The sequence below is a fragment of the Polypterus senegalus genome, chromosome 13 (genome assembly GCF_016835505.1).
Source record: "Polypterus senegalus isolate Bchr_013 chromosome 13, ASM1683550v1, whole genome shotgun sequence".
In the NCBI taxonomy this organism is placed as follows: domain Eukaryota; kingdom Metazoa; phylum Chordata; class Cladistia; order Polypteriformes; family Polypteridae; genus Polypterus; species Polypterus senegalus.
In genome coordinates this window covers 141102493-141377072 of record NC_053166.1, presented here as the reverse complement: position 1 = coordinate 141377072, position 274580 = coordinate 141102493, and the positions used below count along the sequence as shown (strand labels likewise).

Here is a 274580-nt window from a genome sequence, read left to right as displayed (position 1 = left end):
AGAGATTAACCTACAATGGACAGTATACCAGTGCATCATAGGGCAAACTGTTATATACTGTACATACACACAAACCAAAATCCATACAGGGCCAGTTTAGATATGACAGTTAACCTAACACTTTCTATTTAAAAGAAAAACACAATATACGCAGATAAATTGCACATTTCCAGTATTCACAGAAGACTGTGTAAAATGAAACAATTAAAATATCTCTCGGAAATATACATAATAGCATTCTTTTTTCACATAAAGTTTAATGTTAAGTTACAGTGTTTGGTTTTGGTTTTAAAAAGAAAAAAACAATAATATAGCGTGTGTTTACTCTCTAAACAGAACTTAGTTTTTTGTACTGTACTAAATCTGATTTTGCATTCATTTTAAAAGGTTTTTTTCTATTACAGATTCACTGAGAGATGAAGCTTATCTTGATAGTAAATTTCTTTTCTTATAATGTAGGAGTAGACATTGCTATTGAGGAAAAACTAAGAGAATAAGTCTTTGCTCTGCATTTATCAAATATCTTGTTTAAAATGATCAAGTTTCTGTATTGCAGGCATGTATGCAGAATTAATTTATCTTCATTGATTTTGTGTTTTAGTCTAGTTTTGTAAGGTCTGCATATTTAGGGCTGTAATTTCCAAAGAAAATTGGAAACCCAGATCATTTTAAATCTGTTTTTATAGTAAAAATAATTTTATCACAGCTGATCTTTTGAGTGTATAATGCATTTCTGAAAACCATACACTTTCAATAATGTTACATTTAGGTAGGATTTGTTCCATATTACATTTTAATTTGTATATCATATAGATATTATGGAGGCACTGAATTTGTGGACGAGTTGGAAAGACTGTGTCAAAAAAGGGCTTTGGAAGCATATGGCCTGGACCCTGAAAAATGGGGAGTTAATGTCCAGCCTTACTCTGGTAAATCTATTCACACATATTCTAATGTCCCTATATATTTTTTTTATATTTGTACCTGTTAAACTAAAGAACTATTCTTTGGATCATTCTCTTTCAAATGTTTTATTTTGATGTAGACCCCATTTTGAATACCCACTAATATTTTCAATAAACAAAAAAGTAATGTTATTGGAGAAATTATTTTATTGTTTAATTTTTATTTTTTATTTTTTTTTTGTCTTTTTAACATAGGGTCACCAGCAAACTTTGCAGTATATACTGCTTTAGTTGAACCACATGGCAGGATAATGGGATTAGATCTTCCAGATGGTGGCCATTTGACTCATGGATTTATGACCGACAAGAAGAAAATTTCTGCCACTTCCATTTTCTTTGAATCAATGCCATACAAGGTAACTATACTGGAGCAGAAGTGCAAGATGCTATTGAACCAAACCTGTGGAAATGGCATTTATTGTTGCACAACTTACTAAATTGTTAACCCTAAACCAGGATTACTTGTTAAACATGAACATTGATTGATTGAAATTGTTTTTTAAAAATAAATATTTTTAGATCTATTTAATATGGCAGTATCACAGGTTTTATTTTGCTTTTGATCAGAACCTGATTAAGCTTATTTGTAATGCAAACAATCTGAGTGATTCCACTTTAATTGAGATGAACAGTTTTTCTTCCCTAGACACCAGAACAATAATACTTTTCAGATAATAGTTTTTAGAGGTAAACTAGTTTTGGTTAAGAATCATCTAGACAGCTTAAATATTTCTTAAGTAATATAGTTAACAGAAATTTATATTCACTATCTAAACAAAAAATACTTCCTGCTAAGCTCTCAACTCCCAAGACACGAGTTTAAAACTATTCTCTTTGTCTCTTTTGAAAGATGACTAAATATGTATATTAACAGGTGAGTAAAGTAGGTCAGGAGCAAAAAGAGAATCCTTTCTTAAACTCTCTGCTTTACTATCCAACCACGCTGCTCCCCCTAAACTCAGTGTTAAAAATCATGGATGCCCTCTTCTGTTTACAAGATACTTGGAAACCTGGTCAAACTGCAGATGGGTAAAAGTCCAGTGCATGAAAGTCCTAGGTCTGTTGCACAGCTGAGAGACCCATTTTGATGGTAACATACTACACAGATATTGAGTCAGGTGTGATATGCAGGAGATGAGGATGACTTAGTAAAGCAGTTAAGAAGAGTAGGTTCATTAAATGCATAAAGCAAGTAAGATGAATTTTACCTATATTTAAGCTATTGGGCGTTTATATAAAAAAAAAAAAAGGTACTGTTACTGTTCATGCACTGAGGTTAGTAACTTTGTCTTTTTTGTTATTGTCCACATTGTGCTCTCCCTGACCAAAGTTACAACTGAGATTAGAATGAGTAAATGTGTGTGTGGAGAGTTGCACAAGGTATTTAAAGCTGAGAGTTAATATAAACATCTGGTAAGAAAAAACATTCTGAGGTAGCTTAGACATGGATTAAAAGTTATAAAATGACTGGATAAATAAGTACACTGTAATGTAAGCCAAAAATGATGATTATGGATGATGTGTGGAGATGCTGGAACAGAAATATTTGGTGCCTCTTACCAGCCTGAGCAAAGAGAGATATAAATGATTATGGCGGTGATGGGGTTTGTGGATGTTAAATTTCTAAATTGTTCTTGACCCCAATAATTTGTTTTATTTTTAGGTACATCCTGACACCGGCTACATTGACTATGATCGACTTGAAGAGAATGCCCGTCTCTTCCACCCTAAAATGATAATTGCAGGTGATGTCTTCTGTTTTTAAAGATGATTAATTATTAAAACTTTTTTGGAGTAATAATGTTAAATTTGTGTTAGTAGGTATCTGTTTCTTTGAAATACTGGTCATTTGTTTTTTTCCTCCAACAATGTTCCATGAAATCGTCATCAGGAAGTATTTGGAAAATATAAGTTAAAAGGATGAATTTATTGTATACAAATAGTTACAAACAATATGCTTGTACACTTACCTTTCCTTTTAAAATTTAAAGTCCAAATTTTCTTGGTCTTGAGCATTTGCTCAATGATGTTTTAACAAACTGCCATTATTTTCCCATGGCTCTTGCAAGTCCCAAGTCAACCTTTATCAAAATAATAATAATTCTTTGCATTTAAATTGCACTTTTCTCACTACTCAAAGGGCCTTGCTCAAGGGCCCAACAGAGCAGAGTCTCTTTTGGCATTTTACGAGATTTGAACCGGCAACCTTCCGATTGCCAGTGCAGATCCCTAGCCTCGGAGCCACCACTCCGCCTGATAAATAAGCATATAAGCACCTCCGGAAGCTCATTAACTACAAAGTGGATGTGGATGGCGTTAGTAAGTGTTCACATCCTTAGAGCTGGTAGGCTCTGAGAATGGAAAAGTTAGTGAAGTAGAAATGTTTTTTGCAGCTGTAAGCTACCAAGAGCATGTGAGTTAAGTTGATATCTGCCTGAATGTGCAAGCTGTGCAGCTGACAGCTTATGTAATTATTCCAGGATGACTTATAATGCAAATCACTTATTTAATTTAAATACATAGTAGTAATAAATAATACATTTTATTTATATAACACTTTCACCATGCTCAATAGACCTTCATTTGAATAAATCATGTTGTTTTTGAACGTTGTGTTATCCTTGTATATATGGGGGTATTAAGAGCTTTGTTTTTTATGAACAAGCATTATTTAATATTAAAGTTGTTTAGGCTACAGTACATATGTTTAATTTTACTTACACACAATTATATTTGGTTGTCTAGAAATGCTATGTTATATGTAACGACTTTTTTTAGTTTTACCTGTAAAATTGGAAAATTAGGTCAGATAAAAGAGGCGATGGAAAGTGTAGCAAAAGACATTGTATGCAGTAGTATTCTACAGTAGTATTACAGTAATATAACAAAACAAAATAGCACAAAAGACAACACTGATCAATAAATTGCCACTTCTGAAATAAAAATTAATCTTCTGAACTTACATAGTTTAATAGTATATCAATGGGTATGCAGTCACTCTCAATTACACTGCACAAGTTTAGACCCCCAAAAACCTAATGGGATGTGTTTGGGAAGGAAAACATTCACACACAAACAAGCTTTTGAGCTGAAGTTGCAGGTCTTCATTTGAAATGCTCAATCACATGTAAAACAGTTTTCTCTGTGTGCACTACTCTGGTTTTTCTGGAAGTATTTAACAGTATTTTCACAAAAAAATGCAAACCTTTTGCCCATTGGGACTGTACAACTGGATGACTTAATGTCATAAAATGAGGGCAATGCAAGATTTTTTCCACAGATGCATTTACTGTAAGTATATATTATGCTAATCACTTACCAGAGTAAGATCTAACTCAAGCACAGCTATCTGTATTTTGAAACATCTACACAGAATTATCATTTTACTTTTTTTTTTGGCTCATTATCCACTTTGTATTAAGTATAGCATCGACATCAATTCAGTAACCTCTGTAAATTTAGACTTGGCCAGTATCCATTGTGTGTTTTTATTTCTATCAATAAACTGGAAATATTATATATTTTTGGAAAACCATGATAACCAGAAATATCAAGTTTTTGCATGTTGTTTTTTATTTCCATATATCCTAATAAATCTATGTGTTTTATCACTTTTATGCAGGTGTGAGCTGTTACTCCCGTAATCTGGATTATGCGAGGATGAGGAAGATAGCTGATGAAAATGGATCTTATCTTTTGGCTGATATGGCTCACATTAGTGGTCTTGTGGCAGCAGGAGTTGTTCCTTCACCATTTGAGTACTGTGACGTTGTTTCAACAACTACACATAAAACTCTGAGAGGTTGCAGGGCAGGCATAATCTTTTACAGAAAAGGTAAAATAAGCATATGTTTTGTCCAGCCCAGCCTTTTTTATTACTAATGTAATGAAATTTTGAAATATAGAAAATAAATATTGTACTTCAAATTCACCTAGATAAAAATCGTCTTAAAGGTTTCTTAAATAATTTTCTTTTTTACAATGTTTTTTTTTTTATCCATATATGGAGGAAGGTATGAAGCTCTAAAATATATAAGTAGAGATTAGTAAAATGTTTTTGATAGTTCACATCTGAGTATTAATTTAATTTCCAACCTCCTGTCTTCAAGGTGTTAAAAGCGTAGACCCAAAGAGTGGTAAGGAAATCTATTATAATCTGGAAGGACCAATCAACCAGGCAGTATTTCCAGGACTGCAGGGTGGCCCACATAACCACGCCATAGCAGGTGTTGAAATTTTCTTTTCTTTCTTTTTTTTTTTTAAGCAATTTCTGTTGTGTATAAACAACATAAGGGATTAATATATTATTTATTATTGCTTTTAAATTTCTATTGTAGTAAATTTCAAATTATATTAAAAACAGAATTGGAAACACCTGTTTGCTTTTATATGACATTGGGTGTTTCTAGTGTTAGTATTTGAAAAACTATACCGGTCAAAATGGGGGCTGTGAAATCTAGTAGAATTTACAGTAGCCACTTTGACCAGACATATAGTGAGTGAATGAGAAGCTGAATCAGGGAAATATTTGCTAACCAAAATGAGGGAAACTAAATAATAATCTATCCTTTCATTGTTGTTATGTTTTAATATCAGAAGCCTACCATTTACAAACACTGTAACTGTAAAATAATATGCTTTTTGATGATGGACAAAGTTGTTTTTTTTTTTGTTTTTTTTCTTGTTTCACCCAGTGTCATAACAGTGCAATTGTACAGCTTTAGTTAACAGCAATCATGGAACAGTTCATCAAGCACCTCAATAGTGTACATGTGACTCTGAGGATGAAGTGTTACAGCTGGAGGAAATCACTTAGCCAGTATAGCTTATTGGGTTATCTAACGTATATGATAAGGTACCCTGTGTCTTTAAATAAATAAAAAGATTAGGCTTTGTTGCAGGCTTCCAGTACCTTCTTGGCAAAATCAGTGAATATTGTACTATTCTTTAATTTCCTCCAGAATTTCTAGGAGTTTGGAATTCTACTAACTGCAGTATTTCTCTTTTTTTTCCCATAGGAATAGCGGTAGCACTGAAGCAAACAATGACCCCAGAGTTCAAAAGATATCAAATGCAAGTGATTGTGAATTGTAAAGCATTGGCAGCTGCTTTGATTGAACTGGGATACAAAATTGTAACTGGTAAATTATTAAATTCAGTGTCTGTTCATTTGTTTTGTAGAACAGTTGTCCAAACAATTTTGTATTTCTACTTCCTTGGGTTATATAACTATCTAGAGAAAATATATATACTTGGTGTTCTAAGAAGTAACCGCTGAAGCTGCAAGTTGTATGCACTGAATGCTTAGAATGTATAGTTTAGGACATACTGGTAAGATCCAGTGAGGATCCCTTACTTTGCTTTTTTAGAAGCTTGTTGCAGTAGTTAACCATTTTTCATATTTTTTTACACAAAATGAGGTAATATTTCTACATTGTATTTTAAGTAAGCAATATTGCTTATATGTTATATCTGTATATAAATCCTCATAGTTTCAGTCATCAACAGTTGTAAGCAGTTCTTCAGATATTAGGATGAACAACATTTTAAGCACTGCTAAACTAGATTATTTTGTATATAATAATGTGTGTTTGTGTGTGTCCTGCGGTGGGTTGGCACCCTGCCCAGGATTGGTTCCTGCCTTGTGCCCTGTGTTGGCTGGGATTGGCTCCAGCAGACCCCCGTGACCCTGTATTCGGATTCAGCGGGTTAGAAAATGGATGGATGGATAATAATGTAAATGTACTTTTCCCCCAATACAGATAAAGCAAAACAACTAAAAAAAAATCAAAAACACATGCATATTGCTGGCATTTTTTTTTTTCTTTTTGTTTGTTTGATTTATTTTTTTTTTCTCCAACCCTTTATTGATTATTCATCTGCAATTAGGTGGCTCAGATAATCATCTTATATTGGTTGACTTACGACCAAAAGGGACTGATGGAGGACGAGCTGAAAAAGTACTTGAGGCCTGCTCTGTTGCTTGCAATAAGAATACCTGTCCAGGTAAGAGTTTTGGTAGACTTTACTGATATTAGAATTTTTTTTTTTGGTTTTGTTTTTAGTGTGAGTGAGTCACATATCTTAAAATTGTTTTTTTTTATTCCTACGCCTTGATTAGACATACAGGAATCAAAGGCAATATATAGCGAGTGAGGGGTGAGAGAGAGAGTGGCACAAAGTGCCATATGTAAAACATTAATTGAAATGTGATACAGGAGCTGTAAAAGTTAACAAACATGGACACATCTCTTCAGGTTGCTTTATTGACTCCCTGGAGCAGCACACATTAAGTACAAATCCTTGATGGCTGCTTACAGAGTAGTCCATGGGCCAGCACCTGTCTGTATGGAAACACGGGTGCAATGTTGCACTCCTTTTCGCCCACTCAGGTCTGCCAGTGAATGGCATCTGGTGATGCCACCTCTGAGTAGCATCAAATCTCAATTTAGACTCTTTTCATATATAGCTTCTAGTTGGTGGAAGGAGCTGCCCACTTCTGGCTAAACTGCTGCCTTCCTCAATGGCTTTTAAGGAGTGAAAACGCTACATTTCTATAAATATCTGTCAAATTGTTAATTAATGTTTTTTGCTCTGTGGATATCAGTTATGTTATTAATTGATAATTCATTGTCCTAACTTTATAACTCTTTACTTTTAGTGATCAACTTTTATAATCCGTTCTTCTAAACTTGTTCAGAACAGTCAATAGACTGATGTTACTCAATTATTTTGACCTCCTTTGTAAGTTGCTTTAAATAAAAGCACCTGCTAAGCAAATAAATGTAAATGTACTTGGAAGTGTGATTGTATTCTATTAGATGGGTGTACGTGTTTCTTTATAGCAGTGCACGCTTTGTTTAAAGATAAGCAATAGGAACAGTCAGTTATAAATTATACAGCCTAACTATGAAGAAAGTACAACAATAGTATACCATTCTCAAACCTGCTTAACCAAGCCAAATGTCAGGACCATGGTCTTGACGGCACTTGGGGACAGGACAGGAGCCTATCTTTAGGATGTGGAAGAAAAATTGAAGTACACATATAAACATCCACGCACTAATTGGGTGCATGCTTTGAACCCAGGGTGTTGGATCTGTGAGGTAATAATGCTATTCAGTAATCCACCATGCTGCCCCCTAAGAAAATAATATCCATCACTTTTCTAATCTGAAACATTTACCATTCCACAAGCACAAGGTACTTGAGCCTCTCCCTACAACATTGTGCTGTGAAACATAGGGAGTACTCTTCCAGGTGTGCACATAATAAAATAATGTCAGGCAGGCCAAAATACCATCTTGGCATTATTTTGGTTTATAAGGAAAACATTAAGTAGGAAGGGATAATTATTGGGAGTAAACATAATACATAGTGAACAGAAGGCACAAATGTAGACATGCCGCCTTTTAGGTTCAACAGTTAAAACTCTTGTCTACTCATTTGGGTGGTTGTCCACATAACCAGATCTGTACCTGCCAACATCTCTGACTTTCTCTCCAAAACATGCCATCTCCCCATTTTTTCATTAAAGCCATTGCCCTGATTTATCACTTGACTACTGAAAGTCTTGCTAGAAGGATGCTCTAAGTTGTATATAGAGGTCACACTGAATCCCTTATCACTTCTGCAGTCAGCATTGTTCACTGAAAACACTTGGCCTTCCTTCCTTGATCTTCCTCTGACAGCCCCTACTGCTACCGCAACAGTAGTATTTCAAATATATTGTAATTACCTCTTTTAACAGGTGACAAAAGTGCTTTGCGTCCCAGTGGTTTAAGATTGGGAACTCCTGCGCTGACATCCAGGGGACTAATGGAAGAGGATTTTAAAAAGGTTGCTATGTTTATTCACAAAGGTATGTCTAACTATAGCAAATATCAATTCTTACAGATTTCTTAAAATATGACATGTTTTCTTCTCTCTTCATGCCTAGTTCAGTTTTACACCTGTGACATTTTTGTTTTCTTGTCGTTCATTGCAGATTATTTATTTTTCATTTGCTGATAATTTTAAAGTTATTGTTACTATAAGCCTAGGTGACATTTTGTAATTTTATGACAAAGCTAGTTGTCTTAATGCTTCTGCCACACACAAGTGATATTAGATTGTAAATTAATTTATTTTGATAAAGATGTGAAAGCGTGAAATTTAGGACTCTTAAAATGTAATGTTTAGCAGTTGCTTTGTTTATATACTGAAAAGATGGTCACTTGCTTAATTTATTAATTAATGTACCATATCCTTCCAGGAATTGAACTAACTCTGGAAATTCAGAACAGTATGAATCCCAAAGCAACACTAAAGGAATTTAAGGAAAAGTTGGCTGGAGATGAAAATTGTCAAATGAAAGTCAATCAGATAAAAGAAGAAGTGGAAAAATTTGCTAGAATGTTCCCAATGCCTGGCCTGACAGACATATAGACCGTTTATATGTCTGCTATAAGCCAAAATAACATTTTAGAACCATATTGATGTGGAACCAAACACCTGATAATGCAGTATGTAATGCTATATTTATTTGTATGTTAATTTCTCTGTCTTTTAAAAATAGTAAAAGAAGCTTTATCTTCTGACCTGACAAATGTTGCCTGCTCATAAGCAGCATTTGTTAAGCAAAGAATTTAATGGGTGTATTTGCCAACATCAGTGCCATGATAATATTGTACACATTACAATCTATAACTTACAAATAAGCATTTAAAGCCGCTACCAAAGAAAAATGCAAGAATACGAAACCGTGCCTTCAAAAATTCCTAGTAAAGGTTGTTTTTGTAAGAATTCCGTTCATTAAATATATGAATATTAATCATTAAATTGTTATACATTAGTAAAACATGAGATGATTAGACATTACTGATTAGCTAACTGATTTATTTGAAGTTCATACTGTAATACAAGTGCTGCTGGTTTATGCACTGTAATTTTAACAAACTGCTGATTTTTCTAATGTACTTGGTTTCTAAATGCCAGCTTTTCTTCATCTGTGAGGTGCATGCCTCCAAACAAATACCATCTTCAATATTTCTCCAAAGTTGATTTAGTAAGTGTTCAATCCACATCATCATGTTCTTGCCAAAGTAATAAATGGGCATGATAACAGTATTTGCATTGTTTCATTTGTTTTGTTTTGAGGTTTATTTATCCAGTGCTGAAACTGGAAGAAAATGGCAAGGTAGCACAGGGAACATTGTCAACTTATGGAACTGAGTTGGTTCCTAAATTTACTAATGTGGACTTATTTGTGATGTTTGGTTCCTAATTTTTCCCATTTTTTTCCCCACTATAGGCTCTAGTTTTCTATATTTACTAGCAAATGAGAATTCACATAGGAAATGGATGAAACTTGGTTATTCTATTGACCTACTGCCTTTGTTACCTTGTCTTGAATATCCCAAAAAAGATTTATGTTCCTTATTTACGGTGTTTACATAGTAAAAACAAAATCATTGATCTAAAATAAATCTGAATATTAGTTGCAGAACTCCGAGTTGATAAAGTCCAACCTCCATTGGTTTGTTTAATGTTAATGTGTATATATCTTGTTTTCATTTTGTCAGTCTGAGGTATTGAATGTTGTGAAGAAACAAAATGAATTTAAAAGATTTTAGCGTAAAGATGCAACATAACAAAATGTGAAAAAGTGAAGGGGTCTAAATACCATCCGAAGGCACTGTAGAAGCTCAATAAATAGCCTTATTATTAAAATGTGCTACATACTGTAAATATTCTCTTCCGAAACTATGACTCAGGTCAGGCACAGTGGTAGATCTGACAGAATTCTGTGCTAAAATCTCCCACAAATGGCAAACATTCTCCTGGATCTCCGTGATGACGATCAGGGCAGCCACGGTTGTTTGGTCCTCGCTAAGTGTCTTGTTTGTTAACTTTGCATTTTGCAACACTATGCGGATTACAAACACACGAGATCAACTCTTATCTGTTGGGTTTGGACTTCTTTTCTCCTCAATTGATTAAGGGCATTAACGTACGGATTTACAGCTTATAAACCCTCCGCCTGCAGACTCGAACTCGCAGCCAGATAACTCGCACCTGAAGCGGAGAAGGGGGAAGCGCGCAGGGTCTCTTGTCTTGCGGTTCAGGAGCCGCACTCAGATCACCGAGGAAAGGAAGGATTATTTTCTCAATTGCTTTGTGGAGACGTGGCTTAATGCATCAGTAGCCGTCTCCGCATTAGAACTGACCGGGGTTTCAGCTTTACGGAGCAGATTGAGATGCTGACATGGCAAAAGGCGGTGGAGTCTGCTTCTACTGTATATTAACAAAATTGGTGCAGTAACTTTTCCATATTATCGAAGCAGCTGCAACCTGGAACTATGTGCCATTACCTGTAAGCCACTCTATTCTCCTTGAGAATTTTCTTCAATAATTATATTTGTCGTTTACAGGCCGCCTGGCGCAAACATGAATGAAGCGCAACAGTAAATTGAAAGACTAAATCACCAGTTTGGAGAACAGCCTATGAGAACTCCCCGATTATTGTGATAGGTGACACAAATAGTGTGACAGTAACATAAATCTAACCATCGAGCTTCCCAGATACAAATGGCTAGTTAAATACCCCACCAGGGACGGAAAGACTTTGGATCACTGCTAATGGGCTGTAAAGGACACATACCGGACTTTACCTCGCGCTCCGCTGTGTATTTCTGACCATGTTATGTTACAGGTGCTACCCACTTGTAAACAAAGCCTAAAATTAACTGAACCGGTAAGAAAATCAATATGCTCATGGACTGATGATGAGTTAGTTGAATCATTACAAAATTATTTGGACTGTACAGATGGGGATGTTTTTAAAAATGCTTGTGAAAATATTCATGGGGTGACTGACACTGTCACTTCTTGTATCAGCTTCAGTGAATAGGTTTTCATTACAAGGAAAGCTATTGTGATTTTCAAAAATTGAAAGACTTGGCTCATCACAGAACTAAGGAATCTACCTCAGGTAAAAGAAAAAAAAAACATAAAACTGATGAGGATGTCTACAGACAGAGCAGGAATATGCTAAACAGTGCAATCAGATCTGCTACATTGAAGCACAAAATTAAACTATTGCTTCAGTGTTCAGCAAAGATTAGCTCCTCAGTAAAGAGAAGCCTTCAGTTTGGTACGAATTACATGTCTGTAGTAGTAGGGTGTTGTACCTAGCCATTATGGATACAATAAGAAGTCAAGTAAAGTGACACCATTTATTGGCTAACTAAAAAGATTACAATATGTAAGCTTTCAAGGCAGCGCAGGCCTCTTATTTACAAAACACATTTTTTACCTGACAATTAGGCTTTTATTGTTTTGCACTACTGTATAATTAATTGAATATCAATATTTTTAATGATACTTTGTGTGAATGTAATATTTTCTAATATTAAAATCTATTTTTGAAGCATAAATATCATTTAATTTAATAATAACATCAGAATATAGCTGGAATTGAACGTGGTAACGAGTCCTATAGCAGCTTAGGCAGCAGCATGTGAAGGCGTTAGAGAAAACCTGGGCTTCCATCTTAGTGGGACAACAGGTCTAAGAATTTTCATTGGGTCCAGAAGGAATGGCCAACTTGAAAAATGCTACAGCTATAGTGCCAAAATCATCATCATATCTTGCTTGGTGGAACCAAATAAAGTGTTGCAACTATTATTTCATATTAAGCTTGGTTTAATGAAGCGGTTTGTCAAAGTTCTGTAAAAAGATACCCTATGGGTATTCATAATTTAATTAAAAGAAAATCTGTATTTTTGTTCTGAAGAAGATTTGAAACCAATTTTTACTTTTCTCAGGAAACACACGTGTGATTCTGATGTTGATTTTGTTAAACCAATAGAGAAATTATATCTGTATGTCAAATGGTAGCAACTGTTCTGCTGTGGTGGCTATTTTAAAAGGAAATTTTAAAGGGAAGATTCTTAACACAGCAATACATCATTCTGGTGGATGGATTTTGATGACAGTACATATTAAGGAAAATTGTTTTATACTGAAGAATATATATGCAGCTAACAACAAATTACAAAATAGAACTCTTTTTTTCAGACTTTGAGGAAGAAATAAGCAATCTTTTAGAAAAGAATCCTGAGGCTAAAAAAACATTGGGGTGGGCTTTTAATACTGCGCCTGATATTAATATTGCTTCCCAGAGATACACCTAGGGGAGAATCTGTGGATTAAATACTTTCTGTTTAAGTCAGGATCTGATTGATACATGGAGTATTAAAAACCCTGATAAAGTCTACTTCACATAGTGCTCGAAAGATATGTCTAAATAGTCGATAACTGATTTATGGCTTATATCCTGTGTATTGGAAAATCAGATTTCTATGCTGGGTATTGACCCTGCTGTTCTGACTGATAATAAAGCTATTTTTTATCAATTAATTTTAATGGGTGTCATGAAAGAAAATTCATAGATGTTACTGGAAATGTAACTTCTCAAGGACACACAACATATAGAAGATACAAAAATGATCATCCAGAGTTGTAAGGAACAAGCCATATTAAACTAAACTTTTGCAAAATACTGAGAAATTTGGAAAATTTAAATTAGACAACTGGCTATTAAAAAAGATGATTTTCACAACCACATCAATGCAATTTTCCTGCAATCCAGGTTACCATGGAAAAAGAAATAAACTGACAAGTCAATTTCCTGGACATATGCAGACAAAACACTTTGCTAGCAACCACCACCATACCAACAGTATTTGGAAGAGTTAACACCCGTTGTAATACCAATGAGACCATAAAAGATAAAAGGTGCTGTCTTTTCCAAATGCTGACATCAAATGGTTGCCCAAAGACATTCATCAGGCAATGCTTACATAGGAGACCCCAGCAAACAATCGACTCTAACCTGGCCATCTCCCCCTAATTCCATATCATCACGGGGTATCAGAAAGTACTGCACGTATCTTTTCCAGATTAGGCACCAAAATGGCGCACAAGCCTATGTTACCGACCTCAGGCCTAGGGGAATCTGGGCCAGGTACAAGCCACTGTTGCTACAGGGTGTATCCACAGCGATATGGTGAAAAAGCATTAAAGAAACAGACAGCCGTCACACGTCCCAGACCATACTTATGTTCTTTTTTTATTCTTCTTTACCCAGAAATATATAAATGCTTCAATTTCTGAGTATATTAACATGGTAATCGGTGAAACAATGGTGCAAGCCAATTTCCTCTGCATAACAAATAGTGTAAATCTATAGCCACCTGGGTCCCCCAGGACTAAGTTTGAGAACCCCCTGGTGTAAACACATTTACTTTGAGTACTTGATTAGAAACCAATGTCCCCAGAACTCGTTAATTTTCAATCAAAGGAAGCAGAAAGTTCTGTATCCCCACATTGTGTGTAGATGAGATACTAAATCAAAGCAGTCTGACTATTTAGCAAGACTGGTAAATATTTATGTCCTGTAGATAGCCATCAACAATAACCTGTAGCAGAATTTTCCAGAAATTCTGCCTTTTCTTTAAAACACTGGTCTATAGCACATTACACTAAGCAACACACAGAAATGTCATTTTCTTTAGAATACTTATTTCTAGCCCATTACACCTACAAAGACTGTGTGCACAGTCCATTTTAATGCTAAAAGCAGGATATAGACAGCGGAGACACAGAACACGGTTAATAGCATACCGTGTGTTAATAGCATGCCTTGATGTTGTTTTTAAAGTGCTTTTTAAATAAATAAATGTGATTCATGCCTAGCGGTATACGTTGGACAAACATCAAAAACACTCGCTACAATTATACAGGAACATCACAATTCTGTCAGGAGAAAGAAAGTTAGGTAGTCCCATGCCCAAAGATAAAAAACTATTGACGTTAAATTTTTTTATGTAATTTAGTTAAACACCCTTGATTTTGCATTATTTGTTTTATAAGTTTTAAGTTATGCTACTATTTACTGTTAATAATTTGTCTGTTACATTTGCAATAATTTGTAATGATTATTATTAAAGTATTAACAAAAAAAAAAAAATGTCAATGCCGTTGCATCATGTTGATTGGTTCTGTCGTCCACAAGTACGCTTCTCCTTTCATCGACAGGATCCTCTGGATTTACCCTGGTGTTACCGTGGCCTTGTACGTACGGACTGACGAGGCCTCTAGGGATGGTTCCGTGCCGTGAGATCAGTTCCCGAGACCGCGAATTTGATTAAATACTTCGAAAATTGATTGGTGGATGATATGTTTGTAGCTATTTATGATTTATGTTATGTTATAAATTGGGTTGTTTAAATAAGAAAAACTGTGTGACTTTCAAGGGTGGGTGCGCCGACTGGCCAGGTTTCCGGTTTCAACAACACAGTCAGTCAGTCAGTCTGTCATTTGAGAGTCATTTAGATATAGATAGATAGATAGATAGATACTTTATTAATCCCAAGGGGAAATTCACATAATCCAGCAGCAGTATACTGATACAAAGAAACAATATTAAATTAAATAGTAATAAAAATGAAAAAAATTAAAATAAAATTAATGTTAGCATTTACTCCCCCGGGTGGAATTGAAGAGTCGCATAGTGTGGGGGAGGAACGATCTCCTCAGTCTGTCAGTGGAGCAGGACAGTGACAGAAGTCTGTCACTGAAGCTACTCCTCTGCCTGGAAATGACACTGTTAAGTGGATGCAGTGGATTATTCATGATTGACAGGAGTTTGCTTATTGCCCGTCGCTCTGCCACAGATGTTAAACTGTCCAACTTTAATCCTACAATAGAGCCTGCCTTCTTAACAAGTTTGTCCAGGCGTGAGGCGTCTTTCATCTTTATGCTGCCACCCCAGCACACCACCGCGTAGAAGAGGGCACTGGCCACAACCGTCTGGTAGAACATCTGCAGCATCTTACTGCAGATGTTGAAGGATGCCAACCTTCTCAGAAAGTATAGTCTGCTCTGACCTTTCTTACATAGAGCATCAGTATTGGCAGTCCAGTCCAATTTGTCATCCAGCTGCACTCCCAGATATTTAAAGGTCTGCACCCTCTGCACACAGTCACCTCTGATGATCACAGGGTCCATGAGGGGCCTGGGCCTCCTAAAATCCACCACCAGCTCCTTGGTCTTGCTGGTGTTAAGGTGTAAGTGGTTTGAGTCGCACCATTTAACAAAGTCTTTGATTAACTTTCTGTACTCCTCCTCCTCCCCACTCCTGATGCAGCCCACAATAGCAGTGTCATCAGCGAACTTTTGCACGTGACAGGACTCTGAGTCATATTGGAAGTCTGATGTATATAGATTGAACAGGACCGGAGAAAGTACAGTCCCCTGCGGCGCCCCTGTATTACTGCACACAATGTCAGACCTGCAGTTCCCAAGACGCACATATTGAGGTCTGTCTGTAAGATAGTCCACGATCCATGCCACCAGGTGTGAGTCTACTCCCATCTCAGTCAGCTTGTCTCTAAGGAGCAGAGGTTGGATGGTGTTGAAGGCGCTAGAGAAGTCCAAAACATAATTCTTACAGCACCACTGCCTCTGTCCAGGTGGGAGAGGGATCGGTGAAGCATATAGATGATGGCATCCTCCGCTCCCACCTTCTCCTGGTATGCGAACTGCAGAGGGTCGAGGGCGTGGCGGACCTGTGGCCTCAGGTGGTGAAGCAGCAGCCGCTCCATGGTCTTCATCAGATGTGACGTCAGAGCAAAAGGCCGGAAGTCATTCAGCTCACTAGGACGTGATACCTTTGGGACAGGAGTGATACAAGATGTTTTCCAAAGCCTTGGGACTCTCCCTTGTTCCAGGCTCAGGTTGAAGTTGCGCTGTAGAGGACTCCCCAGTTCCAACGCACAGGCCTTCAGCAATCGTGGCGATACACCATCTGGACCCGCTGCTTTGCTGGCACAAAGTTTTTTCAGCTCTCTGCTTACCTGGGCTGCTGTAATTGTGGGTGGGGATATGTCGCAGTTCATGCCCATAGACATAGAATTACTAGATGCCGCATGACCAGCAGCATCGTACGTCAACGTCGCCGCCATATTGCGAGTGGCACTGCTGTGGAGTGAAGTAATGAATAATATGCGCCTTGGGATTGTACAAACCGCTGTACGCGCCAAACCAGATCCCGGGGGATTACATTTCATAGGTAAGGCTGAACAATTGTTTTGGTTATATCTAGCCATTAGAAAATCCCGTTTTATTATCTTAGCTCTCAAGGACACCGTACCTTACAGTAAAATTAAACAACATTAGTAAAATTAAAACAAGAGAATGATAAATCAAAAAAGCAATAATTAGCAAACAGACTAAGATAACTGGCAGTAATAGTGCAAAATTCACAATTGGTATACCAGTTTGAAAAGATAAGTTTTGAGGACAGTTTAAAAATGTGTTATTGAATCGAGCTGACGTATATGAGAGGGAAGAGAATTCCTGAGTTGAGGGGCACTAGGGGAGACTCTCAAGCTCCCATAGCATTGAGTCTGATGTGTGGTACAGAAAGTACAGCTGCAGATAAGGATCTGAGTGAACGAGAGGAGTGCAAGTCTGGAGTAAATCAGTGAGGTTATGGAGAGCTTTAAATGTTAAGAGCAGTATTTTGTATTGTATTCTGTAGTTAACAGGGAGCCAGTAAAGTTGAGAGAGAATAGGTGTAATATGTTCAGTGGATTTAGAACAGGTTATTATCCTGGCAGCAGAATTTTGAAGACGTTGTAAGCGATGGAAATGTTTTTGTGGGAGGCCAGATAGAATTGCATTACAGTAATCTATACGTGAGGTGACTAGGGCATAAACCAATGCTTCAGTACTGTGTTGCGTAAGAACAGGACGTCTAGAAATGTTTCGAAGATGGAAGAAGGCAGTCCGAGAAATATTACTTATATGGGAGAAATTATTCAATAATAATTATTTAATAATTGCCATTATTAGTGTATAAATGGATAAAATAATTGCATGTAAACGATACTGTTTTAAACGTTATTGTTTTTCTTCAGAAAACCTGGTTTCCGCGTCTACCTGTATTAATTTAAAAGGCACTTTTGCCATTCGCAATAGGGCGGACGCGCTGACGTATCATGTCGACCGAGGAAACATAGTGAATGCGGCTTCAATTTATATATGTCTACGGTCATGCCTGTCGACAGCCAATAAGCAGACAAGAGGGTGGAGCACTTAAATGAGGAGGCGAGTGCTCCACCTCCTTGGTTTGCTTATTGGGTTAGCTCCGTAAAGGACATAGTCAGTGCTGATTGGATGCCGTTTTCTGGCGGCAATTGAAGCTGAGTTCATTTTTTTGCTTCGTCAATGGTTGTAGTGTAAATAGGAAGTGCGGAAGAGTTAAGGTAAGTAATACGTAAGCATCCATTTTCTTCTTTATTTACGGTTTTACTGTATACCGCTCGAGTTTTACCAGTGCTAGCAAGGTAGTTAACGTTCGGAAAGTAATGGGGCGTTTCCAAAAATATTTTTTTCGTACTGTTTATTTACGGTCCACAATGAAGTTGTTTTCGTTTATCCCCTTCATAGCTGTTATTTTATATTGGATTGTTAGACTGTATCTTCTGATTAACCAACGTAATTCCCACCTGAGCAACGTTAAAAGAAAAGCTAAGATTATAAGACTTTTACGGAGAAACAAAAAATCACGTCAGAAAGCCAAACGTTTGAAATATTAGTCATCTCCCTTTCTGTAAGGGATTGTGTATACTGGGACTTGTAAGTTTGATAGAGGACAGAAATGTCGGTATACGTGTCAGAACTTCGTTTTTTTGGTTGTCTCCGAAAGGCATCTCGTGCAGTCCTTTTTAAGGATAGCGAAGCATGTAAAGAGTAGAGTCCAGAGTCCAGCCACTGGGGCGCTCGGCGCTGATACTACAGTATGTTTTGTTTATGTAGTCTCCACAATTCCACCTCTGTTATCTATTCTCCTTTCTCCTGTAATGTTTTATGAATCTGTTTTTTCATTGTGTTTCGGTACAGTACCTTTTTGTAAAAATGTTTAATAGGAAAAGGTTTGAATTTCTGAGTGAAGTAGTTTTAAGTTAACCCCATGACAAGAAACAAGCTATTTAGTTTTGTTTTGACATTTTTTTATTAGAATTAAATAACAAAGAACACTTTTTATTTCTATATTTTGACTGCCTTTCTAGGAGTATTAATGACAATCAATATTTATTGTTTTGGGGAAATATATAAGTTAGGAAGTGCATCCTGCCATGTCAGGGGATCAGTTCTTCGCTTCTTTTTTAATTTGGAGTGTGGCAGGGAGAACACAAAATTATATAAACCCTGTTTTATGTCCATATTGCCATTCTGAAAGCTGCAAAAACGCATTATTGGTGGTAGGGTACTGAAAGTGGGATTTTGTTGAAGAAAAATACATATCTGTCTTGAAAAATAAACTTTAAAATACAAAACGATGAACGATGATGATCATTCATTAAAGTCTGTCAACTGGAATGTTGAGGTTTCTGTCAAAAACCCGAGATCAAAACGTAATTTTTTTCATTTTCACACTCTACAGGTCAATAATCAAGTCAACTTTATTTAAAGAGCACATTTAAAAGCAATTGAAGTTGACCAAAGTACTGTACAGCTTTACAGATAAACCATTAGAAACATATATGGGGGAGGGGGGGGGGTAAGTCACCAAAGATGGTATTGACTTAATACAAAAAGGTAGAATATTCCAGAGCTTTGGGGCAGCTACTGCAAAAGTATGGTCTCATCTGAGCTTAAGTCTAGAGTTTTGTACAACCAGTAACTTCTGGTCAGAGGACCTCAGTCATCGTGAAGGAGAGTAAGGGTGTAAGAGGTCCATTAGATAAAAAGGGGCTAAACCATTCAGGGACGTAAAAACTAACAGTAAAGTTTAAAAAACTCGATCGTGTGATATGATTCTATTTTCGTGGACATGTTAGAAGCCTGACATCAGGATTCTGCGCTAGCTGAAGATGACCAAGGGATGACTGATTTACAACAATGTATGAGCTGCAGTAGTCAAGCCAAGAAGAGACAAACGCATGAATTAGTGTTTCAAAGTCATGCACAGAAAGAAAGGGCTTGACCATCGCAAATACACAGAGCTGTTAGAAACAGGCTTAAACAACAAAGTTAATTTGATTATCAAAATCGCACCAAGATTTTTGCAAAGGGTTGATTAATTTCTGTAGCACAAGTAAGGTCAGAAGGTCCAAAATGCACAATGCCCCCCACCCCCAGTTTAGACTAAGAAAATTAAGTGACATCCATGTTTTAATATCTTTCAGACATTCAAATAAAGGTTTAAGAGAATCTGTTTTGATCTATTTCAGTGGAACATATATATGTGTATGATTTAAAATGTTCTTCTGCCCCTCCCCCCAAAAAAAGAAAACATCAAGGATCAATATTGGCATAAAAGAGAGATGGAAGTTGGTAGCTTTTTTCCCCCTTACTCAAATTATAGTAAAATGTCTGAGGAAGGGACTGTATGTTAGATAAATGCATAAATTTAAGAGTAGTAGTGTAATGTAAGAGTAGTAGTTTGTTTTGTTTATTCAATATGTCATTTGTAAAATAGTGAATTTAGGTCCAAAAACATAATTTCTAATACTCAACTCAAAGACATACTCTTTATTTTTCTATTCAAAGTCAAGTTGCCTCATATTATTGTGTTTGGGCCCAAAAGGCTACACCTGTGTAAAAGCAATGTAAATTTTAGTAATTTCATGTTAAACTGTGAAAACTGACAGGGCTGTGTTTGCGTGTGTGTGTTTTTTTTTTTTTTTTTTCTGCAACTGCTGTACAAGCCTTGGCCTTCTATCATTCAACACCACTTTCAGGGATAAATTTAGTAATAAGAGAAGGAACTGAACACAAGTATCTCTTATGCTGGTGACATGGTACTACTCTACATCATGGATTCAAGCTTCTCATTGCCAATTCAGATTAAATGTGTTGGAAGAATTTTTAGAGCATCCCTGAGTTCATCACTCAGTTGAATAATAGGTTACTTTCCCAGTCATACTAAATTTATTTTGATGATAGTCTTAGAACTGATCAGATATTCAGGAGCTACAGGCACAAGGACATTTTTAAAAATCTAAGTTTTGTAAAGTAAGTGAAAGCATCAAGCAAGGTAGTATTATTAATACAAGGTGATACTTTTAGCTCTATTTAGCTATGAGAATTTTTATATTGTCAAAATGTTTTATTTGTGTTGTCTTGCAGCATGTAGGTATGGATCTGTCAAGGCAGGTTTTATTTTATACAGTATAAGCTATTTGTTTGTGTCCATGTCTCTGTTTCTTGCTGTTGTATACATGGAAAATAGACTGTATTGCATCATAATGTGTTTTGCTTTGCACAACTACTTCTAAATTTATTCAGAAGGAATTACCATTTTCCATTTTGTTTTTATATTTTTAGTATTTCTTCCAATAAAATTACACTTATCTGTAGTAATGGATGAAATTATAGTCATAAGTGATGATGAAAATGAGTATTCACTAACTCTAAATGATTCCTCTGTGATACTTGAAGATTTTGGTCCAGGTAAGGTATTTTTGATACTCCTATTGTATTATTCCTAGTAATGGCATATTATGTAGGTAACGAACATTGTCTGATTATTGCTGTTTTACACTAAAATAAGGTGTGTATGGAGCAGAAAAGTGAGACATTCACCTAAACACACATGAAAACTTCTTTGCAGAACATGGAAAACTGACTTTCCATATTTTTGTCACCCAGAAAAAACATTTCATAAATGTACTGCATGACAAAATTGTTGGCAGTTTCAAACAGAGGCCTTTCAAACTAACATTTTCTTTTTAAAACTATATTCCATAATGTGTTGGTCAGTTATGTTTGTGAGGAATATATCATTAGTCTTATTTCAATGTTTAAAATGACCAGCATTAAATTGTTTGTGTTTTATTAGAATTTTTGGTGATGGTTTCCCTCCAATTAATTTCCAACACTTTGTGTCTTTTTTTTATTTTTTTATTAAGCAAATATTTAGTCACCCTGTCAGATTCTTTTGACTGTTTAATACATTTTATGTTTGCAGTGTTCACCCTGTTCAATGTATTCTTTGTCATTTTTGCTGTTTTCATCCATTCAAATAAGAAAATTAATTTTGTATAATGCGAGTACAGTACTATACCCTTTACAGCTTTTTCCAGTTTAAACACAGGGAGACACAAACCATTAACTAGAGGCACTAATGGTACTATCAAAGGGCTGCATGAGCCACTGGCTAAAATCTGTCTCCCTTTTTATTGAATTTCACAGTCTCCCCACTCCCCTAACCAAAAAAAGTTTGTCTCAAAGTCTGGGAATTTATTTTAATACAAAACTTCAGTCATACAGAATATTTACCTTTTGCTACTCACAATCCATGTAATTTCAAAAGTCTTCCAAGTTATAAGTATCAGGTTGCTTTTTGAGCTGGTTAAATAATGAAGCTTTAAATATGCCTCAAGGTAATAGATATTGAAGCGAAGAATGAAAAATGTTTTCTATAAATATTATCTATTTACTTACCCTTCTAGCTGTTAGTGAACAACAGTGCAGAAATGAAGAAATAGTTGATGAAGAGTCTGGTCTTTCTGTAACTTACTCCAAAAGAGGGGATGTGCTGCCCCATGCAAGATATGACTGTGCCGTTCACCCCTTCAGGTAACATTCCAGTGATACTGTCAACTTTAGAGCTAAACACTTTATGCACTAAGGGATTTTTGGAATTATTGTACCTAAATTGCATACCTAAAAATTAATAGCTGATACTCCTTTATTGTAATAAAGGAATTACAAATGTCTGAAGAGTGGCGAGTGCAAAACTTCCGATTTTTAAAGAAAGTATTTATATGATTAAGAACCTTTTATTTACACCAATATCAACTAAAAAAATATCAAATCTGTGCTTTAGGGATTTCTCTTCAGAAAATTGTAATTTGCAGTAACCAAGATGTTTTCTGAATCACAAGCCTGCAATCAAGTTTCGTTTATGCCAGAATCTGTCGGCTATCATTATATCAAGTTTAGATGTCCTCATAGTATTGCAAAGTTATACTGTTTGCCACAAGGTGTCCCCCTTTTTGAAAACCTTTAGTTTTATTGCATCTGAACAATCTCTCATAACAAGTACTGCAGTTGTGTGTGGGGTGTTTGTGTTTTTCAGAAAAAAAATATGTACACTTTATATCTCACTTTATATATCCCTGAAGCAGCAAATATGTACTTATGAAAACCTTTACTTTCAAAATTATTTTTAATGCCAATCCTTTTAATTTACCACAAGACATGAGGAAGCATGGCTCACAAGCATATGAGCTTTGTTCACAGTGTAACCTGCTCCTTCACCCCTACCCCATGTTTTCCCTGGGGTCGATACAGACTTGAAAGACTTTTATCCTGCTTCTAATCACGCTCCCTTCAACCTCCCTGACCACTAAGCCACTGTTTTTTTAATTTTCCCTATATTTATATACTGTCTAGTGTACTAGGTAGGTGAAATTCTTGTGTTAAATTATTCAAACTATATGCTGTTTTTACTAGAATACATTTGATGGGGGGTTACTGTGTGGTAGATGAGCACAAGTGGTTCAGCCACTTATGTTTTAATTAAAATTGTCTAGGCCTTTTTGAACTATGCTATTTGAGATTGTCAGTTATGGTTTTCATAAGTTTTATGAAACAGTTAAGCCATTAATTATGGATTCACTTTGCACATAGGTTTGTGTAAAGTAGTTCTGTTTCATGCCATTTCTTTAATTAATGGCAAATTTTAAGTTTTTGATTTACAGTCTGAATACAGCTTTGCTTGAGTAGTTGTTCATCTGCACACCATCCACCACAGTTTCAAACTTGCACAGGTAACCTAATGGCATCACCACATTCCAGGCATACAATATTTGTGCTGTCATTTAGTCTATCCTTAGAAAATCTAATTTAAAAAGAAAAAGAAACTTGGTTTAAAATATTCTGGACTTCCGTAAGGAACTGATCAGTCAGAGCCAATGTCGCCATGTCATTGCAGCTTTTCAGACAATCATATGTGTACACCAATGGAAAACAACATGACATTTTGTGAACAGTGTTACTGCTACATCTGTGGCAAGCTTGCGTCCGAGGTAAGCTCCAATTACATTACTGTGTTCTTTTTACTCAGTAGTTTTTTGTATTAATCTGTGAAGATAAAAGTATGAAAAGGCATTCTGAACTACATTTATGATTCCTCATAAGATTTCAGGAAGCAGAATTGTACTATGAGAAGACGTGTCTGCAGCTTTTAACATTTACTGTGTAGTCTTTCTGCATGTATTGACATTGGTTTAATTTTTCAGTGTCTGTCCTGGATTACTCCTTCCATTTGTCACTGCAATGCTCATAAGAGGAGTGCATATTGGAAAATGGAAAGAGAAAAGGCTAGTTTAGGCATACTTTTTGAATTTCATTTTGACCTGTTAGAAATTGATGCTGATCTACAGGAAGCAGGCAAGTATTTTGATTTTTTTTTTTTCTGTTCTGAACATACGAATGCCACAATAAAAGTTTCTGTATTCAATACTACTGACATTTCATGATACAATACCACATCAAAGATGGATATCCCATTCATCTAATTCAAATTTAATTGTTCATGTGAACAATTGTGTGCCTTTTCTGTAATAATAGTACAAAATATATAAATACTAATGGTAACATTTAGCTTCAAAGTTGTGATGTTTTCCTTAAGTATTTACCCAAATATCATTTAAGCAAACTAGTATTGGCATTGATAGATATCAAAATACAATACCTGTATGTGGCTTGGGGGGTTGACAATGGGGATTCCCCTTTCATAACAAGCATGGTTGAGTTGGTAATATTTTCATTTAAACACTAACTGACTTTGTAAAGCTGTTCTTATAGCAACATTCTTTTAAAATCTGGATTGCTAGAGAATTACTCTGTTAGGTTTGTAACATTTGCTGTTAGATTTGTTTTAGTACATTTGTCCCCGCTGTAAGGCTTCCTGTGTGAAATCAAATTTTTAGTTTTACCATTAAGCCATTATTTCAGATCCCGGGTAAAACGGCATTTGATTGTCTGTCTTGAGTTATATTGTTGCTTATGTCCATGCACAAATCCAGAATTAGAAAATTAACTCCTAAATAAAGGAAAGCATTGTGTTCACCAACATACCATTCAAATATGATGTGTTTTTTCCTCAAGTTTATTACATGTTCATGAATATATTCCCTAAAATTAGTTTGCCTTCAAATATAAAGAGACACAAATTTAGCATTTTAGAGATTAATATTTTGGAAGAAAATGTACTGCTTTGGCAGTCCTGCTGACTGTGTGTGTCTCTGCAGTTAGGCATTTCTTTTAATGAAATATCTGTTTCCTTTCACTTCCCACAGTTCTATGTGTGTGATAGGTTTCCTCATCAACCATGAACTGTGTATATGCTGGTTAGAAAATGTCCGTCTAAGTATCTATCCATCTGTAGGCATTCACATAACAATCTGATATTGAATGTGAAGCCTGCAGTGCTTTATCAATACAGTGTCATACACAGTTCTACAAGACAATTTGATCATGCCATCATTTCATCTCCTGTCAGAAATTTGACATTACAAGATAAATTATTACATTACATGTTGTTGCTTACATCACTGTGCTCTCAAAACATGCATAAATCTTAACCATAATGGGATAAAAGTGGCAGTATCAAAAGCCAGTATGTGTATGTGTTAATAGTATTCCCACAGTTGCACACTAAAATTACCCTGCCTTGAACATTTCCAGACAACACTTCTGCTGTTTTTGTTTTCAACATGTTAATATGGTGCTGTAGAACCATCGCTATGAGCTGTTTTCATATGCAGTTATTCCTCATGGTTATTCTCACATATTATTGTGCCTTTTGAAGTAATTGTCTTGCAGTCAGACCTGAGAAGAGAACTCTCAATTTTTACTTTTTATAATGTAAAAAAGCTAGCATGACCTTTTTTTTTAATTGCACAATTGTGGTATCAACATGGTACAAGTTTATCAATTTTTATTTATTTATTATTTATTTTTTAGAACCTTGCCAAGGATCTTTACATTTAACTAGGAATCACATGCTGGTTTCTAACAAAGTATTGCTTAATGCCATGATTTCAATTTGAGTACATGTATGCTTGCATTATCCCTAGGGTATTTTTCTTTCTGTCCAGAATCTGACATCCACTTAACTACTGTAGATATTCTTTTTCTGCATTATCAAATGACAATGCCACTCTAAAAGACTGTGATTCTATATTCATTTATTTTATTTTATTTAAGGATGTATTTTGCATAGGTTTGAAGACAATTTGAATAAGGAATACACAAAGTTCTTACTTGGAATAAAAGCAACCATTCATTCTCATGGGACTTGCAAATGTTCCTGTCACACGAAAAGGAAGAAGAATAGCAGTTGTACATTGTGCAGTTCAGGACATATGGAAATTATAAGTTATGAGTAAGTGAGTTTGATTTCCAGTGAGTTTTTACTTCATTTGGATGTCATGCTTTTGTTTGGAGAAAGCAGTTGCAATGGGTTAGAAACTGGTGTTTTAAAGAAAAGGACATTTCTGCATGTTGCTTTTAGTCAAGAGATGAAGGGGCAATAGGCACCCTTTGTTTGAGCCTGGGATGATAAGTGAAAAGGCAAAGTTCCTGAATAATTTTAAAGTCTCATCAACAATAACCTATAACAGTACATGGATATTTACCTGTCTTGCAAATGTATCACCTGCTTTGAAAATTGGAATGCTTTGATTGATATCTGCTCAATATGCAATATTGTGATACAGAACTGCCTGCTTCCTTTGAAAATTATTGAGTTCTGGGGACATTGGTGTCTAATCGGCATACAATGGTATATGTTCTTCTTGATAGCTGACAACAATACTCTTGTTTAATCAAAGAAAATGTGTTTACATTACTGTTCAGAAAGGTTAATTGATGTGTAACATTGTTTAACTGATCATCGTGTTGATCTAGGCAGATACTGAAGCAGATAATATAGCTCAGGCTAAATTTAAATAAAAAAAAAAGTGTAGTCAGAGACTCTGTACTGCTTCTTTTATGCTTTTGGTACTTTATCATTGTGGCTACCCCTGTAGCAACAGTGGCTTATACCTAGCCCAGGTTTCCCTTGGCCTGAGACCAGTAACATAGTTCCTACTAATTTTGTACAATTTATTAATGCATTTGCCTACTGTGGTGAGGAAAAGAACAAACAGTGTGGCTTGATGGAGGTCTTTTCTGTTTTTTGATTGATTGCTCAGATCTCCATTACTGACTCTTTGACCTTTTAGCAAGTTGCAGAAGTAATGTATTTTTACTATTTTAAATAACTAAAATTAATTTGAAACCTGTGTGTTTATTCCTAATGTCCCATGGAAATCTGACACATTTAGGAAGGCAAGTTTTGTATTTTTTGTTTTAACGCTCCATTTCACAGAGTACTGTTGCAAGACAACAAAACATAATTTTGCTAATTTCACCTCCCCCGCCCTTTTTCTCCTTCTGCTCTTTTCCTAGTTACTCCGGTGTTCATGACCTGGCCTATAAACTAGTGTGTGAAGCCGAAGAAAGAAAACCAAAAGTTGCTGCAGTCTTATTGTTGGGAATAGCAAAGCAAATTATGCTTCATAAACAGCCAATGGCGTATGTAACTGCTCAGTTGTGACAGTCTACATGGAAGATTTAATGCGTACTTTAACACAAGATGAAAACTAACTTTTCTGTTTCTCTTCTAGTGTCTTAGACTTGGTAAATGACACTTTTGTATGTAGACAGTTGGCAGGTCAATTTTTGGGTTTGCTTATTTGAGCTTGGTTGAGCCAATGGCTGGCAAAGTGGACAAGTTTTACAAAGTCAGAATTGATTATAATTTTATAATACTGCTCACTTAGATGCTTCTGCACCCTGTAACAGTTAAAGTACATTTACACATGCATAGTTTTTCAAATGATGCCTATAGTTTTTTTATTTTTGAGTGCCTATCATATTGCATGTCTGAAATTTAGCTAGTGTAGTACTTGGAGATATATAATCAATTTCAATTCAGACTCAAAATTACAAGTTAAGTAAACCACAATAATATAACAGTCCTTTTGAATTTGTTTTTTTTTTTTTGTCATTATCCAATGAAAGGGTGTTGGTAGGGTTGTAGCCAAAACATGCATCTTTCAATCAATCAGTTAACTTTTTTTGGATTGGATTAGAGTATACAATTTACCGTGACTTTGTTACTTCTTACTTTTGGAGAGTTGTGTCTTTAAAGAGCCCTTACTCTATTGCAATAGCGCAGGGGAAACTGGAAGTTTCTTGCCCCATGCAATATGTTCAGGTTTGTTAATTCTCTTAATGTGTTTTGAACACAGTAGGTAAAATTTAAGGATGGAGTGGAGCTTTCCTGTTAAATAACCTAAGCATTCATAGCATTGGAATATGTGATTAGGAATATTGTATTTGCCTCCAAACAAAATACTGTATAATTTATTTTTTTTTTTCCCCCCTTAGTAATTGGCAAGATGGAAGAGATGATAGAAAATGTGCTACAACAGCAGTTTCCTTGTTGCTGACAAGGTAAGAATATTTTTAAGTGGGGGTAATGGTATACCTATTGGCCTCCTGAAAAGACCTGGCTATTTAATGTATGATGTATGTTCATCCACTACCATGCTGTTTAATTTATCTGTTTGTTATTCTGCAGGATTACAGACTTCCTACAAATGTTGTTTGTCAGCTCTGACTTCACATCTTTCTTTTCAAAGAAGCTTATGCAATTTTTCCAGTCTTTATACTTTCCTGTAAATTGCAGATATTTTGTTAACCGGTGAGTTGGCTTCATAAAATATTGTCTGGTTAACTGTAGAAGAAATACTATTCTAGATCTTGCATATAGTCGTATATAGGCCCCAAACAATGCCATGATAACTTATTATAGTATATGACTGAATTTAATTGAAATGTGTTTAATGACTTTAGCAAATTTATTTTATGCAGATGTGTCTGCAGCACCCTGAGTCAAATTTGCTTGTACATTTAAACTTACTCTGTCCTCTACAGTGCATCCGGAAAGTATTCACAGCGCATCACTTTTTCCACATTTTGTTATGTTACAGCCTTATTCCAAAATGGATTAAATTCATTTTTTTCCTCAGAATTCTACACACAACACCCCATAATGACAACGTGAAAAATGTTTACTTGAGATTTTTGCAAATTTATTAAAAATAAAAATAAAAAAACTGAGAAATTGCATGTACATAAGTATTCACAGCCTTTGCCATGAAGCTCAGGATTTAGCTCAGGTGCTTCCTGTTTCCCCTGATCATCCTTGAGATGTTTCTTCAGCTTAATTGGAGTCCACCTGTGGTAAATTCAGTTGATTGGACATGATTTGAAAAGGCACACACCTGTCTATAGAAGGTCCCACATGAACGGCTTGCTACTTCATGGCAGAACACACTTGCACTGGACCAACTTAGCATCTCCAATTAACCTAACAGATGTGGATTGCAGATCAGAAGAAAACTTGTGCAACCTCATTACAGACTGGGTTAATGCTGGGATTTCATCCTACACTTATGGGGCTGTGAAATAGCAACTATTGTATCAATAAAATAAAGCTGACTGATAAAAGTTTTATTTTTTTTGGCAGGTTAAATATTTTTCTTTGGGACGACCCACTGTTGGTGGCAGTATTAAAGGGGCAGAATGTTTCTGGAACTCGCATAGTAAAAGGGAAAAAGAAAGTCTTGTTTGAATGTCTAAATGTTATCCAAGCACGAAAGAAAAAACTTTTGGAGCAGCACAAGTAAGCTTTTTATTTATTTATTTTTTTTTTATAAATGATGTAAGGATAAAGTTATTTGCACGTGTCCCTGAGACTTGCGTTACTTGAAATGTTAAAGTGAAATTCTGGAAGGCACATAAACTTAGTAAAATTTTCTACAAAAACATACATGAATTGTGCAGTTTCAAATTACATTTGGATATGTAAAGGTGATGTTTTACTTGTAAGAAATTTGTTGTTTTCCTGTGTGCTTTTTTTTTTCCCCCCAATTTAGATACAGAGAGCTAGCCCGATATCTCAAAGCAGTGAAGTCTGAAAACACGCTGCAGTAAGTACTGGTGGTATAAATGAATGTACAAATAAGCTCATATACCTGTGTAATGGATGAAGACCAGAATGTCTCTAACGTGTGCATGTGTCTTTTCTGGATTCTATTTATGTATGGATTGAAACCATTTTAAACTTGCTATTCTGTAGAAGAAGCTTCGTGTATACATAGTAAAGCAGAGTGCGCCTTTTCTGGAAGTTTTATGTGCATATGTGACAGCACTTGGTGACTGGTATTTTTTATTTTTGCTTTGATCAGTTCTAAATTTAGGCATGTACATGTACCTTGGTTTTTCTGTTAAAATCCAAACATTTTGTAAAAGATTATTTTAACGGTGGCACATAATGTAAGCATCTTAATACCCAGAAATATTTGCGGTGTGTGGAGTGTTTTTTTGTTTTTGAGTAGAGTTTTTATTTTTTTCCTGTTAATATTTTAAACATGTTTGCACTTTTTTGGTTTAAGTACAGTCTGTAAAATGTTTCTGTTTACTTTCAGCATGCAAAACCTATTGGATGAAATACCGTTTTATATGTGTAAATGTGGAGATTTTAATTCTGCTGCGGAAAGTCTGTTTTCTGCAAGATATCCATTTTGCTGTACTGCCTGTCGCTTGAGTCCTGTTCAGTTTATCGTCTATTTAAAGATACTGCTAAGTGGCCAGGTTCCTGCTGGAAATGAAGTAGATGATTCAGGAAAATGGGAAACCATTCAAGGTATTTTCTAGAGTAATTAAAAGTAAATTCTACTAAAGTTAGCAATTTGTGATATTTTCTGCATGTTTTTCAAATAATACTCTACAAAAGGAATTGTTTGTTTTTAATAATTTATTGCTGTACAGTAGCTGAAAATATAAGCAACTGAGTATTTAATAGAATGTGTTCAAAAGCACAACAGGAGCCTTTAGGTCCATTACCTTAGACATCCAGGTTTTTCTGACCTCCTCCTGGCAAATGGTAAAGGACAATCTGGCGCTCAACCCAGTAGTTTCTGCCCCTATTTTGTAAGGTTGCTGAAGAGTCCATCACAAGAACAAATATGGTGATATAACTCTGTGTCCACACACAAACACGGTGTATCTATATCTATATATGTCTGCGCAGAATGGTTGAGAATAAAACAAATACAACTGGTTATTTGGAACATGCCAAATCTTTCTATCAACCAATACCTCTCTCTTAAATTATATTTATCGAAGGTACAACACCATTAAAGAAGTCTTTTGTTGTGAAAATTGCACTCCAGACACTTAGCTGCAATAACCAATTGTTCACAGATGTAAGTAACTGTTGTAGTACATATTGAAAATAAATTTTTATAGATGTTAAAATAAATGCATGTTCCTGCTAGGTTGGTAATAAGTCATGTGTTTGCTCAATCCCCCCCTCTTTTTTTTTTTTTTCCCCTTTTTCTATAAAAACAGCCGGAATCATGGGAAGCCCTAATTACTGCGACATGTAGTAGTCACAAGTTGACAAGAGAGGGTAATTTCCAGTGCATTGCTTACAAAAAGCCAGACGAAGAGTTTATACAGGTAACGGATTTGTGTAAAAGTGGATGTCAATTCAATAAAATTGGGTTAACTTTACCGACACAACATTGTGACACATTTTGGACTTGTTGCAATGAATATTAGTTCTTAAGCAGCAGAAATCTGAGGACAGTATTTGCCTACCTTGTGATTATTAAGTTTGGTGCCTAGAAGATTTACTTTTCTTTACTGTCTTTCAACTATCTGTTAGGAAGACTTGAATGGTTAAAAAACAACTCAAAACACATCTGTTCAGGAAGGCTTTTAGCTTTACCTGACTTTATTAACCTTCTCTCAGTCTACCTCAATGTCAAGATGTTCATGTAACTTGTGTGTGTGTTCTTGACCATCAATTACAAGGTGTGGCAGAAAAGTAATGAGACTGGCAACACTGCAAGCGATCTGGCAACGCTGCGCTGTTGTCCTTGATTGAGCACGTGTATCAGTACCCTCCCATAGCTCAGTGTGAGTTTCAACTCATTCCGTTAACTACGTGATTTTTGTGACTGCTATTAGCGAAGTTTGTGTTTTTGGTTGTGTGTCACGCAAAATGGAACAGCGGAATTTGGAGGAACGTTGTGCCATTAAACGGCAAGTGTGACGTTTGAAAAGTTAAAACAGACCTATGGGGAACATTCTTTATCCCGAGCTCAATTTTTTCGCTGGCACAAATCATTTTTGGAAGGCAGAAAACACGTTGAAGATGAACACCGTTCAGAGAGGACTTCAACTTCAAAAACCAATGAAAACATTGAACGTGTGAACACTCTTATGAGATCAGACCGTCGTTTAACATTAAGAATGTTGAGTGAACAATTAAATTTGAACAGATTTTACCGTTCATCAAATTTTGACTGAACATTTGCACATGCGAAAGGTCTGTGCCAAAATGGTGCCGAAAAACTGCCCTCTCCATAACAGAATTTTTGACCTCAAAAGGCATCCCTGTGGTTCCCCAACCCCCTTATTCACCTGACCTCAGTCCATGTGACTTTCCTTTTTCCTAAACTGAAAAATGTCCTCAAAGGACGTCATTTCGGGACTTTAGAAAACATCCAAAAGAGTGTAACGGACATGCTGAAGACCATACCGGTTGAAGACTTCCAGCGTTGCTACCAACAGTGGGAACAACGTCTCCATAGGTGTGTAGCTGCCCAAGGGAACTACTTTGAAGGGGATAACATTGATGTTTGAAAAAAATAAAAACTTTTGTAAATAAAAAATCAGTCTCATTACTTTTCTGCCATACCTCGTATGTTGTCTGTTAGGTTTTTCTCTGAACTTACTATCTTATTCATTTATTTTTCTGGTTTAGTAAAATGCTATATACTGTATACCCTCTCGTTCTTAAACTCTGTAAAGCGCCTTGAGCATTGGAAAGGCGCTATATAAATAAAATGTATTATTGTTATTATTAAACCACAGTTGATCTGTGACTTTTAAAATGATAAAGATGCAAATATTGAAAAACAGGTTTCCTTCTGCAAATGGTTTGTGCAGCTAGTGTGGTACAAAATTAGAGAAATACTACTTAGAAAATTTTAATTAGTCACACAGTACTACATATGAGTGTTGTATTTGGCCTGTGTCAAAAGGAAAAAAAAATTAAGCCAAGGTCTATTTTTGGGTTCTGGTGACTGATCAAAGTGAATGCCTTAATAGTGTCTGGAACAGGTAGTGCATAGAATGCAAATGTTTTATTGCTTATGAAGCATAATTATTGTATATATCATACAGTGGAGATTGTATATAAATATTTGTTTTATGAATCTGTGAACAGCTTTATCTTCCCTGAGACCATGTTGATACCACAAACTGTTTGGATCTTTCTGCTTGAAACATCCCTTTCTTTTCCCTGTAATAGCTCATTTTTGATAAGCTGTGTCTTCTAATACATAAAAGGTACCTTAGTGAGACTTTTTTATACTATGTTTTTCCTTTCCTGCACCAATGCCACCACTCCCAAAATGTAAACACAGATTCAGTTTTCTGTCCAATTCATCGCCTCTGTGAGTCAGGTATTTTACAATTTAAGTATTGTGTAATCCCTTGAAAAGTTAGTTGTAATACCTATAAAGGTCAACTTGCAACACTATTGGACATTTTATGAACACTGTGTTTAGCTGATAAGTTAACTAACTCTTTTATGTGCAGTAACTATCAAGGAAACACAATCTGCAAATAAATGATTTTGCCATGGTCTAATCATGCCACAAGTTGCTCACTAATTTAGAATTCTAAAACCTACATCTCAAATGGACAACAATAAAGTCAGGACCAATAGTAGTATTAGACTAAAGTACTGAATACCTTAAAAATTCTGTACAAAGAATACAATGCTTCAAATCAAGTTTTTAAGAATGCTAACAATTCTTGAGAATTATTTAAAAAATGGCTATGCTGAAAAATAAGAAATGCAAACTGTGATGGAATTGCACTTTGATGTCCGTAACAATGAGTTTATTAATTTTAAAGAAATGCATAAAAAGTTAAGATGGCATTCAGCTCTTGTAAGCACTTAATAGTTGTAAGCACTTGTATTATTAGGTAGTAAAATTTCCTGTTCTTAAAAATCATACATTTTTTCTGATGCCAATATAATATGTAAATTAGAAAATGGATTCAAAACTTTTTGTTCACAAGATTATTTAATCTGCTTTCATAGGATAATGTGGTGTACTATAGTAAACCTCCAACCATACTTTTTTTTTCCATGCTGTCCTCTCACTATGAAAAATTAGAGGGCCACTGTGCACAAGGCAGAAATTGATCCAGGATTGGTGTCCATTATGAAGCACAGTAATACATGCCAACACTTGCAAAATCACTCCAAAGTAAGAGCTGTGTGTTAAATCTAACATGAGCATATTTGGATGTAGAAATGCACATGACCCAGGGGAGAAAAGTACAAACTTCAGCACAGACCTTTTCAGTGTGATTATCAACTTCAGACTTCTGAGGTGGTTTTCTGGAGTACAAGTGTGTACTTTATAATTCAGTAAAACTAATGTAAAATACATACTGAAAATGTTTGTGTTTTTTTTGTTTGTTTGTTTTTTTTCCCCTCAGCGACACGGATATCTTTCCATGAAGCTTGTAGAAGAATTGAAAATGAGGCAGAATTTTGTTTATCCACAATGTTTTCATGATGCTGTAAGTGAAAAGATTGCTAAGTACTATTTAATTAGTAGTCGTCTTGTGTGTTATTCCTGAAAGTGTCATGTAACCAGCACATGTTTGGGTTGGAGGGCTAAATGTAAATTCAACTAAAAGCATTCTACTGTAGTTTCTTTTTATCCTTCTGGAAATACTGCTAGAAATTTATTTCTATTTTGTTTCCTTTTGGATAATATTCTTAGTTAATCAAATTGTTTTATTTCACTTCTCAGAGATACAGAGATGAAGCCCTGCTGCTGCTAGTCACTGAGGCTTTGATGAAAATGCCTTACAATGACTTTCCTGTTCTCCTAAATATTGTTTTGGCATTTAGGGTATGAATTAATTCTTTTTTTTTTTTTTTTTTTTATATATAAATACCTGAAGAATATACGAGGTTTTTTACCTTCAGCAACCCATGTTTCCTTCTTCTTTCTTTTATTTTCCTATTTCAAATAAAGGTAGCTTACAAAACTACGATAAATGGTAAACCTGGTCATTATTCTCAATAGTTTAATGGCCATGTTTTCCAGGGTATATCTCTAGAAATTTAAGACTTGTGATGGAGTTGATTCAAATAGAAATATTCTAGAAAGTGAATCAATTTGATTTATGACTGCATTATATTACACTTGGTTCTTTATTTTCAGTTAGTATTTAAAGAAGTATGTTTCCTTTTAATGTGATTTGAGGTATTTCTAAATGTGGATGCCTATTAATGCCTCCAACCCCACCACACCAAAAAACAATTGTTGTCTGTTGCTTGCAGGAAAACATGTGGGCACTGAAGTATCTCTTGGATGGACTGAATGAAACGCTTCTAAATCAGTTTATCTATTGCTTGGAAATGGATCTTTATAGGCATTCCAACATCCTCCTCACAAGGTATTTCAGAATGCTTATTGTATTAATCACAAATTCAGTTCAATTTTACATCTCCCATATAAAGCATAGGTCCAAACCCCTAAATGTGATTTTGCATTTTAGACCAAGAAGATAAATTGATGGCATGTGGCCTGTGTTGTTGTGTTGGTGGGGTTTACTGTGCCTTGATTGTATTCACTTCAGAGAAGAGACGTCCACAATTGCTTATTTGACTAGTTGACTGTTAGGAGGCAGTATGTACAGAACTTGCTTGTACATCTCTGCTTCATATCCTATTCTATGGAGGCACTATATAATTCTGGGGCAGATGACGACTTCTAGGTCAGGCCCTGTTCCCCAAGCCATGAATTTGCAGCATTATGAAGATGTGAGGAGCTACATCTTGTTTCATATCATTAGCTATATGTCCTACACAACAGATCTTTAAAGATTGGATTAGGGGTGTAAGGGTATTGGCCTGCTATGAGCTTTTAGCATCAAGACTTTATAGGACAATATCTGGTGCCTAAATTGAACCACTGGGTATATAAATGGCTTCTTCCTATGGGGAATTATCATTTAAGAATGAGGAGGTGGCAAAGGTGAAACTTGCCTGCTGATTGAAAAGTGACAATGTGACGTAAAGGGTAGCGCTCTTGGACCCAGCCCAATCCTTTTTTTTTTTTTTGCAACTGGGGAAAAAAAATGATTTTAAGAGAATATTATATTCTTAATTAGAACTTGATTAGAACTGAGTAAGAATAAAGTAACAAATGGTTTAACACAAAAGGCTTGCGCAAAAAAAATGAGGTGTATAAACTTTTTTTTTTTAGCACATGATTATTGTAAAATTTATCACAGGACTTTTATGTTTTTATTTCTCTTTTTCCCCATTTTCAGGTTATCACCTAATGATCCACAAGTTCTTGGAGATTTCATTTTCTTTTTTCTTTCACAAGAGCACTACTTGCTGTGGCCCATTGGTAACATGATCCAGGACATTTTACTTAAAAATTGGACTGTGTAAGATGATGATTTTATTTTTTATTTTTTTTTTGGTACTTGGTGTGACCATTATTTTCTTATTCCATTTTTGTTATTCTAGACATCTGTAGTGAAGAAAGAACTAAATGTTGATTCTTGAAGTTAAGGCTAATTGATGTGTCTCAACTCCTCTCGTGTCATGATGGATTGCTACATAATGTGTAAAGTTATAATTTATTACAGCAGAGTTATAGATATGTTAATTAACATTTTCAGTTAAACAAGGGTTCTTCTGAATCCTCTCTTTTGACCCAAATAATAGAAAATAATAATAATAATAATAATAATTCATTACATTCCTGCACAATGCAGGTAACAGCTGAACTGTAAGGTTATAAGCACTGTTTGGAATTTTTTTTTTTTGGCAGAGCAACAGAAATGCAAATGTGTTATTAGGATGGCATTTTTATATTCAGTAGAACTGTTTGATTTCCACACACTTCTAACCCCAAATTTGTCACTCATTGACTGTTCCTAAATTATCTTGTCATTTGCTGGAGAGAGGAAAGGGAGGAAAAAAAAAAGGTTACAAAATGATACAGTTTATTTGTAATTATGCACTCATTGGTTTCAATAGGATGGAGCCAAACACGCAGCATGAAAGAAAAATAGAAAGACACTTCTATTAGAATGAAATTGTGATAAAGAAATTGGTACGATGTGCAGAGATTGCATTATTTATTGGGGAGACACCAACATGGGTAAAGTGTTGAATATATATATATATATATATATATATATATATATATATATATATATATATATATATATATATATATATATATATATATATATATATATATATATAATATATATATATATATATATATTATATATATATATATATAATATATATATATATATATATATATATATATATATATATATATATATATATATATATATATATATATATATATATATATATATATATATAAATAATAAGATAATGTGCACTGTCATACTTGGACTCCTTTTACACTCGGTTTGCTTAATGACCTACCTGCAGAATGTCAATGAGGAAACTGGCCAAAATGATTGCATTTGGATATGATTGTGTGCAGCATGCCCCCACACCCACAAGCCTGATCCACACTGTTTTTGTTTAAAAACTATGCACTGCCGTGGACCACAACCTGTCTTTACCACACTCTATTGAGGCTATACATGAACTTTTGTTTGCTCTTAACAATGTCACCCAAGTAGCTGACCTTTCATAATTTTTTCCAAACCACTCCTTTCATTTTCTAAATTTACTATATATCTGCATTCTGCATCCCTCTCGCATACATTCTGTAAACAGAGCCTGTAGAATTGACTTCAGACACTACATCCTTTATGTGTCCTCTTTCAACAAAGCATGCACTAGACCCCCACACACTGCACAGCCATGCAACCACCTCACCCATATCTACTGTCCCCAACACCTCCACCCAACGGCCTGATTTATCTACTGCAGTTACATCAGCATTCTGTACCCTTCTCGGACAATTCTTCACCTGCAGACTACCCTTTACACTATTTTTCTATGCACCCATTTCTGACAGCTTGTGCTTTGGATTACGTTTCAACATGTTTACACATGGCCATGCACAAACCTCTCTACACCTTGCAGCCCCTGAACTCCAAACATCACCTTGATCTTTACTGCACTTGCATATTATGAGACCTTTCACTTCTAAACTAGTTGTTCAATTGATATCCTCTTCATTTCTGCTTCAGTTTTTTGCCATCAAAACAAGATCATTGGCATATACAGTAAGGCTTCCCATGTGCAATCCATCATGCACGTCTGTGCTCAAGAGTTTATTTGTAATCGTAGTCCCTGGTGCAGGTCTGCCTTCACCTCCGATCATTCATTATCCCTATTCATTGTTCTGACCACCATGCATTGGTGTTAATGTACAACGAATCATGAAGACAGTAACCATCTCAATCTAGCCTCTGTCATCAAACTGTCATACCTCATTAGGCTGAGCAAAAATAGCATATTCAACTCTGCCACTTCCAGCTTTGCCTCCTGTATTTTCATCAGTAACACTGTCTCCAAACCATACAACATAGCTGGTCTCACTACTATTTTATTGACCCTCCCTTTTCACTCTTGCATTTACTCTTCTATCACAAATCACTCCTGCTATAGGTGTACAAATGCATAATGCAACTTCTTACCCTATGCCTGCAGCTTTTGGTGCATTTGCCTTGAAAACAAAGATTGTACATGTTCTGTTCTTGAGGCATAAAACCAAACTTCAATTCTCTAACCTTCACTTGATCTCTAATACTCTGTCTCGGCTATGTACACTACCTCCTCCAAAACTCTGATTGCTCAATATGTGTTGCACTCCAGATGAGCAGTATTTCCTCTATATAGTCAAACAAACATGTACTTTTTCTGGAGGGTCTGTCAATAGGTCCAGTTCCAAGACCACCTGTTGCCATCATTTCTTACACTATTCTAGAGGCACCTGCTGCTTCACCTGCCTTTTTTTATTCCCTATTCTTCTCAATTTGTATTCTTTTTGCTATTACTTTATAGCATCTGCTTTGGTGGTGGATCAAGTGGCTCCCCACTGTCTATGCAAAGTGCATTGAGTAGGTTAGAAAAGTGTTCTATAAATTACCTCTCTATTCCAAATTTCTTCTGTCTCTGTAGTCCTTTTTGACCAAATGCCAGACTTTTTTTATACTTGCCATTCGCATCAAATTCTTCTGAAACCTACTGTTGCTGTATCATTTTTCTAATACCCCTTGATGATGAGATACAAAGATTATATAAACCTCAAGTATGTATAAACACACACACAATTTCAGAACTGTTGAGTAGGGAGTCATTTGTTAACTGCAGAACTTTCAAATTGTTGCAAGGAGCATTCCATAATAACTTCTGGATGATTTATGTTGCACTATTTTCATCTTTCAATATTAAGAGCATTTTTGTATATTGGAAAATTCTGCATTTTTTCCTTCTGTTACAATTCTTATAATCCTGGGACCTATGTAATGACGAACTCCCATGCTGAACTGCATTGTACTTGGTCACAGATAGTGGTAACTTTTTATACTCCAGAAAATGTTAACACAATAAGGTAGTTTAAATAAAACTAATCAAAGTAAACTTGTGTGTGTTATATAATATATATATATATATATATATATATATATATATATATATATATATATATAATATATACACACACACATTTTAGTTTTTAATTTGCTCAAATATATCATTTACCCAGAACACATTAAATGTTTGCTTTTTTAGGCATCAAAACTACTACTGGCAAAACCATCTGCACTGCAAGATGAATAAACAGGTTAGTTATTTTGAAAAGACACGTTAGTACTGATTTAATTAAAATAAAATGTGTGCTTACCTTGTTCAGGGGTTGTTCCTACCTTATGCCCAGTGACTGCTGGGACAGGCTCTAGCTACCCCGCGACCCTGTGCTGAATAAGCGGGTTGGATGGATGAGTGGATAGATTGTTGAAGTGTTATATTTGTGATAGACTTTCATATACTTTTTTTTTTCTTTTATTTGACTTATGAATACATTTTGGCTTAGCATAGAAAATGCCAATGTGGCTATCGCAGCAATTATATTTTAGATGGAAGGTTCTTAAGTGTCATTAGTTTCCTTAAATACAAATTATACCTTGATTTTACTTTAAAAAAAAAAAAATGGTATATTCAAAAAAAAATACAGTTTAACAAATTTACGGTTCAAACGCTTAGATTTCTCCTTTATAAAAAATACATGCATTTCATCTTTCAAGTAAATTGGGCTTTGTGTGGTATGTGTGGTTTTTTTTTTTTTTTTGGTTTTTTTTCCTCTCTCTCAAAAGTACTGATTCTGCTGTTTTTGTTACAACACTAAAATGCTGTTAAAACATCTTTTAACTGATTTTGTTTCTGCAGAATCCTTCACATATTTCACAATAAACCCGAAGCAATGGAAATAAGAAAATGCACCTTCTTGAAATTCTGTTTATGGGAGTGTGGTGCCTGTCTTCTCCACTTCACCTTTTGGTGGGGAAAAAACCTAGAAAATTTACCTAGCAACTAATGTAATGCAAATTTTAAAATATTTTATAATATGCACAACAGATTTTTTTTATGATTCTATATTTAACTGGATTTGTAAATAACTTTTTTTTTTTTTTTAATTTTTGTAGCAGTACTTTGTATTAAAAAGATGACATGTAAAACTAGAAATAAAATTATACTTTGTAGTGTTTTTTGTTTTTTTGATCGGGGGAGGAACACACCACTTCTGCTTAACTAGAAAACCTAAGCACACTAAGCAAATTGGACATTTTTAGATTCTGCTGAATTTACATTTTCAGATACTGGCTTAAGTGTATATTTCCCTTTCTCAGTCATTCATAGTATAATTCAAGAAATGGCTGACCAAAGAATTTCTTCAGCTGCAGTATTTTGTACATCTTCTGCCAGGATAAACACTTGCCTACTGCAACCCTGAATTAGATTAAGTAGACTGGAGGATGGTACATTAATTACCTACAACCTCAATGAATCATTTAGATTTGCTCTAGGGAAGAGACCTGAAAAGAATGCTCATCTTGGAAAGGATAGGGCTAAGCTGTGTTAGTGTTTGGTAAGCCATAACACCACTGCTGCCATGTGGGAGTAAACCCAAGATGCTGAGCTGAGTAATGTACAGGGAGGGTGTAAAGAAGTGCCTACATTTCCAAAAGTGTGCTCTCTCTCTCTATCTGTCATTTTTGGTTTTGGTTTTCTTTTCTTTTTTTCATTTTCTCTTTCCAAAAAAAAAAAAAAGAAATCCATATTTTTATTGTATAATTTAAAGTTTGTTTTTTCTGACATTGGACATCCATTTTTTTACAAACAAAATTTAACAAAACTACACAATCTGGTCAGCCTGAAATCAACTTATCCTAAAAAAAAAATATATATATATATATATATATATATATATATAATCTTGGACTAAATGGAACATTTGTGAAGCCCATGATAGTGGATGTTGATGGAACTACAGTATATGCTTTATTAATCTACTGTTGCAACAAGCTATACATCATAAGTGATAAACATGCATGCTTTGGTTGCACTAGCATCTCCTACAATCAGGTTTTTCAGTTTATATTATTGTATTCGTCCTAAAACAATGTGAATGTGGTGCTTTTAAGGTTGGGTTCTTTTTTTGATCTAATACACCAAACCATACTCGTCTGCCTTGAGACAGTGGAAGCGAAACTGTCAACAAACCACAGATTTTTGCTTTGTACTGTGATGATGTTTGGCAGTTATGCCCAAATGACATTGAGTGAATAGGATTAATGACTTGCCAGAATAATCAGAAAATTGATTTTCCAGATTAAAGAGATTCTATCCCAGTATACCACTGTAACTGTTAAACTCATCCTTTACACAGTGGAAATGATTTCAATCTTCTATATACCCTGTATGTATAAACCTTAACTTGCGCGCACAAATATATATATATATTTATTTAGTTATTTTAAAAGCAAACTAACTGGCCTTCTGCTTGCAATGATTTGAGCATTCACCTACTGGGATACAATCCCTGGGAAATCCTCAGCAGCTTCTTTCTAAATTCCATTTCTGTTTTACACCCCACATTTAATGTTAGCTGTTCTTCTGTTATATTGCATTTTAAACATAGGAACCCAGACAGGTGATGTGTGCATGTGGTCACACATGTATAAGGAACACTGGAACAGAATGGCTTAGGAGGGGAGGATGAATTTGCACATGGACATCGAGATGTAGCTTTGATTAACAATGAAACTGAACCCCCTCACCAATAAACCCATGGGTCAGTTTTGCCAATGGCGAGCCATGTCTGTTTTTTTTTTTTGTTATTGTGCGAGTTAATGAATTTACTGTACAACCTGGAAATCTTATTTGTAAGTTTCCTAGGCTTTCGTGTTTTGCATTGAAATAAACTTATGATTTATTTATAGGGGTGCAATATTTGCTTTTAGAAAAGGTGTGGGTTAACAATTTTGTATTATCAAAACAAATGGCAGCCTCTTTGCGTGCAGTTTAAGTGATGAGGAGCACTTTGCAGTACGGAGTCTCGACTGGTCTTCGACATTACTGCTGGCAAGAAGAGAGCAGACTTGTGAGGAAGTGGTGGCACCAGACGTGGAGTCCAGTTTGAATTTTAAGAGTTTTGTTTGTATACGGATTCTCATAAGGCAGGGGTACTTGACTCTGGTCCTGGAGGTCTGCAGTGGCTGCAGGTTTTAATTGTTTAATTAGAACCAGTTTATTTATTGTTAAAGCAATTTGTTTTTTGGGCTTGGATTTAGTTCACGCTTTTGTCATGATTCAGATCCTTTAATTGCTTATTTTAGTTTTAAATAGCACCATTTGGGTTTTAATTGTTGGGTGTTTACTTCACCAGCCATTGATTGATAAGGAGGTGCAAATGACAAAAGAGTGAGCGTCTCTCTTACTAACGTACTTCCATTTAAACCGATATACATGCATTATGAATTTAATATGTTTTGAAATGAAGGGAAGGATCAAGAGGTACAAATCTGTGCCTTATGACTAACCTTTTGCAAATATAAGCACAAAATGTTAAAATGCAGTAGTAGTTGGATCATCCGCCTAAGATATGATGAGAGGGCGAAAAGTTTGTAATCTTTGTCACAAGCAAACAGTCAACGCATGCAGGGCCATGAATGGCATTTAGGGAGTAATGGATGATGTCTGCCTACAGCAGCGGACCAGTTTGGCTTGCATATGATTTGTCTTGTGGATTTGCTCCACATCAGTAATACTACTACCTACAGAAGCACAAATGAAATTATTAAAAAGAGACAGTAGTGGGAGTTTGTTTTTTAATTTAACATGCAGCATATTGCATACATTTTTTAAGACAAGTTCATATTCTGCATGCATATTCTTGCATTTTCAAAGAATTAAGTTTTCCAGCTCAAAAATAAACTTTCACAAAAAGACACATTTCCTTGTAGTGTCCCAGTCCTGTTTCAGAGACAGTGAGTGCTTTTGTTCAGTAAGTACAATTGAAGGAGCTCCCTTTAATCCACTGGCTTTGAGCACTTGCTGACTAATACTTGATTTCCTTCAATACCTTTTAAAAATGGTAAGGCTTAAAGGAGACCCTGAGGATAAAATTCATCTTGTGCCTTTAAATTTCACTGTTGTACAGTTAAGACTGGCAGATGTTCACAGCTTTTTTTTTTTAACATGGTAAAATGACAGATCCAACAACATGGGCACCAAGAGCTTGAAGTGCAGAAATGTGCCGCTAAGAACAGAGAATTTAAATTTTATTTTCTGTGCTTTTTCGGCGAGATTTACAGTGAAGCTATTGTTACGACAGCACACTGCTGCCCACCCTCTAAAATGATATGCTGCTTATCCTTCTGGCTGTTATCATTTGTAAAGTAACAATTCATTTTACAGTTTTGTCTATTGAAACTCCTTTAATAGACCTTTTGCTACAAATGAATCTAGACTTCAGTTAAGATGTAGTCTACCTTAATTAAAAATACCAAGGGTGACAATGGCACAAAGATCTCTCTTCCACAATCCATAATACAATGAAACAAAAAAAAAAAACTTTCAGTCTCAGTGGCATGTAATTTGTCACCTACGTTAAATAATTTAAGGTTATGACTCCTAACACCCAAGACATTTACTAGCTCTCAATGCACCATACCTGAAAAGTGTGCTGATTCAGAACAAAAGGATTCTAATTGTTACGAACAGTATGGCACCTTCCACGAGTAACAATCATGTAAAAGCACTTGGCTATCCACGATAAACAACAGGGAGAGGCAAAAATACTGGCAACAACTGAAAATGAAAAAGTAAAAGCAATTTGAAAATTACACAGAAACCACAACAAATAGAAGCTGAGGCAATATAACATGTTTGCAATGGCTTATGGGTAAATTCAAATGTGCACATCGCAACGCTCTGCCGTTAGTCAAAGCCAAGGTCAAATGAACATGGACGTCATGCTGCAGGATTGCACCATTGTTGAACGCCACGCATTAGTAAGAATTCTTTGGGCAGAGGAAGTGAAACCTGCTGAAATTCCCCACCATGAAGTGAAAACCGCATGACTCAATGAAAACTTTATGAATGGGAAGGAAGGTTTAAAGCAGGGAGGACAAGTGTAACCGCCGAAACTCGATCTGGTCGATTGTCAACATCGCGCACATCGACATGGCGAATGCCTTCATCAGAGAAGACTAGTCAGTGACGTTGTTCTCTGTGGCTGCACATTTAGAGATCAGCTCTGGGTCTGCATGTGCCATAGCACGTGATGACTTGAGGTACCGTAAAGTTTGTGCAACATGGATTCCCTAACAGCTTACTGATCTGCACAAGCCAACACCCTTTGATGAATTTCATTGCCACCATCCAAAGAAATCTCACTACGGCGTAAAGGTGCATCCCTGCAGCAGAGCATCCATGTTCTAGACTGATGGCAAAGTGCTGCCCCGTGCATGTTCAGACTACCCATAAGCCATCACAAACATGTCGTATTACGTCAGCTCCTATCTGATTTTATCCTTGGATATTTGTAAAGCGTATATTCTAGACTAATATGATACCACAGAACAGGATGTGAGCTTATACTTCTGGGGGATGTTTTACACATAAACAATATTGAAAGAAAATGACATTTCTTGTGGATTTGGGTGTGTTTAGACCCCAATTCAATTCCAGCTAAGCAGCAGCACTGGGACAAGAGAAAAGTTGGTTCAAGTTTGTATTTTGTTGTCTTTACACACAATAGCTGGCCCAAGGCTGTGACCCGCTGCCCTCACCAGGCTCTTGATAATTTCATTTGGCATGCTGTGCCAAGCCTTAATGTAAGCCCCTTTAAGTTGCCGCTTCTCTTTGGGCTTTTCTGACTTCAGTTTCTGTAACAATAGTTACAATTTATTCTCAATCGAGTTTAAATCACAAGACTGACTTGGCCAATCTGTAACTTCCCACTTCTTTTGGATGCTCTCCTTGGTTAGGTGGGCAGTACGTTTCATGTCACTGCCTTGCTGTATTATGAAATGCCATCCATTGAGCTTGGACAGGTTTGATTTGTGAACACAAGTTGTTTCTGTACCCTTGACAATCCATCCTGCTGCTACCATCATCGTTTAATAAGAGACGGTTCTGGAAGCTGCCATGCGTGTCCTAGCCATGACGTTGCGTCCTTAATGCTTAGTAATCACTTGCAGTCTTCCATTTTCTTTACATTTTACCTCACCCATCCATAAAACTTGGCTCCAGAACCCTTATGGGTCATATTTGTACTTTCCAGTCTGGCCTTTGTGTTCTTGGTGCTAATGAGAGGTTGCCATCTTCTAGTGTAGCTTCTGTATTTCTTGTTCTCTTTAATTCTTACGTTAATGGTGAATACTGACACTTTCACCCCATCACCCTTATATTGCTTTGGCTGTTACTTTTCACGGCTCTAACACTCCTGTCAGCTGCTGTGATCTTCCTGGTATGGCCTACTCAACTGCAAACCTCTCACACCTCCAGTGGTTTAAATATTAAATGCTGTTGTTTTTTTGCAGTGCCCAGTTCTTCACCAATTCTTCTGATTGGTATTTGCTTTAATCTCATTTTTAAAATTGTGCGCTTTTCTATCACAGTCAGTTCCAAACTCTTCATCTCGTTTTGTACTTTTTGATACTAACATCAGACCCCTCAATGCAAACGCAACCCACCACACTAAGAGCTCTTTTATCTGTTGTTAATTAAGGTAATTTGAATCTCCTGTTCGGGGTCATCTTAACGTATTGCACACACCGGGCAGGTGCCTGGGGGCTCCATGCTAGTCTATGTATGTTGGGACTTGCTGATTGGTTATGGGGCCTGTAATGCTCTTAAGGCAGTCCTGTTCTTGTCAGTCACCTGTCCCAATACCTCTGGGGGACCAAATGTAATCAATGCCATTTTTTTAACAATATTGTTTGGCATATGTAAAACATTGCTCAGCAACTAATGCTTATACTTAATGGATTAGTTTGGCATTTTTCAACTCAAAACATGCTAAATATGCATTTGCCACGCACAGCTGTGCTCTAATCACTTTCTATACATTAAAAAAATATATATCTTGCCCACTCTGGCGCTTAACACTGGTGGCATGGGGCATGAAGGAAAACCTTAAAAACTTACCAAATGTATCTATTTGTTAAGCCAGGACAGCTGGCGAGCATTGATCTGCACCTTTCGTGTTTCCGACGCAGGTTTGTAACAACAAAAGGGATCCAGAAATAATTGTTTTATTGTATACTAGCCATGTGCGCCCAACTACGTTGCGCGTGTTAAAAGTTGTCTGTGAAGGGCTCCCTGTTTAAACGCGGCTGCCAGGCGTGAACTGGGCCCTTCGTCACACAGCATTATGATTTTTTATAAGGGAAACAAAATTACAAAAGAAAACCCTTGGACATTGATTCGATAGGAACGGCCTACTCGGAATCACTGTCTGAATAGTAATTATGTGGTGGTGTAGGAGCATTTCTGCTTCTGTCCGTTCACAGTCCGTCTCGTTTTCACAACGCTATCGTTTCCTCTCACGATGTCTTCTCAACCTTTCTCCAATCTCACAGGTTGCTTTGTGGCAATCCAAAGAGTAAGGCAATATACACAGAGCAATGGTTATAAAAGGGGGACACATAGGTATCCAGGCTCTTTAAAGCATAAATAGGGATCACTTCACTGACATGTGAGCAAACCACGGTACAACTGTGAGACGCATAGCACTCGTCGGCTACAACGTAACAATAATAATTTCCGGAACGTGCTGTTACGTTGTCATTCATTTTACCCACTGTCTTTCTTTCGTTCATATGTTACGTAGGCACGTACCTTTTATCTTCGGCAATCTCATTCTCTAACCAGGCCTCAGGAGCTAACCAGCGTAACACTGTCCACCACCCCTTTCGTTATTCCGGCACACTGTTGACATCCGTGAGTAACAACAATGTACTAAACTGGAAGGTGGTCTACACATGCGTGGAATTTGCGGACAAACAAAGATCAAGATCTAAATGAAGGTCTCTTTAGTTAATTTAAAGCACAACAATTTGTTTAGTTTGAATGTCTGTGTTTTGAGGTGTGACTGGCGTACTACAGTCTTCAGTAGTATAAGCCTAGAGGAGATTCTTAATGCAATGCCTGTGTTTTAGTTGTCTCTCTACTGCCATCTAGTGCTTCTTCTTCTAATTCATTCGCGGACAAACAAAGATCAAGATCCAAATGAAGATTATATACAGAGATTCCTGGTGCTGCTCTTCTCATGGCGTATTCATTTGTGTGATTTCTCACACAAATACAGAAGTAAATCAAAAGAAAACACAACCAACCACGTGGCATGAACATTTTACTGTGATTTGGTGTGTCGGGAGGAATCCGAGCACCGGGCGGGCACGTGAAGGGTTCTTGTGCAGGGAGACCAAATGCCGAGCTATCGCGCACAGCTGATCTTCTTTGAAAATGGCTCAAAATCTCATAATAATCGGTGTTTTTGTTCAAAAATGGCACCGTATAAACTATTTTACAACGGGTGTCTAATCACAAGGTGCAGATCAATACTTGATAACGGTCTTGAACATATTTGGAAGTTTTCAAGCTACTGCAATGTAAAGCACCAGAGTGGGTTGGTCTCAAACTAATAAGAAGCCCACCACTGCCACAATCCTCCACACAAACAGACCTCCATCTTTCAATGGTATTCCTCCGACTTTGCGTAACAGAAATGGATGCCTGCCTCTTCATACACCGATGTGTAAAGGTCATCTTACTAACTAACGTGTAATCCACGGCTTTGTGTTTTCAGAATGGCGATGCTTGGCTTGGAAGGAAACGCAGGAAGAGTTTAAGCTGAAATCCCCATTGAACCCAAAAGTGCATCCCACCCTGAAAGAGACGGCTTAAAATTGGCTGGGTTAGGGGGAGAAGTGAACTTTAACCCTTTAATACACAGCAAGGCCGTTAATTGTGCTGCTATTGAAGGCCGCTTTGAATTGTACTGCCCATTAATGCTGTATAACACTTTAACAAGGACAAAAACACTTTAAAAAGACAGAGTTTACCTTACAGACAGAATGTGTGTCACGCTCTGCCGGTACATTTGCATATAAATAATGAGGCTTATTCCTGCACCAAAAATATCCACCTTTTATTATTTATTAGAATTATGGCTCAACATTAAACAGTACGTAGTTAAAGATGTCATTTTTGGTAAATAAATTATTTAAATATAGTTTACTAAAGAAGTCAACAACCTGTGGACAGTATGGACATGAATGACACGTTAAGGACTCAGACGCTCCCTATTTTCCAGGGTGTCAGAGTGTGGCATGGTGCCTCGTGACATGGCTCTCCTGTCTCCTTAACCACCAAGCCTTTTTATTTATTTATTCATTCATTTATTTATTTATTTTAAATACCAGCTGGGCACTTTCACAACTCACAGCAAAGATTTCAAGAATTAGCTTGTATTTTTTTTTTTAATCCATGAACCTACTTGCTTACATAACTTCACTTGATATGTGTAGCATGCTTTTAAAAATGAAAGCACACCCAACAGACCTTTGAAAATAAAAAAACAACAACAACAACAAATTACATTCATCGATCCTGATATCTGCTGGTTTCTCCCCCTTTGCACCTCGCTTGACACCTTAGATTTTGTACAAGAAGCTAGAGGTGTAGTCGAATCTGAAGATGGGTGGAGCGGCTCCTCTGCCAGGCCCCTGAAGGTAGTGCTGTTTGAGGAGCTCAGCCAGGAACTCGATTATTCGGATGTCCTCGTTTGTAAAGCCAAGAACATGGAGGAACTCCATCCGTCGCTGAACCACCAAGGACTCCTCCTCATCACAGCTAATGGGGAGGTGTAGGTAGTGGCAGAAAGTGTAGAGGAACACCGTGGAAGAGAGCTGGGTGAGCATGCCTTGGATGTGCATGAAGTACGTAGTGCCACGCTTGATCTGTGTCCGGTGGTCAGCCAGCTTGCTGACAAATGTCCCTCTGTAAGGAGGGCAGCGCAGGGTCTTGTGATCGGCGTCCAGGATGCTGATGTAGCGGCTGTAACGGTTCAAGGAATACAGCAAGCTGGAGCCCATTGGGGAGGCAACCCTGCAAACAAAATCGAAGGTGAAACGGCCATTGGCTTTATCAACATTAACATTATCAATAACATGGAGACACCGCTACGAGTACGGCATCTGACCCCCACAGCTGACACAACGGTTACTCTTTTTAACTTATATTTGATTCATTTACCAGTACCTTGTAGATGACAAACATATGTGACCTCCTGCTATGATCAAACACACCAATATTGGACTGCTTTATCATTGCTTTTGATGGCACCACAGTATCTATCAATTCATATTATTTTTATATCAGGATAAAATGTTTGGATTTCATATCAGACTGCTATATTATAAGAATGGATCTCTTCTCATATCACACATCCATTATTGCTTTTTTGTAACTGACAGTTCTATTTAAAAATGGATCCCTTTACAGACACAACCAAAAGTATCGATATCCTCACACAATTTAAAAGAATCACAATTTCCCATTAAATAAATTTAAACCGGCAAACGCAATTGGCATCTACCATTCTTTATTTCTCAGAGTGGATACGTTGATTTTTATTTATTTATTTATTTTAAATATGGTTGAAGTCAAAAGTTTCCGTACACTTAGGGTGAATTCTTTAAAGCTCACTTTATAATCCCTTCACAGATTTTATATTTGCATTATACATTTTCCATATCATTTATGACCAGGGCTGTGGAGTCAGTAGATAAATCCTTCAACTCCGACTCCTTAGTTTCTGGTACTCCTGACTCCGACTACCCGACTCCGACTCCTCTGTATTTAATATGCTGATGTATTTTTCATGTTGATTAAAGGAAGGCAACATACACGTCATTTAACCACAGAACTACTGGCTAGGAAGCTGACTCTCTACCGTATTGGCCAGTTTAAACAAAAGACAAGAACCCCTGAACACACATCAGGCCATAGCACACACCTCCACCTACGTCATTACACTTGTTTACACTCATTTGAACTTGTTAAACACATTATATCTGAAATAAAATGAAAACCCTTTTTGTAATGTACCATAATACACATTACCATACGTGAATGTCAGGTTGTATAATAGCTCAGCTGAACTTCACACTAGTGGTAACACAACTACGCACAGGGCTTTATTCTTACATCAAATAAGTACTTAATAATGACTATTGTTTGTGAAATGGGACTTTTTTTTTTTCATTACAATTTAAATTTATTAGGAGTCGGAACATTTTTGCCGACTCCGACCCCGACTCCAGGTACCCAAAATTGTCTCCGACTCCTCAACTTCGTCTCCGACTCCACAGCCCTGTTTATGACATCTGCTATTTTTTCCAACCATGTTTACAGACCTCAGAGGATGTCACTTTTTACTGACTACACCACAATTCCAGAGGGTCACAAGTTTACATACACTTTGTTAACTGTGCCTTTAAATGGCTTGGAAAGTTCCAGAAAATGATGTCAAGTCTTTAGGCGATTCGACAATTAGCCATCATGTGGATGTATGTTAAGGCCCACCATCAAACTCACTGCCTCTTTGCATGTTGCAATGGGAAAATGAAAAGAAATCAGCTGAGACCTCAGAAAATCCAGTGTGGACCTCCACAGATCTGGTTCATCCTTGGGAACAATTTCCAAATTCATGAACGTTCCATGTTCATCTGCATAAACAGTAACATGCAAGTATAAATAAACCCCATGGGACCACACAGCTGTCACGCCGCTCAGGAAGGAGACGCAGTCAGTCTCCTAAAGAAGATTGGACTTTGGCATGAAAAGTGCAAATCAATCCCAGAACAGCAGCAAAGGACCTTATGAAGATGCTGGAGGAAGCAGGTAGACAAGTATCTCTATCCACAGTAAAACGAGTCCTATGTCGACAGAACCTGAAAGGCTGCTCAGCAAGGAAGAAGCCGCTGCTGTAAAGCAGCCATTAAAAAGCCAGAGTGTAGTCTGCAATGGCACATAGGGACAAAGATCTTACCTTCCGATGAAATGATCTGATGAATCCAAGATCAAACTGTTTGGCCAAAGTGACCATAATTATGTTTGGAGGAAAAAGGGTGAGGCTTGCAAGCCAAAGAACACCATCCTAACCAACAAGTATGGAGGGGTTGTGGGGGTGCTTTGCTGCAGGAAGGACTGATGCACTTCACAAAATAGATGGCATCATGAGGAAGGAAAATGGCGTAGATATACTTACTGCAGCAACATCTCAAAAGGTCAGCAAGGAAGCTGAAGCTCAGTCAGAAGGGGGTCCTCCAAACAGACAAGGACCCGAAGCAGATTTCCAAAGTTGTGGAAAAATGGCTTAAGGACAACAAGGTCAAGGTATTGGAGTAGCCATCACAAAGCACTGACGTCAACCTGATTGAAAATCTGTGGGCAGAACTGAAAATGTTTGTGCGAACAAGGAAGCCTGTGAACTTGTCCCAGTTACACCAGTTCTGTCTGAAGGAATGGGCCAAAATTCCCGCAATTTAATGTAAGAAGCAATAATGTGGAAGGCGACACACAACATTTGGCTCAAGTTAAGCAACTTAAAGTCAATGCTGCCAAATATTATCAAAGTGCATGGAAACTTGTGACCCCCTGGAATTGTGATAATAGTCAATAGAAAGTGAAATACTCTGAGGTCCGTGAACATTGTCTGAAAAAAAAAAAGACTTCTGATCTGCACAAAGTACTGTAGATGTCTTAAATGGTATACTAAAATAATAGTTTGTTAGTGTAAAATCTGTGGAGGGGATATTATTAAGTGAGCTTTAAAGAATTGAACCCAAGTGTATGGAAACTTCTGACTTCAACGGTATGTTAAATTCCAAATCAAAAGCAAATGAAAAGGGCATAAACAAAAATTACAGGGATCCCTTAGAAGTTAAAAGGCATAATACCTCAAGGGGTATCATGGGTGTCTTCACTCTTGCAATCAGTCACTCAACCATTACAGTAGCAGCCTTCAATTACATAAACTTGGTGAGGTGTGGCAGTTGTGTAGTTGTCACCAGCAACTCAATCATGGCACTCTACAGCCAGCCATGACAAAACTCTAAGAGGCATGCGCCTGTGTGTGCATGTATTAACAACCTAGGGCTGCTCAGCTGGAAATATAATGTACATAATGGCCACAAACAGATCTACAAGAAATACAAGCGCAAACAAAAAATGGGAGTTCTGGACCATGCAAAGTGAGGAGCCAGCATAAATGTCTGTTATCACCACTACAGAGGAGAAAAAGAGACAACATGCTCCTCACTGATTGGCTGTCACAATTTGACAACCTCACTATACTTTGATGATACAAACAGGAAATTTAAAACTGCTGAGAAGTCATGAGGGAGTTGTGTAATCTGTCATCTGCTGTGATTTGTGGTTGTGTAATCTGCCATCTGCAATGAGATCCAGAAACTGTACTGTTTTAAGTGTGACTGACAGGCTCTCCAGCACGAGGTTGTGCACTGCGACACCAGTAAATATGTCTTATCATACCCATATTGGCTGTTCCATTATTGTTTTTTATGTCACTAACAATTCAACTTCAGCAATGGCTTCCTTTATACATAACTTGCTGGAAATGCATTTTTATACTTCATCCATATTGTACAAACCGGATTCCAAAAAAGCTGGGACACTATACAAATCATGAATAAAAACTGAATGCAATGATGTGGAGGTGCCAACTTCTAATATTTTATTCAGAATAGAACATAAATCACGGAACAAAAGTTTAAACTGAGAAGATGTATCATTTTAAGGGAAAAATATGTTGATTCAGAATTTCATGGGACAAGGCCATTTTCACCACTGTGTGGCATCTCCCCTTCTTCTTACAACACTCAACAGACGTCTGGGGACCGAGGAGACCAGTTTCTCAAGTTTAGAAATAGGAATGCTCTCCCATTCTTGTCTAATACAGGCCTCTAACTGTTCAATCGTCTTGGGCCTTCTTTGTCGCACCTTCCTCTTTATGATGCGCCAAATGTTCTCTATAGGTGAAAGATCTGGACTGCAGACTGGCCATTTCAGTACCCGGATCCTTCTCCTACGCAGCCATGATGTTGTGATTGATGCAGAATGTGGTCTGGCATTATCTTGTTGAAAAATGCAGGGTCTTCCCTGAAAGAGATGACGTCTGGATGGGAGCATATGTTGTTCTAGAACCTGAATATATTTTTCTGCATTGATGGTGCCTTTCCAGACATGCAACCCCATACCATCAGAGATGCAGGCTTCTGAACTGAGCGTTGATAACAACTGGGGTTGTCCTTGTCCTCTATGGTCCGGATGACATGGCGTCCCAGATTTCCAAAAGAACTTTGAATCGCGACTCGCCTGACCACAGAACAGTCTTCCATTTTGCCACACTCCATTTTAAATGATCCCTGGCCCAGTGACAACGCCTGAGCTTGTGGATCTTGCTTAGAAATGGCTTCTTCTTTGCACTGTAGAGTTTCAGCTGGCAACGGCGGATGGCACGGTGGATTGTGTTCACTGACAATGGTTTCTGGAAGTATTCCTGAGCCCATTCTGTGATTTCCTTTACAGTAGCATTCCTGTTTGTGGTGCAGTGTCGTTTAAGGGCCCGGAGATCACGGGCATCCAGTATGGTTTTACGGCCTTGACCCTTACGCACAGAGATTGTTCCAGATTCTCTGAATCTTCGGATGATGTTATGCACAGTTGATGATGATAGATGCAAAGTCTTTTCGCTGGGTAACACCTTTCTGATATTGCTCCACTATCTTTCTGCGCAACATTGTGGGAATTGGTGATCCTCTACCCATCTTGGCTTCTGAGAGACACTGCCACTCTGAGAAGCTCTTTTTATACCCAATCATGTTGCCAATTGACCTAATTAGTGTTTATTGGTCTTCCAGCTCTTCGTTATGCTCAAATTTACTTTTTCCAGCCTCTTATTGCTACTTGTCCCAACATTTTTGGGATTTGTTGACACCGTGAAATTTTGAATCAACATATTTTTCCTTTAATATGATACATTTACTCGGATTAAACGTTTGATCTGTCATCTACGTTCTATTACAAATAAAATATTGACATTTGCCATCTCCACATCATTGCATTCAGTTTTTATTCACAATTTGTTTAGTGTCCCAACTTTTTTGGAATCCGGTTTGTACATTACCACTCATAACATACACACAAATTACCAGCATGAAGGTGCAACCAGTCAAGGGATGGGTTTGAGTTCAAGAAATCTTGAATTGGATTAAGCAGGTTTTAGAATATTATGTGTTTAACCTGCAGTGGACTGGCGCCCTGTCATGGGATTGTTCCTGCCTTGCACCCAATTCTTGCTGGGATAGCCGCAAATCTACACTAGATAAGCAGGTCTGGAAAATAGATGGATGGACGGAGGTTTGATTTTTACTCTGAACACTGCTATTAGTTTTAAAAATGATATTCACATCTGAAAACAGCATGCAAGAATAGGTGATTTATCAGATCACATCCACAATGGACTACTCTATTAATCCTTTTTTCTGTGATTAACAATTCTATTCAAATAAGGTGCTTTGTTCATCATGTCCATAATTTAGAAATTCATTACATACAATATATACTGTACATTAATACTATACAAATACCACTTACAGTAATCTGTATTCCACTGGCAACTCTAAGTTACCTGTGTAGGTGTTATGTGGTTTGTCCCTGCCTCGAGCCTGATACTACCAAGATGGGCTTGAACTGGATTGATTATATCTGATAATACAGTAAACGGATGTTAATGCAAATATACTGTATAACAACAAGCTGGCCTGGTCCATGATAAATCGTTTAATCAAAGTGCCCAAGTGTCAGCTAAGCTTTCTTTAAATTTAGTTACCGGAGAAACAAAAATTGGCTTGTACTTTAAGGATCCTATTCATACTTTAAATACTGTATTTGGTAAAATAGATAAATATACCAAAATAGGCACCCAACTCTGGATTTTTCTTATTTGCGAATATAGTAATGACAGTTTACTTTAAAAAAGTATTACATTTAAAATATATTTTTATGTTTTCCAAAGTAACAACTATAGGTTTTAGCGCAATGAATACCCTACAGGCCCTTAACGTTTTATTAAAGTAAAAGATCTAAGAACCTACTAAGTATACAGTTAATTGTTGATTAGTTAGATAGATAAAGCAAATTATATATATTTTACTGGTAATTGAGAGCATATGACAGGATATGCACTGGTGAAGCAAAAAATTGGACGTGTGGGCTACCCCAGAAATGTCCTTCACATGACAAACAGCAATGCAGGCACACACCATGGCTGACAGGAAAAGAAGAGTGGCAACATCTGCCGAGAGTGAAACACATTGCACAGGTCAATCAGACCTACATCAACTGTGAGATACACAGTGCATGTACGACAAACATGGCCAGCTGCCTGTGCAAACTGACGTCTGCTGAGGTCTTTACAGCAAACTGGTCGTCTGCATTGTAACTGACCATCATACACTCACTGATGTGAGATTGCCGCACATCTCAAACCAAGAGGTCAGCCTGAATACAGAGTCAATGAACACCTGTTGGCCATCGTCTTGTCAGACAGCCTCCACAGTACAGTGTGTGCATAGCCTAAATTTAAACAGCATCTTTTAGAAGAACTCTGTGATAGTTAAAAGAGAAATAGAAGTGCATGTATTTAAGGACAGTAGGTGTGAGTGTTTTCTAGTGTTAATTTAAAAATCACAAATGGCATCATAAAGACAGGAGCAACCTAAGTGTGTGTAAAGAAAAACATTACTATACTGAGTTCTGCTTTCAATATCTAGGTGTCACGCTACATAATCTTCTTCATCGCATGATAACTAGACATGAAGCCTAACTGACTCCATTTACAAAAGGGGCTTATCTTTTCAGTTAGTTCCACTAGGGTTTTCTATATCAATACTGCTCCCTATAAACTTTTATTGCCAACGTTCAACCAAAACATGTAAACAGTTTTATGTGCAAATTATTTCAAGCTTCCCGGTGAGGGGGGTGGGAAGTTTTCTCTCAATTAACACTTGCAACTGGACAATGGTGTGCAATTCTGGTCAAGAAGCAGGCACTCTGGAACCCATGAGACTAAAAGAGCCAGTCTGGGAAGAGAAGGATATCAAAACTCTTTAGCCTTAAGAGAGAAGCTGAACTCATCAAGGTATTTAAAGGCATTGATAAAACCAGTGCAGCAGAATTGTTTCAGTTAAATGGTGAATTGTGTATATGAGGACACTCTTTTTGGAAGAGGTGTTGTTTGTAGGCCAAAAAGGTAGGATTCATTTCTCCACATAAAGTGTCATAGGCACATTGAACAAATCCCCGAGTCAAGGAGTTGAAGCAAAAACCTTCGCCCTTTATAATAAAAATTGGAACGAGCTATTAGAACAACTTAGCCGTCACATCAGATGACTTTTCTAGCAATTTTCAGTTGTAGACTTCATTTACTGTATATATTTGTGTTTTGAAACCCGAAAAAATCGATCATAAAAATCAGACCCAGACTTATACGCCAGTTCAAAGATACGACAATTTATTTTTTTTTTTACATGTTCTTGCTTCCTCCAATCATGCACCAGTTTCTCAGACGCATCGAATTTTGTTGCAGCAGCGCAGTTACCAATTTCTTTCGCCATGTCAACAACTTTTAATTTAGAAACCAGCTTCATATTTTCTTCTGATCGAACGCTCCATCGTACATAAGGGATGCTCTTACGATAAAGGTGTATGAGGGTGTGAGATACAAAAAACACAAAACAGTGCAAATGTCGCTTCGGAATAGTTCAGGTATTACCGTGTGGTCATGTAGGCACAATAGAGAGAGAGAGAGAGAGATGTTAGGATCACACGCTGATACAGCGCATTGCCGCACCCACATAGAAAGAAAAGGCCATGCGCTCCGTGGTTACTCTCTCAGGTGGGCGTCAGCATATCATAATCTCTGTGACCAATAGCGTGAGTTTTCCGCATTCGACTTATACGACCAACATTATAAAATACCGGAAATTATGCTGTAAAAGCAAGGCCCGACTAATCCGCATGAGAACTTATCCACGAGTATATACGGTAAATAATCTTAGGGAGTCAAAGGCAGTGGGCTGCAAGCTCTTGTGAAGGCCAGTCATGTACAGTGGTGTGAAAAACTATTTGCCCCCTTCCTGATTTCTTATTCTTTTGCATGCTTGTCACACAAAATGTTTCTGATCATCAAACACATTTAACCATTAGTCAAATATAACACAAGTAAACACAAAATGCAGTTTTTAAATGATGGTTTTTATTATTTAGGGAGAAAAAATCCAAACCTACATGGCCCTGTGTGAAAAAGTAATTGCCCCCGTGTTGAAAAATAACCTAACTGTGGTGTATCACACCTGAGTTCAATTTCCGTAGCCACCCCCAGGCCTGATTACTGCCACACCTGTTTCAATCAAGAAATCACTTAAATAGGAGCTGCCTGACACAGAGAAGTAGACCAAAAGCACCTGAAAAGCTAGACATCATGCCAAGATCCAAAGAAATTCAGGAACAAATGAGAACAGAAGTAATTGAGATCTATCTGTCTGGTAAAGGTTATAAAGCCATCTGTTCGTCAACTCAAGCTGAAGCGATCTTGGGTGCTGCAACAGGACAATGACCCAAAACACACCAGCAAATCCACCTCTGAATGGCTGAAGAAAAACAAAATGAAGACTTTGGAGTGGCCTAGTCAAAGTCCTGACCTGAATCCAATTGAGATGCTATGGCATGGCCTTAAAAAGGTGGTTCATGCTAGAAAACCCTCAAATAAAGCTGAATTACAACAATTCTGCAAAGATGAGTGGGACAAAATTCCTCCAGAGCACTGTAAAAGACTCATTACAAGTTATCGCAAACGCTTGATTGCAGTTATTGCTGCTAAGGGTGGCCCAACCAGTTATTAGGTTCAGGGGGCAATTACTTTTTCAAACAGGGCCATGTAGGTTTGGATTTTTTTTTCTCCCTTAATAATAAAAACCATCATTTAAAAACTGCATTTTGTGTTTACTTGTGTTATATTTGACTAATGGTTAAATGTGTTTGATGATCAGAAACATTTTGTGTGACAAACATTCAAAAGAATAAGAAATCAGGAAGGGGGCAAATAGTTTTTCACACCACTGTATTCAGACATACCCAGCTACTCAGTCCAACTAGTCTACAACTCGCCCCAAATAAATCAAACTACTTCTGTTATTAGTCATTGTGGTGGATTTTGGGTGCAAAAGAGCTGACAACCAATGAACTCTCATCCAAAAGTACAATGCATAAAATGCAGAGATGAGTAATAAGGAATGTGGGTTTTTTGGACCTCATGAACAGAAGATACATCCTTCTTTCTTATGTTTCGTGCTTTACATACTACAACAGAATGGAAAAAAGAAAAAAAAGGGCAGAGGTTGTGGCTGAACTCGACATACGTGTTGAATCTTCGTACAGCACTGGTTCTATCAGGCAGCATGTTATCGACTGTCAGAAAAAGGGATGAGTAAGAAAGTCTAAGGTAATCACGCAGTTGTGTAATGTGACATGGCCCAGTGATTCTCAGTTGTGTCAAACGATATGGTCCGGTAAGGAGATTAGCATACTGCAGCCAGCAGCAGTCAGCAAGTCTGACATTCCCAAGAAATAAAAGTTTCATAATGTCACAACAGCTTTAGCTAACCAAACAAGTTGGATGGACTTCATAAGCAAAAACATTTTCAGATCTTTTAAATCCAATTCATGAATGTAGGGGTTCCTGAAGCCAAACCTGCAGGCATGAGAAGCAATATACTAAGCACCTTTGGATGGGGCGTCAATCCTCCATGAGGCCCATTCCACGCAACCCACAACTCACACAAGACCAACTAAAAATAAATTGTCGACTCATGCAAAAGTCTTGGGAGATGTGGGAGAAAACAAAATGTAGACGAGGGCAGAAGGAGATAGTTGAACCTGGGACAGTGGACTGTTAGGCAGCAGATATAGCTACCACACACTCATGCTACCCTGAAACATCTTTTTATATAGAACAACAATTTTTTAAGCAGTTCAGCAATAACATAGTGGTGCTTGGAGAACCTCACACTGAAAGCAGCCCACTCCAGCTCTTGTATTTTAGCACATTTGTAAGAACAGAGCATTCCCAGGCACTGAAGGTGCTTAAGACATCACTAAGTCAAGATTTGAAGGTGAGAGTCTTGACAACAATACCACAATTCCACACACTGACTGTGAAAGTCACCTCTAACCAGCCCATAATAATCAGACTTTTGTTCTTTATTTTCTTGGCATCATTCACTTTGCTTAACTGATAAGGGTACTTGGCTTGTGTTCCTGTTAATCAAGTTTTATTTAAACAAATCATTGCTTTTCACATTTCAATCTATTTATTTCCTTTATCTGTCACTCAGTGTTGATGTCAGAGGCCCTGTAGACCATCATTTTTCTAGCTGCATATCTTCTAAGTCAGATATGAAAACACGTAGGCCGGGAAAGTAATCAGACTTACTGCTGACAGCTGCTGGAAGAACAAAACAAGCTCTTACAAGAGTGCTGCAAATGCAAGTCGCTTCAGTTTAGCAATTCTGCTTAACACCTGTTTATTCCTGGATTCAAGTGTCAAAAGATATCATTACCACTTATAAATGGCACTCTTGGCTGAAAATAGCAGTCTAAAAGGAAGCAGCAAGGCAGGTAAAATCTTTAAGTGCACTTCTTCCTTTTAAGACATTTTAGAAACAAGAGGAGACCATTCAGTTCATCCAACTTGTGTGGTTAGCAGATAGCAAAGCTGTCCCAAATTCTCATCCAGATACTTTTTACATATAGGTGGTCAATTTGGATAACAAATGCAGCAGTTATTTCTTGGCCACATTGAAATATCACCTTTTCTCTCATTTGTGCTAGGAGTTTTTCAAAACTCAGTTCATGGAAACATGCATTGAATCCAATTAAATAAAGGCGTCACAAATCTAAAAGCAATTAAGGATGCAATCTTTCAAATTTGTGTATGGTAAGAAGTGCCAAACCTTCTGAATATCATTAAGTAACTGACAAAGGGGGAATGGCAATTGAATGTAGGGATGTGTGGAAATAAGACACATACATTCTTAAACCCACTTAGTTCAGAGTTTTTGGGGTTAAGAAGCCTATCCCAGCAAAACTGGGCACAAGATAGGAAGCCACCCTGGACAAGATGGTACACCATCGCAGGGCCCGCTCACACACAACGTCAGGATCTTTTGTTTTGTTAAAATTAATTCTGATGCACCAACATCATTAGTCATTCTTTCTTATTGGTTATGTGTCTACTTAAACTGCCCACGACTAAGTGCAAACAGAAGTGCTCTAAAAGACAGAATTGGGCAAAGGACTTTAATCCTGGCTCAAACATCTCCTCTGATTTACTGTATCGTACCAAAAAAAATAATTGATGTAAAAGAGAAAAACAGTCAAATAAAGCATACGAGTGCCGAGTTTGATGGGTTTGTCCAGACTTTTTTTTATTTTTGTGTGTGTTCACCCTGCGATGAGTTGGCACACTGTCCAGGGATTGTTCAAGCCTTGCGCCCGATGCCCGCTAGGGTACGCATCAGCCCAAGCAACCCTGCTCGGAATAAATGGCTTTAGACAATGAATTTGGTTCTTTAAATATTTTTTCTTTAAAGCACATTTGCAAGCTTTTAATATTTTAAATTACCACTTTGCCTTTAAAGGTGACATAGTTGCAACAATGGTCTACAGTGCCGCCTCCCAAATCCTGCATTGCCTGTGCTCTTTTCTAGCTTGTCAAGTTTTTCTCCCACATCCTCACAGACACGTATTCTACATTAATTTTAAATTATGAATTGGCCTTTTGTGTGAGAAAGCCTGGAAAGAACTGGTACCCAACCTCATGCTGTCAGACAGACCCTGGCTGCCCAGAACCCTGAAATTGATTATGCAGACTTGAGAATCTTATTTTCCCCTTAAGCATGATAGCAAGGAAATTCTCAAAACCTGGTGAAAAAGAAACTCATGATATTTGACCAAACCACTAATAAGAAATGCTCAGGCAGACCAAAAGATGAGCACTCAGGATGACTGGAATAGAGCCAATCTGTTTGTATTTTGAATGTGCCATGCAATGCACTGGCATCACATCAAGCATTGCTCCTGCCTTAAGGATGACCGCAATAGTCTGACTTTACCCTGGTGAAAATTGATGCAATATAATAAGAACGATGAAATGGATGAATAAAAAAAAATAGAAAATTGGGAAAACTCAGGGATAGAATTTTGAAAAATAAAACTTGAGCCCTCTTAGGTGGGGAGGGGATTTGAATATTGGGATATATTATATATAACGTTTAGAAGTAATTGGTTATCACAGACAACACAATGTACAAAGGCTGTCAGGGCGGGCTCATTGTAAGAATGTGTATTATTTTCTAGACACAGTACTCTGGCAGAGTCCTTTGGCTAACCTTCAACAAATAGCTGCTCCTTCTAGGCAGCTTACAGCATACCACCATGCTGAATGAAGTCCATAACGGTACTATAATGTGATAGTTTGGTGCTTTGTCAGAAACGGATCATGCAGGAAGGTTCCAATCAATCAGATGTCTCACTTTTCGGTTAGAGGTGATAGCTTGCTGGGTGTCATCAAGTTAGATCATTAGAAACGTTTTGAGAAGAACAGGCCACTCAGCCCAACAAGGCTAGCCAGCCCTATCCATCTATTTGAGTTTTGAAGGTTCCATTTCTACTGCACTACTTGTATCTGTGGCTCTCTGTGTAGAGAAGACGTTTGTGTAAAATTTACCCTTACAAAGTTTCCAGCTGTGTCCCAGTGTTCTTGTTGAAAAAGTAATAGCTCAGGCTCCACTGTACTAATTCCTTTCATATTTTTAAAAATATCAGTCACATCACCTGTTAATGTCCGGTTTACTGAATTGCTTAGCTGAAAGGTATAGTATCATGACGTTTGCCTAATTCAATGTTGGTCAAACATGCAAATTAAGAATTTTGTTGTACTCTGTACACGTGGCAATACTACTACTAGCGTCTCCTCTGAAAAAGTTGATGAAACCGAGGACGCACACAAACATTCTGTGGTGCCAAGCAGCAGTCCATTTCTCTAACACCAAGCTATACAGTAATGGTTGGGATGCGTTGCAAGGTGGTGACTGTACTGATGATTTATTATCTAATATTAATGATAAAGTGAATCTCCCACCAAGTCAACAATTTCAAAACACCTAAATTAAATTGATGAGCTGAATTAACTAGTTTGAACAAGATGTCTGGTTTTAAAAACGGGTTATTATCCACATTTTTTAACCTTACTCTTTAAAAGTACAACAGATATACCAATCACCACAAAATACACAAACAAAACAAGGACCCCATCTTCAATTAACCCAAAACCCCACCCAAACTGTCTGCCTTACCTGTGAAGTCCAATCAGCTTCCAGTTTTGTAGATCTGTTATTTGGAAGGGTGATGTTAACCAGGGTTTTATTATTTCTCCATACTTGCCCAGATTTGGCAAAAAGATAGATAAAGCATTGACAAGCTTCCTCACCGTCCCTTCGTCTGCTCCCAACACTATAAGCGTCCTCCCGCTCAGCAAGCTGTAGATTGCCTGCTGGGCAAATGGGTATTGTCGTATAAATCTTAAAGCACTCTGACCTGCCTTCTTCTTATGTCTTTCAGTAATGGGATTGCCTTCTAGAAAAGGAGATGAAGTCCTGTCTGAGCTGGTGGAGGCACTCATGAAGCTGTTGCTATCAGAAATATCATCCATGTTCAACTTAGACAACTCTTCGGGGAGAAGGCTAGAATTTAAATCATATGAAATCAACACACCAGGTGAACCCTCAGTTGGAGCATAGCTTGTGTCATCCAGAGAGAAGTCCACATGCAAGGCCTGATCTCCCTGTCGACATGACTGGGGAGCCACATTAATGACCCCATTATCGGAACACTCCTGGGCGAGCTCTGGCATGGCCTCTTCAAAGGTGAGGCCCTCCTGCCCCATGCAGCAGGCCGAGTCAACCTCCGTGGTTTCTTGAGGATTGAAAAGTTCGATGTCCTGCACTTCTGGACCAGCCTCCCGTCCCAATTCTGTTAATGCTTGTTTGTACATTTGGTCCTCCGAGTCATCCAAGTATGTCTCTTCTTCATGAATAGCACTAGGATAAGTGGCTCTTAAATCTTCTGGTAGATGGGACTCAGTAGTACTGAGCACCTCAATGCTGTCTTCGCTGTTTGTCCTCTTACTGACAGCTTTTTTTCTGAGTGTTTCAGAATTGGGAGATAATAAAGTGGGCTGACTCTCAGATTTAATCAAATTTCCCTGAGTCAAGAAGGACTTCTCAGTTCCCAATACCTCAATGCTATCTCCACTACTTATGCTTCCCTTAATATCTACATCAATAGTTTCCTCAGAGTTGTCCAGAGTAACATCGCATGGACTGGACTCTGTATGTTCAGCCTCCTGCAGCTCTTCACCTGTAATTTCTTGATCTAACTTAATAGGCACTGTCTCGACGCAGGATGTGTAATCTTCAACACTCACTGGCTCACTATGGGCAGCCTCGACGGTACTACATGGATTCAGCTTTTGGCAGTATTCATCTCTCTCAACTTCATCCCTTTGGTCTTCATAATCCTCAAATAAAAAGTTTGTAATCTTCTGCTTCTTTAAAAGTGCACCATAAATTTGGTTGGTAGAAATGTTGATCAGGTCTCCCCTAAACATTTTTTCAATCTGTGCTAGCTGCTCCATAGTTTGGTTAAAGAAATACACATCACAGAGCTCCTCCAGTGTTTTCAGTCGTTTATCAAAACATTTAGCAGACTTGGCCTTGATAAACTGAGGGGTATAAGAAGGCCTACGAACATAGCTGGAATCTTCTGGAGGATCATCCGCATTAAAGCTGTTAGGCATCTGGTCCTGGTCCAATCCAGCCGAGTTGAATAAATTATCCGGCTCATAGGGCAGAAACTCAGGGTCTTTGATTTTGCGGTTGGGATAGGAAGTGATCTGTTTTAAAAGGTCTTTGTGTTCATATATGGATTTTTCAACATTTGCCAGTTCATTTGCTTTTTCTATTGCTTGGGTTGAATAGCAACCATTGGCTTTTTTCTGAAGTTCAGTTTCTTTGTGAAGTACGGTCCTGGTGTACTCTAGGTCTTTCAGTTTTTTTTCCAGTTCATTGGCAAAAGCTTTTCTGTTTCCGGTTTTCAAGCACTCCGATGCTTTGGAGAACTCTGATGAAAGCTCTAGAAACTGGCCCATGATCTTATGTTCATCTGCAGAGATGTACGCCATGCAGAATGGACGGACAAAGCCCCGGGCTTCCAGGTCATACAAAGTGAGGTGGTGCACATAGGCAAATGCCCCCTCTTTAGAGTCACCAAGGACGACTTTTGAATCCTCTACAAAATTAAGCTTTGGGTACCCACAGCCTGGGGGGTGACCTACAAAGGAAGCCTGGTAGTCCACAGACATAATCCTGAGGGAGAAATAATTTAAGTCAAAAGAGCCACAGGTCTTGGGATCTTCTGGTATCGTCAGCAAAGGCTGGGGTCCAACCTGCTCCGAAAACTCCGAGATGAGAATGAAATCCTTGGTGAATTTGGCAAAAGATGTCTTGGACCAAGGATTCTTATTTTCATCGTGCGAAAACAGGGGCACGGAGAACTCATCCGGCAAGGAGTCCAGCTCAGTATACGAGTCGCCAAAATCATCCTCTTTCGTAAAGGCTACCAGGTCAGGGGAGGTGATCATATTTCCAGCTGTGCAAGAGTGACATGGAGGAAAACAGCAATCGTCCGGAGATTAAGGACTCCGCTGACACCGCATCGCAGACAAGAACAACGCACCGGCTGTCTTCAGTGCCAGCGTGTCATAAAGTGCAGCTCCCAAACCTCAGCGACTGAACGGATGTAATCCCGCCCCGCTCACCACCCGGTTTTTACAGCACCGGGGATGTTTTACGTAGATTTACAGGATGCGACTGTCACACCAGAACGCTACATTATCAGAAATTAAAGAAATTAAATGCTGTATGGCATTCACGCAGTTAGTAACTCCTGCACCTGCCAGTCGCGCTCACGGGATTACGAGCCTGACTCACTGCGGCCTCCTCAAACTTTAAAGAGCTCCGCTCATCACGCCGTTGCTCCAGTTCTGTTGTTTTGTCAAGGAGCCAGCAAATACGACCGGAGTAACACTTCCTGCAAAGATGTAGAAATAAGCGGCCATTTTTTTCCCATATGACTAGCTCTCATGACAAGGAAGTATAACAACAGTAAGAAAAAACGAAAATCCTGTACTCGTGCCTCAAAACTAAACAACAGAAGCGCACATTTGCACTTAAAAAGACCGGGTAAACGCGTGAAAGATGTACATGCATTCATCTGATTCCGCAGTTAGATTTGACACATTGCATAGCCCGGCGGGATATGTAGTTTTCAAAAGGACAGGTACATGTATAAGGTTGTCGCAGACAAGAGCTCCGTTCTGTGAATATTGCTAAAGTAGTCGCCCAGTAAACAAGACATCTATCACCACGTGATATATTTTCCTATCTTTGCAAGTATTGTAAAATATCCATTAAAAACAAACACTGCTAACGGACGACATTTCCCGCTTATACCTGGGAAATGAAGTCTTTGGTTGAACACGAGAAAGCGCATGTGCAAGGTACAGGAGACCGGCGATGCGCAATGTTTATGAAAATAAACGTCATCAGGAGCGACGGAAATGGACGTGGATGCGGAGCTTTTCCATCCCGCGAATTTGACTGACTGTGACTGCCTGCCAGTAAACATTTCAATTTTTAGGTGGACGTAGTTATTACGTAAGTAAGAATATCAGCATTAATGACGAAGTGCGAATAGTAGTCTGCTTTATATACATGTCATGTTTATACTTCACATATATTTACATTATAAATAAACTTTGAAAATAAAGATCAGAACCTTTCCCGCGTTTTGGGAGCTGCTGTTATTTGGACGGGGTGATGCCACATGCACTTTACGTTACTCTTAAACACTTTTGTATAAGTCATTCATGTCATTCTGTTTCGAACACTGATCTTAATGCATATATTGATGCTAAATTTCCTTTGTTAATTTTTTTTTTAATATCGTTCTTACTGTATGCATCACGTGTTTCTTCGCTTATATAATCCTTTTATTTGAATTTAAGAGTGTTCGAGTTTGATTTAATCCAGTCATCTTCTTTTGGGAACAGCCACACGGCAATGTCGAGATTAAAAAAAAGAGAGAAACATTTGCTTAGACAGTTTTTGAATGGCATCTATAAAAGTCATACTTTTGTTTTAATTTTAAAATTCTATCAGTAGTATGTGCGCTGATCATGGGCATGGTTTTGTTTCATACTTTTAAAAGTATGGTAAAGTTTATTTGAGAGATGCACGATTCTTCTACATATTGTGTCTTATTCTAGGTGAAAGATAGCTAGAATTTTGTTTTTGTTTTTTTTTTTTTTATTTTTTATCGTATGAAGAACTGGACGACGTTTTACCACGATAGGTGTATTCAGTGGAAAAAGACTTAAGCCCGTGAATGCACTTTCTCGATGACTGTTGTCTATTCGTGCTGTTGTGTTTGTATTGCATTCTCCTACCTGAGTAGGGTTGCAGTGACCCAGGGTTTGTCTTTGAACTTAAATCCAATCTTTTCGTACAGCTTCATATTTGGTTGATATCTTTAATGTACAAAGTCGAGATAGTGTCATATAGTTATTTACATGCCCAGTTTGGCCACAAATTGTGATATAGGGAGTCCATAAAATTCTTTCTGTTTTCTCCATATTCTTATTTTCTATGTTTTTGGCAGAAACACACACCACTTAGACATTAAGATGAATATAAGATGAAGAAGATTTTTCAAGTACCATGTAGGTGTAATTCCTACATAAGCTCTCCATGTGATGGTCTTTAAAAGATTGCTGTGTGCAGGATCCAGGCTGTTACATGTGAGTGGCAAAAGATTATTCTGCAGCCCCGCAGAAGCCATGAGGAGGTTTCAGATTAAAAAAGTCTTGTGTGTGGCAGAGAAAAATGACGCTGCAAAGGGCATTGCTGAGATTCTATCCAATGGAAGAGCAAGAAGGGTGAGTAAGTTACCAGAAATCTTATCTGAACTTAATTTCATACAATATGTTAGTATTAGAAATTAGTGTATTAAAAAAATATATAAAATTATGGTAACATTTTTCAGCTGATATTAAGTAAGTTATATACTTTCCAAATATTGTTACCAAATTGCAAAAAATAAATGTATTACAATAGAATCTCATCATCATTCCATGTTTAATGACCATTTTTAGCTTTACTCGGGTTATGCAGTTGCTCAAATCTTTTCTTTCCATAGTCCTGCACATCCTTTGTAGGAGACCCTTAGTTTACATATTATTCAGCAGACCAGCTCCACATCCAACTATATCATATTTGGCCACCCTCTGGGCCCCATCCCCTCCCCTCCTCTCTTTGTTGGTGCACCACTTCACTTAATCATCCTCTCCCTTTCACTCCACAAGTCCAAACCACCTTAGTCTGTTTCTCCTCAGCACAACACCTGTGACCTCACCACTAGCTGAACTTTTGTATTGGTCTACCCCTCATCTCCGTGAGACTCCACACATTCATCTAGTTATTTTTATCTTTGTTCTTTCCAGCTTTCTTTCATGGTTTACCTTCATATACCAGTACCCTACTACACCTCCAAAAACGTTCATATTCATATTCTTTACTGTTCAGTGTCATTAGAGCCTCCTTTACAAGTGCAAATTGAGGACAGCTCATGGAATTTCTTCTGTGCTATTTTTCCCCTCTCTGTCACTGCTGATGTCTACGTTTAAACCTACTACAATTACATTGACATTCCTCACCTTCTCAAACACTTCCTACAAACAAATGTCACAATTGTTGCCTGTAGACTGCCAGCTACATCTTTTAGACACCCACCTCTGACAGCCTGTGCACTAGATTAATTTTCTCCCAGTATCTTTACCACACATGTGGCCATGCACAAACCTCTTCATCCGAGCAACCTGTTCATCTCCAAACTTAGCCTTGGTCTTTTCTGCATTTACTTATCATGAGGCAATTTAAAACAAACTGGCTATTCATGCTTTCAAAATATAGACTGGGCCTCCTTCTAGTGGCTTAGGGATAGGACATATTTCACAATTAGCACACTAAACAAGTCTAATGAACGAAATCTAAGTTCTTAAAAAAACTGAGCAATCTAAACAAGGAGCAGCTTATTTAGACACGTGACTAAAAACTCAAAGACTACACGATAACATGCAATACTTGATGTTCTTTTAGTTAAACAAGACAAGTTTTTCCTGATGTGGAAGACCTGGCAAATACTGAAGAACATAATATTTTCAAACCCACTGAATTAATTTTCAGGGTTGCAGTGTGGTGGTGCCACTTCTAGTGGCATTCCTTGCAGAGCAGGACCTAATTCTGCACCCAAAGATACCCATTTTAACTACAGTGATGATGGTTTCTCTTGCTGGAGGAGATCAATATGTCTAAAACTAATGAATTATTTTGCTTGTTTCTAATCAGTTACTTTGTTTTTCTTCTGCAGAAAGAAGGTCTCTCACGGTTTAATAAAATATATGAGTATGAGTACCAGATGTTTGGACAGGTAGGCATTTATTGCTTCATATTTCTGTCTTGAGTATTTATTGTGCTGTACTCTGTTTCACTTTGAAATTTTATTAGTTTTATAAACTGGAACATTATTCAGATACACATGGGCAATTTCAATATTTCTTACTGCTCCTGCTCTCCTATATGGTTGAAGATGATAGGTGTTTTACAGCAGACCACAACTGATGATGAAGTGTGTCTGTAGACTTTTTTTGTAAGCTTCATTTCAGACAGCACAGTGTCCCATCAGGGACAAGCGCTAACACTTTAGGAAGCATGAGTTTAATCATGTAAGTGATGACTTTTTACTTTAATGTTAACGGTGAACATGTTTTCTTTCATGCTAAAATTTGGGTTTCATATTGCAGCAGTCATTTTAATAAATTATAAATTGGCTCATCTTTTTGTGCCACAGAACTATTACATTATTTATCTTTGTTTGGTCTGTTTTTACCTTGCTGTTCTTATCGTTGTAGAATGTCACAGTTCTCATGACCTCCGTTTCTGGGCATCTGTTAGCACTTGAGTTTAAGGCGCCCTTTAACAAATGGTAAGATTACTACAAGCATAATTTATTTCACATCTCGGTTATATATCTTCTCAGAATAGGATCAAAATTTTGCAATTATTAGTGACCCATAAAAAAATATAATAATTTACTCCTGAGGAGGATCCATATTGCCCTTTAAAACTAATGTGAGTTGTGCTGCTTATAAAATTTAATTTCATATAAGCTTTTCTAACCTAAAACATTCTTACTGATTTTAACAGAAGAGTGTAAGATTTATACTGTATTAACCATATAGAAAAGATTTAGCTCGAACCGTCATAAACTGAAACAAATTTTCCAACCATTGTAGTCGTATTTCATATTTAACTTTGCTTCCTTTTTCCCAGTAGCTGATGTCTGTGCTTGATCCTGATATTTGTTCTCTTTGATAGGCACAGTTGTAATCCAGTAGTTTTATTTGATGCTGAAGTTGAGAAATACTGTCCTGAAAACTATGTGGATATCAAGGTAAAATATTTTCTCTAACGTTTTTATACGGATATCATCTTTATAATATAAGTTGTATTTAACAGGTTTCAGAATAGAAAATTCACAATAAACAGACTGCATGTAGCTCCTAGCACTGTAACTAAATAACTAAGAAATTCTATGTACTGTATTCATATAACACAAAATATTTTAATGGAGTACATGCAATTGTAGGTCAGAGATTTTTGAAAAATAATACAAAGTTTGATATTGTTCTGTATGTATGGTGATGTATTTGCAATTGGACAGTTATGTCAAAATTGCTGGTTTTGCCATATACTGAAGTTATTTAGATTTGATGAGAAAAGATGACTATGAGGCAGTTTAGTGAAAGTCACCTTTTGTTTTTCAGTATGTCTGTGTATGTACACTTCCAACATTTTGGAATAACAATATTTTGTTGCATTCATCCATTTCAAGAATTCTTTATATTGGGACAAATTAACATAATGTTCACAAATGCATTTAGTCTAATTCAGGGTCGCCGGGGTGTGGCGGAGCCTATCCTGACTAATTTGGGTATGAAGCAGGGACCAACCATAAACAGGCTATCAAGTCTTTTGCAAAGGCCTCTCATGCACAACAACACATTCTTGGGATGTACATGGAAAACCTGAGTACCTGAAGAAAAACGCTCACAGACATGGGGAGAACTTGCAAACCCACTGATAACAGCTGGGTGTTGAATTTTAACCCATGATGCTGTGCTTATGTGGTATTCGTGCTAACCATTTCAATATTGTGCCACCTTGAAAACACATTAGTCTTAAGTAAATTAGTGTTAACAATGTGGTTGCATATCATTTGCACATAACATTTTTAACCCTATAGCCTACTGTCATCTCCAAATTTTATTTGCTTGCTTTTTTCAAAAGCACTTGCAACATAGACATTTTAAGTTTGGGAACATTCTTTGTCCATGGATGTCTATAGTAATCCTTAAGCTACAACAGTTAATTACAATATGAGTAAAGACATTTCATCAAGTTACAAAGAAGGTCATGAATGCCATGGATCTACTTCCACTTGTTTAACAGGTTAAATTTGTGAGTCACCCACACTTTTTTACATTGTAGTCATGTGGATTTGTCCAGTTTGTCTGTAATACTTTGCTTTAGAGCTGTGCTGGATAATCCTGGTACCTTTTTTGCTTTTCTATTTGTTGTCTCTTATAACCGGTGTACATTTTTTGTGTGACCTTTATAATTATGGTATCTACAAAATGCAAATGGTGATACCTTTAACCCTACACTCTGGAGGTTCTTGTTGATTTAACCAACGGTATTTTCAGAGTATATCTTCATAGCTGTGATAGTTTTTGTGTCTTCAACTTCATTGGTTTCTTCAGCTATCATCATCATCGCATCATATATTTCTGAGTACACTAATTGATTCCTTTGCATGATATTCTAGATTGTTGATTTTGTAGCAAACAATTTGTATTCAATAGTTTTATTGAATTATTCTTGTTTTAACCGTCACATGCAAATTGCTTTCTTTTAATTTATGGTTACTTCTATAGTCTTTCAGTCAGGGCAGAAGAAAAAGCAAGGTTGGGTGGAAGAATGGTAGGAAAGTAACAGAAAAGTGATTATTCTAAAAACATTCGTGCACTGATATTCCCAGAAATAAAAAGATGACACATTTAACTTTGTCTATAGCCGGAAGAAGGATAGAGTCATTTGTGGTAAACCTTAACCAGTACAAGGCCATGGTTATCTAGTCTTTTAATCTTATGGACGTGTTCTTGAAGATGTAAGGGACATACTTTTTTTTATACAATTATGGAAACAAAGTGATATATATAATACTGTTTCTGAAGAGAAGGATGGGGGTAAATTGGAGGATGATGTATAATGACATACTTGTTTTCATTTTCTGATTAGGTCTGATGTATATCTAAATGTTTGAAATATGTCTTTACACTAGTTTGTGGAATTTTGTAGATTATTGACTCAACTGTTTAATGTCAAGCCTCACAATATATTTACCAGAAGAGCTCACTTGTAAAGCTGTGAAATGGTTCATTTATTCTGTATTGTAAATGTGGAGTTCTGGGTGTCATGGAGGACAATTTCTATGGAAACGTCTTTGCCAAGTGTTAACAATGGGACAATATGGGATTATAATCAGTGTTAGTAGTAAAAATGTTTCTTGATGCTTTAATAAGAAATAGCAGAATTATTGAAGAGCTAATCTTAAAATGTTGGTCTATATGTTCTACAGTTTAGTAACCTTCTAAAGAACAGCAAAGGAATTGTTGAAACCAAGAAAACTGCATTATGAATGGGTGAATGTTAGCATTTTTCACATTGTGGATTGAATATTTCATTTTAATGTGTTGTTTTAATTTTTTAAACTGTCCTTGGCTCATAGTTGATTTGTTCTGGGAAATAAAGCTTGTTTATTCCTTTAGTACTTTAAGTATCAATTAACTTGTTTGCGTCTGTCTTTAATACTGCATTTGTCTAAACATATGACACTTGACTGATATGCTCATAAAGGACTATTTAGCAATTATACCTTGGCCTCACTTCACAGTTGCTCCCACCAGCTGATTCTCCCAGCTAGCAGTTTGATGGAAAATCTTATATCCTTATACAGTATAATATGTTAGGTCAAGTATTCCTGAACTGAATGTCAGAATGCCGAAAGCTTATGTGTAGTGATGGGGTCCAAAGAATAGCATTTGGTGCGAAATTGCTTGCAGATAACCGAAAGTCCATATTAGTCTGGTCCTATTAGTATATATTAAAATCTTTGTGGGATTGAAGATATGATTCCCTCTAATTGTATATTTAAATGTTGTCCTTGTCTTGACTTTTTTCAGAGAACTCTGGAGAGAGAAAGTCGTCATTGTGATGCCCTTGTAATCTGGACTGATTGTGATCGTGAGGGAGAGAATATTGGCTTTGAGATCTCAGACGTCTGTAAAGCAGGTGAAATATTTGTGTGTGTATGTATGTGTGTATATATATCTATATAAATATCTATATATATCTATGTATATATATATATATATATAGATATAGATACAATATATTTTTTATATCTGTATATATCTGTTAGATTACTTATTTATATACTTGTAACCTATAGTGCCTTAAAGTATGTAAAATGTCAAAAACCTTCATCAGTATTGAAAAGTGTTCACAAAGTTGGTAATTACAAGCTAAATTCTGTACAGATACAATATATTACCTCAAGAACTTTTGTTGATGAGCTTCACCGATATGGGACATTAGTAGATTATATAATTTAGGAAATTTTCAAAAATAAATTTATCATTCTGTAAAATACCACAGTATGGTAGTGGTTTTTAAAAGGAAATGTACAAATAAGAACAAATAAAACACATAAATAATATCAGAAAACAGGCCTATACAATTATTTCAAAAGCACTGATAATCTTGCAATCTATTGCAAAGAAATGGAAAAATCGTAAACATCTCTACACTGCCCAAATCCGGCTGTTCCAGTAGTTATGTGCCAGCCTGGACTAATAACACATTCTTGCAGACGTTTCTTTTTACTTGCACACATTACTGGTTTACAAGGATATGGAATGTCTTACATTAACTACTGAACTAAATTAAAAACCAAATATGAACAGGGTGCCAGCCCATTAAATGGTACAGTCATGCACATACACCTACCCACGTTACTTTTACTGGGTGAAGTTAGAATTGCCTTTCAGTGTGTTAATGACACCTGTAAGATGTGTGGCAAAATAACTCTACACAGAGAAGAACAATGCAAACATGGAAAAAGTACAAGCTCCACAGTGACTGGGTTAGGGGTTCATAAAACTGTTTGAAAGCAGCACCAATATTATTCACATGTGGCAAACTGTTTTGCATGCTTTATTTTTATTTATTTTTTCTTCTTCAGTGAAGCCAAACCTTCAAGTGTTCCGAGCACGTTTTTCTGAGATAACACCTAATTCCATCAGAAATGCATGGCAGAATCTGTCAGAGCCAGATCTTAACACCAGTGATGCTGTTGATGTTAGGCAAGAACTGGACCTCCGAATTGGTAAAATAAATAAATATATGAGTAAAATTAATCACTGACTGGTTTTAAATGAGTAATACTTAACCATCTTGAATATTTTTTTTATTATCTCTCTTTTTATTAAAAGTAGACACTAACGAAAGAATGGAAATGGTAATTTATATTTGGTTGTTGTTTGAGATATGTTTGATTACTTTCTTAATTTTCTATGCATTTGCCCTATAAAATCTATTTTTTTCATTTAGTAATGCATTTACAAAAGTACCTCTTTGTTATAGTCTGATAATAAGTGATCTTTACATATAATTTAAGTTAGTGGAAATGTATGTAATAATTGTACCAGTGCAAATGCTGAATTTTTTTTGTGACACCAAATTAGTGCTGGTTTAGTTATTAGTTTTGTTTATAAATTCATTTTGTTACCTTTTATAGGTGCTGCATTCACAAGATTTCAGACTTTACGGCTTCAGAAGATTTTTCCTAATGTGCTCTCGGATCAGTTAATCAGTTATGGCAGCTGTCAGTTTCCTACATTGGGTTTTGTTGTGGAAAGATTTAAAGCCATTCAGGCTTTTATTCCAGAAACATTTTACAAAATTAAAGGTAGAAATGACTACTGTTTCTTAAGAATGTAAAGCTAGATTTTTTTCCTCTAGATTTGCATGCTTTTCCTTTGAAACTATTATTATTATTTAATTGCTTCAAATAACTTATGTGTTGCTTATTTAAAAGTATGATATGCATTTAAAAACCCCTGTACCAACTTTTAGATTTTTATAATTGTTTCAAATCTTTTGTCTTTATTGTAACTGTTTTTCATTTATTTCACAAAATTACAAAGCTAAATATCAAATAAATGTGTCAAGCAGGTACAGTATAGAAAACCATCACGCTATGTGGTGTGTTCACCCACTATCAAATTACCAGAGACTTTATTTAAAATAGAAAGATTCACATTATAAGATCAAAACTTGGATGTGCAATACGTTGCCCCTGACAGTTCAATACAGGCACATTTTTTAAAATCTGCACTGAATATTTTGAAGTGGTGTAGTCTGTCAGAAAATGAAAAGCTGTACCTTTCTATAGCAATGCATTTGTATTTTTTAATCTGTGTGGGCCATTGTAGTCTGCCTGCTTGTTACATACCAAAGGTCCACATTATTCTCCCTTGAAAAATGCTTTAATTAAACCATTTTATAGATTCAAAGGCTTCACAAAATATAAAGACAGCATGTTCAAGAGAGCATAAGAAAAATGTTCTGAAACTTTTAGACATTTTTGAAGTGGTCAGAAAATAACTACATGATTGAATGAATCAGTAAATCATTCTAAGGAGCTTTCCTTATCACATCATACATTTGGGGATGGGGACAATCATTAAAATTAAATCTCATTATATGCTTTACAAAAAAAGATCAAATGGACAAAAAGTGTGAAACTTTGGTTTTAGATGTGAGTTGGATACTTGCATTATATCTGTGATATCACTTACATTGCATATCATGTATTTTACAAAGAAAACTTGAAATGTATATTGATTTTAAGACAATCCCACTTATTAACTTTGGTGTGAAAGAGTCTGTGCTACCTTTTTCCTTTAAAAGCAAATTCTGCAGTGATTTTGATATATGATTGTGTGCAAATGCACCTTCATCCCACCTCCCCTCTTTCTAAACATGTCTAGAGTAAATTTTTGATCTACCTTTTTCTTATTGTGTATTTGGCTAATGTCAAAATCAAAGGTTGAGAATACAGTGATATTTACATACTGTAAATGTTTGACAGTTGTATAATATGCACATCAGATGACTGTTCATCACATTGAGCTGAATGTGGGACTTGAACTGACAACCTTTTGATTTAACATATATTTGTCTTAGTATTTTACATAGTGTGATGTATTGGCTAAGTTGGCATCATGGTACAGTGCTAAGGATAAACCTTGAATTACATCCTTGATATTACATGGTTACTGTCAAGTACCATGCTCTTACAAGTTGTGCTACCCAGACTGTGTAACCCTATTACTCTTTCTCATGTTAGCATTATTATTTTATTGGATTAAATTATTGAATTTAAAAAAGTATGAATTAGCCATTAGAAAAACAAATTTTGATTAGTCCAATCCTTGACCTAAAATAATTCAGAAAGAATCCAAGCACATTGACAAGAAAATTATGATATTTCAGGCATTATAGAAGTTGGCACCAACACTTGTAGTTTCTCCTGCATCCCAACAGGGGTTATCTGTGTGATTAAAATTGCCTCAGTAATTATTACAATAAATCCAATATCTTTAAACATAATTACTGTCTCCTGGGTGTGTGACACTTGTAATATGGTAAACATTTTATTATGATTGGAGCTGTAAACATGAAGATCTACTTATTTAAATTTTCTATTTATCTTACTGTGAATTCATAAAAAGGCTCCAAAATTGTTTTCAATATAGTTTATATCTTTAATTTAACACACATTTTCTGTTCTTGAAGTAACCCATGAAACTGACGATGGAGTCGTGGATTTCAACTGGAAAAGATACAGATTGTTCAGTCACACTGCATGTTTGGTTCTCTATCAGATATGCATGGAGGTATATTTCTATTATTTCTGATTTCAGAGTTGTAGTAAAGATTAAAATATTTTGATTATCTTGGTATTATGTTTATCTTACTGTTAAGTATATACAGGAAGATTATTACAAATTAAAAAAGTAACAATTCTTAGTTTTTACTACACCTGAAAACAGCAATTAGGATAAAGTAATAAAGTAAATCTTTTTAAAGTATGCTGTGTATTAGTCACATAAAAAATACATGTTATATTGACAGTAGGAAATTGTACATTATCATTTGACTTCTTGAGTTTATCTGTCTATAAATATTAAATATACTTTATCATCATTAACAATGATTTGTAAAAAATTAATCCAAAAAGGTGTTTTGTTCTTTTATTACTTTTAAGGAGGATGTGTCACATAAATATCACTTTCTTTAATGTAGCTACTTTATGAAGATCTCCTGTATATTTTCATAGTGAAATATGTATTATTATTGTTATTCTTGTGAACAACAGAGTCCCATTGCCAAAGTAATTGAAGTTTCCAGTAAGCCAAAAAGTAAATGGAGACCTCTACCTCTTGACACCATTGTAAGTATGTTACAGCAACAGTAAAAATGATAATGCTTATTTTCCATTGAATTCTTACAGTTTAATGAAATAGTTTAACTGATGGTATCAAATGGCTATTAGATTATTGAAATTTAAAATTCTTTTCAATAGTGAATCAAAATGAACATTGTGAAAATGTTCACCCCTTTTTCTTAAGGGGTGAGCACCACCTTTTGTTCCAGAAGTCATTGGGAAGAAGTGTCTTCTATGAGAGTTTCCTCTTTTGAAATGCACTGCTAGCTTGGCTATCATGATTATATGTCAAGGGTCATGGTTTAATCAACACACAAGATGCTCTATTATGGTTGTGATAATCATGTAGCCAGGTCTGTGTTATTAAAAAAATGAATAGACTGTTTATATCATGTTGCTTTTGAGTTATGGCCAAAGTTAAGGTACATTGGTGTAATAAGTTGTTTAACATAATTTTATATACTTGATTTCAAATATGGGCCAAATTTGTGGATGTATCCATTCTGTTTTGTGTCAGCTCTACTGGCAAGTGGTGGTATTGTAGTGGCACGGAGAATGTTTGTTTTTCTAGGCACAAATCTGATGTCCTAATACTAGTTGAGCATTTTTGAATGCCACAGCTTACCAAAGCCTTGTAGTTGACTGTGCAGATTCCTTTATGGCCACAGTCCTTTTTTTTTTTTTTTTTTTTAAATGGATACTTCATCAAACTAACTTGAACATGTCACTCATTTCAGTATACTTCCTTGAACAATTTTTAAATTTTAATCCAGTAGAGTGTCTTTGGGATAAAGTAGGAAAGAAGGTTTGCAGCATTAAAGTTTGATGAAATTGCTTGCAAAAACAGCTTGTGGCTGTATGAATTAGAATTCCATAGAAATGTTACCATCATCTTGTTCAACCCATGCCACAAAAAATTCAGGCTGTTGTGGACATAAATGGAAGTTCTACTTAATAGTAGACAGGTGTAGCTACTCAAGTGGCCAATGCCCATTCATATTACTTCACCAGTTTTCACCCATCAAGAGCAGTGTAGTAACATTTGATACCTTATTAATAATGTTAAGCATATGTTCCTGGCTGACAATTGATTTAATCAACAAATCATTCATTCCTAATTTTTACATTCCAGCTTGTGATTTGATTATTTAAACAATCTATAGATGCTAAAACATGCCTTTTGAGTATCAGTATTGTTTTTACTATTATCAGAAAAATAACATAATTTTATGTTACCCAGGAATGTGTGTAATTTGAATACTTGCAGTCCTGTTTGTTAAATTTTAAATAATTAGATTTGGAGATCCAGCATTTGCCTTCTGTGATTTTGCTGCTTGGTCCTCCCTGCGTGGAGTTTGCATGTTCTCCCAGTGTCTGCGTGGGTTTCCTCCGGGTACTCCGGTTTCCTTCCACAGTCCAAAGACATGCAGATTAGGTGGATTGGCATTTCTAACATTGTCCCTAGTGTGTGCCTGGTGTGTGTGTCCTGCGGTGGGTTGGCACCCTGCCTGGGATTGGTTCCTGCCTTGCGGCCTGTGTTGGCTGGAATTGGCTCCAGCAGACCCCCGTGACCCTGTGTTTGGATTCAACGGGTTGGAAAATGGATGGATGGATGGGGTTTTTCTGCTTGCTTTCAGTTTATGCTCTAGCTTTGCCTATGGCCCTAAAGTGAATAAAAAGTGAGTCTGATGTTGGATGGAGATGAAGCTAACCAAACTTAATTGTTTATAACTATGTGCATTTTCTAGGAGCTTGAAAAGCTGGCATCTCGGAAGCTCAAGATAAATGCAAAGGAGACCATGAAAATAGCAGAAAAACTGTACACCCAAGGGTATGTCTTGTCATTATCTAACCCGCCTAGTCCTGAACAGGGGCTGGGGTATGCTGGAGCCTGTTCCAGCTAGCATAGGGTGCAGGGCAAGAACAAACCCTGGACAGGGCACTAGTCCATTGTAGGGTGAACACACACCCCAACCCAACACACACTTGGGCCAATTTAGGATTGTCAGTTCACTTTAAGTCAATTTAGGATCACCAATTCATTTAAATTGTCCAGGTGTTTATTCTGTATTTGCTTTTTTTATTCTTATTAATTAAATGCATCCTTATTGTTTGATATAATTCTTGGTAACATTGACAGATTTTAAGAGCATGTACAGCAATATAAATTGCACTTAAGAAAGACCCACATTTCTCACTGTAACAAAGCATAATTTAGGCATGTGCTTGTTAGATTGAAAGAAACTGTTGTATCTTTAGGCTCTGCTCAGTTTGCTTTATCTAATCCTGTGTTTATAAAAATATATAACCAGTTGCCAAATCTCTTTTGTAGGTTTATAAGCTATCCACGTACTGAAACAAATATTTTTCCTAAAGGGCTAAACCTTAGTTCTCTAGTGGAGCAGCAAACTCTGGATGACCGCTGGGGTGCATTTGCTCAGGGTATTTTGGACAGGGGTGGGCCAACTCCTCGTAATGGGACAAAATCTGATCAGGCTCATCCCCCAATCCACCCAACTAAATATACCAACAACCTTCAGGTATGTTAGAAAATGTATTAAATTATAAAAATAATAATGATGATGATGCTTTCAATATTAATGAAGGCAGAAACATTATAGGTTAGAAATAAATGTATATGCTTTTTCCAGTCTGGACTCTGGGATTAATGATGTGAATGTTTATAAAATATGTTCAGTATTGACAAAAAGTAATAATGTTTGTATGTTATTAGTTTAAATAGATGGTGTTTGTCTGTTACTGTGACTTAAAGAACTATCCAGATTTCTATAAGCAATTAATGCAGACCATCCAGGTAATTCCAAAGGGTTCACAAACTTTTTCTTGCAACTGTACCGAAAAATCTGTCTGCAGATGTTATTTTATTTAAAATAATTTTTTCTGCTTAACATAACATTTTGCAATTATAGTAACACTATCAAAAATAGAATTTTTTTCATAACTGCTAAAATAACTTTTTTTTTTTTATTTTCTGATGTCATTTGTTTTCTGTTCCAATACCCATATATACTCAGTAAAAAAAGAAACATCCCTTTTTAAGGACTGTGTATTTCAACAATAATGTTTTAAAAATCCAAATAACTTTACAGATCTTCATTGTAAAGGGTTTAAACAATGTTTTCCATGCATGTTCAATTAAACATAATCAATTAATTAACATGCACCTATGGAATGGTCGTTAAGACCTTAACAGCTTACAGAAAGTAGGCATTTAAGGTCACAGTTCTAAAAACGCAGGACAATAAAGAGACTTGTCTACCGACTGTAAAAAACACCCAAAGAAAGATGCCCAGGGTCCCTGCTCATCTGCATGAACGTGCATTAGGCATGCTGCAGGGAGGCATGAGGACTGCTGATGGGGCTAGGGCAATAAATTGCCATGTCCGCACTGTGAGACGCCTAAGACAGCGCTACAGGGAGACAGGAAGGACAGCTGATCATCCTCACTGTGGAAGAGCCCGGATCTCAATTCCATTGAGCACGTCTGGGACCTGTTGGATCGCAGGGTGAGGGCTAGGGCCATCCCCCCAGAAATGTCCAGGAACTTGCAGGTGCCTTGGTGGAAGAGTGGGGTAACATCTCACAGCAAGAACTGACAAATTTGGTCCAGTCCATGAGGAGGAGATGCACTGCAGTACTTCAAGCAGCTGGTGGCCACACCAGATACTGACTGGTACTTTTGATTTTGAGCCTCCCTCCATTCAGGGACACATTGTGAAACATTTTTAGTTTGTCTTATGGTGTTGACTCTTTTACTGTTCATACAAATATTTACACATTAAGTTTACTGAAAGTAAAAACAGTTGAAAGTCAGAGGACGTTTCTTTTTTTGCTGAGTATATAACCAGTTTACATCTTAGCATACGTGATGATTCTTACATGATTTGATTAAATACATTTTATTTTAAAAATAGTTCAAACGTGTAAAGCAAATTACATGTTTTATTTTCAAGGTGCTAATTATGCACAACAAGCAAAATAAACACCCTACAATATGTTCATTCTTAATGGGTTTTTTAGGTTACACATCTCACCACATATTCTGAAACTGCTTTTCCTGGTGAGGGTCGCAGCAGCAGCAGGTCAAGCAAGTCAGTCCAGACTTCGTTGTCCCCAGCTACAGTTTCCATCTCTTCCTGAGAATTCCCAAGTGTTCTCAATTCAGCTGAGAAATATAATCCCCATAGTTTGTCCTATGTCTGTCACAGGGTCTGTACCCAGTGGGATGTGCCTGGAGCAGCTCCAGGGGGAGCCATCCGGGGACATCCTTATAGCATGTCCAGACTTCCTCAGCTGCCCCCTATGGATCCATATGAACAGTTACTGCACTCTGAAATCCTCCCATTTCTAAGTATGGAGTGTCAACCCAGTAGACCTTCAAAGAAACCTAATTTCTGCCACTTGTACTCACAATCTTATTCTTTCAGTTATTAAGCACAGCTCATAACCATGAGTGATATTTTTTAAATCACATTATAATACAGTAGTAATACAGCATTACCCAAGTATATAAAACTGTTTCATGTTTTTGAGTTAAATTTGACTATAACTAAAGAAAGGTTCAAAAAGAGCATCAGGTGAAAAAGAGAAGCTGTATAATGCATTGATAAACCTCAACAAGTTGCTCTTATATGGTGTCATTAGTGGTGTTAAGCTCAGCATGGTTTGAGTTTGCAGTGATGCTAATGCAAAAAAAAAAACAAACACTTCTCAACACTGAGGAGGGTAAAGTTAACTTGCGTCTTCATCAGACATCTGTTTGAGCACACTGATATTTATGGCATGGTACTCCTTGGGGTCATGGACATAGAAATAAGTGAGCAAATGCTTTACGAGCTCTTGTATTAAAGTGATTTTGTGCTGATGTTGAATGTGAAGTTCATGTTTACATGCTGTATAATAGATTGAAATGGGCATAGACATTTTAAATGCAAGGTCATGTACAGTGAACGTGTTATGGGGATCTTTCTTCTTACAACAGCTGCTGGAAGTAGATTAATTAATGATGCCATGGAATGACAGGTATTTTCTTTTGTCTTAAGTGTTTGAATTCCAATGATGATGCTTGAGTAGGAAGTGTTAAACATAATTGAAAGGCAGTGCAGTTGTTTTGTGGCTAATAGACTCACTTATTAAGGAATTTGTGGACTTGAGAAATAGATATAGCTTTGATAGTGAGAGCAAGGTTGAGATATGTTTGAATGACACAGTGCCTTGTTCTAACTTCTGAGATCAGCTGCTTGTCATTGAGGGAAGTATTTTATAACTGTGTAACAAACTGTGTGATTATTATAAGGGAGACATCCTCTTAGAATGTGGAAACCTGAAAAAGCAATGAAAAGAAATTTTAGGGATAATTGTCAAACCTTTTTAAAGCCAGATTTTTGTCTTTCTTTTTATAAATAATACAGTACTTTAAAATATCAAATGCAGTTTATTTCTCAAATACAAGATAAAGATATCTGGGTAATGTAATCAAGAGCAGACTGGAAAAAGAATAAATCACTCATTTGCCACAACATTTATTCTTGTTAGTGTAATATTGGCTGGAGAGATTCATTTCAGTGTCATATTTTCCCCCCTCTCATAAGTCTTATTCTTTTTCTTGTCATGTATGATTTTATAAAATTAATATTTCTTCCTCAGTTTTGCCTTATGACTTTCTTCAGGTTTTTTCTGGCTCATATGTGTTTCATTATAAATGTGAAATTATGTTATTATTAGTTTATAATGTGCCATAATGTCACATCTGGTATAATGCTTAATGACCATTTTTTGTAACGGCTGCAGGGAAACGAGCAGCGTTTATATGAATTCATTGTTCGGCATTTTCTGGCATGCTGCTCCCAGGACGCACAAGGGATGGAAACCACAGTTGACATTGACATTGCCAAAGAGCAGTTCTCGGCACATGGCTTAATGATTATTGCAAGAAACTACTTGGATGTCTATCCTTATGATAAGTGGACTGCAAAGGTAATTGGAATATAATGAATATGCCACTTTAATTATCAGGGGTGGCTCAAAGTAGAAAATGTTTTTCAAATATGTAATATGTTCTGTATGTTAACAGTATATGCAGGGAAAACCAAGCTGAAGGTAGATGAATTTTTCAGCTTCATTATTTTTCTAATTTATAATTAAGCTGGAAGTTGTCTGGTTAAGGGAGGTTAGTTCTCTAATTAAAATCATGTGTTACTTAAAACTGACATTGTGTATTTTAGGTAAATTTAAGTATGAAAAGGAGTATGTCTTGTTTTCTGTAGGTTATTCCTGTTTATGAACAGGGATCGCAATTTCAGCCATCCACTATTGAAATGGTAGATGGTGAGACCAGTCCACCGCAGCTGCTTACTGAAGCTGATCTCATTGCCCTCATGGAGAAGCATGGCATTGGTAATTAACAGAATACTTAAATGATATAATTCTTTGAATAAGTTCATAAACATAGTTGATTATTCTCTGATGTATATTGCAGTATACAGTGCAAATGTGTTAGAAGGAAAAATATAACGGTAGGTTTATTTGGTTAAGTAAGTAGGATTGCTATGGGGTGAGCAAAATTAAGAAAAGGGAGGTACTAGTATTTGCATAAGAAACCTCTGCAACAGCGATGTGATCTGCAGAATTGTGCATTGTGATTTTTTTTTTTTTTCCCCCCCTTTCTTTTTAGGCACAGATGCAACACATGCAGACCACATAGAAACAATAAAGTCGAGGATGTATGTTGGACTTACAGCAGATCAGAGGTTTCTTCCAGGGGAGTTAGGAATGGGATTAGTTGAAGGTAATGTAACAAAGCCTGTCCCACAATATTACATGAATGCAACATGTTCAACTGCTTGATTTCCGTGAACATATTGCATTACAAATATGATCATTTACAGGACTGTGTATTTTACTTAGGTATGTTGTGTTTGTATTAAGTGTACTGATTGACTGTATGTATATGTGGAAATTGTATAAACTGTAGTTCATTTATTGACAGTTGGAGACATTAATCAAGGGGTTTTACCTTTTTGTTTTTATAACTTTCTGCAACTTAGCTCTGTGTGTGTGTGTGTATATATATATATATATATATATATATATATATATATATATATATATATATATATATATGTGTGTGTGTATGTATATGTATGTATGTATGTATGTGTATATATATATATATATATATATATATATATATATATGTGTGTGTGTGTATGAGTATATCTCAGTAGATCTTTCTTTAAATAAATTTGTTTATTTAATTTACTTCACTGATAGTAACCATCTATTTCTAGGATATGATTCCATGGGTTATGAAATGTCCAAACCAGACTTGAGAGCAGAGCTTGAAGCGGACCTAAAGTTGATCTGTGAAGGGAGAAAAGATAAATTTACAGTATTGAGGCAGCAAATAGAAAAATACAAACAAGTCTTTATTGAAGCAGCAAGAAAAGCAAAAAAGTGAGTACATAAATCAACTCTTTCATTCAAACTTTCTGAGCAAACAGTGGTAGTTGATTTAGTGATATTCTCTGAAGTTTGTGTTATGCAATGTAATTTGTGAAACTTTTCTGATATCCTTGAAAGCTTCCTGTTAATGGGCATGTTACATTAAGTCTGCAATATTTAAAAACAAGTTTTTGAGATTTTTACACATGCCTCCTCACTGTGCAGAACGAGAACTTCATGAATCTTTTAATAGTATATACCACTATTAAAATCTTTCTCATTGCTAGCTACTTTTATTTGGGCAAAAATGTAGTGTTTTATGTGACCAGTATATTCATTAATGTATTGTTTTCTTAAGAATTACTTATTACTACTTTTTTTTTTTGTTTGTTTGTTTGGGTCTGGCACCTCCTGACTCGCCTGTACAAGGAAAAACTCCATAAATGATATGCCATTGGACTTGTCTTGATGTCTAGTTGATGTTATGCAAAGCATCAAGCTTTTTAACATCAACCCCAGTATTTGTTGGCCCTGTAAAAACTGTTTTTTGGATCATAGTTTGTAAAAGAAATTGGATACTTCTGGTAAAGAGTAAACCAAAAGGGGTGTTCAGCAAAAACATTTAGAAATGCTTGATGTTGTGCATGCCACATCAACTAGCCCCAGGGGTTCATCCCAATGAGAAATGAGGGGTCAAAGTTACTCCTTTTTTCCTCAAAATTTCAAAAAATGGAGGATTGGTAATAAAGGCATGTTGAGTGTCATTTTACAGTATTTTGAGGTTGCTGTTCACAAATATAATATTTTTGGTATATGATTACTTACTGGTGGTCCTTGCCCTGCAAGAGCCACTCCCAGAATGTTAAAAATAACAGATTTCAAGCATAACCATACAAGTTATCATTTTAGACTATTTCAAGTTTAGTGATTACAGATATATTATTTTTAATCCTTTACTTGGGATCTAACCCCCTAAATACTTCTATCAGTGGGTGAAAAATTACAAATTTATATTACAATCGATATTTAGCCTTTATAAACGTTTAAATTGAAGCACACATTTTAATATTTGAAATATTTGACACAACTATTCTTGTTTATTATTTTCAGCTTCCTCATGAAGTAAGACATGACATTTCTTATGAACACCTCTAGTTAGCGTTATGCTCATTCTGGCTTTTTAAATCTCAAAAGACACATTGTTGAGACATACAGTACTGTGCAGAAGTTTTGTATACAGTGTTTATTGAAACTTAACCAGTTTAAGTCCAGTGAGTAACCTGAAACGGTGCAAAGGTAAATCATAAACTCTTACAGATGTTAAAAAAAAAAAAAAACCCAAAAAACTGCATTACCAAACACTGAAAAATAATGTAATTTTCAAAATTATACAAAAATGCCTTTTTCATGGAAAAAGTAAAGAGTTAACAACTTTCAGCTTTTCTGCAGCAGTGGAAGTTCCTTCCAGTCCTGTTGTTTTATTTATTTAAGTCAGTTTTGCCTTCAGGTTTCATACTTGTGACATGTAGAAGCATGAATTAACTTTAGCTTCTTGATCAATAAAATGCTTGAACATATCCTGTACAAATTACGTGTAAAATATACTTATTTTACAACATGAAGCATATCCTGTATATTAATAGAATTTATTTATGTTGGATGTTTTATTTAGACTAGATGAAGCACTGTCCAGTTATTTTGGTGAGGCAAGAGAATTCACTGAGAGTGAGCAGATTCAGATGGAGATTCCCCTTCCAGTACGGAAATGTCCGCAGTGCAACAAGGACATGGTGCTAAGAGCAAAAAAAGATGGCAAAGGGTAAGTAGTTTTTCTATATTATCATTATTTATATATATATATATATATAAATTTCTTTTATTGAATATGTTAACATTTTTTGTTTCCAGTATTGTTGAACTAAAAAATTAAAAAGCACTTTTGAATTGAGTTAAAATGTCAACCTCACATAGGGCTGATTTGGCTGCAATTCCTATAGGTCATTAGCTGTTTAAACCATACAGTTAATTTCTTCTTTGTTTTTTGTCTTTTAATGATTCCTGTGGCATTGTGACTTTGCTGTGTCTTTTAGCAACACATGTCTTCTAGTTTTGTTGAAATCTAGAAAAATGATTTAGGTTAGGTTTACTTTGAAAATTGCTCTGTGCCCAAGATTATAGACTCCAGTTATGTCAGTTGGATGTTTTCAAGTAGGAATGTAAATAAAATAGTTATGGTTAGCCGATTTGATCTTGAAAACTGTTTAGAAAATTAAAAAAAATGGTTAACACCATCCCCTCACATGCAGTCACAATGTGCTTTATAGAAAACACAAGATTACAATATAGCACCCTTGTCAAATTGTAGGTGAATATTATAAATCAAATTTGCACCACTGAATCAAATCAAGTACAATAACAAAGCGACTTCTTGCAGACCCAGATAAAAGGTGTTTTGGAACCCTTCCCTGCTTCATTTTGCGCCCTTTAATAAATTGCACAATCAGAAGTTATAAATACAGTAAGTGCTCTTGCACAGCATTTGCACCTTTTATAAAGCAGGCATGGAAACAGCAGGAAGGCTACAATCAATCAATGAGTAAAATTAGAAAGCGTACTTTAATGAGACTGGAATGTGTACTTTGGGTGTTCACACTAAGAAAAGAAGTGTCAGGGCTTTCTCAAATTCAAGATACACTACGGTAATATTTATCATCATACGTAACAGTTGTCAATGTCCATGAGGTCTTGCTGCTTTAACTGCTATCAGCATAGATGGTGCTATTTGCAGTTGTGCTTACAGGTGCCATTGGTAGGCTGGTGATTTGCGTAGTATTCAATATTTTAGTTTTGTAAAATAAAAACAAATTGTACATTATTCCCCTGGGGTTCCCTGGTTGGACTTAGTGTCCCATTTATGACTGGGTCCTCCTATTCACTTAATGCTGTTAGACTTAAAAAAAAAAAATTAGGCTAATAAATTTGGTAGAGGGTTTTTTACTCAAATGTTGCATTTTAAACTACATTGCTAAAAGGAATTTGATTTAATGTATCTTGTAATCATTCTGCTAGGCAAAAAAATGTTTGTTCACACTTTATAGGCACTATACAATAAAGCCTAATTCACAAAGAAAATTTCATAAGAACAAATTTCCTTCTAGGAACTTTCTCCTGATTTTATATAGTTTTTTTTTTTTACAGAGTGTGTTTTATATTTCAGGTTTTACTTATCATGTACAGGCTACCCTGGCTGCAGAATGGCTGTATGGTTTCCTGATTCAGTTCTTGAAGTCAGCAGAGATGAAGGCGTCTGTCCTACTTGCCGTCCACATCCTGTGCAAATGTAAGAAATTCCTGGTTTGTTTTTTTAACCGAAATAAGAGGTGCTTTGAGTATTCATTAGTGGCGAAATGAGTTCTGGGAGTTTGGCTTGCTTCTCTTTCATTCATTCATTTCTCCTAAGTATTGCAAGGCTACTGTTTGAAGTGCCTTAGAAATAGCTGCAGGAATGATGATTTTGTTTTGTTTTTTTTTTTTGCTTTAATTTCAGGATGAAGTTTAAATTCAAGAGAGGAAGTCTTCCGCCCACAATGCCTCTGGAATTTGTTGGCTGTATTGGAGGTTGTGATGAAATGCTGAATGAAATTCTTGATCTTAAATATTTAAGGGGTGTTGGTAACCAAGAAACAGTCTCTCAGGCCAGATCAGCCTCTGCAACCAACCATCTGCAGAACAGTCAGCCTCGGAATCCGCTAAACCGGACAAGTGTTGGCCATCGACATCCATCAAACCCCAAAGAAAACAGAAGTGAATTCAAATTGCCTGGCATTAGCCCTCCCCCAGCTGTACCAACTGGAGACAATGCCATTGTCTGTAACTGTCAACAAGATGCTATTCTGTTAACCGTAAAAAAGGAAGGACCCAACCAGGGACGGCAATTCTACAAGTGCAGTACTGGAAATTGCAACTTCTTTTTGTGGGCAGATCAACAGGCACATGGAAGAGACAATATGGCAAACAGAAGCTTCTTAACCTCAGTACAACCTCTCCAGTCTGTAAACCCATCTCAGTGCTCTAGTTCAAATGTTTATGCAGGCAGTGGAGGAGACAGTGTTGTGTGCCGATGTAATGAACCCACAGTGAGGCGCACAGTAATGAAGGATGGGCCTAATAGAGGACGCCCTTTTCACACATGTCCAAAACCCAGGGAACAGCAGTGCGGCTTCTTCCAGTGGGCAGATGAAAACGTGCCTCCAGGTACAGTAGCAAATGTCTTTGTCTTACAGTTACAGGAGAAAGTAGGGTGAAATGACACCTTTTATTGGCTAACTAAATAGATTAGAAATGCAAGCTTTCAAGGCAGTTTAAGGCCCCTTCATCAGGCAAGGTGTAACAAAGAAACCGAAAAATACTCTAGCTTACAGTATATTGGGACAGCAAAGTGATTTTTTTCTTTCTTTCATCTCAACAACCTTTTTGTTCAAATGTTAACAAACTTAATAAACCTTAGATGAACTAACCCTGAAAGAAGAGAACAATGAACTAATAAGTTCAACTACTTAGAGTTACAGGGTAAGATTGAGATGAAGCTTTGATGTGGCTGTGGTTATTAACTGAACCTGTAAAGATGGAATAGCGTTTGAATGATCATCCTAATTGACCATTTTACTAAATAATGCAGACTTCCAATCCAATCCAATTTTATTTATAAAGCACTTTAAAACAACCAGCACAGGACCAAAGTGCTGTACAATAAATAGCTGATAGGTAAAACAACACAACATTCTTGCACATAAATAAGAATAGAATAAAAATGGTATAATACATAAATAAAACAGCCCTACGATAAAACAATATAAAATGGGATAAAAATCAGCTAAAAAAAACAAAAGTAAAATGAGCTAAAACAAACTTCTCACAAGGTGTCAAAGGCCAGGGTAAAGAGATGGGTTTTTAAAAGAGATTTAAAAACAGACAGAGAAGAGGCCTGTCTAATCTCTAGAGGCAAATCATTCCATAGCTTGGGAGCTGCTACAGCAAAAGCACGGCCTCCTCTAAGTTTACGCTTAGTCCTTGGTACATTCAGGAGCAGCTGATCAGCTGACCTGAGAGAGCGAGTGGGTGAATAAGGCTGTAGGAGCTCAGAGAGATAGGGTGGGGCAAGGCCATGAAGAGCTTTAAAAGCAAATAAAAGAATTTTAAAATGGATCCTAAAAGAAACGGGCAACCAGTGAAGTGTAACTAAAACAGGGGAAATGTGCTCAAATTTCCGAGTGCCAGTTAAGACGAGCAGCAGCATTTTGGACCCTCTGGAGATGAGTAATCGATGAGGCACTGACTCCTACATAAAGTGCATTACAGTAGTCCAGCCGAGTAGTAACAAAGGCATGGATTACTGTTTCAAAATGGTGCCGGGAAAGAATTGGCTTTATTTTAGCCAACTGCCTCAACTGGAAAAAGCTTGATTTAATGACCGACTTAATCTGGCTATCAAACTTAAGATCAGCATCCACCTTTTGCAGACTTCAGCAAAAAGCATTGGAGTTGATTCGCTATGGCAGTGTTACATTTCAGTCGTAGCCTTCATTCATATAAATTAATCCTAAGAATGCCAGTCGCATAACATGACATGCCCTGCAACTCTCTATAACTAGTTACAGCCAGAAGTACAATACATATAATGTTCAAACAAGGGAATTAGGATTGTGGGTGATTTGGACCTAAAGCCAGTCCCATAATGTGACTTGCTGTGCATCTCGTTCTAACTAGTCCAGGATCCCCTCCAAAAAAATTAAACTGGTTTGATCCTGTCTTTAGTCGTGGGGCGAGCTCTATGCAGGACAGCTGAAAACCAATGAATGCTCAGTCAGAAGTACAATACATATAATGCACAGACATGGAATAAAAATGAAGGAGTTTTAGACCTAACAAGCAGAAGTGAAGCTCATCTATCTGATAGCTCATGTTTTACATACCACAAGAGAATGGAAAGGAGGAAGAAAAGGACCCAACTTGTGACTGAACTCACCCCAACTGTTAAGTCTTTACACAGCACTGGCACTGTCAGGCAAGCATGTTATTGGCTATCAGAAAAGGGGCAAGCTCAACTGGGCTGGGAAGGCAGCATACAGTCACTAAATTTGACATGTCCAGTAATTTTTTCAGTCATGTAAATTGACGTGATCCAGTAACAACTCGTGACATGCACTGTGGCCAGTAATGTGACTTAAGCTTTAGCCTGTTAAAATCCCAAACAAGATGTGTTGTTTGATATGAGATACTTTGGTTCAATTTTTATTGAGTCCAGTTTATACCCCAGTAGTCTAGGATTGAGCAAGCACACAAATGGGTCACATGGTTTGTGCCTACAATAAGCAGCTCTTTCACTGAAATTTAGGAATCATTTGGTTTTACCAAAGGTGAAAGTGAGGAGAAATTATTGAAGATAACTTGCTAGACTTGCTCAAAAATGCTGCACTGAACAACAAAGCATATTGTGCTGGGATAAATTAACTTTTTTCCTTTACTCACTTTCTCAAAAATTAACTCTTGTCATAGTAGTAGACCCAAATGATTGCAAATTCTCCAGTTAATTGGTCAGGGTGGTGACTGTTTCTGCGTAGTGTTTATTAGATTATTTTGAACTCCTAAACTGTTGCCAAGTGAGTGAGTGTGCCCTGCAACTGCCATCCTGCCAGTGTTGCCATGATGGAATTGCACAGGATTGAAAATAGGTTATGGGTTAAAAAAAAAAAAATCTTTTTAACCTTTTAAACACAGCACACCGACACAATTCTTAGTGCTGTTCCTTCATTGGTCCAACATCCTTGTCCCTGCAGAGGCTGTATATCTTTCTCGTGTATTTGCTGTTTTTTACTTCCATATCCCAAAGATGTGCAGGTGGGTATATGGGTGAGAATGCCCTGTGTTGAGCTAGTTTCCTGCACCTGATGCTTCCAAGGTAGAGTTTTATCCTAAGCTGGTTTGAGAATGTTGGGCTATGTTAAGATATGAGCTGTACCTTTAAGTTTTTGCGTTTCATGTTTGTCACGGTGATAGCAACAGCTTTTTTGTAGGAGCTGCATCAGAGAGGGCTTATTTCTAGTTTTTTAATGTATAAACAATAGACCAAACAAAACATTTTCACTTTTTGATAAGTGTCAGTTGTACCATATCACAAGGCTGATAAGAGAGGGCCCACTGAAGAATATGACTCCCCCACAAACTCACTCTCATAGCTCAAGATGGGTATATCAGCGCTCTGTGACTCTAAACCTCTGCATTCACCTCTCTGTGAGACCCTGAAATGGACAGAGACCTGAGCAGTTTTGCTATGTTAAATGGTCTGTTGGGTGCTGCCAGTTGTGCTTTAAACATTCATACATGTTTGAGAAAGAGGGGATGCAGTGTTTCAGACAAGCAGTTAAACTGGGAATTTGTAGGTAGTATGAGATGTTGGAATTCGCAGCTTATTTGTTGGTACTAAAATCTTGTGTGACTGACTTACAGACTTTCCAATGTTTGAAAATACCTTTCAGACCATCATATGCTGAGCTATCAAAACTTTACTAGATGTGATGAAGTGACAACATAAACATTAGTATACTTGTGCACATGAAAAAAGTAAGAGCTTGTGAGTTACACTAAAATACTCTTAATTTTATTTCTAACTGTAAAAAACAGCTTTTGAGAAATAGTGAACACTCCAGAGCATCTGAAAGGTTAATAGAGAAACTGAAAAAAATTAAGACCTAGTGAAGCTAAAACAAACAGCAAAAGAAACATTCAACATACGCAAGGGATAACTGTTAAAAACGAGAAGTAATAATAATAATTCTTTGCATTTATATAGCGCCTTTCTCACTACTCAGCAATTGCAGTTTGAGGGCCTTGCTCAAGGGCCCAACAGAGCAGAGTCCCTTTTGACATTTACGGGATTCGAATCGCCAACCTTCCGATTGCCAGTGCAGATCCCTAGCCTCAGAGCCACCACTCTGAGCAAATTAACTAAATAAATATTTTTTGCCAAATATTTGTAACAGTAGAAATAAGCCAAGTGCCTCAGGTAGAAGTAAAAACAAGTTTACAGATTTTAAAATAAGAGGGAGATGTGTTTACGTCCCTTGATACACTGAAAGATTAATAAAAAAACCCCGGTCCTGGTGGGAGTATACTGGTAATATTAAAATAAATAACAGATGTCATTTATAAACCTTTATTAGGCATATTCTGATAGTTAATTCTAATGGGAGAAGTAGCTGATGGATGGAAAGGTGCAAATATAACTTTAGAGCACAAGGAAGGTAACAAAATGGAGTCTAGTAATTACAAACCAGCAAGTGCTACTTTTGTACCACGCAGAATTATTGAAACTATGGCAAGAAATAAATTAAGAAAATTGTATAAAAATACTATGATTTATGAAAGTTCCTGCCAAACCAATCTGTTAATTAAAGCATACAACGTAATTTACTTGGATTGAAAAAAGACATTGATACATCCCCTTATCAAAGATTAATTCTGAATCTAGAAGCTACTGCCATCAGAGATATCTTTTAAAATCGGACTTCAACTTTTGGCAAGGTACAAAAATGTACAGATAGAATACTCCACATGGCCCGAGTCCAGCAGGAGTCTGTCTCTAAAGCATTACATTTTATAAGTTATATAAACAAGGTATTCTGGTATACTTAGTAAATATGAAGTTTGTGGTCAATAGTAAAATTGTAGTGATAGCAAATACAGCAAAAATAAATCGGAAAGAACTGGACAATTCCCAAAACTGGGAAAAGACTTGAAAAATGCTTTTTAATATAGAAAAGTTCTAGATGTACACCGTAAAAAAAAAAAATGTTAAATTTATGGTAAAAAAACTGGCAGCTGGGGTCACCAGGATTTTACCATAAAAAAAGAACGCAACAATATTTTTTGGTCTACGGTACACTTTTTAAAAAAAAAAAAGTTACATTTACAGTAAAATACTGGCAGCTGGGTTGCCAGAATTTTACTGTAATAAATAAGGTGACAATATTTTTAGGTCTACAGTTTAATTTTGTAGTAAAAACTATGTGTTCTTTGCAACAAATTCCAACAGAAGGAAACATTTAACTATAACCAGAAATTCATGTTGTGTTAGAAATATGACAATTAACAATATGTATTGGCAGGGTCAAACCCCAGTACACAGTTTGCATCAGTAAAGTAACAACAACCAATAGCAAGCATGTACCATTTAATATTAGACATTGAAAACAATTCAGTGTTTAAGGAAGTTAAGGCACGTTGTCTGGTGGGGAAGTAAAGTTTTCTTTTGTGGTGTATGGTGTCCTACTTATCAAATACAACCCACCATAAATCAGCTTCCATAACCTCAAAAAACCTTCAGCATGTGGGGAAAAATAAGTCTGCTAACTTAGGCTTAAGTTTTTTTCCCTACTATTCAAAGGAATGCGGTTCACCAGGATCAATACTGTAAAAAGGGGCGTGTCCTTATGCAAATATCGGAAACCGTGATTTACCGTTTTACATTTTACAGTAGTTTACCTTCGTTATTTAACAGTTTTACACTGTAAAATTAACAGATTTTTTTCAGTATAACTGTAATCCATCAATAAACGGTATTTGGCATATTTTGAAGGCAGAAAAATATGATTTTATAGAACTTGGCTGTAAAAAATGAAATTTATTTTTTAAGATACACAGGTCATTTTCAGTAGAACATAAGGTAACTTTCCTTTTTTTCAGAAAAGGTCTTTTACTTTCACCATTTACAGTATTTGTACCGTTAAATTTACGGACATTTTTTACAGTGTAGGCAAACAAAATGTTCATTATAAATAGTAGATGGGAGACACAATCTTACAGGAGGTAACGTCAGTAAAGTATTTGGGGGTTTACATTGACATAACATTCTCATTGGCTAGGTAATGCGCAGAAGCATGCCAATAAAATGTTAGGTTTTATTGTAAAATGTATTGAATATAAATGAAGGGACAGTATATATTTACATATAGTGCACTATTGCGATCAACAGAGAAGCATTGCAGAAGAGAGCAGCCAGGGACTAAAGGGCCTGTTCAGCCCCGATAGGCCAAGGAAGTTTAACTTGTTTAGTCTTAATCAGAGAAGGTTGTGTGGAGACTAATCAGGGTCCTCCAAATTTTGATTCATAAAGCTGATCAGCAGATTTCTTTTTATTAAATAGCAAATCAGTTACTTGTGGACAGTCATAGAAATGAAGGGGGTACATTTAAGGCTGAAACCAGAAAGACATGATGTTGTAGAAATGTGGAACAAACGAACAAGTCATGGATTTCAAGCAGACACTGCTCTGGTTTCCTCCCACAGTCCAAAAGACATGTGGGTTAGATGCATTGGCAATCCTAAATTGCCCCTAGTGTATGCCCTGTGGTGGGCTGGCACCCTGCCTGGAGTTTGTTCCTGCCTTGCGTCCTGTGCTGGTTGGGATTAGCTCAAGCAGACCCCAGTGACCCTGTGTTAGGATATAGTGGGTTGAACAATGACTGACTGGCCTGGACATCTTTTTTTCTGGATGTTAGGATGACTTAGTGTAACTATTAGCTAACCAAACAAGCATGATGGACTGATTGGTATTTTCATTTGCCAAATTTATTATGCCCATATGATTATTTAGGAGGCCAAGAGGATGAAGTGGGCATACATATTATCGGAAGACAAAGAATGCCCAAGATAATGTAAAGTGTTGGAAAGGAATTAGGAGAGGCATAGTGTTGAGTGCACTTTATCGGATTCACTTTCATTTTCAAATTTCCATGCTTACAGCATTAATTTGGCTTTTTCACTTTAATTAGGATCAAATGGAGAGGAGTTTGCAGGAGCCAGAAGAGGAGGTGGTGGTCCAAAGACAAAGAGACCAAGTACTAGTTTCACTGTTAATGGGTCTGCAATGAAGCGGCAGCGGACATGTGGCATCTGCCACCAGCCGGGACACACCAAAACCAAATGCCCTCAGCGTCAATGAAGGTGGACATCTAGAAATTGCTCGATTTTAATTAAACATGAGAATGTAAATATTTAACTCCTTTTATAAAAGGAACTGTAGCCTGGGTTCTCTCTTATTCAAGACTGCTAGCACATTACTTGTTTTGGGGCATAGTGGCAAGCACATGTAAAAAGATATGATCACCATTAAAAAGGACTATGTCATACCAGTCAAAACTAGTCAGCAGCTTGGTTTTATTATTCAAGAATACCTCTGGTGTAAGGCATAGTATTATTAAGAATAGTTCAGATTTTGTTGTTGGAAGAGTTTCAGAAATGAAAGAGCTCTGTTTTTGTTGGACACTTTGGAAATCAGTGAAATAATGGCTTAATACATTACAGATGTTACAGATTAGGACAATATGCATTGGTTTTAAGGTATTTGCACTCAGGTTTTTACCTTTCAGTTTATAGCAGAATTAAAAAAAGTTATAATACTTGTTAACATAATAAAGTTTTTACTTAATAAACATTTTGTTCACTATACCACTACAAAGATATTTATGGTGAATTACAATACAAGTGTAAGAGTGATTTGTCTTTTAATATGAGCAATCAAAAGTTAATCTCTCGGTTAAGATCGCTAAAAATATTGATTTGGGGAAGTAATTAAGATTAGCTGGTTAACTTACCCGATTAAGCAACATTGGCCCCTCTCCTCTCTAGATACAGAATGACTGCTGTTCTAGAACATTGCTAAACATCTCACATGCTGCTCCAGAATTAAATGTTTACAGTGGAAGCTCATTAATAACTTTGCTTTCTTCAGTAATACAGTAAGTAAATAAAGATCAATAAATGCCACGAAGCAAAACTGTTGCAGGACATTTTGAACAACACGCATGCAAGCTTTTCACATTTTAAACGTGAATTTGTTCCATTTAGGGATGTGGTATTGTTACATTCTACAGTAACTGGTCAACTGGCTCCGCAAGAATAGCCGAGCAAGTAAACATGCGTGTATTATAATCTGCTGTGGCACAATCCACTGTTGGTCCCTGCCTTTCAACTGATGTTGCCAGGTTTGATTTTTGTCTTCCCACAATTCCGAATTGGCTTAAGGTAGTTGGACAAAACTAACGGATGGAGAGCAGAAAGTGTGCGTGGTATGCATGTACCACCACTAAAGGAAATTATCCACTGAATTTTGCTGCCAGGAATGTAGACGAAATCTCTTGTGAAATCTTGCACAATGCTGCAAAATAAAAAAAAATACTTTTCTCACTATTTGTGATGAAAAGACTAAACTATTGTGTGCAAAACAATTCAAGAACTACTTCTGCTATTCAGCTGTAAAAGCAAGGAGTGCAGCACTTGCTTATGGCAACTGAAAGAATGCTGTGAAAGACTAAGAAAGCTTTTATCGTCTCGTTCAAGAAGGTGGATGTACCATTTTCATCAAACAGTAACCCCAACCCCACCTCCCTGTTTTGATCCATTCTGTTATGATTTATAAAGAAGCACCATTTTGAAGATCTGAATTATTAAAATTGTATGTGGTGGGAAGCAGTAATAAAAGGAACACCAGGATTATAATTCTGAATCTAACATACCTGTGAATGTTTTTCTTGCAAATTTTCAGATACTCATTGAATTTACTTACTGCTGAAGAGAAAAAAAATCAGTTGAAAGCAAAAAAAAAAATCCTAAAATGAACATGAAGATAGAAATAAGAAACCATGGTAAGAGCCCAGTCCTTTCGTGCAATTTCCTAGATATTTACATATAGAGAATACAAACGTGGACAGATTAACAGTGAAATAAACTTTAAACCTGCTTTCATAATGTTTAAGTTTTGAACTCCAGCTGAAAGATTCCTCAGCATTTCTCATAAATATCTGATACTATACTACTGAGGTTACATCTTTCAGTTTCCATTTCTTCCACCCCATATTTTAGTAACCAGGGTTGTAGCATAGTGCTCTAAATAAGTGAAATCTCCATTTGCATAGATACTACTGTATACGAACTGTTCAGCTATAATAATAACCTCTTTGAAATAGAGAAATGCAAGTGTGACTTTTTGTTTAGCTAATGGATGAACCTTTAAAACTTGTAAGGAAAGTGTGGCGAGGGCACCAATGGTTGATGACTGCAGGGAGTATAGTGGATCGTTCCTGTTGAGCCTGGGTAGCAGACATCAGTACTGAAAAGGAGCCGCTGGCTTATAAAGAGCCAGCCTATATTTGCTGACAGATATTCTTAAGAACTTTGGATTTAGAGAAGTAAATCTTTATTGACAATATTTGCTTTTAAAAATACTCAGCATTGAGCACATTTAGCACTTATTTTTAAACTTATTAAAAACTTGCAACACGCATTTCATAATAATCAGTGTACTACACAAAAACATGCTTTTGCTAAAAAAGTGCACTAAACTGTGTACACATTCATATTAAAACGTGAAGAAAGTATTTTCTGTGCATTGCTGTTTTAAGGCTCAAAGAACGTGCCGTGTGAACAATCTGCTTCACACAGATTTCTGTAATGTGTTTTATAAGTCAGCAGACATGAAGAGAAATATTCAAGGGTGTTGGCAATGGGGCACAGGATGTTGTTCTGCCATATGTTTACTACCCCTACGCCCATCATAGGTCTATATTCAGGCCTGACAACAGATTCTTAAAATATAGACCATCAGCAATATTTCATCTCCAGTTTTCTCACTGAAAGTGTCACATAAAAGGAAAGGCGTGTTTGCAAGTGAAGCAATCCAGTGTTTAAAGTGCCACAGCTACACATGTCCTCCAGTTTCTTAAAAAGTATCTGGCAACTCATGTTCATCGTTGAAGCAAAAAGTCTGGGTCACAAGAAGCGCAATACAAAGTGTACCCAATTTCATCAATATCTTCTTCAGAGAGATCAGATAATAAGTTTACAGAAGCATTAAAGTAGCTAGGAAGGAAGCCTTCCTCCATGTAGCCCACTAGTGTTCTGATAATTTGTTGAAATCGGTCAGCCAGATCAGTTTCTGCCCAGTTAGATTCAGCTTCACTGAGGTGAAGTATGGTATCAGCAAGGTGACTGCTGGTGAGCTTTCGCAGAGCCGGGTTTCCTTTGCAGATAGCTTTGAAGATTTTTAGACAGCATCTTCTAAATCCCTGATCTGAAGTATCCAGATCCTGAAGCTTGGTGTTCTCAGCAGTATAAAAACTTTGGCACCATAGATTCTCAAAACCATCATTTTCCCTTTCCTGAAGAGTAAGTACTGTATTGTTCATGGTCATTGTAGGCACGATGTTAATGAAAAGTTGTCTTTGCTCTTTCTGAAGTTCAAGCTTCAGTTCCCGATTCCCCATCACAGGCCTGATAATACAATCAAGCATGCTGCCGATGGACGGCCAATTCATCAGCTCCATCACCATCTTATACAGGGTTTCATTAACCAGCTTTGACGAAAGGTACCCCCCAACGGTGAATCTGTCCCAGTAGCTACTGCCCCGAGGAAAATATTCCAGGCTGGTCCGTCTAACAAGCCAAAGATGAGGAATGTTAAGGATAGTCTGGTCTCCCGGGATAAAATTCCACAACTTCTCCTCAATAGACAAAGGCAACAAAAGACACACGTGACTTACAGTTGCAACCTGAAGGTCATGGAAGAGCGAACCGCCCAAGTTCATCTCCCCCAGTGGCATATCTGGGTGTTTGTTACGAATAAACTCTTGCATTTCCGTGCAGATTGCCATGGCCTGCTGTTTTGCATGGCTCACCTCTTCTTCTGCCACTGTAACATGAGTTTGGATGTACTGCAGAATTTTCTCCTGGAGAGTGAGGATGAGCTGAACTTTTTTGAGCTTTAACTTTGGACTTTCGACTGTGGCAGACTGCTTAGAATCCTGTCCTTTAATAATAATAAAAGATAAATAAACAAACAAACAAACAAACAAACGTTCAGTGATACATTACTCTCACAAACACCTGAGAGCAAAATTCAAACTACCCAACATGACAATATCAAAAGGTGTAGTGATGTATGTACTGCATAAATGTCTAATAACTTATGCTTTCAAGATGTCTTAGAAAGCCTGACTATTCATGCCCTTTTTTACAAGGTTGTCTGCAACACTGACATATAAAACTAAAGAAAACAAATACTGGACCTATTATTTAAAAAAGTAAATCTAAATAATTATTCAAACCCAGACAGTAACTCATACTATCACAAAAACTGTACAGTTAGCAGCTTTTATTTCTGCAGGCAGAGTATTAGGCCTTGGCAATTTATATCCAGAGTAGCTTTTTTCAAAATATTTAAAAGCCACAAAACTATAAGCTTCCAATGGTTCTGTGTATTTGTTTGTACAGGGCGACACAGAAAAAGGGGAACTTTTGAAATGCGTAGTGGCAGCCGTGTACAGTTGGCAGCACTGCGGAACAGGGACCTTGAGCTGTAAACAGTCTCGCCATTTAGTAATTTAGCAATCAATGGCAGCTGTGCGAGAATTGCTCGGTAACCGTGTCATCTCAAGATTCGGTGACATTTCCTGGCCCTCAAGATCACCGGATTTGTCCGTTTGTGATTTTTTCTTGTGGGGCTACCTTAAGAGTCGGGTCTACACGACTCGGCCAAGGACACTGAATGAATTGAAACAAAGAATTCAAGTTGAAATTCGTGGTATCCCAGCTGAGATGTTGCAGCGATCAAAGGGGAACCTCGATAGCAGATTGGAAGAATGTATACGTACAGCAGGACGCCATCTACAGGACATAATTTTCAGACATTGATAATTTGGATTACTGTCTCTTAAAAGGCAAGTTGTAGTGGTTCAATTGCTGTCAATAAAATTTTTTGTTGGATTTCTTCTATTTTTATTGGGTTTTTCAGAAGTTCCCGTTTTTCTCTGTCACCTTGTATATTATATACAGTATGTGCACCCACACATCCTTCTATATAAAAGCGGTCGGGATTGTCCTTCCAAGTTTCACACACGCCCCATCCATTTTGCAATGCAGTTTTGTTTTTCCAGGTAAAAGATGATTTTATACTCCAGACTGTACGATATCTTCTTCTTTCTTACTATATAAAAGCGGTTGGGATTGTCCTTCCATCCCGTGAGTGGAAAGCGTAGCGGTATTCCGCTTATCACAGACTTACTACTTGCAGCTTGTGGTACGAAGCGACGCGATGTGAGCAGAGTTCTGGTGCTCCATGTGGTATAGCGGGTCCACGGCTTCTGAAAGACTGGAGTCAGGTTTTTTAAAATCCGTATAGCCGTGTCATTCTCCGTGGGCGCGATTGCACAACCGCGGGGAGTTAATGGGGTGATTGGAGCGAGTCGCACCTGCACGTGAGGGTGCGGTCACTCTTGTTTGCCTCATTGGCTTCCTGCGGTGTGTAATAATTAAGACGCTGTGCCCACGGAGGCAGGGAGAGGAGAAAAGGATAAATCAGGAATCGTGGAAAAAAAGAGATAAATCGGGGAAAGAAATGGAAGGACGGAGAACGATGTGAGAAGGAGGTTAAAGTACGGCAATGGCAGTCTAGGCTGGATGATCTGGCCACCTTGAGAGAGAGACAGAACGAGCGGGGACCCCGCGAAGGAGCGTTAGATGGAGGCGCTCTAGGGGGCTAGTTCGCCCCACTGACAACTAGCGAGTGGGGTGAGCAGGAGAGGTGTCATCCCGCTGGATCTGAGGAGCGACTACGGGTGCGCGAAAGATCACGGGAGGAGAGCCAGCCTCGTCGGTCTGGCAGTGACGTCCGTTTGGAGGCCAAGACGGAGGTTGACAGAAGGAGCTCGTGACTGTTGGGTCTCCGCTGCAAGTAATGGTGAGCCGGGGAGAGAGTGATGGAGGTGGGCCAGAGAACAAGAAGGGTGTGAGAGACTGCGTTTTTAACTTCTACATTTTTACCTCAGATTTTAAAGGATTTATTTATTGTCGATGGTTTTAACCCCACTGGACACTTGATTTTTATGGATTTATTTATTGAACTTTGGCGCTGCACTTTTGCACTTTTTGTTTTTGAATAAAGCACTTTATGGAATATCCCCTGGCCTTGAGAGATTTGTCCCTATGTGTCAGCTCATCTCGGTGACATTATCGACGGTGTTGGGGTTCAAGGGCTCCTGAACAGTTATAGGGGAATGGAGTCGAACCCGCATCGTCACACTCCCATCGTTCCCTTGCTTTTGTGCACGATGCGCTGGAAAAACAGACAAAATTATGTCTCTGGAAATAATTAATGTTGATGGAGTACAAATGCCTCACCGCGTAGTAAATATCAGGGGTTCAAAGGGCGACCTCAATATAGAAAAAAAGTTTAAATTTCATCACAAAAATAACAGAAACTTACGAGTATTAAAGTAATACAGCTCAAATGCAATATAACCAAATTAATGAGTTTGTATAAAATATCCAATTGATCTACATATTAAGAAGTGGTCAACTTAAAAGTCGGTCGCCTTAAAAGGCGGGTCAGCCTAGTATACAATTATATGATGTCAGACTTACTTTTAACCATTTTAATAGGAGTGGACGTTGCTTTCATGACTGCACTCTCCAGCTCCTTCCGAAGTAGCTTTGGTGATGCGCCTACCAGACCCAGTTCTTCCCAGCTCTCAGTGATACTCTTCTGGTCTGGTTTTTCATCCCCATCTGCTGGGCCACCTGCTCGGTCCATAAGCTGCTCAATGAAAAACAATTTAGTTTTTTTTTTTCCCCCCTCACTAGTACTCTACATGTTGTCTGTTCATACAAGAAATAAAACAAAATTGGACTTGGAGGCTCATTGTTGATACATTTGAAACAGACAAATTCTGATGATGTGGATTTATTTGAAGAAATAAGCAAATTATGACTGAACGTTCTTGTCCAACTGTAGACCACTGTGAACCTCCTACTTACCCGTTTCACAGCCAGGGTTGCAATACCAAGCATGGCTGCACCGCCGACCCCAAGCACCAGTCTGGCATTAGCAAGCAGGAAATCTACTGCAGTCCCTAGGCCATCTTCTCTTCTCTTTCCACGCTTCTGAACTGTACTTTCCATCTTAGAAATAGTCCCTAGCAGAGAAAAGACAAAAAGAAAGATATCCAAAATGACACTGCATGTAAAATACCATTGTTTGCCAAACAGACTTCAAAATATGTAATTTTATTTTTGTGCTGTAGTACATACAAGGGTGTGTGTGGCAGCCTGAGGCAACTGTTTTACACATCAGGCAAATATCTTAGCTGCATGTCAACATGACTCAAAACAGATCCAGTAGATCTGAAATGCTACACGTTTATCAGCAATTCTAGAAAGAATTCCACTTCCCATCTTGTTTTTTGCCCTCCAAATTTTTATTTCAAAAGTTACTTATGCTATTAACCTTTTACAAAAACGCAGCTTCCAACATTCGCCACAACTACCATCCTAAGAGGCATTGTTTGAAGGAGGACCTTCATTTGGATCACTTGTGGAGTCTAAAGAACTTGCTACACTTTCTGCGGTCTCAGTTTGTAAATTGTGTAAAGCACCTCAAGTCATACGGTCTTTTTTTTTTTTTTTTGTAGTTCCACATCATACGTTATTTGACAGATGGCTGATCAAAGATTGATGGAAAACTCAAACATACAGCGTTTTCTTATTCCCAGCTATTTTTCTTAGTTAGACACTGTTCAAAAATCATTGGTCATACTGTTACGACGTTTGCTCATACATCCCTACATAAAATACTTTTAAAAATGTAGACTGGTTCACATAATGCCCACTTAGCCATAACACTGCCAAGTAATAATCCTTATAAAATATGTCACATAAAAGAGACAGCGCACATGAGTATGAAAATCATAGGATTCTAGTTCTGCAACCTTGAAATTTGTAATGTTGCTGCTTCTGAGTGGCTGATAATTCATCCAGCTCACTAGAACAACCAGCCATATTGAATTTAGTGCAATAATGGCTTGATTTTATTCAGATAATACTGCAATGATCAAGTAGGTGCAGGATATGGAGGAGTAGAATTAGCCTCTTTACGCCAGTTATTGGTAAGTGGCCCTAAAAAGAACCATTTGGCTACTTCAGCAACTATTTCTGCCAAGCCGTTCAGGTATTCTGCAATCACATATCTCCTCAGCTGCTTTAACTATCACACTCTCCACTGACCAACCCGTATGCCACATTGTCCCTCAGCTCAATGGCCAGGATTGGCATCTAGTGCTCATCAGCTGCCATGCATCCAGGCTGACGGCCTTTAGCTGCCGAAAGACATGATTGAAATTCTCGCTACATGCTGTGTTTGTAACCCCCCCCACCACCACGTCTCCTTACTGCTCATGCAGCTGCTTTTTATAGACAGCTTCTCCAGGTATTCCTGCCCCTGAGATGGTCTGCTGCCATCTGAGAAGTGTGGCCCTTTCAGGTCCATACCCTGGGCTTGCTAAGTCTGCTTTACTTACGCAACATAAACTAAATTTCTAGTTAAAACGTGTCAGTAAATAGTCTATGGGCAATGTCAAATGTGTTGTCAAGAGTAATTAAGAGAAAAAAGTACTATTTATATTTTTCAATTTTTATACTGAATTACAGAATATCCATAACCTTATGAGGCTGAAGTTAGCTACTTACTTGTATTTGTTTATCTGGCTACTTATTTGCACAGCCTGTGGAAGCCTGGTAGGACAATTCTTTGCAATGCTCTTAAAGTTATACAGATGTGTTATTAAAACTGATCGATATTTAAAAATTAACTTTTGTTTTTCTAATTACTTCTTTACACGTGAGTTTCGCCCAGCACATGGATACACTAGTCAAATGGCAGACTTGGCACACTCACGTTTCCAGTGCAGGGGCATTCTAAAGGGTTAAAGCACTTACTTTTTGACAAGCGAGACTACAGTGTTTAACCGCAGGTAGGTTTTGCCCAGTCCAACATGGGTCACCTAGGTAAATTTACTGGCAAATATGGTACTTTCCCATATCTGTAGCGCTAGAATTTTAAATTTAACAGGCATTTAAATATGTTCTATAACCACATGCCACTTAAACCGTCACAGTTGTGCGACATGTCCAAGTTTTTTTGCTAGACAAACGGCGGGATATGCACGGCCCAGTACTGCTACTGGAAGGTGCCAAGTTAGCCAGTAAATCGGCCTACTGTACCGGTATTCGTCCATAAAACACTCCGCTCAAGTTTAACAAAGGAATCGTTTCAGCCACACAACTGTGAGCGATCAATCAAAGGGCACATTCCACCGTTTAGAACGTCGTATCTTGCAGCTAACACAACAGCTACGTCAAATAAGTTGCAAGTATTAGAAGGCGACTACGAGCGAGTTACGTATCTGGGCTATGAATAAATAACCAGCAGAAAGCTATCTTTATCCCCCATAACCTCAAACTTCATGACAATGACGAGACTAAAGGAAGCCGGCTGATTTATTGCGCTAAAAAGGACATACACGGTGTACTGTCCTGGAGGCAGAAATATCTTTGTAATATTAAACAGTGTGAAAAGTTTTACTGGGTAAAAATGTTTATTTTTACTAAATAAAATTACATTTTTAACAACTCAAAATACCATTTACAATAGCTTTCTCGTTTTTAATTATAGCGTCGGTAAGTATAAATTGCTGATTAGGGCATTAGTTTGTTTTTCCTACCTTATTTTATCTTTAATCGCAGACACACAATCGTTGTTTACGTGCAAATCGAATTTACTGCGCAAATATAACCTCGTTACGCAGCTACATGAACTTTCAGTTTAAAAAGGATTTCATGTTTAGGTTTTGGGGCAACTCACCTTTCTAGTTTACTTCCACACCATAACTTCGTAACGAGACGCAAAGTTTACCTTCTCTCCGTCCCTTCTGCTCCATTCTGTCACGAAAGTCGATCACCTGCCAAACAATCTGCAATTGACACTCGTCTTAACCAATCACGGCGTGGACTCTTGCTTTTCATGGGGAGGGGAAGCAGGAAAGAATCTACTTTTTTGTAAGCTCGAAACACAACATAGGCGGGACTTAGATACCAAGTGCGAAGGAGGTCATTTGATTGACGGGTACTTAAAGCAATCGGCAAGGGCTTGACAGTTTTCAGTGGAAATCAGCTCATCTGTAGGCAGAATTTCATGCGTAAACAATACACGATCAACGTCGAAACGAGTTTTAAAAAGTTATGTGCATTATAAAGGAAATACTAAATACAATAGTTTACTTTTAAGAAAAAATAAGATTTACAAAGTTACTTCTGCAGGATTTTTCTCCTACTGTAATTTAATTTACATCATGCTAGAAATGCTCTCTATTATTTATTACCACCTATCTTTAAAAAGCAATAAGCATATGGTATATTTACAAAAAATAAAATAGCACACAGTCAGTTGCACATAAATACAGTACATTATTTACAATTACTTTGAGGCATTTTTTTAAAGTAATCTCATATTTAATCATGATGTGATCTATTACAGATATTATCACTAGTAATAGAGATATAGTGAAATTTTTTTAGGTTACCTTTACTTAATTCAGAAATCCTAAAAACTCATTATACAATTTACATAAGTTGTTGAAGTTAGGCGATGAGCATTACCTAATTTAACTCTCTTTTTCTCTCTGTTTCTTTGTTTATATATATTTGGACACATCCAGAAATTGTCATGTTTATGAAAGAAATCTGTTCCTTTTTTATCAAAATGCCATTAAATTGATTTAAAAATATAGCCAAGACATTACTAATGTTTCTAATGTCTATTATTGCTTGAAATTACTGATTTCTAATTTATTATTTGGTGGTGCTGCTGCCTTGCAGTAAGGAGATCATGGGTTCACATCACAGGTCCTCCTTGCATGGAAGCACTTTGAGTAGTGAGAAAAGTGTTATAGAAATGTAAAGATTTAGTTATTATTCACACAAGACTGCAAAGCCTCATCTTCTGCAGCTATTCCTTCAGTGTCCTAATGGTCAACTCCCTTATTAGTCATGTATAAATGTTAAGCTGGTTATTCGAGAAGCCTTTACAATTGCAAGCACAGGAGAGCAGCAGCCCCTTATGCCAGTTCAGTGTTGTGTGTATGGTGGACTCATAAACACAGATGTCAACCTGTCCCACTGATTCTTTCTAGCCTTTAGCTGTTACTCTAGGGTTCACTTTTACCTCACTGAGCATCCTGTGTTGTGCCTTTCAGGTTATCTTGTCTGGGTGTCCATTTCTAGGGAGAGTAACCACAGTACTAAATCATCTTCATTTATACACAGTTTGTCTAACTAAGGACTAATGAGTAACTACACTTTTTGAAATTACTTTTTAACACTTTTCAGTTTTTTGCAAATCAAACATTCTTGACTGTAGATCTTCTAAGATCTCTTTTTGCAAGGCATGCTTATTGGAAATATCAGACTTAAAATGTTTGAATCTTTTTATTGGTCAGAAGTAGCTCTAAACCATAGCTCCACTGTTGTTTCATTGATTGGACTCCAGGTTTGCTAAACCCTGGCATTAGTCAGTTTGTGTTGAAATCATTATTCATTAGCCTAAGCATTCACATACGTTTTCCTTCTTACAATGTGAATGTTTGAATAATGTATTTAATATGTACAAGAACAATACAACAATATGTACAGGTGTATGTTATTTATTAAAGTAGACCGTGTTTGTTCATTACTGAAATTTAGATGAAGATCACACTATATTTTAAGACAAATGTATACATAAATGTTATTTCCAAAGGGTTCCCATACTTTTTCTTGCCACTGAAGGACTAAATACCATACAAAATTAAGGTACGCGGCCTTACTTATGGTTTGTTAAGGTTCTCACTTTTCTTAAGATGTACCATTAACATATGATGTAACGTCTTGGTTTGGGATATATGGCAAAATTTAAGTAGTCCCATATGTATGTTAATTTATGCTAATTCACACTTTAAGAAATAATTACAAAAAAATATCACAGGTTTAGTGATGTGATCACTTACACTCCGACTCCTTACGTTATCTAACGGACCTTTAACAGAGGTTAAATTGCTAAGCCAATGGATTACATTCCGCCTCCATTAAATAAACAAAGTACAGTATGGCTGAAAATAATATTTTAAACGTGTGTAGAAAACAATGGAAAGTGATTCTACTTTGATTAAAAGATACTAATGGTAATGTTGAAACGCTGCTTGGTTTTGAACGTAAGCTACGCGTGTTTCCACTTGTTTATCAAACACTATATGCTGTCACACTTAACAAATGTGGGGTGTTACCTCTAGATGTCTAGTAAGTGATAAAATGAATCTATGACCTTCGTTTTGAGATGTCTCTCTGACCTTCCCAGATTAGAATTTTGCGAACACCCGAACTGAAGCGAAACTCACCGACATAAAGAGGGCACGATTTTTTTGTATTTCCAGCTAGTTGACATTGACAATGTAGGACGAGCACATCGCGCAAATACAGAGGTCCGAGCTGTAAACTGCCATATGTGCACAATCTGCCGGGGCTCACTGCTAAACTGTCAATAGGGAAAGAGGCGGAGCTTCACTTTATTCGGCAGAAAGAGAGTCTGGGGCGGAGATAAGCGTTGAGACACCTTGAACAGGACCGGGAGGTGAGAAAGGCGGGATCACACATCTAGGGGCTAGGCCATGAGGAAACTGTCCAATGGGCTGGTGCGTGAGCGCTGCTCCTGGAGGGCGGGGCTATGTTTTCGAAGGCGTGTTGGCAGGCGAGGGCCTTGGCAGCTTTAGCAAGCTGCACTGTTCCTCCTCGTTGAGGAGTTAACACACCCAGAAATAGAAACTCGGAAACGGCAATGGCCGCTACAGGAGTGCTCCCGTTCATTCGGGGTGTCGATCTCAGCGGAAACGACTTTAAGGTAGGAACGTTTTCGCTGAAATGGTTTTGGAGGGTAAGAGGCGATACAGCGGCAGGCAGCTGATGAAGGAAGGGAGGCCGTCGGGGGCCGAAGAAAGTCTTCCTGGCGCTGCCGGGACTATAGGCCTGTGTTGGATTGTAGTTTTTCTTGTAGTGTTCCGAGATTAGCTCATAACTTTGAAGTGCTGGTTGAGTGTTACGGAGAGTTTCTTTTGAGTGAGCCAGCTTCTTGAGAGTTAAGACAGAGTTTAGGCCCTGTTCATTTTTTTATCACTTCTTTAAACAGATTATAAAGTGTGTATTCAGCTGTGACCTCTGAAGTAAAATAAGATGTACTTAAAACTTTCCATTTAGTTTTTGTTTGTCCAACTCTCCTATTATCTGTATCCGCATTGTCCAACCCATATTAATTTGACAATAAAGTGTCATGAAGTCTGATCCACACTGGTACCCTTTTTTACTTGGCAACGTTACTACATTTCCTCTGTTGTCATTATGTCACTTCTTAATATCAAAGTTGTCGTGACTCACATGTTTATAAGAAAACGTCTTAATATAAAACGAGTGGAATCTCGCAAGGCCGAGGAGCTGTTTACTCAGGCGACAGAAGCTCTTCAAGTCATTTAGATTTGTAGGTGGTTTTGTATGAACCACCTGCTTGAGGTCTTGCACAGCATTTCAACTTGGATGAAGTATGAGGTTTTGACTCAGCCAGTCTAAACCTCTAAAACATGATCAGGTCATTGGTAGATTTGCTGTAATTTGTGTTGTCTTTGCCATTACCCACAATCTGCCCAACTTAAATTTATAAATGTTGGGCATAATAGTTAAGAATGTATTGCTATGTCTATGAGTTCACCTGTTAGCCTAGAGGTTAAAGCTTTGGGACTTCAAACCCCAAAGTTACGGGTTCAGATCCAGCCATTGTCACAGTATGATCGTGAGTATGTCACTTCACCTGTGTGAACTACAAGTGGAAATTTAAAAGAGCTGTAACGAATGGTAACTCTCAAATGTTGCATGTCACCTTGGATAAAGGCATCGGCCAAATGATAAGTGAGATTACTAATTATAATGATGTTTATTGTTCCTAAATATTTCTATATGCACTGACAATGGTTTTCCATTCCTCTCTGCAATAAAGACAATTTGTAAATCATTTGTAATATAAATGTAACATTTTCAAACCAGGACTAGAGCCTGCTCCGTCTAAGGCAGAAATAAGGACATGCAAGGCTAGTTGAACCAGTTCATTGCAGGGGTACTCATTTGTACACGCACACTTGCAACTCACATAACACAAGTTTGGAATCAGCAATTAACCTAACCCATCCTTAAAGATGTGGCAGAAATGTTGGAATACTGTGACCAAAACGTCTGCAGGAAGGGAAGGAGAAAATATTCAAAGTCCACGTAGACAAGCGCTATGCTAAGATTCAAACCCAGGACACTAAATCCACTGTCAGCAGTGCTAAGCACTTTGATAGTGCTGTTCATCAGTCAATCATTTCATAACTGTTTAAAAAGCTCACCATCACAAAGAACTTGGGAATACGGTTCAAAGTGGTAATAGAGCTAAATGTAAGATTGGTCAAAGATGGTAAATCTAAAATTGGTAAGGTCCAACAGAGTAAATTATATTGAATTTGCAAAGGAATTGATTGACCAAAAGGATTCTGAGTTGGCTGGGTTTTTTTTTTTGTTGCCAGTAGAAATGTATTTATGCTTTTTGCATTTTAAATTATTTGTGGGTTGATTAATTTGTAATATACTTTATGATATTTGTCAGCATACAGGGACACAAATGCTTTTGTGAAATAAATACATCCGTTGCTGGCTGATGGTTTGCTTTACCTTTTATTTCTTCTGGGCCTGCTATGCTTCGTAAAGATTTTGATTTCATCAACACCCTACTTGTTACTTTCTTCAGACAGTTTCAAAGATTGCAAATTAGAACAAGCAATGGACTCGTCTGTGGTGGCCAACATATTAAAATTAGTCTATTTGATTTTCATAAGTAGTTGAATGCTACATTTTTTCATAGTCATCAATTGAGGCATACACGTTCCCAGGCAAATATTTATTGAAAACAATTTGCCTTCCTTTGTGCTGGGCAGAAGCAAGTATCTGTAGCTTACATTGTCACCTTTTGTGTTTAATTTGAGTATTGCTTTTATAGAGTTATTTTTCTGTTAATCTTACATTTATTTAGATAATGTCATTATTTAAAGTAACTTACCAGTTAGTTTTACACATTATTTCTATATAGAAACACTGGCTGCTGTAATGACTTGGTCTTTGTCATGTATTGACTCGGTGTCCAGATGCATTGCTGTATGGCTGAATTTTAATGAACAATCTTAATAAAGTTCTAATTTTAGACATTTAGTAAAGCCAATGCATTCTCACACAAGTGAACGTTTAATAATTAATCTTAATGGTGTTTTTAATGTTGTTTTAGGGTGGTTACTTTCCAGAACATGTTAAATCTATGACTAGTCTGCGATGGCTGAAACTAAACAGGACTGGTCTCTGCTATTTACCAGAGGAACTGGCTTCTCTCCATAAATTGGTAAGCTGATCTAGCAGACCTTTTTCTGAAATTCTGGTAACGATTCTTTAAGTTCAATGTATTTTGCTAATTGTTAGATTATGTGTATTTAATTTGTTTCTCTTGCTGTTTGTTTGAATATTTAGGAACATTTGTCTGTAAGCCACAACAGTTTAACTACCTTGCATGGAGAGCTGTCCAGCCTGCCTTGTCTTAGGGTAAGAGAATATTGAGTTTTCCATTCACTTCATCAAGTATTATTTGTTTCTATCCGTGCCATTATTTTAGAAAATGTTGCACATCAGAAATGTTCCACTTAGGAGAGTTTTTTGTATATACTGCAACAGGTTGGCATTCCAGCATCTATTAAAATAACTGAAGAAATGAAGAACTATTTGGCAAATGGTAATAATCATGTATATTGTAGTGTAAGGTCAATTCACATAAAATGAACTTGGTTTATCTCTAGATTTTATGCTGCTTCAAATAACCATTATAAAAATACTAAGTTTCAGAACAGTATGAAGTCAGTGCACAAATTTTAAACTTTTTATGGTATAAATTAAAAGGAAAAATGACTGCAAAGCTGGTAAAGTCTACACATACGCTGTGCATTTATTCATTTATATGTATGTATGTATGTATGTATGTATAACATGTGTTTATTTATGTAATACACATAGTCTGTGAATACTTTCTCTTGTATATCTATGAAGTATTGGTTAGGACCTCCATTTGCCTCCAGAATAGTCGGGTTTATGAGTCAAGGATTCAACAAGGTGCTGTAGGCATTCCTTACGATGTTCACAAATGAATTCAGCAAATTACTTCACCTTATCCCAAAGGTGCTCTATTGGACTGAGATGCTGGGTTTGCAGTCATTGCAGTAAACTGTAGTCACTATTGTTTTCATGGAATCTGCTGTAGATAGTACAGGGTGGGTCATTTATATGGATACACCTTAATAAAATGGGAATGGTTGGTGATATTCCTGTTTGTGGCACATTAGTATATGTGAGGGGGAAACTTTTCAAGATGGGTGGTCACCATGGTGGCCATTTTGAAGTTGGCCATTTTGGATCCAACTTTTGTTTTTTCAATAGGAAGAGGGTCATGTGACACATCAAACTTATTGGGAATTTCACAAGAAAAACAATGGTTTTTGAGTTATTTGCAAGTTTCTGACCACTCTTAAAATGTGTTCAATGTGCTGCCCATTGTGTTGGATTGTTAATGCAACCCTCTTCTCCCACTCTTCACATACTGATAGCAACACCGCAGGAGAAATGCTAGCACAGGCTTCCAGTATTCGTAGTTTCAGGTGCTGCACATCTCGTATTTTCACAGCATAGACAATTGCCTTCAGATGACCCCAAAGATAAAAGTCTAAGGGGGTCAGATCGGGAGACCTTGGGGGCCATTCAACTGGCCCACGACGACCAATCCACTTTCCAGGAAACTGTTCATCTAGGAATGCTCGGACCTGACGCCTATAATGTGGTGGTGCACCATCTTCCTGGAAAAACTCCGGGAACGTGCCAGCTTCAGTACATAAAGAGGGAAACACATCATCATGTAGCAATTTCGCATATCCAGTGGCCTTGAGGTTTCCATTGATGAAGAATGGCCCCACTATCTTTATACCCCATATACCACACCATACCATCAATTTTTTTTGTTCCAACAGTCTTGGAGGGATCTATCCAATGTGGGTTAAACTGAGGGTCCTGTTCCAATTTTTGTTTTGCCCATTCTGCAAATTCAGTGCGCCGATCTGGGTCATCCTCGTTGAGATGCTGCAGTAGCTGGAGTTTGTAAGGGTGCCATTTGTGAGTGGCTAATATCCGCCGAAGGGATGTTCGACTAATGCCACTCTCCAGTGACATGCGGCGAGTGCTACGCTGTGGGCTCTTGCTGAATGAAGCTAGGACAGCCCCTGATGTTTCTTCATTAGTGACAGTTTTCATGCGTCCACATTTTGGCAAATCCAACACTGAACCAGTTTCACGAAACTTAGTAAGCAGTTTGCTAACTGTAGCATGGGAGATGGGTGGTCTTGTAGGGTGTCTTGCATTGAAATCTGCTGCAATGACCCGGTTACTGCGTTCACCAGACATCAACACAATTTCTATCTGCTCCTCACGTGTTAACCTCTGCGACATGTCAATGGCTGTAAACAAAGAGAAACTTGTAAATAACTCGTGAAAGAATAAAGTTACGTTAAAATCAAGCACACCATTGTTTTTCTTGTGAAATTCCCAATAAGTTTGATGTGTCACATGACCCTCTTCCTATTGAAAAAACAAAAGTTGGATCCAAAATGGCCGACTTCAAAATAGCCACCATGGTCACCACCCATCTTGAAAAGTTTTCCCCCCTCACATATACTAATATGCCACAAACAGGAAGTTAATATCACCAACCATTCCCATTTTATTAAGGTGTATCAATATAAATGGCCCACCCTGTAGAATAGGCAGACTGTTGCAATAAATGGATATTATTAGCAATAACGCTTAAGTTATTCATGGCTTTCAAATAATATTCAGTTTGTATGAAAGGGACTAATGTGTGCCAAGAAAACATTCCTCAAGCCATTATACTGTCACTACCAGCTTGCATCTTTTATACAAGTCAGGTTGGATTTATGTTTTTTTTTTTTTGTGCCAGATTCCAGCTTTGTCATTTGTATGCAGCAACCAAAGTTGAAGTTAATCAGAGCAGATAATATTTTTCATATCTTTTATTCTTTCTAATTTTGATAATCGTATGCCCTCTGTAACCTCATATTCCAGTTCTTAGCCTACAGCATGTGCTTCTGCAGTTGTGGCTCATCTGCTTCAAGATGTCCTTCTGCATACCACCTCTGTTAAAAAGCTATTTAAGTATTTGTGCTCCTTCTGTTGGCTTGAACTCTGGAGATATTCTTTTGACATTTAATTAACAATATGTTTTTGCTCATAGAACTGTCTTTCATTGGATTTTTTTTTATAGTGTCCCATTGTTTGAATCATAGTCATAGTGCTCAGAAATCCTAGCAGGGCAGCTGTTTTTGAGCTGCCTCAATAATCATGCTCTAGTTAGCATCATATAAATCATGCATCTTACCCTGTCTAAATATTTGGTCGATCACTAACAAAGACCCTAAAGATCATTCATTAAAATGGTGTCTTTTGCCAATTTTTATTAAGTATTGCATTGCATCTAGCAAGTTTTATGAAGAGTTCTTGGAATGGAGTGTGCATTTTGTCTATGATTGTGTCGGTCATGAACAATATGTCATTTTGAATTTTCAATATGTAGTTAATTTCGTTTTTTCAATGACGTTGGTATGCCTTATGGTGTGAGTATAAACAAAAGTAGCACAAGAAGTCTCTGTTTTCACTAGACAGATTTAAGTTATAGTAAATGTACAAATATTTCTGTTTTCTTTTTTGGTCAAAGGCAATTGTGGCTAGAGCAAACAGCCTGAAGAATTCTGGTGTCCCAGATGATATTTTTCAACTAGATGATCTGTCCGTGCTGGTATGTACCATGTAAACATTTACTAGAGTCCACGATTTAATTCAATTATAAATTTGCATGTATGCCTATAATAACTATTAGTTTCAGCCATTCTTCTAATACTTCATTCTTGCTGACAATTTAATAAAAGATTATTCAGAATTTCTAATTATATTTCTGTAGTGTTTATTGCTAATATATTTCAAATATTTTTCTCTCTTATTGGTGTAAGTTAGAATAGTCATTTCTGTTTTCATCCAGGTTTAGCTTAATGCAGTATATGCAACTGTCTTTTTATTTTTTCAGTATAGAAATACAATTTGCTGCTTATTTGCATGCATATATCTGTGGTGTGTCTTAGTCTTCAGTATTGTTTTTTTCTGTATTACTTTGAGTTTTTAGTTAATTAAAATATTTATAATTGCCAAAAAAGCTGTGAAGTTACAAAGTCTATTAAAGTACATTTTATCGGAGTGAACTGAAGTAAATTCATTTATCATTTGTATTCGGGTGGTTGTAGTCTAATGGCTGGGGTTGTGGAGTTTAAACTCCAGGGTTACTTGTTCAGTTTCTGGCTCAGAATCACTGTGTGCCCGTAAGCAATAATTTTAATATTTCTGTGTTCCAAATGTAACATACAACTTTGTATAAATGATGTTACTTACTGTATCTTGATCTTGTAAGTAGCTGATTAGAAGTGAATTTCCAAATATCTAATTTAATAGGAAAACCTACAGCTTAAAGATCTAAGCCATGCATGTGGTTTTAAAATGTTAAAATATGAAAACTGTGATTGCAGTGGATTTAAAGTCCAGCTTTTTAGCGCTATCAACTTTGTCAGCACCATCTTTTATGGATGGAGTATACAGGACTGAAACTAGTCTGTACTTTATCTTTGTAAGTTTCCCTTTTTCAAGATATAAACATATTTAAATGTTTACTTTTTAGAGTCTGTTCTTCATCTGATCTTTATATTGCTGTAGTGTGGCCCGTATTTACCTTTTTTAAGATGTACGAAGGATTACTAAATGTTTAATTTTTTTTTAAACACTTGGTATATCCCATTACTTGTTTACTGAGACTGAAATGGGACTTGATTCCTTGTTTGCTTTTTGTTAGTGAGTTATGAATTGGTAAGTTTCTCTGCTTTATGTTGTTGCTTCACAAATGTTTGAATGCAAAGTGGATGGGAATTAACTTCTTCTCATTAAAACCTAAAACCTTTAATGTCATTTAATACTAAGCATTATACAAATACCCCCACAACACACTTTTGACATACAGTATTTGGATAATTGCTACGCTTTAGTTTAAGAATTTGGACAATTTTTTTTTCTTTTTATCTGCCTTGTGCTAGTTACTAGTATTTGATCACTGAGCTTATTTTGTGTGGATATAACGCAACAAAACATTCTCAGAACCACTTAATCCAACTGAGGGTCAAAGCAGGGCTGGAGCCTATCCAAGCAGTTCTGAGGGAAAGGCAGGAAACACGCCTAGACTGGGCTCCAGTCTATCATAGAGCCCATCCTTGCACACACACAGTCAAAAGGGATAATTTGAAAAAAAGAGAGTCATCTCAACCATGTCTTTTGGGATGTGGAAGCAAAACTGCATGCAAACAGTGGCCATGTGCACAGTTAGATGCTAGATCCATGAGGCAGCAGCAGCAGCAGTTCCTGTTATAGTACTGTTCTACTCCAAAACTATATGGTGTATTTTATTCTTTCCTCATGTATGGAATTCTTTTCTCTTTAGGATCTGAGCTATAATCAACTTACGGAGATCCCTCGTGACCTTGAAAATTCCAAAACCATGTTGGTATTAAACCTGAGCCATAATGCGTAAGTTTTATCATCTTGCATTTAACACTTTTTATTACATTTATTGTTTCCATTGGTTAATTCTTCAGAATTTTGTTTCTTAGAATTTGCAGTGTCCTATCATATCTTAAATACAAAGCATAAAATCAAAACAAATTTTGTAGTACTTCTTGCTGACCGCAATGTAACAGTATCTAATAGAATGAATCTGCATGAAGAGAAGGTGTATTAAGGCTGAATTGTTTCTACACATCCATGTTAGTGTAGCATATTGTGTCCAATTATTGCTGGACTTGAATTGTTCAACATGTATTAAGAAACTTTTTTTTCTTTTTTTATTTTACACTTATGTATTGGTGCATTGTATTCTATCCAGTTATTGTTGGACCTACCCTTTATATTGGGCCTTGATTACTATAGAGAACTCATACCAGTACTGAGGAAACCTCTAGATATCAATACACGCTGTCTTTAGAATCGATTAGTTGTGGCTAACCTGAATCTGACAGGAGAACTCTATTACTCTTGCCTCTTTACGTATTTTATTTTTTCTTTTTGCTGTTGAAGATTTGATTGTTGGTATGTTAGCTTTTTGATAGCATTGTATCTTCCATTTTATTACAGGCACATGAAATGCATGCCATTTGCACAAACTTGCAAATTAACTAAAAACTTTTTTTTCCCCAGAGTCAAAGCCAGCAAAATTTTGTTTAAATATATATTCATTTTAAATTAATTTCTGTTGCAATGCATTTTCATAAGCTCTTTTTAGTATCAACACTCCTTTAATTTGGAGTTCTTTCTCTTACACCCTGCTCCTGCTGTAAGTTAAATCAATTTTCCGTAATACTAATTAGGGTTTCTAAGCTGTGTTTTACCCTTTTAGGATATTTTGAGCATTTTATGTTTTGGCAGAGGCTGTTACCACAACTTCCTATTTTTATGCAATGTATCACTTATTGGATGAGTGAAATAAAATTAGTTTTGTGCCTTGGATAGGAATTTTAAATGGTTGTAGAATACAGAGCCTTGAGCTAAAAATAATGTTAACTGTTAGTAGCTGCTTCTTGGATTTAGATTTTTTTCAAAGTAAGTATAACAGCATCTGGTAGATAGATAGATAGATACTTTATTAATCCCAAGGGGAAATTCACATAATCCAGCAGCAGTATACTGATACAAAGAAACAATATTAAATTAAATAGTAATAAAAATGAAAAGAATTAAAATAAAATTAATGTTAGCATTTACTCCCCCGGGTGGAATTGAAGAGTCACATAGTGTGGGGGAGGAACGATCTCTTTAGTCTGTCAGTGGAGCAGGACAGTGACAAAAGTCTGTCACTGAAGCTACTCCTCTGCCTGGAAATGACACTGTTAAGTGGATGCAGTGGATTCTTCATGATTGACAGGAGTTTGCTTAGTGCCCGTCGCTCTGCCACAGATGTTAAACTGTCCAACTTTAATCCTACAATAGAGCCTGACTTCTTAACAAGTTTGTCCAGGCGTGAGGTGGTGTAATATTTCCATCAGTTCATACTGAGATTTACGGTTCATTTTTAAAACCAATACACAGCAGTATTTCATTGGAAAATTTTGTGTTAAATACATGTTTTAGTGTTATTTATTTGTTTATTCATTTCACTCGGGTTTAATATACAAATGTTTGTGCTTAGTTATAATGTTTCAACATTAGACATAACCACAATTTTATTTTTTTTTTCTGTTATAGTAAGTAATTAGCCCATACTGAGCACCAAGCATCAGTTAAACATGGTTGGCTATTTTGCTGTAGTGTCTTTCTTCTATTTCAGAATTGATAACATTCCAAACCAACTGTTCATCAACCTGACTGACCTGCTTTATCTAGATTTGAGCGACAACAAATTGGAAAGTCTTCCTCCACAGATGAGACGCTTAGTTCATCTACAGACTCTTATACTGAATAACAATCCTCTAATGCATGCCCAGCTCAGGTAGAGAATGTTTCTCATTTACTGTGCAAGCCAAGTTTGTCAGTTTGTAGATCAGTTATTTATAGGTAGAGCAGACAACTTGTAATTTGTTCTCAGTAACATTTGTTACACCTCACTTTTTTGAGACCCTTTTTCAAAATTGTAAATGTTGTTATAAGAAAGTTGCATTTTTAGATTTTTTTTTTCTCTCAAAATTTGGTGCATTCATCCTTCAGTATTGATGATGGACCTCAATATTGTCACCTGATTATTTGAAATCAGTGTTCTTACATTCAAATCATATTACATAATATAAGAGAGTAAGTTTGTGAAATTATTGTTTATGGAATTACACTATAGTTTCAGTATTTTTTTTGCCAGTTGATATGTTACTAGATTTTACCTTTTTATTTAAATATTTGATTTGAGAGTAAAATATTAATAAAGTTTCAGAATTAGTGGCTTTACATTTTTTAATAGAATTTACTGCAAATGATCAATTTGGTTACTTGTTTTGCAGACAGCTACCTGCTATGGTAGCTCTTCATACTCTACACTTAAGAAACACTCAGAGAACCCAGAGTAATCTTCCAACAAGTCTAGAAAGCCTTACTAATCTCGCAGGTAAGTATTGATATGTACTAACAATTCTTTTTTTGTGCAGAGCAGATTAATTGTTGCAATTTAAAAGTAAATTTCAACTGGAATTATTGTAGCAAATGAGTGAATGCTTTGGACACAGAGATGGCAAAAGAAAATATTTGTTTAATTTAATTTATTTTTTCTTTTCCTAGATGTTGATATATCTTGCAATGACTTGAGTAGAGTTCCTGAATGCGTATACACTTTATCAAATGTGAAACGTCTGAATCTTTGTAGCAATCAGATTACTGAACTTTCCTTGTGTATTGATCAGTGGACACAGCTAGAAACCCTAAATTTATCAAGGAATCAGCTAACATCACTTCCAGTAAGTGTTTTGACGCGATGTGCTCTTCCTTTATAACACTCCTTGGTGTGTTTTTTGTCTTCTCCATACTGTATAAAGGTCAGAGAAATTTCTCATTTTTGTGGCTGTGCCACTTGGTGGGAAGAGGGAGGGTGGCATTTAAAATAAATATGTATTACTGTTTTTCACAGTAACTATTTACTGTTCATTATTTTGACATTACTTGAAAAAATACTGTTTTTAATGGATGTTTTCTTTTTGTAACAAGTAGCATTTTCTGTAACTGGGTTTCAATCTTTTGGATATCAAAATATTTAATTTTATTGATTTTTCTTCTTGTTTTATTTAAACACCACCTGGACATTCTGTACAGCTGGCACATTCTTCCCATGACTGGTTAGATTTTTGCCATGTTTTCTTCCCATGTCCCAAACACTGATATTAGGTTATCTGTCAGCTCTTCTTTGGTGCTCAATAAAACTGGATCTGTGTGTACGTGATTGTTCCCATTGGTGGAATGGCATCTTTTCATCATTTTTTCATACCTTGTACCTGTGCTGTTTGTGTAGCTTCCTTCTAGTGAACATTATACTGAATTTAACAGGTTTTTGAAAAATGTGGTTTTGTTTTAAGTCTTCAGCTATAGTTGCTTGATGTACTACTTCATATACTTATCTAAAATCAAATACTATATCAATAGTGGAAGAAACAAAGTAATTTGCTCCACATGGTTACATCTTCTTTATATATATATATATATATATATATATATATATATATATATATATATATATATATATATATATATATATATATATATATATCACTTAAATTTCTTTTAAGAAGCCCCAGTGTGAGCACATAATTTTAAGCTTTGATGTTTTCTTGTTATAGCTTAAGTGGTCTTAGTGTAGATGTCTCAAGTTGCAGTTTTTATTAATTTATTTTTTTTATTGCATATCAATGCATAAAATAAGCAGATCAGTGTTAATTTGACATCTTGTCGATTGCTTGATATTAGGAATCATTCAGAACTTCACCAGCTACTTAATGTGCCACAGGCAGGAAATGTTTTTTGAAGGAAAACAACTGTTTTATTTAATATTTGCTAAATTTGACTGCTACTATGCAACTAAAAATGTACATCAGAAATGATTTAAAGTGCTAAAGTTTAATAAAACGAAGTATACATAATTGGAGATGTTTTATATATTCTTATGCAATTGTCCTTAATTAATGTGTCTAAGTTGTATACATTAACATTTTAAAAGTGTTTTTTACTTCATGTGTGTGTTTGTGGTACATATGCATTTAACTGGAGTAGAAGTTCCTAACTTGTTATTATTTGTCTACTCGTGATTTCAGAAGTTTTCACGTTTAAGTGATTAAATTTCTCACTGATATTTTATCAGGTCTGCTTAGCTTGTGAATTCTGTTCAAATTCATAAACTAAATGAATTGGTTTATTGTATTTTATTTTCTGTAATCCGTCCCATATTTGTGGCAAACATGTATTTATTCTTTCACCATCTACTGTGGATGGTATGCTGTTTAAAGTACAATATTTTTTGTTAGGAAATATTTGTATATGTCAGTGTTTGACATACTTTTGATCTTTTTTTTGAAGTCGGCTATCTGCAAACTTACGAAATTGAAAAGGTTATATGTAAACTCCAATAAACTGGACTTTGATGGTATTCCATCTGGTATTGGAAAGTTGTCGAATCTAGTGGAATTCATGGCTGCAAACAATAATTTGGAGCTGATTCCAGAAGGTCTGTGCAGGTGAGTCAAATTTGAATGTTCTTTTCATTATTAAAGCATAGCTTTGCAAGTTAATTCTTGTGTAATGTTTCATTTTTTCTCTCCTTTTTTTCATTTTTTAGATGTAGCAAATTGAAAAAACTAGTTCTGAATAAGAATCGTCTTGTCACCCTTCCAGAAGCTATTCACTTTTTGTCTGATCTTGAGGTAAAATCTGAATCCTTAATTTTCTGGTTTAGATATTTCAGATGCAATTTTCAAACCACACGTTTTAAATAAATGCTCATAAATATATCTTTTAGTTACCTCTTTATGTTTGTAGTTGCAGCTCACATATGTAGTTGTTTTTACTGTGCTTCATAGAATGTTATTTTTCAGGTATTGGATGTTCGAGAAAACCCTAATTTAGTGATGCCTCCTAAGCCAGTAGACAGAACAACAGAGTGGTACAATATAGACTTCTCTCTTCAGAACCAGCTTAGACTTGCTGGGGCATCTCCTGCCACTGTTGCAGCTGCTGGTGGAGGTAATGTATTTATGTTATTTTCAAGTGACGAACAATATTGTGAAAGATGGAAGTTATAAATGGGCAAAACACTAATATGATATTTAAATACATTTAACAGTAATCTAAAAAACTGAAACCCCAGAGCTTTCCCTAGCTAAAAACTATGAATTCGCTGTGTGCCATTGTGTGTCCATCCCCCTCCCCCCCAAATAAAATGTACTGTATTGTGTAAATACACTTATTGCTGAGATGACTAGTTTTATTTGCTTGTGAAAGCACTTTATTACAACATTGTATGTTTGAAAAACATGAGCTTGCTCCTTAAGGCATCTTGGACATTTCATGCATTTGTTCAATTCAAGAAACGGCACACCTGGTTTAAATGAACAAGGTAGTAAATAGCCAAACCAGTTGGGCTAGTGGCATAAGGTAACAAAAAAGTGGCTCATTTGCACTGTACCCACAAATACTGGTGCGACTCAAGGAGATGTTTCAAAATGCCTAAGTTAACAGATTTTGACAAGTCATACAAATTCATAATTTTGTATCGGTAAGGTTATGATAGTTCGTGAATGACTACATGCAAAACCAGATTTTTAGGATGTGGCGTTCTGGATGTCATAAAGAAACTTAAAGAAACTGGGCAAGTCGAAGTCGGAAAACATCTGTCTTCATCTTACCCTAAAATGGCTGGCTGTATGTGATGAACAGAACTTAAAGGTCATCTCCTTAGGAGAAAGGATACAATGAAGTAAAGTGATGGCTCAGTATCCATCACCAGAGTACAGAGTTTGACTCTGCAAATCGGTGTTAAAAGAAATGGTCTTATGGGACTTGTTATAGCTAAGAAACCATTACTGTGGAAAGGCAACAGGCAGAGGAGAGTGATATGTCAGAAGATTTGCTGGAAAACCAAAAGTTAAGATTTGCTTCGAGTGGAGGTCTATTGAAAACCAACAAAATTAGATTTGCCACCTCTTTGCCTGGACCTCAACAAGACTTGAAGGAGTGTTGGATCAATGAAGTGCTATCCAGTTGTTTCATCAGCAACATGCAATATAGTGCAAAACACTCTTTAAATGACATGTACTTGCATATATATATATATATATATATATATATATATATATATATATATATATATATATATTTTTTTATATATTTTTATATATATATATTTTTATATATCTGTAATATATATATATATATATATATATATATATATATATATATATATATATATATATATATATATATATATATATATAAAATAAAAAGAAATATTGTCCAAAAGCTGTCCCAAGCTAACAAACAAGTCATGGTGGTCTTAGATTTTTGCCATTATTTTCTTCTCTGCCAACTAAAGGACTGGCATTTAATTAGAAATAAGACCTTGTTGTACTTGTTAGTTTATTATGCAACCACTGAAGCCTAATGTATAATACCAGAAAGCATTTTTGCACCTGGTCAATATTAAGATATTACATTAATTCAAAATATTAATATGAGAAATGTAATTTTTTGTACTTAGGAGGCCTGTCTAGTTTAAAATAAAATAAAATAAAACCTCAAATTAGTAATGTAATAACAGTATCTTTCAGCATGGACATTAGTACACTATTTGAAATGGCTGTTACGTTATTTTATTTAAAACCCTAGGAACTGGAGGCAGAGATCCTCTGGCGAGAAAGATGCGCCTGCGTCGCAGGAAGGATTCCACACAAGATGACCAGGCCAAACAGGTCTTGAAGGGAATGTCAGATGTAGCCCAAGAAAAGAACAAAACAATAGAGGTTGGAACATAAGCTGCTAACTTTTCTTTTCAAATCAAATGTGATTAGTATTACTGAGTAGACTACACTCTTTAAATAGTCTTGAATTCAGATTTGTTAAATTGTGCCAACATTGAGTTGTGTCCAGGTCCTCAGTATTGGCGCTGCAGGGGTCACAGTTTAAAACATTTGTTTATTTATAGGAAAATGGAGACATGAAATACACAGATCTGAAAACGAAGCGCTGGGATAAGAATTTGGAGAAACCTCACCTGGATTACTCTGAGTTTTTCTTGGAAGATGTGGGTCAAGTGCCTGGAGTTACAATCTGGCAGATCGAAAACTTTGTTCCTATGATAGTTGATGACACTTTTCATGGAAAGTTCTATGAAGCAGATTGCTACATTGTTTTAAAGGTAATCAAATATTTGTCCTTACAAACTGAAATATTAGACTAGAGTTAGACTTTACTATTTTAACACTTGTAAACTGAAAAAATTATAATGGAAGAAATATCCCTGGGGAGGTGTCTTGTCAAATGTGTGTTACACATCTTTCTTTTCTCTTTCCAGACATATTTAGATGATGGTGGTGCCCTGACCTGGCAGATATTTTACTGGATTGGACAGGAAGCATCACTTGATAAGAAAGCATGTGCTGCTATCCATGCTGTGAATCTGCGAAATAATCTTGGAGCGGAGTGTAGAACTATAAGGGAAGAGATGGGAGATGAAAGTGAAGAATTTAGTGCGGTCAGTATCAAAACAGAACAAAAAATCCTTTAAGTTTCAGAAAACTCTTCTATCGAATGCACCTTGTTTCAAAGTGATATGCCTTGCTTTAAAAAAATGTTATGGTTGTAATAATTAACAATCACACCTCACTGTTTTCTACAGCAGTCAGTTGTGTTTTGAGGGAGTATTTTTTTTTTTTAGCTAATGTCCATTTGCAGTCAAGGAGCACAATGTACTATTCTTTTATTATGTTTTTTAGGTATTTGACAATGAGATTTCTTACATTGAAGGGGGAACAGCAAGTGGTTTCTACACTGTGGAAGACACACAGTACATCTCTCGGTAAGTTTTATTTTTATCTTTTGGAGTAATATGACATATAGACATATAACTTCCTTTAGAAGTATTCTACATTTGAAGTTAAGAACCTTCTGTAGTTGAATTCACTCAGCCTAGGGTTAATTTTATGACTATTCTTCGTTGTGTTTGCAAGACATATAAATTGTATTGTGTAACACCCATGTGATAAGAGCTTTTAAGTTCTGTCTTCTTCTATAATATAATAACAAATAGTCTGTGTCAGTTGAACCTCAATAAAGAGCTTAGCAAGTGAGCATAGATTTAATTGTATCTTATGAGGTTGACTGATCACTTGTAATTCCTTGCTTTGCAGACTCTACCGAGTTTATGGTAAAAAAAATATAAAACTGGAATCTGTTCCACTGAAAAGTGCCTCTCTTGATCCCCGGTATGTCTTGAATTCAATTCTATTCTAATTTTTGTTATTCCGACAGTGAGCACTCGTATCACTTACTTCAGTAATATTCTAGGTGTTCCTTTGGTCATCTATGCAATTCTGAGGAAACAATATAAAATTTTGTTTATGAAATAAAGTAATTTACTTAAGTTTATAAATATATTCCAAATCACTCCATTTGTTACATTTTACCTACTTTTTATGGTTCCCTCTTATTGCTGATAATTTAAGTAAGTTTAAATGCATACCAACTTCAGTGACAAATGTTATATAAAAATAATGTGCGCACTGATTGTAGTGCGCTGTAAGTGGCATGTCTTAATGTGAGGCTGCTGTTGTCATTATTTGGCTAATTCTTGGACAATAATCTGTTTTCAGATTTGTATTTACTTTGGACAATGGTTTGGAAATTTTTATTTGGAGAGGAGCTCAAGCAACCTTAAGTGGAACTACTAAAGCAAGGTAAGAATTACAAAAACATTCTAGTTTTTTGCAGGACACGTCTGTTACAGGTTTCCTTTAGTACAAAGTAGAAAGATCACTCTGTAAGAAGAGAGCTGGAGCTCTACTTGGAATTGAATTCTCTTGGTTTATATCCTCCTCACCTGTGTGGATGTGTGCTTTTTTTTCAGATTGTTTGCAGAAAAGATCAATAAGAATGAAAGAAAAGGAAAAGCTGAGATCATACTACTTGTACACGGCCAAGAAACACCAGAGTTTTGGGAGATTTTAGGTGGTCAGCCTGAGGAAATCAAGATAAATGTGCCCGATGATTTTGCACCAGTTCAGCCAAAACTCTATAAGGTAACAAAGATAGTGGTGGGGGCAAGCACAGGTTATCAAAAGTCCATTTTATTTACCAAATTAAGTTTAATCAATGACCACCCCAATACTTTCCTGCAACATGATAAATTTCACTATGATATAGGAAAATATTGGAAAGTTGCAGTTTACAAAGTATGAGCGGTTTAAACTATATTATAATGTTTTCTAACTTCGATAAAGATATAAATTAACATTTTGTTTTACTAAAAAAACCTGTTGATTTTTGACTAAATGAAGGTGATCATTTATACCTCGATGTTGTTATTTTTGGAATCCTTGCCTCCTTCAGCTGCTATCACTGCACTGCCATATTCACAGGATAAACAACAGGTGGAACTGTAAAGTATTATTAAAATACAGAACCCAATCATTCAAATTTCAAAATCTTAAAAATAACAATTACAGGCCTTCCTTTGTTTTCTTTTTTATTTTCTACTTATAGGGATAGAGCAGTTTGGACAAATAGAGGACATTTTGATTCATATGTTTTTGAAAGCCCACTTATTGTAACTAATGTGCACTTTTTCTTGTATTGAAGGTCGGTCTTGGTCTTGGGTACCTGGAGCTCCCCCAAATTAACTACAAACTTTCGGTGGAGCATGCAAAGAAGCAAAAGCTTGACATAAAGCCAGAACTGAGATTGGTAGGATGATACTTTTTAATTGTAAATTTCCATGTTTTTTTTCTTTTTCCTCTCACTATAAAAAAAACATTCAGTATGCTACTAAATTCATACCTGTGTATATGATATTCAGTATTCCTCTCATGGTGGTGATGCATTGGTTTTTATTAGCTGGCTTGAAATTTTGGTCAAAGGAAATCAACCTGGAGATGTTTTGGCTGCATGATTAAGTCCTATCGGGTCAGGTTGGGGAGCATGCACTGGTACAGTGTATTACCACACACAACACCACAAAACCGCTTTGGATCCCTGTTGGCTACCCCCCAGGTAGACATGTGATCCAGTCCCACCTTCTGGAAATTACCATCTATCTGCCGCAGCCAGGTGTTATGTGGGCGTCCCCTTGGCCTGGTCCAGCCACTCAGGTTCTCAACAGTGAGCATCCTGTGAGCTGGATCACCCTTGGGGAATCGCACCACAATGCTGTATTGCCTCATAATGCAGGTGATATGTCTCTTTTAGGACTCTGTGGGTAACTGCTTGTTCGAAACAAAGTCAAACCTGCGTTACCCAAGGATTCTCCAATGAGACATAGTACTGAAGGAGTCCAGTGTTCATCTCCGGTCACTGGATTGCATCCATGTCAAAAAAACCATGTTGCAACACAGGAAGCAACAGGACTCTACAGACTTGGACCTTTGTTTGTCCTTTTTCCAAAGATCTCGGGAGCGCCACACACCCCTTTTCCGCAACCTCATGAACCGCCCCATGCTCTCCCAATCCATCTACTGATTTCATAGGAAGGCAAGAATGTCACTGCCAAGGAAAGTAAACCTCTTGACGCGGTTGACACTCTGCAGACAGACACACTGCTGATGGTTATGTCCAAGAGATTATTAAAGGCCTGAATCTTGGTTTTTATCCAGGATACATGCAAGCCCAGACACTCTGACTCGCTCACTCTTTCGAACCCAGATCAGAGCCTCCATTGTTTTTGAGATGTACACAGCATTGTTGGCAAAGTTCAAGATCAGTAAATCTTTCTTCACCAACAGATGCCCCACAACCATGCCCAACACCCAGTCCATGCAAGCATTGAACAGGGTTGGTGCAAGAACCACACCCCTGATGAACCCCAGAATCAAGTTGGGGAAAATGGACAGGTTCTGTCTCCAATCTGCACAGCTCTCACAGTACCAGTATAAAGGGCGGTCATTATATCCAGCAACTTCAGGGGGGAATCCCACAGAGTCTCGGAATATCCCACAGGGCAGCTCCATCAACTGAGTTGAATGTCTTACGAAAATTGAAAAAGGCTGCAGAAAAACTCTCGATGAGAACCCTCCGTGCCAGTATGCTGTCAGTGGTAGGCTTCTTGAGCATAAATCCCAACTGCTCCGGTCTCTGGTAGGTGAGCAAGTGATCACAAATCCTATTGAGAATGACCCTAGCAAGGACCTTACCCAGCACCAAGAGCAGTGTTATTCCTTGATTTGCCTCAATGCAGGCAATCGCCCTTCCCTTTCCAAATTGGGACAAGAAGTCATATTATCCAGTCCGTTGGGATGATGTCCATCTCCCAAATGGAAGCCAAGATTGCTTGAAATGCCAGGAGGAAAGCTTTACCACCTACCAGCAAAGGTTAACCCTGGATACCACAGATCCCTGCAGCCTTTCCTACCCTCATTTGGTTCACCATCTCTGCAATCGTAATGAGATTGGGTGGCTCACAGCTAATTGGAGGATCAGCCTCAAGAACCATGGACCCAGAGGTTTCCAACGTCCTAGCCGGAAGATCAGCTTTAAACAGCTGCTGAAAGTAGCCAGCCCAGTGGGTCACAAATGCAGCATCACCCATAAGCATGATTAGCTATGTGTTTAATAATCTGTATTTTATAAAGCACATTTCCTGTTAATCCGGCTTGAATTGAATTGATTTTTGTGTAGCGCTCTTCACGGCGCAGGCACAGAGTGGTGAGACAAGTTCACAGGTAGTAGGCAAGTACGTGTATGGAATATAACATATCTGCTAGATGTTTTCAGCATGAGTGTCTGTTGAGTAATTGTTTTCTTTGGAAAGAAAACTCTTCCTCCCTGCGGTGGGCTGGCACCCTGCCTGGGGTTTGTTTCCTGCCTTGCGCCCTGTGTTGGCTAGGATTGGCTCCTGCAGGCCCCCGTGACCCTGTAGTTAGGATATAGCGGGTTGGATGGATGGATGGAAACTCTTCCTGTAATGTTTGTTAGGACAGAATATGTAGAAAGGTCACAGTATGGGATGGGTGAAGTCTTTTAAAATGTGTGTTTTGAGTGTTTCCAAGTCTGGCTATGTTTTATTCATCCTGAACAGAAGGGTGCTTTATGGTGGGTAATGCACTTAGTGACTATACATTCCACTGTTGCACCTGTAGAGGTTAATAAGAATAGATAAAGACATCCACACTTTCCACTGACATCTAAGGAAATGGAGGTGTTGGCAAGCCTTCCTTACAATTGCCAGAATGTCCTGTTCCTACGTCATGTTGTCGGTGATAGTATCTCCAATAAAAGTAAAGCTATTTGAGACTTTTCCCTAACATCCCTTCCAATACTGAGAACATGGTCTGAATCATTTTTTAAAATTTTTTATTGTGAATAGAGTGCAGAATGTTGTGTGACCTTTACTTTTAATTTTTCTTCTCAATTTCAGGTCCAGAGTTTGTTGGACACAAAGGCTGTGTACATTCTAGACTGTTGGTCAGATGTCTTCATTTGGATTGGCCGCAAATCTCCTAGGCTTGTGAGAGCAGCTGCACTAAAACTGGGGCAAGAAATGTGCAGCATGCTACACCGGCCAAAGCATGCCATGGTCATTCGAAACCTTGAGGGAACAGAGTGTCAGGTATTGCCTTTGCTAAAATTTGTGGGATAGTCACAGAAAGTAGAAAGATGTTTGTGTTAGTATCTTTGGCAAAAAAAAAGACTGCATTTATTATTCTTTAACTATTTTTTCAGAAGGTTTTTGAATAATTATTTTAAATTCATTATTAACTCCAGGTTTTCAAATCAAAGTTTAAAAACTGGGATGACGTGTTAAAGGTTGATTATACCAGAAATGCAGAGACTGTACTGAAGAAAGAGGGTCTCTCTGGAAAGGTGAAGAAAGATGCTGAGAAGAAAGACCAAATGAAAGCTGACTTGACTGCTTTGTTTTTACCACGGCAACCAGCCATGCCACTAAGTGAGGTAAACTCTAGCCTTTTCATTCTGGAGTGCTTTAGAGAAAATGTACCAATGAGAGCAAACCATTAGGCTCTTTATCACTTCCTGATTCTTATTCACTTGGTTTTTCTAAAAACTCCATACTTAACAAGTATAACTCCTTCATCAGTTTCTTATGCTCCTGGACAACCAATTCTGTATGGATAAAACGATTTGTGGAAAACGTAATGAATGATCTCAAAGGTTTCACTTGTTCCTTCAGGACTCGTGACGTCTCTCCTGTTAACTTGCACTATTTGGCCATTTTGATGTTGATAACCTCTTTTGCTTTACATATTGCACACTGCTGTGTGATTTCTTTTTATGTGGTGTTTGTATCTATGTGGATTTAATATTTATTTACCTTTTTATGTTGCCTTTTCCAGTTATAGAATGCTTCCAGTTGTTTTGTTTTATTTGCAAAGTCTTTATGGCTGTATGTTCTCCCCAAATCCACCCCCCCTCTTTTCTTAACCGCTTAATATGCACAGAACTGTTTCTGAAATGACATAATGCTGATTGTTAAACACTTGTGAGACTTGCTAATCATAGCACCAGGGCCTCTAATCATGGATGAGCAAGCAACAGCTGAAGTAACGGCCTATTAGAGGGTGAGGGCACAGTTGGAGACTAGGGGGAAGAAAAGATAAACAGTTTCCTCTAATGCTGAAAGTCGTTTAAAAATATTTATGTCAATGTGACATGACTACGTCATCAGAACCGTATTTAGCACAGTGGGAAATACTGTGAATTTTTGTCATAGTTTTCCCAAACTACCCCAGTACATGGAAGATAGTGGAATAAAAGTCATGTGGCTGTCTGCATATAGACTGTGCATGCGCGCGCATTATTGTCGAGTAGTTTATTTATATATATATATATATATATATATATATATATATATATATATATTGTGGACCCGGGCACACACAGACGGACATCATAAGTTCCACCACACACCGCTTATTTATACAATATTTACAATAATGAAGTCCGTGCACTTCCCAGTGCCTCCAGCACCGTTCCCCCAAATGTCCAGGCCTCACAGTCCTAGTGCCTTTCTCCTGGCCGCCTCCAATCCTCTCTCCAGCTCTGTCCACTTCCACCCGACTTCCACTTTTGACTGAAGGGTGGCGGCCACTTAAATAGGAACCCAGATGGGCTCCAGCTGCTCCCCGGCACTCCTCCGTAGACACGCCCCAGTGTGGCGGAAGTGCTGGCTGCGCACCCGGAAGCTGTCCGGGTGTCCCCTGTCGTCTTTCCCACCCCCAGCACTTCCTGGTGTGTCGGAACTGCTGGGCTCCAGGGATATTCAGGCACCAGGGCGCCGCCTGGTGGTGGCCACGGGTCCCTGCAGGGCTGGGTTTCCAAGCCCTTTACCCGTGGCCCCCAACATAACCAGGGTGGATGCCCCCTCGCGGTCTGGAGGAGGTACAAGCCCTCCTCCTCCTGGGCGTCCCGGTCGGGCTCCAGCCCCGGCTGTGTGCCACAATATATATATATCCTCCTGGACCCCGTGATCATCAGAGGTGACTGTGTGCAGAGGGTACAACAACAACATTTATTTATAATGCTGCATATAATAAAGAATAGAAAAATAAAGACACAATAAGAAAAGAAAATAAGTCAACATTAATTAACATAGAATAAGAGTAAGGTCCCATGGCCAGGGGGGACAGAAAAAAACAAAAAAAACTCCAGACGGCTGGAGAAAAAAATAAAATCTGCAGGGATTCCAGACCATGAGACTGCCCAGTCCCCTCTGACCTACAGACCTATAAATACCTGGGAGTGCAGCTGGATGATAAATTGGACTGGACTGCCAATACTGATGCTCTGTGCAAGAGAGGGCAGAGCCAACTATACTTCCTTAGAAGGCTGGCGTCCTTCAACATGTGCAATAATATGCTGCAGATGTTCTACCAGACGGTTGTGGTGAGCGCCCTCTTCTACGCGGTGGTGTGCTGGGGAGGCAACATAAAGAAGAGGGACGCCTCACACCTGGACAAACTGGTGAGGAAGGCAGGCTCTATTGTAGGCATGGAGCTGGACAGTTTGACATCTGTGGTGGAGCGACAAGACGCTGAGCAGGCTTCTGTCAATCATGGAGAATCCACTGCATCCACTGAACAGGATCATCTCCAGACAGAGAAGCCGCTTCAGCGACAGACTGAGGAGATCGTTCCTCCCACACACTATGCGACTCTTCAATTCTACCCGTAAACATTAACATTATACAATGGTATTATCTGTTTTACCTGCATTTTTATCACTCTTTAATTAATGTTGTTTTTATCAGTATGCTGCTGCTGGAGTATGTGAATTTCCCCTTGGGGATTAATAAAGTATCGATCAATCGATTGATCGTAGTTCTAGACCAGCATGTTGCAAAATCTGGTCATGTTACAGCATGAAAATATGACAGGAACCGCTTAATGCTGCCTTTATTGAAAAGCAAGCTCTGTGTCTTTAAAAAGTAGACATGCTGATTCTCCATAATAGAGTTTGATGCTTACAAAATGCAAGGTGCTTATGATAAGCTTTGGCAGTAATCCGACTCCATAGTGTTGCAGTGTCTGTGAGAGAAGCAGAAAACCAAGTTATACTAGCGTAGTTTTGTTATGGAAGTCTTCAGTTATAAAAAAATGGAGATGAAAGCGGTTAATAACACAAGTTGTCTCCAACTTGTTGATAAATAGGGCGGTCAAAGTGGGATATGACGACACCTTGCTTATAAAATGAGAAAGTTGAACCTGATATTACAGTGCCTTTTTGCAAATGGTGTTACGTGGCTTATTTCATTAAAGGAGGCAACACATGAAATCTTTCCAAACATTTGTCCCAAACTCCTATTCATGTTTTCCCAAACAGATGTGAAGTGGTATCTACAGTAAAAGTAAAAAAAGATTAGTGTATTGTGATGAGTTAAAGTTGAATGCTTTACCAAGCTTGTTTGATGATCAGACCCAAACCAGCTATCAAACCTAATCACTGTGATTGTATATTAAGTGCCTTGAGCATGGGAAAGGCACTATATAAATAAAATGTATTATTATGTTGACAGAGAGAATAGGAATTTGCTAAACTGTAGTACCTCCACATCAGGAGCAGAACAGTGTGGTGTGCAGGAGCAGCATGTGCGAGTACAAGAGAAGAGAGTGAGATGGAAGGAGCAGCGTGCCTCCAGGCCATGACTCTGAAGCAGGAGACGGACTGTACAACTGTACAGAGAAATCAGTCGGGTCGGCAAGCAACTAAAAAGGGAGGGAGAATTAGGCTGGATGTTAGACGAAAGTAGTGGTCGGTCATGAGCGTTACACCACGAGTTCCCATGTTCTTGATTGTGGTTGTTGCAATTTTTCAAATAAATAATGGTAAATACACCACTATTCTGTTACTACAGTTGGTGTCAATACTTTTTTTTTTGTGTTGAGGGAAAAACTTTAATTTTACATTTTATTTTGTGAAAAGTTTAATGTTCTCCATTATTTGCTTTGGTGTTGTTTTGGTATTGGCTCTGAGGGGCAAAAGCTTGTATTGGTCTCAAAGTCCAAACATTTCAGTATCAATCCTCTGTGTGTGTGTGTGTGTGTCTTTCCTTCTTTTAAAGTCAATCTGGGTGAGATATTTTAAACCGGTAGAATTGTTTCATCTTCATTGTCCATGTCAGTTTGGTGTTGATTTATTTTTTGGTTGTTTGCTTCTGTCATTCTGAATACTAAACACATTAAATGTCTGTTTTGTTTTTTTTTTTTCTTTTCTTTATTGAAACACTACAGAATTCATTGGTTGGCTATCATGACAGAGCCCTTGGTCTATTGTGTGCCTTAAACTAAACTGTCAGTGTTGGAATATTAGAGCTCTGGGGTCATCAGCTGGCTATTCCCAGACGTTATTCTGGAAAATATACTAAGGGATAAAATACATTTTCTGCCCCCATTTCAGTGCTGTGAATTTTGAAGCCACTGTAAAAATATTCTGCATTGCTAGAGTGTAGTTACATGTAAGTTAGTTAGTCTGGCATGCCTCCAATAGCTTCCTTAAAAATGCATTAGGAAATCAAAATTCTAAAATCCAGACCTTAGTGTGCACTTTTTGTTTTGTTTTATCTTCATATTTAATATATGGAGGAAGTAAAGTTTTCATGAAAAAATCATTTTTAGATTTTCAATGGAAAGATATGTTTCAATTTCCTTGTATCATTTTTAGACCATTTTTGGAAATGTGTGTGTTTTAAAAACAGTTTTTTGAGATTGTAATTCAAGAACAAATGGAATGATTCTCATGAAATTTTGTTAGCGTTAAGTGCCAAATAGGTTTTGTGTGAACTCCAGCTGTTAAGATTTCAACTGTTTAAGCCAAAAGAAACGCCAGCCAAACCATTAATTAGAAGTTCACAAAATGTTGCCAATGCATATAGAACTTTCAAAGGAAGACTTTTGTGAATTTTGAGTTCAATCCTTAATTTGACCCTTTGAGCTTTAAAGTTGAAAATTTCAGATAGAGTAGCTACAATGATTTACATTTTATCATCTTCTTCCTTTTCCACTTTTATATGGGACCAATGTTTCATAGGTTTCAGTGTGATATATCTATTACTAGCAAAATACCCGCGCCTCGCAGCGGAGAAGTAGTGTGTTAAAGAAGTAATGAAAAAGAAAAGGAAACATTTTTAAAATAACGTAACATGATTGTCAATGTAATTGTTTTGTCACTGTTGTGAGTGATGAGTGTTGCTGAGATATATATATATATATATATAGATATATATATAATATATATACACACACACACACATATATACATATATATATGTACATATACATATACACACACACACACATACACTCTTTGGGGTGCGAGCAACTGTTGCTGGGGGTGGCAGAATCCATCAAGGAAGAAAAATGAAAAACATTATTTGTACAAAATCTTTATTTATCCATTCCTAAATAATTAAATGGGCAGGCTATTTCGTATCAGTGCAATACGCTGCTTGTTAAAACGGATGACTCCCGCTCTTATGTGCAAGTCTGCGTGGATATTTTATGAACTATCATATCTGTTCAAGTTCTATTTAAATTTTAAATAGAAGGAATTTTTATTTAGTTGACAGAAATATCTTTAGTAGGAATGTAAGTTAAATGTAGGCATCATTGCATACATTTTTCTTTACCATAGAAATGTAAAGAGTAAATTCGCCTTACATTCCAACCAAAGATATTTGTGTCGACTAAATCACGAGTGTCAAACTCTGTTGCACAGGGGCCAAAATCCAAAACACACTTTAGGTCGCGGGCCGAACAGGATAAACATTTATTGAACACACTAAAACTAAACTTTTAAAACTTTAAAATTTTAAAAACTTAACTCTCTTGAACATAAATATGAATAAAAACAGACAGGAATATTACTCCGGAATAAATCAACTCAAACCTAAATAAAGTAAACGTTAAAAGAACAACCATTCAAATTTCTTTACTCTTATGTAATTTTATATAAAAAATAAACTTAAATTTTAAATATCCCAAAAGATTTTGCTCTCCATAAAAATATATCCTGTCAAAATTATACAAATTCAAATATGAACATGGTGCATAACAAAACCTGGAAATAGAAATAAAATTTGTTCTTTTCAGCAATAACAAATCAAATCATTCAGTTGTCTTTGCTCTTATGTCATTTTATCAGATTTGGACGCCTGGCATCTTTTTTTGGCCACAAGTTCGTTTCTGTTTGGTGTGAAGTTCTGTGTTGTGGAGATTCTCAGGATGGACTGCAGGTGCTCATCAGTGAGGCGACTCCTGTGTGCTGTTTTGTTAGTCTTCATGACTGAGAAGAGCTTCTCGCACAGATATGTGGTACCAAGCATGCACAAGGTTCGAGCCGCATGTAGACGGAGCTGGAGCATTTTTGCGGAAATGGAGTGAATAAACTGTGCGGGCCGTGCAGTATCATACTTTGCCTTCAGTGTGCCATTACACTGCAGCTCAATCACTTCCATCTGAATCTGCACAGGTGCAGTTTCCACATCGACGGCAAATGGGTTGCAAAACAACTCGAAATTCTTTTTTTGTTCTTCAAAGCCACCAAAGCGCCGTGCGAACTCAGTGCGCTTAGTTTATCAGCAAAGTGCGTATTTGGGAATACCGTTGTGCCGACTTGGTTCAACATTACTTGGCAACAGGGAAAGTGGGGCAAGTTGCACTGGTGCATTTGTGTCTCCCATAAAAGCAGCTTCACTTGAAATCACTTTGTGATTTTGCACGGGTTAAAATGTCTGCTGAAGTGTCAGATTCTTCTTTAACTCTTCTGCTTTCTGTATCTTGTGCATTGCATTCAGGTCCTTCAGGTTATCCTGATGTTTTGTCTCATAGTGCCGTCTTAGATTAAATTCTGTAATTAAAGCCACATTAGCAACACAAATGCGACACACAGGTTTACCAGCAATGTCAGTAAACATGTACTCAGCCTCTCATCGGTTTTTTAAAGGCTGTATGTTCAGAATCAACTTTTCTCTTTGGCATCATGTGGGCTAGCTTCGCAATAAGTTGCAGCATCATAAGCTGGACTTGATTAAGCAGCAAGTGTTCGGCAAGGCAGCTGAAGCGCTGCATTATGGGATCTGTAGTTTATTGTGTTAAAAGCGCTTCATATCCCTGGGCCATTAATAACAATAATACAGTATATAAAATGATCTCACGGGCCTTGAGTTTGACGCGTATGGACTAAATAGAACTTGAAAAGATATATTTTTTTGAATGTGATCGCGCAATTCAGATCGAGTTGACGCGCACTACAGTACATCGAGCCCGCGTGCTATTGTGGTTTTTCCTACGTGCCTCAATAAGTTACCCTCCTCTCGCTCTTACTTTTTTACCGTTCATCTAATGAATACACTAAGTATGACTTTATTCGCCATCAATGATTGTTTTGGTAAAGTATCCATTATTCATAAAGCTTCAATTGGTGATCTGTCTTTCTGCGTTAACTGCATATTTTTTCATACATCTCGAACCAAGGGGATGCAAAGGTAAAATGAATCGGGAAGCGCGTGTACATACTCGGTGCACCCCCTCTCGGTAATCGAACTTTGGACGTCGGCGATAGAGGCGAAGTCTCTACCATTGCGCCACGGCGTGTGGTTTACCTATTTGAATGTATGTAGATCGGCGTGTATATATATACACACATCTATCTATCTATCTATCTATCTGCTTCACAGCGGAGAAGTAGTGTGTTAAAGAAGTTATGAAAAAGAAAAGGGAACATTTTAAAAATAACGTAACATGAGTGTCAATATACAGTATTTGTTTTGTGAGTGTTAGGAGTGTTGCTGTCATCAAGGATTTGATTATCATCATTTCTTTCAGTCAGGTTCGTATTTGTAGGATGTGTTGTGTTCAAGTTACATTCCGTGTTTGTCAATCATCGTAAAGATAACAGGTTTCATTTATCGATTGGTTTCTTACTGCATCAATAAACAGTTCGTCTTCCTCTTTATCTGAGACCTGACACACTGCATGCACGGGTTTTTTTTTTTTACACTGCCTTCCTTTAACGGGACATTGACTTTTTCCACCGTGTGTTTTGTTTCCGCAGTAGCTTCACTTATGAATATGCTTGTATGTATCAGACGTTTCATATTTTTTTGCTGCCTTCTCAATTGTGTAATTCGGTTTTTGTTCAGCACTCTTTGGAACTGTTGGTTTTTATCTGTGCACTGCGTCAGTTCACGTGAGCCGCTCGGTGTACATGCATCGAAGGTTTCCAGCTGTGCTTGTGCCATCTCGTGCGATGTCCACGGCTGTATTTAATGTTAGCTAAGACCCGGCACTTAAAAGTTTCTCTCGCAGTTTCGCGGAGTTTGTGCCAAACACCACCCTGACCATCCCATCTTCCTCTGCATAAGCACAGTCCTTCACACGTGAATATTTATCAGCAGTGTTTCTATTGGATTGCCGCTGACGGACGGCCTTATATGGGCAGGCACTAAATTACGTGAGAGGCGTAACTCCGTCTCCCACGGGCATCGAGCAGAAGTCTATTATAGTATATGGATGAAAAAATAGGTTCCAGTTATGACCGTTACGTGTAGAATTTCGAAATGAAACCTGCCCAACATTTGTAAGTAAGCTGTAAGGAATGAGCCTGCCAAATTTCAGCCTTCGACCTACACGGGAAGTTGGAGAATTAGTGATGAGTCAGTGAGTGAGTGAGTGAGTCAGTGAGGGCTTTGCCTTTTATTAGTATAGATAAAAGAAAATCTTGAGAAGAGACTAACCATTCACAACCATGCCCACGGTCCTGTCACCTTTCGTGTGAATGCTTTTGTCAGACACAGTTCCTGCACTCTCTGCTCTTGTAAATATTTATACGTTTTCCTCACTTTAAGTTCTCAATAAATGAATACTTATTATGTCCAAATCTTATTGAAGAATTTCATCCAGAAGGGTTATCAACAGAAGAAATGTGTACACGGGCAATCCTAGCACAGAGGAATGAAGAAGTCAAATGAATTAACGTCAGAATTGTCAATCAGTTACACAGCAGATTGGTTAAATGCGTATCAATAGACTATGCTGTCAAACAATTCTGACCTGTAAAATTTTAACAGGCGACAAGAAAGATAATGTAGTACATCTTCAGGGGATAACATTAGACACCAAAGGAGATCTTCATATGCCATTCGTATTAAAATGTTTGCAGTTTAACTACCCGTGAGTGAATATCATTTCTCTCTCTCTCTAATAGTTATACGTTGCGCTGTAACAATGTAACTCCAAACACAGAATCAAAAATTCAGTGCAATATTGATGAAAAGTTAATTAAAAAAATTGTTTTTACTGAAGTTTTACAGTAAAAGTGTAAGTTTAAAAAGTATTTGCATGTTAATTTCAAAGCCAAACAGAAAAATATCTGTCTTTGTCTCGGATTTATTTTTTTAATTAATTTTAATATGACTGGATGCCTTTCCTGAAGCCAGCCCTCTCTTTCTTTTATTAAATTGCCATGAAATATTTGCTTTTAAATCAAAAACAAATATGAAAAGTAAACTTCAGCTGTGTTTTGTCATGCATATACTTTGCTAAATGCACACTGTATCCTGTATTCTTGTTGTGAATATGGAGAATGTTATCAGGTTTTTCTAGCTTTAGGATTGAGTCGTATTGAAATTTTATACATTTAATATTATTATTTTTTTTTTTTGTTTTTTATCTTGAATTTTCTTTTCAGGCTGAGCAGTTAATGGAAGAATGGAATGAGGATCTTGATGGAATGGAGGGCTTTGTGTTGGAAGGAAAAAAATTTGCACGTCTTCCAGAGGAAGAATTTGGTCACTTCCATACGCAGGACTGCTATGTGTTCCTGTGCAGGTGTGTATGTGCTTTAGCTAACATGAATAGCTGGACTACAGTGATAACGGTAATTGGTTAACATAAGTTGTATTGAAAGCTGCTTGAATAGAAGGACTTCAGTGGAGAATGTGTTTAAGTTGACACGCTGTTGACTTCAGAACCTCGTGTTCAATGCAGTGCAGCTTAATTCAGTCTTTTTACATCCCTTGTTTGAGTATACAGGATGCATTCCAACATGCGCCCTTTTAGTGGAAACTTTTTCAAAGTTTTGCTATTTTTTTTATTTTGGCCACACTTCTTTTTGTGAACTGGTATTTAACAAAGAACTTCAAGTTTAGGGTCAGTGTGAAAGTCATTTTCCACAATAATACTAATACGCAGTCACTAATCAAGGTCACATTAGATCCCAGAGAATGCATATGCAAGCACAGGAATCGGACTAGTACACCAGATGATGAGGCGGCAACACATCCTGGTGCTTCACGACTTGCCTCATGTCTTGCCTCAAACATGTGCATTTTCCTCATTTTCTAATCCATACCAATCAAATCTTTAAAAAATATGTTTGTACTATGTTATTGAGTTAAGGGAAGGAAGAAGAAGGTCCTGCAGAGTTAGAAGGCTAAGCTGCTATTCACGCAGGGTAACCTTCAAGTTGCATTTGCAGATGTCATACATTAAAGTATATTTTTGTTGTGAAATTTGTTAAGTTGCACTGGTGGACAACTGTACCAATCTATGGCTTATTTCAATTTGTGTCTTGCTTCACTGGACAGACATCATATTTTTACTTATCCAACAAGTTCATTTTTGAATAAAGAGGGGAGTAGTGTCACAGCAGCAGCTCCTATCTGATGCATTGTTTGCTCTGTGAATCGCCAGGCTTTCTCCCGTATAGTAAGAGAGTTTTCTGACTTGTGTAGGTACTGGGTTCCTGTTGAGTATGAAGAAGAGAAAGAAGGCAAGAACAAAGAGAACAAAAATGGTGAAGATGGTGATGATGAAGATGATAAGCAGCCAGAAGAGGATTTTCAGTGTGTGGTTTATTTCTGGCAGGGCAGAGAAGCTTCCAACATGGGTTGGCTGACTTTTACTTTTAGTCTGCAGAAGAAATTTGAGAGCCTTTTCCCTGGAAAGTTGGAGGTAAGTGAACTCCGCTTCTGTTCTGTGTTTGGCCTGTAGTACCCGAAAATACAATTATATGTATAGTAGGCCAAAATAAAAGAATAAGAAAACACTTCAAATGTTTGTTTTTTTGGGTACACTTAGTTTTCACTCGTAACTATGCAGATGACGTACGACTCTGTAGTACCTGATAACACAAGTGCATTAAGTCAGTCAGTAGACTGTATGACTAGTGTTATAAATTAGATGAATATTAACTTTTTAAAATTAAAAGAAGAGAAAAGTGAAATCCTTATTGTTGGGACTGAACAAAATTGAAATAAGATTTTAAGCAAAGTAGGAAAATTGGCAGACCAAAAAATCTTGGACTTCTTTTTAATGCTGACTTGACATTCAAACCTCATGTAGTTCCCATTAAGAGAGCGGTTTTGCATTTATGAAGTAGTACACGAATTAGACCATATCTCCGTCTACAAGAGTGTAAGAAGCTGACTCCGGCTTAGATTACTGCAGGGCTTTGTATACTGGAGTACATCAATACGTATTAGGGTCCCTGCAACTCGTACAGAATGATGGACCAAGAGCACTGATGACACACACCAGAAAAAGAGAACATCTAACCCCTGCTCTGATAAGTCTACGCTGGCTTACCATTTCTTCTAGAATTGATTTTAAAATCCTTTTATTAGTTTTAAGGCAGTAAACAGAGTCTAACAGAAGGTGTTCTCCATCTCTTACATTGGGGAGAAAAGTTCACCCATTCCAGACAGAGTACCCGTGGACTGATGGCTCTGCCTCGTTTCTGTTGGTGGTATTACATCACAACTCCAGTTATTTCTCTCTTAAATATATTGAAGCATTGGCATTCTGCCAAGAGGGTTTGCCACTTAAGTTCATAGCAGATAAAGTATAATTCAGTCAGTCATAATTAAATGAAAAAAGGCATGTGATGCCCTTAGATATCCAGGACTGCAGTTGCTGAATGGATTGGCATGTCTATACCCTTTGTAATAAGGATGGCGTACTGCCATTGGAATTAGCAAGAAATTTCTGATGGGTACTGGTCATATTTTTACAAGGATTTGTACATATTGTCCATAGCCATTAATAATTAAATAGTACATTAAGGCCCCAGGCCCAACCTCAGCGGGCACACAATAAGGTAGTCATGCTATCCTGTCCCTTCAACCATGCCTCCATCTACTAGTAGACTGACTTAATCCAGTTCAGGGTCTTAAATGCCCTGCCACACACACACACACACACACACACACACAAACACTCCTCCACAAAAAAAAACAACCCACTGACACCTTCTCCTCACCCCAAAAATGTGCAAACTCTGGCAGCATGGTGACGCAGGGGTTGGCACTGCTTCCTTAAAACCCCCAACCAGCCTGTTAACAGTTGCAGCAAATTTGTAGGGGTGAACATGTGCAAAGTTCGTTCGCAATCCCAGGAGGCCACACCACCCACTGTGAAGTCAACTCCCTCAGCAGCTGCAGTGTGGGTGAGGGTTCCATGACAACTCCCACCTTAGTCAATTCCCACATTCCCAACTCCCCACAATTACAATTCCCCACATCACAATTCCCACATTGCAATTCCCCACATTGCAATTCCCCACTTCCACAACTCCCCACATTGGGATAATATGGAGTGCACTGAATTAATAATATAATGAAGGAATTCTAAAATGCAAATAGTAGTAATTAATCTCCAAAAGTTTTATTTCATGACAATTTATTGAAATGCATTACTGATTACAAAATACAAGTAACTGATATACACAAATGAACAAATGAGTTTAATACAAAATATGCTTGGTACAAAATAATGAATTAGATAAGGTCCTATTCCATTTGCTAATAATTCCACTGTACAGGTTTATCTAATAAAAGAAAAATCATTAAACTAAATGTACAGTACAAAAACTATTAATAATTGACAAGAATGACTAAAGTACACAGAAACTACTAAACACAAAGGTTACTTTGGAAACTGCATGTTGGCCAATTTTCTCAAATACTTAATCTTATCCTGTTGATTGGCATACCCTTGGACAGCCTCAATTACTTTGCTATTTAGGGTCTCATACTTCTTCCTTTTTGGCTGTGGTCTGCCATCATCTGCATCAGCCAATGTCTTGCTGTGGATGGCCATGTCCTTCTTCAGACCTTCCAGAAGATCCCACACACCTGGATGACTGCAGTGAAACAGGGCTCTCAGTGAATTGTGGTATCCTTCACAGCAGTTTGTTGTTCTTGGTAGGCCAGTAGCAGCAGCTTCAAAGTGATTCCAGATTCTAATGGGAAACACTGCATCTCTGCCTCTTACTCCAGTAATGTAGGTTGATTCAAAGTAGGCAAGAAGGTCATTGTAGTTGTCTTCATCAGGGAACTCTGCTATCAAGTCATTGAACAGGCCTCTGACATCCTCCACTGGCACAAATTACAAATTTTGGTAATTTAAAAAGATAAAATCAAAAATGTTACGTTTTAGCATGTTTTAAGAAAGATTCAAAAATAATAGAATTCAACTTACCTGTTTCAAATTTTTAAAAGGCAAATTGTATATAAAAATGCATGCTTGGATAATGTATTTTTACATATTTATTAACAAGTAGCGTTTTAAATAAAATAATGCTCGATGTGGGGAAACGGAGGGCACGCTTTTGTATCATTATATGGACTGTCTTATATAGTACATTAGTCTATGGTTATAATAAATATTATCCCAATGTGGGGAGTTGTGGAAGTGGGGAATTGCAATGTGGGAATTGCAATGTGGGGAATTGTGATGTGGGGAATTGTAATTGTGGGGAGTTGGGAATGTGGGGAATTGACTGATGTGGGGAATTGTCTGGCCACCGTGGGTGAGGTGGTTGAGGTCATTGTGTGCAAGTTGAGAAGATGGTTTCACTGATACTTTTTATTTAGAAGAATGTGGCAAAAACTTCAACTCTCCTTTTGTTTTAAATGCATTTTGTGCCCCTTTGGTCTTCCATTTTTGGGGATAAGGCTCATACTGTTGTACGGTGGTGAAGTTACAGAATGGACAAACAGTGTCTTTAAACTTCACAGTGTAGATACAGGAGAGAGCGAGCACACTCTGAAACACCATCATGTCACCTTTCGTTGTAACAGATTTAATAAGCTGGTTAGTCTAAAATCATTTTGGATTAATGTAAATAATTTTTAAGTGAATGTGGAAAATCAAAAACCAAACTCCTAATTCACTCAAAAAGTCATTTTGTTCCGCTATAATTGTTTTGTATTTGTGTTTGTGTTTTTTTGTCTTGGGAATGTTTTCAATATTTTGGTCAAAATCCTCTTTTCCTGCCTGTTTTGCCAACACAAAAACATTTTTTTTTTTTTTTTTCCCACAGGTTGTTCGAATGACTCAGCAGCAAGAAAATCTGAAATTCCTGTCTCATTTTAAGAGAAAATTCATTATTCATAAAGGAAAAAGAAAACTGAAGGATGACCACGTGCAGCCCAGTCTTTATCACTTAAGAACAAATGGCAGTGCCCTGTGCACAAGGTAAGAAGCCATTGGTGACCTGAATTCCTGTGACTTCTTTTGTCTTTTTCTTCAGCCTCTATCATTTTTTTATTTTTTTTTTTAAAACCACTTGTGCTTGGCTTGATCATCTAAGGTAGAAGAACACTACGGTTATTCCACACAGTCAAGCCCCAGGTTTCAACAACAGGAGCTGAAGTTCACTCTGAAGCTGCTCATTTACAGGCTGGATTACCAGTTCATCATGGTGGCGACTCACTCCAGGGCTGAAGCAGCTTGTCAGCACAGTTAGAATATTTATGAAGCCCCTTGCTGCTGCGTAGCCCTCCCAAACATACACACCTCTAAACCATACAGAAGTACGCTACGCAATGAAGACACTAGACAGTTAGAATGGATGTAATATGAATATCAAAACCACTCCCAAGTGAAATAACTGAATGCAGAAAATAACCGTGGAGGGCGGCTAACTTGTGAATAAACCCGCAACTGCCCTGAGTGTTCTGTGACTCCATTTTTTTTTTTCCTCTATTTTTTTTTTTTTCTGCTGAAAAATGATTTTAGCATTTTAAGACCCGCATTAAGCTGTAACTTTGATAGAAAATGACAGGAACATCTAACAGGAGAATCTTTTATAGAACCATTGCTGCTGCTACCAGACTGCTCCATTCTTGATCCAAAAAAAAAAAAAAAAAACCAGTTAAGGTGTACTTCTGGACCAAACAGGAAGTCCTGTCTCACCTAGTGTCCTGATTGGTCAGTAACCCTGTCCAACAAATCCCTCACAGACGTTTTCTTTAAAACCCAAATTGGCAACAAAAGGTGTAGGACATACAAACACAAAGATCACTACAGACAATCAAGGACTATTAATGGAAATGATGAAATAATGAATGTAACATTTCAGATATTGTTTTTCCCCCTTTTTATTATTTTGTTTTGCTGTCCTCCTCGTTACTCTTTTATTTATTTATTTTTTAACTGTGTCTGTTGTAGGTGTATCCAGATTAACACCGACTCAAGCTTGCTGAACTCAGAATTCTGCTTTATCTTGAAGGTAAGAGAACTCTGAACAAATTTTAAATGTTAACTCAATCTCCAGCATAGCGGAAGAATGTGCAACACAGCAACGGTTTTGTATCCAACAATGTTTGCTTTGTTACGCCCTGCATTCTGTACTTGCGTGCTGTAAGTGAACGACACGGAGAGAATTCTGTTGAGACTCTCCCTTAATGTCAACATTGCTGTACGTTCTTTCACCATTAGTATGTTCGTTCATGACTGTTGGCCTGGCCTGGGTCGTTATTTTGGGTTTAGATTTAAAAACTTAAAAGGATTAGATAAGTCCGCCACTTGTGACAAGTAGGCTTTTTCAACAAACTTAGGCCTCTTTAGATGACGGTAGAAAGCAGAATAACAGTCTGTGTTTGTTTGTTTTTTTTTCCTTGTAGCATTAAAATGCGATGCGTTTTTGTTATTGTTGGTATCCCTTGTCAGTACTGTACTGATATGATTTTGATGTCATGTGGGACGTTCTTATTACCAAATAGGAAACTACTGGTGGCCACATTGAGTAGCTGCGTGAAACAAGATCTTTGAGAGCAAGTAATTGTTGTACCCTCAAATACACAACTGGGATGACATCTCTGAACTTGAATTTATTTTATTCCAGTTATAAAAGTTTGCCAGAAGGCCATATTGATTCCATTTTTTTTTTTTTAAACTATTCTTCCAGGTGCCTTTTGAAAGTACAGACAACCAGGGAATAGTGTACACATGGGTGGGACGTGCAGCAGACCCTGATGAAGCTAAACTTGCAGAAGAAATTATGAACACCATGTTTGATGAAACCTACAGCAAGCAGGTAGATGATTCCAGAACAATATTTGTAAGCAATGTGGTAATAGCGTCCCAATTTTTAAGAGGTTTAAAATTCCTATGTTTGCAAGTATTTTCAGTTTTAAGGAGAGTGAAATCACGAAGTATGGCAATGCAGACTTTTGTTATTTGTATTTTTGAGTTTAATACAAAGTCTTGTTTCAGGTAATCAACGAAGGAGAGGAACCTGAAAATTTCTTTTGGGTTGGTATAGGATCACAGAAGGAATATGATGAAGATGCAGAATACATGAAGCACGCTAGGCTTTTCAGGTTCGTGAATAACTTCTTGCAACTTCTAGGACATTCCCCGCAAACGTGACCAGCAAATCAAAAGCAGGCAAGTTCAAATGGAATGAAAAGGAGATCATTTTTGATAAGAGCGTATCCCTAGTTGAATTAGCTAGAACAAAGGAGTGAGCGGTTAGTCACTACAGAGGACTTCTGTGTCCCCCGGTAGCACAGGATTGTGAAGTTAGATGAACGAGATGATGTCTGCTTACACAATAATAAACGGGCTTTCTTCATCTCAAGTCCCTCACCCCCCAATTATTGTATCTAAAAATGAACATTAATACTGTGCATATATCCGTATTTTTCTGTTCATAGCAACTATCATTTCAGACATGAGTTTTGAACTGTGACGTCACTGGTGTTTGTTCCTCAGATCCAGGATGAAAAGTGCAGGACTAGCATGTACTTCCTCCATTGACTGTAACTCTTCAATCCTCATCATGCTTTAGGTGAATAGCTTTGAGGCTTCTAAGGAGTGATGCCTCTGGCTTCTAGTTGATTGGGCCATCCATTGTGCCAATCTAGACAGGCGTATATAAAGCCTGTGCTTTGTGCACACCATGACTTTACATTCACGACATCTCGATCAGCTGTCTCCCAAGCTCTGAATTGGGTTTCTACTTTTAAAGCAACAGGAAGACCACGAAGTGGCAGTGAGCAGTTTTACCCATAAGGTATGCTTTTGCTTTCTGTTTGTTGTGTGACACAGAGACGTTGAATCCAATGCCTGGGCGTAGTTAGTGGGTTGGTTTCATCTCTACAATAGTAAGCCAAGTGGACTGCTGCATCCTGGATGTATTGGTTTTGTCATTTGGCAAGATGTTAACCCGTACTTGGACTAGGTGTTGTGTTTAGGGAATTACTGAGTGCTGCAGGTGCCTTGTAGCAAAGCGATTTGTAGAAGGAGATCAGATAGATAGATAGATAGATAGATACGATGTTAACACTCCAGATCCTGAGTGTTTGGCATAGGAGATTGAAGGATGGAGGGCCTCTGTTCGTGACACCAAATCTCAGTTCAGAGTCTCCATGTGTAGCTCCTCGCTGGTGTAATGAGCTGCAAACCTCCATTTGAACTTAGTGACTTCTTTAAAGTGTTTAGGAAGGGCCTGAAGACTCTCGTTTGGTGAATTTTTGTCTAACTGCCGTTAGGTTTTTGTAACCTTGGATTTGTAACTCGGTTATATTTTGTTCTCAGCTCTTCACTGGTGGTAATCAGTTTTGTATCCTTTGTCCTGTTGCACTTGTTCCCGAGTAGTCCCCAGACTGATGTTAACGCGATTACGTTTGCCTCTTTTGTAAGCCATTTTATACAAAGGCATCTGCTAAGCAAATAAATGTGAATGAGGAACCCGTTTAGATAGTGGAAGAACATCCTGAACATATGAGCGTCAGAGTACAAGTGACAAAGGTGGTACATACTGTATAGTTCATACCAGTTGATAAGATAGATGACTGGCATCACAACAGTCATTAAAAAGTTAAACACTTAGTTGGATGATCGTTTTTGTGACAATTACGAGAGAGTCGCTGAGCTTTCATTCATGATTTTTAACATTCTGAGGAGTTGAAGTTGGACAGACATGTTAGCTTCTGCTGTTACTGTCCTTAAAGACCTCTAGGGGCACATCAGGGATTCTTGACAGCCAAAACTGCAACCTGAAAAATTGGCCATCCAACAGAAATGCTGGCAGTGAGCTTCTAAATTGTCAAGACGAGCATTCAAGTCTCTGGTGACACGTGTGAGACGGCCCAAGACCAAGACGAAGGCTCATCCTGTCTGCTGAAGGCATGCACCAGGTTAAAGTGGAACATAACAGCAAGAAGAAAATGAAAGTTAATAAGATGGCCAACCATAATAAACTAAACCTATAAGCGGGTAAATAAATTGTAATGCATCATTGGGATGAAGCTGAAGATCTGTTGTAACACTGAACTTCACTCCACAGCCTCCTAGCGTTAACTCCTTGCACTGAAGTTCTTCATCATCTGCACGTTCTTCATCTTTCTTGGTTGTTCATACTTTTGGTGTTCTGAGTTTAGCAACTCAGTTAAACAATTTACAGCTCTAATTAGTAATATTGAGAGAGTACTTTAACAATGATCACAATTTTAGTTTAACTGCCCCCCTTGTATTTCAGATGTTCCAATGAGAAGGGCTACTTCTCAGTATCGGAGAAATGTTCAGACTTCTGTCAGGATGACTTGGCAGATGACGACATCATGCTTTTAGACAACGGCAAAGAGGTGAGCCTCGTAGGGACAGTCTGGGATTGTCTGCACAGGTTTTCACTTTCAAGTGGACTCCGGACGCTTTTCTTCTTTTCTGTTTTTAATTCATTTAGTACTCTCTGTACAGATTCATGTTTTTTTAGGCATTTCTCTAAAGCTTTGTGCAGGTGGTTGTCTCGTTCGTTTTTGGACATGTGTTACATCCACTTGTTTCTATTCACATCATGGCATATATTTAGTAGTAAGCTCTGAATTGGGCATATTTTATAATAGTACTCACTTTTTCACATTTTGTTATGTTGCAGACTTCTGCTAAAATTTTTATTTTTTTCCCCCTTGTCAAGCAACACTCACTACCCCAGAATGACTGAGCATTAGGCTTTTAATAAATCTGAAGAAGTTTTGAAAATTCTGTTTCCACTTTGACATTCTGGGATACTTACTGAGTGTTGCTTGATGTGCAGAAAAAAAAAAAATAATTCAAATGATTTTAGTGGGTGGCACGGTGGCACAGTGGGTAGCGCTGCTGCCTCGCAGTAAGGAGACCTGGGTTCGCTTCCCGGGTCCTCCCTGCGTGGAGTTTGCATGTTCTCCCCGTGTCCACGTGGGTTTCCTCCTCCAGTCCAAAGACATGCAGGTTAGGTGCATTGGCGATTCTAAGTTGGCCCTAGTGTGTGTGTGTGTGTGTGTGTGTGCCTGGCACCCTGTCTGGGGTTTGTTTCCTGCCTTGCACCCTGTGTTGGCTGGGATTGACTCCAGCAGCCCCCAGTGACCCTGTAGTTAGGACATTGGATAATGGATGATTTTAGCACACTGCTGCAATGTAAGAAAAGGTGAAGGGGTCTGAAGACTTTCTCAATCCATTTCATACAACTGAGAGGACATCCCCTGCCAGCCCACCTGTTAACACCGTGGCTCCTGGGTTCACGACTTGTCTCCCCACGTCGCTGCAGACAGGGGTCACACATTGGGTTTGTTTTTAATTCATTTTTTTGCTCCACCAAGTTCTTAATTATTGAGCGAATGGTGACTGCTTCTTTCAAGTTAATTTAAAATGATTTACCTTTTAAGATGTGTGTCCATCAAATAATATCAAGCTGCTCTTGTCTACAAAAGAAAGGGATGGTCTTCACAGGGGGGACACAACACAGTTTTGGAAATGTGTGGTGTAGTGAAATGAGAGCAACTAAAAAGCCACAGGATTAAATATAAGTTTTCATCAGCAGCAATTAATGCCTTCTAATTAAAAAGCCAGATGAAGGAAAAGTGATGGCCCACAAAGGAACTGCATTTTCAAGACCCCCTTGTTTAGCTGGTCATAAGTAGGCTTGAGTGATTCTTATTTGGTTGCTGGCCATCTCACATCACACAACTTCTCCAGTAATGTTCTGTTGTATACACATACTGTGCGCATAGTAGATCAAAATAATGTGTTTTGTTTTGTCTTGTCAAGGTTTACATGTGGGTTGGAACTCAGACCAGTCAAGTGGAGATCAAACTGAGCTTAAAAGCTTGCCAGGTAAAACTTTTTTTTTTTTGTTTGTTTTTTTCAGTAAATTAATTGTTAACATCCAACCACCAAATCCATTCACAAACACACACTGAAGGCCGATTTTACTAACTAGTATTGTTTATAAAGATGACTAATCCGCATGTACTCGTCCTTCAGCAACCCTGGCCAAAGCAGACTGTTGCATTGGGTGGCTTTGCACTTTGACCTAAACAAACCAACCACTCTGTTAAACTTCCATTAAAGTAAAGTGTCACAGGCCATTCAAACAGCCAGGGTTTGCCAAGTAAGCCATGCCATTAAGGCTGTGACGACAGCCCCAATAAGCCACAGCATCATTTCTTGAATGTTTTTTGGTGAGGTGAGCTGTTAAGTAAAATAAAGGGCAAAGAAAAATTTGACCTCACAAATACACTGAGATCAAGTACAGCTATCACTGTAGGAGAAGCAGAGGCAAGGCGGGCAGCTGAAGGACACCTCATTGGCAGTGCTGTCACTTTTCCCTTGAACATGAATCCCTGCTGCTGTTCTCTGTCTCCATTTTAGCAAACCCCATGCGTAAGAGTGGAGGGTTTCCATTACCACGACTGTCTCAGGGTCACACAGTGTCATTTGCTAAACCTGCAGCTCCTTAATCGGAGCAAACGCTTCCATCACTGCTAATATCTCTTTATCCATTTTTGGCCTCCATATCTGAAAACAGGGGCAGCAATGCAGGTTGCCTGCCCAAACAGTAAGCGGTGTTTTGGGAGTTGTGTCAAGCAGCATGGCGCTGCCATCCTGGACCCGTATGGGCAGCAGTGGCCTAGTACCATTTGCCATCTTTGCCAAATGCAGGTGTTCTGTTATGGACATGCCATTTCTATTGGCTAATACTTTAAAGATGAGAGTCTAGTGCTGAATCCCCAGCACTGTGAGCAGATGTCACTGTCACTGAATCGCCTCCCATTTGCTCTCCTAGTGCTTCAAGCAAATGTAGACGTTACCTTTGATGGAGGTGGTCTCATCGTTAGGGGTTCCTGCTAGCAGTAGGATGTTTTATTTAATGGCTCATCTGTCCTTTTCATCCCACCCCCCTTCTAAGGTTTACATCCAGCACATGAGGTCAAAGGATCAAGAGCATCCTAGAAAACTGCGGCTTGTCCGAAAAGGAAATGAACCGCACAATTTCACCCGCTGCTTTCACGCCTGGAGTACCTTCCGGAAGCCACCTGCTTAAAAGGAGAGGTTTTGCATCTCACATTACATGTTTGATCTTTCAGGATTGCAATACAAGTATTAAAAGCTGGTAACTTACTGCAGACTTGAACTACGCTTAAACTTAGCATGCTGCCTGCAGACACTGTGGCTACGTCATCGACGAGGGAGCGGGCCTGACCTTCAAATAGTGTTATGCCAAAATCAATGCATTACAATAGCTTCGGCTGACCTGGGTGGGTTTGGAAAATAAAAAGTGGGGTTTTCTTACTCATCTTTTCTAGAGAATTGTAGAGACCAAAGAGGGAAAACAATATAAATGTATTTAGAACATTGGCTGCCTTCACCTCCAAGGTTTGTTTTGTAATTTTACACAAGAATTTCTTTTTTTCTGCAATTGGAGACCTCCAAGAGCCCCTACCGCCTTGGACGATTGGCACATAAGCCGAAATGAGTCTTTTGATTAATAACAAGTACTGTTTAAAATCAGCAGAGGGCATTGCAAGCAAAATGACTTCAGTGTATTACAAAGGCAGAGGGAGGAGAAGAACCTGGCTGGTCAGCTTAAAGGGGGCGAGGAGGCCCAACAGCTGGTAGCTGTGCGTTTTTAGCAACTCTCTAGTAGGTACGACGGCTTAACGACGACCCTCGACATCGACGACGCGGCCAACTCACAGTCCAAGCCCAGGAGGATAATTCAGCTTGCAAACTTTTCAAAGATGTGAGAAATCATTTGATCTGAAAAGTTTAGACCGAGCACTGCTATGGAAGGAAACATCAGGCCAGAACATGGCAGCAACAGTCAAACTCGCGACCACCATTGAAACTGGGCTGCCTTTTTGGCTCCCACCATTCTCTATGCGGGCTCTTCTTGCTATTTTTGCTCCTTTTTTATATATATATATACATACACACTCACACATGTGTCTGATCAATAACCTGGTTTGAAAATTGTAGACAAGTTCTTGTAATTATTTATTTTTAACAGAGCACCTCAATAAAAATTATCACAAGTCTTCTTGGTCCATTGTCTTCTCCTGAATGGTGTCCTTCCCAAAACGGTCTACGCTCCTGAGCGCTGTGCATTCTGGAGGTTTGGTTAGCCTCCACTCTTGATAAATGAACATATGAATAATCAAAGGAACGGGGCCACTTCCCACTGGTCCTAATGTCACGGTTTGTCATTTGGGTACCAAAAAAAACCTTGGGATAGCATAACCAACTCTTACACTCACACGGTTTTTATTCTTCCATGTGGCGCGATATGTCAATTATAAAGCACTTACCCAACTGTCACAAGGAGGTTCTTCACATGGACGTCACTTCGTTTGCAGCTTCACATGGCAAAGGAGTGGGACAAAAGGACAAGTCAGGTGACATGTGGTGCTGTGGATATCTTCAGGGTTTGTGTCTTCACAATAAGATTAGGAAAGAGAAACCAGACTAAAATATATTGACACCATTTCCATATTGCTTTTTACGTAATAAATGTAAAGCAAAAATGTGTATTTCTTGTGTGAAAAGGTAATTGCCCCCTCTCTCACTCAACATTGTTGGACTCGGCTGAATGAACACAGCCAGTCCTGTTGAATGTAAAACCTCACCATGACATCAGGGTCAGGACATCAGCACAAGCCTCTAGAGGAGCAGCAGGCCTTGAGCAAAGAAAATTCCAGAAGAGAGAGGGAGATGTTGAAACTTCTCACTCAAGAAGAGATACAAATGCAGCCCTGTTGCAGCTAAATCTTGGCTTATATTGACCACACCATGATAGTGTAGTCATCGCCTTCAAGGCAGAGGAGATGTGGGTAGAGGGGGATTGGGGGGGTGGTTAGAGGGCTGCTGAAACTCATCAATCAGACAACACCACCATTTCTCAGATCTGGGGCTCCACCACACCATGGTGGCAGCCATCACCTTCCAAATGGAGAACATTTCAAACCCTGGTGCACGTTTCCAGGCCATACCTGCCAGGGACAGCGAAAAGTCATTCAGTAAGTCAGATTAGGACCCCAGAAGCAAACCCAAAGAACTCTCCTCAGTTAAGGTCAATGTCCATGACTACACAATTAAAGAGAGGCGAGAGTAAAAGTGGGATTAAGGGGAGAGGCTGTGGCAGGACCTGAAATGAGCTGTTCCTGCTCTCAGCCCATTTCACAAAGAAGAGTGGATCGGAAAGACCAACACAAGGTTAGAGGAAACATTTAGCGGCAATAGCCACAGCTAAAGCATCGACAGCCAAGTATTGAAACCATGGGGGCAATTACTTTCTCACAAGAGTAACGGGTGTTTGACCCCCTCAAACTATTGTGTGCTCACTCCAGTTCCATTTCTCTAGCAACACTTTGTGTCTGATGGTTGGAAGCCGCAAACTAGGAGGAGATCAGGAAGATCAGTCGTGACACATTTATGTAAAATCAGGAGGTCAGGCTTCCCAAACCTTCATGTCCACAGTAACCATTTGTATGCCTGCCTCATCAGCGTGCCACCAATTCACTTTCTACCAGACTTGGCCAGTTAGGTTGCTGATGCTGGCAGTGCTGGGAAATTGTGCATCCCACATGCTGAGCCATCAAAGATGTTCATTAAGCTACCATTCCAGTTGTTAAAATGTCTTTTCATCGTGTGTAGCTAACCGTATCATCTCCGGATAACATGAGACTTTACTACAACTAAACATGGAGCTGGCCGGTTTGGGCCCCGAGGGGTCAACACACTCACGTACGACACCCCCTGGCACTCCGGGTCGCACCCCGCGGTGTAAACAGCATCAGACTGCAAAAAGCATAAATAAGAGAAAGCAGCAGCAGTGGACCGTTAGGAGGCATTAAATGCTTTATTAATATTAAACCCAATATTTTCAACAATATAACAATTCTACCTTCTTTAACGTAAGTACGTGACGGGTACAGTCTAGTAAGAAAAACAATCTACCAACCAATAAAAACCTGAGAGCAGGCGTCACGGCAAAGGTGCCACTTTAAAAAGAACGTAAAAGAACCGGGATTTATTAAATAAAGAACACCACAGCTGATGGGAGTCCGCGTTTCTAAGAACAGAAACCGACAATCCCTTCAGAAAACAGAGCAAAGGGGGTCTTTGCTGAGCAGGTCACGTTAGAAACAGCGCTGGCGCCTGGAGCTCGTTATAACTAACAAGTTTTACACAGTAAAAAGTTAATAATTCATACATCTTTATGTAATTCAGGTGCCATAACCACATACTTGTCCCTTTTCACTTCCATTTAGGGATGCAGAATCGATAAAAAAAAAACAAAAAGAAAAGCAAGCGTTGTCGGCTCTTGGCAGACCCCTGGCGTGTGTGTGCCAGCCAAGTGCTCCACTCCTCGGCCATTATTTTTATTCCACCTTTCCGCCCACATCCTCTCCGTGCCGTCTGGCTTTGGGGATCTCGTGTCCAAAGATGGCCCTGACCTTTGGGCTCGAATTCTACAGTTTCCACCAACAAATGCATTTAAGAAGTCCAAACCAATATGAACATACAGTGAAATCTTAAAAAGAAAAAAGGCAAACCGACAGCGTATGTGTAAACCGCGCGTGCGCGACGCCTTCACGTCATGTTAATACTGTGAGTCACTCGCAACTGCGTCGTAAAAGTGACAATGAAACACCACCCACCATCTTTAAGCTGCACAATCACAGCCACCTTAATACATTAAACAAAAAAACAAACAGATTCACATTTTAAAAAGCTCCCCATCAGCCTTCTCTGGGTGCACAGGGAGGAAACTTCTGAATGAACTTAATCATCTGGGGTGGACAGCAAGAGGTGAGACCCCCCTTGGCACTGCAGACACAGGCAGTCCCGCTGGTGGCAGTCAGAGTGGCATAAACGAGTCACAACTAGGTGATCTGGCAGAGGACCTCCAAAAACAAGTGAATGAAAGGAATGTTGGGTACAAGGAAGGGCAGAAGCAGCGCACACCCATTCATCTACTGGCAGTTGGCAGAATTGGGGGGGGTGTGGTGGTGGTGGTGGCACTTGGCAGTCAAAATTCCATTTGGCCCACCACATCTGCATTGGAGGCTCAGTTTCTTTTTTGAAATACAAATTTAAAAACAATCATGTTTAAAATGAGTTTGGCACCTTGTGCTTCACAGGATGTCTCCTACAAACACTGGGGAAGAGGACAGAAGGAGGAGACTGAAGGCCACAAGGGGGCACCAGGGGGGAGTCTTCGAGCAGGAAGCAGCCCAAGTAGGCACACGGCTCCTATATGTGTAAAGTTTCAAGTCTGCCACGGTCTTCTGCCCACCCAGCACATCCGTCCGCTCTCAATGTCCCGACTTGGTCAACAGCTCCTGTGTGGGTGGGAATGGAAAGACAAACCGCATTAGTGTCCCACTTTTTTTTCCTACAGCTACATACCCAAAAACACACCACCCCACCATCCCCAACCATCACTCTGGGCAGGTTAGAAAAGTGCCATCAATATAAAAATGTCTCTCCTCTTAACAATTCCTACACAAGATGGTGATGCAGCGGTTACAAAAGACCAGTAGGTGGCACCAACTCCTCACCACTGTTTGCCAATTACATTGGGGCACACCCTTCTCCTCTGCTAAATTGGTTAAATTCTTGAGCAAGTCTGAGCACAAGCCCACAACTTGCCCACTTTATCAGCGGAGTGCCAAGGTCTGCACATGAACGCTCGGTGGCATCTGGGCTCTGCTCCACTTCTTCACACCAAAGAATAAACAAATGAGCAACTAATCCCTTATTGGTCAGCATGTATATTGACTCTTAACAAAAATTGAAAAGAGGTGACACAGTGCTTAGTGCTGCGCTTCACAGCTCAAGGACAAGGGTCTTCCTGGCCTTCCTCCCACACCCCCAAAACACGCACATTAAGCTAAATGGGGCCTCTAAATGTCCTGCTGCTTCCTGTCTGGCTCTGAGGCTTTGAGACATGGACGCTGTCCAGTGACCAGAGGTGAGGACAGGACTACGACAGCACTGCAGCTCTTCAGAGAATCCTTGGGTACCGCTGGTGTGACTTTGTGTTGTTCACGGAGTCCCGAATGAGGCACATGACCTGTGAGGGAGTGTCGGTTACCGCAAGGGTTCTGAGAATTACGTAAAAGGGAAGACCACGGCACAAGATTAGGGGGCCACATAGAGAAGTGGGAAGCGAAGAGACCGTGTGTATTACGTTTATATGTTTAATATGTCACTGTGCTCTGTGCAAATATATTTTATAAATCTACTTTTCTTTCTGCTCACATGTACAGCTAACACAAAGCCAGATTTAGCACACAGGAGTTCACCACATAAGAACCGCTAGGCAAGCATTTTAAGACGAGACAAGCTAGGGACAACTGGGAAATGGGCAGTCAGACTGGTTTCTGTGTGTCAAACTGAAATTGTACCATCTTTGCCTTGTTTAGAATGGCATGGTTCACCTAAGTGGGGGCCTGAACATGAACAAAGAGTATAAAGCCTTGGCATATTGCCCGGCACACCTTTGAAGCCGATGGACGGATGGGAGATAATGTCATTCGATCCTGAAAATCCTTCCAATGCAGCGGCGAAAATGGCACACTCTACACATCGGACCCCCACTCCCGAACTGGGTTCTTACCATTGGCTTCCTTCGTCTGTTATGCAGCGTAAGCCGTCATTAAAGAAAGCCAAGTTATTTCTCCTATGTGATTTCTTAGCGCCGTATCACTAAGGGAGGGGTATCGCCTTTTTAGGTTATATTTATATAGTTTTGGGTTATGTAACACGTCACAATTACAAAAGAACTCATTCCAACAAGGGAGCTAGCGCCCCCTGCTGGATCCACCGTGTTTCCCAGTGGATGAAGTGCCAAGAGCGCCCTGTGGTGTGAACGTCACTTCCCCTTCCATCCTCCACCCACTGCCCCACTCCAACCGCCATGCGGTACCCTGGGGTGATTTCAGTATCTCGTGTATCACAGGAAAGGTGCGCGGCTGCGGCAGTCTTAGTGCGGATTCTTCCACAAATATTTCAGGTATTTTAGCTCTGCTTTTTGCCATTACTGTTGAAAACAATTCTTTATTTCCAATTTGAGAGTTTATCTTGAAATTAGGGATGCTCCTTTTCCAATCAAACTGCACATTCAAAATTTACAATAAACTAATTTTGCAAAACATTAAAGAATGCAAAAATTTCTGTTAAAATCTGCAAATTTCATTAAAACTAAAAAAAAAAAGAAGATCCCTGAACATGGCCTTTCAGTTACCTTTGTTGAGTCATTCTGACGGGGGATTTCTTCTCAAATCGTGCAAAGCATGTATATTAACCATCACCAATTTGACTGAAAGAAATGTGCGTCTGAGACCCCCATGTCTGAACTGAAAGTACCCGCATTCGTTTTGCGAAATTCGCAGCAGTGTCGTAGTAATACAGAATCAGGTTTCAGTGGTGTGAATTACTTACCGAGCCAAACACGGAAATCGTCTTAATGGACAGAGGTGATCTGCGGTTCTCTCTCACAGCAACAGAAACGTATTTAGAAAACCTTGTTTCTGGTCATCAAGCACAAGGGTCACATTAATCGAGAAATACTTAAATTATAAATGTTTGTATTTTATAAATTAAGAAATTATTGTATGTTATTTGCATTGTAATGAAATGTACTGTTTTATAATCAGATGACATATTCTATTTGCAAACAAAACATTTAAATAGCTACCTTTCTACCGGTAAGACAGGGGGGCTACATGAAGGAAACAAGGTTGAAAGGGGGCCATGGCTGAAAAAAGGTTGAGAAACCCTGGGTTACGGCACTACGGCCATGTGGCGCGATTCCCTGAGGGTGATCCGGCTTATTGCCGAGGACCCGAATGCCTGGACCAGGCTAAGGCGGTCATTTCCAGGGGGTGGGACTGCACTGTGCGTCTGCCCATGGGTTTCAAATGGGATACCAAGCCGTTTCGTCGTTTGGTGGGTGCGGCAACGTGCTGTACCAGGGGTGCATGCTCCCTAACCAGACCTGGACCTCTAAACTGGTCCAGTATGAGTGAGTGTATCCTGGCTCCCCGGGGTCTTAAAATCCGATAATGTGACAAGAGCTTATAAAAAGTGGGCAAAGAACCCCCCCCCTGTGTTTGGCAAGACTGATTAGCAGGAAAATACTATTTAATGTCAAAGTGAAATCAGATCTCTGTAAATTAAGTAAAAACATAAAACACTAAATTGATCATGAAGCATTCATCCCCTTCAAGTCAGAATTTACTCCACACACCTTTAGCAGCCATGACACCCTGGAGTCTGTGTGCTCGGGTCTCTCTGGATCAGATTTTGCACATCCGCACACTGTCACTGATGCCCCTTCTTTGCAAAACTGTTCAAGTTCCATCAGGTTGTATGGAGATCCTAAGTCCAGGAGAGCCAAAAACCCCAGAGATGGGAACAAAAAGATTCCAACACCACCCGGAGTCAAGTTCAACCAAAACATTCTGAAATGAATGGAGAGCTGGGCTCTGGAATGGCTTAGAAAACAGCAATGTTAATGTCCGGGAGTGGCCGAGTCAGAGGAGTTTCATCTTTATGCTTAGGGTTTTCTCCCACGGTTCAGGTTTCTTGCAAACTCCCATTAAGTTTTCCTCCAGGATTTCCCCATATTTTCCTTATTCATTTTACCCTTAAAAGGCCAGCCTTCCCTAGCCAGTTGCAAAGAAGCATCCCCACATCATGATGCGGTCACCATGATGCTTCAAGGCGAGGATGGTGTGCATTTAATAATGTGCAGGATTCAAACATGATGGTCAAAAAAGCTGAATTTTGTAATCGACAAACCAGAAGACCTTCTTCCAGCTGACTTAAGTGTCCTCCACGTGCCTTCTGGCAATCTCTAGCCAAGATGGTGTTTAACAGTTGACTTTCTCCTTACCACTCCCCTATAAAGCTGCTACTGTTGAAGCACCCAGGTAGCACAGTCTACAGTCTTGACCACTGTAGCTCGTGACTCCTTCAGAGTTCTCAAAGATCTCTGGGCCTCACTCACCAGGATCATGCAGAGTTTATGTGGACAGCCTGCTCTAGCAGATTTACAGCTGTGCCGGATTCTTCCCATGTCTTCATGACCAATTTAACTGGATATTCAGTCACTTGGATGTTTTCTTGTCTCTGTCCCTGGACTTGTTCTTTTCAAACTCCTTGTCATGGAGTTGGTTGGTCTGTTCTTTTGTCTTCAGTGTGTAGGTGAGGCCACCATACTGATTCGCCACAAGTGTGCCCCTCCAGAGAAGGCACATTTAGACTACAATCCGCTGAAACCCCAGACAGGTGTCCTCCATTTAACTAATTGTGACTTCTAGAACCCAATAACTGCTCCAGTGATGACTTTGGTGTTGTCGTATTAAAAGAGGTGCATACGTGCGCAATCAATTATTTTGCGTTTCATGTCTGTGATTCATTTAGGCCACTTTGCAGAGATCTGTTTTAACTTTAGGGAGACTTTAAACAGCCATTGAACAGTGTCAAGAAGCCAAATGGAATCCACTGTGACTCAGTTGTATAACAAAGTGACTACAAAAAGTAAAGGGCGTATCTAAGCGCCTCCAGCAGATTTTTTGAACATTGACACACAATGAGATTAGCGGACACGGACTGGACTAAATAGTCAGTTAAAAATGGGCAGTTTGTGCTTCACCGTCCACCACCGTGACCACTTCAGATGCGGACAAAGGGCTACTGTGTAATGTTTGGAGAGGTCAACTAATAAAATGCACCCCAACTCTCCAGTCCTATCTACTGCCCCAACACCAGTTTGATTCATTTATTCATTTATTTATTTATTTATTCTTCACAACACATTTCAATTCTTGCATTCTGTGCCAAAACACATCCTTTCCTTCATTAAAAATATCCACTCCACTGGACGTCTCTGCTTTTTTGTTCATCTTGTAGTGTACAATGAATTGCTGCATTCATGACATCTTCATTTTCAGAACATAAAAAGCAGACTGATGGGGCTGAAACGCCCACAGCCCTGCAGGCTACAAGGGAGCCAAATGCCAACTCAGTACAAGGAAAAACAAAGGAGCAAATCATTTGATAAACGTTTCAGATTGGAATATTTCGTTTTATAGGAACGGATGTTCAGAGTCTTAAAATTTCCAAAACAGGATGGTCTCCTTTAACACCACAAGCACTTGGTACTCTGAAGAGCAGAACCTCACCTGCGCTGCCCCGAGTGACACGTTAGAAGGCTGTCAAGACTTACTTCAATTGATAAGAATTCCTGGTGTCCGCGCATCCTCTTCTGTCATGTTCTTAAGATTTCTTTCTGCTTCATCTGTAGACCTAAAGCACATAAAAAACTCATTTTAGTGGAAGCAGCAACACTTTGTCAGATTTTTTATAGTGCATTTCAAAGGTTCAGAAGGAAATACAGCCTGATCTGCCCCTTGACATTATCTCACTACCAGATCCTACGTCCGTGCAGTTGATGGACACTCTGGGAAGCCAGTTGGACAAGTCTAGTTGGACAATGAGGGGCTTTAACAGGTTAGCATTATTTTTTCCCTTCTCAATCACCCACAAGTCAATGATACAGTGGATTTAAATTTGGACCCCTTCACTCTTTTCACACTATGTATTGAATATTCAGTTTTAAATTGATAAGTATGCCACGTTTGCCCAATAACCCACAATGACAACATAAAAGTGAGTTTTCAGAAAGATTTGCAAATTTGTTGAAAATCAAAAATTGTTTAATGATTCACACCCTCATTTCAGGATTTTGTAGAAACCCCTTTTGGCAGCAACTCCAGCTTTGAGTCTTCCTGGGTAAGTCTCCACAAACTGCGCACACCTGGATTTTTATCATTTTGTTCCCTTCTTCTTGGTAGGTCCACTCCAGCTCTGTCTATAAACTGCCATCTTCAGGTCTCTCCACTCATGATCTATGGGCTTTGGCTGCGCCACTCAAGGACAGTCAGAGACTCACCGTGAAGCCACTCGAGCCTTGTCTTGGCTGGATGCTTTGGGTCATTGTCATGCTGACGGGTGAACTGTCGTCCCAGTGGAAGCGAGAGGTGGTGCAGGTTTTCTTTGAGGGAAGGATGAATGCAGCCAGTCTCTCTGTCCCTGCCACTAAGAAGCACCCCCATAGCTTGATGCTGCCACCACCATGCTTCATCATAAAGATGGTATTGGGCAGGTGATGAGCATTGCCTGGTCTCCACCAGATATAGTAATTAGAGATCTGCCCAAAGAGAATAATTTTGTCTTAAACCACAGAATCTTTCTGCACCTGCTTTTGGGGTCCTTTAAATGCTCTCATGTGCCTTTTACCCAAGAGTGGCTTCTGTCTCCTATTGACACCTGATTGATGGAGTGCTGCCGTGACGGTTGTCCTTCTGACAGGTTCTTCCATCTCAGCAGAGGACTTCTGAAGCTCAGTCAGAGTGACCACTTAGTTCTTGGTCACCTTCCTGATCAAAGCCTTTCCTGTCCAGTTACTCAGTTTGGCCGGATGGCCAGTTCTAGGAAGAGTCCTGGTGGTCCCAAACATCTTCCAATTCACAATTATTGAGGCCACTGTGCTCCTGGGAACACTCAAAGCTTCAGAACTGGTTTTATCCCTTTGCTCTAATGCATGCCTTGCCACAGTATGATGACCGAGTCCTACAGAGAGTTCTTTGGACATTGTGGCTTTGGTTTTTGTCCCGACATGCATTTGTGACACTTTATATACACAGAGATGCGTCTTTCTAAACAATTCCAAATTAATTCAGTTTGCCACAGGTGGACACCAATCAATCAGTCAGTCAATCTCTGGACACATCTCAAGAAGAATAAAACCAAAAAAGACGCGCTTGGCCACAATCTGGAGTGCCACAGCAAAGGGTCTGAAAACTTCCATGAATGAGAGATTTGGATTTTTAATAACTTTGCAAACATTTTTGAAAACATGTTTTCATTCTGACATTATGTATATTGCCAGGCAAAAACAGAACATTTATTATGTTTTGTGACTTAATTTGAAATGGAAAAACTGTGCGGAAAGTGAAGGAGTGTGAACACTTGGTGAATCCACTGCATGTTCGGCTCATTTGTTGTGTTTGACGTTCTAAGGTGGCTGATGTTGTGTTGGCTTGACGAATGCTAAGGCACTTCAAAAGCACTACATAAAATGAAATGGCAATATTTTGAAATAGTTGTATATAAAGACAAAGTGTATTGGGCTAAATCTTTCTGTGACATCTGGACACACCACAAGAAATGATCTTGCAAATTATCTGTCCAAAATGTTGACATCGCATCAGTCAGTTGGTTTCATTATTGCCCTTTTTTATGGGGTGTCTTAAATAAAGGGAAAGTTAAATATTGGGTCTGTATTTCTATCTGGTTTTTAAATGTCTGTTTAAATTATTTGATATTCTTGTAATGTACCATTCCTTTATTCTTACTTTATAAGAAGTGGTAGGCTTCAAAAACCAAGTTGGTTTAAAAATATCAAATTCCTGAAGTGCCATAATAGTTTGTAAATAAACTTGAAAAATGTTATCACAACTCATTTTGTAGAAGCTTTATTTTTCTCAACAAACTAAACTCGACAGTGGGAAACGTGTTTTTTATAGGCTAAGTGGTCCAATGACCAGTGTCTGCTGATGGATTTCAGAGTTGCTTGAAGATGCTGCCTGCTCCAGAACAAGGAAATTAAAGCTGCGTTTACTAATTCTACCTGCCGACGCTCACATCTGTGGGGAGGGCCTCAAACAATGACTGGCATAGCAGAGCCACTCCATGAAGATCTTTTTCAGATGTACTGTACTGTATATAGTTAATACAAGAACTGATCATGGTGGCCGAGATTTTTTTTTTAAAAAAACAGCTTTCATTGCTCAGATGTAGAATTGAAATAAAAAAAATAGAAAAATCCATTGTTTGAATGTTTGAGTCATTTCTGCTTTTGAGAAAACTAAAGTAAAGACTGCTTGCAGAAAGGCTTTGTAAGTGGCTATTGAAGTCCCAGCAGTAAGGCTGAATGGGCAGCAGGGGGCACATGTTTCCAATAACCTGTCATGGATTCAGATTCAGTCTGTTCTAACTGTCTCTTGGGATATCAACTCCATCCAAACCAAACATAACCCTGAATCAAGATTTACAAGTAAATACCTGAGCTATGCAGTGAAAGGGGCTTCAGAGTGAAGACCACAAGTAAACTGTATGTCTGTGTAGACTTAAAACGTCTGGAATTGCTGTTTGCGGATTCTTTAAGAGAATTTACTTTCCAGTGCAATGATAAATGGAGACATGTTGAAGGACATTTCATTCGCTCTTTGGCAGCTTTGAGAATTTCATTCCAACCACGTCAAATCACAAACTAGAATGCAAGTCCTTACTCTGCTCGGGTGGCTCAGCTTCTGTCTACAGAGAGGATTACGAAAAAGGTTCAGTACCAGAAATGTAACAAAGAGAAATCACGGCTGAACAACATTTGATACTAAACCTGCTCACAAAGACCCTTAGAGGTTCTACAGGAGCCCACTCTGGGCCATTTGCATTGTGTAACGCAACGCTGCTTGGAAAAAGACAACGTGGTTCACAGAAAACAAGAGAAGGGAATAACAAAATATCGAAATGCACCTCCAGCAACTGAAGGACACTGTCAAGATTACTGTATGGTAGGTTACGAATAAATGAAGGAGTAGGAAAAGACATCAACTGGTTCTGCTAAAAACTATAGTGGAGATTGTCTCAGCATCAAAGTGCAGTTAACACTTAACTGCATCATTCAAGAATTTTTAAACATTAATTTTCATTAACTATTATTAACAACAGTGCTGTACGATGGTAATCATTTCAAAATGCTTTTTTCTTGTTTTTTACTATGAGAAACATGCAATGTATGTTGGGTTGTAGGAGTAAAAATGCATTGGTATTGAATGTCTAACCAAAAGACTTTAGATCAGGGGTCTCCAACACGTCTACTGGTAGCTCACAACTCCTTTCCAAGTAGCTTGCCAAAGAGTTAAATGATCCCTACATAAATCTGAAAACTTGATTAGTCAAATAAGGGGTTGGCGAGCGTTATAAAAAAAATCACCACACGTTCCTTTTAACACAAAATCACCATCCACAATCTGAATTGCAATCTCTTTTCAATGTGGCATACACATAAGAGAATATCTGAACTCAAACTCATCAAGACCTTAGTAACACTTTATTTTAAATATCAAACAAAGTTAATTCAATTGTTCTCTCGTTCGCTAACAAAGCGGAGTTAAAGACCACGCCACGAAGCTGACGAGTGAGTGAGGAAGGCCCCTCCCCTCAGCCTGCTGCGTGGATCTCCGATTCGCACAAATAAATCGGTACCACAAGCGAACTATGATACACGCCGAAATGAGAGAAGTTGCAAAATCAACCGGAATGTTCAAGCAAATTATAAAAAGAAAAAAAAAAAAAAGATCTAAATCTGTTAAGTAGTTCTCTTGTGAAAAGCAGACAGACATACATACAAAGAGACAGACAATGGATTTTATATAGTATATATTTGTAAACCTTCAAAATAATGTGCAGTTAACGTCTCAGCATTTCTGGAGCTTAGTAGAGCCAGAGAACTATAAGAATCTTCACCGAGCAGCTCTGAAAATGTCTGCTTTGTTTGGGTCTCCATACCTCTGTGAGTCTGACATGAATTTAATGAAATCAAAGTTCAGAACAAGACTGACAGACGAACAATGAAATGACTCCATAAGAGTGAACCTCAGTGGCTCCACTCCACCATACACCTGTGTGCCAGTCATCTGACTAACTCAAAAACACATCACACATGCAACTGGACATGTGAATAAAGTGACACAGTGACATGTGACAAAATGACAAATGAAGAAGTCATAGCGGTGTATTTGTAATTGCGTTGTTTGGTTTTGACAGCATTCATGTTTTAATTCAATAGTGTGAGATATACTAGAAAATGCACACTGCCATACAAAATGCACTTGCAGGTGAACTAAATATTGTTTGTGATGTTTTAATGCAAAATGTGAGTTGTGGACACCAACATTTTGTAAATGTTCAGGCAAAACAAGCTCATTCAGTTTGCTTGGGTTGAAATAAGCTATGAGAGTAAACGTTAGAAAACATGAGTAGCTCTCGGTCATTTTCATTTTGTAAAAGTAGCTCTCAGGGGAAAAAAGGTTAGAGACCCCTTCTTTAGATGAAAGGTATGACACGAGACCACTGGATTGTGAGAGGCCTTCTTAGACATACATTGGTCGATGGGTTGTCATTTGCTCAGGTAATAAGACGCTCAGCAACTAAACGCCTTCTGGGAGTCGGGGCTGCACAAAGACACGTTCTTCAAGTACCAAACGTTGACATATTTACCCCAATTGGACCCCCTGTCTCCATTCTTGTGTTTTGTAATTTTGGTACATTCTGGTTGAATACACTCTGTGTAGCTACTAAGCAAACACAGTATTTATGAAGAGAAAAAATAAAGATGAAAAAGTTCAAGCAGAACGGGAAAATGAATACTCTTTACATAGTCCCTGCTACCGTGTGCATATGTGCACTTATTATAAAGTTGTTTCAGATCACAAAACAGACCACTGCTATAGAATATCAAAAATGAAATTAGCAAATTATAAATCTCCAGCAAATAAACACTCAGAGCAGATGTTTGCTCTTAAGGCTCATTGCTGTACTCTTCAGTGACAAGTACCATGATGTAAAAAGATGTCAAGCACACAAAAGATTCTTTAAGACAGACAGAGAGGGAGGGAGAGAATAATTCTCACACTAAGTAGTCTTTGACGTCTTCCATTGTGATATCCCCTGTGGTGTCCAGAGTGATGTCGGCGCTGCTGTTGGGAGAGTCGAGGCCTGATGAGGACAGCGCAGTCTGCACATCTTCTAGTGCTCCTGTGGGGAGAGGGAGAGACTGAGTACAAGCAGGCACATGAATATGCACCCACTCAATCAAACCTGGGACCGTGTGGAGACGAGAAGAGCATGTCTTATATTATTTAAGTATATGCCATCAACACACAACTAGAGTAAATAAAAATTAGAAGCAACTTTGCACAGGTTGCAACCTGTGTTAGGTTCTCAAATATTTGTATTACAGATAAGCCAACTTTGCGGTGCCTTAGGATTGGTAATACCACATGTATCTTGCATAGCTGCTCTGCCCTTTTGAAGGTTTTGTTTTGTTTTTTTTTTTAAATGCTTGCCAAGTCACCAGATGCAACATCTTTCATGCACAATGACTGCATGGTCACAACGCCCAGGGCAAAGACTAAGTGGCAGTTTGGGAGTGACGGTCAGGTCTGGCATATACTAAAGTACTGAGGATTCAGTTGAAAACTGGGTAAGTGGAGATGCACATCTAAGAATGAATCCTGAGTCACCTTACACTCCAAATTGTGACCTTAGATCTTCAAATGAGTTTCTGCTTATTATTCCAAGAGCTAAACTTAAAAGAAGTGGTGAGATGGCCTTCTGTTGTTATGCACCTAAAATCTGAAATAGCTGACCGATACAAATTCATCAAGCTGATAGTGGAGCACTTTAAAAAAACTGCTAAAACCTCTATATTTTAACATGGCTTTCTCATAGCTTCATTTTAGTTTAATCCTGATACTTTGTATATGCATTTAATTATCATTATCATTCCTGGTGGCTCTGTAATCTGTACTGACCCCTACTTTCCCTTCTGTTCTTTTTCCGGTTTTCTGTGGTGGCGATCTGCGCCACCACCACCTGATCAACGCACTGTGCTGTCCCTACATTGATGGATTAAAGGCCAGAAGTCCACATGAGCATCATCATCAAGTTCTTCCATGTGAACCCTGAATACAATGAGGACTGATTGAGGTCATTGATGTTAGGTAGAAGGCCTAGAAGGGGCTGGGTGGTCTCGTGGCCTCAGAACCCCTGCAGATTTTATTTTTCTTTCTCTCCAGCCATCTGGAGTTTTTTGTTTTTTTCTGTCCTCCCTGGCTATCGGACCTTACTTTTATCCTATGTTAACTAGTGTTTCCTAATTCTATTTTTTTATTTATTTTGTCTTTTTTCTCTTTTTTCATCATGTAAAGCACTTAGAGCTACATCATTTGTATGAAAATGTGCTATATAAATAAATTGTTGTTGTTGAATGAACTACATTGGAAAGTACATGGGTACACTTAGTAATCAGTCTATGGAGAGGAGATTATTTAAAAAAAGGTATTGCAGCCCAACAAGCATCCTGGAAATGAAACACATGCACAATAACATCAAAACAGTCAACATTCCACAAAATACTTAAAATGTCACTAAGGTGGTCCAGTACTCGCCTTGTGCTTCTCCTAAGGAGCTTCTTTCACTTGATGGTAGTAGTTTATGAGTTCCATTTGCCTGAATTGAGTTAGGGGTGCTATGAGGAAGATAGATACATAAGAGATGAGATAAAATGGTTGACAAGCCATCTTTAGACAATACGTCTTATGCCCAGTGCAAGAAAAGAGCATATGTACCCCCCCAATATGAAGCACCTATACAAATCACAAGTTAATGGGAAAATAAAGATGTTTTTTATATTTTATTTTTTTTACATATACATTTCATGATAACAATGCTCAGTTTTCTTTTCCTTGTCTCACCCTTTAAATATTGAAAGGTTCTTGTAATTTGCGTGCTTGCAGGAGGGGTTCTACACTCCAAATTACAGAAAATCCTCCCAAGACAATGACAAAGTAGGGGCTGCAAGGCAACAAATCTGTCAAACTTGGCTCCTCCGAGGCAAAGCCCCAACCTGGAATATGTCCAGGCTGTCAGAAAACATTACACCCACAGAATGTCACCACTTGGGAATAATGGTGTAAAGCCAACAGAAGGCCTATTATTTTCCTTTCCAGAGGGAAGCAAGACAGATCTGGAATGCTGGTCTCGCAAGCATTCCAAGATACAGTATGTGAGGAAGCTGGGTTGTATACAATAGTGCTTGCACTCATGCTTAGGGAGTTCAACATTTGAACCTTTAAGACTCTACAAATAACACTTCAGTAGAATCATAAAACTCTGTATACCAGCATTCAAGTGTCATGACAAAGCCAACAGCCATGCTTCTTGTCTGTTGGGAAGAGGTTTAGGAGCTTTAAAAATTACCTTAGCTGTGTGCAGTCATGTGACCTGTCAGTCTCAACAGCACACACTGGCTCTGTGATAAAGCGAGCAGACAGGGAGAAACGTTCAAACTCTGATGGGGATATTAAGTAGAAGCCTACAAGAGAAAGATCCGAAAAAAAAAAAAATCAATACTCAATTTGTGTGCAAAGTATAAAGGAGGCCAAGCGAGGTTCACTTTCCACTCAGCACAGTGCAAATTCTGCTTTTAAATTTTGTAAACGTTCAAAAGAGAGTGTTCCCTGTTACTGTTCCCGGGTATCTGCGATGTAAATATTTACATGGTTATCAATTCCAAATCATTAAGTTAAATTTTAGGGAGACAAACCTTTAATTTACTGGAAATACTATGGTGCATCAAAAAAAAAAAAAAAAAGAGGGGCCAAAGATATTTGAGTCTGCCCTTTATTTTTACAGACCAAAGTCTTTCATTGTTATTTCTAGAAGAACTCACTGGGGGCCCACCTTACCTTGGCCAGCTTTCGTGAACACACACGATGCAATGCCACTGATGTCCTCTTTGCGGATGCAGTCATAGCGAACTTGTGGCCGCAGCCCAGGTATTGTGAAGATGTGTATGTCTCCCAAGTTGGTCAGGCACACAAGGCAGTTCTCTGTGTACTCTTCAGCAGATGCACTAACAAAATTAACTAGGGCTACTTTACGGACTCTGCACCCTTCATGTGCCGTCAATTTAAATTTGGTCTTTGCACTGACTTTAGGAAGCATAAACACCTGGAAAGAAAATGAATACTAGTTAAAAATAGTGGACTATTCTAATTTTTTTGCTTCCGACAAAAAGCACAATCCAGTATTGCAGAAAAAGAAATCTGGAGGTAATTAAGTCTCGATTTGGGTCTCCTGCCATCTCTCATAAATGAGAGTATTTGGACATATACACATCATCAATTTAAATTCAGTGTAATCACTACAGCCCATTAGCAACCTTCAACTTTTTGCTTCTTTTGTAAAGTGAGTACCGGTTTTACCATTCACACATGACCATGTGTGCCATTAAACCATGGGTTCTTATTGTGAACGTGAGGGGCAAAACATTTTGAATTCTGCCTCAACCCAGTTTAGTACATACAGGTGCTGGTCATAAAATTAGAATATCATGACAAAGTTGATTTATTTCAGTAATTCCATTCAAAAAGTGAAACTTGTATATTAGATTCATTCATTACACACAGACTGATGTATTTCAAATGTTTATTTTTTTTTTTAACAACTAATGAAAGTCCCAAATTCAGTATCTCGGAAAATTAGAATATCAATTAAGACCAATGCAAAAAAAGGATTTTTAGAAATGTTGGCCAACTGAAAGGTATGAACATGAAAAGTATGATCTTGTACAGCACTCAATATTTAGTTGGGGCTCCTTTGGCCTGGATTACTGCAGCAATATGGCGTGGCATGTAGTTGATCAGTCTGTGGCACTGCTCAGGTGTTATGAGAGCCTATGTTGCTCTGATAGTGGCCTTCAGCTCTTCTGAATTGTTGGCTCTGGCGTATTGCATCTTCCTCTTCACAATACCCCAAACATTTTCTATGGGGTTAAGGTCAGGCGAGTTTGCTGGCCAATCAAGAACAGGGATACCGTGGTCCTTAAACCAGGTACTGGTAGCTTTGGCACTGTGTGCAGGTGCCAGGTCCTGTTGGAAAATGAAATCTGCATCTCCATAAAGTTCGTCAGCAGCAGGAAGCATGAAGTGCTCTAAAACTTCCTGGTAGACTTCTTCGTTGACCTTGGACCTCAGAAAACACAATGGACCAACACCAGCAGATGACATGGCACCCCAAACGATCACGGACAGTGGAAACTTTACACTGGACCTCAAGCAACGTTGATTCTGTGCCTCTCCTCTCTTCCTCCACACTCTGGGACCTTGATTTCCAAAGGAAATGCAAAATTTACTTTAATCAGAGAACATAATTTTGGACCACTCAGCAGCAGTTTTGTCTTTAGCCCAGGCGAGACGTTCTGACGCTGTCTCCTGTTCAAGTGTGGCTTGACACAAGGAATGCGACCGCTGAAACCCATGTCTTACATACGTCTGCGCGTGGTGGTTCTTGAAGCACTGATTCCAGCTGCAGTCCACTCTTTGTGAATCTCCCCCACAGTTTTGAATGGGTTTTGTTTCACAATCCTCTCCATGGTGCGGATATCCCTATTGCTTGTACACTTTTTTTACCACATCTTGTCCTTCCCTTCACCTCTCTATTAATGTGCTTGGACACAGAGCTCTGTGAACAGCCAGCCTCTTTAGGAATGACCTTTTGTGTCTTGCCCTCCTTGTGCAAGGTGTCAATGGTCGTCTTTTGGACATCTGTCAAGTCAGCAGTCTTCCCCATGATTGTGTAGCCTACAGAACTCGACTGAGAGACCATTTAAAGGCTTTTGCAGGTGTTTTGAGTTAATTAGCTGATTAGAGTGTGGCACCAGGTGTCTTCAATATTGAACCTTTTCACAATATTCGAATTTTCCGAGATACTGAATTTGGGACTTCAGTTATAATCATCAAAATTAAAAGAAACAAACATTTGAAATGCATCAGTCTGCCTGTAATGAATGAATCTAATATACAAGTTTCACTTTTTGAACGGAATTACTGAAATAAATCAAATTTGTCATGATAGTCTAATTTTATGACCAGCACCTGTATATGCACATTCTTTCCTAATACATCAATAGTCTGGTACAGTCATGCCCATTTGTAGCTACTCCTAGTTATACCTGCTTACCAACCAGGTCACTATGCTCAACATTCTAAAATGCTAAAAGGATGACTTTGTGGGTACAATACTTCTCCTTAGACCATAAAGTTTCCACACTGAAAGAACCGGGTGTACATATGCTTGAGACTTCAAAAACCGCACTGAACTAGTTGTTATAATCTGAGCAGTTTTTTTCCATTTTTAAGAAACAAATAATAATGGTAAATTGATGGACTGGGCCATCTGCTCCATTTCTGTATAAAAGAAAAGAGTTAAGATGTACCTTAAACTGCTCTTCAGATGCAATGAGAACAGAATGGCTGCCTTGCATGTCTGGTGCTTTGGCCAGGTCCCGGGACACCTCGTAGGGCTCAGGCAGTGGGTTACCCCTGCCATCCAACACAGCGATGGAAACTACTGGTGCCCTGTGCATCAACTGAATCTCCTTGCCTAGTACAGCTTCCACAGAGTGCTCAGAGAATTTTTCCTGTGATGGTACCTCCAATGCATAGGCATACACTGATCCAGAATTTGTGCCAGCCCACATTGTAGGTCCATGGTGCACGCCTGCAAAGATGATAATAGTTAAAAAGAATACCTGCTGAGAGGAACTCAGAAATGGTGGACCTCAGACCTTCTAAGTCTCCATTCTTGGCACTCATCTACTACATACCCTGTTCCAGATGCAGACTTTTTCCCCTTTTTAGTGGTTCAAGTGTTACCTTCAATAGAGCTTAACAGAACAAAACTGACTACTTAAGTACCATGAGGACTTCTTGGAACTTTAAACAGTAAATGCCTGTGCTTTAAAGTCCCTTTGCTGTAAAACATGATTGTCTTGTTGAACATTTGTCTACCACTCCCTGTGCCTCCATCCTTGCTTGGTCTTTTACAGAACTGGATGAAACCTAGTTTGCCTAAAAAAAGTTTTAATCCAAAAGGGCAAAAAAAAAAAAAAAAAAAAAAAAAGAGCCAATCAATTCAATACACGATGCCGCAGATAATTAATTCCTAAACAAAAGTTATCAGAAGTTTAAAAACAGCTGGTAGCTAAAAGTATACGCCATAAACTGCTACATTTAGGGAGGTTTAATGCAATTTATCATGTGCTCAGCCATAGTCTTCAAGGAGATATTGTTTTTACAGCCATTCACAGCAATTAAATCGTAACCACAAGTAAACACCAGCCAAGTTATTACAGGAGGGTGGTGACTTGGTGCTCTGTTTCTGTGCTAAACAATATGTTATGCCACTTAAAACATAAGCTTTGTATGCAGCTCATTAAATAAAATAAAAAAAAAAAATCCAAAAGAAAGTCTTCTGATTACTATAGAGCCACGCCAGCTGCACATCTATCTACAAACGATCTTGGCATCCTGCTAAAACTGTACCTCATGCCTTCAAATCAGAGCCCCCACCAAAATGGTTTTTCCTTTCATCTTGAGCGGCAATTTGCAGAATAGTACTAAACAGAGACAGAGTCCAAAAGTGTGACATAAATTGACAAACTATATCTGGAACTACCCAATATACTTTCCTCACCCCCAGACGATAATCTCTGCTGTCGCAAAAATCTTTTTTTTAAACACTCAACACAATGTATTTTGAACTCTGCAAAATATAACGAACAAAGCTGAAATTGTTCGACTTCTAAAATGCAGGGAACACTTGGGGGTTGAACGTTACGATTGTTACCTTCCCACCCAACTCCATGACTGGAATTAGAGTCCAAGTGAGGAAATGTAAGACATGTTACATCAGCGTGAAAATTAAGTTGACGTTACAACTGTGGATACTGTGCTAATATATTCATTTTTAATTATGTCACATGGTCCCTTAATTGATTAGCATAACCAAATAATTGTCTCTGTGTATTATGCCAGTCTGCAGTCCTTTGGGCCACATAATTACTTAACCACTCTCGAATGTTTGTCAGTCAAATCAACAATAGTATCTCTCCACTATAACTGAAAACAGTGGATGAGCCACCCAGTCATCTCGATCATCCACCCAAAAAATCCATACATTGACTCCGAGAAGGGAGAGGTAAGACGACTGCACCATCTGATCTAGAAATGAATAAACTCGTTAAATTGGAGTGAATTTTCAAAAGAGTGTACACTGTAGCTGAGCTTCTATGGCTTATTTTACTTTCACACTGTGCTCCCATTCTTATTTTAGTGTTCTTTACATGGACTGGATGACAAAATGACCCCCACTTTGTGCTACACATACAGTGTAATACACAATTTGGAATTACTGTGAAAATTGGTTCCACTTTGATTCACTTAAGGTGAAAGCTATCTGCATTTAAGGAGTGCCAAAAATTCACTATTAAAATGCAATATTGCCTTTGGTCAAAAAAACTTGTTGCACGTTTTTTCTAGATGTAAATCTGACTCTGTCTTTAGGTAATAAAATCTCCCTTGCCCCCAAAGCAAACATATTTCCTCAACAGTCACCACCTCCCAAAAAGTAATTCATAATGCAAAGGAAAAACTTGTGACCTCCAACTTATTATAACAGGCCACAAAACATGATTCAATTAAAAGTCTGTATGCATTCCTTTTCTGTTGTAACAAGACCTCTTTATCATTACTTAATTATTGTAACTATTATTTATCAGTACCACACAAAAAGGTCTAAATTGGGCATGGCAGGGGTATTTGGGACTGTTAACCACAGGTTATCATCATTCTTTTCTCCTGAATAGACACAGCATAGTCTAATTTATGCACACTGTTTCTTTTCTAATTAAGGACAATTAAGGACAAAGGGGCATTACTTACAGTGCAGAAATTAAAAGACAGACACAAACAGCCATCACATACTAGTGCATGCTTTTCTTTATTAATTAGCTCGGATTCAATCAATTTGGACAGCAAGCTCAAGTGAAGACAGTTTCTGCTGCCCTCTCTCACTATTCTGTCTTGTTTAACTGTAGAAACCCCCCAAAACCAAGGCCTACTGAAAAAAATGAACAGTTTTACATACCTTGGTCATTACATACATCCTTTAGTATTGTGGGTAAAGAAACATTAGTGCTGGTCACATGCTAATAAAAGACACTTTGTTTCATAAATAGTTATTTTTGTTGCCTATGAACGTACTTATGAAGAAAAGCTAATGTCATGGTTTTTAATAATGGTTAGATAAAAGACAGAGGTATGATGCACTAAACATCTTTGTCACCACTGAGAAAACTGTAAACTGTACTTACATTTAACACTGTGTGCCATAGAGGTCTTTCAGGTTAATCTAGGAGCTTCTTTTTTTGCTCTGGCCACTAATAAATCAATAAATCCTACTGATTCACAACTCTGCCTCTAGTACCACTGAGACTGTTGACTAGACTTTCAACCCTTTATTATAGGGGCCAAATAATGTAGTTGAAGCCTTGTTAAATGGACATTAAACATACAAGCAGTGAAATACTGTATGTGTAAATGCAGAAAAGCCCCCATAGAAGTTTGCTATTCTGAGGTGTTGCACTTGAAAGAAATGAGGGAGTTTCCTAGAGCTTCACTTTTACAATTTTGTTTCTTGGACGGATGGTTATTTCTTCCAAAATGGTCTTACATAGATAGTTGCTTTAAGAATACAAAAGTGAGAATGGAATTGAACCAGCACCTTCTACTTAAAAGATAAAATGAAAGCAGGGGAGACAGTAAAAATGTGTTAAGTAAAACTTAAAAGCAACGAAGGGAACCAACGGCTAGTAGAATATAAAGTAGGCCATTTTTTGTGAGTAAAGAGCAAAGGGAGTCCAGTGTAGTATATGAGAAGCTATCGTGATGGGAATGTTTTAGTAGTAATACTATAGCTTTATCAAAATTACTTTACTTGAATTGATTAAAAATGTTCCATTATTATTTTGAAAGCAACCTTCTATATAGGAGTTTTATAGAAAGCGGTATGGACCTACATGCAGTCGTATCTAATGACAGTCAGTTCTCAAATGTCACATTAGAAAGAACTTTAAAATTAAGTGCCTTGAGCATGGGAAAGGCACTATATAAATAAAACCTATTATTGTTATCATCCAAAACTCGCATGCGTTTTCGCTACATAATCTCTTGAATCTTTCAGGCATAAAAAAGCTTAAATTTTAAAGACAGTTTCTCATATTGAAAGGTGAAATATTGACAACACATCAATTGAATGGGGTTGGGGGTGAGGGTTAGGGCAGTTATCCACAAAAGCTGCTCTCACATTTTTGCAACCTTTTTACAGTAGAAGGGATTCAGTAAAAGTGTACTATATAAGTATACTATATAGGACCTAGCTCCTTTTTACGGTAGTTACTAAATATGCCAATGCATTTCAACTTTTTTTTCCTATGATATCTACAAGTCAGCTACCAATGTGGCACAAAAAAAAATGGAAAACACCAATAGGCATAGAAAAACAAAATAAACAGCAAGCACGGGCACTCCAAGTGAAGCACAACACGCTTACTCTGCAGATTGGAAGGCGTTTTAGATGAAAAGGGAATGAAAGATTTGGTAGCATACAAAAATACAAGACAGTTATGTAGGAAGAATTACAAAAGAATTGTACATTAGGCATTTGATCTGAAACCTTACCCCATGGAGCAGTATGGTACCATGGCCATTTGCTTCACCCACCTTTGTCATCTTGTTATCACTAAAACATTAATTGGATCAAACTAGAAATGTTCATTTAATCCCATGCTGCCTCCAACCCCATTCCCAAGCCATGCTGAACTGAACAACTTACTGTCTCGCAGGTACGTGTCCGCAAAGCATAGGCAGCGCACCACACCGGAGAGAGAATCGTCTGCTGAACGGGGCTCTATTCGCCGCTGGACTGGTGCCACCTCAACATCATGGGGTCCAGCCTGCTCTGCCAGATGTGCATTAGCTTCCTGCACCTGGAGGATGCCCATTTAAATACAAGTTGGAATATTGCCAGAAACAGGAAGAATCTGAAGAACTCTGACAGTAAGTGTATACAAGAAGCTCTTTAATTTTTTTTAATCCCTTAGAAATGGAGACACAAGTACATCCACAATACAGGATGGTTAGAACTATCAAGTACAAAGGGTACTCTGAAATCTCAGTTTGCAGTTACAAAAGTACATAAACAAACCAAGTTGGATAGCTACCTCAAAGACCTCAAAATCAACTGTTTAAGATCAAATCTTTTTTTCTGTTTAACTTTGCATTTGTAAGATTTAGGCCAATCAGACATTTCTAAGTGTTCGTTTGAGGCATCTACTTAAGACGGGTGCCAGCATTTTGAGATAAACACACATTACCACATGAATAAACAACCTTTCAGAACAATATAAAACTGAATATTGGCAAGTTTTTGTAATTTCACCTGTCAAAATATTGTAAGACAATTTGAAAAATTAAACAAAACAGCACTTCTGTCACTACCTTACCATTTTACACAAATGTTTGGAAGCAGTTCTACATTTTTTTTGCTTCCAAGTCCATTACCATAATGAATGTGTTTTTGGCTCATTGTAAACAGCTCTGCAAATTAGAGACCTAAATCACATGAACTTCATAAAGAACTAAATCAGCCAGAGGTGACTAATCACACATAAAACAATGTGAATAAAATGCCAAGTTCAAAAAAAAATTCTTAATTTTTTGTTTCAGTCACTGATCTTCCTAAACCTCTGTTTTAAAGAAACATGTCAGTGCCACATTCATTTCAGACATAAAGCTCTCATTCTATAGTAAACTGTCATAAATCATTTTACTTCATATCAGATACTTTTTAAGCCTATGCTCCTGTGGGTGGCTACAAGGGTTGACTCAGAAAGATTTCCTTTTTCTTCCACAAGTTTCAGCATAGGAAGAGTTAGTTTGCCCAGGTTAGAGTCGTTTCCCCACTTAGCTTACTTTGCTAGTTGGGCTGTTGATGGCCACTCGCTTCTTTCCAGACACTCTGCTTTTACGGATTCGCCTAAATGACTGGCGCAGGGATTTCTTCAAGGACTTGACCCGAGACAGAGGGCCTTCCATAGCCAAGGAATCATTGGGGTGGAGAGTACACCTAGACAAAAGAAGATTTCAAACAAGTTCAGCATATAAATTTAAAATGCATACAAACAAGCAAACATCTGAGTGATATCTGTGGTATGGAATGGCAAAAAGAACTGCCAAAGGCACAACTGTGGAAAACTGCTTGATGATCATGTGGTAGCTTTGCATCTATGAAGTGTGCAGAGTGAGAAACAGTGTCTCTGAAGGGATCCTCAAGTCATGACCTCCACAGTTCTATGTTGGTAGGCAAAATACAATGACTAAACTCCTAAAGAAACCAGGTAATGCAGAAAGGATGGCAAAGTATCCATGCAGACTCTGTCTGTGTTCACAGCATGTTGTCCAACTGCATTTAAAAAACTCCCTTTCATCTTTTCACAGCTTCTAATGCTTCACTTAAAATACGAAACCTTCATACACTTTATTTGGATGTCAGTGTTTTTGTTGAAGCCCAATCTAATCCAAACAGCAGTATGTAAACAGAATGAACAAAATGCCTGTGAATGTTTTCTTCAGAAAGTAGGAAGACCACTGATGTAGGTAATGGAAGGCACAGGGCATGTCAGATATCACTGCATAGTTAGATGCAAGGTCTGTTGATTATGAGAAAAGGTCCCATAGGAGAACACCAATGCAGGCACCAAAGGCACTTACCTGGCAAGCACTGGGCTGCGTCGGAGGTAATCAAACAAACCAAAGCCATGACTGGTTCCAAAGGCAATTAGGTTCCACTCAGCATTCAGAGTAACTGCAGTTACGGCTGCAGGAGGCATACACTGCACCAGAATGCTGGGCTGAAAGCCAGGTTGGAAACACACTGGGTTGCTTTTGGGCGCAAGTCGATCATGCCCTTTCCAGGTGAAGCCTTCCCGATCCTGCAGAAGGTCCACTGTGGAAATATTGATCATGTGTTCTGATTTGTCATCATTCAGCTCCATAAGCAACACCTGATGATAAAAGCATAGGGGGAAAAAAAAAACATTAAGGATTGTTCATACGCTATGATATACTAATAAAACCATATAAAAGTAATCATGGTTGATATGACTTTGAATTTGAAAAAGTTGAAGCGTTACTTAACCTGGGCAATTTTGTATTCAGCATAAATTAATAATTCAGCATTGTCCCCATAAAATATATCACATTCTCCAAAAGTTAAAAACCAAGAAAATACAATTACCTGTCCAGCTGTGCCAGCTACCACTAGCTTGCCACTGTATTTACATAATGAGATCTTCTGTATTCCCAAACGGGGATCATCACTGTATGGATCAAAACAGCCAACCTGAAAAATAACCCACATTCAGTTTAACTTTACAATACAACTGCATTTGAATATTTCTGATCCATATTTTATATTATACAGAACAGCATATATCTCAAAATAATACAAATAAATATTAATTTATTATTTCTGCATATATTCCAGAAGATTTAATATACAGATTTGATACTAAGGCCTCAAATAGTGTACACAATTTTTTTTATATGGGTGATCTCAGATATCCAATGTACATAACCGAATATTCTCAGACCTACTAAATCTATTTTTTGCTCATGGGGAGCTGCTGAGAACACTGGGCACAGACAGAAACCAGTTCTAGATAGTGCACCAGCACATCACAGGTCTTAAAGACACGTACATCCACACTCTTATCAGTATGGAATTACTAATTAACAAGTCATGCACATCTCTGGGAATGTGGACAGAAAACCAGAAATCCTCAACACTCTGGAAAGGAGATCAATATCCATATGAAGCTTACATAACAACTGTGCATGGGATTCAAACCTTCTACATTAGACGACGAGGCAACTAAGCACTCAGGCACAGTAACACTGCGTCAATGAAAATAACCAACTTTCATATCACAATTTAAATCCAATACAATACATAATTTCTCAAAAGCAACTTGCTTTTTCTGAGTATTATGTTTGTAAATACACTACTTTATACACCTTAAAATTTGAGGATATTTAGTTATTTATCTACGTTTAAGTTCTATTTAAAATCAGTCAGACTATATTTAAGAGCTCAGAAGGCAATGGGGAGCCAACTGGCTTAGCTCAGCAGGTCTTTCACTCTAACAAACCAAATCATTCAAGGCCACAGATCCCAAAGATTTATAGTCGACATCAAAAATCATTTTAAACTTCCACTTATCTTAAAAAAAAAACTAATGATAAAAGATAACTACATAAATATTTGTTTCTGGGGGACTTTACACAGTGGTAGTAAGTATTTATGTATGTACTGAATATTTGTAAATGCTAGTAATGTGTGTTAGTAATGTGGATCAGCATAAAAAGAAACAAAACAAGTTGATTTAAAGACAATTTTAAAACGATCTTTTCATCATTTAGTTAAGTTTTGTGTGCTCTGAGCCAGTCCCATATGCCAAAAAAACAAACATGTGTGCTGGATTGAGTGGCAAAACATGTCTGTGTGCTTGCACACATGTCCCTAAATGAAATACCTCCTTCCTAGTGCTCAAAACTGCTGCATAAACTCCAGTACCAGATTAGTCTAAAATTTAAATTAGGCAGATTTTGAAAAATGGATGGGTAAATGATGGCTTTAGCTGTATGGTGCCAGCTGTGTGCCTGACGCTGCCATTAGACGTTCCACTCAAAGATTATTTAAAATTTAAATAAGCAGATCAAGAAAATGGATGGATGGACAGTTAAATAATGAAATACAGGGATTATTCTGTCTGGGCAGTGAAATTTTATTTTTAACTACATGAGTGACATCTATAACCAATGATAGAACTTACCTTATTATATTTTAAATCTTAACAGCTAAAATGGCTGGACATCTTTATGTTGCCAATAAGCTTAGGGAATTTGTCCAGTTCAACACTTGTTTAATCAAAAAACAAAATATGGAGTGCCTTTAGATCATATTGCAGGACTAAATCAAACCAACTAAAATCAATTTCTTAAAATTAACATTTTGAGAGAAATAATGGTCTTTTCAAATTTCTTTTCAATCGGATCACAGACAATGAGCTACCCTTTCTTATATGGTATTCACATGCTAGACAGTTGGGTGACCTAACTCTGTTCATATCGTCTCTTATACAAGGCACTATGTTTTGCTTTCCTAGTCTTACTCCTAACTTTGTTGTCATCTTGGTAGTGTGTGAAAGGCACTATTTACAATACAAATTGATACATTTTTTATGTAAATAGAACAGACTAATAATAAATTGATCTCATTAGACAAGGTATCACAATCAATGAGGATTTAAAAACACTGAGAAAAAAATCCATGTTTCTATTAGCTGTTTAAGTATGAACTTAACAATACATAGAAGAGGGGAAAGGGGCAGTGCTAATCTAATTGTGTGCAGAGCTCAGCAAATCTGTTTAGTTTTGCAGCTGGCCTGTTCTTAATTATAGCTGAAATAGGAAAATATTCCAGCACAAGCCCCACATGCTGACAGCCCTGGCATGCCAAGTTCAAGTCATCCATTTCCTGTGTGCGCTGGGAGATGAGGAGAGGCTGGAATGATTTCCCTCATCTGCCATTAATTTCTTAACAGTCCTCATTTTCTTAAGTCTTATTTGGGGAAGGATGATCTTTGTTAGGGACTGTCTAACATCTGTGCTGAAGGATTACAGAATGGATAAAAGTAACATGATTGCAAAGACAACTTCAGAAGTTGTTTTTTTTGTATTGGGATTTCAGGGTTGTATGTGTATTACAAAAACAGAACTTTCTCCATTTTCCCATAAGAGAAGGCAGGTGAGAGTGTAAGAGGGAGCACCCAGGAGCTGAAGCTGTTTTCTTGAGATTGGAGCTTTTCACGTATGGACTAATACCCAACACCCCCACCAGCCGGACCTTGCCCTGTACCACTAGAAACCTTCATCCAAAAAAGTGTAATAGGTCAGCTGTATTTAAAGACGACTTAATTCTTCAAGTTTCTGAGATCATCAGACAAAGAAGGTCCCTATTACTAAGCACTACCCACTTCATGGGGATTACACGAATAAATAACTGCCTAGCTAGTGCTATACTTTACAGGAGAATGAGGCATGGTGGAAGTTTACAGTTAACTACCTATGATCTGATCAGATGAGACTGGGCTTCACTCAATGTACCATGTTTAAAGCAGTCAGAGTTTTGGCAGCGTGAAAGTGCTGTATAGACATTTACATTTTACTTTGGTGCCACATAAGTTAATGCATACAAATTAAATTCTTTTTAAAATAAACCTTCCCTTTCATTTTCCTGTTTTCAAATAATTCAGTAGCAAATGACACAGTTTTATGGGCCAAAATAGACCATGTAGAAAGCCACCTATCCATTTTGCTAGTGCAAGACCAGATACCTTTCGAAATGGAGGCCACTCTTCCTCACCAGGCTGTGTCAAGCTGTCATTATGCTCGCAGTCTGTATGGAATATGCTGGCTGTGTTAAGCTTATAAAGGGGTTTCAAGGAAACACCAGATGCATCCCAGAATCTAACAGTGCCGTCTTCATGCCTAAAATTGAGTGGGAAAGAAAGAGGCAATTAAGAAATTAAGAAAGCCAACATTCTGACTCTTATGAAGAAGTTAATTAAATCAAATCAGAATATCAGTGAGAAATCAATTTCTACTCCACATCTTTTATTTTAAGACAAAGCTCTCAATATGAATTAATATAACAGGGTCACAAACAAAAAAGCAACAAACCCCGGTGGTTTAACAGCATTATACAACTAGGCAACTAGGATAACACCAATTAGATTTAAAAAACGCTCTACAGACATTCAAGAAGAATCAACCATGTCACAAAACACATATTAATTAATATACTTCAGTTTCATCAATGTGGTACTATTATACCCTCCCCAACTTTAAATGGGTACTAATGGTGTAGTAATCTATTGCTAGCTGGACAGTTTCAAAGTCTACATGGAAAAGGTATACTGTACAATGATTTAAGTATATAGGAAATCAATTTAATTGCTAGTTCAACCCTCACCTGCATTAATACATGAGACCCTCTTGCTTCACCAATAAATTACACCACCATGTGATTCATAAAATACATTGTGAAATGTTAAACAAACCAGAATATTAGCAAACAAAATTTCAAGTAATCGTCCAGACTCACAAACTGCCCAAGAAATATTTCCTTACCCAGTTAAAAGGAGACCCTTCTGGATTGGCTCTGGAGCTAAACTTTTCCCACCATTCACTGGCCATTTCTATTTAATAATTTAAAAAAAAAAAAAGAAAAAAGGTTAAAATTGGTACAGGCAATTTTTAAGTGGTAATAAAATTGATCACATATGTAATTAAGATATGCCAAAAATGCTAATCCTAGCCATTTAGAGTGCATTAAACAGATACTTAAGGCAGAAAACTGTACAATGCAGACCTATTTGATAAAGACAGCTTCATCAGCTTGAAGAGATTAAGATTTTACAAAGTATGGGAATGCCGATTGGCAACTCAACATCCCAATGAGGAAAGGGAAACTGTAGCCTTGTTAAGCCCTCCCCTTGAGCTTTTACACAGCAGGAAGTTTAAAGCTATGCAGCCATCTGTCCAAGATGCAAACAACTCATTTGAGAGATCAGAAGGCAATCACTTCATTAACACTTGCTTTCCAGTTAACACTTCAACCACCATCACAGTGGTATGATGCTCTAATTCACATTACAAGTTCACACAGAAGCTTTCCTTGGATGCAAGAGAGGAATGGACTCTTAAATAACTTCAAAAAAACTGAACACGGCAAAGTAAACTGTGCTTTCTCATTACAATACAACTTAAATAAAAACAGGGACAGCTGCCATATGTAAATACATGTTAAACCTCCCACAGAAGGAAAAAGATACAGTATGAGAGAAAAATAAAGCCAGCTAATAACCTACCCAAAAAAAAAAATCAATGCATCTGCAAATACATAATATGACTGGACAAAGAGGCGAGGGTTTAAATTAAGAGGAAGATCTGTTAGTCATTTTGAAAGCTAGTTTGCATCTTTGTTGTTTACCTACATATTGCTCAGCATATCTCAAAAATACAGAATGCATTATTTTAAAACAGGACAGGCCATTTTTTGCACTTTACAATTGATAAAAAGCAAAAGGTTGTAGGTGAAGACCGAGGTCTATTCATTTAAAAATATACTTATAGTTTTTGGAGAACACTGACAGTACAGTATTTACAAATCTCTACAGATGGTAGTCAGAGGGCAGTAAAACCATTTGTACCTCAAGCTGAACTGTCCTCTTACCATGTGGGCTTGCTGTGGGTTCTGAACCTCTCCGGCACCGATGATTCTTTCCCAAAGCTTGGCAGGTACATTTGAGATGTGATATGAGCAGGTGATGGCAGATGAATGGAGAGGGGCAAGGTAGGGTGAGGGGATAGTGGGCCACCCAGTTGTCTGAAGGTCTATTGCCACCAGCTCCTCCTCAAGAAGAACCACAAGGGCACTTGGGTCATCAAACTCTGGCAGTATATTTAAAAAAAAAAAGCATATTCAGAAAACAAGCACAGAGCCCTACAAAGTTACATCATAAAACACCACAGATCACAGAAACTGTCCAGCTGTGACTAGTAGTAAGAACACCAAAGCTTCTAAGTCAAATTCTAACAGAGATATTTGAAAGACATGGAAAGGACACTGGATGTACCATGAAATTTACCATGTCGTCAAGCCATTTCTATAATGCATGTTGAACTCTGAGGAAACAATCTTCTGTTCGTTTAAATAATTAGCATTCGTGCTAAAGGAAAAAAAAAAAAAAGCACTATGAAGCTACTACTTACCATCTTCAGCTGCTGTGCTATGAACTGTAAAGAAGTCGATGACACGAGATGTGAAGTCCAGGGTCACCTGTGTCTTCTCTTGCAAGACAGTAACACAGTGCCTGTCCCCATAGCTGGCTCTGGGCATACCACCACTGAATAGGACAAATGGGCTTCTAAAGAAATAAAATGCATAGGGAACTAAAGTCCATCAAATGAACTAAAGAACATTATGTGCTAAAGTAAACTCTCAAGCAGCACCCTAAATAATCACACAAAGCATTACAACTACCCTTCTGTTTGATGGATGGATTTTTTTTATTATTTTTTACAAGAGCTCAGCCTTTTCAGTTTAAGCAAAAGGTGATGAAGAAGTGACATGGATGAACTTTTTAAAATGATTAAAGGAATACGCACAGTGAACCGAGACTTTTACTTTAAAATGGACACAGTTGGAAACTTGTTAAGGGTGAATTTCACATACTGTAAACATTTGGAAGTTTCAAAGAAATGTACTAAACAGTAGGATTTCAGTATCTTCAAAACTTGACTTGATATTATTTTTGAATTATTAAGTGGATAGGACTGGCAAGCTTTGTTGGGCTGAATGACCTTTTCTCATCCTAATTTTTTCAATGTTTTATTGCTCAATGCATGTTTTACTTGTGAAGAATTTTCAAGGCCTTTCAAGTTCGGCATGTTTTGTTAACTTCCATATTGCTCTAAATGTTGATGGATATTAATGACGTAGTTTGCTTGGAAACACACAAGAGGTGGTTAGTCTTTGTTCCATGATACCTTAATTACAAGTAGATGAACTTTGGCTACCAAAATCGTGTCATCTAAGGACAACTTTTGGAACAACAGTCCATTCAGGTATGCCATAAAAATGGAAGTGAATGCTTATTTAACCAGTATCCCAGTTCAGGATTAAAGGGTTGATTATAATTTTCCTGTTTACATTTAACAAATCTTCAAAATTGTTTTTCTTTGCTTCAGATAAAAAATGCTATTAAAAGCACTGCATTTCTAAAAGAACTGAATGGTGTAGTGGGCCAGTGCTCCAGGAAGCTAAGAAACCAACCTAATCTAGACTTGACACCAATTACATAGAGCCAACCTACAGCTATCAGCCGATCTTACCTGCATGTTTTGGAGATGAAAAAGGAAAGCTCAGATGAACAAAGAAGGAATGTGAAAATAGAAGCCAGGATTTAAACCTGGAAATCTTCTGCAATATGTTACCCTAATGTTCCAAATTGTAACATAATATATTGGGAAAAATCCGGAATATTTTTTTATATACATTACTAGGCTGACCCGCCTTTTAAGGCGACCGACGTTTAAGTTGATCACTTCTTAAGGCAATTCAATATGTAGATCAATTGGATATTTTATACAAACTCATTAATTTGGTTATATTGCATTTGAGCGGTATTACTTTAATACTCGTAAGTTTCTGTTATTTTTGTGATGAAATGTAAACTTTTTTTCTATATTGAGGTCGCCCTTTTGAACCCCCCTGATATTTACTACGCGGTGTGGCATTTGTAGTCCATCAACATTAATTATTTCCAGAGACATAATTTTGTCTATTTTTCCAGCGCATCGCGCACAAAAGCAAGGGAACGATGGGAGCACCAGAACTCTGCTCACATCATGTCGCTTTGTACCGCAAGCTGCAAGTAGTAAATCTGTGATAAGCGGAATACCGCTACGCTTTCCACTCACGGGACGGAAGGACAATCCCGACCGCTTTTATATAGTAAGAAAGAAGAAGAAGATATCGCACAGTCTGGAGTAGAAAATCATCTTTTACCTGGAAAAACGAAACTACAAATCCCATCGTGCATTGCAAAATGGATGGGGCGTGTGTGAAACTCCGTGCCTGCGTAGCACTCACGGGACGGAAGGACAATCCCGACCGCTTTTATATAGAAGGATAGGCAAAAAAAGCAGGTGCTAATTTTAAAAAGTATATCCCAGTTATACAGTTTGTAGTACAATTCAAATGTTGAGTAACCGGTTATTCCAGTTCCTTTGCAAGAGGCAGAGCTTTGGACCTTTGACTAAAAAAGGGCATGTACTACTCGGACAGGCTGAAAGAAATGAACATCGTGAAGTCTGAAGAAGGATGGCTAAGCCAAGATCTAACTCATATCTTCAGAATTTTCCAAGACATCAAGAATGTTCATCAGGTAGACTAAATTTAAGTATGTAATTTACTATTACAGGTAGGAACGGAAATAAAAGTTTCTTCACACAAGGAGCTGTTCGAATCTAGAATAAACTATGGAGTCTTATAGTTGATACAGATACTGAACATTAAAAATGTTTGGATAAGGGCAACAAAGCCATTAGTTATTGATGGAGTGAATGGCCACTTTTGTAAAATTTGTATCCTTTAAAATGAGCATTCCACAGACCACAAAATCATCAATGACAAGGGATGACACAAGGTTTTTAAAAAGTAATGAAAGTCCAAACCACTTGGACCATATGCACTTGTAGATCAACAGCATGGGGACACAGTTGGAAGCTTAAGGGTAAATTTTGCAAAAACATTAGGAGGTTTTTCTTACACAAAGAACGATAGACACTTAATAATGGAATAAGCGATCAAGTAGTGTGGTAGACAGTAAGACTTTAGGGACTTTCAAAACTCGACTTGATGTTTTTTGGAAGAAAAAAAGTGGACAGGACTGGAGAACTTTGTTGGCCTGTTCTCATCTAGATGGTTTGAATGTTCTAATAATAGTCAATGATCACTATGTCATTCAAATTTTTTAGCTATTTTTAAAAGAGAGAAAAAAGGTGATTAACAGGCAGTGTGGTATGGTGGTTAAGGCTATGGACTTCTAACAATGAAGTTATTGGTTCAAAGCCCACCACCACTGAAACTGTGCAACCCTTAGCAAGTCACTTCACCCACCTTTGCCACAATTGGAAAAAACAAAAGAAATATAACCAACCGTAAATCAAATGGTTTAAGTCATTTTGGATAAAAGCATTGGCTAAATAAATAAATGTAAATGATAAGAAAAGTGACATCAAAAAGAGAATATAGACCCCATCCCAACAGTGTACTCTCATTAAAAATGTATTCTTCAGTAAAAACAACCATCTATCAGGGACCCCCAATTTTGATGTAACAAATGAAAGAAAGAAAAAGAAAAATCAGCACAAATTTCAGCAGCCATCAATTGTGAAGAAGTTGTTCAAGTTCATATGAGCATTAGATGCAGGAATGTGAAAAACTGTTCTGAACTGATTAATTGCAAAAATCTAATTCTTGGGAATTATACTATCCATCCATCCATCATCCAACCCGCTATATTCTAAGTACAGGGTCACGGGGGTCTGCTGGAGCCAATCCAAGCCAACACAAGGTGCAAGGCAGGAAGCCATCCCACCGCAGGGCATTATACTAATGGAAACATTTTGACTTAATCTATCTATCTCCTCTAACCTACATCTTTGTTGGTCATTAATGAAGAAAACCTTCTGAAAGAGTTCATCTAAGACCTACCCAGCTGAAGAGGTCCTCCAAAGAATTTTGTTGATTGCTTTGCAAGGAAAGGGACCTGTAAGACAGAAGAGGTGGTAAAAGTTATTATACCTAAGACAGTCTTGTGAAAGAACAACAGATGGTATATGGCAGAAACATTTAGCAGCAGGGAAGAGGGGTAATGTGATCAGAAAACATTTTTGCATATCCTTACTTCTCACAAAAAAAGGTAAAACTTAGCCAAGCCATTTTCTTTCATATACACGAGGAATGTAGAACTTGGTTACAGGAAAAGGCAGACAGCTTTCACTTATTTGAGAGTTTAGTTTTTAGAGGTTACTTCTTTATAGCTGACAACCTTGTATACATACAGTATGCCTGTCTTTTTTCCTTCTTCATTCTGCAGATTTAAAATGATCCTCTTTCTCATTCTTGTCAACACTAGTTCCAACCCTTACTGATGCCTCTGCTTAGCACGCCAATCCTTCAACTGCTATGCAGTTTTAAATGTAGGTAAGACTTTTTCTAGCCGCCACTAATTAGGAAAGTATGTAATAAAAAAAATTCAGCTGCTCAACAGTGTTCACTCACTGCTGTGCTAGTGATTTCAAATTCTTTTGTGTTTACTATTTTTCCTTGTCCACACATTTGATTTCTGTGCTTGCTTTTCAAAAATATTTTTCAGAACCATTGTTTGGTTCCTAATGCTTGTTAAAACTTTGCCTTCACTCAGGAACAAAAATTACTGGTCTCTGGTTAAGAGTGTGGCTAGAAGAAACACCCACAATAATATGTGCATGATGGACAAAACCATTAATCTGATAACACAACTCATTTTGTTTGATGTTATTACATCATTCTAACTTGTTACTTTAAACTATTTAAAAGACTTAAGTTATTTCTTATCAAATCAAGCTTTAATATGAAAGTTCAATATGAAATTAAGTAAAATAGCAGAACAATTTACATTAATCTCAAGATATTTATATTGAAAATTACGACTGAAGTCACTGGCTCAGATTCACAGCGAGTCATAGTCAAAAAGAAGACTAGGCCATCTGACCACACTTCCTGAACAAGTTTACGCTTCACATATTTTTAAACCACTGTGCTTTGTTTAATAACTTAATACATAACAATGTATGACTTGGTAAGTTGTAAGTTATCATCCGCACAGCATGATGGCACAGTGGATAACTCTACTACCGGACATCTCCTGAAAATTTGGTTCAGTTCCCAGCCAATTAACATCTGTATGCAGTCTGCATATTCTTCCTTTGCCCTCTTTTTCTCCAGTGTAAAAGATATAAATATCTCAGCAATTTATACTTTTAAATAGAATATACAAATTGGCTTTATATTACAGTGATTGTACTCTCACTGGAATGTTATTTGATTCAGAAAATAAAAAGTCATATATCACACATTCTATAAAAGGTGGTATTCAGAATGATTGATATAGAGGAGAACTGGCAAAGTATAATTGTCCTATAAATCCTACTTAGCAAGTCTCTTCACCTTCCCCCTTCATCACTCAGATTCATATTTCTTGTGTTTTCATGGATCTATAACCCTAACAGATTCAAGGTGGTAAAACAGGCACTATAATAAAGCTATCAAATCTCACCTGTCTAAACCTGTTGTAATTCAAAAATCCAAAAGCCTCACAAACAAGTCCAGGCCTACAGAATTCACACCAATCCACTAGGAAATGTACCAACTCAATGAAAGTAAGCGGAACTGCAAACCACATGTAATGACAGCTCACTGCACATCAAGCAAACATACTTTTTCTCTTGTTAATATAGACGGTTTGAAAAACTGAGCACTTTACCGTATGGTATGATAGAAGTTGCAGGCTGATAGGTTATTGAGCTGCCACTGGTGGTGGACCACACCATGTATCCTCCATCACTGTGAGAGCTCACAAAATTCTTTGCACTGCGTTCCCAACTGAGGCTTTCCAGTTGCTACAGGAGAGAAAAGTAAATTATGTACAAGAAAAGTTGGCAAAGCAGCAAAACGGAACAAAAATCGGAAAAGAGAAACAACTGACTAAAACAACACAGCATGCATGAAAGTGCAGTTTTGACAAAGATGAAAGCAAAGTGCTTGTGCCTAACAGATTAAGAGAAACCCACATTTCTAAATTGACTAATTTCTGCTAACCCCGTGTCCTTTACCACAGACAGTCTAGTTCCACTTATTCTTCGTAGTTTGTAATCTGATTGAAGGAAGAACGTTTGGGTTTTTTTTTTTTGGATGGCAGCACAGAACAAGTAACCCATTCTCTTCAACATGTAACCAAAATTTAAGTAATGTCGCTCATGGCAGCAATACATCTTACATTTGTTTCTAATAAACCAACATGAAATACATATATAGATACCTGATTTCCCAAGAAGTGACTGTCCACTACTCTGGTGCTGTGGTCCCACAGAACTACGAGGCCTCTGCTATAACCAATCAGAATCTTGTTTGGGCTCAGAGGATGTTCCTGTAGCGACTCAACTGGTCCCAAAGCTTTTCCACATTTATAATCATCTGGAACGCTGATTTGGAAAATGGAAATAATTAAAATTAAAAGTCTGGCCAAACATGATAGCAGTGAAACAACTTTGGTCATGTAGGGCCCAAAATGTTTTTTTTTTTTTTATCAAGTAGAGTCTTAATCTGAGTCAGATTCAGGCCTGGTTTTAAATGAATCACTTAATAACCCGTTTTCATGTAATTCATGCATATAAAAGTAACTTTTCTAAAAATGTGTGGTGATGTGAACCATTTGATTACATGACTACATACAATTAGAAAACTATTTAAAGCATTAAACACGTTTGTGAGAATGACAACTTGGCAAAGGATAGCTATAAAAAAGGGAACATTGGCATCCATGACTGTGTCGGTTACCTGCTTTAAACCACACAAGTCTGTGATTTGAAACCATAACCATAAAAAAAAATTAAAAAATTAAAAAAATGTAAAACATTTTTGAAAAGAGTAAAAAGAGGAAAGATCATGCCATTCATTACTGTGAATAAAAGGATTGCTTAAAAAAGAAAAGCCAATTACGGACTGATAGGTATGCATTTACCATTAAATTATGGTACAGCTCTTTTCATTGCTGGCCTCCAGGAACATAGGTGCCACTCAATGGTTTAAGGCAGTGGTTTCCCCTAACTCAGTCCTGCGGAGTCACTGTGGCTGCAGGTTTTTGTTATAACCAGATTCACAATCAGTGATGATACATGATAATCATTGATCTCATTTAATTAGCTGTTTTTTATCTCTTCCCTTAGTCTGCATTCAGAAAAGCACAGCAGTATGATGTTTATATTTTTAAGACATTTGTGTTTTTGCTATAGCTTTGAAAGTTTAACTCTCTTTTGTTGTTTTCCTATTATTTTGTTTTTTTTCTTTGTAGTTTGCTCCCTTCATTGTATTCAATTAATGACAATTAAAATCAAGTAGAACAGACCTCTAGACAAACAACATTCCACTAATTTAGTAAATACTGTATTGGATTAAATAAACAGAACACCTGGAAAAGCAGAACGAAAATCAGGATGAACACACAGGGGATTGTTAAAAAGTTAAACATAAGCAATTAAACAAACAGAGAAAGCCCAACTACAGTAACCCCTAGTATATTTCAAAAAAGAAAAAAAAAATACCAAGCTTAGTTATAGAATTTTTTGAATAAGTGATCTGCCATTCTGTTGAAAAGAATTTGGCTGGATGTACTTTATTGATATCTTTGAGAATTTTCAAGTCCTAGATTAGCTTCCCACAAAGCCCACTCTGCTCAAGATTAAACAGATTTAATCATTCAAACCTGTCAGAGTATGAGAAGTCCTGGGATGTACCTGGTTGCTCTCCATAGTTTCAAGTGCTGCTATGTCGGTCTTTATGGCATGGTCACCAAAACTACACCTTGTACTCCAGATACTGTCTCACTAGTGCATTATAAAGTCTGAGCATAAATGTCCCTTGATTTACTATATATTCAGCAGTTTTTATGATACAACCTAACATTTTGTCTTTTGTCTCAGCACAGTGCATAGATAAGAATTGTGGCAGCATAAATCACTAATTCATTTTTGGAAGTTACTTCTTACTGCGGTGGGCTGGCACCCTGCCCGGGGTTTTTTTCCTGCTTTGAGCCCTGTGTTGGCTGGGATTGGCTCCACCAGACCCCTGTGACCCTGTAGATAGAATATAGCGGGCTGGATAATGGATGGATGGATGGATGGAAGTTGCTTCTTGTGGGACAGTGTCGATCACCTTATATTTATAATTGAGTTTCCTTTTGGCCATGTAAAGCACTTTGGACCTTTCTATGTTAAACTGTATTTTCCAAGAGGTTCCCACTTCTGAAGCTTAAGTGTACTGAATTATCTTTGCTGCCTTCTCAGTATCCTTGGTTATCCCTTCAACTTTAATATCATCTGCAAATTTCAGAAGTTTAGTAACTATACCAGAATCCAAGTCATTAATATAAATTTGAAAAATTAGCTGTCCAAGGAGAGACCCCTGAGGGACTTTCTAATGTTGTGATCATTTACACCTACTTGGGTGTGGCTCATTCTACTTTTAGGGATTTAATAATACTAGTAACCTTTTTTCACACAACAAAATTGCAGTTCTGTTGATTTAAATAGTCAAAACATATTCATGTTGTACTCATTGTTAACTTATATACAACTTTATCTATTAATATTGTTAAAATGACACTGTAATATCCTTGTGTCCAAAACAAAATAAGGCAAACATTTTTGTGGGGTGTACTAACCATTTTCTTACCACTATACTTGTGGATTAAAAATCAGTTTTCAACATGTATACTCTGCATTAATCATGCCAGATATAAATGCTACACACGTTTTCCAAAATAAAGATAAGAAAAATAAGATTGAGACAAATATTTAGGCTGCTACACTCATCGTTCTAAAATTCTTATAATTACACCATTAGGTAAAACATGAGTCAAAAGAAAGAGTAAGCTGAAACCACTAAACAAAATTTTTAAGGAAGGGTTCCTCTGGGGGAAAACAAAAAACACAACAGTACAAATCCTGATGAACTTTGACCACCTTGAAAATGATCTCTAAAAAATGTCAGACTTGACTCCTACAGCATTTGTACAATCCAAATACAAAGCTCTTTCCTGGTTTCTGAGCCACATTTGTCCATTTTAGGATTAAGATAGAGCTTTTACAGTAGCATTAAGTACAAGGCACAGAATCATTCCTTGGTGGGATGACAGTTTACAACAGGGCTAGGTATGAGCTCAGCACAACTTTTCAGAGAAGGATCTATTAGTGTTCTCATCACCTTTCCCTGTAAATATTTTACATGGATAACTGTTAGCTTGGGACGACCCGTCTGCAACATTTGTTTTTGTTTTTCTGTAAAAAGCTTTTAGCCTTTAAAAAGCACAGTAAGAGAAGACCTGAGACATTTCAAAAAGACTGCTTACGAAGTCAATTTTGATATAGCATTGGACTAGGATGCAATTGATTACATTGATAAAAAAATGAAATCTATACCAACCCCAGGTATACACGCAGACTATGGGAATTTAGTGAGTCTCTAATTATCTTATCATGCAACTCTTTGGAACTTGAGAGTAAGCTGAAATACCTGAAGAAAACATATTGGGGAATATTATGCAAACTCCAGTCTTGTGGAATTTCAGCCACTAATCCGTCTCCATCCAGTGAGGGATGTATGAACTATAACAAACCATTTCTATCCAAGGGTTTGCTTATAGACATACTCCCACACTCATCATACAAGGTCAATCAATTAAGCTAACATAATTGTTTAAAATGCACAATGAAATCCATATGGACCCAAACAGAAAGTGGAAAATCCAAACAAAACATGACCAGGCCTTTAACTGAAACAGCTTCTTAAAGCTGCTATGGTGAGACTGCAGTGCCAACAGCTACCTACCATGCTGTATACTTATAGATATTTAATAAATGACTGGGTTCATTCTGCACTGTTTTGGCCATATAAGAAATGGCAGTGGATACAATTTGATCACATTTCAAGATATTTAGGAATTTAACATTAAGCAACTAGTCATGATTGAGAGATTGCAAAATATATAGCCTTTTTGCCCCAAACTACCACATCTACATGTTACAGATCATCTTTGCTGTGCCCTTTCACCTTTGCATCACGAGTGGTAAGCAAATGATATAGAACATTACTGACAGACCTGGGCCTGTAATAGTTGATACGATCTTTGCAAAACCACACAAAAAGGCAGCATCACAAAAACTATTATTTTCTAATGTCAAATGCTATTTATTATGGTATGTATTCAGTAGAAAAAGAGAAATTAATATTCACAACCAAAATAATTACACTGAACCTAGTAAACAGGAAAAGCAAACTCCACATTCTAGAATACAGAGTATGGAGCAAAGGAGTAATCTCGATTTTTCACTTTTTATGTCATGCTAATTTACTTCATTGTTTGCATTCAGCCATTGGCTTGAGGGGAAACAGTCTTACTCCCAACAGAATAATGCATAAGGCAATGAACTACCTGCAAGAGCCATCAGGCTGAAGCAAGGAAAACTCAAACACACACACATACCCACACTCAATTCTGAGAAAGTAGTTAACAATTTGCCTATCTGAAAGATAAGAGATTAAGTCATCAAATGAAAAAAGCAAGACAATTTCATAGAAACAATAGCTAAGCCAGGACAGGAACCCAGATAATAGAAGCTGTTAAGCAGCAATGCTTACACCTACACAACTGTGCTGCCCAATTTTAAGTTTAACTAATTGAAATCAACATGCAAACCTTTGTTCATTTGTCTCTTTACTAGGAGGTTTCAAAGATTTAAGGTTCAGCTTTCTTCTGGAAAGGAATTTTATCAAGATCCCAGTTTTTTGTTTTTTTTTAATATTATTATGAGTAACTGCATATTCAGTACCTGTTGCAAAAACTGTTGCTGGTTCTGTCAAAAATCACAGTTTTGTTTAAAGCTACATTTCATAGACAAGTTATGTTGGTCGAATTAACGTAATAAAACATAGCCTCCAAACATTATCCAGATTGATTTCAGTACTAAAATGGCAAAGGTCAGTGCTCCAATGCAATATATAAGGTGGTCCAGATCTAATTATGCAGATGCATATCGTCTGGATGACTTTGATTTATGCGTGGATGATTCCAGTTCGGCACGAAGACAATTCATGTTGTCAGTTCGCACACTTCTCGATGGTCCAGGATTTTTCAGATGATTTTCTATGCAATAAACTTAAGTTATAGCGTAATGAAAATTGCATAATTAGATCTGGACCACCCTATAGTAGCGGTTATGGGGCAGCCATTTGATGATGGTAAAAGTTCACATGGCAGCCCTTCACATTATTCATTCCTGCTTTAACCATCAATGCCAACTGATGAATAATAATAGTAGTAGTAATAGTGCCAATGAATTCTAATCTGAAAGCTGCCCATACCTCACACAAACCCATGCTTCGACCGAACATATATAAACAGGGTCTTTCCACCACCGTGTTCAAACAGACACCCCTACAGATTTCCAAGATGACTCAATCTTAGCCCTATTAAAAACAAGTCCACAAATGATTATATATGGTACATAGACAAGTGCCTCGAAGTTATAGAAAGAATACACCTGTAACAAATGTCTGGTTCATCATTATTGCCTTTTGCTTATTAAAAATCTCAGGTTTGTTACAGTATAAATATGAAAATATACTGTCCAAGAAAAGGTAGTGATTTACAACTATTAAAAAAAAAAAACCCTGCATCAACAACTAAGTTGTTGCACTCTTAGCTGCTTTAAAATACTGTATGTAATGGTGCTGCCCATAGATAGACCATTATTTTAAAAATTACTAATTGCCAGAGGGCAGCACGGTGGCGGAGTGGTAGTGCTGCTGCCTCGCAGTAAGGAGACCTGGGTTTGCTTCCCAGGTCCTCCCTGCGTGGAGTTTGCATGTTCTCCCTGTGTCTGCGAAGGGTTTCCTCCCACAGTCCAAACACATGCAGGTTAGGTGCATTGGTGATCCTAAATTGTCCCTAGTGTGTGCTTTGTGTGTGTGTGGGTGCCCTGCGGTGGGCTGGCACCCTCCCTGGGATTTGTTCCTGCCTCATGTCCTGTGCTGGCTGGGATTGGCTCCAGTTGACCCCCATGACCCCGTCTTGGGATATAGCAGGCTGGAAAATGACTGACTAATTGCCAGAAGTTTTATAACACTGTAGCATTTCCATTGTGAAAGAAAACCTGCACCTTGAAGGATACAGAATTTAAATTTTTCTACATAAGCATTGTTTTATGCCATATTATATCCACAATAGATTTTACTGTTGATACCCAAATGTAAAAGGGCAAAAGGGATAACAAGAATAAATTTTAAAACGGATTAGCTGGGTACACTTTTTTGCCCTATTCAAATGAATCATCCTAAATCATAGATTACAAGTAACTAAAAATTCAATTCAAACAGAAAGTTGAACAGGTTGAGATCTCAGCATTAGCATTAACTACATCCACAAACTTAACGAGACCTCCTCCTTGTAAAATATACTTTTACTTAATTGTACTGTCAGAATTCACTAACAATAGATGTCAAGAAAAACACTTACTGCAATTACATCAAAGCAATGAGAGAACTGCAATTTGATCAAAAGTGATTGGGTATGGAATTGACTGGCAAGAGCCAGAAGTCAAACTCAGTGCTAAGAAATTATAAACTGAGGCTTAATGCAACTTGTCTAGCTGAATCATAGTGGTGGGAATACAGACAGCAAAAGACCAAAAGATATCATAATTTGACATTACCAGGAAACTTTAGCTTAGCCAATAACTCCCTGTGAAATTTTTTTTGTAGGGAGAAACACAAACACATGTAAACCCCTGTATGTTGTAAAATAGAATCACCTCAGGCAAAAAAGCACAAACTCTTGAGGAATCTCCTACAAACTGTAATCCAGTTGATAAAATGTTTTGAATCCAAGCACTTTTTTTCTCATGCATCCACTCATACAATATTTTTTCTACAGACATGCCATACAGAAAAATAAATCATGCAAATGCAATCGTGCTTTTGATCAGCACATAACTGTAGTCAGTGTCATGGCGATGTCATGAAGTGTGGTACAGGTGAGTGTGGACATGTCTTGCACTGTGCCTCTCCTATTGGGATACTTGGCAGCAGTAGATGAGGCACCCCTAGCCCAGAGAGAATAAAATAAAATACACAGTATCTTATCACACATTATAAAATAACTGAATGAAAAGAAACGAAAATCACACAATATGTATATTATACTTCATTAACAATGGATTTTAGAAGAGCAATTTTTACAATTTTTTTTAAAAGCCAAGAACTTCTTTTAAAAAAACCTGCGATTCCCTTTGGTCAGCTTGATACCCAATTTTAATCTTTAAATTACCTGCTCAAGCACTTGTATAAACTATAGAATTAACCACAGTTAAACTCAAGTCATATTAACTCTCCAGCATAACCCAGTTGGTTTTCCCAGAATAAATATTCATATGTGTAATGCACTCCTATAGACGATTTAAATTCTACAGAAAAACAGAAAGCCTTAAACCCACTTGCATTAACTTTACACTACAATAACTCAACTTCAATACAACATATTAAATGGCAATTACAAATCTGAGAGCAAATGCTCTACTAAAGAATGTTCTGAAATTGGGTCAGATCTTTTAAATTTAATCGCTTTCTCCAGAATCAAATAAAACTAATAAAAAGAACAACAAAGAGAAAACAGTCACATACTTTGCACTTCAGTGGAAGACAGAATAACAAAATGCACAGTAATTATCCAAAAATATTATTAGTACTCAAAGTTCGCTCTTGCACACAACTAGATTATTCACTTAATAAGTAAACAATACATTATTTTCCTTTGTAATTGTGGCTCTAGTAGATTTAGATCACTAGGGCAGCATTCTGCTAGCTTTCCCCGAGCTCAAATTCCATAGGGTAACAACAAAAGCACTGATCTCTGCATAAAGGAAAGCAGATATCCCCTTTATTAGCTCTCAAACAACAAGGGGCAGCAAGACTTTGGTGTCATTTTGTTCAGCCCTCCATGCAGCATTCCCTTCACCCCTTGCAGATCTTGCTGAAACCCCAGAGTCAGTCTTCTCCAAGTAACCAGCAGGTTTTACAACTGGGTTCAATTTAGCATTTCAGTAATCGAGCTAGAAGAATCTACAGCAATATCTTGGGCATACATACAGAGATACTTTTTGCAGACCATATCATTTGTGATCGTCACCCAAAAGTTTAGGCATAACTTTAAAACCAAACCTTCAATGAAGGTGAAAATAAACACCACCAAATAAACAACCTGATCGATAAATATTCTAACACCCCTTTTTCAGCTATAGGCTGACACAATCCACAGCTTATACAATATTATGAAGAAGGCAACGACTAAATAATGCTGGAATGCTATTCCCTACAGATCACACTCAGTCACCTACATACAAATACACACAATAACCAGAATGGTTCAGAGTCTCCATATAATCCTACTGGCATACAGTTGAGTCCGTAATTATTTGGGCAGTAACAATTTTCATAATTTTGGTTCTATACACCACCACAATTGATTTGAAATAAAGAATTACACGATTGAAGTGTAGGCTTTCAGAATTAACTCAAAAGGGGTTAACAGAAATACAGCACAAGTCATTTAGGAATGACAGCCATTATTAAACATGGTCCCCCATTTTCAGGTGCTCTAAAGTATTCTCATGTCAGCACAGGGAGAACGTGCGATCTCCAAATTACTTCAGGGACTGGACGCAGTCTTGGCCAGGTTCACATTATTATATTAAGGCATTGCCTCATTAACTTAAATAGTTCAAAATATTCCACTTATTTTAATGCTTGACAAAATGACACAACCAAAATTAAGTGGATTAAGACAAGGCATAAACAGCACTATAAAAAGGTAAGAAAGCATAGACTTGAATAACTTCTTGAAGAAGAAAGAACATACATTAGCATAACCTCTAGAACGTTTATTCATACAAATTTATCTGAGGCTCTGAAGTGCTTATTATTCATGAGGTTAAGGAACAGACACAAACACACAATTAAAAGCACATGTAGAAAAACCGTGTCAAGAGGGTGTTTTATTTGTATTCTGTTCTACAAAGGGCTGGGTGTGGCTCTTCCTCCCACACAAGTTAGAAAGGTGATCAGCTGTATGCCCTGAGCCAAACATTAAAGAACAGGCAAGACAGGCGCAGCTGGACCCCCTAAAGAAAGCCTCATCTATCCTTCCTATCCATTTGGGAAAACAGCAGGACCTGGCAGCTTCACAACAGAAAGCTAGAGGAAAAATGAACAACAGTGCCAGAAAGAAAATAAAACATCCTTGCATTCACAGCGAATTAATACAGACATGAAACTGGACCTGAGCCATAATGTGGGGTTGGGAAGGGGCTGTCTTGCCTCAAAAATTCATTTAATGAGATTTTGGAAAAACCCCAATGGGCTGTTTGCTCAGAGTTTACAAGCAGAAAACAGCTTTAAAACATCCCAAAAATGAGACCAAACCCACTTCAACAAGCATCTTTGTTCTTGTGTAGTTACTGTCCAGCACGCTCCATCACTTACAACTCTAGCTCCCAAGGGAAGTGACCCTATTCCAGCACGCAGCTACCAAGTAAAGTTCACTTTTTAGTCTTTTGACCCCTGTGTATGACAGTTGGGAAATTAAATGCAGTCTTACATAGATATTCAATTTTATCCACAGATCTACATAGGAGAGTGGGAATACCCTAGAGCTTGAGGTCAAGGACTAGATTTTAAAAAATGGTCTTCCTCAAACGGCAGTATTCAGGAAAAATATCATACCTAAAATGAAAACCACTAGTCAAAAAGATTACCCTGAAATTTCATACATGAGACTCAAAATGTTTACAGCTTTAAACACATTTATATACAAAAAATATAAAAGATCAGTTACTAAATGGACACATGCTATATATATAAATATATATATAATAAATAAATAAATATATATATTATACCAATACCATCCAGTTTTAGATCACTTTATATTTCTATTTCTACACATGGCCTTCAAGAGACTAATTGGGAGATTTTGAATTGAGCCCGTAAAAGACTATCAACTAAAATAAACTTTGTACATTACTGAACAAGATACATGCTGCTTTTAATGAGTCACATGCCTTCTAAAATGTACACAATTATTTATATTTACACACATATGGTATACATACATCCTCTACATATACAAAAGGATGTGTGCAATTAACATACTCTGTTACTGGTCATTTTATTTTGGGACATCTGCTCCAGCCAATCATAGGGCTGCATTTCAACATATTCATCAAGCAGACATGGTCAAGGTGTCACTGGTGTTTATACAACTATTAGAATGGACAAGATTCATGGTTCAGTTAACTGACTGCAGTATGATTTTAGTACCAAACATGATGGTTCCAGAATCTGTCAAACAGATATGCCCTTGGGGATTTTCTCTCTCTTACATATATATACACACACACACACACACACACACACGTCTCCAACGTTTACAGAGAACTGGTGCAATAAACAAAAAAGTCATCCAGTATGTGGCAGAAAACACACACACGCACGCACGCACGCACACCAGTCTCCAACGTTTACAGAGAACTGGTGCAATAAACAAAAAAGTCATCCAGTATGTGGCAGAAAACATCTTGCTGTTAAGAGAGATAAGAGAAAGAAGCCCACAAATAGTCAAATAGGATTTTTTGACAGTGGTCTATAGGACAGCAACAGGTTTGACCACCCTAACCCACTCTCACCTCGGAGTACTGCACCCTCCACCCATTCTTCTGCTGATACCAGCATAGGAGAGAGTTTCCCCCAACCCACAATTACAGCAGCCAGGTAAGCAGAGAGCCGAGGAGACTTTGTGCCAGCAAAGCAGCGGGTCCAGATGGAGTTTCGCCATGACTTCTGAAGGCCTGTGCATTGGAGCTGGGGAGTCCTCTATAGCACATCTTCAACCTGAGCCTGGAACAAGGGAGAGTCCCAAGGCTTTGGAAAACATCTTGCATCACCCCAGTCCCAAAAGGTATCACGTCCTAGTGAGCTGAACGACTTCCGGTCTATCGCTCTGACGTCACATGTGATGAAGACCATGGAGAGGCTGCTGCTTCACCACCTGAGGCCACAGGTTCGCCACGACCTCGACCCTCTGCAGTTCACATACCAGGAGAAGGTGGGAGTGGAGGGATGCAATCATCTATATGCTACACCGATTCCTCTCCTACTTGGACAGAGGCAGTGGTGCTGTAAGAATTATGTTTCTGGACTTCTCTAGCGCCTTCAACAACATCCAACCTCTGCTCCTTAGGGACAAGCTGACAGACATGGGAGTAGATTCATATCTAGTAGCATGATTCGTGGACTATCTTAAAGACAGACCTCAGTATGTGCGTTTCGGGAACTGCGGGTCTGACATTGTGGTCAGCAACACAGGAGCGCCGCAGGGGACTGTATTTTCTCCGGTTCTGTTCAGCCTATATACATCAGACTTCCAATACAACTCTGAGTTCTGCCACGTGCAAAGGTTTGCAGACAACACTGCTATCGTGGGCTGTGTCAGGAGTGGGCAGGAGGAGGAGTATAGGAAACTAAACAAGGACTTGGTTAAATGGTGCGAATCAAACCACCTACAACTGAACACCAGCAAAACCAAGGAGCTGGTGGTGGATTTTAGGAGGCACAGGCTCCTCATGGACCCAGTGATCAGAGGTGACTGTGCAGAGGGTGCAGACCTATAAATACCTGGGAGTGCAGCTGGATGATAAATTGGACTGGACTGCCAATACTGATGCTCTGTGTAAGAAAGGACAGAGCTGACTATACTTCCTTAGAAGGCTGGGGTCTTTCAACCTCTGCAATAAGATGCTGCAGATGTTCTATCAGACAGCTGTGGTGAGCGCCCTCTTCTACACGGTGGTGTACTGGGGAGGCAGCATAAAGAAGAGGGATGCCTCACGACGGGACAAACTGGTGAGGATGGCAGGCTCTATTACAGGCACGGAGCTGGACAGTTTGACATATGTGGTGGAGCAACGGGCACTGAGCAGGCTCTTGTCAATAATGGAAAATCTACTGTATCCACTGAACAGGGTCATCTCCAGACAGAGAAGCAGCATCAGCGACAGACTGCTGTCACTATCCTGCTCAACTGACAGACTGAGGAGAATGTTCCTCCCCCACACTATGCGACTCTTCGATTCCACCCAGGGGGCAAACGTTAATATTATACAAAATTGTCTGTCTGTAATATCTTCATTGTTATCACTCTTTAATTTATTATTGTTCTTTATCAGTATGCTGCTGCTGGAGTATGTGAAATTCCCCTTGGGATTAATAAAGTATCTACCTAATTGGACAACACGTTCAGAGCTAGACATGGAAGAATTATTGCAGCAAAAGACAACACCACATTCATTCCTGTCTGCTAATAATGAGATGGGGCTACAAAGGGCATGGGCCAAAAGCCACCTGGTTTGATAACTAAAATTCTTTTTATTGTAAATTTTATTTACACAGTGCGAATTACATTCTACAAAGCAACTGTCTTCTTTTGTGGATTGTAATTTGTACTGTGTAAGTAAGCAACATGTGGTCGGTTGCATCAGGACTCCATGCATCTAGCCTGTCTAGGCTGGTGGTAGAAGCATTATGGTTTGGGGGGGTGGGGGATTTCCTGCCACACTATACACCTTGTAAGACCAGATGAGCACCACCTAGAATGCCACAGAGCACTTCAGCATTAATGCTGACCCCATGCAGCCCTTCAGGACCACACTCTGTTCTTTTCCCCCCAAGCCAATATTTCCTGTAGTATAAATGCACCATGTCACAAAGCACACCTTATCTCAATATGTTTACACATGCATGACAATGACTTTAAATAAGCGGACTTCCTCTTTCAACCGGAAAGAAGCAGTGAGACCAAAAGGTGAGGAAGGTGGAAATGATGCATTATCGAAGAGCAGAGATGTGGAAGTTGCTCTAGAAACCCTGCCTTGCAGAGTTGGGGTTGCTTGTTGTTTGTTAAACCATGCGGGCAATGAGAGGTTCATTTTGTATTTTAGTCTTCCCTTTCTATTCACTTCCCTGCACTATTAATTTGATTAAACCACCACCCATGCTCGTTCATCTCTGGCTTCACTGCAGTTACTCTGGATTCAGGGACAATTTGGGAACATCTTATTTTGGTGTGTTTTATTATATACATACATATGTACGCACAGTGACGTATTACATACATAAAGCTACAAGTCACTGAATTACTACTGATGAGAAATTGTTTGCTACATCCAGAAAACCAAAAGAAAAAACACTTTTCACCGATGCATCAATGTCATGGCCCAGAGGCCAGAAAACTATAACTCAGTGACAATGTAACTAGACACAGTCTAAAAATGTTCTGGTCTATGAAAGCTATAGAATAATGTAGAATCCATTTCTTCACCTTATCTATGTTTAATATACAAACATACACACAGAAGAATAACGATCAACACTATATAAGTCTTTAGTAATCATTTGAATTTTTTCCTTCCATTTCTTTATTCTGTAATTTAAAATTTATTATTAACAAGTGTAATCAGAATTCAAAACCATCATCATCTACATTTAGCTTGCATTGTTCTTTATCAGTTCATATATCTAATTTGTTCCCATACAAGTGCTTTGCTAGGAGGTTAATATTATAACTTCAGTTCATGAGTATGTGATTAGTATTCTATACAGTGCCCAACAAACTGTATGTACTTCCATGATAACCGTGTTATCCATTCTACAACAAAACCAAAATGGCATCATTTACTGCTACTATTATATAAAATATTATGAAAACAAATCAAATCCCAGAAGCTTTACCATGGCATCTTACGAAAAATATGAACTAACAGCACATTACCATGAACAGAAGGGGAATTCTTTAATTTATACACTTGCTAGTCCTTGCACACTGTCCTATATATATCTTACTATACAGATCAACAAGTAGAATATTGTTTTAAGTGATAACTTCTCAGATAACAGGTTAGTACTGAACCAGTAACCAGCATTACTTGAAGTTGTGAGGTGGTGAGAGGGGAAAAAATAAAAGCTCAGAAATCATAACTTAAAAGTGTGCAACTCTACCTTTGCATGATCTCATCTTGAAAGAGGGATTGATTTTCCAACAGCATCATACTAGGCAAGTCCAAGAAGTACACTCCTCCACCTTCTGTCCCCACACAGGCCATATCACAGATCTCCTTCAACAGGATCACTGTGACTCGAGTCATGGAGGCTGGAGTGCTAGAAGGTAGAGAAAAATGAATTAAAATTGAAAAGTTTTACAAACGATATACTGTACCATATTAATATTGCACCTTTCACAGTTTCCAGCACCAAAGTGCAATTCAAGGTGAAACCTGCATCATACATCTAGAACAGCATCTGAAGACTGCAAAACCATGTGCGGCAAGGAAAAAAAAAAAAAAAAAATTTTACAGATGAATATAATAAGCATGTCTGTATGACACTGCAAAAGTGAAAAAATGTTTCCAGCTGGAGTGACTGAGCTTTATAGACAGAATGGTAGTCCTGCATTCATTATGATAAATGGCAGAAATCAGAAACACAGTATAACATATGTGCAAGAAATAGATCTTGGTAAAAGTTGTGATGTCCTGTTGATTTAAAATTAGAGTGGAGGACTGGAAAAGTTGTACTTACAAGCCAGGCCTCCAAGAAGTTCCATTTTACACAGCATTTTTTTTTTTTTAATATATACAGTATACACAATTGCCGGAAGTTAAAAGATTAGAGCAAGGATTTTGGAGACCACATAAAAATGTACAGAGCATGCACTAAAACTTGTATTCAGATTTTTTGTTAATTTTACTACATACAGACTGTGTGGAGGGCATAGGATTCAAATTTAGCATTAGTAGAAGAGCAACATTTCAGAGAATGATGATTCTGTTGGGAAACTCACACATTCAAATAGGGCTGAAGATGAATGTGCACAGACTAAAACATGGTCAGTGTTTCATGAGTAGATGTTCAAGAAAATAGAAGAGCACTATGAACAGCATTTTAGGTTTTCCTCATGAAAATAATATTATAGCTAGCACAAACACTTGTTGCCAACCTGCAACTGGCATACAGTTCTACTTAGGATGAGCTATTGCTAAAATGAGTACAAGTTAAGAGAAGCAAAGCAGTGGAGCTGGTGGGACAGTCTAGGAATACTACACCAAAGGGTTTCCCCTGTACCACAGAAGCCATTGTTGGTGTTCCTGACCATAAAATGCAGCACTGCCCACCAGCACATCACAGATTTCAGCAACCCCTGCTCTGCTTTACAAAGTCCTGCAGCTTGCAGAGACCTCACTCCTAAATTTCTGGAGGTCACCTTTGAACTCCTGCCGTATCCCCAGAAACCTATTCTGCTGACATTACCTTATGGGTGTTCTCATGCAACTATATTATTGATTCAGCTGTTTAAGCAGTAGGTACTTCAATACAAGGATTCTAAAGGGTTACGATCAAAGGGAAACCGGCTGAAAAATGCCAAAAGGAACACTGTGATTGACAGCAAACGGATTGAGAACACATGGTAGTACATGGAGAAGTTGCAAAGTGGGTTAAGAAAAACAAATCAGGCAATTATGTAGACTGTGAAAAAACTGAAGTAATCAGTAGAAGACTCCTGAAAGAGCAGTGTTGTAGATGAGAAAGTGGTAAAGCAGCAGGCCAAAATTTGGCGGTATCAGAAATAAAAGCAGCTGAAGCTCTCCAAAATGAATAGCCCAGAACACTATGCAAATGGATTGTGAGATAGGAAAAAACAAAGGAAAAAAAAAAAAAAACCAAAACACACACACACAAAATACTGACACCACTGTATCAAGAAATCTTATTCAGTGCCCAGGGAATGGACTTGAATTCTAGACAAAAGTTGAGATTGGAAGAAAGTTACTTAAATATACTGTAGTTTATGTGGGAGTGGAACAATAACACATTTTTACTGAAGCAAATGCATGACAAACATTGTGAGAAGGAAAAAAAAAATCAGCTGCATTTGGAGATCTCTGTACTGAGAGTGTCAGTTGTGGCGAAGTTTGTCTCTCAGTATTAAGAACAGCAATCAGGATAGCAGATGGGGATAGTGACAGATTTAGAGTGTAAAAAGAGTTGTAAGAGATCTGTTCAGTCAATTGTCAGTGATGGAAACACGACTGCCAAGGGAGTTACTGCATTGAGATTCTGTAATGATGGAAAACAGCAAAGCAGAAGGAGAAATCACTGAAAAGAAAAGTGGTATAGCAGAAAAAGTTTGAAATCAAATGCAGAAAAGACCAATGTAATTGCAGGAATGGACTGAAGTGATGATAAAGAATAATAAAAGGTTGGAATTATTTTCAGTGCACCGGCTGCTGGGTGGAACACATGACTATTATTTGCTAAGAAGTGCATGAGAAGAGTATAAGATAATCATGAAGCAACTAACCCAAGTGCAAATGGAGTTATTTTTGTGAAAGTAAGGAAGTGCTACTACTTAGAGGACTTGCTAAAGGTAGATGGAGATGCAACCCAAAACTGCATGTTAAAGTAAGGAAACATGTCCCAAATGCTGCTTTAATATATACCTTTAAAATCAGCATTAATGCAAAATTATAGTTTAGCATTGAAAGGAAATGTTTGGGCTAACTTTTTAAGTTGGGTTGGAGTGAGAATTGGCTCATGAAGGCAAAAGATGAGAGGAATATGGTTAATGAAAAATAGGAAAAAAAATCAAAAGTCATGCAATGAAGAAGAAGAAAGCTAAGGTAATTAGAAAAATACAGCGCTAAAGAGAGAATGAATAGGTGAACACCTATATAGTGATGGAAGTTAAAGATCGCAAAAAGGAAGGTAAAAGTGATGGCAGACAGCATGAAAATAGCATATCACTCCCCATAATCACTTCCAAAGTCAGCAGAAAGCAAAGCCACTTCTGGAGGATGTCTGGTTAATCTCTAGAAACCAGGGGACCGAGTAGCAAAAAACGGCTGCCTATAATAACAAATTCCTGCATTAGAGATACTCCTTTGAATAAGATTACTAAACCTGTAAAACTGTAATAGAGGAAAATCTCAAACACCTTATGTGTCACTACTAAAATCTGTTATACCGAGTAAAACACTCAATAAGTAAATAAAATCAACCATTATTTGCAATAGTTGAAATAATTTGTGATTCACCTGTTGGTTTTAACATTTTTGATTTATTAGGGCATTTGTAATTATCAGCCAATGAAAGAAATTATTTAGTCAATTATCCCATCTCCAAAGCTCTTCCACCTTTCATGATAATTGTGTCAATGTTGACGATAGCTCTTGTAAAATTCCCCATAATGTGTAAGCCTTTGAAAGCTTAACTTGGAGTGATGAGATTTTTCTGAATACGTAATTTTTACAGCTTATAATAATAAATTACTTTTTTACATTTTCAAATTCTTTTGTAAAGTATAATGCCAGTATTAGAATTCACACCTATACCTTTTACCCATATTGACAGAATTTGGGATCATCATGTAGACTTTTTACACACATGAAAGTAACAATGACATTGGGGGAGGCAATAACCACAAATTCTGACATTTTACATCAAAACCATTCAGCAAGGTTACTACCAGTGTCACTGGCAAGTGCTCTGTAGTTTACCAACTCAGAATTAGACACATCTTAAAGGACACTTATAAAACCAGTTGTGGCAGTGGCATGTACCGCAAAACATTCCGTCCCATTATTTAATGTTATTTCTCTCAGCTCCACATAACAAGAGGAGTAACAGATTAATAAAATAGATCTCCACATGTGTAACTGATTTCAAAGATACTCAAATGAGATTCTTGATAAACAAGGAATCCACCAGAAAGGACAAACATTTTCACCCCTTCCAAAACCACCAAAGAGACTTATGCAGCAGCAATAAACAATTGGCATTGACAAGTGGATAAGGAGTGGGTTAAGAGTTGCAAATGTACAGAATAAATGCAGCCCATTCACTTATCAAAGCAACATAAAAATTAGATTCAAGTCAAGTAAAGCAGTTCTCTGTGACATACATTTCACAACAGCTAATGTATTTTTAGACAAGGTTAAAACACCAAAATCATGATGTCACTCACCAAACTACAACATCCAATGACCAGATATGTATATTGAAAACAAAAGCCCTTATCTCATTGTTTCACAGAGTGAAAGGAGACTTCACTAGGTCTGTATTTAGAGGATATGATAGGTTGACAACTGGCAACAACTGTGAAGAGTAGGTCAAAGGGCTTCAAACAAAGCACAAGTCATCTCTGTTACATCCACAAGTATTTTCATGCTCCTGCAGTAATTTGCAAATGGTTTACGATGACCTCCATCTCACACACAATGATTAGGTATCTAATTGGATAAAGAAATAAGCTCATACAGTCTATACAGCCAGCACAAAATTTTAATCATCAACTGCATTAAATGATCGTAGTATTATTCAAGTTCAAGTTATTTCTTCACAATCACATTATATATTATTTTATCACATAAAACTGTGTTCTAAAGTGAAGCATTTTTTCAAAATCCTAAAAAAATGTTTGTCTGTTCTTGCATCTTACAATGGGGATCTACGGAACCCTGCATCTATACGTGAGAGAAAAGTCAAAATATGTCAATTTTTCAAGCCAAAAACTTTAAAATATTTTGTGTCTTGAGATTGCACACATATTGCAAAACAATACCATATTTTTGTTTTAAAAGGAAAAAAGCAAACCACTGTTGTGAGATTCAATCATTTTTTGAAAGGAGTCTGGCTGTGAGCTTCACCTCTTCACCAATTTCACAATTCATCTTAACTTCAAAGCCCTACATACATCCATCCAACTATCCATTTCCGATTAACCAGGGCAAAGTCCCAGTCCAGCAGGAACCTATCCCAACAAGCATCAGTAAAAAGGCTGGAACAATCCCCAGAAAGGGCACCAGTCCAGCAAGGGTGAACAAACACAAAAAAAAACTCTACAGGGCCAGTATAGCAACAGCAACTCAAACAAGTTTCATCAGGCTGAAGTATAGCAAGTTCAGGACAGATGTTTTAACATAGGCAGAATGGGCAGTCATTCCTGCCTCATAGCACCAGGTTCTATGTAGAGTCCACATATAGTAAGTATATTTACAGAGGAATTGGCATCTGGGTCGATAACTCACTCAAAATTACTCTAGTTTTTTTATCACTGTCACCAAAAGCGACTCAAGCATTTAAAAAAAAAAACCAAAAAAAAACCCCAATAGGTTTGTGGTGTTTCAATCTGCTCTTTTGTACACTCTAGCTTTTTTAAGAGGGTTTTTTTTTTTTATCCTGTGTGCCAGGCATGACGTGGCCAAAAGTGGCTTGCCTTTTTTAAAAACTAAGGCTTTCATTAAAAATTCAGTGCAGTGTAATCAGTTCAGATGTTATGTGTACAAAGTACAATTAAACTCCTATGTGCCCTTTTCACTACACTGCCACTCGCTGTGCACCGTTCTTTAGTGCATATGTAACATATCAATACAGCTTGTAAACACTGGGGGAGTGAATGGGTCAGCATTGCATTGTTGTAACTCAATGGCCTCTACAAGCGCACCAAACAAGCAGGAAACATATTCTTACCTTGAGAAAACAGGACCAAGAATCTGTGATAAAGTGATTACTTCTAGTTTCCTTCCGTTATAACAAAGGATGCCTTATAAAATGCGGAAATCATGCTTCCTTAAATCAAAACTTTGTCAATTTGTAAGTTTTTTTTTTTTAATTAGCATATGGACGTGGGGTCCCATGGAACTCAATTATAAGCTGCTTGAACAGTATTTTTTTTTTAAAAATCATAAAAAAAACACTACTTTAAAACACAATTTTATGTGCCAAATTAATACAGTATATACCATGTTTGTGAAGAAATAATCTCTAACTTAAAACATACCAAACTTCTCCTTTAAAAGGTACTGCCAAAAAAAAATTCCAAACACTCACAGAACAATGCATGTTCACATACATAAAAGTATTTGTGCGGATGTCTATCAGTGAAACATCTAACTATATCGCACAGATGTTTAGGACAGGTGCTCAAGAGGGGAACTCATGCAAAGCTTGAACATCTGTTATACTCATAAACCTAAATATCGAGGTAAGCCTACCACCAAGGGAATAGGAGGTGGTACTCAATTACTCTACAATGCATGTTCAACAAACAGTGCAGAAACAACAGACACACTAAACTTTTAAATAATGAGTCCCCATCAAGACCATCATCCTCTGGTGTACCACTATTACTCTCCCAGTTCTCTCTACCTACAACTCTTTCTTCAAAAACTCCTCAATTTCCTAACCCATTAACAGCTGTGTTTGGGCATCTTCCTGAGGGGTTTAAAGTGGAGAAAGACAAACAAATTGTGATTGCATTCACTACACTTTTGGCACGCAGACTTATTCTGATAAACTGGAAGAATCCTAACTCTCCTCTTTTAAGTCAGTGGGAAACCGATGTTTTATACTATTTGAAACTGGAAAAAATCAAATACTCAGAGGATCCGTACAGACGTTTTTCAAAACATGGCAGGATCTAATCAGTAATATATTTTAAAATAAGCTTATAAAGCACAGAGAATTTATTAATTTAGTCAGTGGGAAACCAATGTTTTATACTATTTGAAACTGGAAAAAATCAAATACTCAGAGGATCCGTACAGACGTTTTTCAAAACATGGCAGGATCTAATCAGTAATATATTTTAAAATAAGCTTATAAAGCACAGAGAATTTATTAATTTAAGTATGTTTACAAGCCTTAAATTTTATGCAGTTTGGCTTGCTCTCTCTCTCTTGGGTGGGGATCGATCTGTCCTTAATTTTTCTTTTTGTAAAAACTTGATTGCTTTGTATGGATTGCAATAAAATTAATAAAGAAGTTTTTAAAAAAAAACAAAACTCAATTTCCGTCAGTGTCACCTATTCATTTTAGGAATCTAGCCCAGTTTCTAAATTTAAGAAAATAAATGAAAATTCATCTTTTAAAGCCTCCTTCAGTAAAGTTTTTATTTTTTTAATTTGCCTAGAGATATTTATTAAGCACAATGGTCTAACACAGTCTTAGATGAGAAGGTTCCCATTTCCCCAACTCTGCTTTCATTGTCCGTTCCATGCCACTCAGTATCTCCATCAGAATTTCAGTGACAGGTAACAAACACAAAAGTCAGTCTAGTTATTGGCACCTGTAGCAAACATGACTGTGGGGGGGGATAACAATATATGCTCTGCTTTACCTGGGTAGCAATTTCGTATTTGCAAGCAGATTGACAAACCGGTAGAACTGCTCAATTTCTTCATTTTTAGTTTCAAAGTCATTTGAATTTACACATCCCTAGTTTATGATTTTTGTTGAATCTGTAGCACAATGAAATTGGGTTTTGAGATAAAGGTTTTAGAAGTTGGGGTTTTGTATTTCTAGTTCACTTTTGGACTGTTGTAGAAAAGGCACTGGGATTATAGTAAGAAAAAGATAACGGTCTTGTTTGCCACTGTTGACCATGTTCCTGCAGGGAAGGAGGGTGGAGCGCATTTTCCAATAAATTCTAAATAGTCTTGATTAAGTGCCACCATAATCTCTCTATACTGCTACTCACTTTACAATTTAAGATGGTATAATACTGTTCTATAGAAGCATGCAAGAAAATTAGAAACACCAGAGTAAAAACTAAACACTGAAGGGCAATTACAAAACATGGGCATAAAAGAGCCCAGTGTGTTAAATGGACAAAAATGACCAGGTCAGAGATTTGATCCCAAGGCTCATCATTCACATGGGGAGGAAAATAAACAGTGAACAAACTTTGATTGTGTTTGTTGATATTTTAAATTTCTTTTAACACCAAAGAGGTATTTAAAAAATAAAATTGAACTCCCTGAAATAAGAGAGCTTTTTATTCTGTCGGTAATGATTAAGAATATGCCTTACATAGTATTGAAAATAACCTTGACACTGGTTTCCAACAAGAGAATAATGTAAAAGTAGATGAAAAAAAAAAAAGAAAAGAAAAGAAAAGAAGAGAATGGATAGAGAAGGAAGATCTTTCAGATAGGAATGTTCAAAAGCCTGAGTTATCAAAATATAATCAAATAGAACTGTAACGTATGAATACCCTTACAGTTTCCAGGGCTGGAAAGATATTATGGGATCACCACCAACATGCAAAACAGAATTGTGGTAAACAGGGGTAAAAAGTATGCCATACTGGGAGGGAAATATGGGTTATAGTATGCCATACTAGGAAAGGGCCAAAATGCCTCTCCACTTTATATCACATCTGCACCAGAAATAAGGCCTAGAAGATCAACGCTAGAGTTTAATTCCAGAAAAAGGGAGAGAACTTGGGGATACACTATTCCACTCCTATGGTAACCAAATGGAGACACTAACAATACTGAGTGCATAACAGAAGTCCAATGGTAAAGGTCTCAACTGGGCAGGATCAGTGTGGAAAGTTTAACGACATAACACTTAAGAACAGTTCAAGTAATGTTTAGATGCTGGAAAAGGAGGCTTTAAATTGGCATTTATTATGTCATACCATATCCTTGGGTAAAAATTAAGGCCTTTAAAAAAAAAAAAAAAGATAAAGTCAGTAATGGTGGTCCCATTCCTCAATTGTAGCTAAAATTCTGAATGACTCAGAAAGTTAATTTTTCGTTTCTTATTCCTTTTGGTGTGGGTGATATTGACAAAACAGCTTTACAATGCAAGCTGAAATTCCCATGGAAAAGGTCCAGACTTTCCAAAAGGCTTCCAGAGGTTCTAAAATGCACAAGCACTAAGCGAGAAGACAAATTATGCAAAATTCAGCCAGGTTTACATCCAAAGCACCTACATTACCAAAACAACCCTCTATGTATCCTGAAGCAGTCACACAAGGTTTCTCAACATAATTCAATTTAGCATTTAAAAAAAAAAAAAAAATTTACACTTCTCTCACTTTTTTGAGAAGGTGCAACCAACCCACTTACTTGGCACTATCAAAGCCAGGCCGACCAGGAAGAATATAGCTGCGGCATTCTTCAAGGTGTGAGTAACCATCTCTAACATTAATCTCCCACAAGTGGAGGCTGTTGTCATCCAACAAGGACAGCAGTCGGCCCTGGAACATTAGGAGAAGGAGGCCAAAAAATAAAAAATAAAAATCAGCAGTGAAAACAAAAAGGAGGAATCCATATATCTACACACAACTCAACCATTTACCCAAAATACTGCAGTTTCAGAGATTGGTGTGTCCTACGATCCTGCCTTACATGGAGGGTGAACACACTGCGCAGCATGGTTGAACAAGTTACACTTAATGAGAAGAGTAGTGTGGTAATCCAATAAGGGTTCTTTAAACCTATACTAAGAACTAATATCCCAGTGAAACTCTCACATACAGTATTTCAAGTTAATGCAAATTTATACTACAGTATATACTTTTGGTGACAATTTCCACAAAGGTAACTTACAAATTAGAACTGCTTTTATGTTTATAAATGAGACACTGACAGTTTAAATAACTTGCTCAGAATTCATACAAATCAATGGTGGGAAGTGAATCCGAAACCTCAAGCAACTAGAAAACCTGCCTACAGTCTACAAGTCATTGTCACATTACGCACGTCTAGCCATTGGGAATGTGAGATTTGCCAACCGAAGATGTGAATCTCATCACTGGACCATGTCAATTTAAATGACTGAAAAAAAATCAATGGGCAGGTCATATTTAGTAATTATGTGCCAAATTTCCAGCACAACACGCTCACCCCTTTTTGTGACAGCCAAGAAGACATGGCCGGACGGAGCCAGCACTGTATGATTGGTTTATAAGGTACAGAGTGTTTAGCCAAAACGTTTTTGGCCTTTTTCTTTTACCTGTCAAGGTACATAAAACATGAGCCATCAGGACATACGAGCTTCCCTTCGGTTTGCAAGGTCCAAAACACCAGTGTTCCTTATTTTTCATTTCTATATTATATGCATTGTTCCTCCAGATGAGCATTCATTGGTTGTCAGCTCTCATGCACACAGAACCCACTCCTATGACTAAAGACAAAAATCAGCCCCTTTGATTTTATTGGAGCAAGTCTTGGACTAGTTGGAGTGAGTCACTGGGCCTGTCACATTACGAGACTGGTTTGGTGAAGTGTGCTGCCAACTACCTTAGACTTAAGATAATGTAAATGAAGTCTGTGACTGAAAAAGGAAGAAATAATGTATGTATTTCTCTTGTAAAGCTGTGTAATGCGACTTGATCCTTAAGTAATGCTCGTATCTAATAACGAAATGCTTTCAAGCATTAATCAAAAAATGTAAATAAATTATAAGTAATTAAAAAACCTCTTACCTGTCCTGGTAAAAAGTGCATCTGAGTAACAGTGGCGGTTTCTTTGTGCAAGCCTGTGAACTCCACCCCAGGAGAACCATATCTAATAAAGACTGAAGTCAAGGGAAAAAAAAAAAAAAAATACAAACACCTGGCAAAAAAGTCAACATAACTGGAAATCCAAAAGAATTCAGCAGCATAAGAGATACCACTGCCCCCAACCCCCAGTTGTACTAACACACCTATTTAACACTTACTTTCTTCCAACTTACAAAACCCAACTTCATAATACATGAGTGACTCTGCAGTTATGGTTGGATAGCTGGCTTAGCATTATACAGTTGTCTGGTGGAGGTGAACATAGTCACATTATTTTGCACTGAATGTACAGAACAAGCTTACCAACATGGGGCACTGTAGGTTAGTAACAATAAGAAAAAGTGCATTATTTTGTTATCAGATGCACCCAACATGATAATAACCATACTAACCCATTGTCTTGCTCTCTAAATAGATGATAGAAGAAATGTCAAAAGTATATAACTGTTAACTGTGATCTCTTAACTGTCTCACTGTCCATATTGTTCCATATGGACTTTGAATGGCATGCTGCATGCGGACACGATTGTTTTAACCTCCACCCAGCTTTAAAATAAAAAAAAAAAAAAAAAAAAAGCACACGCCAATAGAGGGCTTCTCAAAAAGGTGTCCCCTTGAGCCCTTAAGGGACCACAGCTAGTCAAGGTATGGATAATCTAGCTCAAGGCAAAACTAGTAGCAATTCAGAAAAAGACAGCAATTAAAAAATTTTAATTAAACTTTGTTTTCTTGAATCAAAATCAACAGCAGCCAGTATAAGCAATGCAGATAATTATAAAACCTGGGTAGGTAAACTCTTTATACTGTATAAGCAAGATGCTCCAGGCGGTCCATTTCCTTAGTTGCAAACTATATATCCTCAATTGAAAATGTGGAAAAAAAAAAAAGCGAGGGGGCTTATTTCTAAGCTCCATAAAAGCATCCATTTTGTAACTGGGCAGAGCTCATTACAAAAGTGCCAGAAAACAAAAATGTAACTTAAAGCTCCATGAAATTGCCCATTTTAGTTGAGCTAGAATTTTTTTTTTTTTATGGAACCACAATTCTCCCCTTCCCACCCCTCTTTTGCCCGAAATAAGGGCACACACCTTGCTTTCTTCTTCTACTAGTAGGGTGACAGTTTATTCAAACACAGAAAATGCTACTGAATCATTATCACAGGCTCAAGGTTATATTCACGAGAATCAAAAACATTACTTCTAACTAAGCAAAATACTCAAAATTCTGCAACACACTATACACCTGTTTAGCTTGAAAACACTTCCAGTCTTTAGACCAATTACTTGAGATCTGTCAGCTACAAAGCTGAAAGTACATACAATGCAGACATTAAAAGCAATGATGAGCAAAACCAATATGATAGAGAGGGCCATCTGGAAATATAACCAACATCCAAAGAAATTAACAATCACAAGCAGAGAAGTGAAGGCAAACAACAATGTACTAGATGAAGGGAACTGTTTGGCAAGTTTGCCGTTTATACACTGCACCACACATACATACTTGTCGCGTATACTGTATGTGAGGCACCGAATATTCTTGAAGATATATATTGTCAGATACATGTGCACAAGAGGCAGTCAGTGGGCTTGAATACATGTTTTGTTATGCCAGACATAGGATTGGCAGTGCGCACTAATGCTTTTTCTCCTTCCTCTACAGATCTTTGGAAGAAAAACCTGCCTAATCTTACTTCTGGTTCCTCCACAGACTACTTTCAGTTACAATTCAAAAGACTGCCCACCCAGTCCCAACTCCTGACCTCAATTCTGGGTACTGCTCCAAAGACACACCTCTTCCTCCCTCCCATCTATAAAGATGCCATTCCCCTCTGTACCAAAATCAGTCCCATTTTGGACTCGGTCTAGAGACACGACTCATTAATTCTGTTGTGCTTAAAATTTGCTTGCTTGCTTGCTTTCAAGTATACAGGGTGGTTCTCCAAACCTTTTTCTTGGATTGGTTGTTTGTCTCGATAAATGTATTGTTTTTGAAGTGAAAAATCCACCTCTCCCTCTCATTCATTAGTCAAAAGTCTATATGACTTCACTTTTCTGTTCATATGCACTGTCCCTCCCCAACCAATTAAGTGCCATTTTTACCCCAGAAGTACCTATTTAACAGTGTCTTGTTTTGATCATATGACTATATATATGACAAATGGATTATCTATACTAATAAAAGGCAAAGCCCTCACTGACTGACTGACTGATCGCTAATTCTCCAACTTCCTGTGTAGGTAGAAGGCTGAAATTTGGCAGGCTCATTCCTTACAGCTTCCTTACAAAAGTTGGACAGGTTTCATTTTGAAATTCTACGCGTAATGGTCATAACTGGAAGCTATTTTTCTGCATATACTGTAATGGAGTTGAGCTCGAAAGCCGTGGGGGACGGAGTTTCGTGTGACATCATCACGCCTCCACGTAATCACGCAGTACGTAGAAAACCAGGAAGAGCTCCAAAAACCGCTGATGAAAACATACATTATATAATTAAGAAGGCAGCGAAACAATTAGAAGCGAGCGAGTGACATATAAAACCATATTCAGCGGCTCACGTGAACTGACGCAGTGTGCAGACAAAAAGCAACAGTTCCAAAGAGTGCTGAACAAAACTGAATTACACTGCTATGCTCAGACAGACAAACCACACCCCGTGGCGCAATAGTAGAGGCTTGGCTTCTAACGCTGGCGTCCGAGGTTCAATTCCCGAGAGGGGATGCACGGAGTATGTATGCACGCTTCACAATTCATTTTAGCCTCGCATCCCCTTGGCTTGAGATGTATGAAAAAATATGCAGTTAACGCAGAAAGACAGATCACCAATTGAAGCTTTATGAATAATGGATACTTATTCGCGATCAATGATTGTTTTGGTAAAGCCATACTCAGTGTATTCATTAGATGAACGGTAAAAAAGTAAGAGCGAGAGGAGGGTAACTTATTGAGGCATGCAGGCAAAACCACAATAGCACGCGGGCTCGATGTACTGTAGTGCGCGTCAACTCGATCTGAATTGCACGATCACATTTGAAAAAATATATCTTTTCAAGTTCTATTTAGTCCATATGTCAAACTCAAGGCCCAGAGGCCACATCCGCCCGCGTGTAATTATATCCGCCCGAGATCATTTTATATATTATTGTTATTAATGGCTCGGGGATATGAAGCGCTGGTAACACAATAAAATACAGATCCCATAATGAAGCGCTTCATCTGCCTTGCCGAACACTTACCGCGTTAATCAAGTCTAGCTTATGATGCTGCAAGTTATTGTGAAGCTATCCCACACAATGCCAAAGAGAAAAGGTGATTCTGAACATACAGCCTTTAAAAGCCGATGAGAGGATGAGTATATGTTTACTGACATTGCCGGTAAACCCGTGTGTCTCATTTGTGGAGCTAATGTGGCTTTAATTACAGGATTTAATCTAAGACGGCACTATGAGACAAAACAATCAACATAACCTGAAAGACCTGAATGCAATGCACAAGATACAGAAAGCAGAAGAGTTAAAGAAGAATCTGACACTTCAGCAGACATTTTTACCCGTGCAAAATCACAAAGTGATTTCAAGTGAAGCTACTTTTATGGGAGACATAAATGCACTAGTGCAACTTTCCCCACTTTCCCTGTTGCCAAGTAATGTTGAACCAAGTCGGCACAACGGTGTTCCCAAATACGCACTTTGCTGATAAACTAAGCGCACTGCGCACTGAGTTCGCACGGCGCTTTGGTGGCTTTGAAGAACAAAAAAAGAATTTTGAGTTGTTTTGCAACCCATTTGCCGTCGATGTGGAAACTGCACCTGTGCAGATTCAGATGGAAGTGAGTGAGCTGCAGTGTAATGGCACACTGAAGGCAAAGTATGATACTGCACGGCCCACACAGTTTATTCACTCCATTCCCGCAAAAATGCTCCAGCTTCGTCTACATGCGCCTCGAACCTTGTGCATGCTTGGTACCACATATCTGTGCGAGAAGCTCTTCTCAGTCATGAAGACTAACAAAACAGCACACAGGAGTCGCCTCACAGATGAGCACCTGCAGTCCATCCTGAGAATCTCTACAACACAGAACCTCACACCAAACATCAACGAACTTGTTGCCAAAAAAAGATGCCAGGCGTCCAGCTCTGATAAAATGACATAAGAGCAAAGACAACTGAATGATATGATTTGTTATTGCTGAAAAGAACATATTTTAATTTATATTTCCAGGGTTTGTTATGCAGCATGTTCATATTTGAATTTGTATAATTTTGACAGGATATATTTTTATGGAGAGCAAAATCTTTTGGGATATTTAAAATTTAAGTTTATTTTTTATATAAAATTACATAAGAGTAAAGAAATTTGAATGTTTGTTCTTTAACGTTTACTTTAGTTCTAACTTGTATAATTTAGACAGGATATATTTTTATGGAGAGCAAAATATTATGTTATTTAAGGTTTGAGATGATTTATTCCGGAATAATATTCTGTCGACTAAATAAAAATTCCTTCAATTTAAAATTTAAATAGAACTTGAACAGATACGATAGTTCATAATATTCTGGCACCCCCAGCAACATTTGCTCGCATCCCAAATACTATATATATATATTATGACAGCATATATAATACTATATATATATATATTATGACAGCAACACTCATCACTCACAACAGTGACAAAACAATTACATTGACAATCATGTTACGTTATTTTCAAAATGTTTCCTTTTCTTTTTCATTGCTTCTTTAAAACGCTACTTCTCTGCTGCGAAGCACGGGTATTTTGCTAGTCTATACTAATAAAAGGCAAAGCCCTCACTGACTGACTGACTGACTCACTCATCACTAATTCTCCAACTTCCCGTGTAGGTAGAAGGCTGAAATTTGGTACTTATTTCGGTGGCATGATGCCACTGTCGGCCGCCATATTGAACTTTTCAACAGTCTTTGTTACTTATGGGCCCATCTTCAAGAAATTTGGTACACGGGTTCCCAACGCTAACTGAATCCTACTTACGTACATATATATGTCCTTAGCCTGCAGCTCAGTCACCGTGTGAGGTGGCGTTGGGTCCCCCATCCCAACGCCTCCCATGTTGTTGGCTGCCTGCCTATATAAGGCCGTCCGTCGCTCCAGTCTCTTCCCTATAGATATAATGTGTGTGTATACATACATACACATACATACTTATATATCTATCTATCTATCTATCTATATATGACAGCAACACTCATAACAGTGACAAAACAATTACATTGACAATCATGTTACATTATTTTCAAAATGTTTCCTTTAATTTTTCATTACTTCTTTAACACACTACTTCTCCGCTGCGAAGCGCGGGTATTTTGCTAGTGTGACATAAGCAACTGGAGATTCCTCCTATCCCCCTCATCATTTTTCACATTTGCTGTAGCACAGCATCGGTCACCATTGGCTTGTATTATACATTTAATTTCTGGGTAGAGTATTCTTTTAAAGCTCTGTAGCAGACTGACCATATCAACCAGGCAACTCGTTTTACAAGTAAAATGACAAGCAGTAGGTTTAGGAACTTGGATCAAATGAAAGATTTTAGTTCCAGGAGGATTCAAAATGAAAAAATCTTAACTCCAAAGCAGTCAGATCTTGAAGTATATGTTATGTAAAAGTGCAGAGGAGATGGTGGTTGAACAGGGCTAATGGTCTTGCTACAAAACAACCTTTACAAAATTATGTCTTTTAAATTATTGCGAGAAGGTGAGTGATGCCACACATATATTATATACACATATACATACATACATACATACATACATACATAAATACATACATATGTGTGAATGGGAGCATCTAAGTGACAACATCTGTCATGGGATATGAATCAATGTTGGGAAGGGATCTAACCTGCCAGCTCTAGAGAGAGGAATCCTATAAACTAAACAATTTCCTTTCCAAACTCCCATAAGCAGAGATAATCATCTTTTCCTGGCACAGGGCTGGATCAAACTGCAAGCAACATTACTAACTGAAGGCAGAAGGCCAGGCAGCTGGGAGGAGAAACTGCAGTCTCTGAGAACAGGCTGGGGTTTCATGTCTGCCAAGGCGGATAACAACCCCTTTTCTCTTACAAGAGCTAAAGTCATCAGAAGGGCACACAACTCCATATCTAAAGGGAATAATAAAAAAGTATTGAATGGTGAGCTACACATAAATATTTACATCTCATTATAACTGGACAACTCCACTAATTGGAATATAGAAAAAACACACCAGGGAGAACCGTCAGCAGCAGAAAACAAAAGTTGGACTAACTGACACTTGCCAAGTCACATTTGTTTGTTAATAATCATCCATTCTTAAGGTATTATACCTGCATCAGCAAAAAAAAAAAAAAGTCAGCACCATTGCACAGGCCCATCCATCTATACATCAGGATCAACAGAGATGGAACCTACCCTAGCAACCTCAGATGTAAGACACCAACTATCCCCTAGACAGGGCAGATGTCTAATGCATGGTACATTTACACACCCAAATTAATTCATAGCAGTCCAATTTTTTCCACAAGACAAACCCACATGAATTTGGGGAAGTAGGATGAAAACTAAACAACACAAGGATCATCATTGCAGACTTGGCAAGTACATGCAAACTCCACACGAGACTCATGAGGCTGCAATACAAGTTAGCATTGCAACCACAATCTTAAAATACTTCACTAGAACCATTTATACATAGCACCAGTTCAAGGTAGTCTATTAGCATCTTTTGCACACACCCCCTTTCACAGTGAACCCCTTATATTTTACAGAGAGCTTCCATTTCAGAATTCCTCACAGAAAGGAATTGTATAGTGCCATTTAGAGTTAACTTTGTCTCATATTGAACATTCAGATGAGTCACTGCACATGTGTTCCTCTTAAAACAGTATATTACAGCAGAATATAAGAACAACGTTCAAACAATTCAATGCAGCAGGAACGTTTTGCTAATTCTTTTGTGGTTGACAAAGCAGAGCACAGAATATCTTTACAAAGCTCTAATGGCACGAGATGCTAGAAGACAAAGAAATGAACATTCATGGCATCTACGAGTCTATGAAGCCTCTGTGTACTGTATGTACTAATCTGAATTACTCTTTTGCCGTTTCCAGTTATACTGACTAGAGCAGGGACATCAAGCAACATTAAACAACATTTCACACACACATAATTGGAATAAAACATCCAACCTACTCCTGCATGTAAATCTTAAGTAACAATGTAAAGCCATCAGCCCTAACCTGCAAATCCTATCAAGATACAAGGAATGCCCGTTCATTCCCCCAACAAGCAAAGGAAAGTGAAAAACCATGTACAGTATTCTCCCTTTGTTGTGCTCAAATGAACTTTGAGTTTCATTAACAAACAGGTCAAAAGGAATATGTGGTACAACTGCAGTACCTGGGAAGTGGTGAACCACCAGGCTGAAGAGCTTTTCTCGCCAGCATGGACTTGTTAAGCAAGACTACACTTCAGGGTCTGAAACCATGAGTGAATGCGTAGAAAATGATCAAAAGAAAATGACAGGAGTAAACATAAAAAAAAATTGTGCCACAGTGCGAGAGGTATTAGGAAAACAATTACAAAGATTCAGGAAAAAAAACTGCAAGTCAAGCATCATTAACAAGGAATCCAGAAAGCAGAAAGAATAAAACAGCCCCAGGTTAAATGAAACTGGTCTCATATTGCAGAATTTCAACCCCTGACCCAGAATTCACTGCATGAGTCAGTGCTCAGAAAGAGAAGACAAAAGCCAGGATTCTATTGTTTAAATTTTGCAGCACATTACAGCTCAGAGAGCACAAAGCCGTCCATAATCCAGGCCTGCTCTGCACTGGCACTGTGCTCACTTTTCACATGAACTCCGGTAGTGGGAAGAGTCTTGCACAAACTACCCATTGTGTAGTAACTAAACACTACCCACACTTGTTGTGTGTGACCTCACAGCCTTACAGCACCCGCACCCGCCGAGATCCAAAGATTAAATCACCAAGAATGATACAACATTGGTACTGGTCCTCTGAAGCCCAAGACTGTCAATGCGTGACAATTACCTATACAGGAAACTTCATCTCACTTGCACATATACTTCCAGATTACACACATGTATTACACTCAAATGTTTTATTACCCACTTCGTTTTTTTTGTTAGATACATATTAGATGATCATGGAAAAAGCCCCTCCGGCTAGTACTAATAACCATTTATACTGATCATTTCCAATAAATTCTTTTTCTGGTATAGAGCAATGACTCCTGTATTTGCATATTCTTGGTGTCGAGTACAGTTTGTTCAAAATGATTCCTAGAAACGGCATGAGAGCCACCCAGGATATTAAAATGTAGACAAGTTTATTATCCAGTTTATGGGACTTTAGGGTAGCACCCCTTCTATTGCCTAATGTAACAAGGATTTTATTTAAAGTGCCACTTTTACCGAAGAGCATTAGACTGATGCATTACTTTACACTGCTAATGCATACATACAAAATAATGACAATACAGTATATAAACATGGCATAACACAGGACCATAATAAATATACTTGCCTTGTAAGTCACCTTGGATAAAGCCATGTGATGAATAAAAAAACCATACACAAAACCAAGAACAAGGAAAAACAATTAAAATCATTGGATTAAATAATTTAATCTTTAATGTAGATTTAAAAATCAATCAAAATGATCAAAAAATGTCTAAAAAAGAAGATGGGTTCCGGAGTTTGGAGCAAATAATTAAGGGCACAGCCTCCAGAACTTGTTCCAGCATATAGGTTGAAAAACATCAGAAGGTTGGCATTAAGGACTAAATTAACTTGGCCAAACAGGTCAGGGAACTACCAGGTAAAGGTTTAAAACATTAAAATTATGAATTGTATCTGCTGTTCAATGGGAAGCCATTGAAACCGGTCATCTGAAGCCCAAGGCTGTCAATGCATGACAATTACTGTACCTATACAGGAAACTTCACCTCACTTGCTCATATACTTCCAAATTACACACATGTATTATACTCAAATGTTTATTACCCACTTCATTTTTTTAGATACATATCAGATGAAAGTGCCAGAGTAATACTCCCTCATAATCGAGAGTCAATATGTGAGCTGATGAATTTTGTAATATTTCAGTAAACCACTGTAGCCATTGCAGTAGTGCAGAGCTTCAGCAGCAGAATAGTCTAAAATATGACTGAATTTGCAATTTGCTTTCAAGAAGAAAATAAGCAGATTTGCAAACAGCTTTAATATGAGCCTAGAATGACAGTTCAAAATTAAGCACAACACTTCATTTTCCCAAACTGGTGTGAACACTAAAGGTAACGGTTACCCTTGTAGATTCATTTCAGTGTTGAGTCTGACACATCCTTGAAAGATTAATAATGGAATACAATAAGGTCAAGAAGTTTACGAACTTCAGAGGTCTTCTTCATGACAGAAAAGCATTATTAAAGTGAACGTAGCCTTTCCTTGACCATTCAAATAAAACCCATTGATTCATGTTTTCTCAATAACAAGTGCAGTACAAATTTGATAAACTAAACAAAAGGGAAGAAATCTAGAAATATATCATCAGGCTGTTTGGATTGTAAAACTGATCTGACAAAACCTTCAATTACAGCTATCTTTAAAAAAAAAAAAAAAACAAAAGAAAAGCAGCACTAAATGATGGCACAGAAAGTGACACTTTGAATACTGATAATATTATATCTCTTATTGCCCATTTATACAGAGCGAGTTAATAAGAAGCCCCACATTTCAAACGTTCATTCTACAAAAACACCACAAGATAAAAAATGTCATTATTACACAAGAAAGGATACAGATAGATTTTTTTCACTGCGTTTTAAAAATAATGCATTCAAGGTTGGGACCATCATTAGTGATACACTCTTTGAGACGATTTCTGAACGCTCGCATGACTCGTTCAGCCATTTCAAGGGGAATAGGGGCAATTTCATGGTGAATAGCATCCTTGACAGCTTCAAGGTTTTGATGTCATATATCATACACACACACACACACACACACACCTTTGACTTCAGATAGCCGCACAAGAAGAAATCACACGGAGCACCCGACATCAAAAAACATGCATGGATCCCCCCACTGTATGAGCTTTTGCTCCATCCTGTTGAAACCAGGCATCCACCACATCCATTTCTTCCATTTGAGGCCTCAAAAAGTTCAATGTAGCATTCTGAAGAGACCGTGACCAGTGCTCCCCACTTCTCAATACAGTAAGGGCCTACAATGCCAAATTCTACAGAGGCGCAAAAAAAACTAACATGTTCACGGTAGGGGTGTCTCATGAAGTTTTTGAGGGTTTCATTCAGCCCAGTACCAAAAGTTTTGCTTATTTACGCAACCATTCAAATGGAAATGTGCCTTGTCGCTGCACATGGTGAAGGCATCTCGATGAACGGTTTGCAGAAGGTTCATACACAACTCTCTATGCCTCTTCCAGTCTCTCTCAGCGAGTTCTTAAAATTAACGCCCTCATGCAAAATTCTCCTCAAAGACGTGTTGGAAATGTCTAAGGTAGAAGCATATTTGGGCGCTGGACGTCTAGGAGACTGCAAAATTGATGCCCTTACAGCTTGGATATTTTCAGGTGTTCGTACAGTCCAAGGACTGCCTGGAGTTTTTCTATTCAGTGTTGTACCAATTTGTCTAATTTTAGCCAGCCACTGAAGAATTGTCTTTCGATTTGAGACATCACCGTTAGGAGGAATGCTGAAGTGCATTCGAAGACGCATTGCATAGTTATATGGATTCGTTGTTTTTGAAGAACTCTTCGACAGCGAAAGCACGGTGCTCACTGGACCAAGGCATGTTGCCAACAGAAAACAGAGATCGCCTATCAAAGGACCCCCACCCCAACCAACTTGGCTGCCTCTACAGCACACAAAAACCTTGAGAAATGTGGCACTTCATTTTGGCTCACCCTGTACATCCATATCCAGCCCTTCCCGAACTAGTCAAATCCAACTTAAGGGTTGGGAATGGGAACAATCATCATGCACGAGGCAAGAGCCAACCCCAGATGAAGCTCCAGTCTATCATAGGGTACACCCATAATCAGTCAGGTCTAGTTTAGGTTCAACCAATTTAATTTAACATCCACTTAAAAGTAAGTGATAACAAAAACATGGTAAGAACAGAAACTCACCACATTTAAAAGTTTATGAGTTTGACAGTTAAAAAAAAAAAGTAGATTGAAGTACAAAATAATTAAACAAAGCAGGGATGACAGGAAGCCAAGAGAAAGAAACTGCATTGCATCCAAAAAATGTTTATCACAGAGGCACATTCCCTTCTCCAACCATATCCTAGTTATCTAGTGGCTACTATTGTTGCCATGGTGACAGTTTCAAAAGATGTCTTTATTTCGGCCGAGGGCTGGCCAGAAAGCTTCCCAGGAATTTCCTCTCATTATGGAAAGTGAGAGAGAGAAAGAGAGAGACTATGTTCACAATAACCCAGGTTCTTTAGGGATATACACACAAAGAAAAGTCCTCTTACTGAGGAAACTTTCAAGAGTCGGCACCCAGATTATGCGTTTACCAGAAACTGACCATAAAATCATTTTAGCTTTCCTCTTTACTATATAGCCAAATACTTGTTTTGTCTTTTTAAGCCAAATAAAATATAAAATATAGAATAAATTCCACAAGTGACTAATCGCTATAAACATTTAAAAACAGAGCCAAATCAAATATCAGAACTTAGTCTGGGTATCTATAATCATATTGATAACTGTGCATTTACTGACCTATGTAAAGTTTTACTAAACATTGCTGACAGCCGTCAAAGAAAATGAACACTCATCCAGATTCAAACTCTGATTACATGTCCTTTGTTGCCAACCCTTGTTTCTCCTCTGCAATTCATTTCAGACAGTGACCACACAGACTAGCTGAGACGCATATTTTTAAAATGGGGCCAATGATACAGCTGCACGGCAGAGTTTGAAGAACACAGCCAATTGTTAAGCAATCCAATGCATCAATATTCCGTTCCAAATGCTTGTCCATTTCTTCTGCAGGGTCTTTACTTTCGCAGCTCCAGGCCTTTCTGAACTGCAGTTAAAAAACACATCTACTACAATATCGCCATCTATTCCTGCATTAATTTATGTAGATTACTTCACACAAAGAAATGGTGCTTTAGTATTTATTATTATGCCATCTACATATGGAGCTGTAAAAAGATGAGACATTTAGTTATATGGCCAAGTCATTACATCAGGGATGTCAAACTTGGTTATTGGTGGTTTAAAGCTGCAGGTTTTTGTTCCAGTCTTTATCGGTAACCAATTACTGCTGCTATTTTATTGGACTTATTTTGCCTTAATTGTAATTGACTTGAATTTTAATAATTTTTTGACTTGAATTGGTTAATAATGAAAAAATGTTGGAATGTAAAACCTGCAGGATTGGTGTCCGACACCCCTGCATTACACCACTGTTTAAAACCAGATGTGCTACCTGTCTAAGAGGGATAGAAATGTAAGTATTCAAAGTAGACCTCAGCGTTAATATTTGCAGTAAACTATGCAATGCATATGTCTGTTATATGCCATTTTGTATGGCATTTGTAAAAGTGGTGTTAATGTTTGTGATGCACCATCTATTGGAATGACAAATGCAATGCATTTTATTAGTAAAAATGTTTGTGAAGTGCCATCTTTTGGAATGACAGAGACATAGCAAACGGACAGAAACTTATCTTTTCATCAAGGTGGATGCTTCAATTCAAATTACAGCAATTCAAGATGTAAATTGCCTTAGCATTGGATTTGCTAAAGAAGGGTGCTATATAAAATGAAATTTGTCTATGTATTAATAAATGGCAGTCAAGAGAAAGCCAACCCAGCTTAACTCTCAGGTAATTTGGTCATTTCATTTGTGCGGTGTTGTCATAGCCATATCCTTAATAGAACAAATGTTATTAAAACATTTGCTCTTAAAAATACTTTGATACCTTTGCTGGGCAGTAGGATTTTTCTTCCTGCATATTAACTTTTTGTTTGAAATTTTAGTAGAGCTGCTACACACACACACGTACAGGTTTGTTTGACTTTTGTTTTTAAACCATCTTATATCAATTTTGTTCTATATACACACCACTAGCGTGTATTTTTTTCATATACTATATACATTACACATGGACAAAACCCTAACTTACATTCACAAAATGATAAACAATAACCAACATTTGAATGTCAGCCAACACAACTTTGATGTGAATGGTCTCGGGGAGTTGAAGTGGTCTAGAAAATGTTTACCAATTTGGAAGCTCAGCAAATCTTTCATGAATAAAAACACCCATCACGTGGCTCTCTGGGCAGACCATATACTAGGAGCAGTGGATAAACATTTTTGTGCAACTTTTCCAGAGACCTTACTTGCTTCTGTAAGCATTTTGTGGACATAAATGCATGTGTGACACAAGGTCATTAAAAGAAGCGATGAATCAGTGGATGACACACAATTTAGGCAGTCTGACAACCACAAAAAACAAACAACACACACACGCGAATACAAGTTGATCTTATGAGCACAAGAAGAGATTGCAGGCAAAGGGGTTTACACAGTTTCACACAAAACAATGTTTTGTCATGACATTACAATGCACCACCTTCCACGATCCATCTTATCAATGAGAATGCATTTTATTTAAACAAAACAAACTGATTAATCAGCCAGAATGATAAAAAAAAATGCAATGTTCAGAAGCAGTTCATATAACTCAGTCATAAGCCAGTCAGTCATTTTCTAAACTGCTTTGGCCTGAACAAGGTCATAAGGGATGCTGGAGCCTATCCCAACTAGCACAGGGCACAAGGCAGGAACAAACTCATCGCTGGGCGCACACACACAGGCCAATTTAGCATTACCAATCAACATATCTTGCATGTCTTTGAACTGTGGGAGGAAACCCACATAGACATGAACCATGGTCTCCTTACTGTGAGGCAGCAACACTACTATTGCGCCATTATGCCATCCAACTGAGTTCTTTTTCTGTGCAATTCACGCACTGTAATATATGATCTTCAGCAAAAACAAGGCATACTGTTTTAAAATTACACCATTTAGTATATTTGACTGTACTTCATATATTTATTGCCTTATTAGCGCACACAGCATGTATCCCAACAAATTCACATTAAAAGACGGCACCTTCATAGTATGCATTTCAACAGAGATAAAAACTAGAAAATAGAAGCAATGAAGCAAAGGGAGTAATGAATCAAAGGACAGAAAGACAAAGGCAGATATAAAGGGAGGGGAAGGAAAAATGCAGGATCACACACTAGAAGCAAGATCGTCGTCTTGGGTGTGAATGTTAGTACTGAATGAACTTCAGAGTTAATTCTACTGTACTTCCAATAGGCATTTGGTTCATCTATAAACATTAAGTGCGCAATGTGGCATCAGTGGACCTTGGCCTCATTTCTTAGGCTGTAATCTTATGCCAAAGAGGCTTGATGCCACTGCAGCAGCTCATTAAAAATCAAATCAAGTAGACTTGGACTAAAGGGTAAAATGTGATTGCATGCACAAGGCCGACTCTCTTTGAAAGGACTGATGCATGGCCAAGCAGGAAACAGCAAAAAGAGTAGCTGCAGGAAGAAAAAGCAAAGAGTGAGAGATAAGAGGGAGACACCTGTGCAAACAATAATACAGCAAGCACATAGAACTCAAAGTAATCGCAGTAGCATTGTGCATGGACTACTCCCATTGTACAACTAAAGCACGGCACTCATCTTCCTTCCAAACCAAACCGTTTGACAATAAAATAATAAAAAAAGAAATACACAATGAACAGCAGGTAAGCACACAAGAAAAGATTAACTATTTCCTAGACCTACAGGAGACCTAGAGGAGCTCTATATAAAAAAGCAACCCCCCCTGTTAATTCAGTGTCTAAACCTGGAATATACAAAATGTTAAAACCCTTCATAAAGCATGAAGAACTACAAATCTGTACCAAATTTCTAGAAGCAAGTTATTAAGTGTTTTGAAAAATGCAGAGTGTAAATCACAGGCATACTCAAACTGCAAAAAGTGGGGCCATTGTGAGGCCTGGGTGTCAGCACTCACACTAGGCACAGCTCTTCTAAATGCGAAGCTTTATACAATGAATTATGACACCCAGATGGTTCAGCTCATGTTTAGCGAGTCCTGCATTTAAATCTCTAGTCCATGTATTCCCAAAACTAAAACAGTGAAACAAATTTATTTTGTTTTACTAAGTCAGTTATGTTAACCAAATATATACTTTTACAAACCCAGGCATTGTGGTTTAACCCCATTTAATTTAATCAATTGAAATAACTCTGCTCAAACTGAACATTCCAGTTCAACTTTTACATTCATGTATGAAGTGGTAAGTGAAATAAACAAAAAGTTATCTTGTTATGAGGTTTGCAGCACTGACAGCCAAGAACAGAAAATAAATACCACATCTGCATGCAAGTGCATACTTATATTCATATGCAAAACAACCAAGACAAAATACAATAACTCCACTTAAGGCTGAGATTTCAGATTTTGAGAGTTTATTATCCCCCCAACATCCACTCCTTGTGTTTCTAACAAGCATGTTGGATTCAGTATCATAAGCCATTAAACTTTTAACATGGTACCATTCATTCCCCACTGATGTAATGGGGAGCACCTTGATTAAGTCTCTAAAAAAACAGAACACTGGAGCAGAACACCAAAGTAAAACAATCTGCTGTCTTGTGACGGCAAAGGACGAACAAATTCCTGAAAGGGTTATGTTGCTGTAACTTGGCCAACACGGAAAACAGCTGGTACCCATGCAGTCTGCCTGTGGAGTTCATGACCGCCTTTTTCACAAAGCTAAACCTAGTCATCAAACCCCCCATTAAAACAAACTTTAAGAAAGCACCTCATCACTCTTCTTTATACACACACACACCTCCCTTCTTTCTATCCCTTCCAAACAACCGCCTCTTCACATCTCAGCCAGAAGGGGAAATTACACAGCTGTCCCCATGTCAAATAAACTAGGAGAAGAAGAAAAAAAAAAAAAACTACTGAACATACCATTAAACAAGGAGTTTGGGATATTGAACAAAAAGCAAATAAAACTCAATTTTATTTTTAAAATAAAGACCTGCTCCCCGCCTACCAACTTACTGGGCCAAGCCTCTATAAATCTCTAGGTAGGACAGTGTGATTATCTTCCAGGAGCTCGACAGCCTGTCCTTAGTAATTACATTCTAACTAAATGCAGCAGCTTATATTTATACAGCAGTTTAAGTGCAGATCCACACGGCAGCAGGTAATTTACGTAGTCTGTGTCGAGCGTCTGCTCTGGCAGCACTTGCCTAGCTGCAATGTTAACCTTTCAATTCCTGTAAAAAAGTTTATACAGTAGAGGGCACAGGAGATTTTCCTGTTGGCATGCTTCTATTGCTTTGTCGCACCAGTAATAGAATTGGTTACCAACTCTTATTATCTTTTCTCTGTGCATCTGTTCTACCCCTGCACAATGCACTTCATTAGACTATTTGCAGACCAAGGCCACACCAACATGAAAAGAGTCTGAAACAAAAGAAGCTTTGCTTCATCCCATCAGTTGACTTACAATGGCTTTTTTCTTGGTTGAAGGCTTCTGAATGTGAACACCGAAATGATACGGAGTAAACCAGGCCTAGCCCTGTAGCCACCCCTTACTTAGACACCAGCAGGTGAAAAGTCAGCCATTCATATGCTTACAGCTGTCCACAGAAACACTGCAATCCTATGCAGGTCAGATGATCACTCCCACCCCCACCCCCCGTAAAGAATGTTTTATCACATGAATGAAGACCGCCTCCAATCACCACAGAAATGTCTGCCTTTACCCCTACCCCTGCCCCCAACCACAAATGCAACATTCAACATCCATAAAAACCCCTATAACTGAACACCTAATTCTTGAACGAAAAGGTCCTACTGATCTTCAATGACCCACACCACAACGTCTTAACATATGAAGTAAGAAAACAGCGGAAGCTCTAGGAAATCATTTCTCCAGGGCAGAGTCAGGCTTGGAACAGAGTGGCCATCTGTATCACCGGCTGCACACACTGTTAAGAACACAGCATGCCATTCCATTAACGTTCTTGACATCACCACAGTGACTAAGTCTACCACCTCATGACTTATTAATTGCATACTGGAGAGGAATTCAGGACAGTCCAACCATTATCACAAGGACCCCATTCACATAACAATATGTGAAGATCTTTAAATACTAAGTCCAGACTGTCTGAATGTTGGTTGATTCAGCACACAACATACTGAATGTCTTCTGACAGAAACAATATTTGCTGATCTTTACATCATGTCAGCCAGGACAATATTAGCTGATTCAGCATTCCCAACAATTAGCAGGTATTCCCTTTCGTATAAAAAAAATACTGTATCTAGGGAAACAGCACATCTTCCATGACCACTAAAAAGATTACTTCTCTGCATGAGCACAGCTATTTAAACAGCACGCTATTGTCTTGCTAGATTCCAGTCACAGAGATCCGAATGACAAACCTCACCATTCTCTTGAGCCATCAAAACCCTAGCCAACTCATCAAATATACTGTATGTCTCTGACACATACTTAAACTTCCCAGTCTCCTCAGCACCATAAATTCAGGTCTTCACTGAACCAGCCTAAATGGTATATCTCATTTCATACTTAACAGCATTCTAAAGAGTTTAACACTGCTATACAAAATACACGGCCCATAATCAGAGACGTTAAATCAGCAGATTTACAATTCGATTTTTTACACGCTAGACCACAATGTCAGTCAAAAATGGACTAACTACCACTGAACATGTGTGTATCAAGCCACTATTTAACACTTATTTTATACATAATGGACAAAAAAAAAAAAGATTATGTATGTATGTATGTATGTATGAATATAGTGCTGCAAATTTTACACTCTCTGTATCAGTGTGTGTTAGCTCTTATTTTAAACACTTACAAATTATATATACTGTTTAAAGAAATTGTGACAGGGCACTTTACTAGAATTCTCTACAATTCTGGGCTAAAAGAATGACATTTAGGATGTTTTGAGTTGAGAGCAAAAAAGTTCCTAAACGCAGTGAAAATCCACTAAAGTCAATGATAGATCAAGACTGACCTGCACGACAAATTTAGAAGCTGTACAAATTATAGGATTTTTTTTTTTTTTTTTTAAAAAAACAAAGTTCATTTATTTTGGGAAAATGTTAAGAGTTAAAGTTTCACCCCGAAGTTTAGGGTGCTTTAACCAATTTCAATCACAAAATTTCAATCCATTCTGTCCCAAACACACTGCAGAAGTTATATGAAGATCTACTTGTCAAACATTCTTTAAAGCAGTATTGTATACAAATAAACATAAGATACAAAGAAGATAAACTCAAGCAACTACAATATGAGAAAATAAGAGCTGTAGGTAACAGAAATGGTTGGCCATAGTCATTCATGGAGCACACTGCAAATTACAGCCAGTCAGCAGTAATAGTGAATTGAGAAGGAGTGGTGGGTGCAACACTATTATGAATAAGAAAGACAACCGCCAATATGGACATGCATCCCATCCATTATCCAACCCGCTATATCCTAACTACGGGGTCATGGGGGTCTGCTGGAGCCAATCCCAGCCAACACAGGGAGCAAGGAAGGAAACAAACCCTGGGCAGGATTTCAGCCCAACACAGGGTGCACACACACCCCAAGAACACACTAGGGACAATTCAGAATCGCCAATGCACATAACCTGCATGTCTTTGGACTGTATATAGCAATTAGATGCTTATATTATGCAGGGCTTTCCTTGCTGATGTGGCTATAAAAATACCACCAAAAAAATTCATGTCAAAATTTAAAATAGCACTAACATAAGAGAATATTCTCAAAAAAAGGAAGGTGACTTAATCCAGAATACAATTATAAAAGAGTCTCCTGTGGTGTTAAAACAAAGTCACAGAACAGCTGTATCAAATGTTACACCAAGAAATATTGGTATGCAACTTCTAAGGAAAAAAAAAATCAAACTACTGTGTTTTTTTCTTCAACCCATCATATGTTTGAAACAAAGAGACAAAGCCTATCCCAGCAGTCAACATTAGGTAGCAAGACATTAAGCAACACGGAGTGGTACACTGGCCTGTTAAAAGGATATCCACTCACATATTATGGTGCATGAATTTAGAGAGAGAAGAGAAAACACGAGAAAACATTTTTTTCTAGTATGCTAAAAATTACTGTAAAATCTGCAAACATTTAAAAGTAAAAATATCCTATCAAAAACATGCACATTCAAGCATGCAAAAGAAAAAAGAAAATGTGATTTGCTATCGGTGTAATAGTTAGTGTCTTAAAGACAATGTCTTTATGTATTAGCATATATGAACTGTGTAAAAGTGAGTCTATTCCTTTGTGAAAATTACTGAAAGTGATGTGCTCTTCATATTGATTGGTAAGTTGATGCCCGCTCCAGCCATCCATGACTCTGCACTAGATTAAGGTATGCATGTTTAAAGCCAGAAGGGAAGACAAGAAAAAGTACTAGGATTGCACGGCAGAGGCAAAGTTAGTGAGAAAGAAAACTGCACTGAGATTAATATCTGCCATAGAATTCATTTGAATCATTTGAGTAGCAGAGTGTTTACGGGCATTGACAGATAAGAGGCAAACTTTTGTACACAATTAGTGCATTTACTAAAACAGTATGTTTCAGTCTTAAAAGGTTCACACAAAAATACAGTTCAATGGAATCCACTGAAGCCATCAGAATTTTTAAATATAGAGCGATATTTATTTTTTCCTAAACCACCCAAATCTAAACTAATCCAGTTTGCAGGTCTGTGTGAAGAAATGGGAGCACCTGGAGAAACCTACATACGTAATCACAAGGGCATGAAAACTTTAACACGATAGCTACTGGGACAGCAACAGAAAACCAATTCCAACAGCTGTGAAGTAGCAGCCACTATCATTTCACGATCACTTACTAGAGAGGCATTTAAATTAATTTAATACAATTTCTCAACTTTAATCCAATAACAGAAAAAAAATGGTTAAGACAAAAGGAAGAGAAACAGAGCATTAATAATCCTGTACAGAAAAGGGGAATAAACTATTCCAACATATATTCTGTTAGAGAGAAGAAGTGGGAAAAGAAAAAAGCCAATCAGTACTAAATTGAGGGAATGTGTGTCAAATACTATCATATGGATGTCACTTGAAGTCTAATCCACAGATGCAGAATCTTAAAAGCAGACTTACCTTATCTTGCGGTTACATGGCCATAGGATAGTAAAGGCAAAAGTAAAATGGGACATAAAATGTAAAAGGATACACTTTGACTGCTCCCGATTTTGTTCCTATTGCCATCAGCCGTAGTTTTGGGTCAAAGGCAAGTGCACTTGGCTGGTTAGGAAATCCATGTTCAACAGTCTGTAACAAAGGCAAAGACACACATGTGGGAACGGTCGGTGCTGAGATTTGTCCATGTTCTCCAGTCATAACAAAAGTGCTAGAGCTCAATAATTCACATACTGGAGACTTCAAGATCCACTGGTATTCTCAGATGTAAACAGTGGGGGATTCTGCTTAGTGCACTACTGTTAGAAACACCAGTACCCATTTGATCAGACTATTCATTTTTTGTATGTTTTAAAACAAACAAATATAGTTTATGAACAATAGTACAGATACCATTCTAAAAAACAGGTTAAGCAAAGGTCTTGGAATAAAATTATTTTTTTTAGCCCAGCTCTACATTCACTGGGTCAAACTGTTAAAAGTAGTGGGCAAGGAAAAAGTTCAGTTCAAGTCAACATATCCACACATTAGTCCTTTTTCTGTCCTACAGTATGTAATCTAATTTAAGGATGTGAGCGTCTGAAACCTATTTTGGATGCACTGGATACAAGGCAGGTCAGGGGCACACTGACACATAGATAAGAAAATGGCACAGATTAGAAGAGAGACTTAAAGGAAGGGGTGAATCATTACTTATGTAGGCATTTAAAAATTTGGGCCTACTTCTGGGGGGAGAAAATGTTAGATAATTTATATACCATATAGAATACAATATAAAAAAATCCTCAGGATTACTTTAGTTCAATGTTTCATGTTTAAACATCTAGTAATGGTGCCCGCAGAATGCTTATCCCCTTTACCAGCTGATTTACTGTTTTTTTTTTTTTAAAAAAAAAGAAGAAGAGGGAAGACTTAAAAAAAAATAATCACAACTGCTCTCTGGTCTTTATAAAAGTTTACTCAGTGAAAAGTTCCCTTTATTATCAACAACTTACAAAACAGGAGCATTTCTAGACAGTCTTGACCACTCACTTACCAAAAACACACAGTAATGGTAGCAAACTAAAAGTTGTAAACTGCAGTGTACAAAACATACAAGCTTGACAATAAATTATTAACCATTTTAATACAAGACGAAAAACCTGATAAAGCTGGGGTGGCAACAGAGCCACAGGCAGACTTAGAAATACTTTTTCTTTTAACAGAACACTAGACCCATTTTAAATATCCAATTTATGTGGGAAAAATACAGCAACACAGCGCTATCCTCAACACCTCGCTAACCTGAACTTTTCACAAGACTTCCCCAGCACAACGTCTTCCTAATAAACACCTACATTGTTGACTTCAACAGCTTAACAATTCATAAGCACCTTCAGTTGCAGAGTGCGGCACAAAGAAAGGCCAAAAAGCCATTTGGCAGAAGTTCTAGAAGGTGATGGTCCTCCGAAGTACCATATTACTATGAAAACACCCTTACTTTTAAACTTTCTATCAACAGCATCTAAAAAATCAACTTTGGGTGTCCTGATCTAATCTGAAATACATGAAGAATATTCTGCAAGGTTGTGGAGAATAATTCAGAGAGGTCTGCGTGTGATTGACACTGCAATACTGGAAGGTTTGCTTACTCAAGTTTTGATGCTGCGCTAAGCATTGAGTCATGGTCTACCACACAGAACACTACCTAAATACTTTATTAATTCCAAAGTAAGTTTCAGAGTTACAGCAGCAGATTAAAAAATGCTAAAATAAAAAGAACAATTATAATAACCCAAGTACACTTAACAAGGTAATAAATACACACATGACAAAAACTATAAGCATACTAACAAAGTGTAGATAATTTCACATTACATAGTCATTGGCACAATATAATGGCAGTATACTTGCACACACTTTACAGAAGCATTAGCTCACACCAGTTAAATTTAGTCAGAAATATCTACATAAACAATTTAACAAATTGAACTCATGTGTATTGTTTTGAGGTAGAGGGACTAACCACTACGGCACCATACTATGCCTCACACTTAATGAACTACAGAAGAAATGATTTATGCAGTCTAGACAGGATGTATAAAATAAAAAAACAAATCTCAGACAAGCTTAAGAGTGATAAACTTGCAAGCAAGTTTGACCAAGGCCATACACTTTGAGAACATTAATCATTAACACACATTCAAAAAAAAGTTGCACATGTTACTCAGTGTTTTTCAGCACTATTATTTTGATGATAACTTGCTACAGGATGATTTGGATATACTTGTAGGATAACTAGGTTCATGTTCTGCACCCGTTATCTTTTTCACACAATCTCCATTAACTTCAAACAGCAAAAAACTATAGTATGCGCCTCTTTTTTTTGTACTAGTCTGCATTCACAGACACTGCTTTAATAACCTTATCATCACTCCAGAGCTGTTTCCCCATAGACTGCATCCTTGTAGGCTCCAAAGAGGTGGAACTTAAAAGAAGAAACATTGGATTTGTGAGGTGGATTTGGAGGAACAGCCTCCATGAATTTAGGGAATGCTTCCATTGTATATGTGTTGTCATACTTTGTATCACTAAAGAATTCTGGCATGGCATAATGTGTCTATCAAAATAAATAAATAATATCATCACCCCTTTTACATGCCAAAGAACAGTAGTGACTAATTTCCTTGCTAAAGGAATATCCTTAAATAACCTCTTCGGAGGACAAAATTGATGCTATTCTGATGACTGCCTATTGGATCTTTGACTGACCCCCAATGATGATCCATGTCAAAAAGTTTTCACCCTCAACTTTACAATGGGAAAATAATCTGAAGACACCTCTGTCTGCACATTTTTGATCAGGGGTTTGGTTTTCTATGACCAACTATACATGCATATCCAAAGGTCAAAAATATTGCTCACACTTTCCTTGAATATAGGAAGCTCATTTACAAGCTTTCTAGGGTGAATTTGGAAGTGCTCTTGGACTAATTATTCAGCACGCTGAAGCAACAACAACAGAGTGACTGTTACTAATCGTTACTAGCCTTTTTCTATTCTGTTTCTCTTTTCTGTATCTGGATGTGGAACTTGGTGCCACTGTTCTATTGCTAGGCTGCTCTCCTGCGTATGGAAAGACTCTCCATCAGATTGGACCTTCAGCACAAAGATAACCCAGGAGAGGGTAGGCATCTTGCTGGCCAAAATATCCAGAACTGTGACTTTGTTTCTGACTTCCTCTTTTACAATTTTTATCTCCTTCATCAGTTAATTAATGGACTGATAATTGTTAGTTTCCATTTGTGTTTAATCAGTTGCCAACTTATTCTCTCTGTGTTGTAACAATACATACATACATACACTAGATCTGTATTTAGTGATTAATGTAATCTATACTTCTATTTCAACTGAGAATTGTTTACAGCACTCAGCGCCCATACTCAGTGAAGAAGTTCTATTGTATTGTATTCAATACTACTCCTTGTTGTGTTTAATATGCACAACACCATTCTTCTGGCCAACTGCATGCATAGTAACAAACAGATTGTTCAGCGAAGGAAGCTGTACATTGCAAATTAACCAACGATTTAAGTTGCAGACATATCCTGTTATCTTAAAAGGACATAATATACACCAGAAAATAGATGAAATGTGCATTTGCAATTAATGAATCCAGTAAACCGTTTCCAAAACATCTAGGTTTATAACATTCTTAAACACAAATAAATGTATTATATACAAATGATTATTAGTGCCAAGTAAACAAGAGTAAAATCTTTACAGGAATTTTGCCTTAGGTAACTGACATGACCAACTCACTAATTGGACTGTAGGATAGCCATACCTTCTCTTAATGGTGTACTGGCCAACTGCCTATTATGACTGCATGTACTGGATTTGAAATGTATTGGCGCCTGACTTGTACCATATGCTCCCAATTCCCATCACTGGGCTGGGAGAAGCTGGATCAGAAAAAGAATGATTGAACAATTTAATTGGGACATGAGGAGACACACAATTTAGCCACAGACCAAATGCCTAACAGCCTCAAGGCCAATACCATGTGTTACTTCTTGATGTACCAGAATTCCATGTGTTCTCTTTATGGAGGAAGGTATAATAGTCTGTGATAAGCTACAATACAAGGGAATATGGTGGGGGCGCAGATCAAGTGACTTTTTGCAACACTGGGTAACGGAGGCAATGGCATATCAGTTTTCTTTATATGAACTGACAAAAATTAAGAAGAAAAAAAAAAAAATCACATGAATGTGTCTTGGGGGTGTGCACACCCTGCGGTGGGCTGGTGCCCTGCCCAGGGTTTGTTTGCTGCCCTTCCGCCCTGTGTTGGCTCCAGCAGACCCCTGTGATCCTGCAGTTAGGGTAGAGCAGGTTGGATAATGGATGGATGTGTCTTGCAATGGGCTAGAATCAGTCCAGGAGTGGCACCTGCTTTACAATGCTGAGGGAATTTAAAAAACTCAATTAAGAAGGTTTAAAGAACAGGTGGATACAAACACCAATTCTAAACATTTTACAAAATATTACACGGTATACATATAATCCATATGTGAAAAATAATCTGATTTGATATGTAGAGATTGTCAGATTCCTTAATTAAAAATAAGGCATGTCAGGGCACATCAGTTAACATTAATGTTTTTTCACATAAAAATGTATTCAAAATGGTGTCAGGGTGCAACTTAAAGAGAAAATCCTCAGCCTCACAAGTAATTAGCTCATATTTGCATGATTGTAATTTGATAATTAAATTCCTGCTCCTTGAGACAGAAAAGCTGAAAAGGTCAGAACACAGAAGAAAAGAAAATGTGACAAATAAGAAAATTCAGTCCAAACTTGTTTAGTTAGCTAATAGCCAATGTGTCCAAGTACTTTAACAGCTGTCAGGTTTTATGTTTTAACTACAGTATACAGAAACGGCTACTTCAATTTCAGTAAGTGCATTTAATATACAATAAACCAAAGTTATCCATGCCACTGACACTGTCCCAATAAAAGAATCATATTGTATGTTCTTCAGAATGTACCTAAAAAAGGCCCCACCTTGTCACTCATGAAAGTTAATGTTAAATTGTTAAGATGCTAGTTTACCAGCTATACTGTACATCAACTCTGTTCAAATTCTGCATTCCATCAAGTCACATGCCACTTGCTAGTGATGTGTGGTATGAATCATGCCGACCAAACTTTCTAGCATCAGTTAGTATTCTGTGGAGCATTGGAATTGGGAAAAACGAGTAACCTTTGAGACTTTGAATGTGGTATGATAGTTGGCATTGTAGGCTTGTCGTAGCATAAACCAAATGGCAGTCATTATGGGCTTTTCACTCCCAACCTTTTCAAGGGTTTAATAAGAATGGTATAAAAAGCAAACAAAAAAAAATAAAAAAATAAACAGTAATGGGCGATCCTGTGGAAGAAAAAGACTTGTAGATCACAGGGGTCAAAGGAGAACAAAACACAGACAGACTGGCTACAACCATGGAAATCATTGGCAATTCAAGTTTGGTGTACAGAGTGTCAGCAATGAATGCATAACATCATATCAGACTGTCTCAAATGACAGATAATGGCTGAACACCATGCCAACTGTGGATATTGTCAACGAAAAACAAAACATGCACACACACACATAACACAACATCTCCAGTGGGAACAGAAGCACTAAAACTGAACTGCTGAAGAATGGAAACAAAGGTTGTTTGATCAGATGAATTCAAGTTCCACTGTATTGCACTGATGAAAGGATTAGTACTGGGCACCAGCAACACAAGCCCAAAGAGCCATCTAGTTTAGTGTCATTAGAACAGGCCAGTGGTTGCAGCGTCATGGCATGTGTAACATCTTCCTGGCAGGCATTTAGTCCCTTGATACCCACTGAAGAACATCTGAATAATAAGGTACACCCGAGTATCATGGCCCTCCAAGCTCTTCTCTTCACGGTTAGTTTATTCACACTCAGATGGATGCTACTAGAATAATAATTCACCATCTCGCAAGGCATGTAACTTGTCAATAAATGGTCCCAGAGAAAGGACAGCAAGTGTACACTGCTTCAGTGGCCTGTACAGATCCCAGACCTCAATAGCATCGGAAGCATCTTTGGGAGGAAGTGGAAAGGGATGTTTGCAGCAAGATAGTGCAGCCACCCAGTTTGCAGCAAATGTGAGACACAATCATTTTTTTACAAGGTACAACATTAATGAACAACATAGCCAGTATCCCAAAGAAACCATAGTGGGAGGAATTTCTGCTGTTCTGAAGCCCAAATGAGGAATGACACAATACTAGATAGGTGTACCTAATTAACTAGCCACTCACCGCACAATAAGCAGTAGATAACCAAATCATTTCAAACAGCTATTTAGTTTCTTTCCCCTTGAGTGCTTCATGTGATTAGCAGGTTGCTTCAAGTGACAACCAGAAGTCTACCATCTTTTTCAAGCAGAGTCACCCATGCAGCTTCACATTGGTCCTACTCTGTTTCCACGTCACCCTCAAACCTCATATCTGCAAATCAGTTTAGCATTTCCTTTTTTGAACACCGATTATTTACATCAACAGCCTGTCCAGCTCAACTCTCACATGTGGTCAGCTGTGACATCCTGCCCAAAAACTTCACTTGAAACACGACGCACAAGATTATACTGTAGAATGCATTGAGCAAGTTTGAATACACACAAACAAAATGTTAATATCCCCAAATCGATGCTGACAACAGGAGAAAAAAAAAAACCAAAAAAAAACACCCACTTTGAAAATCTATACAAATAAAACCACAATCTGTTCAGCAATCACAAAAACAGATTTTTCATAAAATTTTGCATTGGTGTTACCATTGGTCCAATTATATAGGCTCTATGTCATACCAGGCAGAACCAGCCGAATGCAGGAACTGCAATTCCCATGGTAGGTGTGTGTGCTGAAGGAGTGTGTAGGTGTATGGGAGGAAATTGTCAGCGGCATGCATTAACATTTCAATGGATCAAAGTGAGATCTTATCTAAAAATCGCTGTATCAATGCTTTTGCATAAAAGTTCATCTTTTAAACTCATGGTGGGTTGTGTTTAGCCATGTTGAACTTCCAAGAGACAGCTTTTCTCCAATTATTTATACCTAGGCAATGCCATGTACTTTGGCTAGTATACAAGAACAGCATTCTATACATGTAACCAACACAAGGAAATGGCCTGGTTGCAGGGCATACTGATCCATACTTTGTAAATTACAGCAGTAAAGAGAGATTTTTTGAAAGCAAGTCATATATGCAAAAGGATTCTCATTTGTCATCTGGGCAGTGCCCACTTCTCCTTAAACAATTATCATTAGATGGTCTTTTTGTTAGAATCACTGATCCCAGTGCAGGCAGAAACCAAAACAAGCTAATAAATCTACACAATGGGGCAGAGCACTTTGTAATCCAATCTGCCAGAAACTGCACACTACAGATAGAGACAATGCCCCATTCAGCATTCTGTATCTTCTATGCAAAATTTCAGGATTCTACTTAAAAGAAAAAAAAAAACAAAAAAAAAACACATATCATTACCTGAATGCTACTTGATCTTCCTTGTATGACATCAATATTGGAGGAGTACAGTAGGGGTAGGGTGTTTCAATTGTAATTTACTCCCCACCGTATTTATGTTCCATACTAATTTCTGGTTTCTGTCATACATAAATACATTATATGGGGGGGAACTCCAAAAAACAATGACAATTTTTTTTTCTGCGAGACTAGTGGAGCATTAGTTCAGACGTTAGCTGGCTAGGTGCATGTACTCTGCCCTCTGCATCATTTGGCCAAGCAGCATTCCTGGGGAAAGTGAGCCACTGCTACAGTCTGTCGATTTTGTGATGGCTGACTTAAAAGTATAATGTGTTTACAACATGTTCTGTTTCCTTTAGGGGAAAACAGCAGCAGAAGCTGTCACAATGCTTCAAGAGGCTTTCAAAGAAGAAGCTTTGAACCAGGCAAGGGTTTTTACCTTAACGTGCTCAAGTGATTGTGTGATGCTGTGTTGACAAAACGACCCAAATTGTGGTGACCAGGCAAGTGGCTTCTGCATCATAAAAACACTCCCACCCATACAGCATTGAACGTGTGGCAGTTTCTCATGGAAAAACGGGATGACGATGGTTTCGCTCCTACTGCAACAGACCTTGCACCTTGTGATTTTTTCTTATTTCCAAGAATGAAGAGGGACCTAAAGGAAAGCGTTTTCAGGATGTAGAGGAAGTCAAGACGCAAACGACAGAGGCACTGAAGGCTTTACAAGCTTTGCAGAACAGTTTTCAACAATGGAAAAAGTGGTGGGACAAGCGTATTGTGTATCAGGGAGAGTATTTTGAGAGTAATTACATTTTGGAAATGTTCAGGGAAATATGAATTTAAAAAAATATATATTTTTGGGTCCCTCCTCATATATAGTTTAATTTGACACCAATCCATTTCCAAATCTACCTGAGCCAGTTAATGCTGACAGGGAATGAAGCCCACCCTAGTATCATCGGGCATGTGGCAGGGACACACACTAGTGAAAATGCCAGTCCACTGCACATTCACTCATTTGCTTACTCACTTTGTACCCCCATTATATTTATTAACTGTACAAGAATACACCAATACAAAAAAAGACCAAATACAAATCTGTAGGAGGTCACTTATTAACATTGCTCACACTTCATTTGGATTAGGGTGAAGACTGCAAAAAGTTACAAAACCAGGATTCAAATCTAGGATGCTGGGATTGTGACACAGCAAACCAATGCTATGCAGTGCTTAACAGTTTATTTAAACTTTGACCACAGGCAGCTAAAAGTGGTTTGTTCATGGTCTTCCAGTGAGTTGAGGGCAACACCTTCACTACTATGCTATACTGCATGCCTCGTATTTAAAAAGAACACACCAAGTGGGTAAGAGAGGTTGAATATAGAAAAATTTATCTTGTGTACATTCAAGTTCTGACCAAAGGAAAAAAAAAAAGGTGACAAAAAAGTTTATGGATGAGGGGAAATCAGAGATTGTTCAGAGAGCAGGGACTGTGCATAAAAATTGAATACTTCTTTCCTGAACATTATACATCTTTTAAAACTATTTTTTAAATATTTCATACAAAACCTGGACAACATATTATACAGTTATATTGTGCTACTCGGCACAATAATCAGAGACCATAGCTACATTTTTATAATCATTGCAACATGGATTTCGACACATCGTACAGCAGTGATCAATTATTTTGTGGTCTAGTCACACTAGACATATCTGACATCTCCTGTGTTTGTCTACTTCTGCAAGAAGCTCTTTCAAGTACTGTGGCTTGCCTCCATTCAGCTATAAACACTTCACCTATAAACTCCTCATCCTTATCTGTCCTGTTACAATTCCCTGACCACAACACTCAGGACCTGATGACATCAGAAGTATCACTCTGCACTGCCTCACTCTGTTGTCTCCCCACTGCATGCTAATCTGACTAATCTGCCATCAAAGGCAGGACTCTTTCAAGGGCTTGATGTACTGACAAGCATCACAGCATTTATTTTCTCATCTCTTCTCTCTATAAACTATTAAATGCCTCAATAATTCTTAGTGCAGAGGAACTGGATAATACCCTGGCACTCCCAGAATTAGACGCTATAAACTCACTCCAGTGTGAGAAAGCAGCAGGCCCTGATCGCTACCCAGTGGAATTTTATAAAACAATTTCAAATATTTTAGTTCCACTATTATATGCAAATGTATATAAGCTAGAGACAACAAAGTTGTCCAAAGTTCTTGCTAAATGGACTGAGAAAGGGTTTCCTTTTGTATTACAAGACCAAACCAGATTTGTTAAAGGCAAACACTTCGCTTCTAATCTTTGACGTTAGTTTAATGGAATATACGCACCCATAAAATCTAACATACCAAAGACTTTATTTAATCGTTTGACATGGTTGATTGTTAATACCTGTTCATCACATTGCACAAACATATGTGCATGGATTAAAACTACTTTATATCAGTCTAGAAGCCTCCATTTGTATTAACATTATTTCAAAACTACTTCAAACTAGAACAAGGTACTCGACAAGGATGTTCCCTATCACCACTGCATTTGCAATCACTATTGTCCATTCACTTTCAAAATGTATTGGAGACACACAGGGAATTACCACAGAAAGACTTGAACAAGAAAATAATGACTATATGCAGAAGATACGATACTATATAGATGAGACACACAAGCTTATGTACCAGTTGTCCTCAATGCACTAGCAGAATTTCAAAGATACCTAGACTCGAAGCTAATTTAAATAAAAGTGCACTTTCCAGTGAACTTTATTGCACACAATATTAAGACTTGATACTGTCCCATTTATTCTAAAAGATCATTCAAATTACCTAGGGGTAAATATCACAAGTAACTATAAAGATTTTTTTTTAACAACATTTTGCTATCTGCATGGAAAAAAATTATACAAGATGTGAACAGATGATCTATTCCTAATTTCACACTAGCAGAGAGAATAAATACTGTCAAGATGAACACCCTTTCCAAGCTTCATTTTCTGTTTCAAAGCATTCCCATATACATTAATAAGAAGTTCTATAAGAAATTAGATTTAGACATAACCTCATTTATTTGGAATTCGAAATATCCACGTATCCAAAGGGTGACTCTACGACGACCTTAAGCAGAAGGGGGCATGGAACTATCTAACTTTTACATTTTATTACTGGGCAGCAAATATACAAGCTATAAAGACATGGACATTGACACAAATTGATGAATATATACAAGCCTGGTCTGCAATACAAATAAAATCTTGCTGTTCTTTATATGTCCCGCTTTGTTCCCCAGTAAATACAAATTATAATCAATATATTAATAATCCAATTGTCCATCAATCACTCAGAAAAATGAACCAATGCAGAAAGCACTTTATGGCACAGAAGGTTTTATCTGTTGCACCTTTACATGATAATCATCTTTTTCTAGCCTCTCAAACCTATACAGTATTTAATGTTTGGAAAAATGGCCTAGATTTAAAACACTTAGTATAAGTATATATAGATAATATCTTTGCAGCTTATGAACAATTATGCTTCACATTTAACTACCCATCAAAACATTTTTTCACTGCTTTCAAATTAGAAAAACTCTGCTAAAAAGGAACCTGCCCAATATTCCACACCTCCCACCCATTTCTATTCCTGTGACAATACTGATCAGTCTTAAAGACTTAAAAAGCATCTCAATAATATATAAAAACATTTTTAAAAGTCTCTTCCTTTCAGAGATCCCACTGTTCGATGGGGAAAGGACCCTTCATTTAAAATTTCAGAAAAGGAGTGGAAGGCAGCCATGCATAGAATACACTCTAGCTCCATACGCACAAAATGTCCTATCATTCCATTTAAGATTTTATATCAAGCACATTTATCTCTCTTAAAATTGTCTAAAATCTATCCATAGCAAGATTCAAATCTATGAACATTGCAAACTCATTCAGGCCTCACTGAGCCACATGTTTTAGGTGGGCATAAATCAAGATTAATCTGGACAGAAAATTTTTGAATTCTTATCAGATAGCCTTGGTTTCACAAACACTCCTAACCCACTAACAGCAGTGTTCAGTGTACTCCTGGATGGGTTTCAAGTGGATTGCCTTTATTACACTACTAGCATGAAGACTTATCTTGCTCAGCTGGAAGAATCCCAGCCTTCCTGTTATAAGTCAGCAGGTAACCGATGTTATATATCATTTGAAAATTTGGGGTCGGGGTTGGGGTCGGATTTTCAGACCACCTGTTCAAAATTTGGTTTTAAAGTATGCCAAGGTCTAAATAATAATCTTAGAATAAGCATTTATATTGGGGGAGAAAGGGACAGTCTCCTTTCTTCATCATTTTTTAAAGATTTGCTCATACTGTTGGCTCTTGTCTCTGTTGAGTGAGGGGGTTGAATTCTGGCTTGTTAAGTTTGACTTGAGTATATGGAATGTTGCTTCTTTGAATAAAAATCAATAAATAAAAACCAAAATTAGCAAAGTAAAAGCACAGCCATAATGAAGATATATACAGAGATTCCAAGAAATCTGAAAAGCAGTTATTTACAAATGCAGAATTTAAAAATGCACATACAAAATTCCTGACACTATACAGCATTCAGGGTTGCAAGTAACCCTTATATATTTTAGTTGAATAATCATAATTAATAAATAAAAAAAAAAAACTTTAAACTATTTTGGCAAATGTTTGGTAGTGACTTGTGGATGAAATGAAAAAGCTATATCTGTGGCACTGTATACATACTGTATCAAAAGATCCTGCAAGAGCAGTAAACATGACATTATAGGTTGCTAGTTACCCAGGTTTTTTTTATACAAGGGTTAAAAGTTTCACTTAAAATCCTCCAAAGAGAGTCCATTGGCTTGACCCCAACACATAAATAGACAGGCAGAACTGCACAGTGATTAAGGCTTCAAACCATTAGGCTGTGGGTTCAAATCCCAATACTGAGAAGGTTTGACCATGAGCAAATAAATCACTTCACCTGCCTGTGCTCCAATTGGAAAATAAAAGAAACGTAACCAATTGTATGTATCTCTCAGTTGTTGCAAGTCACCTTGACTACAAAAGTTTGCAAAATAAATTAATAATGAATATTTAATTTGTATACCTCAATTTCTATTCTTATGAGGTGTAACATAGTAATCTACAGAAAGACATCTGGGCATAGCACTTGGAATTGAATGGCTGCTTTTCCAGGTCATGCAGCGCCAGCTAATGGCATACGATTTCAATGCTGGTCTCTCTAGATTATCCACAGATCAAGTCTGTCTTTCCATTAGGAAAGACTGAGCTGCCTTTATGCAAAGCTGTTATCCCTGAAGTAAATCTAAGTTACAGAATATGAGAAAACAGACATCTTAATCATATCAACAATATAATAAAATAACAACAGTGTTGAATGAAGCTTTTTGCATTGAGCAGATTTTAAAGCAATGTAAAGTGATACAAGCTTCTTTTTCACAGGAAGAAGCTCCAAGTCTGTGAATGTTGAGAAATGAGACACAAGGTCAAACACACTAGTCCTGGCCACATCTAAAGCTGAGCACCCACTAAATTTGGAATCCTTGTCACCTTAGCAATTAGTGCCCCGTAATGAGTAAACATTTCTGTGTCAACACATTAGTTTCCTCTGGTCAGCCTTATCTCTAAATCCTGTTACAGCCAAATACACTGTACACTTTAAAGCCCCCATCACTCTTGTTATTTTAAGCAAAATCCTAGGCTGACAGTTGACAACTGGCTGGCTGAAGGTGAAAGACAGTGCAGGAATCAGCCAGGCAGCCACCAACAGCTTAAAAAGTAACAGTATATAAATAAAAATCAGTAAAACGCCTTTGAACCTCTTATTTACCATTCAGGCAGTCTTTGCACTCCTGACTGATTTCAAAATGCACACACACCACCCCCACTTCTAGGGCTCTGGGGACTAAAGAGTATGATTCCATCTCCCACAGGATTTCAGAACAGGAAAGTGATTTGTGCTTGGGGAAATCTCCTGTGGGGAAGGGTTTCATCAAACAACCGCAGTCTGAAACTTTAGTCACTCTGTAACCTCATCTTGGCAATTTGTACAAGGCTAGAGTCCACACAGTCCAAAAAGATCCCAACTGGGTCATCACAATAAACATCTGCTTTGAAACAAATGGTTGACGAAATGCAGATTTTCCAACTGTCATTACACTCCTTTCTCGTTTTGTTAAGTTGATCAAGAGGGGAGGGGCACGTCTTACTTAAATGTTAAAACTTCTGAATACTTTCTTGAATTAGGTCATATAAACAAACACACAGAAGTATAACTGCGACATGCGCGCGCACACACACAGCTGTAGGTTATGCTTACTGTCTGGTAATTATTATTGCTAACAAAACATGGATTACAAAAATGTAGATCTGAACAGATGATGTACTATGACCTGAACAGATGACATATAGTAAATGCATATTCATCACTCCATCCGCACGATCGCGAAGAAAGGTGTAAAGGCGTAGAGATGCCATGGCTTTGGCTGCGTTACATAAAGTCTTTTCTTATAGCGCCTTTCGTGGTGCACATTATCGATATTGCTTTCCACAGAATTAATCTTAGAAGATGTAAATTAACATCTGTTTAGCGGGTTTAGCCATTTAAGAATATGAAAGACTTTCCATAATATGTATTGTCATCTTCAGAAATCAATCACAATTGAATGTAAATAACTGCCAGAAGGACCAACGTAAAACTCTGCTCATCATTACATGGCGCCACCAAACAGACACTCCCGATTTTGGAGCTTTCTTAAAAAAAAAAAAAAAGCGCAGACCGAATATAAAAATTAATGTTTTACAATCCCCGATAGATGCACAGAGCGCTAAGCTACCCATAAGAGGAGATGCCGAGTTTAGCACTGGTCACCAAATGCTCTAGATTTTCGATCTTTAACATAGCACCTTTCGTCCCCGACTTAGATTTTAACAATTTATGCCATCTTCTTACATCCCCCAGAATTCCTGGGGACCACCACTTGCTCCCACTCATCACATTTTTTCTTCAGTGAACAGTTGGCCTCAAATAGGCTCAGCACTGTGCTAATTTTATACTGGATTAAAAAAAAAACACTATTGTGATCGTGAGCTTCCAAGTTGTCATAAACTGGCGACATAAAATTTGGCGTGGATGTGCCAGGGACTGGCGTCCCGTACTGGGCTCGCCGCCCTTCACTTGCGCTCGATGGTCAGGAGTTTTCCAGCGGCTCACCGCGATTCTATTCCGGAAAGGGGCAAGGAATCAAAAAATGAATGGATGTGCTGAGACTTCCCACCAGCATTCGCTTCTCTAGTAAATGCGCACTCATTTCAATCACCCTTCATTTGCCTCGCAATGCCCTGGGAATAACACCGAAGCCAGATGGTTCAATCTGGTGCGCGAGCTCAGCTGTCACTTTGCTCAGTTTGTAGCCGACGTGGAGAATTTAACTGCTTAATAGGATTTTGGTTAACTATCGTTGCGTTTGTTCGCCCGCAATCCGCGGTCGAGAAAGCTGAATACGATTGTCTCAAAAGTTTTCATCACGGGCACAGCCCCAGTGCTTTCGTTCCAGTTACTAAAGTGTCTAGCAACCCGCCCCCAGCGTGTAGCATCTGTTGCAACTGCCAAACTCTACCCGTGCAACAAAACTAAAATTTACTCACAGCTATTGTTAATTACGAACTAAAATACAAAACATTAGTATACACCCCAAGCCAAGCACACGCCTCCACGGCAGAAGCAACGGTCCATTGGAAGTACTGGGACCGTTAGATGGTGGAGCGCAGGGCTAGCTGGTCTCGAAGTTTATCGCTCAACATTACAGGCCCATTACGCTCAAAAAGCGTTCACCAGCAGCGCCTGTCACGCTGAGTGCGTCGAATGTGCCTCAAGACTTCAACTGTTACAAGGCGGGAGTCCGTAAAACAAGAACGCAAGCGTCTACAAACGATTTGGGGGTTTGCTCACCTTATTAAATGCAAAAAGGTCCTGCTTAATTTTCTCTCTTTGGGGATCGTTCCCCTGTCTCCGAAACCTAAACTTCATCATCCTGAAGCCGGCACAAGAGGAACACAACAAGCCCCAAGAAACTTAAGGCAGAAAATGAGTAGTAAAATCCCCCAGGTTCGTATCAGGCTAAAACAATGAAACCCAACGCAGCCTCCTGATTCTTTGTAGCCAGTTCCCACAGACTGCAACTGGATACCAAGGGGAACTTGATCCTCCGCCACAATGATTGGCACTCACTTTGACCATTTAGGCTTTCCGGCTTCTTGCAGCGAGCCAATAGGCGATGGCAAACGAAAGGGGTTGGGCCATCTAAGTTGAATCTTGCTTTTCAGACTCGAAGTATTAACGTAGAGACACATGGGAGTTGGAGTTTTTGGGCATTCTTTCTGCGAAGCACTGATTACTACCGATCTAGGTCAGCTAGGGATGCTGACGTTTTTGATATCCCCCACCCGAAAGGAAACAGAGGTAATCCCGTACTGTGCATCTATACGTTTTAAATCTAAGGCATCGACGTTGCTCAGCAATTAGCGGGCTTCACATTCGGAACACGATACTCTTTCCACAGTTTAAAGGAATTTGCATTCGTTACAAGACCAAGAGGAAATGAAAACGGCGGAATATACGCCTCAAGTTGGACTAATGTGAACGTTGTGATGCAGAAAATTCACCTGGCGAAGTGCCTCGGTGGGTCGTGGGGACGGGAATTCCTGCTCGGTGGGGGCGGGGAATCCCACACGAGTCACGGCCGAAACCATTTGATGCCCATACTGGAAAGCCGGGGGGCTTTACCGGCCACGCCCCTCTCTCGGCGAAAGGGAATAATAGGCTGGAACACAAAGAGGCTTTATTGTCTTGTTCTTTAGCAGCCCGACAGGCAGATTATGGTAGTGAAATCAGCAGTGGATTTTCTTATAGAGGCGATTTAATTTGTCCCAATTTCTAAAAGGCTCATGCTTTAACTCTGAGACCAAAGCCCGCTGAGGTTTACTCGACATTTAATTTGAGATTGGGAGAGAAAGGTGTAACGGTTTAGGGGTAAAAACACGTGGGGTCGTCCCCCTAATTAAGAACAAGCTGGAGCCCCAACGGCATTACGCCACAAGGGCCTAGCAGTGCAAATGAATTGAAAACAGCGCCCCAGCACTTGCTCGCTATGAAGTGCCATTTGAGAGAGGGCGATGCGAGGGTGGTTGAAAATGAAAGCTGGTACCTGCCTGATACTTGATGAAATCCCAGAATGACATCAGCTTCATAAAATCTTGATTGTAAAAAGTATTTTCAGGAAATGAGTGAGCAATAAAAAGGAATATGGAGAATTACATTTATTTTTTATGAAGTGTACTTATCCATCATTTAAGAGCGGTAGCAAATGAATTTATGACAACTGTCTTTAATCAACAGTGTACGGGATTCTGGGAATTTTAACAGAGAAAAATAACAAAAAAACTAAGAAAAATTAACTTATTGGTAAATACAAACTGGCTAATCTGATTCAAATGTATATTACATTTCGATCATCCATTTCTCCAATCCATTTATTTATTTATCGAAGGGAAAATACATAGATTGATACAAGATACAAAATAATACAAATAAATAGTAAAATGTCCATATAAACAGTTGACAGTATAAAAAGTATATACACATACAGGTAACATTTCACACTGTATACCAGTACAATGTCTATTAAATAAAATATATAAAAGAGAAATAGCAAATTAACATTTAAGGTTTTAATCAATTTCACCTGTTACAAAGGAAGGGCAAACACTTTTGTCATGTCCCCTTGATATGCTGTTGTTTTGTAATCCTGGACAATATGTAGTTTACTGCCCCACATTTAAGAGTGGAGAGTAGGTTGTTTGGCCCACTTCAGTCTGTGCATATACTGCTGCCTGGCCTGATTCTCTTGATCAAATGGTGTGGAGTTTGTCAATCCCTTTGATCATTTATTGCAAATAACAAAAGAGTAATAGTCATCTTTATGCAATTAAACACAGTCATCCAGCATGAATTGTCCCTGTGCAAAAAAGTATTAAGATAGATAGACATGAAAGTCACTATATGCGATAGATAGATAGATAGATAGATAGATAGATAGATAGATAGATAGATAGATAGATAGATAGATAGATAACTATATTTGTTACAGAAGCTCATTTAATCATCCCTTTCAATTCAGTAACTGTCTCCACCACATGTAACCACAAGAGGACATTTTATATTAAGATGTTGGAGAGTCTCTTACATGGATGTGGAGCTCCCATTCCTCCATTGTGACCACCTTTAACTTAGCAACATTTAGGAGGATTCCAGCAATTATTGTTAGTTGTATGTGTTGCAGTAGAGTTTAGGGTTGAGTATTCTCTTAACTAATTTATAAATTGTTGATTATTTTTCAGCCCCGCTTATAGAATCTAATCAGTTATAATAAGGTCTTTAACTGCTACTGATAGTGCATGTTTGCCCCTTGCTGCCACGTAATGAAACAACATGTTTGCGAAGGACTTGATATCCAGCAACTAATGACTAATAGGTATGCTGTAAAGAGCTCCTGTTCCACACAGAATTCTTTATTTCAAAGTGCTGTTAATATTTCTAAGTCACCCTGATTCGCAGGCAGAGAGTCATCCCCAAAGGATGACACTATAGTGCCACAATGCTTATCAGCTGGTTTGAGATTCTTATTGTATAATACAGAGTTTGTTTACCAACATATATAACAGGGCACTTGGAGGTCAACATGTTCCACTGATAATCAGTTGTCCCTAAGACATTCCTTTATGAGTCATAAGGAACAAGTGCACAAAGCTTAAAGGCATGTATGTCTCCTTTAGAGTAAATTCAACCTAAGACAATTGGCTGACTGGAAAATTACTACATACCCCAAGAAAGAATTTTGAGTGATGTCATTTTCTTAAAGCAACAGATTCTGTTGGTTTTGTTTAAACATAACTTAAATATTGGTGTGAGATTTTGAACTCTTTTGAAGTTTTGGTGTCTGTTTTCCACTCAAGGCACAAAAAACAAGTTGGATCGCACCACCCTCCACTATTCAATAATTCTGCCCTCGCTTCAATATGTCAGAGTGTTAGTATATAATGAAGGTATGATAAAAGTAGTGTATTCATTTATTCAGCTCCCTAGTAATTATTTTTTTTATTTACATCATCACCATACAAGGTAAATACTTCATCTACTGTATCATAATGCAGCAGTATTGTAAATTTGCAGAGCCACACAGCCATGATGTTAGTGCAGTTTCTGGACATAACCTCTGCCCAGTTTTAGGACAGCAGTTTTTGAATGGAAGTTCGGGGTTAGTGTGGTCACGGTTAAGTGTTTGCACTAAATCATAACACTCAGACAACTAACCCCACCTACACCTGACAGCACCCTACCCCACCCCACATCCCTAAGCACAGCTCCTGTTTTGTTGCTCCAGCACCAATGGCTTCACAACCCCCAAGTTTTTCTACTGTATATTTCCTCATAGGTCAAAGTCACTATGGTATTTATAAAGGTTAACATAAAATAATGAGATATATCCATTCATCATCCAACCCTCTATACCCTAACTACAGGGTCATGGGGGTTTGCTGGAGCCAATCCCAGCAAACACAGGGCACAAGGCAGGAAACAAACCCCGGGCAGGGTGCCAGCCCACCACAGGGCACACACACACTAGGGACAATTTAGAATTGCCAATGCACCTAACCTGCATGTCTTTGGACTGTGGGAGGAAACCAGAGTACCCGGAGGAAACCCGAGTATCCGGAGGAAACCCACACAGACATGGGGAGAACATGCATACTCCATGCAGGGAGGACCCGGGAAGCGAACCCAGGTCTTTTACTGCGAGGCAGCAGCGTTACCTACTGTGCCACTGTGCTGCCCATAATGAGATATATCTTCTTACAGTCATGGCCGAAATTATTGGCACCCCTGGAATTTTCCCAGAAAATGCACCATTTCTCCCAGAAAATTGTTGCAATTACAAATGTTTTGGTATACACATTTATTTCCTTTATGTGCATTGGAACAACACAAAAAAACAGAGAAAAAAGCCAAATCTGACATAATTTCACACAAAACTCAAAAACCGGGCTGGGCAAAATTATTGGCACCCTCAACTTAATATTTGGTTGCACGCCCTTTGGAAAAAATAACTGAAATCAAACGCTTCCTATAACCATCAACAAGCTTGTTACACCTCTCAACTGGAATTTCCAACCACTCTTCTTTTGCAAACTGCTCAATGTCTCTCAGATTTGAAGGGCACCTTCTCCCAACAGCAAGTTTGAGATCTCTCCACTAGTGTTCAATGGGATTTAGATCCGGACTCATTGCTGGCCACATGAGAACTCTCCAGTGCTTTGTCTTCAACCATTTGTGGGTGCTTTTAGAGGTATGTTTGGGGTCATTGTCCTGCTGGAACACCCATGACCTCTAACGCAGACCCAGCTTTCTGACACTGGGCCCTACTTTGCGCCCCAATATCTTTTGGCTGTCTTCAGATTTCATGATACCTTGCACCCAGTCAAGGCATCCAGTGCCAGAGGCAGCAAAACATCCCCAAAACATCTTAGAACCTCCACCGTGTTTGACTGTAGGTACTGTGTTCTTTTCTGTAAACAGTAGAATGATGAGCTTTACCAAAAAGCTCTACCTTGGTCTCATCTGTCCACAAGATGTTCGCCCAGAAGGATTTTGGATTCCTCAAGTACATTTTGGCAAACTCCAGTCTGGCTTTTTTATGTTATTGTGTCAGCAGTGGGCTCCTCCTGGCTCTCCTGCCATAGCGTTTCACTTCGTTCAGATGTCGACGGATACTTCAAGCTGTCACTGTTGCACCCTGAGTCTGCAGAACAGCTTGAATATGTTTTGAAGTTAATTGGGGCTGTTTATCCACCATTCGGACTATCCTTCGGTTATCAGTTTTTCTGTTCCGTCCATGTCCAGGGAGATTAGTTACAGTGCCATGTGTTGTGAACTTCTTGATTATGTTGCGCACAGTGAAGAAAGGAACATGAAGATCTCTGGAGATGGACTTGTAGCCTTGAGATTGTTGGTATTTTTCCACAATTTGTGTTCTCAACTCCTCAGACAATTCTCTGCTCTTCTTTCTGTTCTCCATGCTTAGTGTGACACACTCAGACACACAACAGAAAGGTTGATTCAACTTTTCTCCATTTTAACTGGCTTGAGGTGTGATTGCTATATTGCCAGCACCTGTTTTCTTGCCACAGGTGAGTTCAAACGAGCATCATATGCTTGAAATAAAACAATTTACCCACAATTTGGAAAAGGTGCCAATAATTTTGTCCGGCCCATTTTTGGAGTTCTGTGTGACATGATGTCAGTATTGGCTTTTTTTCTCCGTTTTTTTTGTGTTGTTCTAATGCACATAAAGGAAATAAACATGTGTATACCAAAACATTTGTAATTGCAACAATTTTCTGGGACAAATGGTGCATTTTCTGGGAAAATTCCAGGGGTGCCGATAATTTCGGCCATGACTGTAGCTACCGTGGCTGTCCATTTGTCTGTCCAGGATTTTAAATCACCTGTAGCTCGCAAACCGTTTGACCTATTGACCTGAAATTTGGTACACAAATACTACATTACGTCTACTGTCTGATTTCGGGGAGATGATTGACCTCCAAGGTTATTCCTCTTTTTATTTTTATTTTACTTTATTGTAGAATCAACTCTCAGCAGCAGCCAGCAGGGCGGCCGTGTGGCATATGCCTATGGGTGCCATTCTCATCCCTACCACTTTTGCCGTCACTTCCCCTACCTCTTCATATCTTAAAACATTCTTGAAGCAGATTGAAGACTTAAGTGGCAGCTTAAGTGAAAGGTTAAAGAAAACATACTAAGTAATTGCAACACAAACACTGACTTAATTTGTTTTAACGCTAAAAGATGCCGAAGAAAGAAGAGAAGAAGTGGGCCACTAGGGTGGACAAGAAGAGCTGCTCAGGAAGCAGCAAGCGCTTCAACCTCTGAGCAAACAAATGCTAAACGTACAGAGAAAGAGGATGAAAACTAGGAATGCTCAAGTCAAGTGTATTCACTGCATGTTATCGTGCCGGGTGCCGTTACTGGTGTGTAATATTTATTTGTCAAGTGAAGCTCAATTCACGAACAATGCACATTCAGAACTAAAATTAAATCAATACTAACATACTGATACAAGAACAGGGAGAAATTACTATAAAAGTTTGTTCCAAAATGAAGACAGAGTGCTACCAGTTTTACTCCTTGCAGCTTTGAAATTTGAAACGAAGTCGATATGAATTAGATGAATGAACATTAAAGCTGTACATAATTTGTGCCATACAGTTACGTATTTCAAAGTGTTTGAAAATCTTTTTATCCGAAACTGAGAAGGAGAGATAGTTCAATTGAGAAGATGAAAGCCACTTTCGCTCCCTCCATCTCCCCGTGTTGCCAGGCCTGCATTGCTGCCATAACAGACTGGCTGCCCAACTTGCCCAAGACCCTGCATTGTATAAAAAAAGGCTTGAAAATGTTATGAAGGCAATGTCACAAACAATATACGATCAGCCAGAAGTATAATTTATATAATGCAGCAATGAATAATAAGGACTGCGGTGGGCTGGCACCCTGGCCTGGGGTTTGTTCCTGCCTTGCGTCCTGTGTTGGGTGGGATTGGCTCCAGCAGACCCCCGCGATTCTGTGTTAGGATATGGCGGGTTGGAAAATGACTGACTGACTGAATAATAAGCAATGAGGATATTTTAGACCTCACAAACAGAAGAGAGGCGCATCTGTCTGATGTCTTGTGTTTAATATGCCAAGGCAGAATGAACAAAAAAGAAAAAAGGGCAGAGATATTAGTTGAACCTACCATACCTGTAAACCTTTTGTACAGCAAACTATTGATTGTCAGAAGAAGGGGCATGCATACGGTTCTTTGAAAGTGTGAAACTGTGCTGAAAAGTCATCGCACAGAAAGATTGAAACATGTAAACCGACGTGGTCAGGCGATAAGGTCGGCAACTGCATTTTCTAAGTCTGACATGCCCTCTGTCTTGAAGTCACCTTATGTGTCATTTAGCTAGTCAGAGGTAACTGCGATGCTCTCCCATGACTATTAGTCTCCAGTGAGCCAGCCCAAATTCTGACAAAATCAGACTGTAGTAGGTGTGGGCTTGTGTACACGAGAGAGCGCACAACAAATGAGCTCCTACCCGGAGTACATACAACACAGGTATGAGGAATAAGAAATGTGGGTGTTTCGGATCTGACAAGTAGAAGAGAAGCTCATCAGTTTGATGTTGTTTGTTTTCCAAACGGAAAAAAGAAAAAGAAAATGGATGAGATTGCGGCTGAACTCTCCGGATTTGTAAACCCTTTGAATGGATACTGGCTCCGTCAGGCGGTTTGTTAATGGCTCTCAGAAAAAGAGAGAATAGTTCGAAATATTTTCCATCCATTCATTATCCAACCCGCTATATCCAAACTACAGGGTCACGGGGGTCTGCTGGAGCAAAATCCCAGCCAACACAGGGCAGGAAACAAACCCCGAGCAGGGTGCCAGCCCGCTGCAGGGCACACACACACTAGTGACAATTTAGAAATGCCAGTACACCTAACCTGCATGTCTTTGGACTATGAGAGGAAACCCACTCGGACACGGGGAGACCATGCAAACTCCATGCAGGGAGGACCCGGGAAGTGAACCCAGGTTTCCTAACTGCGAGACAGCAGCACTACCCACTGCACCACCATGCCTCCCTTGCAATATTTTGGAAATGTGAAATTGTGCTGCCAAGTTGTTGTGGTGACATCCCCATGACATACTACTTGTGTAATTTTATATATATTTTGGTGACAAGATCAACAACTGCAGACTACTAGAACTCATGCAGTGTGACATTGGCTTTAGGGTCTTGGCAATGACAGAGTTGGGGGTGAGGGGCCCTGAATACATTAAAGCATCCATTTTAAAGCATTCTGGTATATCCTAATATAAAATCTCATATAAAAAAGTACTAAGTGCACCTTTGAAGTTAAAGAAGGCACACATTCACTGCGTAAAGACACCCCCGTGCCAGACTATTCCCACACCTGTTATTCAGCAAGAAAATGTGTCAGGAAACATTTGTATCCAATGTTACATATACTGTACTTGCTGTTTCTTTCTATGAAGCACCTTGAAAAAATGCACTATAAAAATAAAATGTATTATAATTATTATTATTAAAACAAATGGTAGGCATGTTGAAGTGCAAAAAAACAGAAAGAGCTCTTTTAACTCCACTTCTGATTCTGCACAAAAATATTTTTGCTGTAAGCCAACCAACAGCTCTACCTGTAGTCAAAGCTGCTTGAGAAAGAAGAGCAAAGTGATGAGGGGGAGAGAAACACATCGACCGATGAAGAAAGCAACCACACAGATAACGCAGAAAAATGTGAGAAGGAGGAAGACAGCCTAGGCAATGAAGACGAACAACAAACAAGTGACGTTGAAAGTGTGAAAGACGCTGTCGAAAACTATAATAACGAGAAATGAACAAGAAGCAGGTGATGGAAACAACAGTGCTACAGGCCCATCACATTCTAGCAGTGCTGGTAATGCTAATTTTAAAAACTCCCTCAGGCTTAACACTACCCGATTCACACTGATGCCCAAATCAGGCAGTAACTCGCAAGTCCTAAGCGCTGTTTTCCATTTCTACATTACATACTTTGCCTTTGAGTGTGTTTTGTGTTGGGTGTTCATTAACCCTTAGATATATTTGTTAATGAGGTAATTTGATTCATCAGTACAATTATCATAGCCAGCAACACACTAACTGTAAAACCAAGGCAGTAACCAGTCGTGCTCTATTTCTCTTTAAGCGTGCTAAAGCTAAATTCTATAATTACTGGGCATATCACATGGAGAGAACATGCAAACTCCTCACGGACAATGATTTGGAGTTTCTATTCAGATGAAGGACATTAAGAGGCAGCGATAACCCCTCCAACAGCCGGTCACTCCATGCTCAGGATAATGAGTTTTATGGTCTGAGGTTCATCTATCAGTGCTTTCTGTGTGGTCTGTGCATGTTCTCCAAGTGTCCACATGCATTTTCTTCAGGTGCTCCGGTTTCCTCCCACAGCCAAAAGATATGCAGGTTTTAAAATTCGGTGTTGTTAAATTGCTGTGTGTGTGTGAGTGTGTTCACCATGTGATGAACTTTGGGCCCTGTCCAGGGATTGTTCCTGCCTTGCACCCGATGCCTGCTTAGATAGAGTCCATCTTCCCAGTGACCCTGGTCTGGATAAGCAATTGTAGAAAATGGATGGATGTATTGCATTTAAAAGCTTAATGAGGTGTAACCCCAATAAGGAGCACAGAACTGAGAACGATGGAGATAAAGAAGGCGTACATAAGTGAACTCACTACAATCCAGGCCGTTAGACCTTCGGGAGAAGCGTGAGCCTTGAGCTGTCACTTCTGGCTAAGCGGTAATGTATTTAGAGGCTTTGTGTTAAAGCTCCTTCTGCCCATTTTACATGATGTCATTTACATCAACACCACAGTGAGGCATTTAGCTGACAGCCGGCACTACCAGAGCATCGTCTCCTCCTCTACTTAGGACAGTCTTCGCATCAGATAATTCACTTCCGTGTCCACAAAACAAATTCATACAAATCTCCTAATTTGAGGCTGGCATGCTGGCACTGTGGTTAATGCTGCTTTTATAAGCTCCAAATGCCCTGAGGCATTGCCTGAGCACAGTTTGCAACTTCCCCACATGTGTGAGCTTCTTTCATCCTTGTGCTGACTACTTTAAAATGGCCCCATATGAGTGCATAAATGTGTCATGCGATTGGGTGGTGAACAGCCCAGTAAAGGTTCACGTTGCTGTCTGGGTTAATGCTCCATCCTGAACTGGATGGAAAAATAGATTAGAAAATACTGCTCTACAAAAAATGAAAAAAAAAAAAATTCACTACTTTCTAAATTTTGAGATACTCTTATAGAGGGAGCGGATTGGACAGCCAAACTTGCTCTATCACACCATATCCAGTTTTCAAGAGATGAAAATTTCAAATGAAAAACTATTTTAGTGAAAAAAGTAATATATTTTTAAAATGAATTACCTTGACTTGAAAAAAATTATAAATTACACAAGTAATTGTTTTAAATATAATTATAACTTAGAAAAACAGTTTTGTCTTCCCTCTTATAATCCTCTGAAGGTGTTTCATAGACTGACTCTCCTTCTCCAGGGCTGGCTCTAGGTGAACTAGGCGCTCACCTAGGGCACCCAAAGCTTGGAAGGTGGCATTTTTTTAAACATTACAGACCTAATGTAGCACTTTTCAGACTCAAGAAAAACACTATGGAGGCTCCCTGCAGCTTTCTATAATATACTGTAAGAGTGCTAACAGGTCGCATCAGCCAGGGATGAGTTACCGATAATATGAGTTGGCATTCCATCACCAGCAGCAGGGGAGCCTATAAAAATGGCAACCCTGAAAAGTTGCAGACAGAATCCCATGTAGTGTGGCAATGGCGAAAAGTCCTTTTAAGGATAACAAGCCACCTATTTGAGCCATGTAAAACGAAAAAGAATCCATTCTGGCAGTCAGCACCAGTGCTGTGATAAGATTGTCAGAACACTCGAAATACCAAGGAGGGCAGGGCCCCCCACCCCAAAAATCAACCCCCTACACCCTCTCCAATGCTCATGAATGTACAGTAATGTCCTCAAAACTCTGCATTATTTATAAGATTTGGAAACGACATTTGCAACTATGCCTAGGGTGCCAAAATTGATACAGCTGGCGCTGACTCTCTCCCCATGTTCATCAGAGACAGCTCCCATGTGCTCGGGAAAAAATCCAATTGAGAATGTAGGAAATGAATTTTTAAACACATTGCACTCAAGTGCTAGCTAGGAAGAGAGAAGCTGCCTAACTAGCTCCTCGTTGTTTTCCAACTTTGTATTCCTAAGAAAATTGTTGCACAAGCTTTTTTTTCCTTCAATAAAGGAAAGCTGTATATTTTATTACTGTTTGCTTACCTGCTAACTGGTTAAGATGACGGAGGAATAACCCAACTTTGTATATTTTTGAAGAAAAAAAACACTTAAAGAACAATGAATTAAATATCCAATCTACACAATAAAAAGTAATATTTTGAATATTCTAAATATAATTCCCTGGCTATTTTCAAGGGAAGAAGAGAGAGAGAGAAAGAGAGAGAGAGAGAGAGAGAGAAAGAGAGAGAGAAATATCATTTGAGATCAAAAAATGTGTATTAATAATAATAATCATCATCATCATCATTATTCTTTACATTTATATAGCGTTTTACTCACTACTCAAAGCGCTCTCCGCGCAGGGAGGACTCCGGAAGCGAATCCACAATCTCCTTACTGCACATCAGAAGCGCTACTTGATTTTAGGTTATTTCTACCTCAGCTAACATTAAGGACAAGAAACACTGTAATTTTCAGCCCAGGATATGCTTTAAATAACATTCCGAGCATGTAAAATAGTTATGCCATAAAACAAATGCAGCTATCTTACGGAAACGGTTTGTTGTAGAGAAATTCCAATGTCAGAAGCGGCTTCAGCACGCCTGAACTATTTTTGATTTTGTGTAATTAACGGATTTTGTGTAATTAACTGATTTTTGCTATCCCAGCAAGCATTGGGCGCAAAGCGGGAACAATCCCTGGGCAACGCGCCAGCCGATCGCGGGTTGAACGCAAACACAGGATCCTACACTTCAGGAAGGCCCTGCAAATTACCGTTCATGTCCGTCATTCATTATGAAGTACATAAAATGTGGACAAAAATCGGGAGATTGTTAAGCTTCAGCGCTGACACTTTCAGGTATTCTAGTTCCTTACCACGTCATAAAGTTACACATTTAAATGTAACTTAAAGCAGGAGCTTGAGGGTCAAGTGCGTCCCTACAGTGCTGATCCCTATTTTGCGCTTCTGCAGCCGGTAATATGGTTTGACGTCCCTTTATTGATCCAGAAAAAAGGGATTAATAGAATATCGGGATAAATGTTAGCCTCAGGCTCATTTATTTGCTTTGGCTGATCAAAAGGTGCACAGGTCTGTTGGTACAAAACGAAATGTCTACGTATTCTTTATGCTTTTTTTTACTCCCTTTGTGCATGCATATTGGTACTCTTTCGCTAAAAATGGCACAATTTTCTCTGAATTAAGATGAAACTGAGAAAAATATTTGGTTTCCACAATCTTTTATGTCACATTTAATGGAACAGAAACTTTGCTTTTGATTTATGATCAAACAATCATTTTAATTAATAGAACAAATTAAATGAAATATTAGTCCCCTTAACCTAGTGTTTTGGAGACAATAATTGCCATCAAGTGCTCTGAGTGACATTTGGACATTTATGGACTGGTTGTTCAGCCCATTTTTTCAATTCTCTCAGGTTTGATGGACACCTTCTCCCCGCTGCAACTTTCCACCAGGCCCGGTCTTAGGTATTATGGGGCCCTAGGCGAAAGGGGGGTCCAGGGGCCCCCTGAAGGGGGCGGAGTCCCCCTGGAAGCTTTGCGAAATGCGTGAAAATTAGACCAAGGAGACGTTTTCGTGTAACGTTACGAAGTCATCACCCTGCGTCCCTTTTTCGCCCGTTCGACCCATAGAGATCTTGACTCAAACCGGTCCGCTTTTATAGACAGTCGCCCACACGGACACGCCCCCGCTGGCCCACGTGATTTAAACATGCGAGGGGAGGGACATTAAGCCCGTTACAATAACGGGCGCTAGAACAGTAGTGCATAAACATTAGTAGGAATAGTCTATATTAAATGGCAAGGGACCTTGTATGTGGCTGTAATATGCGTCCCTGTATTGTGTGCCTTTAATTTCCTCTCGCAGTAATACTGGTTTGTATTTTCGTAAAATGCCTGTAATTTTCTCTGACAGTAATACAGTGGAACCTCGGTTCACGACCATAAATCGTTCCAAAACGCTCGTTGAAACCTGATTTGGTAGTGAACTGAAGTAATTCCCACCATAGGATTGTATGTAAATACAATTAATCCATTCCATACCATACAAACTGTATGTAAATATATATTTTTTTAAGTTTTTAAGCACAAATATAGTTAATTATACCATAGAATGCACAGCGCAATAGTAAACTAAATGTAAAAACATTGAATAACACTGAGAAAACCTTGAACAACAGAGAAAACGAACACTGCAAGAGTTCGCGCTATAGTGCTACGAACCGCTCGCTATAAACACTTTTTTTTATGAGTTTTAAGCACAGGGGAAAAAAAATGAACATTTGAAAAATCCGTAATTTAGTAAACCACCAAGAAAAGTAACATTGCGCGCGCCTGTCTCTCTCTCTCTCTCTCGCACACGCGCCTGTGTCTCTCTCTCAGCACGGGAAGAGACTGACATGTGCAGCCCCACGCATGCGCACTACACTAGAAGACACACGGACACCTGGACGCACACGGTATTAAAGAGGATTCTCTCAGAAGGATTACGTCTTGAACCTTAACCTTGTTGATAACATTGGCAACAGTGGTCACACGAACATGAATCTCTTTGGAGGTGGTATGGTCACCTTTATGTTGACCATGTTTGGCTGTTACTTTCTCTTGCCTCAGCTTTTCTATTTCCAATTTTAGTGTGATATAAAACGGTGAGGTATTTTTCTTGTCTCCATTAAAAGATGCTTGAAAGGTTGCTAACAAGACAATCATTTCTTATAAAGGGTTCAAATAATTTTGTCCCTGTCATTTTGGAATGTCGAAGTGAATTCTTTTTCACAAGGTTTTTGTTTTGTTCCACTGTAAACCAAAGACGTGACAGTAAGGATGGCAAAACATCATTTAATTTCAGTACTTTTTAGGAAGAATGGTGCATTATATGAATAAAATGCAAATCTGCCAATATTTTCAGCAATGTCTAAGTAGGGTGACAGAGAGAAAACTCTGACAACCATTACAGACAGACAGACGAATAGTGTGGGGCCTTTATAAATCATTTTATTTATGATTCAATTAGAGAAGAAGATATATAGCTGCTGCTGTTTTTTTTTCAATCAAAATCAAAAGAAGTCACCAGAGCTTACGTTTCTGGTTAAAAAGAAAAAGCCTAATACAACAGCAGTTTTAAGAGGAAGCTTTTCTAGGACAGCCACACTTCACCAGAATGTGACAGATGCCTCTTTGGTTTGTAACCAACACACATTACCCACATCAATCTGTCAGGCGTCTGCTGAAATTAGAAGTTAAGGATGATTTATTAAGGAATAGCAGCCAGTCCTCCTATCTTGATTTGTTTCCTTTATGACTGTAGATCAGGGTGTCAAAGTCAGATCCTGTAGGGCGGCAGAGCCTGCAGGTTTTCTTTCTCTTTCACTTCCTTAATTAGTAGCTAATTACTGCTACTAGCTGAACACGTCATTTACCTTCATTTTGGATGACTTCTTTTTTAGGATTCATAGCCCTGATATTTTCCTTTTTCCTTAAGTAGCAACCAAACAATAATGAGCCAAAAGATCACCAGCTTACATGTGAATGTACTGTATGTGTCCAGGTTTCAATGAAATATATGAAAAGAAAAAAAGTGAAACTTGGTTGTTCTGGTCTGTTTATGATCTACAAAATGTTTGGAAAATCAACTGTTGTGGAAAAGACAGGTGTGGCAGAATGAGAGTGCTAAGAAGCTATAGAATTATACAAAAGGTTTAATTAATAAGAGAAATGCACTTTTTAAAGCGTGTTGGAACAAAAATGGTGGAACTGAGTTTGAGTTAGCTGGCCATCTGCTGCCTCATTTTGCATCTCATTATTGTTTCGATGCTGGCTAAGCAAAGAATATTAAAAAGCAAATCAGTTAAAATAAAAGGAAAATAAGTCTTTTTCATTAGCTGCAGTAATTTGGTTGTTAAAGTGACTGAAAGGGAAACCTGCAGCCAATGCAGCCCTCCAGGGTCTGAGTTGGACGCCCCTGGTACATAGGGTTACCACTTTTAATACAAAAAAATAAGGGACGTATACTGTAGCGGGGGCCACATCCCTTGGGGGCCAAGCGCAATTTCATTCTCAGATACGGGACGATTCCGTATTTTAAAGGACGGGTGGCACACCTACTGGTACAGCAGGTGTGTCTTGTGATTGATATTATAAGTCAGGTCTTTTTTAAGAAGTCACGTCTACAGTCTCTAACATCCATTGATGGACTCCAACTCATCTCAAACAAGTGGTGCTGCTTTGGTGGCACCCGTTACTTCAAGGAGAGGGCTCTTCCAAAATCCCAAAATGTAAGTTATATTTTAAGATGTTTAAAGTGTGCGCTTGGTGTGTGTGTGTGTGTGTGCCTTGCGGTGGGCTGGCACCCTGCTCGGGGTTTGTTTTCTGCCTTGCGCCCTGTGTTGGCTGGGATTGGCTCCAGCAGACACCCGTGACCCTGTAGTTAGGATATGCCGGGTTGGATAATGGATGGATGGAGGTCTTCGTTTTCTCTAAATAGCCATATATGTTTTGTGGACTTGGAAAAGGCGTTCGACCGTGTCCCTCTGGGCATCATGTGGGTTGTGGGGAAGGGTGTTCCGGGAGTATGGGGGACCGGACCCCCTGATAAGGGCTGTTCGGTCCCAACCGGTGTCAGAACCTGGTCCGTATTGCCGGTAGTAAGTCGAACCCGTTTCCTGTGAGAGCTGGACTCCGCCAGGGATGCCCTTCATCATCGATTCTGTTCATAACTTTTATGGACAGAATTTCTAGGCGCAGCCAGGGCGTTGAGGGGAGTCCGGTTTGGTGGGCTCGGGATTGCAGATGATGTTGTCCTGTTTGCTTCACCAGGCCGTGATCTTCAGCTCTCTCTGGATCGGTTCGCAGCTGAGTGTGAAGCGGCTGGAATGGGTATCAGTACCTCCAAATCCGAGACCATATGGTTCTCAGCCGGAAAAGGGTGGAGTGCCCTCTCAGGATTGGGGGTGAGATCCTGCCCCAAGTGGAGGAGTTCAAGTATCTCGGGGTCTTTTTCACAAGTGTGAGAAGAATAGAGCGGGAAATCGACAGGCGGATCGGTGCGGCGTCTGCAGTGATGCGGGCTCCACGTCGGTCTGTCGTGGTGAAAAGGGAGCTGAGCCGTAAGGCAAAGCTGTCAAATTACCAGTCGATCTACGTTCCTATCCTCACCTATGGTCATGAGCTGCGGACAGTGACCGAAAGAACGAGATCGCGAATACAAGCGGCTGAAAGGAGTTTCCTCCGCAGGGTGTCTGGGCTTTTCCTTAAAGAAGCTCAGTCATCCGGGAGGAGCTCAGAATAGAGCCGCTGCTTCTCCGCATCAAGAAGAGTCAGATGAGGTGGCTCGGGCATCTGATCAGGATGCTTCCTGAACGCCTCCCTGGTGAGGTGTTCCGGGCACGTCCAACCGGGAGGAGGCCCCGGGGAAGACCCAGGACACGCTAGAAGAAGTGGCCGGGGAGAGGGAAGTCTGGGCATCTCTGCTCAAGCTGCTGCCCCAGCGACCCGATCTCGGATAAGCGGAAGAGGATGGATGGATGAAGCCTTTACCTTTCTTTTTGATACTGGGCTCAAGTTGGGAACCGTATCCAGACATGACAGCTGTGCCTAACAAATTATCCATTCATTTCCTCAATCCACTTATACAGACAGAGCAGTGTTTCAGGGAGCTTTTCTCAGCGAGCATTGGGCACAACGCAGGAACAATTCCTGGACTGGGCACCAGTCCATCACAGGGTGAACACAAACACACATCAAGGGTCAGTTTAACATTACAAGTTCACCTAAGCTGCATATATTTGGACTGTGGGAGGAAACCCATGTAAACAGGAGGAGAATATGCAAACTCCACACAGGGAATGTACCACCATCTAACAGAACATAAATTGAGAAATAAAGATTACAAAAGACCCTTATGCTTTTTGGGCCCTCAAATCTGGCATTTACCTTTCTAAGGATGAGCACTCTGAAAATATCAGTACAACTGTCATTAAGAAAAATCTGCAAAAAACTATTTAGATTAGTCTTTTTCTTTACTGTTACAGAAATAAATATTAAAAGACAAATGTATCTGAGGGGTGACTATTGGATGAATGTTTGCTCTAACTGCATTGTCTTGCAATGAAATGCAAATATATCTTATTTACTTTAATTCCAATTACCAAATGTAATGATGCTTATTTGAAAATTTCATAGATAGAATGACACATATATAATAAAGCCACTATTTAACAGATACAGTATAAGTCTATCTAAGTAAGGCACTATATAATTGACAGATACTACTTTATTTGTCCCATGGGAGAAATTTAGCTTTTTTATAGAATTTAAGAAATAATCTAAAAAAGAGCAGTCATAGTGAGGAATAAAGATGCACTGCTATTGGTAAGAAGGGGTCTTTTCATCTTCTTGATCTACTTCTGCTGAATCATTTGTTAGGTAAAAGTCCTCAGTGTTAGTGTGTCACAGAGAGGATGTGCAGCATTGCTCATAGTGGCACTCAGTTTTGTCTTCATTCTCTTCTCCACTACTACCTCCAGGCAAGGCCACATTAAGACCCTCACAGACCCTTGGTGGCAGCATGGTATTTGTCACTTGATTTTGGATCAAGACTTGATTGCTTCATCGGCCACCAGGGGTTTGTTGGTGTTGACAGGGCGTTGTTCCCTCTGATATTTTGACTGGTGGATATTTCATTATTTCACCCAGTTGTTGTGGAGGTGAAAAGGGAGCAGACCCAGAATGCTCTAATAGTAAAGCCCACCCTGCTTCCAGGGGGTCCGGAGTGCGCTAATAATCATAAACACAAATTCAAATGTAGATATAGATAGATAGATAGATAGATAGATAGATAGATAGATAGATAGATAGATACTTTATTAATCCCAAGGGGAAATTCACATAATCCAGCAGCAGTATACTGATACAAAGAAACAATATTAAATTAAATAGTAATAAAAATGAAAAAAATGAAAAAAAATTAAAATAAAATTAATGTTCGCATTTACTCCCCCGGGTGGAATTGAAGAGTCGCATAGTGTGGGGGAGGAACGATCTCCTCAGTCTGTCAGTGGAGCAGGACAGTGACAGAAGTCTGTCACTGAAGCTACTCCTCTGCCTGGAAATGACACTGTTAAGTGGATGCAGTGGATTATTCATGATTGACAGGAGTTTGCTTAGTGCCCGTCGCTCTGCCACAAATGTTAAACTGTCCAACTTTAATCCTACAATGGAGCCTGCCTTCTTAACAAGTTTGTCCAGGCGTGAGATATACAGGTAGCACTTGCTCTTTTAATACCTTTTTATTTTTATTCAATAAATGCTTTTAATTTTTATTTTTATTCCTTTTTATTTAAAATTCAAAGCTTTAATTGAATCTCTTAAACCTCTTAGAAGACCGAAAATCATTTACTGTATTTATATTATGATATCTACTGTGTGATTGAACATCCCCTTTAATTGATCAATATAGTGAATTTTGATGGATATTAATATCTTAAGCATATATGTCAACTGTTGTAATTTTATCGTTACTATTGATTTATTGGTTATTAAACTTCGGTTATTTATATATTGTGTGTAAACTCTTTGATTATAAATAAAAGCATAAAAAAAGTCCGTTGATTGTTCAGTTTGCCCCATCCTGTGGGCCCCGGCAACATTCTTTAAGCCAACTGTGCCCCCTAGTGGTGCCTGGTAACATAACCTGGCCAGAACGTAGTACGGTATTGGATTATAAATACATTTTAAAAGACAACGCACACTGCCATTATTTAATAGTAATTTTAATCTGAAAATTGATATTTATTTAATTTCAAATGTGTTTTATGTAGTTTTTATATATGTGCTCTTAATATGTGGAGGCTAATATACCGTTAATATTTCTTTTGGGATCGACATATTTTGTTCTCATCTATACATTGGAAAGTCTTCAGACTCCTTCACTTTTTTGGATAGATAGATAGATACTTTATTATCCCAAGGGGAAATTCACATACCCCAGCAGCAGCATACTGATAAAAAAACAATATTAAAGAGTGATAAAAACGCAGGTATATTTACGTTTTGTTATGTTGCTTCCTTGTGCTAAAATCATTTTATTTTTTCTTCACATCATGTAATGCTTAATACCCCAGAATGGCTAAGGGGAAACAGGATTTTAGAAATTTATGCAAATATTTTTTTTTAAAAAAAGCCGATATATCCCACTGACACAGGTATTCAGACCCTTTGCAATAACACTCGAAATTTCCCCCAGGTGCATCCCATTCTATTGATCATGGTTGAGATGTTCCTGCGCCTTGTTTGCAGTCCACCTGTGGTCAATTCAATTGACTGGACATGAGTAGCAAAGGCACACACCTGAATAGAGAAAATCACACAGCTGAGCAAAAACCAAGCCACGAGGTTAAAAGAATAGCCTGCAGAATGTAGAGACAGGATTGTGGCACAGATGTACAGATCTGGAAAAGACTACAAAGAATTCTGCAGCATTTAAAGTTCACAAGGACACAGTGGCCACTGTCATTTTGAAATTTAAGAAGCTTGGAACAACCACAACTCTTCCTAGAGCTGGCCAAACTGTGCAAATGGAGGAGAAGGGCCTTGGTAAGAATGGTGACCAAAAATGTGGTGGTCTCTCTAGTTGTGCTCCAGAGAACCTGTGTGGAGATGGCAGAAAGTTCCACCACTGCAGCACTCCAATATTCTGTTCTTTACAACAAACTGGTCAGATGACACATGAACACCCACTTGGCAAGAAGGCACCTATAAGAAACAAGATCCTCTGGTTTGATTAAACCAAGATTAACACCACGTTTGGAGGAAACCTGGCACGACTCATCAACTCCATGGTACCATAAGAGGATCTGTAGAGAAGAATGGCAGAAAATCCCAAATCCAGGTGTGTTAAAGCTTTTTGTGTCAGACCCAAGAAGACTCCAGGCTGGCATCACTGCCAAAGGGTCCGATTACCTGTATCAATGTGATATTAAGCTTTTTAATTTTTAATAAATTTAGCAAAAATTCTAAAATCCTGTTTTCACTTTGTCATTTAAGGGGATTGAGTGTTTTTTGAAGAAAAAAAAATGCATTTAAACAAATTTTAATGCAAGGCTGAAACATAACAAAGGATGAAAAAAGCAAAGGAGTCTTGCAGACGACAATAAAGGAATTTCATGAGTAGATCGATCCCAGACCAAAACACTTTGGTTTGAAGCAGCCATTTTACTTCAGTTATTAGCACTTAAGGGGTTCTTTGCAGTCTCTGAAGGTTCAGGTATTCATCAGACCTGGTCCATTTCAACAGTGGAAATTCAACTTGTCAAAAAATGTTTTATAGTACTTCTCAGCACTATAGTTAGCCATTTTACCTTACAACAATACAGAACTGTGTTCAGCAGTCTCAAAGCTTATGTACGTTCCTCCAGGATCCACATGAGTTTCCTTTGGTCTTCTAGGTCGGGTCAATATGAGAAAATGCCCTTTTAAACATCTCTACAGAAGTTCTCAGGCAACTCCTCTGACCACATTTTTTAGTGATAATGGAGACAAACTGGAGTACAGAGGGCTAGAAGAGGACTTTGTCTTGTGGTGCAGTTCAACATCAGCAAGACTAAGGAGTTGGTGGAGGACTTCTGGTATGCTAAAGAGCCCCCGTCATAATCCAGCAGGAAAAAGGGGAGGGGATGCAGAGCTCAAAGTACCTGGTGGTCCATATAAACAACAGACTGGCCATAATGGCACTGTATAAGGCAGCATAGAGCAAACTGTGCTTCTTGAGGGGACTCCTGGTCTTTTGATTTGTGTAGCGAGCTGTTGGAAATGTTTTACCAGGCCATTGTGGCCACTGTGTTTATTTTATGTTGAGGTCTCCTAAGGAAGAAACCTTTAAGTTCAGGCAATGCAAAACACCCGTACAAACTGACAGTGAAGTCACCTCTATTACAGGACGGACTGCGAAGACTCTGGAGACTGGATAGGACAGTGGAAAAAACTGCACACCCCCCCCTTAGGGGGCCTGCTTTAAGTACTTTAAACAAAAGGCTCCGTCCGCCACAGTGCAATAAGAGTAATATGCCCCTCTGGGGATCCTTTGTGCCTGCTGCCATTAAGCACTTCAAATGCTTCTACCCAACATAGACAGACTTCATTTTAATAGTTATATTAAAATAATACTGTATTTATAGTGGTATTTATTTTATTGTCTTTGTACTTTGAGTCAGTGTCTGTCTATTGCATTTGAATTTCACCTTAAGGATTAATAAATTAATTGAAAATCTAATTTCACAGGCTGGCATCCCATTTAGGGTCAAGTCCTGTTTTATACCCAATATGGCTAGCAGGTTCTGCCTTCTCATTCCCCTACAATTAAAAAAAAAAAAAAAGTATATTCTGAAACCTCAGGACAAATAAAGAGTGCTAAACCTACAATGCTAGAGCCTTGGGTTTATTTTATGAATTAACAAGATCAGTCTTCAACATTTCCAGGCGGTCGTAAATAAGGACCAGTTTACCCATAGAGGGTTAGGGGGGTCTTCTCAGAAGGATTTACAGCCACTTTCCTTGATCTGATCACAACAAAAGAGGCCCTTTTTCGATTTGATACACTTTGTTAATCCCTGAGTGGGGACAAACAGTCTTTATGCATGACCTTTGGGAGTCGGAGCGTAGGGGCAGCCATTGTAAAGCAGCCCTGGAGAATTTTGCAGATTAAGGGCCTTGCTCAAATACCCAATGGCAGTAATGGGATCTGAACTGGCCACCATCCAGATACCAGTGAAGACCCTTAGCCACACAGCCACCACCATTTGACCACATTAAAAAAAATAAAAATTACAGGGGAAGCTGCACTTGCGGTCAGCTCACTCGGACCACATTCAGAGATGGTCAGAAATGTGAATGTAAATGCATTTTGCTATCTACACACAACCATCAAATACGCTGTAGCCAACTTGAATTTTGTGCTTGAATGGAGGTACCAAACATCAATTAAAATGTATTTTAAAAAAAAAAAAAACAAAACTTAAATTCTGTGCCCCAACAATAGCTGTTTGATTGTAGCTAAAGTGGTGCCCCATTGCTTATGTAAAACACTCAAGAGTAGTTATAAAAGTACTATATCTAATTATCATCATCATTTAAATGTGGCTCACTGGTGGATCGAGTAACTAAGTGGGCCAATTACATTCTCACATAAATCAAATGGTCATTTAAAAACCATGTCTACTGTATTATACTAAATTTGCTTGGAGATCAGAAACAATCAAGTATCATCAATAAGTACAAACAGAGGCAACCAGGAAGGGGGCAAATACTTTTTCACTGCCCCGTGCTTCTGCTCTAACCAGGACTGAAAAACAGAATGAGGCTTAGAAACATAATTTAACCCACGTGTGAAATGTCACAGTACGTCAAATGACAGCTCCATGGCCTTCTCTTCCCATGTTGGTCTTTTCTCAGTCTTCTCCAGCCGTGTGCACGTTACCCTCATTTGTCTAAATTGGTCTGGTTTGGACATAATGGACTGGCATGAAGTCCCACGGTGGTTCTTGCCTTGTGCTCCGTGTTACCAGGCTGCACTCTTCTCCTGCTGACTTAACAGTTTCAGAAAATTAATGAATCAATAAATGAACCACCAGCATATGCAGATAAAACATTTGGACAATGTGCAAGTAATGTGGATTATTTTGTGGTAGATTCTTAATAACGTGGTGAAAAAATGAATTCAGACTAAAGTAGAAAATGTCAGCATTTATTTCTGAGCAACGTTTTACACATAACAAACAATACTGGGGGGAAAAAGGGGCACTTGTTGTGTTTTGTCCCTCGGAGGTATTGGGACAAACAGCACAGTAGACCTCCAAGTGTTTTGTAGTCACTGAAGTTGGGGTCTGGTGTTGACATCAAAGGTACAAAACAAGATGAAAACTACGAAATTGACCGAGATAGAATAGCAAGCAAATTGGAAAATGAGATTAAAGCAAATGCCAAACAACTGGGCATTGCAAAAAATCATCGGCATGAAATATTGAAACCACTGGAAGTGTAAGCAGTTTGCAGTGAGAAAGCCATTCCAGGAAGACCACAGCAGCTGCCAGGAGAAGCCCAAAATAACACTCAAAACAGGGGTAAAACTATTCACGACTCATGGCTAAATTACAGAAATACAGAAGCTACACTAGAAGACGGCAACCTGTCATAACACCAAGAACAGACTGGAAAGTACAAACATGAGCCAGAAGAGTTCTGGAGCCAAGTTTTATGGATGGATGAGGTAAAGATGAACCTTTACATGAGAGATAGGAAGGGAAAATGTAAAGAAAATGGAAGACTGCAAATGATCCTAAAGCACACCAGTAAATCTGTGAAGCTCGGAGTAGGCAATATCATGCTTTGTGCATGCAGGGAAGCTTCCAGAACTGGCTCGCTGGTCATAAATGGGTGAAGACAGTAGCAGGATGAATTCTTAAGAATTCATTGGTTGTCAACACTCATGCACAGAGCCCACCCTTACAACGACACAAAATATCAAGTCTAATGAATTTTGTCAGAACTGGCTGCATACTATATGGAGCGAGTCACTGGGTATGTTGGGAGTTTGCAAGCAGTGATCATGGGAGGGAGCACACAAATGGCTGCCTCCAACTTGCCAACACCTTGTAAATGAAGGATACGACCGAAAATTGCTGCAGAAGTCATCTAATGCGACAAGGCTGACCAGATATTCATAGTCCCAAAAACTGGACACACCTTATTAATCAAGTGATTAAGTGTGGGGTCAACAGTTAACTGTGATGTGTATTAAAGAGATTGGGCTCCCTTTGAAGTTGTGTGTGCCACGTTGGGCGTGGATCGGAGTTTTCATGCACATTTACTGAAATGGCCAGCATGATAAAAATGGCACATTTGGTATAATTCCAGTTTTTTAACAGGATGCATTGCTACTAAAATATGAAATTTGGTCACGCTAACTTTAACCAACTGTATTTTCTGTTAAATTTATTTGTCCCAATACTTCTCTCACAGCTTCACCTGGGGAACTAAAGACAAAAAAATGCTATTTATTCCAATGTTGTTTATCCATGTTAATGTGTCCATCAGATTGCTCAGCTTAGGAAGCAAAAATTAAAAATAGGCAAAACACATAAGAGTAAAAAAAAAGCAAATAAGGGGCATAAATATGAAAACTGGTCTTAACTGCCTATTCTGATGTCTGACGCTCTAGGCTGGCAACAGAGGAGTGGCAGTGACTCTCTTGCCCCTGCTCTGAGCCATGTGAATGAGGTTTATAGCTGTGATGCTAGTGACCAATAATGCTGTGTGGTGAGCAAAGGACAAGTAATCAATGTGCATGTCAGAAAACTAAAGCCCCGACACAACTAGGCTAGAATCGCTAAGCCAAGCCAATGTGGTAGCGACCACCACTGCAAATGCCCAGCAAAGACACTGCAAGAGCTGTCAGTTCAATAAGCGACACCAAGAGAAGACAGCAAAAAATAAAAAGGGGGGCAACTTGATCTGCACAGGAAAACATCGCAGTGAGAGAAAGGAATTGGTGCATATCATTATAAGAACACAAATGGAGAACCCATGTATCAGATAAAAAAAAAACAAAAAAAAACCATGACTGACGTTGATTAATTAGATTTTAACCCATCTCAGACAGGGAGGGCAGCTAGTGCTATGAAACACTGCCCAGAAATCAAAGCTGACATTTGGTACTTCAGTCTCTTGTTCATCTTCTCACCAAGAATACATATTTCATGACTGTATCACCAAAGTAATCCATATTACCTCATGGGCCCAGTACTTTTGATTTTCATTTTAAATATGGCAATCCCCAATAAT

General features: G+C 38.0%; 7 protein-coding genes across 10 annotated transcripts in view; 4 read left to right on the top strand and 3 right to left on the bottom strand.

The window, feature by feature from the left end:
* shmt1 (serine hydroxymethyltransferase 1 (soluble)) overlaps window positions 1-10073 on the top strand; it is a 20097-nt gene extending 10024 nt beyond the window's left edge. For both annotated transcript variants that reach the window (XM_039775416.1, XM_039775417.1), the window contains exons 4-12: window positions 814-929; window positions 1161-1321; window positions 2629-2710; window positions 4588-4800; window positions 5075-5191; window positions 5984-6106; window positions 6855-6971; window positions 8716-8826; window positions 9220-10073. In XM_039775416.1, coding sequence (XP_039631350.1) covers window positions 814-929; window positions 1161-1321; window positions 2629-2710; window positions 4588-4800; window positions 5075-5191; window positions 5984-6106; window positions 6855-6971; window positions 8716-8826; window positions 9220-9392 — 1213 coding nt within the window. In that variant the 3' untranslated portion in view covers window positions 9393-10073. The remainder of the gene's footprint in view (window positions 1-813; window positions 930-1160; window positions 1322-2628; window positions 2711-4587; window positions 4801-5074; window positions 5192-5983; window positions 6107-6854; window positions 6972-8715; window positions 8827-9219) is intronic.
* An 8101-nt stretch (window positions 10074-18174) lies between these two features.
* On the top strand, window positions 18175-40907 carry zgc:112980 (uncharacterized protein LOC503706 homolog). The gene is made up of 20 exons (XM_039775360.1): window positions 18175-18280; window positions 21348-21473; window positions 22475-22601; window positions 23962-24055; window positions 24269-24419; window positions 26241-26418; window positions 27486-27611; window positions 28470-28535; window positions 28663-28785; window positions 29614-29769; window positions 30023-30076; window positions 30575-30792; window positions 31275-31354; window positions 31500-31610; window positions 34677-34760; window positions 34997-35098; window positions 35533-35648; window positions 36528-36650; window positions 39940-39991; window positions 40594-40907. Exons 2-20 carry the CDS (start codon window positions 21383-21385, stop codon window positions 40615-40617), a joined length of 2076 nt encoding a protein of 691 aa, XP_039631294.1. The 5' UTR covers window positions 18175-18280; window positions 21348-21382; the 3' UTR covers window positions 40618-40907.
* Window positions 40908-47884: 6977 nt separating this feature from the next.
* smcr8a (Smith-Magenis syndrome chromosome region, candidate 8a) lies at window positions 47885-66355 on the bottom strand. Its single transcript, XM_039774961.1, has 2 exons — window positions 63219-66355; window positions 47885-49824 (listed from the first exon to the last, which is right to left on the bottom strand). The coding sequence occupies exons 1-2, from the start codon at window positions 65561-65563 to the stop codon at window positions 49371-49373; spliced, it is 2799 nt and encodes a 932-aa protein (XP_039630895.1). The 5' UTR covers window positions 65564-66355; the 3' UTR covers window positions 47885-49370.
* Window positions 66356-66518: 163 nt separating this feature from the next.
* top3a (DNA topoisomerase III alpha) lies at window positions 66519-96642 on the top strand. The gene is made up of 20 exons (XM_039774960.1): window positions 66519-66638; window positions 67642-67918; window positions 69409-69468; window positions 69950-70023; window positions 70416-70491; window positions 73343-73451; window positions 74404-74547; window positions 74959-75129; window positions 77022-77122; window positions 77605-77679; window positions 79422-79504; window positions 80006-80213; window positions 83485-83670; window positions 83961-84090; window positions 84368-84481; window positions 84984-85149; window positions 86810-86956; window positions 88355-88477; window positions 88685-89391; window positions 95967-96642. Exons 2-20 carry the CDS (start codon window positions 67736-67738, stop codon window positions 96134-96136), a joined length of 3027 nt encoding a protein of 1008 aa, XP_039630894.1. The 5' UTR covers window positions 66519-66638; window positions 67642-67735; the 3' UTR covers window positions 96137-96642.
* A 1730-nt stretch (window positions 96643-98372) lies between these two features.
* mief2 (mitochondrial elongation factor 2) lies at window positions 98373-108585 on the bottom strand. 3 transcript variants are annotated; one of them, XM_039774965.1, is made up of 4 exons: window positions 108450-108585; window positions 103003-103160; window positions 102610-102781; window positions 98373-99997 (listed from the first exon to the last, which is right to left on the bottom strand). In XM_039774965.1, the coding sequence occupies exons 2-4, from the start codon at window positions 103144-103146 to the stop codon at window positions 98937-98939; spliced, it is 1377 nt and encodes a 458-aa protein (XP_039630899.1). In that variant the 5' UTR covers window positions 103147-103160; window positions 108450-108585; the 3' UTR covers window positions 98373-98936. The 3 variants fall into 3 exon arrangements, with proteins under 3 accessions (XP_039630899.1, XP_039630896.1, XP_039630898.1); XM_039774962.1 differs by lacking the exon at window positions 108450-108585 and adding an exon at window positions 105935-106060; XM_039774964.1 differs by lacking the exon at window positions 108450-108585 and adding an exon at window positions 105884-106032.
* A 203-nt stretch (window positions 108586-108788) lies between these two features.
* flii (FLII actin remodeling protein) lies at window positions 108789-152077 on the top strand. Its single transcript, XM_039776522.1, has 30 exons — window positions 108789-108949; window positions 111410-111520; window positions 111646-111717; window positions 114944-115024; window positions 116762-116847; window positions 118640-118801; window positions 119301-119404; window positions 119575-119750; window positions 121357-121514; window positions 121616-121700; window positions 121872-122019; window positions 123661-123794; window positions 123977-124189; window positions 124346-124525; window positions 124767-124849; window positions 125181-125255; window positions 125643-125726; window positions 125897-126068; window positions 126628-126732; window positions 129398-129589; window positions 129745-129933; window positions 139183-139322; window positions 140228-140447; window positions 143818-143972; window positions 144948-145008; window positions 145687-145815; window positions 145995-146101; window positions 148264-148369; window positions 149808-149873; window positions 150949-152077. The coding sequence occupies exons 1-30, from the start codon at window positions 108887-108889 to the stop codon at window positions 151081-151083; spliced, it is 3792 nt and encodes a 1263-aa protein (XP_039632456.1). The 5' UTR covers window positions 108789-108886; the 3' UTR covers window positions 151084-152077.
* A 1796-nt stretch (window positions 152078-153873) lies between these two features.
* Window positions 153874-249916, bottom strand: llgl1 (LLGL scribble cell polarity complex component 1). The gene is made up of 23 exons (XM_039776237.1): window positions 249672-249916; window positions 234167-234264; window positions 213688-213769; window positions 212327-212457; window positions 203415-203573; window positions 189574-189736; window positions 189019-189154; window positions 187206-187260; window positions 183698-183852; window positions 183159-183376; window positions 182054-182121; window positions 181258-181411; window positions 178098-178202; window positions 177572-177864; window positions 176774-176927; window positions 175635-175788; window positions 171178-171461; window positions 168647-168911; window positions 168159-168273; window positions 167348-167427; window positions 165809-165932; window positions 160279-160358; window positions 153874-155383 (listed from the first exon to the last, which is right to left on the bottom strand). Exons 1-22 carry the CDS (start codon window positions 249750-249752, stop codon window positions 160280-160282), a joined length of 3153 nt encoding a protein of 1050 aa, XP_039632171.1. The 5' UTR covers window positions 249753-249916; the 3' UTR covers window positions 153874-155383; window position 160279.
* Between the last annotated feature and the right edge of the window lie 24664 nt (window positions 249917-274580).

Excerpts from the sequence above, each read along its gene's own strand:
- zgc:112980 (XM_039775360.1), top strand. The coding sequence starts at position 21,383 with ATGGATGAAATTATAGTCATAAGTGATGATGAAAATGAGTATTCACTA. Across the intron at positions 26,419-27,485 it reads ATGGAAATTATAAGTTATGA|TTACTCCGGTGTTCATGACC; the intron begins GTAAGTGAGTTT and ends CTCTTTTCCTAG. Across the intron at positions 28,786-29,613 it reads TGCAGATATTTTGTTAACCG|GTTAAATATTTTTCTTTGGG; the intron begins GTGAGTTGGCTT and ends TTTTTTTGGCAG.
- smcr8a (XM_039774961.1), bottom strand. The coding sequence starts at position 65,563 with ATGATCACCTCCCCTGACCTGGTAGCCTTTACGAAAGAGGATGATTTT. Across the intron at positions 49,825-63,218 it reads AAGCTGATTGGACTTCACAG|GGTTGCCTCCCCAATGGGCT; the intron begins GTAAGGCAGACA and ends TTTTGTTTGCAG.
- top3a (XM_039774960.1), top strand. The coding sequence starts at position 67,736 with ATGGTCTTTAAAAGATTGCTGTGTGCAGGATCCAGGCTGTTACATGTG. Across the intron at positions 73,452-74,403 it reads CTCAGACGTCTGTAAAGCAG|TGAAGCCAAACCTTCAAGTG; the intron begins GTGAAATATTTG and ends TTTCTTCTTCAG. Across the intron at positions 80,214-83,484 it reads AATATACCAACAACCTTCAG|GGAAACGAGCAGCGTTTATA; the intron begins GTATGTTAGAAA and ends TAACGGCTGCAG.
- mief2 (XM_039774962.1), bottom strand. The coding sequence starts at position 105,959 with ATGGAGCAGAAGGGACGGAGAGAAG. Across the intron at positions 103,161-105,934 it reads GCAGAAGGGACGGAGAGAAG|GGACTATTTCTAAGATGGAA; the intron begins GTAAACTTTGCG and ends TTTCTCTGCTAG. Across the intron at positions 99,998-102,609 it reads TCCTATTAAAATGGTTAAAA|GACAGGATTCTAAGCAGTCT; the intron begins GTAAGTCTGACA and ends TTATTATTAAAG.
- flii (XM_039776522.1), top strand. The coding sequence starts at position 108,887 with ATGGCCGCTACAGGAGTGCTCCCGTTCATTCGGGGTGTCGATCTCAGC. Across the intron at positions 145,009-145,686 it reads AATTCTGCTTTATCTTGAAG|GTGCCTTTTGAAAGTACAGA; the intron begins GTAAGAGAACTC and ends CTATTCTTCCAG. Across the intron at positions 148,370-149,807 it reads TTTTAGACAACGGCAAAGAG|GTTTACATGTGGGTTGGAAC; the intron begins GTGAGCCTCGTA and ends TGTCTTGTCAAG.
- llgl1 (XM_039776237.1), bottom strand. The coding sequence starts at position 249,752 with ATGATGAAGTTTAGGTTTCGGAGACAGGGGAACGATCCCCAAAGAGAG. Across the intron at positions 189,155-189,573 it reads GTCACTTCTTGGGAAATCAG|CAACTGGAAAGCCTCAGTTG; the intron begins GTATCTATATAT and ends TCTCTCCTGTAG. Across the intron at positions 177,865-178,097 it reads TAGCTGGCACAGCTGGACAG|GTGTTGCTTATGGAGCTGAA; the intron begins GTAATTGTATTT and ends TTTTATCATCAG.